The following is a 288358-nucleotide window of genomic DNA, read 5'->3' as shown; positions in this document are numbered from 1 at the left end:
TTGGCTGGTTATGCTTTCTCGCGAGTCTCTTATTAAATTAACTTGCCTTTTGATAAAAAGAGCAGAGGCTTTATCCGTTATATCAGTTAATCCTAGTCCACCATATTTAGGATCTAAAGTGGCTACTTTAGCAGGTACTCTGAACACTTCACCTCTCCACAAAAATTTTGTGATTTTGGACATTATTCTCCTCGCTATCATTCTCGGTATTGGAAACAGCTGGGCAGTATAATAAGCCTTTTCAAGGATGCATGAGTTGATATACTGTGTCCTTTGAACTTGGTTCATATATCGAGTTAAATTCTCTACAATGGCTCCTTGCACTTTATCTGCTGCAACTTTCCAATTTAAAGCCGTCATTTTCATAGGGCATGCTGTCAGGGTGATCCCAAGTGTTTTATGTTGTCGGACTAATTTTGCCCACTCGACGTTGATATTATCAAAACCTCTGAGATTTAACATCTTACTTTTTTTTCCGTTTGCATTGGCTCCAGATGCTCTACAGTACGAATCAATCACTGTTGCTAGCGTGGTTACCTCGTCATTATTCCTTATAATGATCCCTATATCGTCAGCATAGGCTCTTATAACTGTTTTGTTTCCTGATAATGTTAAGCCTTTTAATGTAGCATGGACATGTCGGAGGAAAGGTTCCAGCGAAATTGCGAAGAGCGACATGGACAGAGGACTTCCTTGAGGAACACCTCGTTGTATTTGCATCGGCCTGGATTGTTGACAATTCACCGCTATTTTAGCATTTATTCCAGTTGCTATGTTCTTAATCAACTGTATAACCCTATCGTTGAAACCTATTTTCTTTAATGTCTGTAGAAAATATTCATGGTTTATTACATCGAACGCCTTATAAAAATCTAAAAACAATAAAGCACACTTCATGTTCGTTACAGAAGTTATTGCAATGATGTCCCTGAATTCCGCTAGATTTTGAAAAATGGTTCTACCTTGCGCACAGTTCTGGTGTTGACTAATAATTTTATCTGTAAGGCATGAAATTCTCTTGTTTATTATTCTAGCTATTAATTTATAATCAGAATTCAGCAGTGAAATTGGACGAAAATTATGTAAATCTTTGTTTCCATTATTTTTTGGCACCAGAACAATTTTACTCTCCTTAAACTCAGCCGGAATCATTTTACCCTGAATAACCTCATTTACAATGTCCCTGATTTTCGCACCTACTATTGGCCATTAACGGATGTAAAACTCTGCTGGCAGACCATCCGGTCCTGAGGATTTTTTTGGTGGCGAGGCGCACAGAGTCTCATACACGTCTTCTTCACTGACAACCTCGAGAAAATTTTCGTTGTCATCTTCTGTCAGCTGTGGGGCTAGGATGTCAAGGAATTCTTTCAAGGAAGTATCACTACTTTGATGTACAGAATATAGCTCGCAATAATAGCGATAAATCTCGTCCATGATATCCTGCTGGGTTCTGAGAATCGTGCCGTGTTTTGTTCGAATTTCTTCAATAAAAGTCCTTCTCCCGTTTTTCGTATGCTTCACTAAATGATATAGGGAAGTAGTTTCATCTGCTGACACCGAATTTGCCTTCGATTTTATTTTCAACCCTTCCATTTGACTTCTCTTGATATTAAGTAACTTGGCTTTGACTTTTTTTATGTCTGCTATCCGAAGTGAGGAACCTGCTGAGACTTGATCATATAGATCTCTCAAAACGGAATAGTAATACTCTATAGTGCATTTCATTTCCCTTGCGCTCTGGGCACTGTATTGAATAAGATCTTTCCTCAACTTTGGCTTTGCCATTTTAACCCACCAGTCAATAGCAGTGGCATATCTACTACGGGCTCGCAGGCATATTGCCCATGTTTCTTTAATCAGATCTTCTAAATCATGATTAACTAACAAGGAAGTGTTCAAATTCCACTGATTCTTGAATCGGCGAACCGGCTGTCTTGTTAGATTTATGCAAGCTAAGACACTTGAATGGTCTGAAAAGTACGTAGGAATGGTTTCTACTTTTGTCACGGAAGTTAAAAGATTTTTAGAAATATATAGTCTATCAATCCTGCTACGTGATGTTGCCGTGACATAAGTGAACTCAACAGTGGAGGGGTATTTGATTTCCCATATATCTTTTAATTCTAAACCAGTAACTAATTGTTTTAGTTCACTTGAGAAATTAAATTTAGGTAACTGATCTTTTCGATTTAAAACACAATTAAAATCACCTCCAAGTAATAACTGTCTTGGTGATTTCCTTAACAAGTATATCAAGTCATCTTTGAAGAAACGTGCCCTGTCAGCTCGATGAGAACTTCCTGAAGGGGCGTACAAGTTGATGATAGTCACACCATAGATATTTAGTCCAATTCCCCTTCCGGATTCCAGTCGTTCCACCTCGCTTACTGTAATCCCTTCCCTTACAAAATAGCTGTTCCAACACTTGTTTCGGGAGACACATTTATGTAACTGACAAAAACCGGGAATTACCAAATCCGAAATTATAACTTCTTGTAACAGGGCAATATCAGTCGCGGATTCGTACAAAAATTCCTTAAGGGCCGATAATATCAAACCGGTCGTGATTTTATTTATGTTTATAGTGGTGACAGAATAAGATTGCGTCATTGTGATGTCACTATGTAGTTGTTTTGTTGAACTAATTTAGTTTACTGTGGTTCAGGGTTCAGTTAAGCTGTAACAGTTTTCTCGGAAGGCTGAACATGGAATAACACTTCAATCAGTTTATTAGTTACTGCCCCGTTTTTTTCTACTTCTGATGTTTTCTCTTGTACCGCAAGCAGACTGATTTCCTGGTAAACTTTCTGATTTTTCCTCCAGTGATTCGTGTACGACCGTTTCGGACTGAACATTCTTTGGGCTTGGGTCGCCCCTACTGGATTTTTCCTTCCCTTGGTTACGAGCTACATTCTCATTTGGTTGCGTCGGTATTTTATTTCGCGGCTTATCTGGAGCAGCAGCAGACGCTTTATCAATTTCGGTTGCCGGCGCCTGCCCTGAGGTGTTGACCGTGATTTCAGGTTGGCCACCACTTCCTCGTTCATTATTAATTTCACTCACTTTCTGATCGAGGGAAACAAATGGAGACTGCAGTTTTGCATCCTCTCCCTGAATTTGTTTATTAACAGATAGATTCAGATCTTTGCAATCGGCTACTGCACCTGTTGTTTCTTGCAAATTAATGCTGCTTACACCCCTTTCATTTTCTGGTACCGTATGTGTATTATCTTTCTGTTCATTAGTTTCCATTCGCATTTTGCCTTCAGGTTCCTCTGCCTTCTCATCGCACTGTTTTTGCTTGCGAAGTGAGGGAGTGGGACAAGACAGCTCGTCCTCTGAACAACTATCAGTTATCTCCAGAGGTCGTTTTTTCGGTTGCATTTCAGTTTCACGAGTAGTGGCAACGGGGTTTCCTTTTGTTGTTAACGGGGGAAATTGACTGTTATCGTGAAGGGAGACATCAGCTTGTCCCGCTGCGTTAACATCCTCAACCAGTTGTTCCGAGCTATTCTTTGGTAACAGATCATTTAAGGTAAGCTTCCGACGCTGTATCAAATTACTTTTAAGCACAACAGCTCGCCGCGGACATTCCTGTCTGAAGTGGCCGGTTTCGTTACATATATGACATGTAGCTTCCTGACCTGTATAAACAATTTGTGCCTTATACCCACAAACAGTTATGTGAGACGGAATATTCGTCTTAACGTCCATCTCTACACAGCGGACCCCGTTAAAACACTGCAGTTTAAAGCGAGGCGACCATCTTTCATTTGCAATTGATTTAACGTCTCCGTAGTTTAAAAGAGCTTCCTTAATCTTATCATTTTCAATTTCAATGGGGAGATTCAAGACACGAACGGTTTTGTAATGAATGTCCGCTCTATAGATGGAAACCTTACTTTTATAACCATTTCTATGCACAAAATCTACTTCATAGCCCCACTTTCGTAACACTTTATCAACAGTCGAAGCACTGAGTAACTTGACAAAAACACAGTATTTTTCCTGAGCCAGTTGCCAGGTATGAACGGTTTCAGAATTTAGACCAATTACCTGTGTAATCCAGTCATCTATTTCCAGGGATGTCGGCTGAACAGGACGGGATTCTTTGTCAAAAGCAAATACCAGAGTATTCTTCCTGAGGTTTGTAGCCATGGTTAATCCAGCGAAGCAATTTCGGTTAAACAACCGAAATTCCAAGTAGCAGCAGCAAGACCAGAAAGAGCGATCAGATCACAAGGAACAGGAACGAACACGGAGATTAACGGACGGACGCCACTCGGCGAAGCACAAGTACAGCGATGTAAACAAGGAAGTGCTGCAGCGCAACAGTTAACAGCGGCCACTCGCGAGCGCGGCTGAAACGGAACAACCACGGGACCACGGCGCTCCTGAGTCCGCCATATCCTTGATGTGGCCTATCTTGCACATGGACTACTCAGTTTGTAAATTTTGCTTATTTTTTTCATAGTTCCACACAACTTCTTCCAGTTTTCTCGATTGATCTGTGTTCAGTTTTTCAAGGCCTATCCACTGTGCCAGCTTATAACTAAATCTGAGGGGGGTGCGATGGGAAGGTTCCCTTGTTAGCAGTTGAGTGCCAGACTACCAATCCATAGATCCGCCGTTAGTCCCAAGATACTTTTCTGATTATTATGTTTCCTTTCACTTCTAGCAATGATTTGAGTGTGCAATAACTGGCTGGGTAAATCAGTTGGAAGACCGGTGGAAGGTAGGGGCATAAAAACTACCCAAGAGGATACGCCTAATAACGCATTTTGGTTTCCAAACCACGCATCTGATTGATCTCAGATTTACCTTAAGCTTGAAATTTGTTGGAAAATATCCGATCACCTACAGGGGAAACATTCAATGAGGACTCTGAATCTGTGTTTGGGAGTGGCAGCTCACTCTGTCTTTGTTCGGTGGTGGGATACCAACCCGACCATACATTAGCCAGAAGGTCGCAGCATGTGTCCCCAATTGAGAGCGTCTGGAGCATTATGGGCAGGGCCCTCCAACCAGTTCGGGATTTAGGCTATCTAAAGCGCCAATTGGACAGAATTCGGCACGATATACTTCTGGAGCACATACAACAACTTTGTCAATCAATTCCAAGTCGAATGAATGCGTTGATGAGGGCCAGAGGTGTAAACAACGCGTTATAGACTTTCTCATTTTGCGAAGCTCTTTCTCTTGAATAAATCACTCAATTTTTCTGAAATTGTGAACATATGTTTATCTGTACTTGTACATCACATCTACAGATTTCTGTCCCATTCACCACACATGATGCATCGTACTATATATATATACGCTACTGGCCATTAAAATTGCTACACCACGAAGATGGCGTGCTACAGACGCGAAATTTAACCGACAGGAAGAAGATGCTGTCACATGCAAATGATTAGCATTTCAGATAATTCACACAAGTTTGGCGCCGGTCGCAACACCTACAACCGATTTCTCATACACACACCGCAGTGACCGGCGTTGCCTGGTGAAATGTTGTTGTGATGCCTCGTGTAAAGAGGACAAATGCATACCATCACGTTTCCGACTTTGATAAAGGTCGGATTGTAGCCTATCGCGAGTGCGGTTTATCGTATCGCGACATTGCTGCTCGTGTTGGTCGAGATCCTATGCCTGTTAGCAGAATATGGAATCGGTGGGTTCAGGAAGGTAACACGGAACGCCGTGCTGGATCCCAACGGCCTCGTATCACTAGCAATCGAGATGACAGCATGGCTGTAAGAGATCGTGCAGCCACGTCTCGATCCCTGAGTCAACAGATGGGGACGTTCGCAAGACAACAACCATCTGCACGAACAGTTCGACGACGTTTGCAGCAGCATGGACTATCAGCTCGGAGACCTTGGCTGCGGTTACCCTTGGCGTTGCATCACAGACAGGAGCGCCTGCGATGGTGTACTCAACGACGAACCTGGGTGCACGAATGGCGAAACGTCATTTTTTCGGACGAACCCAGGTTCTGTTTACAGCATCATGATGGTCGCATCCGTGTTTGGCGACATCGCCGTGAACGCACATTGGAAGCGTGTATTCATAATCGCCATACTGGCGTATCACCCGGCGTTATGGTATGGGGTCCCATTGGTTACACGTCTCGGTCACCTCTTGTTCGCATTGACGGTATTTTGAACGGTGGACATTACATTTCAGATGTGTTACGACCCGTGGCTCTACCCTTCATTCTATCCCGGCGAAACCCTACATTTCAGCAGGATAATGCAAGACCGCATGTTGCAGGTCCTGTACGGGCCTTTCTGGATACAGAAAAAGTTCGACTGCTGCCCTGGCCAGCACATTCTCCAGATCTCTCATCAATTGAAAACGTATGGTCAATGGTGACGGAGCAACTGGTTCGTCATATTACGCCAGTCGCTACTGTTGATGAACTGTGGTATCGTGTTGAAGCTGGATGGGCAGCTGTACCTGTACACGCCATCCAAGCTCTTTTTGACTCAATGCCCAGGCTGTTATTACGGCCAGAGGTAGTTGTTCTGGGTACTGATTTCTCAGGATCCATGCACCCAAATTGCGTGAAAATGCAATCACATGTCAGTTCTAGTGTAATATATCTGTCCAATGAATACCAGTTTATCATCTGCATTTCTTCTTGGATTAGCAATTTTAATGGCCAGTAGTGTGCTGATAGCGTTCTACAAGTCACGAGTTATTCCTTCCATTGATTTGATGAGATTTTAGACAACCTCCCACAGTGATAATCGACGCTCCCTGTCCGTCAGTACATGAGGTCTTTCTGGACTCGGTTTAGTTGCGGCTGTTCCTTCGCGTTTCAAATTCACTGTCACATCATCAACAGTCGATGTGGACGGCTTTAGAATGGCTGAAATGTCACTGGTGCATTTGTTTCTCAGGTGACATCCAATGGTTAGTGCACGTTCGAAGTAACTGAGCTCCCCTGACCGAGGTTTTCCGTTATTACTACTAAGCTTCTGACAATATGCCCCGCCTCGTTTACAGCGGTGGGTCCGCTCTCGTGACAGCTAGTTCAAGTGTGTTCAAATGTGTGTGAAATCTTATGGGACCTAACTGCTAATGTCATCAGTCCCTAAGCGTACACACTACTTAACCTAAGACACACACCCACGCCCGAGGGAGGACTCGAACCTCCGCCGGTACCAGCCGCACAGTCCATGACTGCAGCGCCTAAGACCGCTCGGCTAATCCCGCGCGGCTGACAGCTAGTGGTCGGTCCACTATTACTTAGGGGTGTTTCGACACATGTCATCAGATAGTGTATGTGTTCGGAACGTAAGAGGTATCTAATCTCTCTCTAATGATATCGACTTCCCGATTGCCTTCCGAGCAGGTAGAGTCACAGCTGGTACTCCGCGGAAACACCGCCGTTCGTTCTGCGGCACCCGAAACACATTAGTGACTGCGTCACAGAATGTCGCTTGCGGAGACGAACATCCGGGCGACGGCTGGCGCCCTTTACGGTGCCATATCCATCCTCTGCGGGGCCCTCTTTTTACACGATAATGGCCCTTATCTGCGGGCGGCGTGCTGACCGTCCACTGACTGCCAGACACCGGACTGCGACGGCCCCCCGCGGCCCACACCCCCGTCGCGTGATCTGCAGCCGCCTTTTTATCGCCCGCTATCCGCCCTCCGTTTACTGCCGACATAATGCGCAGTCGCGCGGCCATCAGTTAATTAAGAGAGAGTCTCTCTCCAGCGACGCTGCCTGGATCCAGTGGTCCACCACACACTTATTCCGTCGGCGCTGCCGCTGCAGTTAATCGCCGACAGCGGACGAGCTCGGAACGGGCAGAAGCTGCGGCGCCGTTAGCGCGAAACGAAAGCCGATATTAACGAAAACGGGCGAAGCCTGCGCGGGGAGGGGGCGGCCAAGCTGCGCCGGGGGCGGTTTCTCTTTTGCAACATCGTCAGGAATGTGTACTGGCTGCCGCGCAGGCTATTGCACTAAATCTCCCGGCTATTATAAGCCATTGAGGGCGCACTAAGTAGGCCCGCTTATGAGTGCGGCGATATCTGCGCAGCTTAGCACTCCCCCCGTTCCTCCACCCCTACACTCCCTCCCTCCGCCAGTCTGCGGGGGCGTTAATATCGCCATCAGTGGCCTCCTCCGGCGTCGCCCCATACAGCGCTTATCTTCATAACCGTTTTATTAGCAGCGTCGTAGCTGCAACCCCCGCAGTCCTGGGCGTCGGCCTCTTTAAAGGCTTATATTTCCACGCACAGATTTTCGGCAGTATAAGCTGAGCCACCACCCCCGCTGCTGCTGCTGCTGGAGGAACGGCCAAAATAAGGATAAATTCGGCTCGGTAACGACGCGATTTAATTTTCCTCCGACGACCCGATAATTGCCTCATCTCGTGGCGCTGCGGCAGATTCGCGTGGCTGTGCGGGAGGGGCAGGCATAGCGAGAGTGAAGTGAGAACTGATGGGCGAGAATAAGCCCGCAGGGAAGGAGAACACTTCTTCGGCAAGCTTCTTTTTTTAAGACGACGGATACCTAGCGGTCATTGTTGGCGCGAGGGAAAATGAGATTTAAAAAAAGAAGATGGTAAGACAGGGAGGGTGGAAAGAGAATGAGTAATAATAATAATGAGAAAAGAAGAAGATAAAAGTAGTGGCGCCGCTCTCCGCCCTACCGAACCTATGCAAACCTCCGCCCACGAGAGCCATTTAAGAGTAATAAAGGAAAAGACGAATTGTTGGAAGGTATCCATTAAAAGTGCTATATCGCCCATTTTTATGGCGCCGTTTCTTTCATCTCTTCAAGATAATTCCGGGAAGGACGCAGCCGAGAAATGGCGGAGATGAGGGCGGCCAAAGGAAGAGGTGAGGTAGGTTGGGTGTGGCGGGAAGGGGGTTGAGGGAAGTGCTTGGGGAAGTTGTGAGGGGTAAGGCAGCGAAAAGCGTCGGGGTGAGACAGAAGGAGGGAGTGGGAGGGGCCAAAAAAAAAAAAAGTAAAGATAGTGTGTAAGAAGGCAGAAAGGAGGCAGATAAGACGTAATTTCCTGGAGCTTGTGAATTCTTTCGCAATTAGAAAAGATAGGTGCTAATAAATGCGAGGGCGTCGCTGCAGGCACGGGGCTAACTGCTTAATTGTTACAGCCCCTCCGGGGCCTCAGAAGCAATTAAAAACCTGGCTGCCGCGCTCTTTCAAGCAGGCATTAGCCTACGCCTCGTTAGGACCTCGCCGTCTTCCCGTCTGTACGCTCAGTAGGGGCGGCGCTAAAACGTAATGCTACTGCCCGCTTCTAAAAGGAGTAAATGCCTCTACCTCGCTCCTTTCCTCTCTCTCATCGCGCCGAAATTAATAAAATTGTCTGATTAGGAGAAGCCTGGTTTATTCGCACAGGTCAAAGACACAGAACTCGGGAGGACGGCATTTTTCCCCATCCAGGAGATAAAAACTCAATCCCACAATACAAGGTGTTTTTTTTGTTTTGTTTACAACGTGCTCCATTACAAAATTTGTAATGCTACACGTATTATTGTATCTGCGTGTATGGAGTTTTGCGTAATTTTTCTGTTTTATGATGATGATGAGAGAAGCAGTGGCTGAAACCAAGCGTCTGCACTCAGTGTACTGTTCGCGAATAGCACTAAGGGGTGTAATATTATTGGGATTTCCGTAGTATGAAAGCTGTGAGTACCCTTGGAAAGGCATTCACCTATCTGTATATTAAATGATCAACTTATGAAATGAGACCTATTCTTTCAAAGACATTTGTTTTATATAATTTACGTAACTGTAAAGATGCGCATCTAGCGCGGACGCTAATACATCGATTGCGCAGTCAAAGAAATATTTTAACAGAAGCTGAACTGACGTTTCGCTTCGACCTAAAAAAAAGATGACAGTAAAAAACTTTTGTAGATCTTCAGATTTTATCGTACTTCTGCTTGTTATGTGAAAGCGTAAAGAAGGTCGTTTTTAAGCCATAAAAGTGAGCGGTTTTGCCAGCCTGCAGACAACATTATTAATTAATAAAAGTTGAGTAATTTATGTTCGATACTGTAAACCGGTGAGTTATTGTTATGAAGGTGTTGAACGGTGCAAGAATTGTCTTTAAGGAAGGAGAAAAGTAATGACTAATTTGTGACAAAAACGTGAACCAAGAAGCTAGTAGAGGACAGGCTGAAATCTGATCGCACCATACAGTTAGAAAAGTACTTATGTAAGTTATACTGTTTATAAATAAGCCCTAATTGCTTGTGAGAATTGCTTGAATATATTTAGTGTTTACCAGATTTCTTATTCTATTCTTTTCCTTTATATTTTTTTTACCTCCATGTCATATTATTTTTGTAAATATCAAATAGCCTTTACTACAGCAGAGAATACTGCGGCATCCTGGTCGTAGACAGAAGGCCGCTCCTTGTCTTCTATACAAATCATAGCTGTCTCATTTATTAATGATTTCATTTGCAAATGCAATTTTTTATCGGTCATTGTTAAAGCTCCCTTAGGTGATTATACATTTCATACTGATTACGTAAAGAAATCCGGGTTGTTCTTTTCCAAATAATAGAAGTCTTTGCGTAATCAAAAACTAGTTTCCTTCTGACAACGATCAGGAGCCGGCCAGAAGACGGACGTCTTCGACCGCTTTCGTGTTTCCTGTGGCAAATCCGTGCCAAACTGGGAACACGACATTCTAGTATGGTACACGGATTAAAATTGAAAAAAAATTGAAATATATTTAACTTATTTTCTTCTTGGGCCACTGAACTGAACTTTCCCATCCGACAGAGGGATCGCCATCAACAGCGTCACACGCTCTCACTTCATGAAACGCTGTGGAAAAGGTTTGATATCTAAACACGGACATTGGCGTAAGGTCTGGTGACCAGGAATCTTACACCACCGGCTCCCCTTCCTTGCAGGCCAAATGCTGGCAGTAAAAATTTTCCTCCACACCAATAGGAACCGCTGTGTCATCTCCCTCAATGAAAGACTTCGCACTCTTTCTGAGGTACCTAATACTTCTCGCACGCTTTCCGAAGACGAAGCAGGACACATACGGTAGATACGTATTAACACCAGCTAACATAATTATGCCCGAAGCACGTTAATGCGTCAGTACCGCATTTTAGACGCAATAATTGAACTAACCTTCTTAGTACGTCAACGAGTTACTCAGATATTTTTTTTCAAACTCAAACTATCCTGTAATCAGCCACTTTCTGGTTTATACCCGTCTTTATAGTGCATGACAAATCCATGCCACATAACGGATAAGAAATTCTAATCAGCATCCGGCTGCAAGTTTGACAGTGAAACAGTTTGATGAATATCAGGCAACAGAAAGAACGCAAAAAATTAATTACTGTGTACGAAAATTAGCATGTTGTTGTTGTTGTGGTCTTCAGTCCTTACACTGGTTTGATGCAGCTCTCCATGCTACTCTATCCTGTGCAAGCTTCTTCATCTCCCAGTACCTACTGCAACCTACAACCTTCTGAATCTGCTTAGTATGTTCATCTCTTGGTCTCCCTCTACGATTTTTACCCTCCACGCTGCCCTCCAATGCTAAATTTGTGATCCCTTGATGCCTCAAAACATGTCCTACCAACCGATCCCTTCTTCTAGTGAAGTTGTGCCACAAACTTCTCTTCTCCCCAGTCCTATTCAATATCTCCTCATTAGTTACGTGATCTACCCACCTTATCTTCAGCATTCTTCTGTAGCACCACATTTCGAAAGCTTCTATTCTCTTCTTGTCCAAACTGGTTATCGTCCATGTTTCACTTCCATACATGGCTACACTCCATACAAATACTTCCAGAATCGACTTCCTGACACTTAAATCTATATTCGATGTTAACAAATTTCTCTTCTTCAGAAACGATTTCCTTGCCATTGCCAGTCTACATTTTATATCCTCTCTACTTCGACCATCATCAGTTATTTTACTGTCTAAATAGCAAAACTCCTTTACTACTTTAAGTGTCTCATTTCCTAATCTAATCTCCTCAGCATCACCCGATTTAATTTGACTACATTCCATTATCCTCGTTTTGCTTTTGTTGATGTTCATCTTATATCCTCCTTTCAAGACACTGTCCATTCCGTTCAACTGCTCTTCCAAGTCCTTTGCTGTCTCTGACAGAATTACAATGTCATCGGCGAACCTCAAAGTTTTTACTTCTTCTCCATGAATTTTGATACCTACTCCGAATTTTTCTTTTGTTTCCTTTACTGCTTGCTCAATATACAGATTGAATAACATCGGGGAGAGGTTACAACACTGTCTCACTCCTTTCCCAACCACTGCTTCCCTTTCATGCCCCTCGACTCTTATAACTGCCATCTGGTTTCTGTACAAATTGTAAATAGCCTTTCGCTCCCTGTATTTTACCCCTGCCACCTTCAGAATTTGAAAGAGAGTATTCCAGTTGACGTTGTCAAAAGCTTTCTCTAAGTCTACAAATGCTAGAAACGTAGGTGTGCCTTTTCTTAATCTTTCTTCTAAGATAAGTCGTAAGGTTAGTATTGCCTCACGTGTTCCAACATTTCTACGGAATGGAAACTGATTAGCATAGTTGAAACAGTCTTAACAAACTTAAACTACAGCCAGTTTTGTATCGAGCCATTCGTAAAAGGTAACGAAAATGATAACAAACAATAATGGCTCCACAAAATCATCTTTTTTTGTGAGGAACCATGCCGTGGAATACAACTTCCAACGTATAGTCTACTATCTAATCAGACAGAACAAAGGTTGATTTCAGGAGCCCTAATAACACTGCCCTAGTTCAGTTTGCTTGCTCAGTCTTAACAAGCTTCAACAGAAATCGTTCTTCGATTTCGCGAGGATGTTGTAAATTACTATTCTCACGTGCATTCGCAAAGATGACAACATTTGATTATAACAGCATTTGTGCAGGGTGATTCGAAAAGAAAGAACAGATTTTAGTTGTTTATAACAGACAAATTACAAAAGATAGAAATAGATCGCGCATGTCACTGGAAGGTTCAAAGTTTCATATTCGCTCAGACACTATACTCCACACTCAAGATGAGGATCATGCGTTGCCCGAGAACATCGAAGCAGTAGCCCATGTAATTCCACACATAAATCTACCCTATTTAGTGAATCGACAGCTTCAAATAGTCAGTTTCTCATCTCCTGAAGAGTAGCTGCCGTAGCTGGGGCAGAAGAGTCCGTCTATTATGAACACCACAGAAAAAATATCGACAAGTGTGAGGCCAGGTGACCTGGGAGACGAAGAACATTGAATAAGATCTTGTTGTCCACCTCTTCAAATCCAACGTCGTGGAAAGGTGTTGTTAAGATAACGACAAACTTCAAGGTGACGGTGACGCGGGACGCTGTCATGCATAAAAATGAAATTATTGGAATATTCATGAAGTTGAGGAAACAATCAATTTTGCATTATGTCCAGATGTGGCTTTCCTGTCACAGTTTTGTCCGCAAAAAAAGAAAAATCCATAACTTTTTGAAAAGAAACGGCACAAAACACATTCAATTTCGGTGAGTCTTTCACGTTCAGCGACGACGACGCGAGGATTTTGTGACTACCAAATTCTTACATTATGGCAGTTTACTTTACCCGCTAGATGGAACGTCAATTCTTCCTCAAAAATGAACCGTTCGGGAAAAAGAGTTCTCTGCCACAGCCTGTAGAATTCAAACGTAAATTTCTTACCTTCTGTTACGGTCGCCAGGATGCAATTCTGCACTATCTGCAACTTGTAAAGCTTCGTACGCAGGCCCCGTTTGAGAATACGCCACACCGTTGTTTGAGGAAGTTTAAGACCCTGTCCCACCAGTCTAATGGACTTGTAATGGACTTCGGATACGTTCGATATTTCATCTGACGTTCGTGGCCGACCAGTGTTTACCCCTTTACATCTGCAACCAACTTCCAAGAATTTCTTACGCCAGTCGTAAATCTGCTTGTTCATAGGCGCCTTAGCCGCGCGGGATTAGCCGAGCGGTCTTAGGCGCTGAAGTCATGGACTGTGCGGCTGGTCCCGGCGGAGGTTCGAGTCCTCCCTCGGGCATGGGTGTGTGTGTCTGTCCTTATGATAATTTAGGTTAGCTAGTGTGTAAGCTTAGGGACTGATGACCTTAGCAGTTAAGTTCCATAAGATTTCACACACATTTGAACATTTTGAACAGGCGCCTTCTTCGTCAATCGACGCATAAATCCACGTTGCACTTGAATAATGGATTGACTTCACGCAAATTCCAAAACTCGAAATGTGTGATGTAGTCGCCATGTTGCTACAAACAAACGGCAGTGCAGCTACACCAAAACTTTGAACCTTCCTCTATCCAATGACATATGCAATGCCTTTTTTTTTTTTTTTTTTTTTGTAGTTTGACTGTAATAAACAACTGAAATCTGTTCGTTTTTTTAATGAGCATGTCCTAAGTACGCTGATTCGTACTGCAACAATTGACTAGTCATACATGAACGTGAAGTGGGTTCTGCATTCTAATAATGACTGAGAGCGGAAGTGGATACTATTTACCTGTATTGGTTCTGCGGCATTTGATACATACAAAAATAACCGAGGAAACCATAAAGGCCGGCCGCTGTGCCCGAGCGGTTCTAGGCGCTTCAATCTGGAACCGCGTGACCGCTACGATCGCAGGTTCGAATCCAGCCTCGGGCATGGATGTGTGTGATGTCCTTAGGTTAGTTAGGTTTAAGTAGTTCCAAGTTCTAGGAAACTGATGACCTTAGATTTTAAGTCCCATAGTGCTCAGAGCCATTTGAACCACTTGAAACCATAAAGCATAAAACACGTTTCTGAGAGAAGTGTCAATATTCAGGTTGTATTCAAGGCGTAACTTTTAGAGTCTGGCCAAACTTTCAGGAAACATGTTGCATAGGTAGAGGAAAAAATATGTTATATGACCTACGTCCGGAAACGTTTTATTATCGTGTTAGAGCTCATTTTATGCAATTCTTCAACACATTAATCATGTGAAACGCCCAGGAAAGAACGTATCAGCACGTCATGGAACATTTTCCTAAATGAAATGTTGATAGTTGAATGAAACATTCGATGAAGTATGCCCGTACAGGAGAATGAGCTGCTGATATTGCCTGCACACGCCGTACATGGTACGGGAAAAACAGATTCTTTACATCTATATCTACGTACATAGTCCCCAATCCACCGTACGGTGCGTGGCGGAGGGAACCTTGTACCACTACTGGTCGTTTCTTTTCTTGTTCCACTCGCAAACAGAGCGAGGAAAAAGCGACTGTCTATATGGCTCCCTAATTTCTCGTAAATTATCGTCGTGATCCTTACGTGAAATGTATGTTGGCGGTAGTAGAAGCGTTCTGCAGTCACCTTCAAATAATGGTTCTCTAAATTTTTTCAGTGGTGTTCCTAGAGTTCCCAAAGCATCTCCGTAACATTCGCGTGTTGTTCGAATCTACCGGTAACAAATCTAGCAGCCTTTGAGTTGCTGCTATGTTTTCTTTCATTCCGACTTGGCACGGATCCCAAACACTCTAGCAGTGCTCAAGAATACGTCGGACTAGTGTCCTGTATGCCGTGTCCTTTACAGATGAACCACACATTCCTAGAATTCTTCCAATAAAACGAACTCTACCACTCGTCTTCCCTGCTACAACCCTTACATGCTTCTTCCATTTCATATCTCTTTGCAACATTACACCTAGATATTTAACTGAGATGACTGCGCCAAGCAGGGCGCTTCTAATGCTCTATCTGAACATTACGGATTTGTTTTTCCTACTCATCCGCGTTAACTTAATTTTTTCTACATTCAGAGTTAGCTGCCATTCATCACGCGAACTAGAAATTCTGTGTAAGCCGTCTTGTATCCTCCTAAAGTCACTCAACCTCGATGCATTACCGTACGCGCTGCATAATCAGCAATCAACTGCAGATTGCTTCCCACCCTGTCTGCCAGATCATTTATGCATACAGAGAATAATAGAGTCCCGTCACGTTTTCTTAGCGCACTCTTTATTATACCCTTGTCTCTGAGAACACTCGTCATCGAGGACAAAATACTGGGTTCTATAAGTTTAGCCGTCTTCGAGCCACTCATGTCTCTGGAAACCTACTTCATATTCTCGTACGTATGTTAATATCGCAGCACGCTCCAGATAGTAAAGTGCCCAAGATCTTGTAATAAATGTCTTATACGCTGACAGTGGGGTTGTTGTCGACTGAACCAAGGAGTTCCATCTTCTCGACCTCCCCGAGCCGCGGGTAGCAGTCTTAAACGTCCCATCTTCCCTAAGATGACGATCAATTGCTCCAAACGTCTTCCTGTCGGGGCATTGTCGTTTTGGAAATCTCTGCAGATAAACACGATGAGCGCTACGGCCATTACCGTACACTCCGTACACGAAATGAGATCTGTCAAGTACACTTTCTAGTACACTTCCATTGCACTATGCCGGAAACCAAGGCCTTGACGAACACTAGACACTTGTTGCTACTTTCTTGATGCTGGCAGAGTAATGAAGTTAACTGCATGTCAACACAAGCAACGGAGTGAGTCGCATGTCAACTTTACCTTCGTTCAATTCGAACAACACTGGCGGTGAAACTAATAGTTATATCTAATTCTACATTCTATCCAAACGTAACCAAGAGAGTGTTTTGAACATTTCATGTAAGAAAACGTTTCATACAATGCTGGTACGTTCTGTTTCTGTGTGTTTCCCATGATTAGTGTGGTTATGAAGGGAAGTAGAAAATGAACTCTGATATCATAAGAAAGGCCTTCCGGTCTCATGTCCATATATCATAATTCTTTCTTCTATGTGTGAGGAATGTCTCCTGGAAGTTTGGTCATACCGTTTGGCTGGACCCCTTATGACAGGCGCGGGTTCAAAGGAATGGGGATCTTAACCCGTGTCCCCCAATAAAAAATATTATATTAGTAACGCATATTATTTTTTTAATACCGAACTCGAATTCTTTACAGACGAATGGAAAAACTGGTAGAAGCCGACCTCGGGGAAGATAAGTTTGGATTCCGTAGAATTGTTGGAACACATGAGGCAATACTGACCCTATGACATCTTAGAAAATAGATTGAGGAAAGGCAAACCTACGTGTCTAGCATTTGTAGACTTAGAGAAACCTTTTGGCAATGTTCACTGGAATACTCTCTTTCAAATTCTAAAGGTGGCAGGGGTAAAATACAGGGAGCGAAAGGCTATTTACAATTTGCACGGAAACCAGATGGCAGTTATAAGAGTCGAGGGGCATGAAAGGGAAGCAGTGGTTGGGAAAGGAGTGAGACAGTGTTGTAGCCTCTCCCCGATGTTATTCAACCTGTATATTGAGCAAACAGTAAAGGAAACAAAATAAAAATTCGGAGTAGGAATTAAAATCCATGGAGAAGAAGCAAAAACTTTTAGGTTCGCCGATGACATAGTAATTCTGTCAGGGACAGCAAAGGACCTGGAAGAGCAGCTGAACGGAATGGACAGTGTCTTGAAAGGACGATATAATATGCACATCAAAAAAAGCAAAACGAGGATAATGGAATGTAGTCGAATTAAATCGGGTGATGCTGAGGGAATTAGATTAGGAAATGAGATGCTTAAAGTAGTAAATGAGTTTTGCTATTTGGGGAGCAAAATTACTGATGATTGTCGAATTAGAGATGATATAAGATGTAGACTGGCAATGGCAAGGAAAGCGTTTCTGAAGAAGAGAAATTTGTTAACATCTAGTATACATTTAAGTGTCAGGAAGTCGTTTCTGAAAGTATTTGTATGGAATGTAGCCATGAACGGAAGTGAAACGTGGACGATAAATAGTTTAGACAAGAAGAGAATGCAAGCTTTCGAAATGTGGTGTTACAGAAGAATGCTGAAGATTAGATGGGTAGATCACATAACTAATGAGGAGGTATTAAATAGAATTGGGGAGAAGAGGAGCTTATGGCACTACTTGACAACAGGAGGGGATCGGTTGGTAGGACATGTTTTGAGGCATCAAGGGATCACAAATTTAGCATTGAAGGGTAGCGTGGAGGGTAAAAATTGTAGAGGGAGACCAAGAGATGAATATACTAAACAGATTCAGAAGGATGTAGGTTGCAGTAGGTACTGGGAGATGAAGAAGCTTGCACAGGATAGAGTAGCATGGAGAGCTGCATCAAACCAGTCTCCGAACTGAAGACCACAACAACAACATGAATTTCCAAATTTCACGTATAAGTTGTCTGGATTGGTCTGACCAGGAACAACGATTCAACACTGTTCATGAGCCTACAGATTGACGCGGTAAACTACAGAAAGAGGAGTATGGTAAGATAGGTAAAGACACTTCGCCAACAAAAAAGTATAACAGAAAGACTGACGTTCCATACGTAAGCAGAAGCAACTGAATCAAACAGCGATGTCCTCATTTACCGGGTCGCAAAGACGTAATCGCAATATCTGTGTTCATACTCGTAGTGCCTCATGAAATACTGATAATGATGAGTGTACACCTCAATTTCATAACGTGGAAATTATGACTTTGTTAGAGATGCGAGAGTCTGTTATTATTAAATTTCTTAAATTAGCTGTATGATATGAGGGCTTCTCAAATTTTCGCAGGTATGCGTTCAAATATCAAGTTTTCCCGTATTGCGATTACTTGGACGTTATGCTAAAGCTGTGTACCAGATACTGAAGTAACCGAAATACTACTATCATCTTAAAACTTTGATGAAGTCTTCTCGGATTATCAGCTGAGTCGTAGCGTCGTGTTATCGCAAAGTTTTCACGAGTTTCCACCAGTCGTCTTCAAACCCGGTCTGAAGATGACGCGCAGGAAACTGTTTGAAACGTTGCGATAACACACCACGATTCGGTTGATAACCCGAGAAGATTTCATCAACGAAATTCGCCGAGAATGTCCGCATTCGCTTTGTTAATACAGTTTATATATTTTATCGTATTTAAACAATTTATTGTTATATAAGACACTTTATACGTTTTATTATTGTTATTGTTAAAATGTTAGGCCTCTTTGGTACATTGAAAGTGGGGCAACGTTAAGTAAATTGCCTCCCTCCCTCCCGCTCTTCGAGAGCTGAACACAGAGTCGGGGCCTCATATGTTAAGTTCACTTTCTTTGTTTTTCTCTCTGTCACATCAGTGCTGTATAAAATTGTAGTCTTGGCATTATGTTCACTTTCTGCTGTGCCTGTTGAAATACTTACACTAACTACAGCTTTGCTCACAGATGAACATGAGAATATTATTTGTGTAAAGAAGCTGTAATTTATGTGCACGTAATTTCTTCACTCACTGGATTAGCGGACATGGCAACAAACACAAGATTTTATATCGGACTGGTGTGGCACACATCGACGAGCACCAAATGATCGTAGCATATCAACGGCAAAAGTAGACATGACGTTATCGTTCTATTTGATACATTTAGTACTATTTTTTGTAGTTTGTTTGTGCTCATTTTCCGAATGCTCATGTTTTGTAGATTATGTTCTTTATTTTTGCTCTTCAGTATTACGTTTACAAACAAAATAGGACTGTAATTTGTGTTACGTCTACAGGCTGTTGAACGTACGACGCCAGTTCTGTGTTGCACGGAAAGCAATGACCCCAAAGGCAGGTTGAGATCACCACTTAAGGCTACGGCTCCTTGCTGCGACAGTGTGGCCTAGGTCGTACAAGTATTAATTGAAAATTAAACTAGGCGAGTTTGGGGCGGCTACGGATAGAAGTCGGAGAAAATCGTTGCGCCTGTTTGGACTTGAAACTGCCGTGTCAGTAGCCTCCGCTGTCAGAGCTGTGTTGAATTTCAGACAGTTGTTTGTTGTGCTCTTCAATCCGAAGACTAATTTCATGTAGCTATCCACGCTTGTTTGTCCTGTACAAACTTCGTCGCTGCCTGTCTATTGCAACGAAATCCACTCGAACCTGTTTGCTCTAGTCAAGGCTTGGTTTCCCTCTGCAATTTTTACCCCTCACACGTCCCACAAATCCCAAATTGACTGCTACTTACTGCCTGAGGATGTGTATTATCAACCGAAACGGTCTTTTACTCAACTTAACGACAAATTTACTTTCTCCTCAATTCGATTCTCTATCTCCTCATTAATTATCCAATCTACTCATCTAATCTTCAGCAGTCTCCTGCAACAGACATATTTGTTAAGCTTATACTCTTTTCTTATCTGAAGTGCTTATCGTTTACATTTCACTTACGGACAAGGCAATTGTAGAGACAAATATATTCATAAAACACTGCCTAACATTTATATTTTCGATATTCTTCTCATCTTTTTGGACCACAGTCACGTAATAATGGTTGAATGATATTTCCACCATTTGACTGTACAAAATTCTTTATTTCATGTTACTATCTTGATTTCGGCCTCAAGCCGTTGTCAGGTATAGCAATGACAGAAAGGTTTTTGAACAAATGCATAGAAAGTAGGAAGAATCAAAATTTAACATCGGTTGAAATTCCAGTGTCAGATTAAAAATTATCGACATAGTACTCTTCATATGTGGGTATAATTAGACTTTATTAAATGAAGTCATGATAAAAATCTATTCAGCTAGGTGTCTCAGCATGTACATAAGTACAAAATTACTAAAATGTATAGCAGGCAGATAGAAAACATGTTTTCAAACAACAGAACGAGTGAGCCACAGAATGAGCATTAATATAGTCGTTACATGTGATGTGAACATGGTCTGAAAATATGGTCTTAAAATATAACTTTCATAGAGTATTTTCAGACCATGTTCACAGCACACGTAACGTCTGTATTAATGCTCAATTTGCGCCTCAATTTTCTGTGACTCGAAAATTGCTTCCTACCTGTGTGCCATACATTTTTGTGATTTTGTACTCACTGGGACTCCCAGCTGAATAGATCTTGATGATGACTTCCATTAATAGACTCTTATTGTGCCCAACATACAAGCAGTACTATTTCGATAATTTCTAATGTGACACTGGAGTGGCATAACGCTGTTAAATTTTGGTCCTTCTCGATTTCTATGCTTTTGTACAAAAAGTTTTTTTTATGTTTCACTGTTGTACTTGATAATGGCTGAATGCTGAAATCATGAGAGTAACATAAAATAAAGAAGTTTGTTCAGCCAAATGACGGAAATAACATGCAACCATTTAAATTTTTATTTGGTGTTAAGAAATTACACGTTTCCAGAAATGCTTCATTTGACTAAATCACATTGTCTTAGTTTCACTTTTATTCATGTTCGTCTTGTAACTTCTGATCACGACAGTGTCCTCATCATCTGTGCATAGCTATCGCAACCTACATCCAGTCCAGCCTGCTTACTATCGTCAAGCTTTTGTCTCCCTCCACCCATTACCACACTGAGCAATGTAACTTGAGCTCCAACCCCATCCGCTACAGTAATCTACAAATCGTCGATAGCCTTGTAGGCGGTCATAGGAGAAAGTCTTCTGTATATCTTATACAGGGGCATCTTCTGTGTGAGTGGTCCAGTGGTCCAGCGGCTGCAGGGAGACTGACGCCTTCTAACCAAATTCATTACTTATAAGGGCAAAAATGTAGCTTCCCTAGGCCCTTGGTATACTGTAACCATGGCATGGCATGGACAGTTCACAAAAGTACCTGTTTTGGAAATGCTTCCACCCTTGGCCGTTTCGATAGTTCACACTATCATCTTCAAGAGACGAAATGCTTATTTACATGGCTGCAGCTGATGGGTATAAGCCCATACTAATAAACCATTCATGTCAACAAAAAAAAAAAAACACAATAACCACCAAGAACCAGGAAAACACAGTAACAACGTGCATCCCTTCTTCGGTAACATCTCCCAAAAAGCTGCTAATATCTTCAAGCGACACTAAGTAAGAATTGCATTTCAAACAAACAATAAAATTTGCTGAGGGCTTCCTCTTAAACCAAAAAGGTGTCAAGATATATTTTTCATCCTCTGGCATATATAAAAATCATATATGGTAGTAAATGCCAAGCTCAGCACATACGTCAGACAGACCGTAACTTCCACACCAGATTGAAAGAACACATCAACGCCTTCCGATACTACAAGAACTAGAAACCTATATACACAGAAGGAAACGGGGGAACGTCTACTCAACAACAATAGTGAAAAGGGCTTAGCCAACTTTTTCAAAAGCATTGACAAATTATTTAAAGCAATCTCATAATTTACAGTGTCAATGCACATTACGTAATGTAACCACTCCCATTAATCCCTCAATAAGTTCAGCCTAAAATACACAGGCATGATATGTTTTAATCTTCTTATATGTAAGAAATTAATGTAATAACTGAAGTGTGCACAAATCTATATTCATGCGCAACTCATTCACATTTTTTTTAAAGCAAAAGAAAAATATAATAATGTACATAACCCATTTGATCGTTATTTTTGTATCTCATGCTGCAGCCCGTTCATAAAAAGTTATGTATATACTGTATAACTACCTAATATAATAACTGAGTTGTGCACATGTCAATATTCTGATGCTGCCCACTGATATCCTTTAAAAATGGAAAAACAAATGTGCGTAGAAACTATTCAATCTTGTATCTCTGTATCCAATACAAACAAACATATGATGTGCAACATCTCTGAAGTGAAAGTGTAAACTTAATGTTCAGTGGAGAGATTATCATACTCTACTGTGCCTGTAAGTACAATTCACTGTCAGAAATTTATGTTTTTTAACTACTAAAGTGCCTTTTCTAAATATAGTTTTTATCATTAGCAAAGGACGGCAAATAACCTACACTGTCCTTAGTCTGCTACTGTGAAAAGACGTGTGTACTCTTGATCAACACCAGCCATGTAAATAACAAATTGTCAACCTGAAGAAACGCGTTGTCGTAAAAGAACAAGTGACTGTCACGGAAAATTTTTTATTTGTATTTATCAACAGTCGCAGCCCTCATAGTGCCACCCCTTTCGGACGAAATATTGATTTGTAGGCAAAGTGAGGCAATGACATGGGTTAGGAATAATGAAACAACGAAGGTGAAACTTATGAAAATGATCGCTTGTATTGACTTTATCAAAGAATACAGGAGATATGGTATTATCCCAAAATACAGCGGAGAGAAAATCCCAAGGAATTCGCGATCTAATAACGTAGTTGGAAAGAAGGTCGAGAAAAGTGGCTAGATACCGAAATTAGAGTACTCCTTGGAAAGAAAGACTTGCTAAAGCGATAAATATACAATAGTAATCTAGTACTGGCGAATAAAATGCCAATATACACTTCAAAATACGTGTGGCACAAAATCAATGACAATGTCAATAAAGAGTACATCATTATCATAAACAGGCACAAAAGAAAGCTATCGAAACTCAAAAAAGTGCAGCTGATATAAATAATACCTCGGGGAACCAACATAAATTCTACAGGAAAGTTAGAAACATCACCGAAATCCAATCCAGTGATGAAGAATTTGACCTACTAAATAGAGGTCTAAAGTAAGACATAGAGCAACCAATAAATATTATAAATATAGTAGCTGCTAAGAATGCAGTGGATACTGCTGTGTTAGATAAACACTTAGAAACACCACCACCATTAACTAAAATGAAGCACTCCACAAATTAAATACTAAACTGAAAGACAACAAAGCAACTGTCACAAAGGCAGACAAAGAAAACTCACCAATTATGTTATATGAAAATGAATAAATCCAGAAAACTTTGAAGTCCTTTGCAGAAAATAATATCATACAGCTAGACAAAGATTCTACCACCAAATTCCAAACTGAGCTTAAAGTCTTCCTCAAAAATACTAACTTCCTGCTTACTGAAAGGGAAAAGCATCAACGTATATGCATTAATCCAAGAGCACTATGCCTAAAGTGTCAATTAAAAGCTCACAAAAATGATGGGTCTATAAGACTGATCTCATACTCACAAATTACATTAGGTACAAAATTCTACAGAAGCTCAACAAGATCCTACTGGACAGCCTTGGGACAAAAATTAACTATTCAATAAAAAAATAACCTCTCATTTGTCAGTAACCTGAAACATAATCAGTATTAATAAATGCCAAATGATTTCTCTAGATGTGACAAATCTGTATGCTAACATGCCCACTGGCGATACTTTAGCTATTGCCAAACGAAATCACAGAATTCATTGCCGAGCGAGATGGCGCAGTGGTTAGTTCACTGGACTCGCATTCGGGAGGGCTACGGTTGAATCCCGCGTCCAGCATCCTCATTTAGGTTTTCCGTGATTTCACTAAATCGCTCCAGACAAATTCCGGTTCAAAATGGTTCAAATGGCTCTGAGCACTATGGGACTTAACATCTATGGTCATCAGTCCCCTAGAACTTAGAACTACCTAAACCTAACTAACCTAAGGACATCACACAACACCCAGCCATCACGAGGCAGAGAAAATCCCTGACCCCGCCGGGAATCGAACCCGGGAACCCGGGCATGGGAAGCGAGAACGCTACCGCACGACCACGAGATGCGGGCGCAAATTCCGGGATGGTTCCTTTAAAAGGGCACAGCCGACTTCCTCCGATGAGGTCGATGACCTCGCTGTCTGGTCTCCAAATCAACCCCAACCCAACAGAATTCATTAACCGTATGGACCTGGTATTGAAATATAATTACTTCTCTTTCAATGAAAAAGCTACAAACGAACAAATGTGCTATCTATGGCTGCTAGGACTACAGCCGAAATACACTGTCGACAAAGACATCGTCGGTACCGCCATTTTAGTTAAATTATCCCATTCTGTTATTAAAAAGAAATCTGACATACATGTAGATCAGCGGGTTACCGAAAAATTGTGAGAAACAATGTTAGTCACGTAGCGCAGACAGTGAAAGGACTGGATACACAGCAGCATGATAAGCACTGTGCTTTGTAAATTGAAATAGTATTACTTTCGAATGAAGTTCCGAAAAAAGTGTATTACGTTTGTGTGCGCATTTCAACGACAAATGAGAATGCAGATGAGAACAGATACCTCGAAACTAAATATGATAAGCTACCAATATCCATTAATGTACAGAGTGTCCTATATATCACGATAACGGAGAAAAAATTAAGAACTGAATAAAGAATAACCACTGATGATGGCACAAAGGTTGTCAAATATGTTTTGGTTTATATAAAAACAGTTGTTTGCCTAACAGTATTTCAACTCTAGTAATTTCATATGCAAACACGGCTGCTACAACAGCTTCAAAAACAAATGAAGAAAAATCCCACATAGTTGGCCGCCCGCGGTGACCGAGCGGTTCTAGGCGATTCAGTCTGGAACCGCGCGACTGTTACGGTCGCAGGTTCGAATCCTGCCTCGGGCATGGATGTGTGTGTTGTCCTTAGGTTAGTTAGGGTTAAGTTGTTCTAAGTTCTAGAGCACTGATCACCTCAGATGTGAAGCCCCATAGTGGTCAGAGCCATTTTTGAACCACATGGTTTACATCATGTTCAATATATCACATGTATTACAATATGTCACGTGTCTTACATTTATTTAGAAATCTATAGCTTAGAATTAATACAACATTAATAGTAGAAACAGTAACGGCAAAAGCCGAAAAAATACACCATTTATATTCGATCATGAAAAAGTGGAGCAACAAGGCGAATAACTGGCAAGTAGATTTAAATGGAAAGCAATGGCAGCAACGTACGTGAGAGAAGGACTGGGACAAGGAAAGAAAAAGGTACTCGACAGAGTATGGGAGAAACTGGTGAAGCTAACTGAGAAACGAGAAGAGAAAGAAGAAGGGTAACTAGAAGACAATGAGAGCATTTACTGCAGCGTGGGAAAAAGTGTCACAGAAATGATACAGGATTTGGGCTGGACATCATTAAAAGAAAAGCGTTTTTCGTTGCGACGGAATCTTCTCACGAAATTCCAATCACCAACTTTCTCCTCTGAATCGGAAAATATTTTGGTGACACCGACCTACATAGGGAAAAACGATCACCACGATAAAATAAGGGAAATCAGAGCTCGTACTGAAAGATATAGGTGTTCATTCTTTCCGCGCGCTGTACGAGATTGGAATAATACAGAATTGTGAAGGTGGTTCGATGAACACTCCGCCAGGCACTTAAATGTGATTTGCAGAGTATCCATGTAGATGTAGATATTTCATGGAAAGATATTGGTCATAAATGTTAATATTTTAGAGGAAAGTTATGATGTTGACAAAAAGAACTGCTTCAGCTTGTACTCAAATCTAAGACAGGTCATTGAACATTCAGGTGTCGTATTCCATAGATAGACGGCAGCAACAGACGGATGTTCGATTTGTTTTACCCAACAGTTATAAACAGAGTGAAATTTCAAGTTTATGGGAATCCCTCGTGTTTTAAATTACGCGCACACTCTACACGACGTATTCAGTATGTTCAGACGTTAAAATTATGCTTGGCTGAATCAACACGGTCTGATTGGAAACGAACCTCAAGCCTTTCCCAGCTCGAAAACGACTTTCATTGAGGAGGCTGCGTGTAGCCAGCCACATTGTTCCTCCATCCTGTCCACAAGAACCGTCTGTGCTGCTGGCCACAACTTGCTTCCCAGCCCCACTACCTTTCTGCTCCTCTCTCCGCTCCCCTCCTAATGTTTTCATGCAACAGAAGACCACTGGGGACAGCGGACTGATTAGGTGGAAGAACGGACGATGTGGTGCTCGTGACCGGTGTTTTCATGTGCCGTACAGCCGAAAAAAGTCTCGACTTCAAAGAAGACAGCAAGATCGGGTTTGCTGTAATTGCCGAAGAAACAGAGCGCTCCGCTATGAATGTATGTATTTGCTCCGACGACTAAGACAGCGTATTGCTCGAACTGAAGCGCAGAAAAATTGTGATCGCCGTAAGAAATGGCAATGATGGAAATGCCTCTGTGCGCTGAACATACAGTACTGGCTCAATTTAAGTGAATCGGAAAAGAACCACAAAAATTGTGACTCATATCATTGCATTATTAATGGACGTGTTGGACTCTGGGAAAGTACATTTCTAGCCATTAGACCATATGTTTCTTTGCTTCGTGCAATAGGAAGGGAGGTACCACTTAGGATGAAATTAAAATTTAACGACCAATATTTTGATTACAAAAGAAGAGAACTAACTTTTGTACCAGAGCAATGATACTGGTCATTTCTTTACAATAATACTTACCAGCTGAGCAAGTTTTTCACTTTGCCTCCATTTGTGTGTTTTGCTATACTCAGAACGATTATTTCATTCCCAATGTATTGAACGCCGATCCGTTATACACTCCTGGAAATGGAAAAAAGAACACATTGACACCAGTGTGTCAGACCCACCATACTTGCTCCGGACACTGCGAGAGGGCTGTACAAGCAATGATCACACGCACGGCACAGCGGACACACCAGGAACCGCGGTGTTGGCCGTCGAATGGCGCTAGCTGCGCAGCATTTGTGCACCGCCGCCGTCAGTGTCAGCCAGTTTGCCGTGGCATACGGAGCTCCATCGCAGTCTTTAACACCGGTAGCACACCGCGACAGCGTGGACGTGAACCGTATGTGCAGTTGACGTACTTTGAGCGAGGGCGTTGTTGTTGTTGTTGTTGTTTTTGGGGAAGGAGACCAGACAGCGAGGTCATCGGTCTCATCGGATTAGGGAAGGACGGGGAAGGAAGTCGGCCGTGCCCTTTGAAAGGAACCATCCCGGCATTTGCCTGGAGCGATTTAGGGAAATCACGGAAAACCTAAAGCAGGATGGCCGGACGCGGGATTGAACCGTCGTCCTCCCGAATGCGAGTCCAGTGAGCGAGGGCGTATAGTGGGCATGCGGGAGGCCGGGTGGACGTACCGCCGAATTGCTCAACACGTGGGGCGTGAGGTCTCCACAGTACATCGATGTTGTCGCCAGTGGTCGGCGGAAGGTGCACGTGCCCGTCGACCTGGGACCGGACCGCAGCGACGCACGGATGCACGCCAGGACCGTAGGACCCTACGCAGTGCCGTAGGGGACCGCACCGCCACTTCCCAGCAAATTAGGGACACTGTTGCTCCTGGGGTATCGGCGAGGACCATTCGCAACCGTCTCCATGAAGCTGGGCTACGGTCCCGCACACCGTTAGGCCGTCTTCCGCTCACGCCCCAACATCGTGCAGCCCGCCTCCAGTGGTGTCGCGACAGGCGTGAATGGAGGGACGAATGGAGACGTGTCGTCTTCAGCGATGAGAGTCGCTTCTGCCTTGGTGCCAATGATGGTCGTATGCGTGTTTGGCGCCGTGCAGGTGAGCGCCACAATCAGGACTGCATACGACCGAGGCACACAGGGCCAACACCCGGCATCATGGTGTGGGGAGCGATCTCCTACACTGGCCGTACACCACTGGTGATCGTCGAGGGGACACTGAATAGTGCACGGTACATCCAAACCGTCATCGAACCCATCGTTCTACCATTCCTAGACCGGCAAGGGAACTTGCTGTTCCAACAGGACAATGCACGTCCGCATGTATCCCGTGCCACCCAACGTGCTCTAGAAGGTGTAAGTCAACTACCCTGGCCAGCAAGATCTCCGGATCTGTCCCCCATTGAGCATGTTTGGGACTGGATGAAGCGTCGTCTCACGCGGTCTGCACGTCCAGCACGAACGCTGGTCCAACTGAGGCGCCAGGTGGAAATGGCATGGCAAGCCGTTCCACAGGACTACATCCAGCATCTCTACGATCGTCTCCATGGGAGAATAGCAGCCTGCATTGCTGCGAAAGGTGGATATATACTTTACTAGTGCCGACATTGTGCGTGCTCTGTTGCCTGTGTCTATGTGCCTGTGGTTCTGTCAGTGTGATCATGTGATGTATCTGACCCCAGGAATGTGTCAATAAAGTTTCCCCTTCCTGGGACAATGAATTCACAGTGTTCTTATTTCAATTTCCAGGAGTGTAGAATTTATTGTCCGGCCAGGACTCAGAACAAGTTGTATCTCGATTAACGGTGTTATCAGCTAAGCCATCCGAGCAGGCATGAATACGCAAGAATCATACAGATTTGGAATCCTAATATGACTGCCACCAATGTTGCTACCATACAATCATTTAAAACGAAAATACACTGCCAGCTGAAGCGAGACATAACTTGTATCAACCTGCCCATGTGCAAAAAGCAACAAGAAATTGCGTGCTGACTCCATAAGTTGCTTTGTAATACACTGTTTTATTAAGCGACCGATATCCGCCAGATATTTTTCCATTGTCACTGCTTCGGAGTGAAGACAGTTTCACCCAGTTCAGCTATTATAATTTCATACTTACTTTGCTTCACGCTATTATGGCACTACTTACTCTTCATTTTCTGCAAACATTTCTGTCTTCTGTTATGAGATCTGTAATTTCGACATTTTAATCTTTGGTGCATGTGTTTCATCTTCAAGTGTTTCTTCCTGGATAAATGGCATTGATTTGATTTTATCTGATTCAAGCGTGGAGATAAAAATAACAGTGATCCTAGCTCGTATTGTCCACGTCGAAACAGGTTTTGTTGTGCTGTTTCACTCCCTGTGATTCCAGCAAAGCCAACCAGTACTGTTAAAGAATACCTAGAGGCCCTTTAATAGCTTTTTATTACACCCAATTTTCTTAGGAGTTGATGACCCAAAACTCTCTTTTCTGATCTCCAATGCTTCGAATTGGGAGATTAGGTGCTACACGGTTTTATTACCCTCATCGCACAGCTTACACATAGGGGCTTCTATCTCTATATCCACCGTATGCAAGTGTGTCTTAAACTTCCCATGACCTGTAATTAGTTATACCAAGAGTTTAGTCTGTCTCTTGTTCAAGTCCAGGATTACAGAGCTTGTCTTAAAACATGGCTTTGACGTCACTAGCTTCCCATGGTTTTGTTTTGGGTCGTAGTCCAATATTTTACATACTGCCTTCTGATCCAGTTCGTAGTTTTTAATTTAACCATCGCCATAGTGATGCTTAGTACATGTGAAAGGGTACAGTACCGCCCGACATTGAAAATAGGTACAAAATTCTTCGTTATTCTTGTCAGTACAACATATTTTTTCTAATGATAACTCAATTTCAATTAATACAGCGAAGCCGGATACCAGTGTGGGAAAGAATGACAATTTATTTATTTAATTGATCACATGTGCACTCCCACAAAATAAATCCTTACATCCAGTTTGGTGAGATCTGTGATATGAATGAATGTATGGTCGTCTGCTAACCGCAGATAGTGAATGTGAATATATTGTAAGTAGGCTGTTTATGTTTTCTTTATGTAAGTAGGCTGTTTAGGTTCTTATGTAAGTAGGCTGTTTAGGTTCTTATATTGGTAACGCCGCCGCCACGTAGCACTCTCTGTATGAAAATGAAATCACTGGCTGTGCTGTGTGCAGTCTGTGGCTAGTTTGCATTGTTGTCTGCCATTGTAGTGTGAGGCAGCTGGCTGTGAACAGCACGTAGCGTTGCGCAGTTGGAGGTGAGCCGCCAGCAGTGGTGGATGTGGGGAGAGAGATGGCGGAGATTTGTAATTTGTCATGAACTGCTATATTTATATATGATGATATCAAGGTAAATACATTGTTTGTTCTCTACTAATATCTTTCATTTGCTAACTATCCCTATCAGTAGTTAGTGCCTTCCATAGTTTGAATCTTTTATTTAGCTGGCAGTAGTGGCGCTCGCTTGAGCAGCGAAGATTTTTGTGAGGTAAGTGATTTGTGAAAGGTATAGTTTAATGTTAGTCAGGGCCATTCTTTTGTAGGGATTTTTGAAAGTCAGATTGCGTTGCGCTAACAAAATATTGTGTGTCAGGTTAAGCACAGTCATGTATAAATTTTTCTAAGGGGAAGTTTCAATATGACCATCTTTGAGACGGTACTTGGGTCACCTTTGGTGGGACCAAAGAGATGAAATTTACCTGAGCTTTGTGCGCCTGAAATGTGGCTGACCAATACGGTAGCAAGGTGCTCCCCCACCTCGGTGGACGTGCGAGATGACCGGAAGAACGGCCATGTTTCAGCACTCTGCCGCTGGATCTAATGTTGGTAAGACCTGTCTTTGGTGTGCTCCGTAAAGACAAAAGAGTGGAGACATGGTATGCATGTGAAATACTTAAGTGTAGTTTAGAATAATAATTTCTCTATTTCAGGAACTTTTGTGGGGAGAATTAAATGTCAGGCAGGTAATATTAAGGGGATCGTAGTAATCTGCGGAAGCGACCAACGGTCACAATGAAACCACGTGTAGCAATAAGTTGAAATACTTCCGAGTGCTTAAGTTAAGCTGAATTACTAGCGTGTGTACTATAAGTTGAAATATTTAAGAAATGGCGTGTGCAGGACTTGAAATTAGAGACGAGTACTTCCACGTGGTGAGTACTGTGTAAGTCTCAATCTGTGTATGAGACAAAGGATAAAGAGAAGTACTCGTCCATGGTATCAGTTGAGGACTCGCGTGTGTGATGAATATGTTCTTAATATTACTTTGCGTGTTAAGTTTCCGTATGACGCTTGATTCAAACTACGAGGGCAGTTCAATAAGTAACGCAATACATTTTTTTTCTCGGCCAATTTTGGTTGAAAAAACCGGGAATTTCTTGTGGAATATTTTCAAACATTCCCGCTTCGTCTCGTATAGTTTCATTGACTTCCGACAGGTGGCAGCGCTGTACGGAGCTGTTAAAATGGCGTCTGTAACGGATGTGCGTTGCAAACAATGGGCAGTGATCGAGTTTCTTTTGGCGGAAAACCAGGGCATCTCAGATATTCATAGGCGCTTGCAGAATGTCTACGGTGATCTGGCAGTGGACAAAAGCACGGTGAGTCGTTGGGCAAAGCGTGTGTCATCATCGCCGCAAGGTCAAGCAAGACTGTCTGATCTCCCGCGTGCGGGCCGGCCGTGCACAGCTGTGACTCCTGCAAAGGCGGAGCGTGCGAACACACTCGTTCGAGATGACCGACGGATCACCATCAAACAACTCAGTGCTCAACTTGACATCTCTGTTGGTAGTGCTGTCACAATTGTTCACCAGTTGGGATATTCAAAGGTTTGTTCTCGCTGGGTCCCTCGTTGTCTAACCGAACATCATAAAGAGCAAAGGAGAACCATCTGTGCGGAATTGCTTGCTCGTCATGTGGCTGAGGGTGACAATTTCTTGTCAAAGATTGTTACAGGCGATGAAACATGGGTTCATCACTTCGAACCTGAAACAAAACGGCAATCAATGGAGTGGCGCCACACCCACTCCCCTACCAAGAAAAAGTTTAAAGCCATACCCTCAGCCGGTAAAGTCATGGTTACAGTCTTCTGGGACGCTGAGGGGGTTATTCTGTTCGATGTCCTTCCCCATGGTCAAACGATCAACTCTGAAGTGTATTGTGCTACTCTTCAGAAATTGAAGAAACGACTTCAGCGTGTTCGTAGGCACAAAAATCTGAACGAACTTCTCCTTCTTCATGACAACACAAGACCTCACACAAGTCTTCGCACCCGAGAGGAGCTCACAAAACTTCAGTGGACTGTTCTTCCTCATGCACCCTACAGCCCCGATCTTGCACCGTCGGATTTGCGTATGTTTGGCCCAATGAAGGACGCAATCCGTGGGAGGCACTACGCGGATGATGAAGAAGTTATTGATGCAGTACGACGTTGGCTCCGACATCGACCAGTGGAATGGTACCGTGCAGGCATACAGGCCCTCATTTCAAGGTGGTGTAAGGCCGTAGCATTGAATGGAGATTACGTTGAAAAATAGTGTTGTGTAGCTAAAAGATTGGGGAATAACCTGGTGTATTTCAATGCTGAATAAAACAACCCCTGTTTCAGAAAAAAATGTGTTGCATTACTTATTGAACTGCCCTTGTGTAATACTCTGAGAGAGAAGCAAGGTAAGTCAGGCGTCTATCCAGCAACACCACTTGGCTTGCATTGCTTAGGAAGACGTGTATATATCCTCCAGAGTTCGTAGTAGGAAAGATAAGTTACGAAATGGGGCAGTGTCGTGTGAAACTGGGATGAATTTTAATTGAAATGGGAAAGCTGAAAGTGATGTGATTATAACGTTGTGACGATTCCTTGTGTTGTATTCCATATTGCAGTGTGGTGTATGTCATGTAATTTAAGTATGTGTGGTTTGCATGGGAGAGTAGCAAGGTAGTTTCAGAGGTAGTGGGGTATGCATGTTCCTTTTGTACCGCTCGGTCAGGAGGAAAGTTTCGTGATGATGGTTGTGAGAGTCGAAGTGTGAGATATAGCAAAAGATCCACCATCCTATCCAGAAAGTGCACTGTAGCATTAAATAATTACGAGACCATAAGATAGAGAATCACCAAAGTAAAGCCATGCCCACTGGGCGGAATTTCTCATGTGTTATTGTTGTAGGTTATAGAATTTGTGTGTTTAGGTTATAGAATTTATCGGAATAAATAAGATAGTGAAAAGAAAAAGATTGGTGGCCTTTTCCTTCGAATTTTATGTTGTCATAATATCGAGAATTTATGATGTGTGCGCCATTCATATTCAGTGCGATGGCCACATGTTGATAAAAGCCGTTAAATAAGAAAGAAAATGTGGTATTGCCAGTGCGTAGTGAACAGTCAGTGTCGTGTAAATTACTAATAGTCAGACGTGCGTTTCCGTTGCGTAATATTGAAACAGGAGAATAACTTGTAACTTAATTGTGAGTACTAGAGTTCATGTTACTCGATAAATAAGAATGAGCCCACTCGCTTGGCAGACCACTCATCTTGCAGGCCAGACTGCTTGATGCCACAGTATGAGCAAGGCATGTGGGTGCCTCTCACATGTTCTGATCCAATAAACGGAGCCGTCCAACCTTTCTTGGTCAGCCTTTCAGCTTGCTCATTGAAAATGACTGCTGAGTGAGCAGGGGCAAACTGTAGGTATTACCGGTTTGTTTCCCCTTGTATCAGAAGAGCTTTGTGGCATTCTGCAACGATTTTTGATCTCGTTCCAAGAGCTGATAGAGACCGCGGAGCTGCTTCTCTGTATGAATGTATGTAGATCCTACGATCTTCCTAGCGCCTACGTAAGTTCTCCTTCGTGCACACTCTGATAGCGGTTATACTGCCTGGAACAGCGGGGCCACCTTCCCCAGAGAGGCAGCACTCTCTAGTCTTTTCTGTATCCCATACCACTCGATCCCACCGCGAGCGGTCAGTAAACCAGACTATGTGTCCCGCACGATGCTGTGGTTCGTTCACCCACTTCTCTCTACTTCCAATCGCTCCACTGAAACTTTTACTGAAGCAAGAGGAAGTTACACACCGAGGCGACAGTAATCATGAGATAGCGATATGTACATATACAGACGACGATACTATGGCTAAAGCAAGGTATAAAAGGGCAAAACACTGATGGAGCTGTCATTTGTACTCAGCTGATTCATGTGAAAAGATTTCGGGTATGATTATGGTCGCACGACGTGAATTAACAGACTTGAAACGCGGAATGGTAGATGGAGCTAGACACTTGGGACATTCAGTTTCCGAAATCGTTAGGGAATTCAATATTCTGAGATCCAAAGTGTCAAGTGTGTGGCGAGAATACCGAATTTCAGGCACTATCTCTCACCACAGACAACGCAGTCGCCGACTGTCTTCATTTGACGACCGAGAGCAGCGGCGTTTGCGTGGAGTTGTCATTGCTATCAGACAAACAACATTGCCTGAATTAACCGCAGAAATGAATGTGGAACTTATGACGAACGTATCTGTTCGGACAGCGTGGCGGAATGTGGCGTTAATGGGCTATGGCAGTAGACCACAGAAGCGAGTACCTTTGCTAAACAGAAAACATAGTTTTTAGCGTCTTTCCTGAGCTCGTGGCCATATCAGCTGGACTCTATACGAATGGAAAACCGCGGCCTAGTCAGATGAGTCCCTTTTATTCTTAATTCTTCTCTTCCTAGGGTTCGTCTTCGGTATGTTTTACCTTAATCTGAGGCTATTTTGGGTACTAGTAGTAATTGGTAAGATTGACCTGGCTGCGCCGTGTAGTCGGATTGTAGGGCTGCCACTTTGCGGCCTTCCAACCTGCCTTATTTTCTTATAATGGTTTAGGCTCATCGGGAAGCTGACTCCCCTACGCCTGAGAGTCTTCCCTACCCTTCACTTGCAACTGGACATGACAGGACAAGGAGTAGGGGAAAGACAGGCTTAGGATAGAAGAAACAGACCAATAGGTCGTTGTGGAACACGCTTAGTCTGCCTCCTCTCCCTCGGTCTGTACGGCTTGGGTGACTATTCTGGAAGCTACGTTACCGCTGGTATAGCCCTCCGGACCCAGAGCACGCAAACTTTCTCCCCCTATGGACAGCGCTACGTTAGGGCGGAGTCCCCTGAGGAGGTTACTACTTTCACTAGTAAGTACACGATGAAAAGCAATAAATTCTTGGCGAATTGTTAACTGCTGGCTGAGAATTCCCACGGAAGTTCAGTCGCCTAAATCGAAAGATTTCTTTATGCACAGCCATCACCAACTGTTCATTTGCGAAGCAGTTATGTTACATCCTTAATGCAACTGTTTGCAGTGAACATGTCTACACACTCTCTGTCATAGTACGTATTTAATTAAAACTTTATGGACTACCCAGTTCAGCAAAAAAAATGTGTGTGAAATCTTATGGGACTTAACTGATAAATTCATCAGACCCTAAGCATACTCACTACTTAACCTAAATTATCCTAAGGACAAACACACACACCCATGTCCGAGGGAGGACTCGAACCTCCGTTGGGACCAGCCGCACAGCCCATGATTGCAACGCCTTAGACCGCTCGATCCAGTTCAGCATCTCTGATCATTATAATTAATAATCAATACAACCAACAATTTGTAGTTCGAGATCCAAAGGTATGGAGATTTGAATGTAATTATACGGCCAGAATTCAAGAAAACTTAGCTAAACAGAAGTGTAATATTGTTTTGATCGATTACGTTATTAATTAATAATTGATATAATTTCCATATCAATTTTCTATGTGTCATAGTTTTCGTTATTCATTAGCAGTGAAAGTATTTTTGGATTATCCTAATTTTGATTTAATTCCTCTCACTTTATGATTAATTTTCGCCAAGATGTCTGTGACAGTCAGGTAGTTTCCTCCACATGAAGGAAGACGCCATGAGTGTAGAGATAACTCTATTGGAAGATAGTCTGCCATTAGGATCAGCCAGATAATGGCAATGTTACAGATTTGCTGAGTTCCTTCACCGCGAAGGTGACCTAGATTTTTGTCGCAAAGTGAATCCTCAGTAAAGTACCTAAGGCGTTTGCCACAAGGTCCATTGTGGTGGATACTGACGACACAACGCTCACGTTACACGTTGACTGTTTCAGGATATTAACGAAAGTAAAGTTGAGGGACGCTGATGGGTCCTGTTCAAAGGCTACGCCCTAGCGATAAAATAAGACAGTATTGTGCTTGGCACTATTTTCTATTGTTGTTGTTGTGGTCTTCAGTCCTGAGACTGGTTTGATGCAGCCCTCCATCCTAGCCTATCCTGTGCAAACTTCTTCATCTCACAGTACCTACTGCAACCTACATCTTTCTGAATCTGCTTAGTGTATTCATCTCTTGGTCTCCCTCTACGATTTTTACCCTCCACGCTGCTTCCAATACTAAATTTGTGATTCCTTGATGCCTCAGAAACATGTCCTACCAACCGATCCCTACTTCTAGTCAAGTTGTGCCACAAACTCCTCTTCTCCCGAATCCTATTCAGTACCTCATCATTAGTTACGTGATCTACCCATCTAATCTTCAGCATTCTTCTGTAGCACCACATTTCGAAAGCTTCTATTCTCTTGTTGTCCAAACTATTTATCGTCCATGTTTCACTTCCATACATGGCTACACTCCATACATATACTTTCAGAAACGACTTCCTGACACTTAAATCTATTACTACACTAAATTAACGTCTCTAAAAGAAAACTACGTTGCTTGTACTTTACACATCTCTTCGGTTATCATCGACTGGATGTTCCTAGCAGTAAGTTCCAGGAAAGGTATCGTTGCTCTCCTGGAGTCCGCGTTCACAGTCATCTCAGTAAAAATTTAAAATTCCAAAGGAAGAATTATTGTCGGATTCGAGCCTTAAACTGATTTCAGACTAGTTTGAAATGTCCAAAAATATTGCCGAACCTAACGAATAACAAGATCTATTTTCCGCCACTCGTGTCCCGAACACACATACAATTCTGAAGCGAATTTTATCCCTTCTTAAAGGAATTCCGTCCATAAAGTTACACAGAAATCTTCCCTTATTGTATTTCATGTGCCACAGCGACTTATTTACTTTTATTTATCTATTGCTATAAATGATTTTCACATGTTACCTAGGCTGTAGGATAGGTCATACTTTTACGGATACCATGTTACAGAGCACATAATTGGTTTTACAATCATGTCAAAAAGCTGTTGTCTTGATGGCAGCTTTTTATGAAATCGGCCGTAGCCTGGTTGATAAAAGAGGGAGGGGAGGAGTAACACCTCTTTAAAAGAAATTTGGTGCAGCTGGCTCAGGTTGATAGCATTTCATAAGGCCTCCTTGCCAGGGTTACAATGGTCGGTGGGGCGAAGTGGGTCCAAGAACAGTATTAGCAACCTCTCTGTATGGGTGATGAACGGAGAAGCTGCTGCCTTGCAGTAAGACGTTGGCTCGCCAAAGGCGAGGGAAGAAAGCCTCGAATACAAATTATCCGGTCCTTCACGTAGGGATTGTGCAGTTGGGTTCGTAGTGCACTCGTGTAAAAAAAGTCTCATTAGTCATCAGCCTCAAAGATAACAGCTGTACAAATTTACTGCGTACAGCTTCAGCAATGACAAGGCGAACGGCTTGGGAAAGCGGATATGCTTAATATTGCAACGTGCAGTGTCAGAGCTCTTAGAACAAGAGCAAACTAAAAGAACAGGATTAATATTTCTGTACCTACAGAAACAAAGAAGAAAGTGAGAAGAATTACATACTCGCAGGAATATACAGGATGTTTATAACTAAACTTTCGCCACTTGAGCTAGTGTAGATGGAAAATAATTTATTGTATTGGTACCTAACTTCATAGGAAGCCTGACTGTGCGCTGTAGAATTTGCGTTGTTAGTAGTATTAGTATCATGACTTGCCGGTAAGCGCCGGTAGTGGTACAGCGATGTAGGGATGAAACTGAAGCATCGGTATACAGTACAGCTGCTAACAGTCAACATGGGTGTAGACAAGGTGAGCAGGGCTTTACTCGCAAAGCTGTTTTATGAAAACAACAGCAACATTGCTGCTGCTCTTTTCGAACATCGACGCATTAAAGGAATATGGAGACGTCTTCTTTCCGGAGCGAGGCTGAAGAACATGATTCGACAGTGTAACGTATAGCAGCATGCACCAGAGGCTAAAGCTTACAGCTACTAAGAATGAATTTAATAAAAAGGAGTTTGTTTGGGTCCTGTTCACTACTAAATAACTTGTGAGAAGGGATTTCATAAATTAAGTCTATTTAAAAACTTCATAATCATTATGAACAAGTATTAATAATGACAATGACAATGACATATGTGTCAATAATGGCTGAGTACCAAATTAAAAAATTATTTCAGTTTCGAAGATACATTAACATTTAATAATCACAGCATATTTATACATTAGATGTGGAGAAAAATTATTGTCATTTGAAGGATAAGGAGGCTTCTTTACTTGACAGGGATTATTGCAAACTCTGACTAACAATCACGAGCCTAAGCCTGCAATTGCGCTTTACGCTATGCATGCGAATTTTACCTTGAATTCTATTTTCAGGTCGTAGTTAAGCCATATAAATCTCTCTTGGCCATATAAATGAAATCAGGCCTTGAGTGCGGTAAGTCTGCCATCACCGACGTGAGGGCAGCGTGACACGTCTTCTGTCTCCGAGCTCACAACCAACGCTACTGAAATTTTACTCTCGCAGACAGGCCTCGTCTCACAACAATGTTTAGAATCGCGCTCCCGTGTTTCGCCCTCGGATTATTACTATCGATATCTGAATGCTTATTTATTTCCAATCTTACACAATGCAAATAACAGCCTTAAGTTAGCGGCATTGTTTCCGATACTCATTGTAATATTCAGTCAATGTATTGGAGAGTTCTGACGCTCCTTACAACACGATTCGACACTTTGAATTAACCAGACGTTTGAAAATTATTCTTGAGGAGACGGACTGCTACTTACGCCACAAATTGTTGAAGAAGCTTCTGGTGCCGTGGCTGAGAATGCTGGTCGTAGTGTGCGTTCTTCAAGCTGTGCACGAGCTGTATCACGACAGCTGAACGCTCCGTGGTCCACCGTTTGAAAAGTGCTGCGAACAATTTTGAAAACCATCTCCACTGCGGTTACAGGCTACGTGCATGCAGATGGCCGTCATATTGACCTAGAACGCAAACAGAGCACGCAATTAAAAAAATGTTACCCTCTTGAGTGGGAATTAAAATGTGTTTCTTTCAATTGTTTAATTGTTATTTCTCTGCCGCACGTCCTTACAAATGTTCCCACAAAATTTCATTGCCCTACCTGTTTTTCGTGGGGGCCCTCTTTCGTATCGACAGCTTTGTTACAGCCACCCTGCACATTGTTATAAGGCGATGTTGAAGAACAGATTCGAGCACAGACGGGCGTGGGCATCACAATAGATTCAAAATGGACGGGCGTGGGCATCACAATAGATTCAAAATGGAAGGAAAGAATTACATCCTACACCTTTCACAATCGGAAATTAATGTCTGTAACGTTCAAAATAGACCGAGGGCACCTGACTATGATTGCAATTTATTGTCCTTAAGAAGGACGGGTACAGGACTCAGTACATCGTTAGGAAAAGCGCTGTCTTGTATATGGCGGAATAAATAAAACTGACATAATTTATATACGTGCAGATTGAAACGCCAGAGAGGATAACAGCCCTATTAAATACTTGGTAGCATGCTTATGAAAACGCCAATGGCAATAAGATAAGAAATTTTTGCACTTGCAATAACCTCAGTATAGCTAACATGTTTTTCTGAAAGAAAGATATTCACCAACAAACATAGGCTAACAGAGAAACTTTTCCATTTATAGATCATTATGTAGCGAATAAGAAGTCTGCTTCTTTAGTGCAAGATATTCAAATTTTCTGAGGATGTGATATTTGTAGTGATAATTTTTTCGTTATGGCCAAAACAGCAGTACCAACTAGTTGGAATAGACTCAAGGACTCATCGTCTACACGAAAAGGAAAATCAAACAAATCTAACGGAAGTTTGCTAAAAGCAGCTTCAGCTTCAGATCTCTACCAAACAGAGATTGAATTACTATTTAATAAACACCATTACACAAAACGATATGAATTCAGAATAGAAAAACATCAAATACCATATAAATAAAACAACAAGTGAAACCATAGGACAGCAATCTGAACGAGAAAGGGAAACAGAGTTTAAAATTTCGAGTGAAGAAATTGAAGAAATAATTAAAGAAAAACAAACAGCATACGTTTTTTGTAGTCTTCCGATGAACAAACAGGAAAATTACAGACTGATGAGAAATAAAGCAGAATCACAAGTACGAAATACTCATCGAGATAGTTGGAATACACCTGCAACAGAGACAAAGCATGATGTACAGGGTAGATAAGACTTCACTTTATAAATATTATATCATGTAAATAAATCTGAGAAAGCACAAGTAAACGTAATACGTCATCAGAATATTACAAGAATCTGTGGTATAACCCAAAGGCAAGTAGTCATTATCAAAATTTTATTTTTTTTATTTTTAACATCTATTTTTTTAACATGGATTATTTTAACATGGACTTAATTACCTAACAAGAAATGGAAGAGGTAATTAAAAGCAAAAATGCAAGGGATGCTCAGGGCTTGACAGGGTTAGTAAGAAGATACTAAGACATGGTGGATATTCCTTAAGTTGGGCCGGCCGAAGTGGCCGTGCGGTTAAAGGCGCTGCAGTCTGGAACCGCAAGACCGCTACGGTCGCAGGTTCGAATCCTGCCTCGGGCATGGATGTTTGTGATGTCCTTAGGTTAGTTAGGTTTAACTAGTTCTAAGTTCTAGGGGACTAATGACCTCAGACGTTGAGTCCCATAGTGCTCAGAGCCATTCCTTAAGTAGAGAATTGTAAGTCTGATAGATACCTGCTGGCTGAACACCAAAAATCAAGAACTTTGGCTTACAGCAAAAGTTTTGTCACTCTTTAAAAAGAGGATCGCAGGAAAACTTCTTGATATGGATATATCAATATGTTAATCAATGCCTACAAAATATGTTCAAATGTATTGAATAACAGGTTAAAGATTATTACAGAAATGCTACTTCTAGAAGAACAAAGTAGCTTCATAAGAAGATGGTCATGTGGCAACAACATACGGTTCAAATGGTTCAAATGGTTCTGAGCACTATGGGACTTAACATCTGTGGTCATTAGTACCCTAGAACTACTTAAACCTAACTAACCTAAGGACATCACACACATCCGTGCCCGAGGCAGGATTCGAACCTGCGTCCGTAGCAGTCGCGCGGTTCCGGACTGTGCGCCTAGAACCGCTAGACCACCGCGGCCGGCGGCAACAACATATCTACTGTGCGATAAATAATACATAAGAGAAGAGAATTTCATTTTTCGAGTACCTGGCTTTCATAAAGCATTTGACAGGATGATCGGACAGCGCCTGTGGGAAAATATGGCAAAACATGGATATCAAAATCAGTTATTAAACTGCATCAAAAACCTGCATAATCGAACATATATTACACTTGACACCTCGAGTCACACAGCAGAAAAGGTTTAAATAATCTGAGAGGTGAGATAGGAGTGTACTTTATAGCACACTATATTTAAGATTTAAATAGACTATTGCATCCTAAAATGGAAAGAAATAACGACAGAAGGGATCCATTAAATAGTAATAAACATATGAACATATTATTATATGTTAACTACACTGTATTAATGACGAGTTCTGAAGTCAAACTACAAAACTCAATCCATCTCCTAAACCTAATCTGAAAAGCCCATAATTTTAAGACAAAAGTAAATAAAACTTAGACAATACATGTGAAATACATCTTACGAAACAAAATTGTAGATGAACACCGGATTGGGGGAACTACCTTTGCACTTCGATTGCCTAAGGAGCTATATCACTTTTAAAGAAGATAAGGACTTAGATATTAAACCAAAGAACTATAAAAGCATGAGTGGCGCTATAAGCAGAACAGTAAAAAATAAGCCTACGTGAAGAGACACAAAGACGAAAATCTATAAAGTGATGGCTGCACCTGTTCCACCATATGGCAGTGAACCCTTTGCAATGAAGAAGGGATGATTCCAGCCACGATCAAGAGGCAGAAATTAAATTTTTAAGACCTGTCAAAGGTTGCAATATGCTGGATATGACTCCTAATCAAAACAGGACTGAATATTTCAGTATCATATCATAAAATAGAACAACATAAAGAAAACTGGAAGGAACGAGCGAGAACGAATGGAAGAAACAGGGATCCCAAAGATGGTCTTATAGACTGAAGCGCCAAAGAAACCGGTAGAGGCATGCGTATTCAAATACAGAGACATGTAAACAGGCAGAATACGGCGCGACGGTCAGCAACTCCTATAAAAGACAACAAGTGTCTGGCACAGATGTTAGATCGGTTACTGCTGCTACAATAGCAGGTTATCAAGATTTAAGTGAGTCTGAACGTGGTGTTATAGTCGGCGCACGAGCGATGGGACACAGCGGCTCCGAGGTAACAATGAAGTGGGGATTTTTCTGTACGCCCACTTCACGAGGGTACCGTGAATATCAGGAATGCGGTAAAATATCAAATCTCCGACATCGCTACGACTGGAAAAGATCCTGCAAGAAAGAGACCAACGAGACAGAAGTTCAACCCCTCCGCAAAATGGTGCAGATCTCAATGCTGGGCCATCAGCAAGTGTCAGCGTGCGAACCATTCAAGGAAACATCATCGATATATGCTTTCGGAGCCGAAGCCCCACTCGTGTACCCTTGCTAAATACACGACACAAAGCTTTACACCTCACCTCGGCCCGTCCACACCAACATTGGATTGTTGATGACTGGAAACATGTTGCCTGGTCGGATGAGTCTCGTTTCAAATTGTATACAGCGGATGGACGCGTACGGGTGTGGAGACAGTCTCATGAATCCGTGGACACTGCATGTCAGCAGGGGACTGTCCAAGCTGGTGGAGGCTCTGTAATGTTGTGGGGCGTGTGCAGGTGGTGTGATATGGAACTCCTGATATGTCTAGATACGATTCTGAGAGGTGAGACGTACGTAAGCATCCTGTCTCATCACCTGCATCCATTCACGTCCGTTGTGCATTCCTACGGACTTGCGCAATTCCAGCAGGACAATGCGACACCTCATAGGTCGAGAATTGCGACAGAGTGACTACAGGAACACTCTTCTGAGTTTAAACCCTTCCGATGATCACCAAACTCCCCAAACGTGAACGTCATTGAGCATATCTGGGATGGCTTGCAACATGGTGTTCAGAAGAGATCTCCACCCCTTCGTACTCTTACTGATTTATGGACAGTCCTATAGGGTTTAGTGTGTCAGTTCTCTCCAGCACTACTTCATAGTCGAGTCCATGCCACAACGTGTTGTGGCACTTCTGCGTTCTCGCGGGGTCCCTACACGGTATTAGGCACGTGTACCAGTTTCTTTGGCTCCTCAGAGTAATTCAAAGATAAAGGAAAGAGGATCATAGAACTGAGGTGATATCAGGTCGATACGGCTAATCTGTGAAAGACAGTAGAAGAAGAAGAAGAAGAAAAACCATTTTTGTGTTTTTATAGCTGCAGTCATAGACCACAAGTGTTTATCATTCAGGTTATTAACTTGATTCAGCGATGACCTTCAAATATGAGTTGACGGAGTATAGTCATGCCCGAAAATGGTCATCGTCAAATGAAGTTCGTAATCTGACTAAGCAACACTTGTCGTCCTGCCTGGAATTGTAAAAAAAAAAAATATTTTCTGTGTCGCTGGAAAATTATACTGTGACTATGCCGCAACTCATGAAGAAGTATTTCATGCAAATGCTTCAATTTACACTAAATGAGGAATGGGAAGGGCGATAAATTGGCAGTGTTCATTGATTATAAGAAGAGGCAATAAAGAGGACATCAAAGGTAGACGTTACAGAGCGTCATCTCAGCAACGCAATCCAAGCCCAGAGAGAAGCTGCACAGCACGTGTTGCCGATGGACTATAATACATTATTCTATTGCCTCCCGTTTTTCAGGTAAAGAGTCTTCGAAATACTGGACTTCGGGCAGCGTAACTGAAGCCTACTTCTGTGTCAGTACACATATTAAGTGTTCTTTAGGTCCACAACAGCTGGGTATGATCTAATCCTAATTTATTACTCTAGTGTACACTTTTTACACGTTCTTTGCGAGTGCAGTACCCGGATACGAGCTCCGTTTCTAATTTTATTTTACACCGAAGAGCCAAAGAAATTGCTACGCGTGCCAAGTGTCGTGTAGGGTCCACGTGAGCACCCAGAAGTGCTGCAGCAAGACGTGGCATGGACTCGACTAATGTCTGAAGTAGTGCACCAGCGAATTGACAGTATTGGAACAAGGGTGATTTTGAGACAAAGTACCGTTATCCAAGATGGCGGCGATGACGTCATCCAAGATGGCGGCGGCGACGTCATCCAATATGGCGTATTTTGGCGGGAAGTTTGAATTTTAGCTGGAAAGTGGCATGCCCTCCCTCCCCCCCCCCCCCCCCCCCCCAGAAAAATGGTGCGAAGTTCAAATTCCAACATGATAATGCGTCACACCTAGGGAAATGGCAGGAAAAATGGACTTGTCTTTATTATTTAACCAGTTTCAAGCATGTGTGTTCGCCAAGAGCTCCAGAGTACAACTGGCTTAATTCATATCGGTGCCACCAGAGGGTGCTCTCCTGACGTCAAGTGATAACGGAAGTACCATCATTCAAGATGGCTGCACCCAATGTATCCACCACGTGGGCTAGGTCTAGTTCCTATCGGCGCCACTAGAGGACGCTACCGCGACGGCGGTTGATGACACAAGATCGTCCGCGCTCTCTCGCGCCACACCTCCGTCCCGCAGGCGTCCTACCGCTTACGTCAAACACCCTCGGCCACCACCTCCAAACACACGCCGTACATAGTCTTCTGTAAATATGCTAACTAAACTAACACCCACATCGCGCATGTAACCGATCAATTACCTAAGTACTTAATTCCATTTCAGTTTTAATCATATTCAATAAGTCAATTTACAATTTCAATATTGAATGATCAAATGAAAAGTTCCACATTTTCTCACCATCAGCACGGCGTTCATTCACGACCTGGCATCCCCACCCCTAGAATGCTGCACTCCTATTGGCTACTGCATTAGTCACGTGATTCGGCTTCATATAGGTAAGAAGACGGGTTCACTATACTTTCAACTACCTAGTTTCAACTACTTTCATCGTCCAGACCGCCACCTCTTCTTAGGAACCGCCGCAGAGTTTGAATTCTGGCAGTAAAGAACGGTCACTTGCGCTTTCGCTACCAACCTAAGAAAATTGTTGCAAACGAAGCTCACCACCACTAACCTAAGCCTCCAGGGCGCAACCTCTTCCTAGGGGTTGCTGGTAAAAGGACTCAGCCCGCACTACGCTGATGGAGAGACGAAGGAATGTACTTTATTTATTTTGGAGCAATTTATTTATGGATGAAGTTTATGTATCACAGAACACACGCTCTGACATCCCACAGCAAACAGACCTGCAAACTACTCCTACATGAGTCATGTATAAGGCTCTACACACACGCTTGCTAATTGTAGACCGTCAAAAATAACTCACTGCACAGCCTACAGACATGCGAGCCGTCGTAAATAACGCAATACATTTGCGTCCAGATAGCCAAACAACTCCTAAATTGTCAAAATAATAATCCATCTAAAATGCTTGCTAATCGTCAACTGTCTAAATCATACACCAGTCTTTATTTGAACAATTAGCACCACCACCAAGAGTATTCGCCACTGAGTCCATAACCCAACTGACTTAGTTCATATCGATGCCACTAGAGGACGCTGTAGTGACGTCAGGTGATGACGCAAGTACTGTAATCTAAGATGGCGGCGCCTAGTGAATTCAGCACGAGCTCCAGACCACAACTGACTTAGTGCATTTTGTCGTCACCAGAGGACGCCACCGTGACACCAGCTGATGACTCAAGTACAGTTATCCATGATGGCGACAAACCGCATGTTCTTCACGAGGTCTAATACGCAGTACCACCAGGAGAGGACGCTGTCGTTCGTTTCCTGACGTAAACCAAGATGGTTAGGGAAAATGGTGGCAAGACAACTTAGCCTGCTCTGGGCTCCTGGGGAGAGTAAGGATTGACTGCACTCTATTTATTTTGAAACAACTTATTTAACGATAGATTATCTATCACAATGATACAAAAGATCCACCCTGATGTGCCTGGGGCCATGTTGCACAGCCCACAGACACGCAACCAACTTGTAATTTCAGTGCACAATGATTCTTCACACTGATGTGTAGACAAGTACTCGTAAACTGTCCAAATAGCGCATAGCACGGCCTACAGAGCCGCTCACGAAATAATGCAATCAACGAGCGCGAACACAGTCCACCGCCCCCTGTCCAGTAGAGCACACAGGAGGTAGTATTAAGTGACACATCAGTCAGATGTCAAACCATGCACAGACCCTTGCTCGGCCTCCGCAAGCATGAGGTGGTGGCATCCCCAATCATACATAACACCTGAGAAATTCCTATCTGCTAGACACCGATGATGACACAATCACACGTACGGTCGACGCGGCCATCAGCTGTCAAAGCACTCACAGACCTCCATTTAGTGCCACGCGCCACAATCCCTGCGAAGCGAAGCAGCTGTAGCTCAGATCCCGCGCGCTCCGACACAGTCCCCGGCGACGTCGAACACCGGTGAAATTTGCATGCCTCTATACAGTCACGGTTATACTGTCACAGCATTCCAAAGCGCGTTCACACCAGTCTCATATTTGAGGCATCTCCAGACACCACTTGTCTTTACCATTGAAGGCAGAATAGCATACAGTGTCTCGACACAAGTGTTCAACTGCACGTACCCGCCCCAGCATGACTGACACATCGCTATCTAAAACATTCTCTATGTTATTCTTACGTCACATGGCTTTGTGAAAAAAAGTATCAGCCATGTCCAGATCTCCGTAATTTTATAGTGCCCCAAAAATACACTCCTGGAAATGGAAAAAAGAACACATTGACACCGGTGTGTCAGACCCACCATACTTGCTCCGGACACTGCGAGAGGGTTGTACAAGCAATGATCACACGCACGGCACAGCGGACACACCAGGAACCGCGGTGTTGGCCGTCGAATGGCGCTAGCTGCGCAGCATTTGTGCACCGCCGCCGTCAGTGTCAGCCAGTTTGCCGTGGCATACGGAGCTCCATCGCAGTCTTTAACACTGGTAGCATGCCGCGACAGCGTGGACGTGAACCGTATGTGCAGTTGACGAACTTTGAGCGAGGGCGTATAGTGGGCATGCGGGAGGCCGGGTGGACGTACCGCCGAATTGCTCAACACGTGGGGCGTGAGGTCTCCACAGTACATCGATGTTGTCGCCAGTGGTCGGCGGAAGGTGCACGTGCCCGTCGACCTGGGACCGGACCGCAGCGACGCACGGATGCACGCCAAGACCGTAGGATCCTATGCAGTGCCGTAGGGGACCGCACCGCCACTTCCCAGCAAATTAGGGACACTGTTGCTCCTGGGGTATCGGCGAGGACCATTCGCAACCGTCTCCATGAAGCTGGGCTACAGTCCCGCACACCGTTAGGCCGTCTTCCGCTCACGCCCCAACATCGTGCAGCCCGCCTCCAGTGGTATCGCGACAGGCGTGAATGGAGGGACGAATGGAGATGTGTCGTCTTCAGCGATCAGAGTCGCTTCTGCCTTGGTGTCAATGATGGTCGTATGCGTGTTTGGCGCCGTGCAGGTGAGCGCCACAATCAGGACTGCATACGACCGAGGCACACAGGGCCAACACCCGGCATCATGGTGTGGGGAGCGATCTCCTACACTGGCCGTACACCACTGGTGATCGTCGAGGGGACACTGAATAGTGCACGGTACATCCAAACCGTCATCGAACCCATCGTTCTACCATTCCTAGACCGGCAAGGGAACTTGCTGTTCCAACAGGACAATGCACGTCCGCATGTATCCCGTGCCACCCAACGTGCTCTAGAAGGTGTAAGTCAACTACCCTGGCCAGCAAGATCTCCGGATCTGTCCCCCATTGAGCATGTTTAGGACTGGATGAAGCGTCGTCTCACGCGGTCTGCACGTCCAGCACGAACGCTGGTCCAACTGAGGCGCCAGGTGGAAATGGCATGGCAAGCCGTTCCACAGGACTACATCCAGCATCTCTACGATCGTCTCCATGGGAGAATAGCAGCCTGCATTGCTGCGAAAGGTGGATATACACTGTACTAGTGCCGACATTATGCATGCTCTGTTGCCTGTGTCTATGTGCCTGTGGTTCTGTCAGTGTGATCATGTGATGTATCTGACCCCAGGAATGTGTCAATAAAGTTTCCCCTTCGTGGGACAATGAATTCACGGTGTTCTTATTTCAATTTCCAGGAGTGTAGTTAACGCCCTCTTTCTTGTTGTCTCAGCTTGTATGCGCCAAAATTCTCACCCTAACAGAACCTGTTTACCAGAATATCGCAGTACCCAGTCTTGCTCCTGGACATAACGTGATAGCCTTCCTGCTCTCAACATACGCAAATGTTCTCACCAGTACTATATCCCACCACAAGCAATCGAGCATTCCCACTGGCTTTTATTGAATTTACCAGTCGAATTACTAACGCCGTTGGTATCGAATCACCATCCACCTTTTCTTTCTGGGGCTTTCTGTCGTTCCTTTACAAAAATTGCTAAATCGCACCAACAGTTCCCTCAATCTATACACCCCTAATCTGTTCTTTCTTTCTACAGACGCTGCACTCAGTCGTAATAAACTATTTTACACTGATCACCATTTTGCACTGACAACTAAACATCGCATTGCTGTCTATAGGTCATCAAATACCTACGATACTCGCAATAATATTGGAGCGTCAAACCGATCTTCAACCAGAGACTACATTACTGAGTACCGCCTCGATCTAGTAAACATGCAATTCATATCCCCCACCATACCAAATCATCCCCTGTACATCAGCGAACCGAAGTCATTCTGTCAGAACTGATTTGCCACGACAGGCTCGTTCCCACCCGGCACAAACGCGTTACTGTTTCCGCTTTCTTGATCGCATTTCTACAGACATCTCCAGACTCGTCGATTACAAGAACACCCGTATTTTCCCCATAATATTATACAATTTTCGCCGTACTTCTCGATATCAACAACACAGCACTAGCCTCCCTATCGCTAACACAACATAATGCACAAGATGTAGACTGTAAATTATTTCTCCACAAACACCAAACTTTAGCGAGGTGCAGCGTGCTGTAAACCACTGACTAACTAGAAACAAGTAGAGTAAACTGATATGTGCACTCTATAATGCCGAAGTCAGTGATCTAACATATTCCAGACGATCAATATTCTTTACAAACCAACTAGGGTCTTTTCCATGTCTAGAGAACAGGCAAACGTCTGTCCAACACACCACAATCCATCTTCCCTCAACTAAATAAACGCACCAAATGTGCAGAAGCGGTCGACCGAACAATTTGCAAGGGAGGGAATAACGCTCCATCGCAAACGCACCATCGCTATTCTTGACATGGGGGGGGGGGGGGGGGGGGGTGCCTCATTGTCCTGCCGGAATTGCCCAAGTCCGTCGGAATGCACAATGGACATGCATGGATGCAGCTGATCAGACACGATGCTTACGTATGTCTCAGAGTCGCATCTAGACGAATCAGGGGTCTCATATCACTCCAACTGCACACGCTTCACACTATTACAGAGCCTCCACCAGCTTGAAGAGTCCCCTGCTGACATACAGGGTCCATGGATTCATGAGGTCTCCATACCCGTACACGTCCATCTGCTCGATACAATTTGAATCTAGACTCGACCGACCAGGCAACATGTTTCTAGTCAACAGTCGAATTCTTACGTACGCGTCACTTGTGAGAGTCGTATCTAGACATATCAGGGGTCCCATATTACGTCAACTGAATACGCCCCACAACGTTACAAAGCCTCTACCAGACTCAACAGTCCCCTGCTGGCATGCAGGGTCCGTGGATTCATCCGCTCGATACAATCTGAAACGAGACTCGTCCCACCAGGTAACATTTCCAGTCATCAGCAATCCAATGTCGGTGTTGACAGGCCCAGGCAAGGTGTAAAGCTTTGTGTCATGCAGTCATCAAGGATACACAAGCGGGCCTTTGGCTCCGAAAGCCCATATCGATGATGTTTCCTTCAATGGTTAGCGTGCTGATACTAGAACGCCCTGCACTGAAATCTGCAGCAATTTGCGGTTGGTTTACACTTCTGTCACGTTGACCAATTATCTTCAGTCGTCGTTGGTCCCGTTCTTGCAGGAGCTTTTTCCGGTCGCAGCGATGTGGGAGATATGATGTTTTATCGGATTCCTGATATTCACGGCACATTCGTGAAATGATCGTACAGGAAAATTCCCACTTCATCGCTACCTCGGAGATGCTGTGATCCATCGCTCGTGTGCCGACTATAACACCATGTTCGAACTGACTTAAATTTTGACGATCTGCCGTTGTAGCAGCACTAACCGATCCAACAATTGCGCCAAACACTTGTTGTCTTGTATAGGCGTTGCCGACCGTAGCACCATATTCTGTTTACATATATCGGTATTTGAATATGCATGCCTATACCAGTTTCTTTGGCGCTTCAGTGCACTCCAAAAGGAGTTTTTTCCGTGTCTATGGATTCGTGATTCATTTACCCTGGTTTTATGTTTAGTCTATGTGTATGCTCAAATCCTGACAGCATTTGCTGTTCGTATGAACGTGTTGTCACTTTAGCTATTTGTTGGTAACTGGCGCTAAAAATTTCTCCTTTTTGTCTTCTGTGTCAACAGTAGTCTCACTAGATTACTTTGGATTTTCTGAGTGTTGTCCTGTCGGTTTGTACAATTGTCTATGCCTGTATTCTTTGTATAGTGTTCTAGATGTATAGTCTGCGATAGTATCTACCGTCTCGTAGTGACCGTCCGATGACTTTGCAGTCAGTCGCAGTGAGAATGGAAAAATGCACGTTCTTGAGACCGCTACCCTCCGCATGTACATTCTGTTGTATCGTAGCTTATAGATACTTCCGGAGCCGGCGCCTAAAAAGATTCTCGTAGGCGTCGCGAAAGGCGCTGAAAATCGCCACCAATATAGAGCCTCCAGGCCGCCTACGAATGGTGGCCACCAGGCCGGCGGTACAAGCGGCGGGCAGACGGGCATTAGTCTTCCAGTACAAGATCACTTTCGTGCGCTAGCTGGTGCCGAACTTTACATCGAGTTGTTGACAGTTAGCTCTACCGGCAAACATTCTGCGTACGAGTACATAGATGCAAGCCCGTGTCGGGCCTCTGCTTATAGGTAGCAGCGTATGGCACGAGTTGTCAGCAGTGTAGCAAATCTTTCGGACAATTTCACTACAATACATTTACTTAAAAAAATGGTTCAAATGGCTCTGAGCACTATGGGACTTAAAATCTGAGGTCATCAGTCCCCTAGACTTAGAACTCCTTCAACCTAACTAACCTAAGAACACCACACACATCCATGCCCGAGGCAGGATTCGAACCTGCGACCGTAGCAGTCGCGCGGTTTCGGACTGAAGCGCCTAGAACCGCTCGGCCACCGAAGCCGGCAACGTTTACTTAAGGTGCACCTGTGTTAACTAATCTTTTGCTTGCCTGTCCAGATTCCTACTGCGACAAATACTTTTCGACACCTTCCACATGTTTATAATTAGCAACGACGACATAACGTTTTGTTATTCGGAACAGAGCGGCTGCCGACTTGCATCAGGCTTCTAATAGTGTTTAACGCATTGTAGATTACGGTACTACTCCTCGCCTCATCATCTCTTCCGCTAAAAAACGAAACTCAATGAAGATGACGGCTTGGTGTGTTGTCTCAGATGCACCTCATTCGAGCCTACTTGCAGGAATGAATGAAGCAGTCACTTTCAACACTGATTAATCGAGGCTAATCTTAGGGATTTAGGTAAACAGGAGAGGCAGCACCACAATCATAACAATGTGAACAGTCCAGATTCAACTCATTTACTATATGTTCTGCATTGAAGATGTACAAAGAAACAAAATGGTTCAAATGGCTGTAAGCACTATGGGACTTGACATCTGAGGTCATCAGTCCCCTAAACTTGGAACTACTTAAACCTAACTAACCTAAGGACATCACACACATCCTTGCCCGAGGCAGCATTCGAGCCTGCGACCGTAGCAGCAGCGCGATTCCGGACTAAAGGGCCTAGAACCGCTCGGCCGCAGAGGCCGACACAAAGAAACAAATAACAAATATTAAGCATCGAAATCGTGAAGAAAGAGGAGGTCCAAATTACAGCAGCACGTTTCTTTAGAGGTTGTTTCAGTATTTGCGAAAGCGTCACGGAGCACCTCAGCCAACTCCGGTGGCAGACGTTGCAAGAGAGGCGTTCTGCATCCCGTTATGGTCTACTGTTGAAGTTCCGAGAGTGTACAAACCTAAGAAGAGTGTACCACTATCATGCTTCCTAACACGTATACCTGGTGAAAAGGCCATGTAAGATAAAATTCGAAATTCTAAAAATAGGTTAGGTTAGTGTTTAACGTCCCGTCGACAACGAGGTCATTAGAGACGGAGCGCAAGTTCGGGTTAGGGAAGGATTGGGAAGGAAATCGGCCGTGCCCTTTCAAAGGAACCATCCCGGCATTTGCCTGAAACGATTTAGGGAAATTACGGAAAACCTAAATCAGGATGGCTGGAGACGGGATTGAACCGTCGTCCTCCCGAATGCGAGTCCAGTGTGCTACCACTGCGCCACCTCGCTCGGTCTCTAAAAATAGGAAACAGTCTTTGTTTCAAGTGTTTTATTAATAAAGATGAGCTTCGTGCGGTTAGTGCCTCTTCAGATTATCTGTAATTAGTAAAAACATTTTTGTTACATAACAGTGTGCCCGCCCGGTTAGCTGTGCGATCTAACGCACGGCTTTCCGGGCAGGAAGGAGCGCCTGGTCCCCGGCACGAATCCGCCCGGCGGATTTGTGTCGAGGTCCGGTGAGCCGGCCAGTCTGTAGATGGTTTTTAGGCGGTTTTCCATCTGCCTCGGCAAATGCGAGCTGGTTCCCCTTATTCCACCTCAGCTACACAATGTCGGCGATTACTGCGCAAACACCGTTTCCACGTACGCGTACACCACCATTACTCTATCACGCATACATAGGGGTTACACTCACTCGTCTGGTGTGCGACGTTCCCTGGGCTTGGGGGGGGGGGGGGTCCACCGGGGGCCGAACCGCACAATAACCCTGGGTTCGGTGTGGGGCGGCGGAGGGGTGAAGTAGACTGCGGTAGTCGTCGTGGGGTTGCGGACCACTGCGGCTGCGGCGTGGACGGAGCCTCTCCGTCGTTTCTAGGTCCCCAGTTAACATAACATAACATACATAAGTGTTATTTGCGAACCTATCTAGTACCGATCAGTAGGATAGCTAAGTTAAAGACAAGAAGTAAATGATTCATTGGCCTGAACAGTGGAGATCGCGTTAGTCATATGATGGCGTCAAATCGAAAACATAAGAATGCCTGAAAACATAAGACTACCTGAAAACTTAAGAACGCCTGAAATGGCAAACGAAAACCTTTAAGTTAAAGGCGAGAGCAGTATTTGTTTAGCACTGTGATACTCGACTATGATTGCTAACCTATCGTCGCAGTGCTTATTGCCATAGTTTGGTGAATTTCTTTCTTTGTTTCTAATCCGGCACTTACGCGGATTTAATTTCTTATTAATGTCATAATCTCAGGTTTTCACTTGCCATTTCAGAGTTTCCTATATCCATATTTAACGATTGCGGTTTTCGCTTTAACGCCAGCATATCATCGGCTTTTGAATGTGACTAACGCGGTCCCCGCAGTTCAACGCAACTGAATCACTAACTTTTTACCTTCAGCTTAGCCATCCCATTGATCAGTGGGAAATAGGTTCGCGAATAAAACTGTTACGTCACAAGAATGATGTTATTAACTACACATAAGCTGAAAAAGGGCTAACCGCGCGAAAAGCGTCATTATTAATGAAACTCTTGCAACAGACTGTTCTCTATTTTTGGGAACACTGAATCCGGCTAAAACGGGTGCAGTAATGTTACAAATTAGAGAGATTCGGACCCAAACCGAGCCTTTCCAATAATCGCTCTCGCGGCAAACCATAAGCGACTGGAACAAAGGCTTGCACAGTACAGATGGGATGTTGATGTACTTGTGTTCGGTACAAGTTCATGTGTTATTAAGCCTACATTAACATAGAAGCTATAATCAACGAAGCCCCTAGAAAGTTGGACGAGCGAGGGAGAGAAATGCTAACCACGAGGAATAACAGTGAAGCACTGTGGCGCGTTACCTAGCCTGTAGACCTTAGCAACTCGCCGCACTATGTCGACGCGACGCCGGCTGGTAGCTGTCTACGACGTCCTCTGTGACGGACACACGGACCACGTGTTGCCTGCTCCAGGACACCCGCAAAAGTAATGCTGAGTGACCCTCCTGTGTCCTATTTAAAATCTTGGCACCAGCAAGAAAACAGCAGACTGTCACGGTAGGCACTAATATCTATTGCTACTGTAAACAACGGTTTCTGCAAAAAGCTATGTCTCTCTAACCAGCGAGTTCTGAGCTAACTCTCCCATCCTGTCAGATTGCCATTATGTGGCTCGTCCAGCATCTACATCTACATCTACATGGATACTCTGCAAATCACATTCAAGTGCCTGGCAGAAGGTTCATCGAACCACCTTCACAATTCTCTATTATTCCAATCTCGTATAGTGCGCGGAAAGAACGAACACTTGTATCTTTCCGTACGAGCTCTGATTTCTCTTATTTTATCGTGGTGATCGTTTCTCCCTGTGTAGGTCGGTGTCAGTTGTATTGTATTTTATTTTACTGCATCCGGTTCCCGCTCCAGCTACTGCCGGGTCTGGGTGCTGACGAGTCCTCTCCATTTGGCTCAGTCCTCCCACCACTTTTCATCCTCCATTTGCTGCCAGGTCACACCTCTCCTTTCCGCAGACATTCTCACTCCCGTTTCCACCGTGTTCTTGGGCGCCCTCTAGGTCTTTTTCCATCCATATTTAGTTCTTCCATAATTTTGTGAAGTCTCTGCCCGCGCATCCTCTTAACATGCCCGTTCCATCTTAATCTCTCTTTTTTTTATTTCTTCTCTCGTGATAATTAATTGAAACCCTAAACTGCCGACAGGTATTGTATATATACCTCGATGGGGACAGCTGAAAACGTGTGCCCCGACCGGGACTCGAACCCGGGATCTCCTGCTTACATGGCAGACGCTCTATCCATCTGAACCACCGAGAACACAGATGAATAACGCGACTGCAGGGACTTATCCCTTGCACGAATTCCCGTGAGACGCACATTCCCAGCTGTCCATAATCTACATACGTAATGTACCTAACAGATATTTGCCCATCCACTCATTACTCGCGCACACTAAGGTGACGATTCCCGTAAGAATTCGGGCAACCTTTGCGCATTTGCACAGACGAAGGTCAATGGATGGGTAGCCTTTAACTACATATATGAAGATAGTAACTGTTCTCGAAAGAGCAGATAGCATTGATGACCGTGCTTTACTTTCTTGTTTAAGGTCCTTTCTAATATCTACATTCCTTACTCTGTCCATTCTTGTTTTTCCCTTAACTGCTTTGAATAATTTCATTTCCCCTGCTTGCAGTCTGCTCCAGCCCTTTCTGTTATTGTCCATCTGTCTCCTCCACAGATGACAATAGGGAAGTAATAACTCTTATACAGAAGGAGTTTTGCTTTTTCTGGAACTTGCTTATTCCAAATCAGATGTTTGATTGTTTGGTGTAAACTGTCTCCCTTCTGTAACCTTCTATTCATTTCGTTGGTTATTCTTCCGTCACTAGATGTTTCACTCCCTAAATAAGTGAAACTGTCTATCACTGTGAGGGGTTCTCCATTCAAAGTAATATTTCCGTTGATCCCTTTGTCTCTTCCAGATACCATTACTTCACTCTTATCTTTACTTATTTTCAATCCATACCATTTCATTATTTCCTTCCACGCATCACGTTGTAACTGTACATCTATCTCTTTACGCTCCGTATTTCCATATCATCTACAAAAATCATCTTTCTGTCTTTTTCTCTTACTAGATCTTTAACTGCCCTACTCATTCCCTCCATCAGAACATTAAAAAGTGCAAGAGATAGAATACTTCTTTGTTTAAGTCCTTGTCTTATTCCGAAGTATTCAGAGTCCTAAACGCCACGTGTTACCTCCCAGGAATCCAGGAATGTATCCCTGCGCTCCTGGCGTCCTTCGCCATACCAAGGAGCTTCTGTATCTCCTACCGCCATTTTCGTGATAAGCAAGAAAGGACGACGCATTGCGACGGTGTAATCCGACTGGGACGGAAACTGATAGAGCTGATGATTTATTCAAGACAAGGGCATCAAGACGGACCAAGTCAAAAAATGGTTCAAATGGCTCTGAGCACTATGGGACTTAACATCTGTGGTCATCAGTCCCCTAGAACTTAGAACTACTTAAACCTAACTAACCTAAGGACATCATACACACCCATGCCCGAGGCAGGATTCGAACCTGCGACCGTAGCAGTCGCGCGGTTCCGGACTGCGCGCCTAGAACCGCTAGACCACCGCGGCCGGCGGACCAAGTCAATTACGCATCGGTCGACCTCCGACCTTATGCAGGCAGTAATTCGGCCTGGCATTAATTGATACAGTTGTTGGATGATCTCCTGAGGGGCATCGTGCCAAATTCTGTCCGATTGGCGAGTAAGATAGACAAAATCCCGAGCTGGTTGGAGGGCCCCGACCATGGCGCTCCAACGTTCTCATTTGAGGAGAGATCCGGCGAACTTGCTGGCCAAGCAAATGACGAGCAGTAGAAACTCTCACGGTGTGCGAATGAGCGCTATCTTGCTGAAATGGCTTTCCATGCAGGGCAACAAAACGGGACGTAGAATATCGTAACAGTACCGCTGTGCTGTAAGGGTACCGTGGATGACAGCCAAAGGGATTCTGGTATAAAATGATTTGGCCGTCCAGACCATGACACCTGGCTGTCGTGCGTATAGCTGGCGACAGTCAGGTTGGTACCCGACTGCTGTTCAGTGTGTCTTCAGACAAATCTTCGCTGTTCCTCGGGGCTCATTTCGAAACGGAACTTACTTCTGAAGACAGTTCTACTCCAGACAATCAGATTCCGTGAGAACGTTTGGCGGGGCCCTCCAGCCAGCTTGGAATTTTGACAATATAACTCGCCAGCCTACAGAACAGCAAATAAATTTTTTAACAAACGTAAAACGACACTCTCAGGCACAATAGAAAATAAAGAGGGGAAAATGCTGTTTGGTGAAGACATGGTGAAGAGATGGAAAGAATACATAGAGGAGTTGTATGCCGGAACACCTCTTTCGGAGGAAGTAATAGGAAGAGAAGAGCAAGTAGACGAAGATGACAAGGGAGATGACATTCTACAAGAAGAATTTGACAGAGCTCTAAAAGAACTACGGGACAACAAAGCAACGGGTATTGATGACATCCCTGCAGAACTAATAAAGAATGCTGGTGACAGCATGAAAATGATGCTGCTTAAACTTATTAGGTCCATCTATAACGCAGGAGAGATATCGACAGACTTCCAGAAATGTATCATTGTTCCTATACCAAAGAAGGCAGCAGCTACAAAATGCGAACAGTACCGAACTCTAAGCCTAATATCACATGCATCAAAAATTTTCATAAAAATAGTTCTGGAGAAGGTGGAAGAAATGCTGAGTGAAGATCAGTTTCGTTTCAGAAGGGGATTGGGAACAAGAGAGGCGATTCTGGCACTGAGACTCGTTATCGAAAAGCAATTACAGAAAAATAAACCAAAGTAAATTCCTCTATCACTTCCAGCTCCTCCCTTCCAACTCTCACTCTCAGAGGTTCATATTCTGCTCCTGTACTGCATACCATCACTTTAGTATTTTTCTTGTTTATTCTCATTCCATACTATATTGCCTTTGTAGACATGAAAAAGGCATTTGATAACGTTATCTGGCAAGAGATGTTCAGAGTGCTGAGGAAAAGTGGAATAAAGTACAAAGACATCCGTGTGATACTCAGTTTCTATAAGAATGAGGTGGCAGTGATTATGATCTGTCACGATGAACAAGACGCAAATATTAGAAAAGGGGTAAGGCAAGGATGTGCTCCCTCTCCTCTTATACTCAATGCTTACATCCAGTGTGGTGTCACCGCCAGACACCACACTTGCTAGGTGGTAGCCTTTAAATCGGCCGCGGTCCGCTAGTATACGTCGGACCCGCGTGTCGCCACTGTCAGTGATTGCAGACCGAGCGCCGCCACACGGCAGGTCTAGAGAGACTTCCTAGCACTCGCCCCAGTTGTACAGCCGACTTAGCCAGAGATGGATCACTGACAACTACGCTGTCATTTGCCGAGACGATAGTTAGCATAGCCTTCAGCTACGTCATTTGCTACGACCTAGCAAGGCGCCATAGCATTTGATATTGACATTATAACATGTACCGTCAAGAGCGATGTACACCAATTGTGGATTAAAGTTAAGTATTGTATCAACTACGTACTTTATTTGCTACTATTAATTCCCTTAACTGTTCCAGACCTCGCGCCAGTCAGCGTGTAATTAAACGCGTGCATTTCGGCCTCCTCTAGCAACACAGTGTTGGCTCTTCTGCCAACACTTCATCCAGGAAGCTATAGACCAAGTTCGAGAAATTACTGAAGTGGGGATCAAAATTAATGGGCAGAGGATAGACATGCTACGTTATGCAGATGATATTGCTATAGTCACTGACACAAAATAAGGTCTAGAGGAAGTCCTCAGACCAGTGGAAAAAATTCTATGCAATCAGTATGGAATGAGAATAAACAAGAAAAAGACTAAAGTGATGGTATGCAGTACAGGAGCAGAATGTGAACCTCTGAGAATGAGAATTGGAAGAGAGAAGCTGGAAGTGATAGAGGAATTTACTTATCTGGGAAGCAAAATCACAAGAGATGGTAAAGCCGGAAAGAAATTGCGACCAGAATACAAAAGGTCAAAATTGCTTTAATCAGAGAAAGAATTTACTCACCAGCAACAACATCAGTCTCAAAATAAGGAAACGTTTGGAGTGTGGCCCTACATGGATGTGAAACTTGGACAATTGGAATAGAAGAGAGAAGACGGCTAGAGGCCCTGGAGATGTGATGATATAGAAGGATGATTAAGATCAGCTGGAGAGACAAAGTAACAAATGAAGAGGTGCTTAGAAAGGTACAGGAAACCAGATCTCTGTGGAGGCACATCGAAACAAGAAGAGACAAACTTGTAGGGCACATCCTACGATACAACAACATCATTGGAACAATAGCAGAAATAGCTATTGAGGGAAGGAATCGGCGGGGGCGACCAAGGATATCATACATGCAACAGATCATGAATGACGTTGGATGTAACACATGCGTGGAAATGAAGAGGAAGGCAGACAGAAGAGAGAAATGGCGCTCTGCTGCTAACCAACCTCAGGGTTGAACACTAAAAGAAGAGAACTGGCCAGCTGGACAGAACTTGGCGCTACATCGCTTAGAAGGGCATCCAAGAGCTCTATCAATCATTTTCAGTCCAAATGACTACTTGCATGAGGGCCCGAGGTGGGCCAACACATTACTGATGTGCTCAGTTTGTGCAGCTATTCTTCTTGATTAAATTATCCATTTTTTTCTGAAATTGTAACCAATCATTAAGCATTTCCATCTCTCGTTTCGGCGACAGACAGAAAATCGGGGGGCATGGTTTAATTTATTTAAATGTACAGCTTACTTCCCCACTAAAATAAATGTTATGTCAGGAGATATGGTGGATAAGGACCGTGGCTGGTTAAACGACTACTTATATCGAAACCAGCTACAGGAATATAACAGATTCCCCCCTCCCCCTTCCCCCAAAATACCTCTGCCGCCGAGGTCGAGGAGTGCTCTTCCCTGCTCCTTAATTGGGCGAACTAATTTTAATTTGGGTGGCGAATTTGAAATGAAGCGGGCTCCCAGAAAGTAGCCCTCTATCTCGAATTTCGTATAAGATCCTTTTCTCCCCTTAGTTTCTGGCGATTTCCTTTCGGGTTTTCTCTCGTCTCGGCAAAAGGAAGTATTCCGCGGTGTTAGGTTACGGCGGTGGTTTAACGAGCGCGGTCGTAATGTAATTAACAGGCGATGCGGTCATACGCGCCGAGGGGTGACCAGTGGGCAGCGGCCGCGTATGCACAGTGCGATTGTTGCGTGCGATATGAGCCGCGCTGCCACAATGCGGCGCGCTCTCGCTGATTTATTGTGATACGTTTTCTGGCCTAATCAGCGTGCTTCTCCCTCGTGAATAATTCATACTGGAGACGCGCTCCCGTGAGGAGTGGGCGGCAGCGGGCTTAACTGCCGGGCATGCCCGCGGCCCGGATAGCATCGGCCGGCGGACTAATTAGGCCAGCCCGGGGCAGGCCGCAGCAGCGGCGGGACAAGCTAACTACATACGGCGTGTGTGCCCGCGTGTCCCGCCGCTGTAGGAATCCGTGTGCGTGCCGCGATTGGGAACGGGCAACCCGGGGTTGGCCGCGGCGGCGAGGTCCGGGCGAGTTAGCGTGTGGCGAGCAGGTAAGTGCGGGCGGTAACGTATGACGAAATAAATACGCCCGTGGTCGACATCTGGTGCAGTGCTTTCCAAGCAGCGCGTGGGTGGGACTGCTTTCCATTGACAGGCACGTGGGAACACAGCCACTCTTTGTATCTTGACGCCGGCTCTGTGGCCGTGCGGTTCTAGGCGCTTCAGTCTGGAACCGCGTGACCGCTACGGTCGCAGGTTCGAATCCTGCCTCGGGCATGGATGTGTGTGATGTCCTTAGGTTAGTTAGGTTTAAGTAGTTCTAAGTTCTAGGGGACTGATGACCACAGATGTTAAGTCCCATAGTGCTCAGAGCCATTTGAACCTTTTTTTTTTTTTTTTTTTTATCATGACATTTTGAGCACATATGCCCCCCGGCGACCTGGATTATTCAAAATCCAGTCATGGACTGTGTGGCTGGTCCCGGCGGAGGTTCGAGTCCTCCCTCGGACAAGAGTTTGTGTGTTTGTGCTAAGGATAATTTAGGTTAAGTAGTGTGGAAGCTTAGGGAATGATGACCTTAGCAGTTAAGTCCCATAAGATTTCACACACATTTGAACATTTTTTTTCTTTCGGAACCCAGGAATCCACAGGAAAGTAAATGACAGAATTTGAAACGAGTGATGTGTTGCAGCAGTCATGGCACTGGATTCGAATTAGGGTGGGGCGTGGTTCAAACACCCGTTCAGCCATCCACACTTATTGAAACGTACCCTTAGAAAAATTTATGGATTACTGTGCTGATAAACCTGTTACGTTATTTGATTTTCAAACAGCTGAGCAAAACTGAACGTACTCAGACATTTCTCTCTTTACTTATTCTGATCGTCACTAAACTGACACACAATATTTCTAGCGCAACGCAATCTAACTTTCAATAATCCCTACAAAAGAATGGCCCTGACAAACAATAACCTATACCTGTCATGATTCACTTACCTCACAAAAATCTTCGTTACTCGAACTACTGCAATACAACGAGCGCCAATACTGCCAGCTAAATAAAAGATTCTAACTGCTGAAGGCACTAACTACTGATAGGCATAGTTAGCAAATGAAAGATTTTGATAGAGAACAAACAATGTGTTTACCTTAATAATGTTCAAAATTCATCATATACTCTTTCTGATGGACACACGTTCAGATCGTCCGCTCTCAAAACTCTGCCATCTCACTCCCCACATCCACCACTGCTGGCGGCTCACCTCCAACTGCGCAACGCTATGCGCTGTTCACATCCAACTGCCCAACACTACAATAGAGAATTGTCAACCAGCCACAGACTGCACACAGCACAGTCAGTGATTTTCATACAGAGCGTTCCGTGGCGTTACCATCATAAAAACCTAAACAGCCTACTTACATAATAAGGAACCCTTGTGTGCGACGTCGCAAGTTCAGTCTTTCTTAAGACTCACTTGTAATCGGTGTGTTAACAACTATGACAGGAAAAATATTAACTGCTAATGTCTCACCACGTGCATCAGGAGGGCAACCGAAAATGAGTGTCTAGGAGGTGCAGAGTTCAACCTTTTATGCGATGTGTGTATTGCATTTCACAAAATGAACACCGTCGACGTACAAGAAATGTCCAAAGGAAACCATTAACTTGTACAACGAACACCGACTGAAAACTGTCACGCCACAATAATCACAAAGCTTCGCACCCTCAAGTTCGAAGCCGAACTTCTTGGGAGCTACATACCGTGCAGAATGTGAAGCTAGGCATTCACTGTTAAGGAATGCACATAGAATTATATTGTGGGGTGATGACAACTGATGGAATGTGATGGCATGCAACTAAATGCGAAACAGTCTGTCATGGATCTTATCATGAAGGTGTCTATCCTTAAAGGCATAGAAAATATGTTTTATAGGTCAGGAAGAAACAATCATCCAGAGAATGAATTTGTCCAGTGGTTCCACGCCGTATGAACAGGAAGGTCACACACTTTTCAGCAGTGATAGTTTGCTCTAAAGGAGTATGATTTTGATGCGCAGACACGGAATCAAGCAAGCTATTTTGAACAGCTATTGGCTAAAAACATTCATACCATAGTTGCAGTTCTCTTATGCCCATTTCCCATAATGCCCTTGGCCGGCCGGGATCGCCGAGCGGTTCTAAGCGCTTCAGTCTAGAACCGCGCGACCGCTACGGTCGCAGGTTCGAATCCGGCCTCGAGCAATGATGTGTGTGATGTCCTTAGGTTAGTTAGGTTTTACTAGTTCTAAGTTCTAGGGGACTGATGACTTAGATGTTAAGTCCCATAGTGCTCAGAGTCATTTGAACCATTGTAATCGCTGAAAAGTGGTCGGTGCATTCTTCAACCCGAACGGCATACCTATATACTGATAGTATTGCCCTTGCAAGATCACGCACACGAGAAAAAATCATAGGGAGGCCACCATCTGCAGCTTCTCGCAATAAAATATACTCGTATAACTTTCCAGCCAATTTACATCCAGGTAAACAAACGGTATGATTGTATACGAATGCGTTAAGCAATAGCTTGTCAGTTGATCTTCATACAACTGTTGTGTTATATCTAATTTCTATTGTTCCTTTTCAAATTCCGTTTGGTCGGACCTGAAAACAAATTCCTTACTGATTTGTGATGTGGCTATGACTTCGCACCTTTCAAGCACTCATCTACATACTATGCCGTGATTTAAAGCCGGAATTAGGTATTATTTCACAGGTTGTACATAGTACGTATGCGTATTTAAAGAAGACTGACCGGCCTGTGTGGCCGAGCGGTTCTAGGCTCTTCAGTCCGGAACCGCGCTGCTGCTGCGGTTGCAGGTTCGAATCCTGCCTCTGGCATGGATGTGTGTGATGTCCTTAGCTTAGTTAGGTTTAAGGTGTTCTAAGTCTCGGGGACTGATGACATCAGATGTTAAGTCCCATAGTGCTTAGAGCCATTTGAACCATTTTGAAATATGACTAGCATTGTCACGTTCACCTTGTAAACTAGTAGAGGTTGAAACGCCAGTGGAAATGAAACAGCAGGCGTAACTCAAGCCCTGGGGGGAAAATCCTGCACAGGTGTGTTGGTCCTGGTTGACACAGGAAGTAGCCAAGACGGACGGTTGGGGCACCTGAGCGATGAAGCACAATACAGCGGCCTTGTAGCTGGGAGTTTGCGCTTCTCGTCCGTAGAACACAGTGAGGAGAAGACAGTATTCGATCACACTAGTCAGAGGACTGTCTTCTGCCGTCCTAGTGTCTGAATGAGTTTTTTTTATATACATATTTTGTGCCTGGAGTTCTTCAGTCGTCGCAGACGTGTACGAGAACCATCACTCCGACGCACCGGACGGAAGACATGCGGTGATATTGCTAATTGCTTCGGCTTGTTAGGGCTATAAAGCTGAACAGCTGTGATCACGTAAATTAAATTTCCACTGAGGTTGCACACCACTGTAGACCATCTTTGGAAGTAGTGTCTTCTAGTGTTTGGTATGTAGGTGATGTCAGTCATCTGGCGTTATTTATATTAGATCGCGTAGCCACAAAAAGGGGAAGATTTGGGCAACTGTTCAATCATGTTAGTTAGGAAATCCATTTGTATCTCTTCATTGGAAATTGATATATAAACATTTGTAATAGATAAAGGAGTTTTAACCCACAATAAATGTATAAGCATAAATAGCATTTATCATTTGTAGTTACTAGTTCCCGATATTATTCATTTATGTTGATGTTGTGATTTATATGTCAAAGAGCAAGAAGGAGGAGATAACATCACCACTAAGAGATCCTAAGATCTGCTTCAGGGGATAGTCAGACAAGGCCAAATCTTCATTTCCGCGTTCAGTATTTTCCGTTGAACATATTCATTTTACACCCACCTGGAGTAGCATCTTGGAAATGGGATAAGTTTTCTTATCTCATCTACAAATCTTCTGGTCGATTCTACAGTTTAATTTGCACCGTCAAGTTGACGCTTTGTTTGAAACTTCCTTTCTTAAGTCTTCGTATTCTGTAGCACTGTTTGCTCTTATGCAACCAGCCATTGCTTCCATTGAAATCAGGATAATCTTTGTTGCTTGCAATCTGGTGTGCATAATGTAGTAGGCTACTATCGAGCATAACATGTAAATTGTATTGAGCATTTTTGAAACTTGCAAACACCAGTTTCTGTAACACTCGACTTTCCCACTTCACTGATGCAAGTTGCAACCCCGTGCCACTAGAGGCTCCGAACTGTAGTGTGTAACATGGAGGTGCGTAATGTAACTATTTCGGTGCGTGAGAAACAGCGCGCTGATCGAGTTTCAAATGTGAAGAGCTCGTCCACTCATGGGGCACCCTTTTCTTCAGCATGACAACGCCGGACCACACACGACCACAGCTGTAACAGTCCGACTCTTTGGTCTCACTGTCATCTATCATCCTCCAAGGTATACCATCTGGGCCCCAACCGATTTCCATCTGTTTTCAAAACTTACAGAACACCCTCGAGGAATTCACTTTGAGATGATGAAACGATGCAAGCAGAGGTGAGACTGTGGTTCTGTCAACAAAGTCAAAAATTCTACAGTGTTTGAGATGATGAAACGATGCAAGCAGAGGTGAGACTCTGGTTCTGTCAACAAAGTCAAAAATTCTACAGTGTTTGAGATGATGAAACGATGCAAGCAGAGGTGAGACTCTGGTTCTGTCAACAAAGTCAAAAATTCTACAGTGTTTGAGATGATGAAACGATGCAAGCAGAGGTGAGACTGTGGTTCTGTCAACAAAGTCAAAAATTCTACAGTGTTTGAGATGATGAAACGATGCAAGCAGAGGTGAGACTCTGGTTCTGTCAACAAAGTCAAAAATTCTACAGTGTTTGAGATGATGAAACGATGCAAGCAGAGGTGAGACTCTGGTTCTGTCAACAAAGTCAAAAATTCTACAGTGTTTGAGATGATGAAACGATGCAAGCAGAGGTGAGACTCTGGTTCTGTCAACAAAGTCAAAAATTCTACAGTGTTTGAGATGATGAAACGATGCAAGCAGAGGTGAGACTGTGGTTCTGTCAACAAAGTCAAAAATTCTACAGTGTTTGAGATGATGAAACGATGCAAGCAGAGGTGAGACTCTGGTTCTGTCAACAAAGTCAAAAATTCTACAGTGTTTGAGATGATGAAACGATGCAAGCAGAGGTGAGACTCTGGTTCTGTCAACAAAGTCAAAAATTCTACAGTGTTTGAGATGATGAAACGATGCAAGCAGAGGTGAGACTCTGGTTCTGTCAACAAAGTCAAAAATTCTACAGTGTTTGAGATGATGAAACGATGCAAGCAGAGGTGAGACTGTGGTTCTGTCAACAAAGTCAAAAATTCTACAGTGACGGTATCAACGGATTGGTCTCTCGCTGGGAGAAATATGTTAGTTCCTAGTGTCACTGTATTGAGACATAAATGTGTAGACATGAAGAATAAATATCTAGAGTGCTAATCAAGTTTGTTTTATTTAAAGAGCTTTAAGAGTTTTCACTCAAAAAATTCTGAAGCATTACTTCCCAGCACACCGTCATCGACAGACTGGTTCACAAGGAAGGTTTGAGTATGTAATTTATTACCGCAACGCCGGACATATTGTCCAGCTGTAGGTTAAGTACGAGAGGCGTTTGGAAAGTACGTGCAAAGTCCGAGAGATGGCACCACCGGCGAGTATCGAGACCATGTTTAGTTAGTAGCATCTTTGGAAAGAACGGACACCAAGTTTCAGCCATACTGGTCTATTTCTTTGCGTTTGGCATTCTTGTGAATCAAGGAAGTCGAGTGATTGTCAAAAAATGGACGGAAAAGAATTTCGTGTGGTCATTAAACATTGCTTTATGAAAGGCAAGACACTTCAGGGCACTAAATAGAAACTTGATGAACATTATGGTGGCTCTGCACCTTCGATTATAATACACTCCTGGAAATGGAAAACAGAACACATTGACACCGGTGTGTCAGACCCACCATACTTGCTCCGGACACTGCGAGAGGGCTGTACAAGCAATGATCACACGCACGGCACAGCGGACACACCAGGAACCGCTGTGTTGGCCGTCGAATGGCGCTAGCTGCGCAGCATTTGTGCACCGCCGCCGTCAGTGTCAGCCAGTTTGCCGTGGCATACGGAGCTCCATCGCAGTCTTTAACACTGGTAGCATGCCGCGACAGCGTGGACGTGAACCGTATGTGCAGTTGACGGACTTTGAGCGAGGGCGTATAGTGGGCATGCGGGAGGCCGGGTGGACGTACCGCCGAATTGCTCAACACGTGGGGCGTGAGGTCTCCACAGTACATCGATGTTGTCGCCAGTGGTCGGCGGAAGGTGCTCGTGCCCGTCGACCTGGGACCGGACCGCAGCGACGCACGGATGCACGCCAAGACCGTAGGATCCTACGCAGTGCCGTAGGGGTCTGCACCGCCACTTCCCAGCAAATTAGGGACACTGATGCTCCTGGGTTATCGGCGAGGACCATTCGCAACCGTCTCCATGAAGCTGGGCTACGGTCCCGCACACCGTTAGGCCGTCTTCCGCTCACGCCCCAACTTCGTGCAGCCCGCCTCCAGTGGTGTCGCGACAGGCGTGAATGGAGGGACGAATGGAGACGTGTCGTCTTCAGCGATGAGAGTCGCTTCTGCCTTGGTGCCAATGATGGTCGTATGCGTGTTTGGCGCCGTGCAGGTGAGCGTCACAATCAGGATTGCATACGACCGAGGCACACAGGGCAAACATCCGGCAGCATGGTGTGGGGAGCGATCTCCTACACTGGCCGTACACCACTGGTGATCGTCGAGGGGACACTGAATAGTGCACGGTACATCCAAACCGTCATCGAACCCATCGTTCTACCATTCCTAGACCGGCAAGGGAACTTGCTGTTCCAACAGGACAATGCACGTCCGCATGTATCCCGTGCCACCCAACGTGCTCTAGAAGGTGTAAGTCAATCACCCTGGCCAGCAAGATCTCCGGATCTGTCCCCCATTGAGCATGTTTGGGACTGGATGAAGCGTCGTCTCACGCGGTCTGCACGTCCAGCACGAACGCTGGTCCAACTGAGGCGCCAGGTGGAAATGGCATGGCAAGCCGTTCCACAGGACTACATCCAGCATCTCTACGATCGTCTCCATGGGAGAATAGCAGCCTGCATTGCTGGGAAAGGTGGATATACACTGTACTAGTGCCGACATTGTGCATGCTCTGTTGCCTGTGTCTATGTACCTGTGGTTCTGTCAGTGTGATCATGTGATGTATCTGACCCCAGGAATGTGTCAATAAAGTTTCCCCTTCCTGGGACAATGAATTCACGGTGTTCTTATTTCAATTTCCAGGAGTGTAGTTTATAAGTGGTTTCAAAATTTTCGGAATCGCCATATGGGCACAAGTGATGTCGAACGTTCTGGACGCCCTGTGGAGGTTACGACTCCAGAAATCATTGATAAAATCCATGATATGATGATGGACGACAGAAGAGTTAAGGTGAGTGAGGTTGATAGTGCTGTGGGCATCTCGAATGAACGGGTACATAATATTTTGCATAAACATTTGGGCATGATAAAGCTATCCGCAAGATGGGTTCCGCGATTGCTCACGGTTGACCAAAAATGGAATCGTGAGAAGTGTTGCAAGGATGGTTTGCAGCTGTTCAGGAAGAATCCGCAGGACTTTAAGTGTGGTTTCGTGACTGGATGAAACATGGATACATTACTGTACTCCTGAGACCAAAGAACAGTGTAAACAATGGGCAACCAAGGGAGAATCTGCGCCAAAAAAGGCAAAGACCATTCCTTCGGCCAGAAAGGTTATGGAGACTGTCTTTTGGGATTCACAAGGGATAACCCTCATCGACTATCTGGAAAAGGGTAAAATTATTACAGGTGCATATTATTCATCGTTATTGGACCGTTTGAAAACCGAGCTGCAAGAAAAACTCCGGTGATTGGACCGAAAAAATGTCATTTTCCATTACGACAATGCACCAGCACACACCGCAACAGTTGTGGTCACAAAATTAATGGAAATAGGATTCCAGCTCGTTTCACATCCCTCCCCCCCCCCCTATTCTCCAGACTTAGCTCCCTCAGACTACTATTTGTCCTCCAATTAGAAGAAACGGCTGGCGGGACAAAGATTTTACTCATACGATGAGGTGATTGCAGTAACTAATAGCTATTTTGCAGACTTCGACAATTCCTATTATTCGAGAGGGATCAACAAATTAGAACAGCGTTGGACGAAGTGTATAAGTCTAAAGCGAGACTATGTCGAAAAATTAAAAAAGATTTACCCCAAACACGTAAGTAGTTTTTATTTTTGCACGTACTTTTCAAACACCCCTCGTATTGCTATGCAACAGTAAAGTAGGATTCATTTATAACACTACATGAAAAGCAACGCTATTTAATGGCATTGCATGATCAAGTGAAAGGACTGAGGTACTAGTACTTGCGAAAAAGGAGGAATAGAAAGTAAGGGTTTAACGTCTAGTGGAAAAACTGTAATTAGATGTGAAACACGAGCACAACTGGTCTCCGGGAGCGGGGTGTGAAAGAGGAGGGGGGGGGGGGGAGGGAGGTAAAAGGGGAAGTCGGCTACCCTATTTTCAAATAAGTATCCTGGCGTTCAGATGGTGTGATGTACGAAAAATCTAACAGCTTTTCCCCGTTGGTAACACTGGTTCCTGCCCGATCACCGAAGTTAATCAACGTTCGGCTGAGCTAGTATTTGGATGGGTGACCATAAAGGGAAAACCGGGTGCCGTTGGCTGATGGACACTCTTGTCGCCAAAGTGGCGTCCAGTTGAAACACTCACCAGGATGGTGTTCCATACGGCATATTTCTTATTATTATTGTTATCATGTACGAAAACCACAGCAGAATGGTGGAATCAAAATACGCTACGTACTGTTTCCAAAGGGACCGCCGCGTTAGCTGAGCAGTCATCGTAGATGGCTGCCATGTGGAGGAAACGGTTTAGATATCCGATATTCCCAAGGACTTTACCTCGGTGAGACGACTGGTATAGGTTGTGCCCAGCCTTGTGATGACAGTTGAGGAGCCACTTGACCGAACAGTAGCTGCTCCACGTTCTGGAAAGTTTGCAAAAGGGCCAGGAGAGATATGCTGACCATATGTCCCTTCATACCGCGTCCACATGACCCCTTGAGGCAGAGGATGACATGGTGGCCGGTAGACATCCTCTGGACTTCGCGGATTGCACGAGGAGCTCGTTTGTTTCCACGATCACACCATTACTGGCAGTCATCGCAATCTATTCGCCGTCCAAACAGACGGCACTAGCGCTCAAGCAGCCGTCACGCGAAATACGAATCGTGGGGCAGTGTGGGTAAGGGAAGACTGATGTTAGGTGTATTCTGTATGTGGTGCGTTTTAGTCGCTGTACTTTCTTAGTTAAAAAGTGTGATGGCACCCTTCCTCGAGCTGGAGCGCACATTTCACCCACAGAATTGCTTCCTTCGTCCTTTGCAAGGATGAAGTCTTGCTGTGGATAATACAGAGGGATCAGTGCAATGTAGACACGCTTTAACAGTTAATATCTTTGGAACAAAATGACACGTCGATGCAGTTTTGCGTCGTAGCGTAGTCTATTGTTTTCTCAGCAACACAAGGCCTTTTGAGGGGGTACTGGAAGTACGAAAACGTGATGAAGGTACAACGCAATGGCGTAATGAGTACGCAACTCAGCCACCAAAACGTGGAATAATTTATCCTATTCGACATGAAGCCAACGATACTGTTCAGGATGTACTTAAGGAAAGTTCTGGCCGACCATAAACATCAACAACCAGCTTTCAGCGCTGCTATGCTGAAACATTTCACTAGATCAGCACAAAAATCTGTGTAGCATGGTGCACGTAAAAGCGGGGTAAGCCGATCAACCGTACGACGAATTCTGAAAGCTGAAAAGTGGGAAGTGTACGTTCCAAGATCGCTGCACGCCATGAACGAGGACGACCCGATCGAAGGATGGAGTACTGGGAGTGGTTTGAAGGCATGCATCGGCAGGATGAACGGTCTGCAGTGATGGTTATCTAGTGTGAATGAGGCGCAATTCAAACTGAACGTTACTGTAAAATGTCACAACTGTGTGTAACGGGATCCTAAAAATCCTCACGTTCATGTAGATAAACATGTTAATCTATCGGGTGTTAATGTGTGGTGTGGCTTGTCATTGCGCGGTTACTTTGGCCCATTCATCTTTGAAGGTACCATAACTAGTGATTTGTATCTTCACATGCTGCAAACCACAATTGTACAGGCCAGTGGAGAGGTTTTTGGAAATGGAAGATTTTACCTACAACAAGATGGCGTTCCGCTTCGGTACCACAGAGATGTCAGAACCTACTTGGATGAAAGTCTACTTGGACGATGGATAGGTAGAAGAGGAGCTGCTGAGTACTCACCACGGTCTCCAGGTTTACACCTCCTGACTACAACGTATAGGGGACCTTGAAAAATGAAATTTATTGACAGAAGACAGCTACACTGAACAAGCTACGAGAAACCATCGTGGCGTTCTGTGCGGCTGCCACACTGGCAACACTGACAGTCGTAGTTCGGTCAACAGTTCAGCGTCATGGACGTTGTTTGGCTGCTAATAGGAGTCACTTTGAACACATGAAATTATCTTCACACAGTACAAACATTGTACCGGTATGTCATTTTGTTCCATTAATATTGACTATCAAAGAGTGTCTGCATTTTTCTAGATACTTCTGTGTTATGAACCTGGCGTGAAGAGCCATAAGGCCAACGAGGTCCATGTCGAGGAGTCTGTTGTCCGCATATTACCATTCAGAGAGAGTCAGTGACGGTAAATATTACTGTTTTGAATCACCATGTTGGATAAAAGAATTAAATAAATGAACTTTACTTACTCTGCAGGCTCATGTAAAAGTCATTGTTGGAAGCATCCAGTGGCAGTGATTTTCTATTTGGAAAGGCAGCTCTTACTCTTAATTTATTTATCCTCACTATGGGTTCACTATAAGTTTAAGAGATGTGTCTTTAATTGTGTTACAGGATGGATCTGTTGGAAATGTGCTGACACGCCGGCCGAAGTGGCCGCGCGGTTCTGGCGCTGCAGTCTGGAACGGCGAGACCGCTACGGTCGCCGGTTCGAATCCTGCCTCGGGCATGGATGTGTGTGATGTCCTTAGGTTAGTTAGGTTTAACTAGCTGTAAGTTCTAGGGGACTAATGACCTCAGCAGTTGAGTCCCATAGTGCTCAGACCCATTTGAACCATTTTTTTTTTTAATGTGCTGACAATAAACAAGTGTAGGACAAGATGAAGGCCTCTATCATGTGAAGCTCGGACCCCGCTCTTATCGCTGAATTTTGCCACTTCCCAAGAACTACTACTGTTTACCGGTGGCGCATCAATGATGCTAGTGACGAAATGTCTTAAAGATTTAAGATCTTTCCCTCAAAGACAGACCACAGTCAGAGACAACAGTATGTTTGATTGGGGTGAGAAAGCCCAAGGCTGTCCGTACAGTGTTCCAGGAGAGCCCCAGTCCTAGAAATGTTAAATTTTACTTGTATGTTGTAAACAATCCTCATCATGGTTCAAATGGCTCTAATCACTATGGGACTTCACATCTATCAGTCCCCTAGTCTTAGAACTACTTAAACCTAACTAACCTAAGGACATCACACACATCTATGCCCGAGGCGGTATTCGAACCTGCGACCGTAGCAGCCGTGTGGTTCCGGACTGAAGCGCCTAGAACCGCTCGGCCACAGAGCCGAGCAATCTTCGTCATCTCTAGCAGCTTTCTTACGTGTAAGTGGGGACGTCTCCACTTTCTCGTGACTGCGTACATGTAGATTTTGAGATGGCATTCCAGTTTTCTTCAGTGTAGGCTTCTCGGTCTCTGCAAAACAAATCCAAATCAGAGAGATACTTGGGAAACATAACCTACTAGTGGCACACCAAATGCGACCAAACAATGCTATTTTCACGCATAGGTAGGTAATCTCTTTCTTGAAATGTTCACTGCACACATATTAAGTCAATGTCTTTCTTGTTATTATGGCCACACCCCATTTCTTTCAGGGCCAAAGGGCCTGAATCGACTGATCATTATACTCCAGACACTGACCAACACAACAGTTACGTTTCTCGTGTTTGGGCTTCTGCCTCACACAACAGTCATGATCTATTCCTGTCTTCACTAATTTAACGAAGTTCCGACGCGTTTGGAACGCTTTGCTTCACGAGTCAGTAACTGCAAACACCACGCGAGATGTCAGTGCCCCGGAGTTTATAGTTCCCGAAGTGGGCGCTGGAGCGCTAGCAGCGCCATTTGAAACGCGGATAGCCCCTACCTACATCAGTATCCCTCAAGCCACCGTAAGTCGTGAATGGTACACAGTAAAAACAACTGCTAGTAAGGCACATTGTGGATTCAAATCGCGCTTATTTCACGTCCATGATAGTTTTGCATATGTAGCAGTTGGTACCTCGTTAAGATTTTCAGTTCCGAGCAATGGCATGAGTGTCTATTCACACTTGTTTAAGTAACAGCGAAGGTCATGATTCCAGACAAAGCAAGCTGAGAAAGTTAAATACAAAAATAAGCCTATGTTGTAGCAACTGCTCCAACTTGCACGACAGCACTTGGGGGTATGTGCTTCAAATCCTGAAGAGGAAAATACTGTATCCAAAACTCAGAAATAGGTTTCGAGTTACCTCACGTTAACTGTTTTAAAATGTTACGAATATTCTTAACTCCTTTGTTGAATTTCATCTTTAGTATCATGTTTCTGCGTATGTGATCCTGTCGTCACCTTGGTTATAAAGTCAACGTTTCGGCCACAGTTACAAGTTGTATCTATATCTGTATACCACAGGCGACCTTACTCTGTGTGGCGGAAGGTACTTTTAATCATTAACTGATCCCCCCTTCCCTGTTCCATTCTCGATTGACACGTGACGACAATGATTGTCGTTAAACCCCATACGAGCTGTAATTTCTCCGATTTTCTCGATGTGGTCGTTTAGCGAGAACGAGACGCATGTGGCAGGAAAGAGAATTTATCCCATTAATAATAATTAGTTCTAGACTATTATTAAAGACTGGAGCTGCACCATTTCACTTCTGATTCCCAGTTTTCTCGAAACGTACGCTCTCGGATTTTCAACAGTAAACATCTCTGTGGTTCAGAATATCTCTCTTGTAGCGTCTGCCATCGGAGTTAGTTCAACAGGTCCGTTAGACTCTTGAGTCAACTAAACGATCCCGTGACAAAACGTGCCACTCTTCGTCGGATCTACTCTTATTTGTTCTATTAAATGGACCTGGTATGTATCCCAGACTGCTGAGCAATACTCAAGAATCGGCCGAACAAGCTTTTCGTAATTCATTTACTACGTAGATGAATTACATTTTCTTAAAATTCTTCCAATCAATCTCAGACTGACATCTGGTTTTCCTACAGTTTGTTTCATGTGCTCATCCCACTTTAGGTCACTTCGGATGATTACTCGTAGGTGCTTCACGGCAGTCACTGTTTCGATTGATTTGCTGCCACCAGAGTGATCGAACAGCAGTGGCTGCCTTTGCGCATTTATGTGCAATACATTACACTTATTTACGAGCAGAATCAATTGCCAATCTCGGCAGGGTTTGTGTGTGTGTGTGTGCGTGTGTGTGTGTGTGTGTGTGTGTGTGCCACGAGTCGTCAGGGACACTTTCTCTGGTGTTTCAGCAGATGCTTGCAATTCCGTTTTTGTACTGCATGGATGGCATCTATCCATACAAGTACTACATATCAAATGTTTCATACCATGCCCAATGTCTACGGATGATTTTGGTTTTGTTACCAAAAAAATTGGTTTTCAAAGCGGAATTTTCTGTGCCCAGTCGATAGAGCGGTCCCAGATTAGTCAAGTGCGATATTCGTTTCATCGATATGTATTTACACGGGCAGTAAATCAGGATCAGTAACCAGTACTGTCACTGTTTTTCAGTCCCACCTAATACATCTCGATAGACCGAATGTCACTCTAGAGTAACCTGAGACCGCTCTATCGAATTGGCACTTAAAATACCGCTTCTAAAATTGTTTTCTTACTAACGTGAACAAACTGACGCGTTGTGTTGCCAACAGGCACCGCGTGACACGCGATTAAAAGTATTTGTTTGGGCTAACTCCATCTGTACATTGGAAAAAGCACTCTTCAAAGTTTGGAAGAACAGAAAGGCAAAAACACGCTCTCCTGTTTACATGGAAGCAGTACAATATTTTCTTCAGTTTAATCAAATGCGAAATTAGTGAAAACCAGTCTAGATCGCTATGATTATTTCATTTAAAATGACAGATTTCGGCCTAGTCTTAGAGCATCTTCACAAGAGTACCGTCACCTAAAATTAATGACGTCCAGAACTTTCAGTAGACCTGTTCAGTAGTTTCAGCGACTGAGGTCTATTGACTGTTCTGGACATCGTCAACTTCAGGCGATGGCACTATTCTGAAGATGGCCAAGACGAGGCCCAAACCGGTCATTTTAAATAAAATAACCTTAGCGATCTAGAATGTTTCTCAGTTATTTTATGTAGCTTACAAGATAGCTGTTCTCCGAAAAAGTTACCAAAAATTTTTAATTAAATGCGCTTTTTCGGCCAGTACTTCCACCAAGTAAATACACTGCTTGAAAGAAAAACAGAAAGCGCCCAAAAGACACGATCGGATGTCAGTTTAACTTCTAACACATTCACATCATCGACGGATATGTAAATGATCGGAGTTGGAATTCTCTGTGACTGGTAGAGCTGCCACCAGAATGCATTAATGTTGTTCCTGTTTAGTATTGTTACCACGCCTGGTAGGGCGCATAAGGGGTCAGAACTCGATCAGATGGTGAGTGATAACTGTGATTCGCATGGGGATGCTTCATTTTCATCTGTGACAGCGTTATCAGCACCTGACAAAGTCTGACTGGGGCCTCATTATGGGTATCCATTTGGATGGCTGGTCGAATCGAGCTATACCAAGGTTTGTCAGCCATTCGGATGTGACAGTGGTGCAGTGTTGGACTGCTTGGCAATGTGAGGACAGGGATGCTTGCGTCTACGTAGTGTTGACGTACTCCCGTGGCCAGAAAGATACTCAAACAGTCCCCAATAGAAAATGGGTGAGACCGGCTCGGAAGTTAACTCCCCATCCCAGTGCCAATACTCAGGATATTATAGACCGGTGACAAGAGTTGCAGGGCAGCTTACCTCAGCAGTGGATACAACGGTTGTATGAGATGCTTCCTAGCCGAATCAGCGTATGTATCCAAGTCATAGGGGTTGTCAAGTTCTTTGTAAATCTGACTCATTTTATAGTTACTGCGGTGACGTCACGACCCCTTCTGGTTGTTTTTCGTCTTCTTTTATGAGGCCGTGTCTCTCCTAAGAGACGTCATGCACATATTTGTAAATTCGTTTTTGCATTGTGTAGCTGGAGTCAGCCCAAACAATTACTTTTCGATAATCTTTCATGCGACGCCAAGTGTCAATAAAAAGCGCCGGTTTGCTCCTCACTAAGAACAAAATTATTTTTAAATCAGAATTTTACGGGTGCAGTTGATAGAGCGCTTCGAAATCGGTCTAGTCTGGCATACCTTTAATCGATATGTATTAACACGAGAAATGAAACGCGAAGAATAAATAGCAATCCAGCAGTGACTCTGTAGCGCTGTCGCATGGCGGTAGCAGTGAGCGCGGGCCAGGGCGATGCTGAAATGCTTCTGACGACACATAAAGGAGACACCCCTTTTCTTCTTACCCAGGGCGGTATAAAATCGACGTCCCGCGCTTTTGCCCGCCATATTGAATCGCGAACTGTGACGCCAGCTGGCAGCTACCGCTGGTAAGCTACAACAGTGTCGCTCAGTGTTTCTGTTGAGGCGACCATGTGAGTTCGTATTACATCATTGTGTGGACTTTTTGGCCTGCCAAGCGTTCAGTTTTTAAGCAACTTTTCCTTTGAATTTTTTGGAATAATGTCTTCAAATACGTCATTTTGTGTAGTTGCTGAATGTAGCAATAGCGGGCGTAGGACTGAAGACGCAATTTATAATCGTTTTGGAAAAAATGTTGAACTACAGCATAAGTGGCTTGCTCGTTGTAAACTAGAGGATAACATTAACGTGAAAAAAGCAAGAATTTGTTCTGAACATTTTTGTAAAACTGATTACAAACGTGACTTGTAGAATAAATTGGTAAGTCTACCCACACGGATATTGCTGCACGATAATGCTGTTCCGTCTCAAAAAATGTCAAACTGGCACGGAAATGAATTTGAAATTGCAGGTCCTAGCACCTCAAATTCTACCGATAGCGTTGTAACAGAGAGAGAGAGAACGGCGTCGTGACAGAAAAAAAAAAAAAAACCTTTCTCAACGTTGAAAACTGTCTCCGAAGAAAAGTAAGCTGGACACAAATCTAACAATACAGACCTTTCTACTGATCCGATAATTTCACTTAAAGACCAGGAAATTCAAGAACTAGAGAAAGAATTGCTTAGTTTGAGGATTAAAAATGCTCTACTGGAACAAAAATAAAGTCTATTTAAAAGTTAAAAAGCAGGCTGCATCTATAAAACGCAGTGTGTGTTACACTTCTTACTTTAAGAGCTTTGTCGCCCAAAGAATATACGTACCCGAGGAGGAAGGACTATCCTTTTCCCTGTAGGTCAACACTCCAGAAATGGCAAAACAGTTGAAGTGCCAACCAGATATTTTTGAAACCAGTTTTCGAGGTAATTAGAGCTAGGATAGAAATGTTCACGTTATTAGAGGCAATTGCTGTCCTAAGATTTGGCGAAATGAACACTGACTGTCGCGTCACTTACAATTAACCCGACGATGTGGTACTCGGACCATACCTGTCCAAGTCTCATGGTTCGCAGTTTGTTTTCAAAAGTGGAAGCAGCCGGTGTAATATGACTTCGCTGTTGCAATGTCAAGTGATTTCTTGCAGAATATCATAAAATAAGTTGAAAGAGCAGGAATTAATATCGTAGCTGTCACGTGTGACATGGCAGCAAAAAATCTGAAAGTGTGGAAGCAACTTGACTTGTCTACATCCGACACTTTTTTTCGAAGCCTGATGATCATAGCAATCTGCTTTTTGTTTTGTTCCACATTTTCTGAAATTATTAAAAAATTTCTATGTGCTTAACTCGAGAGATCCTCAAGATCGCGAAGCTCCACTTAGAAATTGTTGCGGGTTTAATGTCGGAAGTCAGGAAAACTCTCTAAAAAGACTTCTCGAAATTCATTCTAATATGCGAATAGGGATTCATTATATCAACAAAATCCTTTTTTGGACTCTATAATGATGTGAGAAATTCCAGAGCAACTTACATATTGACAGCGAGACTGATTCAAGATCGTCTGCGAATTTCTGTTCTAGAACTCGAGGTCTTGGTGTATTTTATAACCATTCTACACCTTTAGAGATGAAAAACAGAAATCTTTTATTAATACTGACCGGAAGCGCAAGTGAAATACCATTGTCTCTTGATTCTTCGACAACAGAGGATACAAATGACAATTCTGCTAGTTTTGCGAGGTGCTATATCATCATTTCTGCTGATATTTAACGCATTTCTTTCGGGAACTTCGTACATAACATTAACACTAAGTGTTGTGAACCCTTTCAGCGCAAAACTTCAAGTTAAATGGGAAGAGAGGAGTCGTGAAAAAGTTTATTTTGTAACTTCTCGTACCGTACAAGCGGAGACTGCTGCCGTCTGGCTGCCGGGTGACGTAACAAGCTGCTGACCAATGAGAGTGCGCTAACCCGATCTGGCATACCTTTCTTACTCTATGTTCCTTGCTCTATTCTCTGTCACATCTTCACCTGGGCGCTCCTCAAATTTTCCTTAAGATCTATCAGTTTTGTTGGCTTTGTCAGGATGACGTAATTATTGATACAGTAAAAAATCAGCCTGATAAGGACCACTTGGAGCGATGGTCGAAAGATGGTTTCATGAACGACATAACCACGTGGTCACGTATCCGGACGCGTTCTAGTGCAAATGAGAACGGTTGCGGAAGCCTATACTCGCACACGATTTCTTGGTTACTCTCGACTCTACCAATACATTTCATTCACTCAGGTGCATGTACGCCGCGTGCAGCGTCCTGTATGTTGTGTGTTATGTTTCTGAGAGAGAGCGAGAGAGAGGGGGAGAGGGAGAGAGGTAGAGAGAGAAACAGACGCACAAATGAGGGAACGAAGAGATAGAGAGAGGAAGAAATAGCTCTGTCTGCTGTTTAATTATTGGACGCGTAAGGGGTTGGCTGCTTATACCAAACGACCAATACTTTAACAATGGCCAGCCGGTTTTCGCGCCGCCCATACATTAAACATGTGAGTATCATTACCGAGCGGAACACGAAATGCAAAAAAGACGGAGAGAGGGAGAGAGAGAGAGAGAGAGAGAGAGAGAGAGAGAGAGAGAGAGAGAGAGAGAGAGAGAGGTATTGAGGCATAGAGCAAAACGAAGAATCGCATATGCAAGATGGCTGCCGCCGATAGAACACGTGTTCCCCGCGAGTATCAGAGCGCCCTGTCTCCTTCGCTCCGCTAGTTGCTGTCTCACTCGGCAGAGGGCAGCGCAGTCGCGCCGCGCGCGCTCGCGGATTAAGACATCTCAATACTTCTCCCTCGCTGTCGAGCGTTATGGACGGCCGGCGACTCCATAAATATATATTAGGGCTCGTTGCACGATACGGTGTGGCACGGCCGGCCCTTTGTTTTCATTATTCATAGCCGGCGCGGCCGCGTGCGCGATATATTCGCGCCGGCAGACACTAGCGCTGCCGCGGCTACGACTGTCGCAGTGCCCGTTTTATAACGCGCCTCTGCGGATATATTTATTCGCGATCCCTCGACTTTTACTTTTCTGCAGCAGCGGAGAGTTTCTTCGCTTTCCTCTGCGTTGTGCTCCTCGGGCAGCTTTCCTTTTCTCGTTTACTTATTCCCTCACGACCAGCGTGTCCGCAGTCGGCATAACGCCCCTCTCCACCCTTAGCTGTCCACTTTATTATAAGCTTTATGACAGGAGGTCACTTGTGCCGTGGTGGAACACCAAGATCTTTCTCGCTCGATGTTGCCTCAGGAATTTACGAAAGGAAAATAACAACAGCAGCGCCTTATGAGTTACAGTCAGTGGTCTGTGCGGATAAGGTAAGTGTTGTTCACATTCGCCAAGTCCCTTGTCCTCAACTCTTTTATTCGCGTCTGCCTCCGTGGATGTTAAAACTCAGTAAATTGCTTTAATCCATTCTGTACGTCAGAGCTCTGAAGGCAGGGATGGGCTTGGACTGAATTTCTGACTGCTGAAGTGTGACACCGCAGTTCATGTTCCATCGACTAACAACATAAATGTTGATCAGACCACATTTTAATACGATAGTAAGAACGTAAACTCTGTCCACAGACCCTCGCCGGTTACGGCAAGAAAGGATGAATGAATCGATTGTTGGTGTTAATAACGATCATCCTCCTTTACCTCCTCTGCATTACTGCAGATGACGTGTCACTGAGCACATTTGTTCTGTGCATGCAGTACACATGAGGCGCCTAGTTGTTTCCACTGCACTGTGTGGAATACGAAAGTTCTGTTATAGTTCTAACCTGCTGTCTTCAACTCGATGTCCCCAGCGCAGAAAACAGCACACAGGTCGTAGGTTCTGTTGTATCTTGAGGCTGAAACTGACTTTTAGCGAGGTTCTGTTCTGAAATAATGTATCACTTCTTTGGGATGCCACTCGCGTATTTTAATATAGCCACACGAGAAGACTACATGATCTTAATACAACACCTTATGATACAGCAAAATGATCAAACACAATGTTTACGAAAATGTATCTTTAAACTGTTTGTGGCACGTGTCTGTGCCTCACGACTACCGGAGTGAATCTTTTAATACTGAATACTGGCAAACACATCCTGCCACAGACAACATGACTGTACATCTGGACTGCCTAATCCAGAGTGACGAACAGCAACTTAAATAAAAATTGGGAACACATCCTACGACAGACAACATGTCTGTTCCTCTCGACTGCCTAATCCAGAGAGACGAAGAGCCCGAAACACTTCGCACCATACCAGTAAAGGCGTGACCCGAACGCTTCCTTAAGTGCTTCGTCTGCAGTTCCGTGAATCTTTTGTTTTTGATTTAAATTGTTTTTAATAATTATAAAATGACTGATTGACAGTCAGCTGTTGGGAGATATTTATATTAAGAAGCGAAGTCATTCCATTGAGTAGTTTAACCAAAAATAATAACTATACTCTAACGGTTTGGCGCCCTTGCTCCGAACACAGCAGCCAATCACAGAGCAGTAGCGTTATACAGCCGGTCTTTCACACTGGAATGGTACCGAATCCAACATCTGTCACAGTGTAAGTAGGCTGTTTAGGTTTTTTTATTGGTAACGCCACCTCTGTATGAAAATCACTGGCTGTGCTGTGTGCAGTCTGTGGCTGGTTTGCATTGTTGTCTGCCATTGTAGTGTTGGGCAGATGGATGTTAGCAGCGCGTAGCGTTGCGCAGTTCGAGGTGAGCCGCCAGCAGTGGTGGATGTGGGGAGAGAAATGGCGGAATTTTGAAATTTGTAAGACTGGATGTCATGAACTGCTATATATATTATGACTTTTGATGACTATTAAGGTAAATACATTGTTTGTTCTCTATTAAAATCTTTCATTGGCTAACTATGCCTATCAAATACTAACAAAGAGATAGAGAGGCTGGCCAGTACTTACCTCAGCTCAGTACAGCCGATAGATACACATAAAACACAACTGAAAATTTGCATTCCTAGCTTTCGGAACTTTGTTCCTTCATCAGGGAGGAGACAGGGGAAAAAAGGGAAGAAGGGAAAGTGGATTCAGTTACTCACAACCCAGGTTATGAAGCAACAGGGAAAGGTAAACAGGGAGGGTAGCAAGGATGGAGGCATGGTTTTCCCCTCTCTCCTCCCTGATGAAGGAACAAAGTTCCGAAAGCTAGGAATGTAAATTTTCAGTTCTGTTTTATGTGTATCTAGCGGCTGTACTGAGCTGAGGTAAGTACTGGCCAGCCCCTCTATCTCTTTGTTAGTATTTGTTTCACATCTTATATGAGATTTTCCATTAATCATTTAACTATGCCTATCAGTAGTTAGTGCCTTCCGTAGTTTGAATCTTTTATTTAGCTGGCAGTAGTGGCGCTCGCTGTATTGCAGTAGTTTGAGTAACCAAGATTTTTGTGAGGTAAATGATTCGTGAAACGTATAGGTTAATGTTAGTCAGGGCCATTCTTTTGTAGGGATTTTTGAAAGTCAGATTGCGTTGCGTCAAAAAACATTGTGTGTCAGTAATTTTTCTCAGGGGGCGTTACATATGTCGACCCGTAGCCGAGGATACCTCACTGGAATCTTCTGATTTTTTCTTGTAGTTTGTGTAATTAGTGTAGCTTTTGTTTATTGCTAGCGCGTAATTGTAGAGAGAATTTCCTTTGTAGTTGTAGTTTTTCATTTTTGTACAGTAAAACAGTTGTGGCATGCATGTAGATTTGCACCAAGTATTTCGCAGCTGCGCTTGCAATTAACGAGATATCATTTTCAATGCTATGTTAATGTGTTTTCTTATTTTTCTCTTCAAATTGCGCTTTTCTGTGTCGTCGTGTGAAATATTGTGACAATAATGCCGTGTGAAAAACGTAATACTAGGCTCCAAAGTAAACTGAGAAATGACAGTGAAGACGAAAGCAGTGTGTTAGCGCCACCGTGTAATGAATTAACTAATGTTCAAAGCAGTAATTTGCTAATTGTGCATAGGGAAATGGAGCGGGCGGCAAACAATGGTGTAGACAGTGAAACAATTAGTGAACAGGGAAGCATTATCGATCGATCGGTCGGCAACAGCCCGCCTCAGGAATCGGGAATGACAGGACACAATTTTGCAAATACTGCAGATTCAGATTTTGGGTCCTCACCATTTTCTCAAATAAGTCAAGACACATTTTCTGCTTGTCAAAATGCGAATGTTGCCGGTGCAACTTCACTGCCGAAAAGCACTGAGGAACATGTTGCAGACACCAGTGCATTGTTATTACAGTTAACAAAAGGTAGACACAATGGAACAAAATCTTCAAAAGTTAGACACAACGCTTGAACAAAATCAGAAACAAATGGGACAAAATCTTCAAAAGTTAGACACAATGGAACAAAATCTTTAAAAGTTAGACACAATGGAACAAAATCTTCAAAAGTTAGACACCACACTTGAACAAACACGTGAAGATTTAACTACTGAGTTACATAAAATCGAATCGAAATGTCAAAAAGTCTGTAATGACGTAAAAACACAAATTTGTGAGCATTTCCAACCTATTTTTTCGCGTCATGAAAATGCATTACAGAATCACGAAGCAGCCATAAAAGAACTGCAAACTATTGTTCATGAAAATCACGACACCTTGCGCTCTAAAATTGACTCAGTTGCATCTACCGATCCGGTTACGGAACTTGCAAAAACTCAGGAAAACTTAAAGGACACAGTAGATACGATTTCAACACAAATGGACACTCTGAAACTTGGTTCAGAAAAACACACAGAGGAAATAATTTCACTATCAGATAAAGTAGCTGAACATTCAGATCAGTTCACTAACTTATCTACAAAAGTAGATGATGATCTGAATGACACAAGACCTGTAGCCTTCACGGACACTGAAGAGTAAGAACAAATTAGAAAATTCAAACAAAATCAAAATCAAATCAATACACAGTACAAAAAAGAAATCCGGGAAGTACAAGATCAGTTGGCACAAGTAATACAAGAATTACATATTTCAGAGGACACTCGCGCTCCAGTATGGGAAGAGGGACATAGAAATACGGAACAGCCACTAAATAATAACTCAGGGCACTTCGGAAATTATGAAAGAAATTCGCAAGGTGCACCGAATTTTGAGATGGAGCCGCCGAAACGACATAAGAATGACCGACATGCGACTGGCCGACGTGATGATTTTGAATGTAAGCTGTTCATTACTACACGTAAATTCAAAACATTTAAGAATTCTGGCAACGACATTCATCCGTGAGCGTGGCTCCATCAGTTCTCTCATTGTTCCCCCCCCCCCCTCCAACTGGTCATTAGAGCACAGATTAGAATTTATGTGTGGCTATTTAGAGAATGAACCAGCTGTAAGAATGCGATCAGTCATTCACGATTGCCACAGTGAAGGAGAATTTTATCATGCCTTCCTCTCAGCATATTGGTCTCAAGCTACACAAGACCGAGTAAAACATAGCATCATAATGATGAAACATTTCGAACAATCTTAATTTTCCAGTCTTGTAAAATATTTTGAAGACGTGTTGCACAAGAATCAGTACCTGTCAAACCCCACAGCCCCTCAGAACTCATCCGCATTTGCTTAATCAAATTACCTGAACATTTACGACATATTATTTTGGCAGGACGTTGCAAAGACGACATTGAAGCTTTTCAAGGACTCTTACAAGAATTAGAAATTGACACTGACAATCGCGGAACGCGAAAACAGGAACACAACAATTACAGGTCACATCCGTCGCAATTCTGCGATGAAAGAAATAATAACTGGACACGACAAGGCTATTCTTACAACGTAAATCGTGACCAAAACAGACACCACCCGTATGACAACCATTGGCAGAGTAGTAATAATTACAGGGAAAGATCACCTCTCCGCAGTAATGACTATCACAGAGACAATCAGAAAAACAGACAATATGGGAACCAAAATAATTATTATCAAGGGAGACAGAATAACTTTAGATACAATGGTCCAGCGCGCAGTTACGATTCAGGGAGAAATTCTCCACCACGTGACCGACAAGAAAGAAACTATGGAATCTACCGACATGACGACAGACGATATGATCGTAACGACAGACCTGAATTGCATCAGAACTGGCGGGATTCAAACAGAGCAGGGCCCTCTCGACAAGGTGAATTTGTAGAAGTTAGGTCTCCTAATCCCAATAACGACGTGCGCCAACAAAGAGACAGACAATGACTCGCACCGCAGGCAGCCACGTGCGCCGGCTGGCTCAGCAAAAAATAACATAGACGCTAACCTTGAGAAAAATTGTAGCATTCTTTACCGACATATACGACATGATAATTAATTTGAAGTTGGAACTCTGCGCACTAGGAAGAGTAAAGGATATCACCACATTTCACATGTAAAACCGTTTATTGAAAGATAATCTGTTTTTTAAATTAGTTTTTGCCATAAAACTTTTCACTTCACGCTACTAGTACAATTTGTCACACTGAGAAACTGTTAACATGCAACAATGTTTTGAAGCTAACTATCCAATCTAGAACCTGTTGAACATATTTAGAGAGTAATTACCACTGCATTGTGATAGTGAACAGAGGACACAGTGTTACTGTGTGTGTACATTCTTGCTTGTTAGTTGCACGATTACGTAATGACTATAAGGCTTACATACTTAGAACATATACTGCTAATGAGATTTAAATGCAACATTTTGGTTTACTTGAAAAGAAATTCTTTATTTGAAGTACTTTCTGTGAGATTAAAGATGACTTAGTATTTGGTTTCTTTGACAGCTACACGATTATATCACGACGCTACTAATGTGTGACACAATTTACATTGTTGCTTTTATGCTGTATCTGTTTTATATCTGCACAGTTTTTCTGAATTCTTCTGGAAAGGAAAACATGTTTTAGTAGTAATTTTTGTGGTATAGCTACAATGAGACAGCCTTTTTTGTAGCACAACAATGCATTTCAGTATAGTACTTTCTTGATCACGGTAAGGTACGTAATAACTACGATATCTATACGCAAAGCATTTCACTTTCGTTTATGATGAGGTAAGTACATTGATTTCAGCAAACTTTGCTTACAGAGGACGATAACTATGACACTTCCACAGAGATTATCTTACAACAAGACGCACAGCTTAGCGCTACAGTACACATGTTTGAGTGATTAATTTTGTACTTAAAACATTTAATTTTTAAAGATATTTGAAGTACAATGATACAAAGTTTTTCCGTGATACATTTCATTCCATTGCTGTAATCCGTAACACCTGAGGGTATAATTACATTAATCCTCAGGGGGGTACACGCTTACTTTGTGTACCATGTGTGTGGCAAGCACAAGGAGCCCAAGCTAATATGGTATTTGCTTATACAACTTTACACATCGGTACCATATTTCTCCAACACAGATTTACACAGCTATCTGATTATTTGACAGAGAAACAAAAATTTTTTGATGTCAGTGACACATGTTTACGCAATTACACAGTTGGATAATTTCACACTTACGAAATTGTATTTTGTCTGTACTTCGTGAACTATTCATATTTTTTCGGAACCATTGCGATACTATGAGAGCTTTGAATGATGTATTTAGTATGGGATCATGATTTTTAAAGTACGTTTCAGGTAGATGACACTTTTGACATGAGCAGAGAATTTTTTTTTAGGTTTTGAAATTATTGCAGAAAGCTACGACGTTTTTGAGATTTGACCGAGGTGTTATGATGTTATTCTTATGATGACGATGTGTATTATGCTGCTGAGGTATGTTTATGATCAATAAGCTGATGCTATATGAGGAATTTGATTATGCTACATATTTGTTATGATGAAATATTGAAGAAGTGTCGACGAATATGTATATGTGTGATAAAGTAAGGAATAATGAGTAGTGGTTAGGGACTCTGGTTTGTGAAAAAGGTTGGTGGAAACCAAGAATCGTACTTTAAGAGTTAGGAAATGTGTGTAAATGCATGAATGTATCACAATGCAGGCGAAAATTTTTTCACACTGTTATATTCATAGGATTTTGTTTCTACACATTTGCAATGCAAATTCTCGACCTGTGAAATTTTTATATGAGACTGTCACTGTAGTGCCAACTGGTGTCGTAAATATTTCAGAAAGAAAGTTAAGTGACCACCTTCACGTAATGAGTCGTGGGCACCCAGCTGCGTGACTGTCGCCTGGAAAAGAGCCTTTATTGTGTGCCTTTCAGAGGCACAGGTGGAGAAAAAAAAGAGGGGTCATTATCCTCGCTATTGACATTCCTTTGTAGAAAGCATCGCAAATACGACACGCTCAAACTTGAAAACATATGATAACACTGTGGAGCTCTTAATTTATGATATTTACTGAAATGCCTAATGAAATGACGAGAAATATTTTTATGTCTATACTCCTGATTATGACTACTGTCTTTCTAGTTGAGAGATTTTTTTTACTATCTTATGAAATGCCATATGGCTAATGAATGATGTTTCATGCCTTCCTTGGTACATATTTGCTCATTTTGTTTAATATCTAGTTTCTAGCTGCACTGCAGGATTGGTTAAAATAAAATTTTATAGATGTACTAATATAGATATTTTTTGTCTACAGATCCAGTAAATAATAGTTTTGTGATACTTCCAAAAAAAAATGAGGGAGCACAAAAAGACATTTCCCTTCACAGGAACTGCATACATAATTTTCTTTTCAAGTATTTGGTAATTTATTTCATAGAATAAGTTTTTGTGGTGCACCAATTTAATGACATAGATATTAAGATGTGAATAGACATTTCCCTTAGCTGCATTGTTGTCTTTAGTGTACTATTTTTTCTGCTTGAGCTTTGTGATGTTTAGGTATAAGTTATTGCATTTGCTGCTGCTGTGTACCAGGCATAGTGCTACTGAATTTCACTTTGTATTACTCTGTTAAGCCAGTTTTACTACTGATTTATTTTTCTTGTAGCTGCATATTGGCTCATATTAGTTGTAATGTTGCATTTGCTTGGTAGTTTAGATTTACTGTAGCTTGCTTTGGCAGTTTGCATTTTTTTTATTGCTGTTTGTATTAATGGTTTTGTGCTGCTGCATTGCCTCGTCCTTTAGTTCAGCATCTGAGCTCAGTAGATTTAAGTTAGCTTAAGAGGGGGTAGACTATATAAGAGAATAAGTTGCGATGCATTGGAAGAAATGCATTGAGAAGCTATACGAAAAAAGTACAGAAAGCAGGTATAGATAGGACTTTTTGGAAATAATGAAGAATGAAGGGAGATCTCTGAGAAGTAAAGAAAGTTTTGTTTGCAAAATACTGCAGTAAAACAAACCCTGTCCTTTCCAACACTATGTGTTTGTGTACCCTTGGGTATTTGTGTTATTCTTGTCTTTATGTGTTTAGTTAATAAGATTTATGTTGTAGAATTTTTCTAGTACTAAGCTAGATTCACTATGATGAGGAATACTGTTACCCTCAAATATAATTTGCATTTATAATATGTTATTTTCTTTGTTAAGATGTTTAGACATTATTAATTCTGTTCTGTTTCTGTGCTCAAGTGTGAAATTAATGTTTCGAAAACTATTCTCATTATTTGTGTTATTCTTGTCTTTATGTGTTTAGTTAATAAGATTTATGTTGTAGAATTTTTCTAGTACTAAGCTAGATTCACTATGATGAGGAATACTGTTACCCTCAAATATAATTTGCATTTATAATATGTTATTTTCTTTGTTAAGATGTTTAGACATTATTAATTCTGTTCTGTTTCTGTGCTCAAGTGTGAAATTAATGTTTCGAAAACTATTCTCATTATTTTATATATTTACTTAAGTCATAATTCCTGTAACACTGTTTATTTCTATTGTTCTGTAAAGCCTGTATTACTACAAATGTTATCTGTATTATTGTGTTTTTAATGATCTATTTTGTACCTTTGTTATTGTACTCTTATGTTATAAAATTGTAATTACACCAGTTCATCAAATTAAGTAACTTGTAAGTTACATTTCACTGCACATGTTTCTGTTGGTCATAGTATATGGACAATATGTGAGAAGTAGGGACTGATAGTGTTTGCACGTGTGTTAATAATTCAGCAAGGGACTGGTTAACAGCATTGCTGGTTCTAAGGACATCTCAAAAAAAATTTTTTGTGAGTGCACAACTGGTGGTTTATGGACTTGCTATATTATCCGCAAGACTCTTCGATGGTGATTGTGCACCTGCACAGTCGCAACAGATGGTTGCTGGCCGTCTCTACAAGGACTACAGTGGGTCTACACCTTTGATGACTCACCAACACCATTATTCCTACAAGGACTGCAGTGGGTCTGCACCTCTGGTGGCCCACCGATACCGTAATCTCTAACAAGGCTACAGTGGTCTGCTCTGTGATGACCTACCTACAAATATTCTTCAAAACTTCGACTGACTCTGCTGTGGGTTTGCTCTGTTGTGGCGCATTACCTGTCCGCATGTCGAGAGTCAGCACTGTCTTTCCATTGGAAGGATACCGCTACTTCTTCAAGACTGCATGGAAATCCACTACTTCCATGTGCATTTTCTTTTACTGCTGAGACTTTGAGAAAAACACTGCTATTTTACTGTGATGAACGATCAGGATTGTCTTTATGGACTTTGACCAACATTGTATCAATAAGTGTGTGCATTTGAATTCTTTGTTATTGTAATTATGAAAATTTTTTTCAAATCTGTATTGGCCACTGCCCAAAACAATTTGTAAAATTTTTTGTGGGGAGCATGGGGGCTATGTAAGTAGGCTGTTTAGGTTTTTTTATTGGTAATGCCACCTCTGTATGAAAATCACTGGCTGTGCTGTGTGCAGTCTGTGGCTGGTTTGCATTGTTGTCTGCCATTGTAGTGTTGGGCAAATGGATGTTAGCAGCGCGTAGCGTTGCGCAGTTCGAGGTGAGCCGCCAGCAGTGGTGGATGTGGGGAGAGAAATGGCGGAATTTTGAAATTTGTAAGACTGGATGTCATGAACTGCTATATATATTATGACTTTTGATGACTATTAAGGTAAATACATTGTTTGTTCTCTATTAAAATCTTTCATTTGCTAACTATGCCTATCAGTAGTTAGTGCCTTCCGTAGTTTTAATCTTTTATTTAGCTGGCAGTAGTGGCGCTCGCTGTATTGCAGTAGTTTGAGTAACCAAGATTTTTGTGAGGTAAATGATTTGTGAAACGTATAGGTTAATGTTAGTCAGGGCCATTCTTTTGTAGGGATTTTTGAAAGTCAGATTGCGTTGCGCCAAAAAATATTGAGTGTCAGTTTAAGCACAGTCATGTATAATTTTTCTGAGGGGACGTTACAACAGGTACCTCACACCACATTTCGTCATCTATATGCTTCTTGCACCTCCACTGCTCTGGGAACAGTTTCTTGGAGCCTAATATGATGGCTGACTAAGCCAGAAACATTACTCGGTCCATGGGTACAGACCGACCGCAGTGTCATTCTCTGCCAATGGCGTCAATGGATGTGGTATGCACGGGTGTGAGGTCAGCATATCGCTCTCTTGCCGTTGACATTTTTCGTGACCTGGAGCCACTACTCGGTCACGTAGCTCCTCAATTCTGACCATTCAGTTATGGAAGCCGACATTTAACCCAATGTAACCTGTAAAATTCTTCAGACGTTCTTATAAATGAAAGTTTTTTGTCTCAATTGCTGAAAGAGATTTTTTGAATTTTTGCTATGAAATGAAGTCGCACAAGCTCTTATGAGTATTCGTCGAACTTTCTTAAATATTTTGTGTGTGTGGTATCTGCTCTTTCGGACAAAGAACAGACACCGTTTTGATCCTGCAGCCACGGTGAACCAAGATATAATGGGGATTACAGACATTACCTGCCAGCAGGCATTGGTTTATATCAACGGGGCACGTCGAAAATGAGTGTCGAACAGGAATTCGAATCCGGGTCTCCTGTGCTCTAGGCAGACGCGCTGACCACTTTGCCATCTGGACGCAGTGGTCCCTACAATTACAGGTACAAGTCTGAAAGGGCAGATACCACATACCAGTGGCGGCTGCTGTGTAGGAGGACAAGAGCACGTGAACCTCCTAACTTCTGACACCTTGCAGATTTATTGGTTAATTTTCTTTGAGTGCTGTTAAATGTAATGTAGATGCGATAATCTGAAATACACGGCACTAAATCTAGCGCGCTGTGCTACATATTGCTTCTCTAGACTCGCTTAAACTTGGCATCACGGTCGCGAGCATACCTTCACTTGTACAAGTTTTAAGGAGCTTCTGCGGATGCACAACTGGTGTGACGTAATTGCCTTACGGGCCAAATACATACGGATTTGATAACGATGTGCACGGCTCACGGCGTGCACTGCTAGCACCTTCGACCATAGATACTAGTAGACTGGCCTTGCTGTGCAGAAGCTATAGGGCTGGTGTGGCTCCAACATAAACCACGTGACTGTTGTCAAAAAGTTGCGGGATTTCAAATCAGCGGTCTGCCATCCTGTGTTTGTATCGTATTGTACCCACATTTCACAATTGACTGCCAAACGCTTCCAACAAAAATTACTTTTTTATTTGCGAAAAATTATGTCAGAACTACATTTGACCTGGATTTGTTCACAGTACCATTTATAAAATCTAACAAATTCATCGAACGCCCCTCTGTGGGCAGCGGGACGAAATTACTGTAAACTATCAATTAAAGTAAAATGTCGTTAAAAACGGAAGGGGCTGCGCACTAAGTTCCGAAATCCGATCTTCACCGAGGATGTAGAGCATATATTATTACCACCACCTTTCAAATCGCGCAATGATCACCATTCAAAAATAAGGGAAGTTAGAGCTCGTACTGAGACGTTCAGACAGTCGTTTTTCCCTCGCGCGATCCGCGAGTGGAACGGAGGGGGGAAATATGACTTTGGCGCGAATTGTGCCCTCCGCCACACACAGCTTGGTGGCTAGCGGAGTATATATGTAGATGTAGATGTACTCTACAAGGTGTTAGGAGTGTAGGTGTAGACGCCTTAACTTGTGACTGAAGACAGTGCACTGAACAACGTTACACCACTATTTACTTAATTTTCAGAGTAATAATTACAGCTATTAGAAATAGTTTGCTTTTAAGTTGGTTAGTACTTCCAAATGCCAACGGCCCTACTGCAGCGGCAACGTTGGTTCCCGTCAGATCACCGAACTGCTGCCGGACGTGGCTAGCACTTCGGTAGGTGTTTGTCCAGGTACGCCGAGCGCTGTTGGCAAGTGGGATGTACTGCGCATCCAGTGACGCCTATCGGCTGAGGACGACACGGCGGCGGTCGGTACCGTTGGGCCTTCCGAGGCCGCTTAGGACGGAGTTTAATTTAGTAAGTACCTCAAAGTACATGTAGCAAGAGCAACCTATTAATGTTTATTTTCCCCTGAGTAGTAGATCAGGTGGTGAAGTGTGGACATCTACGCAGAAAGGTTTGTGTATACTGCCACGCGTAGTCCACTTACTGGAGCAGTTACGACGGTGCAGAAAACATCAGGTAGTATATTATGAGATGTGTTCGGAGAAAGACTGTTAGACACAGAGGAAAAACAATTAACACACTGAAGTGGGTATATAATTATCAGATAATTATCAGAATATGTGCACGTATACCCATGATCTCCTTTATACTACTACTAATGCTACTGCTGCTGCTTCTGTTATTAATAATAATAATAATAATACACTCATGCTCATAAATTAAGGATAATTGCAGAATGTTGTGCCACACAACGTGGCACTACACAAAACTGGCTCTAATATCATAGGCACATGTGGAACACACGACACATATCCGTAAGTCCACGGTACCGGTGATAAGTTGAAGAAACCGTCCCGAAACACATGTGCTACAAAACGCCACTGTTCCCTGCGCATGTACCCCGACATCAATATGGGATATGATCACCATGCACGCGTACACAGGCCGCACAACAGGCTGGCATACTCTGGATCAGGTGGTCGAGCAGCTGCTGGGGTATAGCCTCCCATTCTTGCACCAGTGCCTGTCGGAGCTCCTGAAGTGTCGTAGGGGTTTGAAGACGTGCAGGGATTAGTCGACCGAAAGCATCACAGACGTGCTCGGTGGGGTTTAGGTCTGGAGAACAGGCAGGCCACTCCATTCGCCTGATATCTTCTGTTTCAAGGTACTCCTCCACGATGGCAGCTCGGTGGGGCCGTGCGTTATCATCCATCAGGAGGAAGGTGGGACCCACTGCACCCCTGGAAAGGCAGACATACTGGTGCAAAATGACGACCCGATACACCTGACCTGTTGCAGTTCCTCTGTCAAAGTTATGCGGGGTTGTACGTGCCCCAATCATAATCCCACCCCACACCATCAAACCACGACCTCCATACAGGTCTCTTTCAAGGACATTAAGGGGTTGGTATGTGGTTCCTGGTCCACGCCAGATGAAAACCCGGCGAAAATCACTCTTCAGACTATACCTGGACTCGTCCGTGAACATAACCTGGGACCACTGTTCCAATGACCATGTACTGTGTTCTTGACACCAGGCTTTACGTGCTCTCCTGTGACCAGCAGTCAGTGGAATGCACCTTGCAGGTCTCCGGGCGAATAAACCGTCTCTGTTCAGTCGTCTGTAGTCTGTGTGTCTGGAGACAACTGTTCCATTGGCTGCGGTAAGGTCGCGAGCAAGGCTACCTGCAGTATTCCGCGCCCGTCTGCGGGCACTGATGGTGAGATATCGGTCTTCTAGTGGTGTTGTACACTGTGGACGTCCCGTACTGTAGCGCCTGGACACGTTTCCTGTCTACTGGAATCGTTGCCATAATCTTGAGATCACACTTTGTGGCACACGGAGGTCCCGTGCTACGACCTGCTGTGTTTGACCAGCCTCCATCAATACGTGTTCTTTGAGCCACTTTCAACTCACAGTTACCATTGGCACGTCTGAAAACGTCTGCACACTTACTCGCTGCACCCTACTCTGACATGCACCAACACACCTCTGCGTATGTGGACTGCTGCCAGCGCCACCGTGCTACGACCGCAGGTCAGATGCACCGCATGGTCATAGCCCGAGGTGATTTAAACCCGCAAACCACCCACCAGAGCGTTGTTTACCCATGTATCAGCATCATCCTTAATTTATGAGCATGAGTATAATAACAGTTATAGGAGCGCATAAAAATGTTTTTCCAGTTAAAAAAAAAAGTGATATTTTCTGTTACAGCGATTTCTGAGAGAGAGAAATTTAGGAAGATTATACCAGCTTGAGAAATAGACAAATTATGAATGGAAAGAATTGTATTTAGCTGTACCGAGGTAAGGTGTGCATACAGGAAAGAGGTAGATATTATTGTTCTTTTAATAGATATGTCAATAATTCTCTTTTGAAGGCGGAGATGTTATTTGTTCTCATATATTCGGCACGATATTAAATTGTATTAACATACTAAACCTCTTAATGTAAGTAGCGTTGCAATGTGTGCTTGTAAATAACAGATATGTTGATTCATTGATTTTATATCGTGTATTGCTGATCTCATATGTGAAACACAAGATGGAGTCAGAACGTGTGTGAAGGTTCCAAATGATAGAGTGTCCCATAAAATGCATCATATCATTTCGTCGGAGCTTTCGGTAATTTCCCAAGGGACATATGTAAACGTAATCGAAAGACGAATGACTCAGGCAAAAGATAGCTGCTTGTACGACGGAAATAGGGTGTAGGTGTGATAATGGGGAAAAGCAGGAAGAAGAAGGGCTTGTCAACGTCTTTAGCCCTTGCGGATGCTAACAACTCATCCAACACCTTCAGGACACAGTGAATTCCAGCCGACATGATGTCTCTCCGTCCCGAATGGTTAGTGACAACAACTTAAAGCAACAATAATTATTGTTATCGATAGTACGCGATCAAAGCCAAAGAAATAGTAATACTGACAACATAGTTTAACTTCTAACCACAAATTACTGCGGATATTCACGGATTTACCTGAGGATACCCGCATCAGTGCGGCCCGTTGCAGGGAAGTCAGTATTACTGCGAATATCCGCAGCCGCGCAGACCTCTGGTTATCTCTTGTGCAAATACTACATAATTAATAAGGTACATTTCAAAATTATTTTTAGGCATAACTTAAAACTGTAGGCTGCTCCGGCAGTCGAAGTAGAAACAGTCCACCACCAACTGTCCCATCTGAAACTGCTGTTAGAGTCGGCTTGAATATTTTATTTACCACTACTTGTTCCCACACTCTCCAGAGTCCAACAGAACAGGACAGATGGCTACTTCAAGCTTAAGTATCTGGGTTCGAGTCCAGTTTCGCAATGCAGTTTTATTTTTTCACAAACTTACTTATGTTGTTGTTGTGGTCTTCAGTTGCAAGGCTATATTCAACATAGACTCTGCTGAAGGATTAGAAAGTTGCCATCTGAGTAACATTCCTTATCCCACATCCAATATCACAACACTCCCATCTGCGTTTGAATCCGTTTGGCATAAGTTAATAATAATTTAATGGTTTATGTTTCACTTTGTCCTTTTTTTTAAGAGGGTAATAAGGGACACATCCTACGCTGGCTTCCCTATTCTGTCGAGTAAGTTATAGAAAGGAGCAAAGAAAAGCAAGTAATTTAAACTGAACTACTCTAACTTGAAATTATAAAGAAACAGGACGTGTTTTCCTGGAATGCTCGATTCTATACATAAGACTTTTGTTCATGAACGTAGAAGTAAGAGTAAGCCAAAAATAGATGCTGAGTTCCTATCATATGTAACACAATAAACTGGTACCCAAGGTCGCGGGAATTCTTTTTATTCCATGATTACCGGTTTCGGCGAAACTAAAGCCGCCATCATCGGATCTTAGGACACATACAGGTTACAACATCAAGGCAGGCAATGGTGATATTAATAGTTGCCTATAACACGCAGGCCTTACAAAATTGTCATACGTAGCTTGCGCTTGTGTGTGGTGAAGACACTTAAAATTTATAATGTCATCTCTCTTGGACACCTATGTGCTACGTATGACAATTTTGTAAGGCCTGCGTTTTATAGGCAACTATTAATATCACCATTGCCTGCCTTGATGTTGTAACCTGCATGTGTCCTAAGATCCGATGATGGCGGCTTTAGTTTCGCCGAAACCGGCAATCATGGAATAAAAAGAATTCCTGCGATCTTGTCTACCAGTTTATTGTGTTACAACCATCTAGGTCGCTCCCACATGAGCACAATGTGCTCGATACACCTATCATATGTGTTGAACGCAAGAATTAAAGTAACCGAAGGCGGTCACTATACGGTCTCAAGTAAATGCCTCCGATAAATGCTTTCCCCTGGGGACGCTATCCACACAGCGTCGTGGTAACTACATCCCATTTCATACTCCATAGACGACCTTGCACGGTGTGCAACAACCGGTATTTCTGATACGACTGCCACCTTGCCACTTTTCCTGCACCACTCGTGAAATTTGAATGGGAAGAATAACTGTGGGTCATCCTCGGTACGATCCGGGTCTACATCCGTGCCATGGTGCACATTTCAAGCAGCCGTTCGCCCGTGTGACGGACACGGCCATCCACCTGGTGTAACAAGAAACGCGACTCACCTGACCACGTCAGACGTTTCCATAGATCCGACATCTAGTCTCGATGATCACGTGACAACTACAAGCGTACCGACTATGTTGTCGGGTCAAGAGGGGAATACGTAGGGATCGTCTGAATGGTGTGAACCAGAATATTTGTGGACGCAGCAGCACTGAACCACAACGTCAGATCTGCCATGAGGCGTTGCTGTTGGCTCTTTCCATAGATGTTCATGACTGTAGCACCCTAAAAGCCAACCGGCTCTATCGTTTCCGAGATGCTAGTTGCCAGCCGCTGAACCCTAACAATCTGGTCTTTATCAACGCCGCTTATGTCATCGAATTTCCCAATTCACTGTCCGCACCGCCGCTGCATGAATTTACCAATTCGTCTCGGCTCCAGTTATAATTCCTTTCCGCATCACGCGCCCGCAACACTAAAAGTCTCACTGGGCACTGGTCATAATGTTTTCGCTCGTCAGTGTACACAGGGGTTGAGCCGATCTGGTACCTCGTGTTGACACTCACCTTCCGGAATGCGGGCAGGAGCGTCGGCCTCGGATCGAATCAGCCTGAGTGAGTAACGACGAAGGAAAGAGTGCCGGCCATTCTGGATGTGGTTTATAGGCGGTTTCTCACATCTGACTAAGTGAATACCGGGCTTATACCCACTTCCCACCTCAATTACACGATTCGTGAAGATTAAGAGAAGTTCGCACGCTTTCCTGTGAATGGAAACACACGCAGACAGTTGGGGTGCAAAGGTGTGAGACAGGACGGGCATCCGGCCAACCTCTAACATTAACATTGCCAAATATGATAACTACCATGCCGACCCCATTTAGATAAGGTATACAGACAAAAGAAAATAATAGGGAGAAGAAGAAAGTGCATTCACGTTCAGAAAAAAAGAACACCTTGAACGACTAGAGAAAAGACGTTCATGTTCACAGGAGATTACATTAGTATGTTCTGCAGAAATGATTAGCATTTCAGTCACCTCGGTGCAGCATGTGTGCTGTAGCCTAGAAGGTGCAGGACCCACCATGGGGCCTGATAACTTGTCCCATGCGTGATGACATCGACGCGCATAAGGCGCGAATGTTGTCCTGTCGTATAGCCATCCGTGCTGCATTCACCTGGTTCCAAAGTTCATCAAAGAGGTTGGCATTAGGTAACAGCGCTCCAGCCATCGTTTCACCATATCCATTTTCGAACTGCGACAAGTTTGGCGAGCCAGGCATTTATTCGTGCACCAACATGTGGTCGTGCATTGTCTTGCTGAAAAATGGTGTCTGGGGTGGTATGCAGAGAGGGTATGGCCACGGTCCGCAGGATTTCATACACGTAGACCATAATGACCACAGTGTCCTCGACACGAACCAACTATGATTTTTGGTTGTACCCAGTAGCACCCCACACTATAAGGCTTTGAGTTGGCGCTGCACGTCTTGTGTGAATGCAGTCACTGTGATGCCGTTCCCCCTGTCTGTGGGAACCAAAATGCGGCAGTTGCTTTCAAACAGACAAAACCTGGATTCGTCTGAAAACACTATCTCATGCCATTCCTGCCCCCAATGATGTTGTTCCATACACTATTGCCGCCTAACATGCTTCTGCACATTCCTCGAAGGCAGGAGGAGAAGTGGACCACACGCACGTAACTCATGTCGCAATAAACGGTGGTGGACTGACACCCCTGATAGTGTACGATGTGTCACACTGTTCCAACGTTGCGTCAGAGCCGAGGAGGACGCAGATCTGTCTGCAGTGCCATTCGGATGAGGTGTCCATCTTCTCAGGGAGAGGTCTCGGTGGTGCGACCTGACCCATCACGTCGCGTTCTACGGCCTTCCGTGAACCATTCTGCACACACCGTTGCACTGCCGACACACTTCGACCCACACAAGCAGTAATTTCCCAGATGGATGCATCACATTCTCTCACGCCAATAATGCACCCTCTTTCAAACTCACTCATTTGACGGTAGTATTCGCGCATACATCTGCGAGGCATCCTGCATGTCTAGCCAAGTCACAAGCATCCTGCAGGTCTGCTCAAGTCACGATGATCCATTACCTTCGTTTTTCAGTGACAACGAGAGCCGCATACATATTTTACGATAAGAAAAAAAAAGTGTGTGAAATCTTATGGGACTTAACTGCTAAGGTCATCAGTCCCTAAGCTTACACGCTACTTAACTTAAATTATCCTAAGGACAAACACATACACCCATGTCCGAGGGAGGACTCGAACCTCCGTCAGGACCAACCGCCGCGATATCGACATTGTTCAAATGCTAATCGTATCTGCAGAACATACTAACGTACATATCCACTGAATACAAACGTCCTATCTCTAGTCTTTTATGGTGTTCTGTTTTTTTTTTCTAAACATCAGTGTGTACACAGAGACTGGACAAAAATATGGATACACAGTGAGGAATTCAGAAAAGAAAAATTCAAATAAATGCAGATACTAGCAAAACCGCCGGCCGCGGTGGTATCGCGGTTGTAGGCGCTCAGTCCGGAGCTGCGCGACTGCTACGGTCGCAGGTTCGAATCCTGCCTCGGGCATGGATGTGTGTGATGTCCTTAGGTTAGTTAGGTTTAAGTAGTTCTAAGTTCTAGGGGACTGATGACCACTGATGTTAAGTCCCATAGTCCTCAGAGCCATTTGAACCATTTGAACTAGCAAAACCAGCAGGTTGCGCTGTGGTATTGAATGGCACCTGTTCAACGTCTTCAATACGTTGCAAGTGTCTGTCGTGGTCGGAACAATGGACGAATGGAGGGTCCTTCCGCATCCAAGGCAGCCGAAATGTTTGTTGTTTCAGCAAAAAATAAAAAAGGTTCAAATGGCTCTGAGCACTATGGGACTTAACTTCTGAGGTCATCAGTCTCCTAGAAATTAGAACTACTTAAACCTAACTAACCTAAGGACATCACACACATCCATGCCCGCGGCAGATTCGAACCTGCGACCGTAGCGGTCGCGCGGTTCCAGACTGTAGCGCCTAGAACCGCTCGGCCACCCCGGCCGGCTGTTTTTTCAGCAGGCACCATGTTGAAGATGTTGAAGATTTATACCGTGTACAGGGAAGGCGGAAGACTTTCTTAAAAAAAAAAAAATGGTTCAAATGGCTCTGAGCACTATGGGACTTAACATCTGTGATCATCAGTCCCGTAGAACTTAGAACTAATTAAACCTAACTAACCTAAGGACATCACACACATCCATGCCCGAGGCAGGATTCGAACCTGCGACCGTAGCAGTCGCGCGGCGGAAGAATTTCTTCCTCGAAGTCACAACCTGGACGAAAGTGTATGTTGAGCGGTCGTGACAGATAGTCACTTAAGAGAATTATGACGAAAAATAAAAGGGTGACAGATGCAAAAGTAAGTGCCGAAATGAATGTCGCGCTCCCGAACTCTGTCAACACTAAAATATCACTACGGGAGCTCCATAAGCTGGAAAATGCAGGGTGAGCTGGAATTCTAAAACCACTCATCAGTGACGCAAATTCCCGTAACAGGAAAATGTGCTGCAGTAAACATAAAAACTGTACTATGGAGCAATGGAAGAAAGGCATTACGTCAAATAGTCCTGCTACACTGTTTCAACCGTCTGGCGGAGTTTACGTCCGAAACGTGAAAATATGGTGGGGATTCGGTGATTGTTTGGGCAGCCATGTAATGGTGTTCCGTGAGCCCCACGGGTACTCTGCGTGGCAGCATTGCTGTCAAGGATAATGTGGCCAATTTGGCTTATAAGTTCGATCCCATGGTACAATGTTTGTTCCCCAATGGCGATGCTGCGTTCCTAGACGATAGCGGCACTGTTCCCACACTTCGCGCAGTCCAGGATTGGTTTTGTGTGCGCGAGGATGAATTATCGCATCTCGCCTGGGCACCTCAGTCAATATTACCTATCCAGCTTCATCATAGTTACCTGAAATAATCATTATTGCGCAGGAAGAATAGTACAAAATCCGGCTTGCCGGAGTGGCCGAGCGGTTCTAGGCGCTACAGTCTGGAACCGCGCGACCGCTACGGTCTCAGGTTCGAATCCTGCCTCGGGCATGGATGTGTGTGATGTCCTTAGGTTAGTTAGGTTTAAGTAGTTCTAAGTTCTAGGGGACTGATGACCTCAGAAGTTAAGTCCCATAGTGCTCAGAGCCATTTGAACCAGTACAAAAACCCTTCCGAGAATCAATTCCGAGACAACTGGAAGCTGTTTCAATGCTAACTGTTACCCTACACTGCGTTAGGCATGATAATGTGTAGTGTTTTCCGTGTTTCCGTATTTCTGTTCATCTCCTGTATACGCTGTAGTATCGAATAAATCAAAAGTAGTAATATTAGACGACATTACTTGTTTACAGTGACCGATAGACCATGTTTTTGCGTTTCTGTGTCTAAAATAACAGGGAACTTGGCAACAGCAATTGTAGCATTAACTTTTTTTTACTGTTCCTATCGTCATTCTTTCGTTAATATGGTGTTCGTTAGATGTAGGCCTATGTTAGACCTGGCACACATTTTCGTGGTTGTAGTCTTCTTAATTCTGTCACTGAATTTAAAAGACAACGTATTCCTACGAATTCTGGATGCTCTCACGATCCTCCATACAATACCTCCAGACAGTACAGTTGATTTGCGACTAAAGTCACGGGTGCGCCAACGAAGAGGACACTGACTCACACTACTGCCAGAGATGATACAGTACAACTGAACAGCAAATTACAATGTCACTGTCTTGTGCAGCTGTAGGAGCGAACCACAATTACGAGAGCAGCAGGGTCATCAGTAAAGAGCGGTCCAAAGGGAACAAACCAGTACTCTTTTGTGTGTGAAATTGTAATAGCGCGAAAAGCAGAAGGACAGGGGAGTGAGTGACTCGGAGCAGCGCCCTTTGTAAAAAATTGAGTAATTGCCTAATAGAATCCCGTATGCGATACTGAACTGTGAATATTCCACAGAACCGAAAGTAGTATCGGGTGTGCCCCTAAGAAGTTCATACAACGAGTAAGGCACTCATTTCCACACAGATTACAAAAACTGGGTACACTCACGTTCAGAAAAAATAAAAACAGAACAGTCCATTAAATTTCGGGCATGCAGCCAGGCAAATAATATTTCCTCCACTGATATTTCGGCCGCGCTTCGTCCTGTCATCCTGAGAGTGAGCCAGAAGATACGCGGACGAAGTGTCAGTGGAGGAAATTTTATTTGCGCGGCTGCATGCCTGAAATTTAATGGACTATTCATTACCCGGCGAGAAGTTGAAAATGCACAACAAAAACAGAACACCTTGAACGACTAGGGATAGGACGTTCAAATGTACAGGACATGCATATTAGTATGTTCTGCAGAAATGATTAGCATTTCAGTCACCTCGGTTCAGCATGTGTCCTGTTGCCTAGTAGGTACAGGGTCCGCCATGGGACCTGATAACTTGTTCCATGCGTTATGGCACTGATGCGTGTCAGGCGCGACTGGAGCCCTGTGGTATAGCCATTCTCGCTGCATTCACATCGCTCCAAAGTTCATCTTTGGTAGTTGACATTGGGTCACATTGCTGCACCTGTCGTTTCAACATATCCGACACATTTTCTATTGGCGACAAGTCTGCTGATTTGGTGGGCCAGGGCAAAAGGCTGACATCCTGTGACACTAAGAAGGCACGTGTACATGCAGCAACAGGTGGTCGTGCATTCTCTTGCTAAAAAATGGATTCTGGGATGTTGTACAGAAAGGATACTGCTATGGGATGTCATTGACGTAGGTCACAATGGTCACAGTGCCCTCGACACCCACCATCTGTAATTTGTGGTTGAAACCAATAGCGCCCCACAACATAAGGTCTTGAGTTGGCGCTGCATCTCTTGTGTGAATGCAATCACTGTGATGCCGCTCCCCCTGTCTGTGGCGGACCAAAATGTGCTCATCACTTTCGACACTTTCGAACAAACAGAATCAGGATTACTTCGAAATCACTATTTGAAGCCAAGCCTGTCCCCAATGAAGTCACTCAGTACACCATTGGCCTCAAGCATGTTTCTGTACATTCGCCAAAGGAAGGCGGAGAGGTGGACGACGCGCACGTAACCCATACCGTAATAAACGGCGACGGACTGTCAGCCCTGACAGTGTACGATGTGTTACACAGTTCCACTGCTGAGCCAGAGCCGAAGAGGACGCTGATCTCCCCTACAATGCCATTCTGATGAGGTGCCGATCTTCTCAGGGGATGGTCTGGGTAGTGTGACCTGACCAGTCTCGTTGTATTATACGGCCTGCCGTGGACCAATCTGCACACACTCGTTGCAGTGCCGAAACAGTTCATCCCACACGAGCAACAATTCCCCTGATGGATACATCACATTCTCTCATGTATGTAATGCGCCCTCTTTCAAAATGCTGATTCTACGGTACGATTCGCTCCTACACCTGCGAGGCATCCTGCGTGTCTGCTCAGGTCACACTGATCCATTACCTTTGGTTTATAGCTATAACGAGACCTACAGGCACATTTTGCCGGTAGGTGGTGTTGCGCCGCGATATCGATGTTGATCTTGAACCTGCGGACCGACGTGTTTCAGATGCTCATCATTTCTGGAGAACATACAAATGTACACGTCCTGTGAATATGAACGTCCTGTCTCTAGTCGTTCAAGGTGTCCTCTTTTTTCTAAACATGAGTGTATGTTACACACCTGCTCCTAAGTCACTGGACCGATTTTAATGAAAGTCGGCACAGATATCATTTAGCGACTGGAAGGAATTACTGTGAGCGTAAGAACTACCCACCTATCAAAGGGTTGGACTGGAAAAGCAATGTAGCCATGGACGCTAGAATACCAATACTTTACTTGTCCAGTATTTCGCAATGACAGTACTTAGAGACGTGCAAATACCTTTACTGGTAATTTCAAACCTTTACGAACCTTTTCGTCGTTGATGACCCCACAAAATTAAGAAACGAAAGAAGTTCGTCTCTGACTACGTTCTCGCTGTTCGTGCAGTAAAATGTGGCACATTAAGCATGACGTTTTAATTTTTTACTTGTTTACTACTAACTCTATTCACAAACAATATGCAACTGGATGTACCTACAAATTCAGATCACTATACAGCGTAGAGTTTTCTTGTTTGGGAAAGCAAATAAAAGTGTCATTAATGAATATCTTCATAGTCAGCTCCAAGCATTCACCGCCGGACACAAAGATATTGAGCATCCTTGGTCGGAATTTAAAGGTATTGTCCACCATGTGCTAGAGAAGTATGTGCCTAGCAAAAGTATAGGGGAGGGAAAGGATCCACCTTGATACAACGCACATGTTAGGAGGTTCCTGAGAAAGCAGAGAATTTTGCACAGTCGTTTTAAACGTAGTCACTGCCCCGCTGACAAACAGAAATTATGCGAAATGATAGCAGCTGTCAGAAGGACAATGAGAGATTCTTTTAACGAATTTGAAAGCAATATTTTATCTGCAGATTCTAAAAATAACACCATTAAATTCTGGTCGTACGTAAAATCTATGAACACTACAAATACACTCCTGGAAATTGAAATAAGAACACCGTGAATTCATTGTCCCAGGAAGGGGAAACTTTATTGACACATTCCTGGGGTCAGATACATCACATGATCACACTGACAGAACCACAGGCACATAGACACAGGCAACAGAGCATGCACAATGTCGGACCTAGTACAGTGTATATCCACCTTTCGCAGCAATGCAGACTCCTATTCTCCCATGGAGACGATCGTAGAGATGCTGGATGTAGTCCTGTGGAACGGCTTGCCATGCCATTTCCACCTGGCGCCTCAGTTGGACCAGCGTTCGTGCTGGACGTGCAGACCGCGTGAGACGACGCTTCATCCAGTCCCAAACATGCTCAATGGGGGACCGATCCGGAGATCTTGCTGGCCAGGGTAGTTGCCTTACACCTTCTAGAGCACGTTGGGTGGCACGGGATACATGCGGACGTGCATTGTCCTGTTGGAACAGCAAGTTCCCTTGCCGGTCTAGGAATGGTAGAACGATGGGTTCGATGACGGTTTGAATGTACCGTGCACTATTCAGTGTCCCCTCGACGATCACCAGTGGTGTACGACCAGTGTAGGAGATCGCTCCCCACACCATGATGCCGGGTGTTGGCCCTGTGTGCCTCGGTCGTATGCAGTCCTGATTGTGGCGCTCACCTGCACGGCGCCAAACACGCATACGACCATCATTGGCACCAAGGCAGAAGCGACTCTCATCGCTGACGACGACAAGTCTCCATTCGTCCCTCCATTCACGCCTGCCGCGACACCACTGGAGGCGGGCTGCACGATGTTGGGGCGTGAGCGGAAGACGGCCTAACGGTGTGCGGGACCGTAGCCCAGCTTCTTGGAGACGGTTGCGAATGGTCCTCGGCGATACCCCAGGAGCAAGTGTCCATAATTTGCTGGGAAGTGGCGGTGCGGTCCCCTACGGCACTGCGTAGGATCCTACGGTCTTGGCGTGCATCCGTGCGTCGCTGTGGTCCGGTCCCAGGTCGACGAGCACGTGCACCTTCCGCCGACCACTGGCGACAACATCGATGTACTGTGGAGACCTCACGCCCCACGTGTTGAGCAATTCGGCGGTACGTCCACCCGGCCTCCCGCATGCCCACTATACGCCCTCGCTCAAAGTCCGTCAACTGCACATACGGTTCACGTCCACGCTGTCGCGGCATGCTACCAGTGTTAAAGACTGCGATGGAGCGCCGTATGCCACGGCAAACTGGCTGACACTGACGGCGGCGGTACACAAATGCTGCGCAGCTAGCGCCATTCGACAGCCAACACCGCGGTTCCTGGTGTGTCCGCTGTGCCGTGCGTGTGATCATTGCTTGTACAGCCCTCTCGCAGTGTCCGGAGCAAGTATGGTGGGTCTGACACACCGGTGTCAATGTGTTCTTTTTTCCATTTCCAGGAGTGTAATTCAATACCTGCTCTTGCTGACAGTACGGGTAACGTAACTGATGATGATAAACAGAAGGCCGAAATCCTAAACCCAGCTTTCAAAAACTCGTTTACGGTAGAGGACTGCAGCTCCATTCCCCCTTTCAGCTATCGAACAAGCGAAAGGATGTCTGGCATAGTGCTCAGTGTAACTGGGATTGTAAAACAGTTAAGATCCTTAAACGCTAGGAAGACATCAGGCCCGTACGGTATCCCCGTAAGATTTTATGTTGACTATGCTACAAACATAGCACCATTCTTATCCATCATCTATCAGAGACCATTGGAACAGCGGAAAGTTCCACGGCAATGGAAGAAGGCCCAAGTTATACCAGTCTATACAAAGGGTAGAAAAACGGATGCACATAATTACCGGCCAATTTCACTGACATCGATTTGTTGTAGAATCATGGAACATATTCTGTGTTCAGACATAATGACCTTTCTAGATTCTGAGAAGCTCATCTGCAGAAACCAGAACGGTTTTAGGGAACAGCGGTCATGTGAGACACAACTGGCCCTCTTTGTGCATGATATACAACAGGCTCTAGATACCGGCTCCCAGGTTGATGCCATATTTCTCGACTTTCGAAAGACGTTCGACTCAGTTCCGCACTGTCGCTTGCTACAAAAAGTGCGCGCTTACGGTCTACCCGATGACATATGCAGTTGGACAGAAAGTTTTCTAACAGACAGGGAGCAGTATGTTGTCCTGAACGGGGTGACTTCAACATAAACAGGAGTAACTTCAGGTGTGCCCCAGGGCAGCGTAATAGGTCCTCTGCTTTTTACGATTTACATAAACGATCTGGTTGATGATATTGACAGCGGCCTGAGACTGTTTGCCGATGATGCTGTAGCCTACAGGAAAGTAGTATCACACGAAAGTTGTGAACAAATCAGTGAGGATTTGCAGAGAATGAACGCGTGGTGTAATGACTGGCAGTTACCTCTCAATATTAGTAAGTGTAACCTATTGCGTATAACAAGGCGAAAATCCCCATTAATGTAGAAGTACAAAATAAATGCCCAGTCTTTGGAAGCGGTAGCGTCCGTCAAGTATCTGGGTGTGACTATTCGAAATGATCTCAAATGGAATGATCAGATTACACAAGTAACGGGTTAGGCGAACTCTAGATTGCGGTTTATTGCTAGAATCCTGAATCGATGCAGTCCTTCAACAAAGGAAATAGCTTACACTACGTTAGTTCGTCCAGTCTTGGAGCATTGTTCGTCAGTATGGGACCCTTACCAGTTGGGTCTGATTCAAGAGATTGAGAAGGTCCAAAGAAGAGTGGCAAAATTCGTGACTGGTACATTTAGCCATCGCCAGAGCGTTACAAATCTCACAGAAAGTTTGAAGTGGGACACACTTGCAGATAGACGGCGCGCTAAACAGAAGGGGCTGCTCACTAAATTCCGAAATTCGATCTTCATCGAGGATGTAGAGCATATACCATTACCGCCAACTTTCAAATCGCGTAATGATCACCATTCAAAAATAAGGGAAATAAGAGCTCGTACTGAGGCGTTCACGAGCGGTTCTAGGCGCTACAGTCTGGAACCGCGCGACCGCTACGGTCGCAGGTTCGAATCCTGCCTCAGGCACGGATGTGTGTGATCTCCTTAGGTTAGTTAGGTTTAAGTAGTTCTAATTTCTAGGAGACTGATGACCCAGAAGTTAAGTCCCATAGTGCTCAGAGCCATTTGAATCATTTTTGAGGCGTTCAGACAGTCGGTTTTTCCTCGCGCGATCCGCGAGTGGAAGAGAGGGTGGGGTGGGGGGGGGGGGGGGTTGACTTTGGCGCGAATTGTGCCCTCCACCACACACCGCTTGGTGGCTAGCGGAGTATATATGAAGTTGTAGATAGGCGAAAATGAAACTGCACAGCGAAGTGTGCTAGACGTGCAGGTGAAATATGTGTACAAATATGCGTGAAATATGTTAAATACTTGTGAAGTATATCTGACTTGCGCGTCTACAACGAAACCCACGGGCAAGAATGTCGTTGTAAATCCCTGGAATGACTTCAGTCAAATTTGGTACACATATTAGTTACAGTCAGGAAAGAAATCCTGCATGGGTAAAAACCACCAACCTCCTATCGAGATTTGTACACATACATGGGAGAAAAAGGATGAGGAGAGAGACAGCGAGGGGGAAGGAGGACATAGAAAGAGTTAGGAGAGAGGAGGAGATGGACTAGCAGAAGACTGGAATAAACACGATAGGCTGCTACCCCTGGTGTGTGCTCTTGAACAGTGGCCCACAAGGAGAGTGTCGTGTCGTTGGGTACTCGGTTACATTGTAGATGTGATTCACCTTCATGCTGAGCTAACAGATGAAGGGTTCTTTGCTTTGCTGTTTACTGTTACCCAAATGCCGGATTCGCTGCCAGCCCTAATTGTGTTTGGCTGAACTAAGTTTCAGTTGTTGATAATTTAAATGACTTAGATCCTGAGGGTGTGTTCTTATATTACTCTTAAGTTGCCTTTAAATGTAAAATCTTCTTATAACTAATTGGTCGGTTTGGTGTTTGATTTTACTTGACCTATCTGTCTTGTCTACTTTCCAGCACAGTGTAGGCCTTTACCCTTCATTGCTTAATTGGTCTGTTTCATGCTGCATTTTGTGGATTGGATGAATTAATATCAGCTTTATGGTCTTTAGGGTCAGTTTTCATTTGTATTTTATTTGTGAATGGTATCCTGAACTAGCGCTCAGCCGCCTATTTCGTTATCGTTCTTCCAGCTTGTATACTTAACTGTATATAGATTTGTTGCTAACGTTGTCTTCTTCTGTTCTTGCAAAGTTACATTTATTTTAATGACCAGGAATTTTCAGAGTTGGCATTTCATGTTGGATTTGAGCACAAGGAACATTTTCTTCTGTCTTTTATAATGCTCATGCACTCTAATTTGCTAGATTTCTTTGTTAATGAATCTGTTTTTAAAATTGATAAATGCGTTCGCTCCAACAAGCCTCAGGCACCTGACACTCCCAATGTTTCGTGCAACACAATGTAAAGAAAATTATTGTCTTCGGAAGAGCGTACGGAACTGCAGAAGGATTTGGAGAAAGTTTCCACTCAGTATGTCAAATCAAAAACTTCTTCAACCGTCTGTATTTCGTATTTTATTTTATTTTTACGTCCAGTTTTGGCATTTCACTATGCCATCTACAGGTACTCTTGTAGAGACAACACTAACAACAGTCTACTCTAGATAACAAAAGGGACAATGTAGAATTTAAGAAGTCAGTTATATACGTTGGTATTACGTACTAGTATGAAAACAAAAATCAAACTGTACAGGAAATGACAACAAAGATAAATTAACGAATAAAACAAGAGAACAGTTGCACACTGTATGAATATAAAATAAGGAACAAAACATATATGTCATAGATTAGTAAAGTGAAACTTCTAATCGGAGGTCAAAATTACATGTTATATGTAGATAAGAACGGCGTCACATATCGACAAACTACCTGTAGGTAATGTGAATATCATTGACCATGAATCAAACAACACAGTCAACTTTGGTAACATAAACAACCAATGAGACAGTAACTGAAACTCTGTCTTCCAATAATAGTACATCAGGGCGTGGCACATGAAATGAATCCGTTTAGTACACATACATCAAAAAAAGTTTTGCATCACATCGATTAAGAGAGTTCCGGAACCGGTACGGAAAACTGGAATAGATTTCAACTTAAAAAACATTTCCGCCCCTTTTTATTGCTCATGAAAACCACACATTGCACGTTGTACCACCATACAGCGAGACCTTCAGAGGGGTGGCCCAGATTGCTGTACACACTGGTACCTCTAATATTCAGTAGCACGTCCTCTTGCATTGATGCATGCCTGTATTCGTCGTGACATACTATCCACAAGTTCATCAAGGCACTGTTGGTCCAGATTGTCCCACTCCTCAACGGCGATTCGGCGTAGATCCATCAGAGTGGTTAGTGGGTCACGTCGTCCATAAACAGCCCTATTCAATCTATCCTTGGCATGTGCGATAGGGTTCATGTTTGGAGAACACGCTGGCCACTCTAGTCGAGCGATGTCGGTATCCTGAAGGAAGTCATTCACAAGATGTCCACGATGGGGGCGCGAATGGTCGTCCATGCAGACGAATGCCTCGCCAATATACTGCCGATGTGGTTGCACTGTCGGTCGAAGGATGGCATTCACGTATCGTACAGCCGTTACGGCGCCTTCCAAGACCACCAGCGGCGTACGTCGGCCCCACATAACGCAGCAGGGAACCTCCACCTTGCTGCACTCGTTGAACAGCGTGTCTAAGGCGTTCAGCCTGACCGTGTTGCCTCCAAACACGTCTCCGACGATTTTCTGGTTGAAGGCATATGCGACACTCATCGGTGAAGAGAACATGATGCCAATTCTCAGCGGTCTATTCGGCATGTTGTTCTGCCCATCTGTACCGCGCTGCATGGTGTCATGGTTGCAGAGATGGACCTCGCCATGGACGTCGGGAGTGAAGTTGCGCATCATGCAACCTATTGCGAACAGTTTGAGTCGTAACACGATGTCCTGTGGCTGCACGAAAAGCATTATTCAACACGGTGTTGTTGTTGTCAGGGCTCCTCCGAGTCATAATCCGTAGGTAGCGGTGATCCACTGCAGTAGTAGCCCTTGGGCGGCCTGAGCGAGGTATGTCATCAACAGTTCCTGTCTCTTGTATCTCCTCCATATCCGAACAACGTCGCTTTGGTTCACTCCGAGACGCCTTGACACTTCCCTTGTTGAGAACCCTTCCTGGTACAAAGTAACAATGCGGACGTGATCGGACCGTCTAGGCATAGTTGATCTACAGACAAGACAAGCAGTGTACGTCCTTTCTGGTGGAATGACTTGAACTGATCGGCTGTCGGACCCCCTCCGTCTAGTAGGCGCTGCTCATGCATGATTGTTTACAGCTCTGAACTGTCAAAGGCACCGTGTCTGTGATTCAATATCCGCAGTCAACGTCAGTCTTCAGGAGTTCTGGGGACCGGGGTGATGCAAAACTTTTTTTGATGTGTGTATAATTGCGCTCCGCCATAAATCCGACGCCTTACAGCAGCCAACTGGGAGATTGAGACCAAACATCGCAAATAACACCCAGATCAGAGCGTTAAATAAAGAAACAAATTCAATAGTTTTATACGAGTGCCTAGAGACAGAAATGGGATCAATAACCAGAAGTCTGATATGGAACAGGAAGTGAACTTCGAACAAACAACCAGAAAATTAGCGAACTAAACGGGAAATGACAGTTACAGCTATGGTTACTGCCAATGCTCAACTCACTCGTATCCCACAAACCAAATCGGAAGCTCACCAGACATGTCCGTACAATAAGGCAGATAGGGCAGCGTCAAGCCGACACACAACTTCAACACAGCGGTGATCCGCAGCCGCCTCGAGGTGTGGTCGGTCGCTGAAGTACACAACACGCTCCTTCCCTTGGTACACGCCGCACACGTCCAAAGGTTTGCAGCCCGCCACAACCGAGGTAATAACAATTCGCAATCCAAGAACCCGCCTGCGTGTGTCTTCTCGCCTCGCCTCTAGTTCCCAACTCGGCCATCTCTCCGTGGGCGAACTGTTTCGCCTTTCCGGTGTCACTGTCACTGCCCTCGCACCACCGATCTCCGCGCGAACCAACCCCCCCCCCCCCTCCCTCCACCCCCCGCCCTACGGCAAAGGGAAAAGATGTTCTCTTAGAGACGGTGGCGCCCTCTATCGATCGCGCAACAGTTCACATTGAATTGGACTTTACAGGCATTGTCAAATATGGACATTGCAATTATGTATTTCAGCCGGCCGCGGTGGCCGAGCGGTTCGAGGCGCTTCAGTCCGGAACCGTGCGACTGCTACGGTCGCAGTTTCAAATCCTGCCTCGGGCATGGATGTGTGTGACGTCCTTACGTTAGTTAGGTTAAAGTAGTTCTAAGTCGTAGGGGACTGATGACCTAAGATGTCGAGTCCCATAGTACTAGAGCCAATGTATTTCATGCAAAAGCCAAGGCAGAAAACTAAATAAGTGTCAGCCCTGTCCAGACAACGTGTAATTTCGATAATTGTGCGAGCGCTATGGGTAGCAGACACTTTGAAATATGGAAGTTTGCGTCTGTCTCTGAAGCATGTTCGGATAGTCGAAACTGTTCTGGTGACTGCTGGCGCAAAGCGGGAAATCCGGTTTTGAGTCCCAGTCCGGCACGAATTTTCATTTGTTTCCAGTAAATTATATAGCTGTGGTGGTACCGTTTTGCAGTTTGCGAATGAAGTTCATCATGAGCTAGAGAAACCACTAACAGGAATGTTCACAGTAACTCAGTGAGCTATATAATTTAAATATGGGAAGATGAAAGAAATGGTGCCTCTGGAATGTCACAGACTGATTCATATACACTTTGGACCCAGTTCAAGCGAATCTCCGTGAGTTGTGTGACAGCGAGCGATCATGGATCACAGTAATGACCTAACACTTCCTCTGTCTCATGGAGTTCGTGGCCTAAAACATTGCTGCCGTTATCTGGGCGCATGCAGACGCTATTTCCTCCTTGCTACATGCAGCTAATTCAGTGGCTCGTGTGAGTAAGTTATGGACTCAGGAATTAGATTCTGGCAAACGAGAACGCCATATAAATGTGTATGCGAGGGCTATTCCCAAAGTAAGGTCCGTTGGATTTCGAAACGGAAACCACAGTGAAAATTTGATGAAGCTTTGCACAGATGTGTTGGCCAGTGTCTCTAGTATGCCCGTAGGTCGCGTCATGTCGCTCTCCACAGTTCTGAGTACACAGTGAGCACGTAAGGATGCTTAGAACAGTAGTGTCTCCCGCCAAGTACGAGGGCCTGGTGTGAGATTTCGCCTGATGTCATGCGGCCCACATAACACAACTGTCATATGTTTTCTTCTGCATGACAATTCTCAGCCGGACTCTGAAGGGGCAGTGAGGATGCTCCTGCAGCGTTTTCGATTGGAAGTGTTTTGCTACTCTCGATAGAGCCCGTAATTGAATCTCCCTGAGTTTCATCTCTGCTCACATGAATCGCTGGCTATGAAGACAACGTTTTGACCCAGACAACGAGTTATAGATCAGCTTAGAGAATTGGCAGAAAGCACAGGCGGCTGCCATCTATGATGAAGGTATTGGAAAGCTGGTACAACGCTAAGGCAAATGTGTAAGTACGAGCGGCGACTATGTAGAGAAGTAGCTGGAAGGTGCACCTAACTGTTGCCAGTAAAACATTTTTTATTTTCACAGTGGTTCCCATTTTGCGACCGATCGGACCTTACTTGCCAGCTATTCAAATGGGTGGAGTCAGATTCGTCATATTTCAATTAGATTTCGTGCAAGCAGTATCTATCATACCACTACCATGAGAAGTAGGAGGCAGGTATAAACCATCTCACAATTCTTCGTACTAACACGTCACGCGACTGCACGTGCGATGTGGGTGCGATTCGTCGTGTACTCATAGTTGTGAGAGATTTGGCGTCGCCAGCTTTCATCTTTCGTATCCAGTGGCCTAGAGGCGAAGACCTGGGGCTATTTCCGCACTGACTGACAACGGTGGTTGCCTCGCAATAGCAACGTAATTGCAGTGTTCAGAGGAAGAGGTCAGACAAGCAAAATGCACTGTGTTGTCAAATGCATAACAGTCAAGCACTCACAGAAAGAATTCGTGCGTTCAGCATGGAACTGGAAAAGAATAAGTCACAAAGCGGCGATAAACATTGAAAGTAATGATTTGAATCAAAGTCTGGAGATGGAGTAAGCAATAGGCTGACATGGCTCCAGAAACCAAATTCAATGTCTCACCTCTGTTGCTTCATTGTCTCTGACTCCCTCTATGTCCTCTTGCCCTCCAGACTGTTCTTCTGCCTAAATTTCTCCTGGTTCTTCGCGCAGCTCACTGACCGCACGAATTTTCCGTCATATCGGCGTTGTCATTGGCTGGCCAAATTTGCAATTGCACTCAATGACTTGCCACCCTTCGTTGACCACGCCTCATAAAGCAGGGTGGTAAATTCCGATCCTGTGTTCTCTAGTGTCCTATGTTGTGGCAGCTCACTGTACTGGCCACAGTTTCTCTTGTACATAGTTCAGATCTATGGATGCACTGCTGAGTTCTCATGAAAGTAGCCATGCAACAACAGTCTCGTCTGTTTGAAGCAGTCATCCCAGCATGAGGTTTGGGCACTTTTGTGCCTGCACTTCCCGAGGCTACTGCCCACGGTTCCAATGTCTCTCTCTGTTCTCAGCTCTCGGTGGTGCCCGAAGGCGGAATATTACGATATGATACTACCTTAGGTAAGTGTTCTGCACATTGTCCCTCATTAATCCGTATTTCCATTTTGAAATGTCGACTCACCAAAAAAGGTTTACGTATGCTGTCAAGTACTACTCCCTGCAGTAAGAAGGGTGCTTTTTAACCTTATGGACCAGGTACAACGGTTATCAAAGGGCTTTAAGTGATGTCCGAAACCACGTGTTTTACATTCCTAACTTCACCTAGGAAATCACTCCTGAGAGCCTTCGAAAGAGAACTCCCAAGAGCTGTTTTCAGTGGCGTCAGTGTCATGTATTATGCCATGAACTCTACGGCTGAGGATGTAGTAGTGACCGCCTTAAGTCCTCACAATCGGTCCACAGAGGCTGAAGGTCATTTAGCCATGTAATTTACTAGGGGAAAGGGGGAAAAGGGAATAGCATGTTTTGTGCAAGAAGGTTTTGCCTTTTCGCACTTTCCACAAACTTCCATGTACCTTCCTCCCTGCTACTCCATATTATTAAAGTACAGTTCTTTAACTTTTCCAGTGCACCTCCATGGGCCGAAGTATGTGTAGCTCAGTAGGTGTGCCATATCAGATTATCGACCAGCTCCTCTGACACACATACCACCCATGATGATCCGTTTTGATTTCCACAGTGGAATAACGCATTGTTCGCAGCAGATAAAACTGCCTCAATGATGGGGAACCCTTATTTCTTATCTTTTCTTTCACCTCATCTAACGCTGGATTTTTTCTTGTTCTTTTCCTGTAGTTTTCAGGGTGTCACCGATGAAACTCTCAAATGGCCTCCTCCAATAACGGGATCTCAGATCAGTTCCCGTTTATTTCCTCCTATCTGCCCTGAATTAACCCAACTGGCAGGCGTGATAGTGTATCACCAACAACGTTCCTCACCAGGAGTGTGCTTAATTTAAAATGCAAATTTTTGTAGGTGATTGCCCAGCGCGATAACCTTCCATGCGTGAGTTTTTGTGACATCAGAAATTCCGGGGTCTTATGAGCTATGTATTCAATGATGGTTCTTTCATACAAATAGTACCAAAATTTTTGGAATTTACAGACAATTGCTGAGAGCTCCAGTTCCATACAATAATATTTACGTTCACTGTTGTTTAGCACATCACTGCTAAATTCGACTGATCTGTGCTCCTTTCACACATTCACATCCACCACCTAGAACACCTCCATATTAGTTCTAGTTCTGCTGCAATCTGAAGCAGAACAAAATGGATGGTTCAACTCGGTGTGGGTCAGAATAGGTGCATTTTCTAAAGCTTCCTTCAGCTCAAAGTACTCTCTATTTCGGCCCTCATCCCAGATCCAGGGTGCGTTTTTCCCTACGAGGGCACAAGTCTGGGTTACACCAAGATCCCATTCCCCAGAAATCTCTGATAGAGATTTATTAGCCCAAGGGAGAGCTCAGCTGCATCTTGATTGTTGGGAGCGGGAATTCCCACATTGCATATAATTTTTCGTCTTCAGGATCGATTCTGTCTCGAGAAATTACGTGTCCCAGGCGCACGTAACTCGACTTATCCTAATTCTAGCCAAATGAAGTGCCTGCAGAAACTTTCGCACATAATCAGTGTGGTCGTCCCAGGTCTCTGCGGCAAACATCATCTCATGTATATATTCGGTGTGACTCTTTCAGTTTCGTCCTTGAGTCCCATGTTCAGGAACCTTACGAACATGCAGGAATGTTCAAATGTGTGTGAATTCCTAAGCGACCAAACTGGTTAGGTCATCGGTTTCTAGACTTACCAATCCTCGCTGAGGTCATCGGTTTCTAGACTTACCACTCCTCGCTGAGAACATGCAGGAAGATGTTGAGTAACCACAAGGTAGATTATTAAATTGGTAACATCCAACACAGCATAAAAAACGCCGCGTGCTGTCGAAAACTGTATCTAGCTCGATCTGCCAAACTTTTCCCATGAAACAACCCCAGAGAAGACACTTTTCCCATGTAATTTTGTGTATCAAATTTCTAAAGTCTGCGGACTCATTTGTTAGGAATCCAGCACCAGTCTGTCTGTATCGTTCTCCTTCGGTACTCTGACCACGGACCTGTTATAGCAACTGCTTGCCCTTTCAGTACTCGCCTGTTCCAACATCTCTTTAATTTATTGCTCCATCTACTGACACGTCCTGCCAGATTAATACCGTGTGCCGGACCGAGACTCGAACTCGGGACCTTTGCCTTTCGCGGGCAAGTGCTCTACCAACTGAGCTACCCAAGCACGACTCACACCCCGTCCTCACAGCTTTACTTCTTCCTTTACCTCGTCTCCTACCTTCCAAACTTCACAGAAGTTCTCCTGCGAAACTTGCAGGACTAGCACAACTGGAAGAAAGGATATTGCGGAGACATGGCTTAGCCACAGCGTGGGGGATGTTTCCAGAATGAAATTTTCACTCTGCAGCGGAGTGTGCGCTGATTTTGAAACTTCCTGGCAGATTAAAACCGTGTGCTGCACCGAGACTCGAACTCGGGACCTTTGCCTTTCGCGGGAAAGTGCTCTACCAACTGAGCTACCCAAGCACGAGTCACGAGCCGTCCTCACAATTTTACTTCTGCCAGTACCTCGTCTCCTACCTTCCGAACTTCACCGAAGTTCTCCTGCGAAATTGCGAGGACGGGTCGTGAGTCGTGCATGGGTAGCTCAGTTAGTAGAGCACTTGCCCGCGAAAGGCAAAGGTCCCGAGTTCGATTCTCGGTCCCGCACACAGTTTTAATCTGCCAAGAAGTTTCTAAATCAGCGCACACTCCGCTGCAGAGTGAAAATTTCATTCTGGCTCCATGTACTATTTATAGATCAGTGGGATACTGTATAGTCTAGTAAAAACCTTATATCTAAAATTCTTAAATGTACCACTCTTAAGACTAGAATGAATGTTGTTGTGTCGCCCATTGTGGGAGTTAGCACCGACACAAACAAGGAAGCAGAGAAGCTGGATGGCCGATTAATCCAAAGTGATTTGTAAAAAACTTGAAGATTAACGTATCACATTATTTCTAAAAAGGAAATAAATATTACTTAACTTGAGGTGCTGGTTGTGCGTCCTACAAGAAATTGCTGTGCGCTATCACTACTCGCAGAACGCAGGCTAAGTAACTTCGTCCTACCACTTAGTACTGATGCTCTCTAAGTCTGTGACCGAACTGGGCGACCACCGATGGGCTGACAGGGGGCGCTGACCTCTGTCTTCGTGGAGGTGTGACGCTGCCCACTATTTCCATTGGCCCACGGGTCAGCGCCTTCTGGATGCCGTTTCGCGGCGTTGTGCTGGTCGGTGTGTAGTTCGGTTTAGGACTGCACAAATGTCACACCCCGACACATGAAAGAAAATCTCACAAGCTTCTTCACCTCAACAGTCTAGCCCTTTATTACTCCCCTCAGCTGTGTTCTTTACCGTGGTAAAGTCACATAATTTTTTACCTCCTCACAAGCTAAAAACGTGGTTTCAGAAATCCCATTAATAAGACTACCCGTATCCAGCATAACGAGAAGTTCTCTATTGCCAGTTTTAATAGCACATCTCTGCCAAAAGCCGTCTGTGATTTTGTAATAATTTTATCATATTCATGGTGTGAAATTGGCCCCCATCTGTCATCGTTTTCTGCATATTCTCTAGTCACACTCGTTGACTACGATCTGGAGCCGGATTGCGCATTTCGACTATTTTCACTATTCCATTTTCCCACGCCCTTGGCTGATCTTGCATACCATTTCGCAGACGATATCTCTCATCATAATGTCTGGGCTTCGGATTTCGTCAATATGCCCTATGATTTTGCGCCCAGCTGCCGTTGCTACTTTTCTCTACATTATCATTTGTGTGCCAAACTCGTTCTCCGATCTTCCTGCGTGTACTCATCGAGATCTGTTTGAAATAACTTAAATGGTTCTGATCACTCTTTTTTAGCACAGAGAGAGATTTTTTATCTTCTTCTGGCACTGAATGTATGAACATCTGAATCGGTTCACCGCTGTTATATGGGCGGTCAAGATGCTGATTCTGTTCTAGGATCTCGTCAAAATACGCCGAATAGACATAAAAGTCTTTTGCTGCCAGTGGCGGAACTTCTGTGATGCTTAAACGCATCCTATTTTATGTAACTAAATCCAGATTGCTGCTATACTAGTTTAATGATGTGTTCATTGTGATGGATCCATTTCGACTAGAATGCCATCTTCAGACCATCTGCGGAAGTTACATATGAATTTTTATTTTATTATAATTTTGGTTTAACAGCGCAATTCGGAGAATGGTCAGGAAGCAAAGACAGTTGCACTCGCGGTACAAGAAAGATCGGGAGAACGAGGACAGGCAAAAGTTAGTAGAGATTCGTGCTGCTGTAAAAAGAGCGATGCGCGAAGCATACAACCAATACCACCGTCATACCTTAGCAAAAGATCTTGCTGAAAACCCAAGGAAATGCTGGTCTTACGTAAAATCGGTAAGCGGGTCGAAGGCTTCCATCCAGTCACTCACTGATCAGTCTGGCCTGGCAACCGAAGACAGCAAAACGAAAGCTCAAATTTTAAATTTAGCATTTGAGAACTCTTTCACGCGGGAGGATTGTACAAACATAACGCCGTTTGAGTCTCGTACAGATTCCCGTATGGAGGACATGGTGATAGACATCCCTGGGGTTGTGAAGCAGCTGAATGGGTTGAAATAAATAAATCGCCAGGTCCTGATGGGATTCCAATTCGGTTTTACAGAGAGTACCCTACTGCATTGGCTCCTTACTTAGCTTGCATTTATCGCGAATCTCTTGCCCAACGTAAAGCGACTGGAAAAAAGCGCAGGTGACACCTGTATATAAGAAGGGTAGAAGGAGGTATCCTCAAAATTACAGACCAATATCCTTAACATCGGCTTTTTGCAGGATTCTCGAACATATTCTCAGTTTGAATATAATGAATTTCCTTGAGACAGAGAAGTTGCTGTCCATGCATCAGCACGGCTTTAGAAAGCATCGCTCCTGCGAAACGTAATTTGCCCGTTTTTCACACTATATCTTGTGAACCACGGATGAAGGGTATCAGACGGATGCCATATTCCTTGACTTCCGGAAAGCGTTTGACTCGGTGTCCCACTGCAGACTCCTAACTAAGGTACCAGCATATGGGATTGGTTCCCAAATATGTGAGTGGCTCGAAGACTTCTTAAAGTAATAGAACCCAGTACGTTGTCCTCCATGGTGAGTGTTCATCGGAGGTGGGGGTATCATCTGGAGTGCCCCAGGGAAGTGTGGCAGGTCCGCTGATGTTTTCTATCTACATAAATGATCTTTTGCATAGGGTGGATAGCAATGTGAGGCTGTTTGCTGATGATGCTGTGGTGTACGGGAAGGTGTCGTCGTTGAGTGACTGTAGGAGGATATAAGATGACTTGGACAGGATTTGTGATTGGTCTAAAGAATGGCAGCTAACTCTAAATACAGATAAATGTAAATTAATGGAGATGAATAGGAAAAAGAATCCTGTAATGTTTGAGTACTCCATTTGTAGTGTAGCGCTTGACACAGTGACGTCGATTAAATATTTGGGCGTAACATTTCAGAGCGATATGAAGTGGGACAAGCATGTAATGGCAGTTGTGGGGCAGGCGGATAGTCGTCTTCGGTTCATTGGTAGAATTTTGGGAAGATGTGGTTCATCTTTAAAGGAGACCGCTTATAAAACACTAATACGACCTATTCTTGAGTACTGCTCGAGCGTTTGGGATCCCTATCAGGTCGGATTGAGGGAGGACATAGAAGCAATTCAGAGGTGGGCTGCTAGATTTGTTACTGGTAGATTTGATCATCACGCGAGTGTTACGGAAATGCTTCAGGAACTCGGGTGGGAGTCTCTGGAGGAAAGGAGGCGTTCTTTTCGTGAATCGCTACTGAGGAAATTTAGAGAACAAGCATTTGAGGCTGACTGCAGTACAATTTTACTGGCGTCAACTTATATTTCGCGCAAAGACCACAAAGATAAGATAAGAGAGATTAGGGCTCGTACAGATGCATATAGGCAGTCATTTTTCCCTCGTTCTGTTTGGAAGTGGAACCGGGAGAGAAGAACCTAGTTGTGGTACGAGGTACCCTCCGCCACGCACCGTATGGTGGATTGCAGAGTATGAATGTAGATGTAGATATTGTTGGTTATACCAATTTAGTACTTACGTCCGCATACCATCGGTGGTCACTGTCACTCTGTATCGTATCACAACGTGGTGTAAATTTAGGACTCATGCTATAAGCTGTTTCGTGGTTTGCTCGTGTCTTTAATGGTCTCTTATTATAATTTTTATAACTTGATGTTTTATCGTCAGATCTGACAGATCATTCATGGCTGTTGACCAAAAATGCTAAATGATAACAGTTGCTATGGTGCGTCGCTGTTATCGCTTTGGGCTTTATGTATGATCTTTGTATTCGATGTACATGTGGATAGTTGTCTGTGCCAATCCGTTATCTTTTCTACACTTGTACAGTGTTTTGTGACTGGTAAAACTCTTTCGATAACATCCCCACTCATGCACTAATGAACTCCAACTTCCTTCTAATTTGCCAAGAGTTCAGTAGATTGTACTTAAACTGCCCAATCCACTTTTTAGCAAGCTGTATACATGTGGTATAAGTAAGGAATTTTCTGAGCGAGAAGAATTGCTTGTCATAAAACACCTGCCCGTTGACGGGCACAGACGCCCATAGTCGCCGTGGCCCTGTCACCTGTTGTTCAAAGCATGCCATTAGTCTCCAAACTCTCACAAATATGGCCCTCGTTATCGATTCTCAGTTTACTTTTTGCTAGTTGTGTAACCGGTGTCACGCGTCCCGTTTGCTCAGTCTCTCTCCTCAACTTCTCTAGACCTTATCATAGCGAAGTAAGCTCGTTTCTGAGGTCTCAGATACAGTTGACTCATCCAGAATTTATATCCTTTGTGATATTGAGATATTAGGGTTGGGTTGGGTTGTTTTGACAGCGAAGTCATCGGTCTCATCGGACTAGGAAAGGAAGGGGAAGGAAGTCGGCCGTGCCCTTTCAAAGGAACCATCCCGGCATTTGCCTGGAGCGCTTTAAGGAAATCACGGAAAACCTAAGTCAGGATGGCCAGACGCGGGATTGAACCGTCGTCCTCCCAAATGCGAGTCCAATGTGATTTATTACGTTCCTCTATAGTCTGCATTCGTTGAGAAACTGAGGCATTTGTTTCCTCTACTTTCATCACTTTCGACGCTGCCTGAGCCAGCCTGAACATGCTGCTTTATACTGCTTTTGTTTTTGAATCTCATCCGACTTTTCGCCAGCTGATTTCAAATGGCGATGGCCTTTCTCTGTAACTCTGCGAACTCTGTCCTAAGTTGCTTTCTGTGCTCCTGTATTCCTTTTCAGTTTGCTTCAGGCTTCCTACCTCCTTCCAGCATTAGTTTATATCAGTTTCTGCTTTCCTGTTTCTCTCTTGCGCTGCTTTGCTTTCTGCTTCAGCCCTCCCTAGCATTGGTTCAATCCAGAATGGAACGTCTCCCGTGATTCCGAAATTGGAACTGGTCCACACCAAGATCGACCCCATTTCGCAAGCCACTCCAGTTTGACTCCTGTTTGGTTGTCATTGTTGTTTCTTGGGTTTAAGCAACGCAGTTGTTACCGGCGTCTCCACGAGCCCCCTCCCCCCCAGAAATTCCCAACACGATTTCCTTCGGTTCCATTGAATCCTCCTGGGTAAATCTTCCTTGCTCCTCCAAATCGCGCTCGATTAGACCTATCTATGTTCTTAAAAAATGAAATAAAAAGATCTCTCTCACAGTAAATTATCGCTGTCTGAAATCTGACATAAATAAATGACAATAGGCACAAAAAGAACCTCACACTTCGAAGCAAAATTTTCACACCAATACAAATTTACGAAAATTAAAGTCCCCAAAACACAGTCACAATTACTAAGAACCAAATTAAAAACAGCACACACTTAGTACGCGCCGCACTGATACGTGCTACAGCTGCAGTATAATGCGCAAATAAATACAAACTAGGACCAAAGAAGGTGGCTACAACTTTTCACACCCCACAACGTGTCTCACTATGCCGTCCTAAATGCAAGATATAACGACACAACCAGAAATAAGGTCCTGGATGCAAGTCGACGTGAAAGTTGTTTATTGCAAGATCACAGACCGTAATATCATGAAATAACAAAAATCGAGTTATAGGTTAGGGGACATAAAAATACTCTCTCTGGTCAATAAACAAATATACAATCACATATTATGAGTGAATGCAATGCTCGACGTTGAGTTTGACCACCGTCACAGGGAGAATAGCTTAGAAATACAACAGGCTGTATTTTCCCATCTGTGGGCCGCCTAACGAGTGATAAATTGTAGATCAATAAGTGATCTTGAAATCTAAGATAAATCTGAGAGTAACTTTTGATTCATCTGAATGGCTGACATAATTCACATAAAATTAACAGAGAACAAAGTTCTTTAAAAACTTAAACTATATTACGAAATATAAGTAACACTGAGGAGAGATTCCAAATTATGTGGAAGACTGGATGAAGAAAACACAACAAGATGTCCCCATCTGGACAAATTGCAAATCAAAGTTAACAAGGCAAAAGGAGGCAACACATTTCAAGAAATTAAGCAATACAATTTGCTTAGCAAAGTGATTAGCAAGATGTTCAGAATATGGATCGCGGGCCCACAGCAGTGACACATTTCTCCAAAATTAGGTAGCTGACACTAATCAGCACCAGAAAGCAGCTGGGGGACGAATCGCCTAGAATCTTAGTTAAAACCCCTTAGTTTCTAACTCTTCTTTGAAACTATCTGCTGGGAGGAGAACTTGAATAACAAACATGGGAAAACTGTTCAACTCCTCGGACATGCTCACCGTTTCTAACAAGATTCACTGTCCGCTTTCTGCCGACAAACAAGAACTTGAGAGACACCACAAGGAACACACCTCCCTTACCCCCCCCCCCCCCCCCCCTCATGAAAATTAAAAAAAATATATGCAACGCTTTCCATCAAGGCACATGTGTCCAGTACTTACAATAAAATAGCCCCAAAATAGTGGGAGAAAAGCAAACAATATCCCATTGTAATATGTGACAGTCATGCAACAAATGGTTAAGAGAAATTGTGCCAGTTATTAGTGCAGTTTTGTAGTGCAGATAATTTAAGCTATCACAATTTTTAACTACAGTGAGGCACTTGTAGGCACTAGTGTATTAGAGTTGTACAATTTATTTTAATATTGTTGTGTTGAGTTAAATTTTAATCTCTCCTTGTTGCTGCCGTTCAGTGATTTGGTGTTGTTATTTATTGTGCCCAATAGAGGGTAGTTTGAACTAGAGTATTCTACTGCTGATATTCAACCTCTTGTTAACTAATAGTTTAGTATCAGAGTGTTGCTTTTTGCCTGGGTATATTTTAGGTTTTGGTATTCTGAGCTAAGCCTGGTTGTTGTGTTTTTGCTTGTTGTCCTTTTACTGTTGTGTTATTAATTTTGGTAGAATAGTTCTTGCCTTCTATATTGTAAAGTTGGTGAAATTCAGGTGCTGATTATTTTATTGCACGTTATATTGTGTAAGATACTTAATTTTGCATTTTCGTGTTGAGTGTTGGGTATCATACTTGTGTCATCTTATGTATGTGCTTCAAGTTGTTAAAGTTACTGAATAAATATATTTAAATACTGTTAAGGACTTACACCCAAACACCCCCAGGTACTTTCCACACCCACCGTTTCCTGCTCCATAAATACTATAAAAAGTAAAATTTATGTTCTCTGTCCTGCCATCTGGTGAATGATATGAAGGGAGAAACACTTTAGCCAAACATCCTTACGTACTAGTTCATTCTTGTTATAATATCCACGTAAAATATGTATGCTATAAGGGAAGTAGAAATAAAAATAGTAACTGAAATAATTTATCTAATTCCTTTTTAAGAGAAGACTGTTTAATTCACTCACCAGTTTTCATTTGAGGATACTGAGCATCCTTGCTATAACTTCGTAATTACTACATAGGATGATTGCATTCATAGCTACACACTTTGAATATTTTCAGTGTGTAATTCCAGGAAGTTTCGTATGCAGTTATTTATTTATCACATGGACGACATCACAAAAACGGGAAATGTTAATTAAGAGTACAACCTTACATGGATGTACAGAATTAAAACAGAAGAGTAAAAAAAAAATTAACTTAGCTCACAACTGATAATAGTAACGAAAATATTAAGTAATTCACGAATTTACATCTTACTTTGTTAATGAAATCTTTGGCAACTGATGTCACCACTAACCATATGCTCCATATGCCCTCCGGTTGCTGTGTTGTGTAATGACACAGGTCATCAGTCTTTCAGCACCACAGTTACACTGTGCGGAGGAGATTATATTACACTTCTGTGGCACTTTACCTCAGGTCCCATGGTTGGTATGGATCCAGTTAATTCAAAGCCGACTATGCACAACTATGCTGTTTGGGTTCATTTCTGGTTCCACTCATTCACTTGGCTGGAATCAGCGGTTGGCAGATTATCAGTTGTCATTGCAGGCGATATTTTAGGACACAACCTATTACTCCATATTTTTTTATATCCATATGTATTGGTAACTAGCCCTTTCCCTGCAGCTTCACCTGCATATGCATCTGAGCCCTCTATTGAATATATTTTCTCCTCCCCCTTTTTGTGAATGCCTTTTGCTCTCTCTAGTTGTCCACCTCATCCTCCAACCTTTCCAATTTCCTCTCTCCATTCTCTATGTCTCTTCATCTCCTTCCCCCCTCTCTTTGTCTATTTCCTCCATTCATTCTTTCTTACAATATGTCCCTCACCCTCCCTCTAACCATATCCCCCTTCCTCTGACTATACCCCCTCCCTCTGTATCTTTCCATCTCTGCCTCCTCCTCTTCCATCTCCACCTGCCCACCACCACTCTACACCTTTCAATTGTCTCATGCATCTCAACTCCTCCCCTCTCACTGTCCAATACTCATCCCCCTTACCCTGTACATCCCCTCCCCCATCCATCTCAACCCGTCCCCAGCCATACTTATGATCACAGGTAGCCCTTGCAATACAGTTCAACAAAGTATATCAACACTACTTCAACACAACACAATTGTCGTGCAGGGCAGCCAACATGTTGAGGTGCAGAAAACTGTTTCTTGCCCCTGACAGATAGACTGCCCTGTAAACCAGGTAAATTTGTCAGACAGGGCAGCACGTATGCCAGGGGCTGTAAGAAACACAATTTGCCTGTCTCTCCACTCCTACTGGAGTTAGGAAGTTATAAACTCCACAGTGCAGATACTCATGAAGCTTGCTGTTTTTGTACCACATAGGGTTGAAATCGATCCAGCAGTTTGGGAGCAGATTCTAGACACTATTTTTGTCACATTTTCAATATAAAGTTATGTGCTGTGTTTGGAGACTAGGTATTAAGCGATGCAATGCAAGGTGACTTGAATTAACGACACCAAATTTTGTCCAATTGGAGGCCTAGATAGGTCAATATGTGCTAATTTTAACTGATGGTTTTGCTTTTATTTTGAAATACTTGGTTCATGATGAACATTTATGGTTTCTGTGTCTTCTGCAGGCAGATGTAATAGATAATGTTCAAGTTACACTGAAAATATTTATTTCAATTTCTGTGGATTTTATTACACATTTTCTTAGGTGGCCAATCGATAGCAACCTTCCCTACATCTGTGTGTACCAACTCTTTCACCATTCTCAATGTAAATCTGCACATGAAAAACTACGTTGGATAAATTGCAAACATCAATTCGTAAGTCTGGGTTCGGTGGTCCGCTGATTGATGGATGAAAGACCTCATTTCTTCTAAAGACGTTCCCACTGTAATTCCTTTCCGAAGGTCGCGGCTTCTATCGTAGCTATTTCCAAAAGCTGAAAGTGAGCGTGGTCTTTGGTATAGCTACCATTATTACCACAATCACTTGTCTTTAATTCAAGAAATGCAGCTACCATTTTACTTATTCGTCCAGTTATGTAAAACAAGGAAAAACTTAAATTTGTCGATATGACAAACTCAATACCGCGTGAGAACTAGTAAAATTCCATAAGATAATGTCACGATCGCGAAGCCCAGTCACAATATCGAACACAGCAACTATTATACCTAATATCACGGTCTTTTCTGGAGAAACATGTAAGGTTTCATCAGAAACTGCCCAATGCTTTTTAAAAACTTATTTTTCTATTAACTAAACTATAACTTAATCGTATCATAACGAATTACATGTTGATATCGTCTGCCACTATCTAGACTGCTTAACGACCACACCTAGCATATTTTCTCACTTGCCTTCGGAGGGTGTATTTTCGTCAGAGGTCGGCCAACTCCGCCGACATTCGACATGTTAATTTGACTCATTTGTTCATAATCCGAAATTCTTTTAATAACTTATATTGCAAATATAAAACGTCGACGTGATTAGATGGGGGGATGTTTTGGGGAAGGCGACCAGACAGCGAGGTCATCGGTCTCATCGGATTAGGGAGGGATGGGGAAGGAAGTCGGCCGTGCCCTTTTCAAAGGAACCATCCCGGCATTTGCCTGGAGAGATTTCGGGAAATCACGGAAAACCTAAATCAGGATGGCCGGACGCGGGATTGAACCGTCGTCCTCCCGAATGCGAGTCCAGTGTCTAACCGACGTGATTAGAGATACCAGTATGGTCAGCTTGGTCCATTGCTAAGTGGTTTATTATTATCACTTGAAGTTATACAAAAGGCCACCAATTTTGTACGGGATTTTCTACGATCTGTAGCAGCTCAGGGACTAAGTCACCTACCGACTGAAGCTCTTCCACACTCCACGTCCAAGATGTCTTGACAAATTATTACCCGCAGTGCGGCAAAACTGCCACAAGGCGAAGGCAAATCAAGCAAATTCTTTTGGATATTAACGAGTCGGAAAAGTAGCACTGCGGAGCTACGGTCGTAAAACAACACAGCCAGTCAGTAACAGCGCGCGGATGTGTGTTGCTCCAGCTAACACATGTTATGCTTTTTGGCTCATCGGTCTTCTGACTAGCGTGATGCGGCCCGCCACTAATTCCTCTCCTACACCAACCTCTTCATCTCAGAGCAGCACTTCTACTCTACGTCCTCAATTATTTGTTGCATATATTCCAATCTCTGCCTTCCTCTGCAGTTTTCATTCTCTGCAGCTCCCTCTAGTATCATGGAAGTTATTCCCTGATGACTTAACAAATGCCCTATCATTATATCTCTTCTATGAACCAGTATTTTACATACGATCTTTCCTTCGCCAATTCTGCGATGAACCCTGTTGTGACTTGGCAAGACAGCCAAGCCACTATGAGATAGCCGAAAGGCACGCGTTTAAGCTCACGCAGGCTGGCGTGAGGTCTGGAACAGTTAAAGGAATAGAGACTAGCAAAAAAGGTACGTAGCTTCTGGAATACTTAACTTTAATCCATAATTGGTGAACGTCGGTCTGACGGTACATGCATCACAAGATAAATAGCAATTGATAATGGCGCCTTGCTAGGTCGTAGCAAATGACGTAGCTGAAGGCTATGCTAACTGTCGTCTCGGCAAATGAGAGCGTAATTTGTCAGTGAACCATCGCTAGCAAAGTCGGCTGTACAACTGGGGCGAGTGCTAGGAAGTCTCTCTAGACCTGCCGTGTGGCGGCGCTCCGTCTGCATTCACTGACAGTGGCGACACGCGGGTCCGACGTATACTACCGGACCGCGGCCGATTTAAAGGCTACCACCTAGCAAGTGTGGTGTCTGGCGGTGACACCACAAACCCCCTCATTCCTTATCTCTTCAGTCCACTTCATTTTCAACATTCTTTTGTAGCACCACTTCTCAAACGCTTCGATTCTTTTCTTGTTCCGGTTTTCACACAGTCCATAATTCACTGTCATACAGCGCTCTGCTCCAAACATTCTTTGCTAGAAATTTCTTCCTCATATTAAACCACTAGACTTGTCTTGGCCAGGAATGCCCGGTTTCCCTATACTAGTCTGCTTCTTATGTCCTTCTTGCCCCGTTCGTCGCAGTTTATATTGCTTGCAAGGTAGCAGAATTCCTTAACTTCGTCTACTTCGTCATCACCAGTTATGACGTTAAGCTTCTCACTAATCTCATTTCTGGTGCTTCTCTTTACTTTCGTCTTTCTTCGGTTTACTGTCAATCCATATTTTGTACTCATTGGATTGTTAATTCCATTTAACACGTCTTCTAATTCTATTTCACCTTCGTTGAAGATAGCAATGCCAAGAGCCAACTATTTCACTGATATCCTTTTATCTTGAATTTTAATCCTATTGTTGAGCCTGTAAGAGGTCCGAGCAGATGTAATTTCGATGTATTGCTCATGCGCTGCCTGCGATATGCAAGGTATAAGTGAATCGCTGACCAGAGAGCAGTGTTGGCTGCAGTACGAACTGTGTAGCAGTATCAGTAAGTTGTTGCTAGCGAGCAGTCGCCTGTCTGCGCTTGTCAGTCGTGTCTGGTGTGTCATGTTGGCTGGGCAGGTCGCGGTGCAGCGATGCCAGAGCCTGAGTATTATTGTATAAGGTAAAAAGCAGCCTCGCGCATATCTAGTAATGTTATCTGAACTCCCATGCAAATGTTTTAAAAATGTCCTAATAATAATCTTTGTCATATAAAGTCATTTTTTTACAAGCATTCATTTCAACTTAAAGAATTTACTAATTTCTCCAATCCATGATCATTCCGATTGTTGCAAAAGAAAAATTAGTTGCTTCCTTTCATAAATGACAAATCTATCGGCCAGCATTGCACAGAGCTGTGCCGGAAAAATTTATTGTAAGAGCAGATATTTCGCGACTTTATTGAGGTAAGACTTTTTGCTTTTTTATTCAGAATGATCTTACAGGGCCATGATGCAGCACTGCTGTCGTCCAAAATTTACCAGGTTACTGAATTTATTTTTTATTACGAGGTTTAGGATTTTTTCTGTTTCGAGCTTACATTGAATGAGAAAAGAACTTTGTGGGTACATTAAATGGGAAACAAATTTTGTGTGGAGGTTAAATGTGAATGAATTTCTGTAGGGAGGTTATAAATAGGAACCAATTTTGTTCTGAGGTTACACAAAAATTAGAATCATATTCATACTATTATTTTTTTTTTAATTTTTGTGGGGAGGTTACAAGCCTTCATACTATTTCCGTCATTGCTTCTTCCATGTATAGATTGAACAGTATTGGCGAAAGACAGCATTCCTGTGTGACACCCTTTTTAACTTGAGCACTTTATTCTTGCTCTTCTAATCTTATTGTATTCTATTGGTTCCTGTACGTATCGTATATTATCAATCGTTCCCTACAGCTTACTCCTAGTTTTCTCAGAGTTTCTATTATCTTGCTCCATACTACATTGTCGATTGCTTTTCCCAGGTCGACAAATGTTATGATATTGCAATGATTTTTCGTCAGTCTTGCTTCCATTAACAAGAACAAAGTCACAATTCCTCTCTGATACCTCTACTATCCCTAAGCCAAATTAGTCTCCTTACTACAGGTCTTCAATCTTCTTTTCCGTTTTTGTCAGCAATTTGGGCATGAGCTGTTAAGCTGATACCGCGATAGTTCTCGCACTATCTGCTACTGCTTCGTGTGGATGCTATTTTTCCTAATGTCTGATGATATGTCGCCTGTTCATAGATTCTGCACACCAACTTTGTCGTTTGGTTTCCACTCCCTCCCCACCTTCCCCAATGATTTTCGAAATTTCGGTGGAAGGTTATCTACCCCTCCTGCCTTATTTGATCTCGTGTCTTCCATAGTTCTTTTAAATTATGACTTTAATATTGGGCTCTTGGCTCTATCATATCAATTTAAATTTCTTCTTCTGTCACATCACTACAAAATTCCTCCTTCTCAAAAACGCTTTCACTGTACTACTTCCAGCTATCCGCTCTCTCCTTTGCATTTAACTGTAGGATTCCAGTTGTAGTCTTAATGTTGCCAGTCCTGCCTTTCGTTTCAGCGAAGGTTGTTTTGACTTTTCTGTATGCTGAATCAGTTTTTCAGACGATCATTTCTCTTTCGATTTCTTCACGTTTTTCCTACAACCATTTCGCCTTGGCTTCTCTGCAGTTCCTACTCGTTTTATTTCTAAGTGATTTATGTTGCAGTTGAGCTAGTTGATGACCGATTGTCAAAGATCTCTGACGGCTATAGTCCGATTCACGAACGGTGGCCGTTCTCGCATGTCGAGACACAGACAAGAAATGAATTGTTGACGACGATTCCAAGCGACCGTTGCGGTATGCGCAAGCGCATGCTTTTCGCTTGAAGAAAGCGTATATCCTGCAAATTATGTATCTCCCTTACTTACGCGGAATGTATCATTTATCACCACCATCCGCTACGGCATTCAGAGCAGAGCGCTCACAGCACTACGCAACGCTCATTGGCTGTCGGAGAATGCGTGACGTAGGTGCACAGAACAGGCCTAAACACGACCACCATCGTTCGTGACTCCAACTACAGGAGACGACAGAGTCGGGGCTCTGCGGAAATAAAGGAGCACGCATAGTGTCTGCACCGCCGACTCTGTTGAGATGTCTACTTCTCCGCAACTGAACTGCCTAATGGCGTGTTCCTTATTGCAATATCCTCATATTTAGTTAACTTCCAACACATCTCACCATTCCTCAGTACTTCAGTATCCCACTTCATTCCACATTGGTTCTTCCTGACAACTCTCCTAAACTTCTATTTGTGATCAAAGTCTATATCTAGTCATGGGTATGCCTTACAATCCAGTATCTGATTTCGGAATCTCTGTCTGACCATGATGTTATCCAGCTGGAATTTTCCAATGTCTGGACCATTTCCAAGTATATCTCCTTCCCTTGTGATTCTTGAACAGAATATTCGCTATTATTAGCTGAAATTTATTGCAGAACTCAATTAGTTTTTCTGCTCTGTCATTCCTGCTATCAAGCCCATATTCTTCCCTTACTCTATATTCCACTCTTTCCACTACTATCACATTCCAATCCCCATTCCTCATGAATATTACATTGCCATCTCCATTTAAATTCTGAAATACGCGGTCAATAACCTCACATACTTCGTCTCTTCATCTTCTGCTTGTGACCATGAACTGGTTAGCAGGGGGTACTTAGCATGCTATTAAATGTTCATGTTTCATCTCATTCCTTTGCATATGGAGTGCGGAAAGAATGACTACTTAAATCTCTCAGCGTGCTGGAATTAGTCTGTACATACCCCAGTATTCCAGCACACAAGAGAATAACATAAACACTTTGCGTAAAATGGACTGGCTAAGGCTAATTAACACAAGCAATCAGTCACTGCTGCCTACTGTAATCAAGCCAGCCAGTCATTACTTCCATAATTCTGAACTGTTGTCGTTGGTCTTGGTTTGGTGTCAAATCTGATGAGAAAAAGCCTATCACTGAACTGTTCGTAGTATCTTACTCTCTGCCTTACCTTTTCATTCGTAACGAACCCTACTGCCACTAAATCATTTTTTTATTTATCCTATACTCTTCTGATCACTTCTTAACTTCTTCCCGTTTCACATCACTGACCCTCACTACGTATAGACTGAGCCTTTACCTTGCTCTTTTCCGATTTTTCAACTTTTCTACTAAGTTAGAACTTCTGAACTTCATACTCTGACTCGTAGGAAGTTGGTCTGAGTCGTAGGAAGTTGGTCTTTGATTGTTTATTCCATTTTTTTCTCATGATCATCCATCCTTGGCAGTTCCCTTCGGAATGGAGGACTAATCAGAAATCTTTTGTCAATGGAGAGATCGTCATGACACTTTTTCAGTTACAGGCCATATGTCTTGTGGATACTCATCATGTGTCTTTCATGTAGTTTTTTCATGCTGTTGACCATTGCTGATTCCTCCACCTTTTAGAGGCAGTTTCCCATCGCACGGGCAGTAGAGTGCGCTGAACCTCTGTTCGCTCCTCCACCCTCTTTCACAAGCCGCTGGCAGAAGGAAGGTGATTTCTTATACCAGAAGCTTTCGGCCGCCATTACTGACGATTTTTATTCGAAATTTAAGCAGTAACTACTTTGGCACCCGATATCCAGGATAGTTTGATTATTAATCAGAAACTCTACCCCCACGACCATAGGTTCAATCTAGTTACTGACTGAACTGGATGAGAATAATTATTTAAGCTGAATAGTCAAAGCAAAGTAAATTTTAAATTCCAATATATGTCAAGCGTTGCCAAACGTTATTTCTTTGTGGAGTTTGGTAGGTAAAGCTGGGCAGTTAAGTAGACTACTCTTAGAAGCTATAACTCCAATAATTTGTTCTGCACTGCAGAAACGGCACCATTCTGCGTGTGGTACTATAAGGACTAATACTGCTAAAAACAAAAGGTATATGTTTCAGGTTTTACCAGTGCTCTGAGAGAACGAAAGAACTTTTATACTAACAAGTAGATCAGTAAATGAGAGCTAAGTACTGATGAAAAATGAAATACCATTTTTACCGTAAATGCTCGTAATTTCAGTCGCCAACAGCGCTACGAAGTTGACATCTTTGAAGAAACGACTGGCTCGTCCGCTCAAAAGTTCCTGGCGTGCGCCGGACGGCTATCGCGTCTTTAAAAACTCCCGCGATCAGTTCTTCACTGACGTCCACTCCAATCTAGCTTTAGCTGACTGGCTGCTTTCCTGCAGCTGTTTCTCCACAACTACAAGTTTTCGCTTAGTGCTTATCTGGTAGCCTCCATTCGATTCAACATCCGCTACTCTGATCTCGCTTTGTTGTTTACGAGTGTTTCTGCTGCCCATTTTGCGTTGTGATCATACCAGAACGTCGTAAGCGCTGTACTCTTCCATCACAGGTGCTGACGCTTAGTTAAAATTTATCAAAGAATCCTTCTCATAATACAAATGACCATGTTTGCCGGCGCGACTACACCTCACACGAAAATGTCTTCGTAAATAATTTTATATCTTCTTCTGTCGTAAATATATTCCACTTTCTGTTAAATATTTAGTACATTGTCCTCGTCGTGTAAGAACAGCCGTTCGCTGCGCTAAAAGAATGACACATCGACTCGAGAAAATAAGGTCGGTCACAGACATGGTTTAACATTTCCGCTGCGCGACGTTAACGTATCTCACTTTCCATTACTTTCTCCTTAAATTTCAGTCAATAACTGATTATTACTCTTCAAAATTTCTGAGTTCAAGAACCTCTTTAGCCTAAAACGATGATTGGAAAGACCACAGATTTTAATGCAAGGTGAAAGTTCGTGTGAAGATACCGTTTACCTGAATGACCACCATGATCAAATTTGAAGTCAAGCAGTCCAAACAAACCATTTCTCTCACTGTACAGAGTTCGTCAGGTTGCAGAAAGTTAATATTTTGAGCGGTGTAACGCGTCCGAAAATGTGATTCAGCCACTTCTCACCACCCGGAAACCCTTTTGCTATATGTTCCGTCGTGCATTAATTTATGAAATTATTTGTCCGTCAATAACTTCAGAATGGTTTCAGTAGTCACCACCAGATTGCAGTAGAAGATCTATCCTTCCAATATAGTATTAACTTGATGCTTTTAAAGGCTATCTTGAAACAAGTCTAACTTCAGTGAACTTCATTATGGTTCAGCGATACAATTGCTATGCTAATCAGTAGTCGTAGTTGACACTTATGTACTTAACATTCAGTTTCGTTTTACGAGCGTTGACAACGTACAGTGCCCATACAAGCTCACCTGATACACTATGGTACATGCATTTCAAAGAATAGCTTCTAACAAAGCGCAGAAATAACGCTGACAATGGTGCCCCGATGTTCGCGGTGCTGTCGCGGATCGCCGAAGCTCTCGTGATACTGACCCGCACCACCGATTTGCTGCGTCAGTGGAACGCCGATGAATCGTCAGGATCTCCTCCGTGCAACATGAAGCAAACAGAAAACGCCAACATTTCGGTACAAATATCACAGAAGTATTGATAAATCTACGTGTATCAAGTGTGTACTACCATAGCTAACCTGGTGTCGTCTTATCCTCGACGGCGTGCGTTCAGCGAGGACATGGGTATGATCAGTTGTGCTCCAGGTAAGTCTGACAGGACAGTTCTTGTTCTCTGTATACATAAATGATCTGATTGACAGGGTGAACAGTCATCTGCAACTGTTTGCTGACGACACTATAGCAAACAGGGAATTTTCGCCGTTGAGTGTGCGTAGGAGGATAAAGGATGACTTGTAAAGCATTTCACTTTGCTTTATTGAATGACAGCTTGCTACAGAGATACAGAAATGTAATCTAAGGTAGATGAAAAGGGAAAACAATCCTATAATGTTCAAATACATCATTAGTGGTATGCTTCTTGACCCAATCACATCTCAAAGAGAGATGAAACAAAAGGAGCACATAAGGAAGGTAGTAAGGAAGGCGAAGTGTCGACCTCAGTTTACTGAGATAGTCTTAGCAAAGTGTAGCTCACCTATAGAGGGGAGTGCGTACAGAACACTTGTTCGGCCCGTTCTTGAGTACTGCTCGACTGTTTGGGATTCCCACAAGGTCGGATTAAAGGAAGACATCGAAGCATTTCGGAGGCGCGCTGTTAGATTTGTTACCGTTAGGTTCAGTCAGCACCTGAGAGTTACGGCGATGCTTAGTGAACTCATATGAAAATCCTGGTGGGAAGACGACGTTCTTTTAGCGAAACATTAGTGAGCAAATCTATGAGCAGACATTTGAGGCTGACTGCAGAACGATTCCATCGCCGCCAACGTACATCTCTCCTACGGAATTCGAAGAGAAGATAATAGATATCTGGGCTCGAATGGTGGCATATAGTCGTTTTCCCTCGCTCCATTTGCGAATAGAATAGGAAAGGAAATGACTACTAGTGGTATATGGTATCCTCCGCCATACACCATATGGTGGCTTGTGTAGTATGCATGTACATGCAGATTCTTTGGTGACGTCGGTCCTACAATGGTGTATCCTTTCGATAGCGATAGGGATGGGTGTTGGAAGAGTAATTACTCGATCCCATTTGTAAAAGCACCATCTAAGTTGAGTTGCGTTAGACTGCTGTGACCGATCAGAAAGGTGCGAATTTCCACGGGGTTCTTAGAGGGCGTTCTTGAAGTCGACAGGACGTTGAGTACTCCATCTGTCGGTAGTCTCAGGGGAACGAGGGGAGTTTCCCCAAATCCGAGGATGACTGGTACTCTGGAATGCTTCCACTGAAGATCTACAAGGTATTCCAAGTGTTTCTCGTTTCTCTGGTCGGTAGTGTCTCATATTTAGTCGCGAGGCTGTCAGCTGTATGGGTGGCTGCCCTACGTTTTGTGCACCTTTGATTTTTGTCTCAGTTGGTGTTTTATAAAGCCAGGAACCAAGATCGGCACGACATATGTAAAAGAGGCCACAGTTATTGTTGCCCCAAAAATTTGTGAGACTTATCTTTGAAAATAGGCTTCGTACCCGAGCGGAACCAATTAATATTATTCGATGATATTCAATTCCATTGCTTGGTAGGATGACGAGTGGCAAATTTAAATTGGGGACGGTTACTGGAAACGCGACTGTCGACACCTGAAGTAGATTAGTCTTGATTGTTGTATTAAGGTTTGTACAAAAGTGGTGGGGGAACATAGCATTTTTGTTTGTGTTTTTGTTTTGTCTTTTCTATGTCGATTTGTGTGGAGTTCACATTTTTTGAATGACGCTCGTTCATATGGAAGATGTATAGGAAAGAATTATTTTATCCTAATAAAGACAAGTTAAACTGAATTCTGAGTTTGGAGTCTAATTCTACAGTGCAAAGGATTGAATCCCTAAAGATACGCAAGTCGCGTAAATAATAAAGAGCTACATTGATGCAGAGAAGTTAAAAGTCAGTCTTGCAGAGATAAATCAGTTATTCCGGGTCACAGAAGTAGACTCAAGGAATCAATGTCATGTTAGATTTTATTAAGATTCAAAAATCAGTAATTAGAAAAAAAGGATTTAATTACACTTCATTAAAGAAAAGGCAAGCGTGTGTTAACTTCTTTATTCACTAAACGGTTATCAGAGAGAAATACAAAAGAAACAGGGACAAAATGAAATAACGTTTACAGATCGTAAGAGAATTAATAGTATCGTAGAGATAGCTTTCGCTGTATTACTGGTTAATAAGAAACGGTTTATTAAATTTAACTGAACAGGAGTGTAGGAAATTGAGATTCACCGTAAGTAAATGAAATTTTGATAACGGTAAATATTTATTATTCGCTTTTAGGTGTTTCTGTTTTATGGTAGTGACTGAAAGATATTCGCGTAGTAAACTATACCGATCATCAGCCTGAACAACGTAAATAACTAGCGATAGCTATAGTTATTTCGTGTTATGAATTTGTTTTATGTCAGTAAGTGATCTAAATGATTGAAGTACTTACTAATAACGCCATAATCGGCGCAAGTTATGAATTACAACGTACGAAGTTTTACTGAGAATTGTTGAACTGTTGTTACCAGTAACAACTCACGTTACGGCTCATTGAACGAGCTTGTTTAGGTTTCAGATAACGTGCAGTGTGCACAAGATTTAATTAAATCCTAATTACTATAGCGTTAAGTACCGATACTAAGGTGTGTTGATCCTTCCCCGCCTCAACACATTGCAATAATGTTGACGAGTGTAGTATTGACAGAGTATGTACAATGTAGTAGGGGCATGTAACTTTTGTACTTCTGTTTTATTCGTGTGCGTACTTCGTGCGCAGTTCCGGTTATACTCACTCAGTTACATCTTGTCTAAAATTTCACGATTTGTATTAGTACTGGGGACGAGGTGTGTGTAGTTTCGAAGGTAAGGCTAGTGTCAGTACATGAATTAGAATCATATATCGACACGCCACTCTCCATAGATCAAAGTGGCATAGCGTAGTACATCTTCTAACCAACGGGTGACCATCGCTGGCACCGGACCTTCATCCTACCCTTCAACGAGCTCTCGCGACACTACTGAAGTTTCAAATGCCGGTGGTTGGGGCCAGTGGAATGCACGCTACAGGGCGTCTAACTCGAATCTGTCCTTGGAGTAAACAATTCGTAACAGTTGTGTCACTGTGGTGCCAACTGCTGGCCAAATTGCAGATGCAGTACGATGCGCCAGAGCCATTTGCCGAACACAACGGCCTTTTCCATCGGTAGTGCCAGGCGGCCGTCTGAAGCCCGGTCTTCTTGCGACCGTATTTCCTCGCCACCACCGCTGCTAGCAATCATGTACAGTGCCTACAATTCTATGAAGTCTTCCTGCAATACTGCAGAAGGGACATCCTGCTTTTCGTATTCTTGTTACCGACGCCATTCAAATTCAGTGAGATGTTTGAATTATCTCTCGTACTATATTGCCTGTCGGTAAGAGCCGGCCGGAGTGGCCGAACGGTTCTAGGCGCTACAGTCTGGAACCGCGTAACCACTAAGGTCGCAGGTTCGAATCCTGCCTCGGGCATGGATGTGTGTGATGTCCTTAGGTTAGTTACGTTTAAGTAGTTCTAAGTTCTAGGGCACTGATGACCTCAGAAGTTAAGTCCGATAGTGCTCAGAGCCATTTGAACCATTTTTGTCGTTATGAATACTACACTTAATTTGTAAGCTAGTCTATAACGCTCCACAGAATCTCCAGGTGTGTCAGCACAACCTATAAACAAAGACTAATTTATGGTCGGAAGGACTCCGCAATGTGCAATGCGGGCCCAAATAGTGAAGCCGGATAGTTCTCGTAGCAGAGGTGTGAAATAACGTCAACAGTGCAGCAGCCGCGATGGATTAGCCGAGCGGTCTGAGGCGCTGCTGTCCTGGGCTGTGCGGCTGGTCCCAGCGGAAGTTCGAGTAATCCCTCGGGCATGGGTGTGTGTGTTTGTCCTTAAGATAATTTAGGTTAATTAGTATGTAAGCTTAGAGACTGATGACCTTAGCAGTTAAGTCCCATAAGCTTTCACACACATTTTGAACAGTGCTGCAGGCTCGTCCGCAACATCCAAATCCTTACAGAATCCGTACCATCTGAAAATTGAGTTCGTAATTAATAATATGAGTACATGATGTAATTGAATTGGAGTCTTACCAACGGTCCCGTAATGACGACATTGAATTTTATTGCTTTTTATCTTCATAATGCAACATGGAGCACATTCCACACATTTACAAAGCGGTTCAACTTTCAAAGAGTAATTCAGGTGCACAGAGCATCCATTATATTTGCGATAGGTATACAATTGTTGGTCGACTGCTGTCGGCCAAGAAACCGCAATTAACGAACTATCAAACACACGCTGAGTGGTCATTTTTGACTAGAAAAGGCTATACTGTACGTTGATAACGGCGTCTTTGTCGCCTTAAAGCCAGTCTTAACTAACACCAACCCACCACGACCAGTCTCAAAGGTAACTAACGCTCAAGACCGTCACAGCGTGTATTTAAAGCAAACTTTATTTGCATCATCATAGCGTCGCTACTGCTGCCACTCTTATGCGATTGGTGCGAAATTTGAATAGACGTCGTCTTTCTGATGTAGAAACACATCTACCAGGTTTCGTTTATGGTTCAAATGGCTCTGAGCACTGTGGGACTATACTGCTGAGGTCATCAGTGCCTTAGAACTTAGAACTACTTAAACCTAACTAACCTAAGGACATCACACACAACCGTGCCCTAGGCAGGATTCGAACCTGCGACCGTAGCGGTCGCGCGGTTTCAGACTTTAGCGCCTAGAACCGCAGGGCCACTCCGGCCGGCGTTTCGTTTATGTCGCACAATTTCTTCGTGCTGCGATTTTGTTCCATCAGTGTATAACAAAACTTCGAGAACGGATCTAAAAACATGAAATCAGGGAATCGCTCTTGGAATTTGGTTCAGGGTACCCAGCGGAACCTTGTCGCGGAGTGTTATCTACACTTCACATTTACAATACAGGCTCTTTGATTTCAGCGGAGGCGCGTGTAATATTGCGGCTCCAGCTTTGCTATCGCAATAAACGCGTTGGATGTCGTGACGCTGAGGTGAGTTATTCAAAGCTAGTGGTTATTATTCGACGCCTGTTTCATGTTGGATCAGGCAACCACTATTTTTATGGAGGACGTGCGGGTAGAAAAATGGACTTTCCGAGGTTTATTACTCCTGAGAATATGTCGCATTGCTTCTGTGTAAGCCTGAGTGTTTGTTTCTTGTATGTCTTTCAGATGTTCTCATCCAGAGATTTTCTATTTACTGATACTTACGACGCTGCGACGAAGTCCAGACATCGTACTTTGGAAGTTATCTAAATGCAATCGGACTTTTGCTGGGCAGTGATAAGGTGTAATTTTTTAACATCTCGCAGCTAAAACGAGGCCGCTGGCTCTTAACAAAACGCTAATTCACAAACATAGCGAGGCAGAAACTCAGGCCACCATTTAAAAATTCCTTCTCTGGTAGTGGTGTAATTACTTCACGTTGTGGGATCGCGTGTATCGGATTGATTTGGGACCCCTGGGCGGCGACTTGCCGCTATGAAGAAGAGAAGTGGACTGTCACATTGAAAATTAAAAGTCGTCACTTAGAGCCCTCGGTCGTTGACTAGGTGTGTGTGGCGGTGGCGGTGCAGAGGTTGAGAGACTGCACGTGCATTCAGCCGGCGTGGTCTTATGATTTAAATTTACCACGGCTTCGGGTCCACCAAAACGCTGGGTTCGGTGTGGGGCGGCGGTGGGGTGAGTGGACTTCTGTAGCCAGTTGTGGCGTTGTGAGCCACTGAGGGCTACGGCGGGACCGAAGCCTCACCGTCGTTTCTAGGTCCCCGGTTCAATGCATACATACATGCATGTGTTAAATATGTTTTATCAACATAAGAAGAAAAATTGTAATTCTTACTTTATGAATAACTCCCCTACCGCCTAACCCTTCCTCTCATCTGCGGTGGCGGTGCAGAGGTTGAGAGACTGCACGTGCATTCAGCCGGCGTGGTCTTATGATTTAAATTTACCACGGCTTCGGGTCCACCAAAACGCTGGGTTCGGTGTGGGGCGGCGGTGGGGTGAGTGGACTTCTGTAGCCAGTTGTGGCGTTGTGAGCCACTGAGGGCTACGGCGGGACCGAAGCCTCACCGTCGTTTCTAGGTCCCCGGTTCAATGCATACATACATGCATGTGTTAAATATGTTTTATCAACATAAGAAGAAAAATTGTAATTCTTACTTTATGAATAACTCCCCTACCGCCTAACCCTTCCTCTCATCCCACCACACTCAAAGGTGGGCAGGGGAGCAGTGTGAAATCACACTTTGGGAACCTCTAGTTCGAATTTAGACTAAGCTACCACTCACAACTTACATTCTGAACCAAGAACATGCTTCAATTGGTACAGAAAATAAATACATTGAAAGTTTATTTCAGTATTTACCCTAATGATGTTTGAATCATTGTGCAAAGAGTATAGTATAACACGTTTCCATTTTACCATTTTATTAAAAATTCTCCTTTCTTACATAGATGGAGCAGAGTGATAATGACTGCTTTTCTGCACTGTAGTAGCTCTTTTTAAAATTATCTTAATGATTTTTACACGATCAATTTCTTTAGTAATGCAATCTATAAATTTGCCGCTGGTGCCTGGTTCCAGAACTTTACAGCTTAGTTTTCACTATACAGCTGAAAAAAAAGTGGGCCACACATTTTGTGAGCTGTCGCTTTAGAACGAAACATAGTTGTCTTTGTCCCCCACCCCTAGTCAGCGAAAAGGTGAGAACTGACACCTGCTTAACGCGTGACCGAACATTTGTAATAGACCTATTTCTGAAGATTGTGCCTGTTTACTAATTAATCTAATATGATAATGTAGTGGCTTCTCTGTCACAACGCACTTAGTGGTTTTAGCTAGCCCACGACTCATGTGATCGAACTTGCTACAGGATAAAATATTTCGTGGTTTATGAAGTTCATGGTGTTGTGCTAGGTGAGTAACCAATTTCGAAACCAAACGCTGGAATCTTGCGTGCCTCGGTGAACTTTACTACCATTGCCGTTCGTGATCTCAACTTTTCGGAGCTGCAGTGTGGATTACGAGGTGAAACTGGAATGAAGAAGTGATGAAACACTGCTTACTCCTAAGGACCGATTGTTCCAGCTGTTGGTCGAAAAGTTTGAAATAAATTTAACCTGAGGTCTCTGCTGTCGCATATCCGAGCAATTTTAAAATTTCATATCAGGAAGAGATTAAAACGATATTTTTGCGACACTTACGATGCAGATCAAAGAAAAATACAACATGATTAAATAACAACAGCCTAGTTAAAGTAGCTGTCCACCGGAATGTCCACAAACAAGCAGAATCGTGCCACTGTTAGTATTGCAAGCGTTTATTGATCTAGGTTGAATCAATTCCTCCAAGTTTACCGTCCTATTGCTTCATTAGTGAGATCTAGAATGAGCATCGTTTATTACGAGGTCTGTTGAAAAAGCAAGGGGAATTTTGTAATTATGTATATTTGTCCGAGCTGCGCGATTGTTTGTTATTGTTTTGGTACACATATCTGAAAAAGTATTTGGAGAGCTTTAGCCTTATAGCATTTTTAACCTATCGTCAGCTGTCAAAAACATAACATGTGTCTTGTAACTCTTTTTCTTCTTCTTTCAAAAGACTAAGCCTTGTCTCTGCAGCAACAATCTGCTCTCTTCAGCAGTCTTCTCACGTTCTTTAAAAATAGAATGTTCTCGGTCGTCCCCTCCTCTTCTTCCCTACGATCTCGCCTTCGTAAACATCTACCAGAAGAATATCATTTCTGATTCAGTGTCTAGCGAGTTTTGCTTTTATTGGCCTATAATTTTGAGTGGTTCCTTCTTCTGTCCCATTTCCTGTAGCACCAGCTCATTCGTCTTTCTGCAAATCTAGCTGTTTCTTGTGATTCTCTCCCAGAACGACATTTCTCCAGCTTCAAGACGAGCTTTTCTTGCTTTGCTAACGTCCGAGTTTCATGTCCATACGTTAGGACACCCCAACGAAGGTCTTTACAAGTCTTTTGTTAGTGTGTAAGCTGATGTGCTTGTTCAGTAGAAGCTTCTAATTTTGGTCAGTATTTGTCTTCTCTGATTTTCTTGAGGCATTTATAGCTTTCCTGCAGAATGCTAAAGGGATAATTGAATTCGGTTACTTCCTCGAGCTGCTCACTGATTATTTTTACTTCTGTATTACCTCCACCATCTATCTTGTGTATCGCTATGAGTTTTGTCTTCCTGGTATTTATTTTTATAAGGGACAGTTAAATAAAAACGAGACAGATAGAAAAAATTGAGACAACTTGTTGTGGATTGGCAAGAGAGCCTACCCACTATGAGAGGAAGCCGAAAGGCACGCGTATTAGCTCACGCAGGCTGGCGTGAGGTCTGGAACAGGACAGGGAAGTTAGACTTTAGCAAAAAAGGACGTAGCTGTTGGAATACTTAACTTTAATCCGTAAATGGTGAACATCGCTCTTGACGGTACATGTTTTACAGCATCAATAGTAACTGGTAATGGCGCCTTGGTAGGTCGTAGCAAATGACGTAGCTGAAGGCTATGCTAACTATCGTCTCGGCAAATGAGAGCGTAATTTGTCAGTGATCCATCGCTAGCAAAGTCGGCTGTACAACTGGGGCGAGTGCTAGGAAGTCTCTCTAGACCTGCCGTGTGGAGGCGCTCGGTCTGCAATCACTGATAGTGGCGACACGCGGGTCCGACGTATACTAACGGACCGCGGCCGATTTAAAGGCTACCACCTAGCAAGTGTGGTGTCTGGCGGAGACACCACACCACTGTTTATTATTTCAAAAGTAGTCGCCATAACTGTTAATACGTTTCTCCCACTCCGAGACAAGGAGGTCAGCGCCTTCATGGAAAAATATTTGCGGTTGCCTCCAGAACCATGGTTGTGTTCAGGCGTTCACCTCTTCGTCCGAAGCTAATCGACGGCCACGAATATCTGTCTTCAGCGCTCCGAAGAAATGGAAATCGTATGAGGAGAGAGAAGGGATGTATGGGGGACGTGCACCGTAGTCGAAACAACCTCGCCACAATGTGGGCCCGCCTCGGTAGGATCACGATACCACAGGCAACTGCAAACGTTATCCCATGAAAGCATTGACCATCTTGTCTCACAGTGGGATGAATTTATTAAAGTTGTGGCAATTACTTTTGAAGTAACAAAAAATTTGCTTACTTTCTCCAATCTGTCTCGTCGGCATTTGCCTGCAGGTTTTGTTATTTCTTAATTTAATTCGTTAAGAAGTTTATTTAGTTCTTTCTCTGAGTCTGTCACTGTCGCAGTGTCATCGGCAAATGTGGTGCTGTGAATATGAATACCATTAATTTTGATTGCAGTTGTCTTTTCTTTCACTGTTGTTATTGCCTCCTCGATGAACATATTACATACGGAAGGTAATAGAGGACACATCTGCCTCACTCCTCTTCCGTTTTTGTGTCTTTCTTGCCACTATTAATACCCAGATAAGTGCCTTGACTTCCAGTGAAATCATGCTTTACACGTTGCTTTAAACAATAACTTACAGTCAACCACATCGAAAGCTTTTTCTAGCACAGTCAGTAAATGCTGCATATGTTTTTCTGTTTACTGCCAATCTTCTTTCCAAAATTTGACGTAGGGACAATAATGCTTCTCTCGTTTCTTTCCCTGTTCCGAAGCCAAACTGATTGTTGACTAAGTTTAAATTTATCCTCTCTTTGACTACTCATAATAATGTATTTGATGCACGTGACAGAAGGGCTTGCTGTTCTATAGTTTCTATAGTCCTTCGCATTTCCCATCTTGCGTAATGCAATAATTCTACTTTTACTGAAGCCAGGTGGTCTGATACCCTCTTGAAAACATTTAGATATCACAGCAGGTAATTTACTTTTGTAGGAGCTCTGCAGGGATGTCATCTGTATCAGTCGTTTTATTTGATTTTAACCTATTTTTAACGTGTCTTCTTTTATTGTTGATAGTCTCAGTTAGGTTCTCATCTTGAGTATGCTCGTCTAAACTTCCAATTACAGCACCAATGTGTTGGTTTTTTGGTATTATCAGCGGTTATTTATTTTTTGTCAAAATGAATTAGACGGTTTGGATGTATTATATTTCACCATTAAGAGTGGAATATAGTGCAGCAAAGCCGTAGAAGTTAGACTTTAGCAAAATTGTTTTTCCTGAGGCTGCTATGAGTAAAACAAGGGTTGACGAGTGATATAAACGTTTCGAAGGAGATAGTGACACGTTCAACATGACTAGCGTCATGAAAGCCCAATACATCAACAGATTACAACTTTGAATAAGTGAAAAATTACTGTGAACGATCAGCGAATAAAAATCAGAGAAGTAGCTGAAGAGTTTGATACATCTATTGGTTCATACAATGAAATGTTTTCGGATGTTTTACGTACGACAGGTGAGGACGTCGGAACTAAGGCTCTGTCCTCTCACTGGTAAAATCTGAAATGCCAACACCGAAAAGAGCTCGACAGTTGCACTGAAATGTGAAGGTTAAGCAACTGTGTTCTTCGATTTTAACGTTGTTTGTCACACTCAGTGAATAGTAGTACTTACAAATTCAACATAGTTGGCACGAAGCAATCCGGAAAAAAGGGCCCGTATCTGTAGCGAAACAATTATGGCCTTTGCATCGCAGTGACGGACCTGCTCACACTTTGTTACTTCTTCACGAATCTTTGGGCAAAACCAATACTGTAACGACGTCCCAGCCTCCATATCCATCAATCTAGCTCCTTTGACTTTTTTCTGTGCCCAAAAATAAAGAAAACTTTTACAGGTCTTATTTGGACAACGGACAACCATAGCTCAGATCAATAACGCATCTCTGAAAGAAGTGAACGCTATCCGAAAGACCGAGTTCCAGTCGTGTTCTGGTGATTGTATGAGGCGTTAATGTATGTGTATCTTTAGGGGAGGAGGGGCAAAGGTGCGCAAGGGACAAAGATCCGAATCTAGTGTTTTTTCACTTCTGAGTGTAATGTGGCAGCCTTGCACCTTGAATTGAAAGCTGTGATAGTGGATGAGCCAGGTGTGTTGCGAGTGTGATTTGCACTTTTTAAGGTTTCGGCACATGTGGTGAGTTAGTTATTTTGAAATTTTCCATTTAAGTATTCACCATATAACTGATAGCTAACTCACTGGTATACCAAAATCCCTAAGAATTACCAATACCTCGTATGTAAGTACATAACTTAACTCATGTTTTAAGCTTAGTTGATACCCGAAGTTCAGAAACCAGCGCCAGGGGGCAAAGATCCTACGGTATAGCTGGGGCACATGTCCTGAAGCGTATCTTTGCCGCAAAATGTTTGTCTTTTCTTTACTCGGTTTTAGTACTGAACGCGCAGGTTTAGTTTACATATGTAATTCACATTAATTTATAGTTCACTAGTTCACTATTTCACTAGTTCAACATCATGTTAGCCCTACAGAAACTACGACAGGAAAATGCCTTCCACGTCGTTGTCTTCTGTTAGACGCTAAGAAGCTAATAGAAAGTGGATCTTCCATTAGAAACCGAGCTAAAAGGCTTGGATGTATTGAACCCACATTTCGTAAAAGACTTAAAGCAAGCTATGGAGTAGCGTCATTGGGACGGGGGTGGGGAGGGGGGAGGGAAGAGGGGGTTTCAAGTAGAGTGTTTTCTGAGGCATAGGAAACTGAATAGGCGAAGCACTGCATCAGTCTGGATTCTATGATGTTCTATAGCCTTTCGTTTAAACAGTTCCGACTTTTAGCAAATCTGCTTGGCCACAGTAATAGCGTAAGCTTCTCTTTAATAAAGAGCCGAAAGTGGTAGGGGAAGAGTGGTCTCGTTCGTTCATCGCTCACCATAATTTAAGTTCGAGGCAACAGGGAAAAATCAGTATCGCGAGGATAATGGGGTGCAGTAAATCACAAATGGAACTTCTTTTTTTTTTTTAACTTGGAAACTTTGCAATCCAAATATAGTTTTCCGCCCCATCGAGTCTATAATGGAGACGAAACGAGAATACAGATTGTACCGGGAAAATTGTGGCAAGAATGGGCCGAAAATGTGTTAACTAAAGCAGTTGCGGCCGGCAGAGGTGAAACCGTTTCTGTGGCTTGCTGCATCAACGTACAACAGGAAATTTCCTACCGCCAATGGATGCGTTCAAAAGAAAAATGATGAACCCCCGCTAATCAGAGGGGCCTTTCCAGGTTCATTAACGCAGGTATCAGAAACGGGGGTACATGACAATGGCCGTTTTCATTGAGTGGCCCCAGCATTTACAGAAATACGTGAATGCTACCTCAGAAAATCCAGCGCTGCTAGCTCAGGGTCGGGCAAAGATCCTTTTTCTTCATTTTTAACATTTTGTTAAATATAACTTTAATACCTCAATCTGGAACATTTTTTATGGTGTAAAGCATGATCCTAGGTGTATTGTATTCATTTTTTTCATTGTCATTTAACTAGTAAATCAGAAGGAAAAAATACAGAAGCGTTACGTGAGCACCTTGGCTCCGTTATGTTAATGGGGAATGTTGTTATGAGCATAACATTGATGTAGGCGTTTAAATAAATTATTTCTAAAAAATAAAAATTCCCAAAAGTTTTTGATCGAACACTGCCAGATCAGCAGTAATTTAGCAGAGGATATATACTGAACCAAAACTAAGTTCAATAATCGCTAGGTATTAGTTCGTGGTATCATCCACAATTGGTGTAGGGAATATATGTGGCCGACTCTTTTTTCAGTAGCTTACGGAGCGTGGATGTAAAAACACAGGAGAAAAAGAGCATGAATCATATGTATTTTATAGCTTTTTCACCGTATAGAAATAAAAATCTCAGTGCACATGTTAACTGTCGAGGGTCTCGTTTCATGTAATTTATTTGATTACCTGTCGCTGAGAAGACGTGCATATCCTCAGGTATATTCTGTTGGAAAACTAGGGCAAGGAGAAAAGTCTTTACTCTCTCTCCCCAACTAAGTGACAAGGAGCAAGTACCGGTCGTTTCATAACGTTATAACGGCCCTTCCACAGCGCGGCTGTTGATTGAGTTCAGACACTCCTGGGAGCATTTGTTTTCCACTGAATACGAGGGCACGCTGAAAAGTTACGCCGCTGAGTTTTTTATGTGAAACTTCTTAAAGCTTTTTAAATAAAACAAACGTTACTAAAATTCTTTGTCTTTATCCTTCATGTCTGCACATTTATTGCATAGCCACCCTAGCGACCAGTTTGTTGATAACTTCATTGTAGAAATGTTTGACTTTGTTGACGGAGCCACAGCCACATTTCTGCTTGCACCACTTCATCACCATCAACGTGAAGTCCTCGAAGGTGTTTCTGTGAGTTTTGGAAACAGTTGAGAATCGGATGGGGCCAAGTCAGGGATATTTGGACGATGATCGATGACAGTGAACCCGCGGTACTGGATTATTGCAGATGTCGCAGCACTCGTGTGTGGCCTGGTGGTGACAAACTAAAGGAGAGGGTGCTCCAAGTGTGGAGGAACTCCCCGAATTTGAAATTCGATTATAGCAAGCTGTTTCTCGGGCAACGATGTAGTTACGTTACACACCCCCATGTTAAGCGCTTCATTTCGGAGCCCTCCAGCGGATGGGTGAAAATATGTAGACATGAAGAATGAAGAGGTGGAATCTTAATAACGTTCGTTTTATTTACAAAGTTTTAAGAGTTTTCACATACAAATTTCGGATGCTCTAGTTTTCAGCACGCTGTGGTACCAATAAAACTAAAGGAAGAAAAGCACATCAACAAAATCTGCGTTAATCGCCCCACGCTGCAATTCACACCTAGGCTGCAAACTGGTTCTTGTTCAGCGAGGCAGTTGGGGAATTCCTCCGCGAATGACCATGTACCTCAGCGCAAGCGCTACTCGCTCTTCAGCTTATCGACAGACCAGACAGATATTCAGTGCCCTCGTGGCAACAAGTTTGAAGTTTAATTCACAGCTCGGCAATTCGCAAAGGCAACGAATATCTGATTGTTCGTGTCTGATAGAAACTAGTCACATGAATCAAATAACCAGCAACCTATGTTGGTTTCACTTACATTATATACAATGGTTGCTGCGTGGCCTACAGGAGATGCCTGCTTTTGCTAAAAAAATTTCTTTTATAGCCATCTTAAAAGCGGACGCTGCCTCGTGAGGTTGCGAAGAGTTTGCCGCGTGGAGAACCCCACGAGTGGCGTTCCACAGGCATTCGACGGAGTGGCCTGACGTTCAGTCGCTTACTCAACGACGCTCTGCGCTTCACCCACGCACCCTCCCCTACACGGCGCGACATTGACAGTCCACCCCCACCACCGTCGGCGCGCCACGTGACGCGCCGGCGCCTATTGGCCGAGCGCGCGCTGCGTGGTGGGGCGCTAGTGGGCGTCTCCTCGCGCCGCGCTGCCCGGCACGGGGCGTGGTGGGGGAAGCCCGCTGGAGTGGTGGGGGGCAACAGTCGCGCAGGCCGCGTGCCCCCCTGCGGTAGGCGGGGCGCCGCACGGCGCTGACGGCGGCCCGGCTGTGTGTGAGATGCGATCTGGCCGGCGCGCGAGCAGCAGCAGCCGTCGCCAGTAGTGCTCCAGAGGCGGACGGCTCCGCGCCACACACAGCACAGTAGGGGCGAGCACGGCGGAGCAGCGACCGGCGGCCGACTTGCTTTTGTTTCCGCCGTCCGGTGACGTCGCGGCCAGGCGCGCGCGTTTTGTTCGCTTCCTTTTTGTGCGGCGCTCCCTCTCCGTCGCTCCTGCCTCTCTGTCTCCCTCGGCTGGCGCGTCTCTCCCGTCCTCTCACAATAAGACGTTACTCCCCCACTCTGCCAGCTGCATCTCGACTCCTTCGCTGTTTTGGCCCGGATCGGTCCCCCTTTTTCCCCCTCCCTCTCAACCCCGCACTCGCTGCCACGGTTCTTAATTAATTTGTGGGCGGTCTGGGGCCAGGCGGAACAAATTGTCCGAGAGTGTAACTCGTGACGTGTCAATAACTGATACGGGCGTCATTTCGAAGCCCTCTACTGTCCGGAGGAGTTAGTCCGCTGTGGACATTTCTGCGTCTCGCCTGCAGCCTGTACGTTATGTAAAGAAGACGCGAGCGGGAGAACGCGAGAATGCCCGGACAGAAGAATGGTGGCCAGCAGACTGTGAGCCGCCACACGCCTCAATGAGCGCCGCGACGAGCGTTCGCTCCGGGGGTTCCCCAGTCGGAGTGCCGGTGACGGCGGCGGCGCCTTCCGGCGATGTCGCGACTTCGACGCCGTCGCTGTTGCACAACCACCACCACCACCATCACCACAGCAACAAACATAAAATCTCCTTCAGCGTCGACTCGCTGCTGTCGCGTAGTCCGCCGCCACCGCCGCCCCCTCAGCAGCAGCAGCTGGCGGTGACGACGCAGCCGTCGACACCACCCGCGCAGCCCGATGACTACGACCGCGACGAAGACGCCGTGCCGCACGGCTACGCGCACGACGACGTCGAGATAGAAGACGACGACGATGACGACGTGGATGTGGAGGAGGACGGCGCAGACGTGGACGCGGAGGCGGAGGCTGCGGCGTCGCCCGCGGCCGGCCCCGCGACGCCCCCGACGCCGCCCCCGGCGCCGCCGCTGGTGCCGCGGCCGCTGCACCCCCCGCAGCAGGCGCCGCCGCCCCCGCCGGGACTCGAATCGCTGCCCTGGGGGCTGCCGCCGCTCGCCTGGCTGCCCGCCTACCGCGCCGCACACACTAGTGAGTACTCTCCTCATTAAAAAAAAAAATGCATGAAAAACAGTGTTTTTCTTTCTTGTGTCGTTCATCTCCATGGATACAACCTGAGGCGTGTTCAGTTATAATTCATTAATCTACAGGGTGTTCCAAAATTATCTTTACAACTTTGATCACATACACTATGGAAATGGGAACAGGTAGAGAGGTGCGGTTTGCAGCATAATGTTCACAAACACCTAAAGTTTTAGTAGCCGTTTAACAGAGTTCAGCGTGAGCGCCATCTATAGGACATAGCGTATTCCAATTCCATTTATAGCCCAGCGTGTCCTCATTAACGTGGGCAGCTGCCGCTCTTACGTACTCTCGCAATTCTTGCGGGTCTCGCACGTGATCTGATAGACAGCATTGTTCACAAAACCTCAAACAAAACTTTGTACTGGTTCCTCTGGAAATGAGTGTCAGATTTGGTCCCTATCAACCAAGCCAAACACTGTGCCATCTGCCGGGTGGTGACCATTTTTGTCAATAACTAAAAAAAAAAAAAAAAAAAAAGAAAAAACTTCAAGTGTCTGTCTGTGTGTGTGTGTGTGTGTGAGCATTATTTCACAAACCGCACTCTTTCGTCTACCCCCATTTCCGAAATATTCGTGATCAAAGTCGTAAAGATAATTCTGGAATACACTGTACTGTTAGTTTTCGTTGGCTGGCATTAACTTCCGTTTGGTGTATGTCCGGCCTTCATATTCCGTTCACACAAGAACTACTAGGCTTTAATTTGTGCTTACCGTATCTACTACTAATTTTCGATGTGGTTACGCTTTGCTTCACTTAATATACTTCAGTCTTGCGCTTCAGATGAGCTGCTACAAGCATATTTCAAGATGAAATTGCTTGATTTGGCAATTGATCGTATGAATTAAACGCCATCAAAAAATGGAGAGGCGAAGACAATATAAACCTGTATCTCCGCTCACACATGTGTCTCATGTCGCGAAGCGGGTAACGTCTCAAAATATCTTTCCTTATGTCATTGACCAACACGTGCTTCGACACTTACGATTCAACATACGTGGGTCTCTTTTTTATTTCTGATGCTGTATTAATCTGGAGGATGAGCCGCCCGCAGTTCACAGCTGTTATGCATTTTGTGGCTTGACAGCATGTCACATTTTTTGCCTATTCTGTATCGCTGGTGTGTTTTGCGATCCGTAAAAGAAAAATGCTAATTCTCAAACATGGAAATGTGGATACAGGAGCTTCCGACTTCTGAAATGTAGTTGGCGGAAAGCTCTTTTGCTTTTGAAGAAACTCTGTCTTTGCAAAACATAATAGTTTTCTTTTTCATTGTGTTTACTGATACAGGCTATGTTTCGACTCCTGTGTGGGTCTAGGTTTTATTTCTAAAGCTGCTTTATTATTAAGTTTGGGTTCCGCCAGGTTGCCTGCTATTGTGCATCATTATCAACTGACAGCATATCAGGCTTCTTCTCGTATCCGTGGGATAATTTATACACACTCATTTTAAATACCCGAATTTAAATAGCGAACACGGACAGGTGTTTCTAATCTCAGAAGATCGGTTGCCAGAGAGCGCCGTTACCGCCGTAGTCCAGACGGTTACGTTTCATTATAATTACAACGTGCTAGAGTACAGATAAGTTACGCATTAGGCCTAACTGAACCATCAGCACGCCATTCAAATGTTTTAATATTTGTACTAATATTTTATCTCACGTGTTATGAACTCCAGACAAGACGTAAGATTCAGTCCGAAGTCTCGAAAATTGCTACTTTTTTATTAATCAGTACTGACATGTATGTATCACGTAATACACACCGCGGTTAAAACAAATGATTTCCGTATCAGTTAACAATAACGACATAATGTGAGCTGACAAGTGGTAGCCAGTGTTAATAGTACTTGGCCAATTTTCAGGCAAAGAGTATGAACAGAATAAATTAAGTCTCCCTTTATGTTCATGTTTTATTTGTTGCATAGGAGCTGAACTGTCCTTCGTCGGTAAAACATCTTCGTGGTAACTGCAGAATCATGACTTCGAATCTCACTGTCGGGCATAGTACTGGTGAAAAATTTAACATGCAGCTTTTTCATTTATGCTGTATCGTTATCATCTTCTGACGACGGACAAAACTTACAGAATGCATAAGTGAACGCAAATATGTTGGCTTGCTCCAAGAAAATGTTATATCAGTACCTAGGAACAAGAAATAAAATACTTCCCGCATAACAGAAATAAGAGATACTAACAGGACAGTGTGTATAATGACATCCGTTTCAATGATGGCGTTGAAAACAACTGCTGCTGACACATGCGTTGTAAGTGCTGAAGAACACGTGGTCTGTACGAACTTATATTTCAAACTTACACAGCGCTAAACAGACACGAGATGAGTACGAATTTTGTAAACAACTATTTATTCAGCGTTTCGAAATTTTAAGTCGCTTCTCGTTTGAGAATAGCGAAACATAGGATGTTTCAAGAGTGTATGGACGTAGATTAAAAGCGATGGTACTGTGGACTGTTCAGAAGGAGAGACACTACCTTGTCACATGCAGTGGGATTAACTGTCCGTGAGATACAAATATTTGATATTTACAGCTTTTGCGACGTTTCTCGGTTGAGTGTTTACACTAAACTATTGTTTGTGAGGTTTACTGTTGTTTGTGGCGTTGGTTAAAGATCGAAGTCGACTGTAATTTAATTCAAACACGAATGAAACTTGATTTCAAGTTTTTACTTTATTTTATTTATCTTTTTAAATTCATGTGTGCAGACTAAATACGAAATTAAGAAACTATCTTCGAATAACAACACAGCATGAACACACAAATTGCAAAATACACCGAGGCTGGCGGCGGCATTTTTTACACAAACGGCACTGTTAATGTAGTAGCACCTGCATCGTACCTACCGCTGTCGGTTTCGAGCATCTTTGGCCCAAAAATCATAATGAATAGAGCATGAGTTTCAATATGGATCTTTATTATCTCTTCTTACTGTTGTACAGGTCCCACTGAAACACAATGTTTATTTATTGTTCATTGTTTCGCCAATCTTCTGTGAAGCAGTATAATGTCAATAAAGTCGTCACGTTATGTGTCTTGTTTGTTTTACTTGTCGGAGTTGGATTACCTGTGATCGTTAAGATAACAGCATGCCCTGATGAATCAGATTTCGAATTCCACTGTGACCGTATGTGTCAATCTGTATACCTTTCACCCGTTTGATATGTTATAGCATCTGGCACGTGCATGAGCGTGACTAGAAGACTTTAGTGGCCGGGAGGTATGACAGTTATCTAAAACAAATAAATCCATATTACTGCGAGCTACAAGGGACTGAGTGAATTATCTTCTCTTACTCGCTCTTAAATATATCTGTCTCATTTCTAACTAAAATACTTCCCGCAAACGACATTAGGTTATGGTAGATATTGCGAGTTATTTGTCATTGATGCTGTATGTCTTTGTTTGCAGTTATGCCTTTCATATAAATTCAACAGGACTGAATAAAAGAAAATTAAACTTTCCAACACACTACTTGAACAGAGACTGCAGATGTCTATCCACGCTCTGTTGCCATTTCAAACAATTGCTGCTGCTGGAGTATGCCGTATAAATTACACAAAGGCCGTGCATGTCGTCTGTATGCTTTGTTTTATGTGCTTTCAAAATACACAGCCCTAGGTAGTCACAGCATAGGCTTATAATTTGAAGTACCGAGCCTGGTGGCGCGGTGGTAGGTCACTGGATTCGTATTCGAGAGGACAGCGCTTCACATCCCTGTCCAGCCATCCTAATTTAGAATTTCTGTTGTTTCCACAAACTGCTTAAGGCAAATGCTAGGATGTTTCCTTTGACAAGATTACCTTTTCCATGCTTCCCCAATCTGTTACTACGTCTGTAATGACCTCGTCGCCGGGGACGTTAATCCCAATATTTTATCACTTCTTTTCTGCAATAATAAGCGGTTCGTACATATATTTTATTTTTCAAATAATAACTTCCATAAACAGATTCAAAGAATTATAGTGCAAAAGTCATAGTTTTTTTAATTTTTTAGTTATATTGCAGGAATATACCAAAGGAAGAATAACTCTTCTGCTTTTATTATACTCACAGCGTCCTAAAACACATCCTGAGAATTCAAAATGAAAACAAGAAGAATTCTACACACACGATTGCACTCTATCCACTCATCGTGCTCTACAGAAACGCAGCTATGTTTTAAGAAATAATGTGCAAATGTGACAACTTCAGGTTTGTCTCTTTCTTCTGTTTAAATGCGTCCCTTTTTATTTTAAATTTACTCTCTTCCAAACAAACATTACAAATGGTTTCACTGCGCTCAACTTAATTTCTGTAATATCCCACAACGGTTACAAATGAGTTTACTTAATCCCAGCTACAACATGGTACACAATGTTTACATTATCACTCACTTTTTATCACTCACGGGGGGCCATGACACACTATCCGAACTTCCACTCTTTGACAGAACCAAATGTTATCCTCGGACAAAAACATCCCAGTTGAAGACGAGAAGCGATATTGCGAAACTCATTTTCAGATATTAAATTAAATTTAGAGCTTCCGTTTATTGGATCCTGTGATTATTCTGTGTGAAACGACTTTTATAATGAAGGTTTTCCATTACGCAAAAAATGTTGATCACATTCAGTAATTTTCGAAGCGAACGCTTACATTTGTTATACCAGTGCCGCCATAATCAATGCTCGTTCACAACGCTAATTTGTCAGTAACAGATTAATGAGCAGTTTCTAAAACGTATTTCTTATATCAACCATCGCATTTCGGTTATGCTTAAGCGAAGTCAATCAGACGGTTAGCGAATCGCCCAAAAACAAAATCACAGTTGAAATAAATTACTTAGGCGTGTGTTAATGTATCCTGAAATGTAGGTAGCACTTAACCGCGCGCACTAAAATTCGCAGAGTACCTTACAGTTCCTGAGCATGACACACACAAACCAAAGAAAACTTATTTGCTTGTGAAAACTTCTATGAATTACTTGAACATCTTCATGACAATGAATGCCACCTGTTTATTCGTTACCTAGTAAAACACCAATGGTGGCGTAGAGACTCTTGGATGTGTAATCATACTTCAAATATTTTGAAATTCGAAACTAGTAATTTATTTAGTTCGTCACTCGTAAGTACACAAGGAAAAAATTACCTACAGTAAATTATTTTTCCACTTATTTTCAATATCCTTCTACCCTTTTTTGTGCGAAGCACATCAATAATGAATTGATATCATTAGGAATAATTTTGGCTTTATAAGTAAACGGAGTTGCACGTGACAGAAGTTATAATTTCATCTGGTATTTCACAGCTCCTGAGTATACTTTCATCGCTTTTACACACTCGGACATAAATAAACCACAAAAACTGCAACGCAGTCTAAACTCAATAGACCTCCTTGTTTATCTGTCACTCCATACACGATCGATCAATATGTCATAGATACGGCAGTTTTGGAACAGTGTTTTAACAGCAAACTATTTTCGAAAGTATTATGTAAAGAGTGAAGTACGAAGATCAGATTTTAATTTTAATGCAGTGATTAAGATTTGCTCCATGTCATTCCACGTTGCTGAGACACCAACAGTGGGCTGTAAAAGTGCAGCAAATTTAAGTGTAATTCCAGATTTTGAAACTCACCCGTATTGTCCACGAATTATAACTGGTACAAAAATTGAACTTGGTGGATTACCTTCTGTCTTTGGAGGAAACACTTTCATTGTCAGCTAAAGGTGAAATGTAGAGTTCTGCAAGAAATTTACTTCGGTTTCAGAAAGAGTATACCGCCGACAGCCGATGCCCGCGGCACGCTTGAAATTCAAACGCGTATCACAGAGTTCCGGAAAAACTCTCAGCTTCGTCAGTATGGTGAAGTGTTAAATACACCGCGTAGCAAAAGCAGTTGTTTTCAGTCCCATGCTCAAATACACTCATATCTGCTCAGCTTCACCAAACATTTTAATAAAAGCGGTTGAGGCGATCTCACATGTCTCAATATTGAAATGAATATCCAGTTGCATTCATGTCTGTTCAAACTCCGAGCCATGTTAGAACACATTGCAAATATCAAAAGACTCGAGAAATTCAGTAATTTTTTTTATGGAAACGTTAGTATTGTGTGCATTTACCGACACAATCAAACTTTTCTTGTGTTTTCTAATATTCGTCAAAGCCTAATAGAAACAAAAATTTATTTATAAAATTTTTCAACAAGTTGACAGAATGTCTTTAGATATTGGTGAAATCTATATTTATTCAGGAATGCAAAATTCACACAATCGCATTGACGTCTCATGCAATTAATCACAACGTCATATTTATTAACGACTAGGCAGAAATCGATTTTGTATTGTGTAAAAGCTCGCTGCAGCTGTCTCTAGTAATTTATTTTCCGTTATGACGAACAGTTTTGCAAAAAATGCTTATTAGCAACTACCGGACCATTACTATCCCTTACAAAGCACAACAAATGCACATAAGTTAAAAAAATTGCTGGTGTTCACTAAAATACGTACAATAAACGTTCCTTTGCAAAGACAGTTTGTGGAGGTTATTGGCTTCAGTGTTGTTCATAATATCAAAAGCGATTTCTAATAAGAGGCACTTTAAATAATTTTGTCTTTTACATTAGTAAATTAACAAAACATTGAATTATACTTGATCGTCGTGCTTCTCCGTGGGAAAGGAAAGGAAGATTACTCGGAGTTTAATCTTTGACCTTCATAACGTAGTGTATGTTCAAAGTCTGAAATTGAAGTATAACTAGTACGAGTCCTTTTTGCATGTATTTTTAAACTGTAGTGCATACTTATTTGCCACAAGTCAAACGAATTACTTAGCACCGTCTCATTCGTCCCATACAGCTGACGTTGTTGTAGCAAAATCGTGACAGACCAAAGACTTTGAAGATGAGCGTGGTGCGGTTGTCACTGCTTAGTTTATAGTTTATAGCATTCGTACACGAAATAAATCATAATCATGAGTTCCTACTGATGATTTTGTTCATTTCAACACTTAGAAGAACGATGTTGTCGCAACATATTACACTGGAATAGGGTCACAGGCGTTTGTCACCGTATGACATTTTTGGATGAACTCCAAAGACACGAACGCGTATCAAACAGATTGCGACGAGGCAGAATTTATGTGAGTCTTCCATGATACTCAGACGAGTTATTTTCTTCTTTGAATGGTTAGTGCTTCCTTGTTGTTTTATGTATTTAATCTTTACATGGAAATTACAAGCATTTATAAAAATAGTTTGCACAGATTTTTCTAGTAATATTTTAAATTTTAAATTAAACTGACGTGTTTGGGATCTGCTAATGTTAAGTATCGTCTGACGATGGAATATATTCTCCGAAATGCGTGATCTCAACAACAATTTGAAGAACACCAACCGTTTTGGCGCCTTCTAAAAGTAACTGTGACTAAAAAAAATAAATAAATAAAAACTAGTGGTACGACGCGGATATGCTATGTCTGCCACATAGTGCTTTGCAAGAAATTAGGAACAAAACATTTTAATGCCTAGAAAAAAAGTGGAGTCTCGAGAAATCCAGTATTTACTTTCCACAACTTTCCTGCGTGTGGGCTTTAATCGTTGCACACTTATCTTAGCTGCGGGTCAGGTTGACTTGGCTCTGAGCACTATGGGACTTAACTTCTGAGGTCATCAGTCCCCTAGAACTTAGAACTACTTAAACCTAACTAACCTAAGGACATCTCACACACCCATGCCGGAGGCAGGATTCGAACCTACGACCGTAGCGGATGCGCGGCTCCAGACTGCAGCGACTAGAACCGCTCGCCCACTGCGGCCGGCTCAGGTTGACTTGGTCGCATAAATTTTCCGTCTGTACTGATGAACAGTTCTCTCTAACCATCACGGTTACCCGTTTAACCAATCGCTTAGCTGGTCTGAAGGTTGTCAGTTTCGCTCTTCATCATTGACAAAACTGACCGAACACATTTGATGCAGAGTGCCAAATATGTAGTAGCATATGAAACACAACTAATTATGTTGATCTTTAGAAACTCCTGCTATCGTTCGCATACAAACCGTAATTTAACGCAAATGGCGTCTACTCCTAGCAAAGAAGATGCGATACCCACCCCACTGACAGTCTGAAGGATAAATTGTGCAACAGTCTACGAATGCTTGTTTGTGACTTGGTAGTGTACGGGAAAGTGTCGTAATAAATGACTGTGGGGGGATACATGATTACTGGCGTAGTATCTCTATTTGGTGTGATGAACGGCAATTTGTTCTAAAAGAGAAGAAATGTAAGTTACTGTATATGAGTAGGAAAATCAATCCTGTAATGTTCGAATATAGAATTACAGGTGTGCTACTCGACACAGCCAAGTTGATTAAATATCTAGGTGTACTGTTTCAAACGACATGAGATTGAAACAGAACGTAAGGTCGGTTTTGGGAAAAGCGAATTTGATGGGAGAATTCTAGGAAAGTGTACCTCATCCGTAAAGGAGACTGCGTGCTTGTACAACCCATTCTTGAGCACTGATCGAGTGTTTGGGATCACCAAATGGGATTAAAGGAAGACATCGCAGTACTTAACAAACGAGATGCTAGGTTTGATACAAGTAGGTTCGATCAACACGCGAATATTACGGAGATACTTCGGGAACTCAAATGGGAATCTCTGGAGGGAAGAAATTCTTTTTAAGAAACGCTGTTGAGAAACTTAAGATAACAGGCTTTCGCGACAGGGTACAGAACGGTCCTACAGCCATTAACATACATTGGACAAAAATAGGGAAATGCCGCGAAAAAGGCTTGTTTAAACGTAAATGCAGGTGCTAGCCACTCCTGTAGGTTTCGCATTTGTATTTGACTACTATCGGAACCGGTGCAATATCCTCAATACGTTGCAAATGTCAGTCGTGGTGGGATCCGTGTTCTGTATAGTTCCGAGTGAATTATGTTGGAGCCACAAGAATTCGGACGTGTGCAAATTGTTGGTGCTCGCATGGTGTGTGCTTTCGTTACCAAGGGAGATGAAGTGTTGCGTGTTTCAAAAGGCACCGCATCGAATATTGCGACAAGGGAAAGCGGAACAGCCTCCTCCTCTAAGTCACAACGCGGACGAAAATGTGTCTGCGAACGTCACAGGCGGTCATCGGATTGCGACGAAAACAAAGAGGACGATAGCTGCAAAAGTCACTGCAGAACCTGAAACGCCACATTCGCGAACTCTGTCAGCACCAAAACAACACAAAGGGAGTTCTCTAAGAAGGAAATTACAAAGAAAGCTGGTTTTCCAAAATCACTCATCAGTGATGCAAATGGTTCAAATGGCTCCGAGCACTACGGGACTTAACTTCTGAGGTCATCAGTCCCCTAGAACTTAGAACTACTTATACCTAACTAACCTAAGGACATCACACACATCCATGCCCGAGGCAGAATTCGAACCTGCGACCGTAGCGGTCGCGCGGTTCCGGACTGTAGCGCCTAGAACCGCTCGGCCACAACGGCCGGCTAGTGATGCCAATGCCCATAACACAGAAGTGTGGTGTCGAAGCTATGGACGCTGGATTATGTAGGAATGGAAGAATGTCACCTGAGTCTTGTTTTCACAGTGTGTCCAAGTTGTGGCCGAGTTTACGTCCCAAGAGTGAAACATGGCAGGGGTCCGGCTATAGTTTTAGCAGCCATTTCGTGGTATTCAACGGGCTACTCTTCAAGACAGCCTCACTGCCAAGGATTATGTGATCATCTGTCTGATTAGATCCATCTTATAGTACAAAGTTTCTTACTCAATGGTGACCCTGTGTTCAATGACGGAAGGGCCCCCTATTCATGCAACTCTCGTCTTCCAGGACTGCTTTTGTGAGCACAAGGATGAATTGTGGCATGTCCCTTGCCATCGCAGCCACCAGATCTCAAAATTATCTAGCGTTTGTGGTCTACTTTGGAGAGGAGAGTACGTGATCAGTATCCAGCCCTATCACCGTTAGCTGAATTTGCCACTATTTTGCAGGAAGTATGGTATAAGATTCCCTCGGAAACCATACAGGAGGTGTAAATGCAAGCAGAATGGAAACTGTTTTGAATGCCACTGTGCATGGTAATGTGTTATGCAGCTCATCTATAAAGGAGACCGTGTACAGAACACGTATGCCATCCACTCTAGAGTTTTGCTCGTGTGTTTGCTATCCTCTCCCCATCGGGTTGAAGGAAGTCATCACAGCATTTCTGAGGCACAGTGCAAGTTGGTTAGGTTGGATGAACACGCGAGTATTAACGAAGGTGCTCAGGTAAATGAAATGCGAAATCCTGGAAGAAAGAAATTCTTTTCGAGAAACATTTGAGCTACTTAAGAGAATAGGTTTTTGTGACAGACTGCGGAACGATCCTACTGCCGCCTACATTAGACAAGATACGAGAAACTAGCGCTCAAATAGACAGTCGTTCTCCCATCGTCCCACTTGTGAGCGGAACAGCAAAAGGAATGACTAGCAGTGTGGCAGGGAGCTCTGTGCCATGCACCGTGTGGAGACCTGCGGAGTGTGTATCCAGTTACAGAATGAAAGGGTCTTACATTGCGGATGAGTTACCGTGTAACTACTCGATTACAAACAGAATTTCCAGATAGCGTCCGTAAACCTGACGTTATAGGAACCGAGTGCCGCCTTTACCACAAACCGAACTGCGAGCACAGTACCCTTATGACGTAATGACTTTGGCCCGCTGCGTTGACAGCTTGCTTCATCCTGCCAGATTGATGGGCGTTCTGCGAGTGGCTAGAAGCATCCGCGGTGCTGCCTGCATCTAGGGTCTATTCCTGCCTTAAAGCGCGCCCCAAGAAGAACAGGAAGCGGCGAACGAGACGCGGCTTATAAATCTCCGGTAAGACCGCTCGTTGAGCACGGCGCGCGTGTTTGAGGTGTCCGTGGCACAAGGGCCGGCGCAGGAAGCGCTAAACGTTCAAACGCCGGCCGGCCCTCTTCGTTTTTGTCCCTCAGACCTTCGTGGGGCGCCGCGCTCGTATTACTCCGTTTTCTTGAGAGGGCTCAACCGTGTGGAGACGGCGGACTTCGAGTCCGCTGGTTGCTAACGTTACAGGAATTATACTTGGCTCCATCTTACTCATCCATCTTACAAACGCACCTGTATGCTGCTATACCTGTAAGTTGGTCAGTGACACGGTGCATATACGAGATTACTGAAATCGTACTAGGGATGGAAAAAACCTGATCGGTAAAAACCGACACCGGTATTTTAGTTCTGAATAACCGGTATTTTGCGGTATTTATTTGGTCCTCGTCATAACAGATGTTTTACTTTTTTTTTACTAACAACTGGGTCAAAACCAAAATATCAATTAGCCACAGCAGCAATGGTAAAATTTTTGGTTTTTAAATGAACCTTTTTTTTAAGAAAAACGAGTAATTTTTATTTCTAGCCCGCGGTTCTAGGCGCTTCAGTCCGGAACCGCGCTGCTGCTGCGGTCGCAGGTTCGAATCCTGCCTCGGGCACGGATGTGTGTGATGTCCTTAGGTTAGTTTAAGTAGTTCTAAGTCTAGGGAACTGATGACGTCCCATAGTGCTTAGAGCCATTTGAACAATTTTTCTGTTTCTAAAATTCCAATGTTTTGAAATATTGTGTTACTGTAGAAAAGGGAAAAAGCGATCCGCCGTATTTTAATAACAATGTCGACAGAAACGAGCAACAAACGTGTGGCGTAAGAATTGAAAAGCAATTGCTGAGACAATAATGTACTTGCAACCACGTGGCGTGGCCTGTTCCATGGTACACGCATACATGCAGTGTGCGGGACTTGTCCTATTTGGTTTATATCGTAGTTTCTCGCTGTTGTTGGACATCAGTTGTATTACAGAATGGCACCATCCCTAGTCTGGAAGCATTTTACAAAGTCCACTATCAATGAAGAATAATGCTCTATTTGATTTGAAACATTAAGAACGGGAAGACACACAACAAATTTGCGACGTCATATAAGCAGAAAACTTAAAACTTTAAAATTCATTCATAGTTTACATTGAAAATAGAATGTAGCTGATGTGTGTGTCTACATTATACACTTTTATCTGCTTGTAGCCCTTCGAAAATTGCAAATGAACACGAAAAATAGAGTTCTATAATCTGTTTTCGCCCTTTAGCACTCACTGACTATTCGTAACACCCGAATAGCGGTATGCTACTGGATTACGAGATGACTTTTGAGCAGAGTTTCAGCAAACTAGTATCACAAAATTGTTAAGGCTTTCGTGGCTACTTGTTGACAAACTGCATATTGGCGTCTGTCTCGGGTTCATCGGCCGACGTTCATCTAATGATTTTACTAGTGCTGGTGAAACGTCAGTAAAGTCATTAGCTGAAAGTTGGCCGAAGAACCCGAGACAGAAGCCAATAGGCAGTTTGTCAAACTAGTAACAGTAGGGAACAGCGGTGATTTTCGGTAGTATTAAAACACTTATCACTTTTCTAGAAAAGCAGCCAACAGTGGGTGGGCTAAGTTTTCTTTTACTCGACTAGTTAATTTAATATTATGATTCTATGTGTCCTGAAATTGAGGAGGTCAAGATACTTCAATCTTTGCTCGATTTCTACTTTTATTACAAGATATAATAGGAATTAATCACAGAAAATGGGTTTTCAGAAACCCGTTACTTTGAGTCGTTTTGACAGTCAAAGTTAATCTGACGTTCAAAAAGACCGATATAACAGAAAACCTATTGTTTCAGCGGTAACAGCCATCCCAAAGGCGCAAGCAGGAGTGCCATGGGGCAACTTCCTCCCCCACCCCCATCCCCTTTCCCCTCTCCACCGAAAAGTGTTCTTTTTCTCGCGTCATTCCTCGCACCACTGACATACGTGTCAACCCAGTGATATTTGGAGACATTCTGAACGTGTAATGTAGCCTATATTGATTAGTAGGAGGGACAGTTGAGAGAACCTCTTGCACCCATAACTCTAAACGACACAGAAATAACCTTTTCTCCTTCCGCAAAGAATCTGGGGATAATTCTAGACAGCCACTTAGACTGGAATGAACACAAAGTGGCAGTTTGTAATAAGGCATCAGCGTCACTTCATTCACTACAGAAATATAAAAATGTATTTCCTTTGGAGCTTAAAAAAAGCTCGTTGAGTCGCTAACACTTGATTATGTTCAAATGTTTGTGATTTCCTAAGGGACCAAACAGTTGAAGTCATCAGTCCCTTACTACTTAGACTACTTACACTAACTCAAACTAACTTAATGCTAACAGCAGCACACACTGGCCCGAGGAAGAACTCGAACCTCCGGCGGGAGGGGCCGCGCAATCCGTGACATGGCGCCTCAAACCCCACGGCTCCTCCGCGCGGCACTTGATTATGGTGATACTGTTCCGCAAGCACGTTTGTATGGGAGCTCACGCCAGCTGGAACTGAAGATGAATGCTTGTATACGTTACATTTGTGACGTACGCTATTGCGACCATATCACTCCTAGATGTTCACAGTTAGGCCCTACTATGGTTTCGTGCCCATAAGCAGAAAGACTATCATGTTCTATGTTTGTTGCAGCATCTTCTCAATCATTGCACTCCCTCTTATCTATCTTCAACTTACGCCACTGGCTGAACAATACAGGAGAAACTCCCGTTCGCAAGAGGTGGTTAAAACCCCTTTCTGCACTATTGCATTTAAGTATAAGATGAGTTTTGTTATTTGGGCAGCAAAATAACTGATAATGACTGAAGTAGACAGGATATAAAGTGTAGACGGGCAATAGCAAGAAAAGCGAACCTGAAAAAAAATTCGTTATCATCGAATACAACTTTAAGTGATAAGGAGTCTTTTCTGAAAGTATTTTTACGGAGTGTTGCCATACATGGAAGAGAATCTGGATGAGAAACTGTTTGGACAAGAAGACAACAGAAGCTTCCGAAATGCGATGCTACAGAAGAATGATGAAGATTAGGTGGGTAGATCACGTAACTAACGAAGAGGTGCTGAATAGAAATGGGGAGAAAAGAAACTTGCTGCACAAACTGGCTAGAAGAAGGAATCAGTTGATAGGACACATTCTGAGACTTGTAGGGGTCACCAATTTAGTATTGGACGGAAGTGTGGGGGTTAAAAATAGTAGATGGAGACCAAGAGATGAGAACAGTAAACAGATTCAGAGGGATGTAAGTCGCAGTAGTTATTCGGAGATGAAGCGGTTTTAGGCAGGATAGAGTAGCATGGAGGGCTGCAACAAGCCAGTCTTGTCTGAAGACCACAACAACACACCATTATGTAACACTGGCATGTTCTCCAAATCATTTTCTGTGTCAGGAACCCGATTTGGAACAATGTTCCTCAAATTGTCAGAGAAATTAAATTCCTTTCAAACTTAAAAAGACAGCTAATTGTTCACCTTCTAAGACAACAGGCATCTCTGCCATATACTAAACTGCAGCTCACTCTCGTCAATCCATCCCTCCGTCAAAACTTTTCTCTCCCACTTGTCGGTAGGGTATTCCGTTCTACTCTTTCCTAACAGCCACTGCCCCTGTCATTCCAATCATCTCCTCATTTCTTATCCCTTCTCCTTCTGATAACACTAAACGTTGCTCCAAATGTGCCAAACTAATTTATATAATTCTTAATGCCCCTTACTATTACTATTATTTTCGTTATTACTGTGAATTTATGGTAATATCTTTGGTATGTGATGATCTTGGTCAGATGTAACAGAGGGCTAAGAGCCAACAAATAATTAAATGAAATAACGTTTTTGATTTACTTTTACGATACTGACACCTCTTCGGGAATGACATTGAGGGGTTGTAATGAATTACTAAACGATAGTTACTGTACATATTTTATTACTGAATGAATGCATTTATTTTTACGGTGCTACTAAAAGCTAAATAAATCCATTAAGCTGTTCCGCCTCTTAGCACACCATCTGGCGAGAACTGCAGAGAGCGCCTAGGTCTACCAGTCCCTACAGCGAAGAGATGGGCGGTCTGCTATCTAACTGCGACACCGCTATTTACAATGTCAGTATCGCAACTTTCTACTTTTCTAATTGAAAGCCAAACTACAAAACTACACTTCTAGTCTGCGCTGTTTATACCTAAAGCTTATATTAACCTTCTTCTTTTGACTTCACTTTTCGACACGCGGGCATGCCCACCTCACCTTCATACGCCTGCGCGCACCTGCTAGCGGCCTCACCGTAGTACCCAAAGGCATTTGTCATCACAGGAAAACTGTTTTAAAAAGTTTCATGGTAGGCGGGCTATCTGAAATTATGCGTCATTCCGTGGACGTTTCCGACCGCCGTGTTAGTACTTTCAATTCTACGAGTTTACGATTGTACTTTATGAAGTTCTGATGCACTTGCAGAACTGAAAGATTTACCACCCTGTTGATGATCTGACATGGAAACCAGCCATGGAAGAAAGACGTGTCTGTATTTTCATGCAATTGTATATCATGAAATCTTATAAAATCGTTTGACAAAACTATTCCGCCGTTCAGTGCTATTATTCATGCAATTGACAATGCCAGATGGCCCCAGGTTCGAGGAGCTTCCAGTAGCGTTGTATCTTCAACCGGCGTTTTTTTTTCTCATGTTACTAATTGTGAGTTGGCTTTCACCTCCTGCAACTCAAATATTTCGAAATGTTTTGACCAGAATGAGGATTGTAATCTCAGGTCGGTTTTGGGAGCGGCGCAACAGAGGATGTGGTTTGACTGAATTATTTAAAAAATATGTATTCTACCATTGCGATTTGGTAATCGCTCTACGCTGTATGATTGATCTGAAAAACACAGATTTCTTATCTGAGTCACTGCAGGGTCCGCGACCACAATACGAAAAACTGAACATTACAAATTAGTAACGAAAACACGTTAGTAACGGACCGGTGCTACATCGAAGTGTTGTACCTTTCCTGCTAGAAATCCTGAAAGATAGAACTTAAAGTACAATAAATATTCAAATAAACATGTGATCTGGTGGATTAATAAGAAAGCAACACATAAATAACTCGTAATAAACTCGTATATTATGAAGTCATGTACAGTTACAGCCGACGATGCTTACACTGAGATAGCTGAAAGCAGAAAGACAAATACGTACAGCCAGGCTTTTAATAGATGCTCTCTAAAAGGTTGCACCTTCTTTTATTACTCACGCATTTACCTACGAAATCGTTGACATTTGTATCGATACAAGTATTGATACATACACACACACGGAAAATAAATTTTTTAGAAAGGTGTACTAGATAGTTAATGTCAAAAATTTCTAGAAATATGAATATAGAGATTACTCGCACGTTCTTGTAAGTTACTACACCAGCAGCAAAATAATAAGTAGCATACTAATCTCATACAAACTATTTCCTCCCAAATCGGTATATTGTAGCTAGCAGCTACATATTATAAAGTGGAAGCACTTATATGTTCAGTCATTAAACAACCAAGTCCTTGACTAATTTTGAGTGCTAGTTTGTAATAAATTGTGCTGCTTTTTCTTCACCTCTCCCCCTTCCACAAAATCAATGCGAGTTGCCGCCTCCCAGTTCAAACTCTGGCTGCGTGGATGATTGCAGGACTAACCTGGTATTCTGAGCTCCGCTGAAGCCGACCAGTTCTTTACAGCAAAATACATTTTAATTCGGCTGGTTTTTTTTTTTTTTTTGTGGCCTGATAAAAGTTTGTAAAACCATTGCACAGTAAGGAGTGAGGAGGCGTAGCTGTTCACACACTTGACTTGACTTTTGGGTGTGCAGATTTCACATCACCATCTGACGATCTTCGCTTAGCTCTCCCTCAGTTGTTCTAAGTCACTACAAGAAAGTGCCTGGATGTTTCCCAAAAAAAAATGTCCAGCTTCGTTCAGGTCCAGTTAAGCAAGTATTCAATCTTTAACGGGCTGGATGTGGCGGGATGTTCTGTAATACTTTCCCTGCCTTACTGTATGAGAATGTAACACCTGCTGTTTTATATTTGGTAAGTGGCAGTTTGTTTTTGAAAAAATACCAGGGCTGCTCGGAAAGTAACGTCCGATGGATCGCGAAATGGAAACGACAGTGAAAATTCGATAACCTTTGCAGAGGTTTGCTGGGCAGTGTCTCTAGTACGGATGCCGATCGCGCCCTTTCCACATAAAATGAGCATGTAAAGATGTCTAGAACAATAGCGTCTCTCTCCAAGTATCGTTGCCCGCTGCGAGGATTCCGCCTGATCTCACGCAACCCCACATAACGTACCTGTCTACATCTACATCTACATCTACATTGATACTCCGCAAGCCACCCAACGGTGTGTGGCGGAGGGCACTTTACGTGCCACTGTCATTACCTCCCTTTCCTTCTTCGTGACAATTGTTCAAATGGCTCTGAGCACTATGGGACTTGACATCTATGGTCACCAGTCCCCTAGAACTTAGAACTACTTAAACCTAACTAACCTAAGGACATCACACAACACCCAGTCATCAAGAGGCAGAGAAAATCCCTGGCCCCGCCGGGAATCGAACCCGGGAACCCGGGCGCGGGAAGCGAGAACGCTACCGCACGACCACGAGCTGCGGACTCCTCGTGACAATTCTCAACCGCAAAATGCAAGGACGATGAGAACGCCCGTGCAGCGTTTTCAATGGGAAGTGTTTGATAAGCCACAAACAAATGGTTCAAATGGCTCTGAGCTCTATGGGACTTAACATCTGAGGTCATCAGTCCCCTAGAACTTAGAACTACTTAAACCTAACGGACCTAAGGACATCACAAACATCCATGCCCGAGGCAGGATTCGAATCTGCGACCGTAGCGGTCGCGCGGCTCCAGACTGAAGCGCCTAGAACCGCTCGGCCACAACAGCCTGATAAGCCACCATACAGCCCGGACTTGGCTCACACTGAAGTTCATTTCTGCTCACATGAACTGCTGGCTATGCAGACAACAGTTTGGCACAACGGACTGCAGACAAGCGTAGAGAAGTGGCGGATAGCACAGGCGGCAGCCTACTAAGACGATTGTATTGCAACTTGGTACAACGCTGCGACAAATGTCTAAGTCGGAGCTGCGACTGTGTGCAGATGTAGCTGGCAGGTGTAGCAAATTGTTGCAAATAAAACATTTTCGATTTTCACCTGTTTCCTTTTCGCGACCGATCGGACCTTATTTCGCGAATAGCCCTCGCACTATTATCCTAAAACAGCATACACAATAATATAGTAATGGTAGTTTTACTGGTTATTAATACTGGCCCTACTTTTGAGAACATGGCACGCCATTAAACAGGACTGACGCTAATGTTTCTACAGACATTCAGGTGATACAACCATCGTCTGTTCGCACCACACCGTGATGGGTTGGTGCGATTTTAATGTCAAGGTTGTTTTTATTTTTACTGTTTGTTTCCATACGTGGCATAACCAACAAAGGTAGGTTATTTGGTGCCACAAATCTCTACCATCCGCATATTATTTGCTTATATTCTAATCTGCGGAGAAAACAGGCCAGATTTTCCTTACCCAAAAAATCGGTAATTTGCACACTACGAACATCCACAGCAGAGGTAAACGCACATTATATTTTCCGTTTTGTTTGCGTATCACATTCGGAAACAGATTGCTTAGTAAAACGATATGGGTGATACGGAGGAGAGAAAATGTTTTATAATTGCCCTAGCTATAAATCGTATTTCGGACCCGCTGTTCTCTTCTCCAATTCGTGTATTGCATGATTTTTCGGAGTTCGTCATAAAGGGAAACTACATTTGTTAATGACGTGCCTTCTGATGAGACGATTATGTAGGACTACAGTAAAGGAGGTTTGATGCAACAGTATAACGAAACTGCAACCCACTAAATCGAGATATAACGTTTTTATTTCTGTACAGAAGTTAGTCTACTTGAGAGAGACCTAGAGACGGTAAGGTGCCCTTCCATTATGACTGGTTCCCATATGAGTTTCTTGACTTTCTTAAGCGCTCTCATTTTAGTCATACCTAATGCGGATGGAAAAGTACTTCATTTCATGCATATATAACACATGGTCCCTAGAAAACATATGTTGCATCGCAAGCAGTATTGCTACTACGTTTTTGCAGGTAGTGAACTGGTGGAAGAACTTTTAATGTGAGTGAATTCCTCAGGGACCAAACTGCTTCGGTCATCAGTCCCTAGACTACTTAAACTAACTTATGCTAAGAACAACACACACACCCAGGACTCGAACCTCCGGCGGGAGGGGCAGCGCAGTCCGTGACATGCGCCTCAAACCGCGCAGCCATTCAGCTCGGCTGAAAGAAATTTGGTCACCGACAATCTGTCTACCGGACTATTACGCAGGAAAATAGCCATCCGCCTGTATCAGTACACCGACATTCATGCAACAAGTTCGAAATGTTCATTAAACTCGGTACACCATTTCGCAGCTAATGACGGAACACTTAAAGAAATAATTGTCGGGGTATCAGTGTCGTTGACGCATGTAAATGAAGAGAGTTCCATTTTAATAAATAAAAATAGAGCACATCAGGATGGGAAAAGCGCATAAACTCCTCAGATGTCACTGACATTTTCATAATTGTCATAAATTCAGCAGTGAGATATCTTGCTGTTAAAAATTTGAGAAATGTAGGCCACGCGTAGAGTTTTCCTTTCTGGTATTTTATATGCTGATTTGTGGATGTACAAGGTCGATAAATAAATGTTGTGTTCATTATGGAACGAGTAGTATTACTTTCATGATTGCTATTTCTGTATATAAGATTGTTAATCGACCATGCTAACTAAATATCTTAAGAAGCATTCCGGAATAAGTAGGCTGTTTCATTATTCACACAGTTTTGGACTAAGACAAAGTTATATAATTGTACATAACTAAATATAATCTATCAAAGAGATAAAATAAATTTTTTGTCACAACACTTTCACGGCGCGGTAAGAAAGAAAAACTTAATAAAAGGTTGGAACTGAATATTTGCAACCGATGTGCTGTAGATATTTAGTATCATGTTTCATATTTTCTTTGCTGCTTACGGTAATGTAACAGCTTCAGTATCCATCTTCCGTATAAACTCTTTGTACGACATTTCAAGTGGTCATGCGACCTCAGACCTGTTCTTAGACGGCCGCTGTGGCCGAGCGGCTCTAGACGCTTCAGTCCGGAACCATTCTGCTGCTATGGTTGCAGGTCCGAATTCTGCCTGGGCATGGATGTGTGTGATGTCCTTAGGTTAGTTAGGTTTAAGTAGTTCTAAGTCTAGGGCACTGATGACCTCAGATGTTAAGTCCCATAGTGCTTAGAGCCATTTGAACCATTTGAACTTATTCTTACGCCATTCTTACGAGGTACTTCCCGGACCCAGAAGGCTACTACAGAGTTTAATATTACATAGGTGGTTATCAAATTTATTTCGCACGGACAACGAACTACAGACCAGCGTAGAGAATTGGCGGAAAGCACAGGTTGCAGTCTGAATGTCTATAGCGACATCAGCGCCAGTCCTGTTGCTTTCAGTCACAGACGTAGCCAGTCATATATTTATCACGTTCTTCGATCTCGATAGTCATTTATATCCTTGGAAGTTCCAGTTTTACACACATGAAAAATTAAGTTTTGAGATAATATTGGGCGACGTACCACTATCTGATACTAAAATGTAGACTTTCACGGCCGGAAATATCATGTCCATTATAATTATCCGGGCGACACAGAATTCATCAACCGATCACGGCATAACAGCCCGGATAATTATAATGGACATGGTACCACTATCTGATACTCACCATTATTCTGTACAGCAATTTTGGTGCTTCCATCACAAGCAATGTCTGAATGTCTGAGTAGCTAGTGTCTTTATATTTCCCCTTCATAAAGGAAAAGTGAATATAGTTTAAATGGTTTCGATCAGTTCTTGGCGCTCTTGGAGATAATCAGTGCAGCAGACCGCGTAGGTGACAGACATGAATAATATTGATTTTGGACCGTAAGTTTTTTTTTACTGTTGCACTCACCCACTGATCTATAATACCAATTCACGATATGGACAGTTATGCACTTCAGCTAGAAATAGTATTCTCATATAAATTTCCTACCTCACTCTGGTTCAAATGGTTCAAATGGCTCTGAGCACTATGCGACTCAACTTCTGAGGTCATCAGTCGCCTAGAACTTAGAACTAATTAAACCTAACTAACCTAAGGACATCACCCACACCCCTGCCCGTGGCAGTATTCGAACCTGCGACCGTAGCGGTCGCTCGGTTCCAGACTGCAGCGCCTAGAGCCGCACGGCCACTCCGGCTGGCCTACCTCACTCTGATCTGGGAACAATTTTTCCCAGTCATCTTTAGTTGATGTTAAAAATTCAACGGAGAATCGTAATGTCGCTACTACATGACAGTGACATATATGCAGTTAACAGCGCGCACCTTATGCGTCAGTTGTAGTACGTTACTAAGTTTTTCACAAGCTGTACCTCATGGCAATGATGATGATCCTATTTAGTGCCAGAAAGAAATTTTTGGACCAGTTCTGATTTAAATCCAACTGTACAATCTGTAATGCCTTGATTCTTACATTCTCAATAATTTAATGACAATATTACGGATTTGTTTGTACAGCATTGTTACAACATAAACATGGCAATGACACATGGCCATCGAAGGCGTCAGGTTTTCTTATTTATTATGTTACAAAAATATGGTGCTCTGCAAGATGTTCATATATGAAACATTCATGAACTAAACAGTTGTAATTGTTGTAGGATCACAGCCTCCTAGAATTTTTTTAAATTACTTTATATTCGCCATCGACTGTACTATTTATTTATAATATCCACTTCCACTACTCCAGTTTCCACCTTAGGCTATTTTCAAGTGGCTGTAAGTGCTGAAAACATAGCGCGGGTCAATAGAAGCAGTTATAAGGATAGGAGCATCTATGGGTCGTGCGAGCCTTTGTTACGTAGACTATCGGTGTGTAATACGTGGGATAAAAATACATGAAACTAGATTCGTGGTTACCGTATAACTCGGTAACGAACACCGTGAAACTTCTTTATTTAAGTGAGTGTGTCTGTAATTAAATTGCAGAATGACTGAGACGATGAAACATCTACGTTATTTGATTCTGAAACAGCTGAGTAAAACTGAACGCACTGAGCCTACTTTCTGTTTGCTTTCTCTTATCATGTCAAACTGACCCACAATACACTAGCCCAACGCAATCTGACTGCTCAAAAGAAGGATAACCTGACTTCAAATAATTAATTCAAAAGAATGGCCCTGACTAAAAAGAAATCCTAACAATAACCTATACATTTCATTAAGCACTAACCTCACAAAAATCTTCATTACGCGAACTACTGCAATACAGCGAGCGTCAATAAAGCCAGGTAAATAAAAGATTCTAACTACTAAAGCCACTAACTGCTAGTAAGCATGTGGTTAGCAAAGGAAAGATTTTGTTGCAAACCAAATAATGTATTTTTTTTTACCTTAATACTGTGACATCCAGTCCAAACACGAATATAAATCGTCACTGACATTTAGTACAAAGATATATAATCATGAATAATGTTCAGTCTCCAAGTCGAACATGTACAGGTCGTTAGCCTACGCTAACACTTCAGACCTCTGCCCACCATCAATGCTAACTTCTCACATCTAAAATCCATCACTGGTGGCTGTTCACCTCCAACTGCTCAACAGTACTTCCGTCACTGTTGACGACTATCTTCCAACTGCCCCAACACTACTGGCGATTAACTTCCAACAACGAGTCCGACCAGCCACAGAGTCTCTTACAAAGAAAGTGCAGTCAGAGATCGAATGCAAAGCGCTACACAGCGCTGCCAACACAGAAGCAGCCCACTTACAGCCGTAGTAATTTCGTTGGAGTTTGCTACGGCGTTATACAGAGTAGCAATGAAACAACGGTAAAGTAATGGTGTTATTGTTGCAGTTTTGAACTGAGTCATACAAGAAACAATTATTCAAAAGAATTTAACTGTTAAGTCTTTTTGATGTCAATACATTCTATCAGTGACATAATGAATGATGAGGATCAAACACAAAACGGGGAGATGTCGGCGGTGTGGGTGAGTGCGCGAAGTGTAAGTCTGCGCTCCTGTTACACTAGTTGTGCGGATATACAACTCTTTTTTTTATTTGATCGGCTATAAATTCAAAAGTATTTAGATCGCTTCGCTGTAGCCCCATCGTTAACGGGCCATCAACCATGGCGAAACGACTCCTTAGCTAATCCTACGCTGTGCCTGGGTACACAGCAACTTGTTACGACCCCCTTGTGGACACTCGTGCGATGAGGGGCACACATGCTCTGGATCCCCCTGCGACACGCATGGACCACGCCTAACGCCGCGCGGCCTCTTCTGTAAACAAGGAGCTTCCCCGCCCTTCACCTCCCCACCGCCGCTCCGCCCCCGACCACTGCCAAACAGGAGCGGCCGCCACCGCCGCCGCCGCCACAGACTGCAGCCGCGAAACATTGGCGTCGCCGGGTGTCGAAGCCAAATACGGGCACGGCGCGCCGAGTTCATTCGACTACACCATACGAGGGATAGTCATAACGTTCCAGTCATCATCTCGAAAAATCAATGTGCAAGCGTGAACTTGGTGAAGCTGTCCACACCGGGCGCGCCTTGCTTGTGTCTAGGTGCGTCGCGACTGGCCAAGCGACTCACCGCGCTTAACAAACGCCTGTGGACTTTGACAGCGGCTGCACTGAGTCCTGGGTGTTCAAGATAGTTGCAAGGCGCGTCACTAGACGAACGGTCGTATTGGTCCTTGCTGACCTCCCGTCTAGGGGCTTCGAAGATTATACTATTTGATAGGCGCTGCTGACTACGTCATTTGATTTATTTCCATTTGTAATGGTATCTGAATTACGTAACCATTACGGCACCTCACCTCAATCTCTCGATACCAGCAACATTCTACTGTGTTTCTGTAAAATAGTTAACATATTTCTGTGACAACATTCGGATTTGATTTCATTAATGTAAAGGTAGTTCGATACATCGATATGTATATATTGCATGGATATTATTCTTATGTGTAATCTTTCTTTTGTCACTATGATCTTTGACGTACTTGTAACTCTGATTCTTGGGCGCGTAAGCGGTTATTAGAGAGTCAAGCTTTGGTCGTCATGTTAAAAAGACGCAAATTGTAGTCACTTTATGAAATGTGAACTTTAACAATGAGGAAGATATTTTCAAGTATGTTTTATATTGTGAAGTGATGTTTTGGAACGAGTTACGTGATATTGCAACAAAAGTAATAAAAAAGAAGTGTAACTTAAATTTGGAGTGCTGATTACTTTTTTACATCGCCATTGTGCTAACTTGCAAAAGTTTAATCTTCAAGAATGGTTTACGAAACACATCTGTAAAACTTTTGAATATCGCAGAATAACACCTAGGCCTCTTTGCATCCGAGCTTGGAATCAGCACTACCTAGATTTTCGACGATTGAGCCATGAGTTCACAACGAGACCAGCGTGGGAAACACGAAAAATGGCTCTGGCTCTGAGTACTATGGGACTCAACTGCTGAGGTCATTAGTCCCCTAGAACTTAGAACTAGTTAAACCTAACTAACCTAAGGACATCACAAACATCCATGCCCGAGGCAGGATTCGAGCCTGCGACCGTAGCGGTCTTGCGGTTCCAGACTGCAGCGCCTTTAACCGCACGGCCACTTCGACCGGCGAAACACGAAAAGATGAGTGCCTAGTTTATCCATTATTTCAAGAAATGACTTTATTAACTGTGCTCTTATGACACTTGCCACATAATATAACTTTGTTGTTGCCCGAAAATGCAATATTTAGCAGCGTGAGCAACACTACAATCATAATTAATTTTTGAACTTTGTTGTGGTAGGATTGTTAGACATTCTACCGTTGATGACGAAGCAAAAATATCGGCAGTTTTCAAAAGTGAAATGACATCTTAAACCGATCCAAGTTTTGCAAAAATTAAATTCTGGATTTTACTTTATAGTGTAAGTTTTGCAAAGTGGAATTTCAGCCATATATGCGAACAAACGCTGAATGAACAGAAGATTATTATTTTAGCTCCTATCCATGTCCTGTCCTAGTATTTTAATTTTCTTTTCGGTCAAGATCGAACAGCTACATGCCTTTGCTCGTAGACATTTTTCTTTTCCTCTGTGGCTCAGATGTGTTAACTGTTTGAGGAACATCTGGCAATTGCTGTGACTGAACGTCTTGAAACAGAGTAGCACTTCCATCTGTTGTTGACAGGCTTTCGCTTCCTAAAATACAAGAATTTCTCTGTTCGGGGTACATTGGAGTATTTTTTTTTAAATTGTAACTATTTACAGAAAGTACGAAGAGCTTGTGGCAATGTCGTCAACTCCGTTTCCGCTTCGTGGAGATATACCCACAAGGGAGACTTCTCACCGCACGCCCCTCAGATTTAGTGATGAGATGGCCCAGTGAGCAGCCCACCAAAAAATGTACACACAGATGCGTGAAAACAGGAAGAAGATGTGCTGAACTGTGAAAAAAGAAGGAAAATCGAAACAGTGAAAAATCTAATAGCAACCATGTGGTATTTATGCGGTCACGGTGTTAGACTGCAAAGGGGGACAATGGTGTTCAAATATCCCTCGTGCCATGGGCTCTGAAACGCATCCCTTACGAGCTATGAGCAATTCTTTATCTTCGATACTGTGAAAGAACTTCTACTGTAAGCTCTTTGCTTTCCATATTATGGGAAGTGGTAGTATGGACCGAAACAAGAAGAAAAGTCTAGTGAACATGTGGTATAAAATGCATGCCCTAAAAGCTATGAGCACTTGTCCATCTTCACTAGTTTCAAACACAACTCTTCTAATGAACAAGTGCTCATAACTTTTAGGGTATGCGTTTTGGACCATATGTTCACTGGACATTTTTTTTCTTGTTTTGGTCCATACTACCATTTTCCAAAACATGGAAAGCAAAGAGCTTGCAGTAGAAGAGATTTGCTTCTCAGTATCGAAGATAAAGAATTGCTCATAGCTCTCATGGCAAACGTTTTAGACCCATGTTTGCTTGAATTTTTTGTTTCGAATGATCATTCCTGTCGTACCCTTGAATATTGACCATCACTTCACAGAAAATTGTTAACTGTCCGTCCGGTCATTCACGTGTTTGTTCGCAGTATTCAAATTTGTGTCTGTGTCGTGTTTTAACGCCCGTTTACAACAGCGAGTTTTAAGGAATGGACCTCCAGACGTACCTCCTATTTGTTCTACACAAATACCACACGTTATGACTCTTGCGTTCCATATTGAAAGCGTTCACTCTTGAGTTCCTTTACTGTAAAGAAGTTCACAAGTTTGTATTTCTGTGAGAGGTCTATGCGACATATCACATTCACTTACGAAGATAATATGTTGTTACCACATGACTCATATTCTATAACCAGTGTATACTATGACGAATGCCAAGACTACAGAGAGAGAACAGAGACGTCAGTGACCGGACGCAAAATTCATAAATTTGTGTGAAAAATGGGGCATGAACGAGATTTGAATACGAATCTCCCGCTTTGCAGTCCAACACCGTGAGAACACAACCACGACACCGTGGTTCTCGCAGTTCACTCGATGTTGCAGATCTTGAGCTGGGATCTTTCACTGTTTCGGTTTTGCTTCTTTTTTTCACAATTCAGTTCACGTTTTTTTCTGTTTTTCTGCTTGATCTGTGTTCAGTCTTCGACGAGCTATTCACTGGGCCATCTTACCACTAAATCTGAGGAAGCTGAGATGGTGAGTTTACTTTGTCAGTAGGCATGTAGGCATACTAGCTCTGTAATTAGTATTTGGTATCTGTAGTTTTTCTGTGTTTGTCGAATTCGTAAATAACCTAAAAATGTGTCTTGAAATTCTTGAAATCGTTTGTACAACATATTGATTTCATCACGCTCGCTTTCCTCGCAATTAATACTATGCACCAAGTATGACGGTAGTTTCTGCAACAGCTCATATTTGAGAGAAATATTTTCTGCCAGAAGCTTGTTCTCAGCAGTGGGAGAGACACATCAACAGTGAAAGCGAGCAACACACCTATGGAGACTGGCATCTATGCTTCAGTGTGGCCACAAAGTATCCAGGCTTTAGGTGCCAGACGAATGGCGAGGTAACTAGGTGCCAAGCGAGGAGCGTCCGGCGTGGCGGTAGCTTCAGTCTTTTTATATATAATCACCTTTCAGAACGACACGCTTTTTCCGACGACTAATGACTTCGCAGAGAACTTGGTGCAGGAACACATTTTGGCTGTTCATGAAACGCCCCACCTCGAGAATCACCGCGTCTTCAAACGGATATGCCTGCACGCGTGACGTGCTCCTTCAGTAGGGATTACACTCTCAGTGACGTATCAACTTTACAGATACCTCTCATTCTGAACAAAACTGAAAGCAGTCACACCCACAGTGATAAATTATAAAATCTACTACTTACCCCGTTGTATGTTGACTTCTTTGTCTTCTTCAGGTAATGGTTGTTGGAATAAGGCTTTGTCAGTTCCAAGAAGCTACTTGCAAAGTAGGTCCCATAATTTTTTGTCTTCTGTAATTTCCACTATGAAGAAGCAAACTTTCACAATGAAAAACCAACTTGCACAGAAATGTGATACATGAATATAGACTACACATACTTGTCCCTCTTTTACAACAGTCCAAACGTGTCTGTCTATTAGGCCTAAACCCGACTACAGCTAACACAGTGACACAATATCTCTTCTCGTCATAGAAGAACGGAAGTACTACAGTTTATAGCGGAAAGTATTTACATAGCTGACGGCAAAAGTATTTAAATTTACTTCACGCAGGTTTTTGCATAAATATCACAAAATTTTGTGAGAACATTATTTTAAACTACTCTGCGACGTTACCATATTTTTTATTTTCGTTAATTAACTACATAATCTTTCAGTTCCGATCAAAAGAAAACAATAGTTCACAAAGAATATTGCTTAAATAGAAATCGATTTACACAAAGAATAGTCTATTTTTTTATGAATGAAGTGATCAATGCCAACTGGTTTCGTAGATTTTTTAATGTTCTATAAACTTGATTACATCACACACAAAACTGTTTCTTCATTCGATGAAACAGGTTTTAATCGTTGGGAACTACGCCCAGAGAATAGGCGTGGAGAGAGGGGGTGGGTGGGGGGGGGGGGGGGACGAAACAAAATTTGATAGCCCGTAGCAGAAGTATGTGCGATTGCGTCCTGTACAATATGCACCGGGGCCTTGTCGAAGGGCAGAAACACCGCCTGGGACAGCTTCCCATCATCATTCGTCTCGTCAGCTTCCCGCAACCTCATCAGGGTTGTCAGTGGTATGCTCCTGTTACTGTTTGCCGTTATCAGAGTAGTCTGTTAGCAACGCATACCCCCCCCCCCCCCCCCCTCCCCCAAAAAGAAAAGGCACTCTGCATGCTTGGGTTGTCGACTTTTTCGGCAACGGCGATTCAGTGGCACCTCCCTCCCCTCCCCCCCCCCCCCCCCCCGAAAAAAAAGGACACTGTGCATGCTTGGGTTGTCGACTTTTTTGGCGATGGCGATTCAGTGTGTTTCCACTGAATACTTTATTCTGTTCTCTCGGGATCACAGTGGTATACCGATACATCCAGAAATCATCCATGGTGATCAGGCGGCTGAAGAACTTATGTGGATTAGCCTGACATCCACAACATTTCCGCAGCTGATTTGATCCGGGGCAGTTTCTGGATGGTTGTGAGCAGTCGTGCAACACAGCAGGAGTAGAACTTCGTCACATTCAAAATGTTGTGCAAGATGTTGAAAACTGATCTATTATTGATTTTCGTTTTTTTTTTCACTATCGCTTCGCTTGTGATAATCCGGTCTTAGAGCACCAGAACTTCCAGTTTTCTTGCGATTCCTGTTTCTTCACAGAGAGATGGTCTGCCATATCGTTTTCGTCATTCAGACCTGTTTTGACAACACTGGAAGCGTCCGTCTCATATGACGATGCACTGTTTTCGTACGCTTACACCAAATCAACCCGGGTTGATGCAACGTTGTTTCTCTTGAAATACAGAAAACGAATTACCGTACGACAGCCCACTCTATCAGTAGGCTGTATCATATTGTCTCGGCTCCCCCAACGGCGTGCTACGGTACAGTGGCGTGCGGATTCGAAAGCGTACCAAGACTTCAGACATGTATCCGCAAACATATAAGAAATGAATTACGTAACTTCATGTCATCGTAGGATCCAAATCATCACTGTTGGAGTTAACTCCTTGAGAAAAAAATTCGGCCCGCTAGTCACGGTAAGCAACTTCGTCCTGTGGATTAGTTTTAATCAGTTTCAGGAATTAGGGCAGTTAAAAACTTGCAACTCTAGAACTGTCCGTTTCACATGGTTGGGCTCACGTACAAAACACCTGTAGCACACCCTGTTAGTTTACTATCGATTCTTTTTTATTTTTTCATTCCACAAAAACATTGTAGTAGTGTCCTATATTTAGGTAATGTGGCATTACATTTAGTGAACATTACTCAGAGACCTGGACTGTAACACGAACAGTAATAATATAGTGAAAACAAAATTCTTGAGTAGCATATGAGACCCCTGGTGAACTTGAACGTCACTAGAGTCGAGACAAATCTGCACCTTAAAAGACTCTGAAGCTCAATACCAGACCTTAATAACGAAGAACTGTGTGCACCTGAAAAGTCTATGAAGCTCAATATCAGACCTTAAGAATGAAGAACTATGAAGAACTAATCGTGAAAATGACTCGAGGCGATACGTGTCGACCTTATGGGATACATTCCGAAACCAGCTATCACATAAAATCATGGTGCCCAACGTAGAGGAAGAGTGGCCATATGAACTGATGCAATATATGTGTTCATAGCTTTACTAGCGCATAAGCAGATCCCTTAAAGTACTAGACCTCTGTACTGCGTTACTTATTGACTATAAACGGGTACTGTATGTTGTGATGAGTTGTAACGTATGAACACACAGCTACAGTAGCACCGGCATAGTTGATCGTCAAGCCGAAAGGTGGCCATGCGTAGTAAACGACGTTGTTCCTGCATCATGCGAATGCTAGAAAATAAAACACCTCAAACTAAACTTAAGCGCAGCGAACAAAGACGCCATTCGTTTGCGACAGGGGAACACTGAGATCATATCCGTCACAATCCTACGGTGCTGCGAGAGTGTAGGAAAGAAAATACCATAAAATACGGTAGAATATCTGAATCGCATTAAAATCCTGCAAGTAACATATACTGACACCCAAAACAAAACAGTCATAGCGCTTAAAATAATAATGACAATAACAACATTACTTCAAAGATATTAACTGTACATGACAGCCGGCAGCGGTGGTCTAGCGGTTCTAGGCGCTCAGTCTGGAACCGCGCGACTGCTACGGTCGCAGGTTCGAATCCTGCCTCGGGCATGGATGTGTGTGATGTCCTTAGGTTAGTTAGGTTTAAGTAGTTCTAACTTCTAGGGGACTGATGACCACAGATGTTAAGTCCCATAGTGCTCAGAGCCATTTTTTTGTACATGACAAATGGCAATCAAGGTTGACTGAATCAGGTAAGACTTCTGACTATTGACGTAGAAATGAACGTATCCTAAAATCCATTCATTTTAGTAACAGGCACAGTTAAATGGGTCTCAAACACTCTTGCTGTGGAAGTAAAATTTTTCCAAGAGACACTAGCTTCAGTTCTTTCATAAGCAGGTTAAAAATATAAATTTCAGAAAACTTGTCCTTATAAGAGCGATACCTGGAATTCTCGTCATGTAACAGCTGTTCCTTTCAATATGTGCTTGACGACAACAACATTTCTCAGGGAGTCTATGTTTATTAAACAGAGGCCCCCGTGATGTCCACTAAGTGTCGCCACAAATGGTCCAAGTGACAAGCTGTTGAACTAAAAATATTCTTTGCGCCTAGACTGAATTGTACAAAAATACTAATCCATGTCATCCGAGACTAAAATTACGTAAAGTATACCACCTTAAGTGTCTCCCGGGTACGTGTGCTGTCAGTGGGAAATTATTCTGATAGAATAAAAGTAGCTAAGTTTAACTTCTATGCGAAGTCATGAACATGTATCTCCTTAAGCGGTTTCCCTCTGTACTGAATCCAAGAAGTCGGCTTTTTGTCTTCCATTTCACTTATCACGCCACTATTGTACACGAACAGAATGTCACTCAAACAAAATTATATTTGAGGATGTGAATATACTCCGTTTTATTCCAAGTGAGAGACGGTCTACTAAGTATGAATGTGTAACTAGTTTATTCCAATACAGAATCCGGTTTATCACTCTGTTTCTTTATTCAAAACTTCAAATTTGCCTTGTGCGTAGGTCACAAGTAAAATGTAATCGGAAAAGTATCAAAAGCTATGTCTTTTTTTACGTTTATCCTATTTGCAGACAATCCCTTATCAGACTAATACTGTGTGTATATATCAGTTTTGTAATCTATTGCAAGAGACGTTGTGGCGTTGAAATGTTAATTATGGAGAAAGCATATTATCTTGCTCCCCTTATGCCTATAAAAAGGACGTGCACTATGTTATGATTCACGCGTTTTATTTTTAATCTTATTATGTTGCAATTCGTTTCGAAAACCTCGGCTCACAGTACTCCCCTCTTAACAATATTTCTCTAGCACCCGCATTTGGAAATGCAACTGGACACTGTTTCTGTAGATTTAATGGTGGTACATGAAATGAGTAAGTTTTCAGATGCGTTTGTTGTATGCTGTTATTCACTACAGTGGGCTCCTTCGAGTCTTACTGATAAAATAAACCAGTGTCCTACGCTTCCCGTAAGGGTCAGGCTTTTTCATTTGTTGCCACTTCGGAGATTGATGTGTCAGTTTCGTTGCTCGTATTCAAGCAGATTTTCATTTGGCCTCACCAGTCTTAATGAGCCCCGTTCCAGACCTCACAACCCGGTACAATCTAAGGTGGTCACCGTGGTATCTAGTGAAAAAATTCCATAACGATTATGAAATAAGATTTACCTGGACTTGAAGTCACAGAATGTGCTTGACGAAAATAGTGATAAAGAGGACCGTGAAATGTTGAAATAGGTCATAATTGCGTGTTTGGTATATTTAGTATCGTTCGTTATTGGTCCGAATTCCACCGAAGATATAACAGTCGGTCACTTTTGTAGCCGCCATCAAAATTTAGCATTTGAGGCGCTGAGAATCGTAAGGACCTAAGGCATACTGTCATCAATTTTGAGACTTAAGTATATATACATGCTCCTGACATCTTTTGACCTTACGATAAACCAGATTTATTTATATCTGCAGGCCCACACAGCATGTATGAACATCTATGCCAAGCTATGTCAAGTGCTTCTCGGATATTCACTTCCACACAGGCACAAAGCAAAAAGGATAATTTTGTTGCCCTGCACTACTCAGTTGTTACGTAGGGTTAGAAACGTAATTTAGTGCCCACATAATGGACACGGTAGTAGCATTCCTAATCGGAGGCGTATCCGCATTTTTACCTGGACTTGAAGTCACAGAATGTGCTTGACGAAAATAGTGATAAAGAGGACCGTGAAATGTTGAAATAGGTCATAATTGCGTGTTTGGTATATTTAGTATCTGTTTCTTATGTTCTGACTATAGTTTACCATTATTTGCAAAGTTTCTTAACTCGAAAGACACTACTACCACGAGCCCATACAGGAAATTTTGTAAATTAAAGTTAATAATAAATGTGGTGCCAAATTGTAATTAATATTTCATAACATCAAGTGGGTATATTATTTTTTGTAGAAAATATACGTCGCTGAGACTTGGTTAATAAACAAGTCAGTCCTGTGAGATTGATGATTTCTTAACAAAATTTTTTCAAACATGTTTTTCTCAAAACTTTGTATCTGTGCTTTGGTTCTTTATGATTCTCTATGTTTCATTTTTTTGTGAGGATAAAATGGATGGCGTATAATAAATCTAGAGAACTCTTTTCAGCGATCATTTTGTCATCTCTGCAGTGACGATACCCGTGTTTACAGTGCATTTGAGGTCGAGTTAATAGCCTCGTTTTCCTGCGTAGATGTGCTTCTTCAGTCGGATTATTAATCACGTACCCTGCTTCGCACGACTCAGCGAGTTACTTCGGCCGAAACATATAAATAGCTATAAGGGGCAGTGTATAAATCCCAACTGCGCAGTCTGTGGATTCAAAATGTGCAGGTAACTACGTCAGTTAGGGCTACATAAGCCACTGTCCGCACAGGATGATTAATCACATTTTGTCTTTACTGTTCTTGATAGTACGACAGAGGTAAATCAAGAGTGTTTTGAAATCATAGCCCAATAAGAACGATTTTCTTTTTCTTTCAGTAGCTTACTGGTTCCAAAATTCGCCATTTAACACAACCCATATACGTTGTTAACTATTTTTTACTTGAAACTTCCTGGCAGATTAAAACTGTGTGCCCGACCGAGACTCGAACTCGGGACCTTTGCCTTTCGCGGGCAAGTGCTCTACCAACTGAGCTACCGAAGCACAACTCACGCCCGGTACTCACAGCTTTACTTCTGCCAGTATCTCGTCTCCTACCTTCCAAACTTTACAGAAGCTCTCCTGCGAAACTTGCAGAACTAGCACTCCTGAAAGAAAGGATATAGCGGAGACATGGCTTAGCCATAGCCTGGGGGATGTTTCCAGAATGAGATTTTCACTCTGCAGCGGAGTGTGCGCTGATATGAAACTTCCGAGTTCGAGTCTCGGTCGGGCACACAGTTTTAATCTGCCAGGAAGTTTCATATCAGCGCACACTCCGCTGCAGAGTGAAAATCTCATTCTATTTTTTACTTGTTTAAAAATCTCGCACTTCCATGATCTACTAACTGCTCTCTGTTTAGAACTGTGATTGTTAAGTTTATTGATAGGTTTTAAATACGGAAATGAAGTTCGGATATTAAAAAAAAAAAAGCCGTTAAGAACAATGACCAGACCCATGAATCGAATCAGTAATGAGGTCTGACTGCGAAGTGTTTATATAGAAAACTACCTAAATATTGAATACTTTTTGCGCAACGATGTGCAGTGGGCATAGCAAACTAAATTTAAGTAAACGTGGGCAGTCGCACCAAATGTCTCACCAAACATAATGATGTGCAAAGCAACGTAGCTTATATACCCATGCCACGTAGTGGGTATGCCGACCCAGTCTGTTATAACAACTCACAGATTCGTGGCATCAAATAAGCACAGTTTCTATCGAATAAACACTGCGTCTTTGAATGCTGTGTCAAATCTAATGTGTATTTTTTCTGCTGAAAACGATGCAAATAACACGCGAAATATAATATTTTTACTGATTACTGCTCTTGTTATTATTAACTGCAGTAACAAAACCTTAAAGATTCTACCAGTTGTCGAAGGCGAATAGGACGTTCCACAACAAGTTATCATATTCCAACTGCTGACTTAAGCCGGAGAAAAAAATCAGTGTCGGAAGGATAATGGCGTTCAATAAAGCACAAATGGAACATTTTTAAAAACTTGGAGACTCTGGAATCTAAATGTAACTTTACGTCCCATCGAGTCTATAATGAAGACGAAACGAGAATACAGACTGTACAGGGAAAATTGCCGAAAAGTGTCGCAAGAAAAGGCCGAAGATGTATAAGTAAAGTAGTGGCGGCTGGTAGAGGTGCAACAGTTTCTGTGGCTTGCTGAATGAGGGCCACAGGATATTACCTATCACTGATATAAATCTTCAAAAAAAAGGGGGGAAAAAGGAACGCAGCGCTAATCAATGGTGCCTCTCCAGGTTCAGTAACGCAAGTGTCAGAGAAGGGGTACATGACAAAAGGCCGTTTTTATTGGATGAGTCCTGCATTTCCAGAAATATGTGAACGCTAGCTGAGACAATCCAGCGTTACTAGTTCAGCCGAATCACGGTATATATTTATCAGTGGAGGAGTCCGCAGCTCGTGATCTTGCGGTAGCGTTCTCGCTTCCCGCGCACGGGGTCCCGGGTTCGATTCCCCGCGGGGTCAGGGATTTTCTCTGCCTCAAGATGACAGGGTGTTGTGTGTTCATCATCATCATTTCACCATCATTGACTCGCAAGTCGCCGAAGTGGCGTAAACTAAAGAGGACTTGCAATACGGAGGCCGAACTTCCCCTCATGGGGCCTCCCGGCCAACAATGCCATACGATCATTTCATTTCATTTCAGTGGAGGAGGTAACTTTCTCTAAAGAAAATAGCATTCACTTACTCAGTTTGACTCCACACAGAAGCAAAAAGGCCCAACCGCTGGACTGCCGTTTCTCCAAGCCTTTGAAGATAGTATATGACGAATTATGCGATCAATGGTCAGTGAACCACGATGCTGGTGGTATAACAACATATGAAGTGGCAAGTCTTCATCCTCAGGCCTTTTCAAGAGTAGCAACGGTGAAAAGAACCGCTAGTGTAGTGGAATTGTTCCAGTAAAGAAGTTCGTTTCCACATAAGATGTTCTATCATAGCAGGTAACTAAGCAGCCACAAGCTGATAATCAATAAAATGAAGCAGCTACTCTATCAGTACCGATACCATCTGTTTCTGTTACGAACAGCCGAGTATAATCCGAATCCATGTCATCTGACACCAAAACGTTCCGACTAGCAGCTGAATCCAGCGGTTTACTTCTGGCATCAACAGCCTAGTAGCAGCTGAATCTGTACCATTTATTTTTACTTACGGGATGAACAACCGAGTACTACGTGGCCCATTTCCTCGACTTCTGATATCAGCAACAACCGACAGATCAAAGAACAAACACAGTGTTAATACAGAAATACCTACTCATTCTACAGAGGAAATTAGCATTCCATATGGAGCCATGAGAGATGCTACGTCTTGTAAACTTCCTGCTATACGAACATTCATCTGCTGATTTGCGTCTTCTACCGATGTGTACAGTGCCGCCAAAGTGGCGGAACAACACACCAAATTTAAATTTGTTAGTAGAGCAACAGTCCCTCACGGATGATAGACTGAAGAAGAACGCTGTGAACAGAACCCTGTTCAAAACTAGCAGTAAGAGAAAAAAAAAAATGGAGAAACATTACACCCATATGACGTGTAATTTGTAGAATCTCGTTTATTATATCTGTGACACTTTGGCCTACTTCACTTGATTATTTTATCCATCCCTTGATTACATTTTAAATATTACATGTTATCCATGGGTTTGTGCTAGGTTTTGACATTTAGACTAATTTTCCTCGTCCGCCTTCACTACCTTAGCTATCAAAGCTGCATCGTGCGATTCTTGTTATTACTACTGCTGGTACGGCTTGATGAGTATTTAGTGTGTCGGTGAACTTTTTTTAGCACAAAAAGCCACGGCTCACCTTGTCACACAACGATAAACGTGTAGAAGAACATTGGAATGCCTTTATTGCACTCTCAGTAAAATTTATATTTGGTAAATAGCACCCAGATTGTTACTAGAACCACAGACGCGAATATAAAACTGTGCAAAACTGGCTGAGGTTTGTTCAATATGTGTACTATTGCAAGGTTGTTTATATTAACGATGCTTCAAAGGCCCTTGTCCGAAATAAGTCAAGAAACAATGACTGTTCTCGTTGCATCCACTGTTAGGTTATTTTTATTCACAAGACCAGTTTCATTTTTAAATATATCATCTCATTAGTTCATTCATTATTTAGTCGCATAGCCGAAATTTACTTTTCGCTAACAGTGGCTGCGGAACGATCATTACTAGTCTTCATTATGTGTAGTATTGTTTTTAATTTGCTATAATTCTGATATTCTGTAATTTTTTTTATTCTCTAACGTTATTTTTTTGTAATAGAATGTCCCAATTGTTACTACACAAATCTCGAATGCCCCCTGGTTTACCGAGCGAGGTGGCGCAGTGATTAGCACACTGGACACGCATTCGGGAGGACGACGGTTCAAACCCACCTCCGACCATCCTAATTTAGTTTTTCCGTGATTTTCCTAAATCGCTTCAGGCAAATTCCGGGATGGTTCCGTTGAATGGGCACGGCCGATTTCCTTCCCTAATAGGATGAGGCCGATGACTTCGCTGTTTGGTCCCCTCCCCCAAATCAACCAACTAGCCAACCTTCTGGTTACTTTATACACTTGTTGTGTTATTCCGTCCGAAGACTCTAGATGCAGCACTCCACGCTAATCCATCTTGTACAAGCCTCTTCTTCTCTGCACATCTACCGCAACCTATACCCATTTGAACCCGCTTACTGCAGCCAAACCATAACGCCATGCCAGAATGAGATTTTCACTCTGCAGCGGAGTGTGCGCTGATATGAAACTTCCTGGCAGATTAAAACTGTGTGCCCGACCGAGACTCGAACTCGGGACCTTTGCCTTTCGCGGGCAAGTGCTCTACCAACTGAGCTACCGAAGCACGACTCACGCCCGGTTCTCACAGCTTTACTTCTGCCAGTATCTCGTCTCCTACCTTCCAAACTTTACAGAAGCTCTCCTGCGAACCTTGCAGAACTAGCACTCCTGAAAGAAAGGATATTGCGGAGACATGGCTTAGCCACAGCTTGGGGGATGTTTCCAGAATGAGATTTTCACTCTGCAGCGGAGTGTGCGCTGATATGAAACTTCCTGGCAGATTAAAACTGTGTGCCCGACCGAGACTCGAACTCGGGACCTTTGCCTATCGCGGGCAAGTGCTCTACCAACTTGCCCGCGAAAGGCAAAGGTCCCGAGTTCGAGTCTCGGTCGGGCACACAGTTTTAATCTACCAGGAAGTTTCATAACGCCGTGGTTTCCCTCTATAATATTTAACCCCATTTCCCCCCGCCCCTCCCCTCCCCCCAGCACACGCACACACACACACATACACACGCGCGCGCACACACATACACACACACACACACACACACACACACACACACACACACACACTTCTTTCCATTACCACACTTCTTTCCCTTGATACCTCAGGAATCAGTATCATCAGCCCAATTCCTCCTTTTAGTCAAGTTTTCAAGTTGTGTCCCATAAGTAATACACTCAACCCATTCACTACCAATTATTGTTCACATTTAAATACATTAACATATGTTTATTTTAATTAATATCGTAATCAGAAGTAGCAATATGAAAAAATATTACCCGCCGTTCCTTTTTCCAAAGTGAAGAGAGTTGGGACATATGGAGAAAAACTGCAAGACATACAGAAAACAGTCTCACATCAGTAGATAGTGTCTGCAGTTCACATTATAGGTGCTCAGTACAGGTATCCCTTGCGATGTGGCAAATTTAGAGTCGTAGATTTGTGAAACAACAGTCTACTGCCGTAGACTACCATAAGTAAGAATAGACTACCGTAGTTTTCTCAGTAGCTTTGGACAGTGGATGTCATGCCCTCGTTACCTGTGTGTTGGGTGTGTCGCAAATTTATCAGGCATTACCTAGTAACGATCGCTTTATTTACGCGTTCGATCAGTGTCTTACTAAATTCCTCTAAAAACCGGGAGTGGTGAACTGTCTATATACTGAGTGAGGATATATAAAGGGCGGGGTAACGTACGGAACATTTTTGTTGTGCATAGTTATCCTCCTATCTGTTATTTACAAATAAACAGTATTTATAGCAAAACCGAAACTGTCAATATGTAACTCAGATTTATTAGAAAAGTTGTTAATTTGTAACTTGAAACAGAGGCATGTATAGTAAAAATTAACAAAGCAAAACATATTTATTCAACAAAGAGGTAAAATAAAAAAAACTCATAAGACAAATGTATCAAATGGTTCTGAGCACTATGGGACTCAACTGCTGAGGTCATCAGTTCCCTAGAACTTAGAACTACTTAAACCTAACTAATCTAAGGACATCACACACATCCATGCCCGAGACAGGATTCGAACCTGCGACCGTAGCGGTCGCGCGGTTCCAGACTGTAGCGCCTAGATCCGCTCGCCCACTCCGGCCGGCAAAAATGTATCAAACACCGCTTCAATATTTTGTGGATCGTATATAAAACAGGCTTCTGTTACTCATAAAAAACTTTCGCGTCTATCAATAATAACAGGAAGCTCTTACCTTTGACCATGATTAAGACCGTTTTATTGAGTACAAAAGTAAATGTCTTGGCTACATAGAAGCGTAGAAGTTAGGCGATCAGCTAATTTTTGTTACTTATAAAATTCAATTTATATTTTGTAAGGATAAAAATACACAATGGACTGACATTGAATGATGTAGGGTTCTAATTCTGTACAAAACAAACACAGAAACGAAAAGAAGTTGTCGGCTGCCACATTCTCTTACACATTAATTCATGTTTCTTCCCTGCAAATTCTACCAATGCTATCGGTAATCCTACCATTTACTATGACATTTGTGTAGTGTAACAAAACTACGAATTGTAGTTTCGGTAGAGCACATTCAGTAGGTTCGTTTAATTCACTGACACGAAATATCCGGGAAGGCGAGACAGCAGCCCGCATTACAGATCTGGTCATTGGGTTGCCTATCAGCAGGCGCGTACTAATTCGATGCCAAAACTTGAAAACAACACAACTTACATGTGAAAACTGCAACTACAAGAATTTTCTTAACCCTTAGCACGCTTTCCTTTACCAGTGGGACATTGACACGTAGCAATAACACGCTGCAAACTTTCACTGTCACTCTGATGACATATTGCGAGACACATACCTACCAATGGTAGTGAAAGAGTTAAACAATATAATTTTAGAACTTTGCGGTTTCTGTGTTTTTGTGCGCAGGAAGCGAGAATGAGTGACCCGTTAAGAAGGAGTAGGGCGCCAAATATTAGGGGGACCGGAATGTACTGTCGTCTCTGCGCATGTCGATATTTGTTTATAGTTGCCAGCTCATTATATACTTCAAAGCCGTATCAAAGATATTTTAAGGTTAAAATTACTTGTTAATCGTATGATTTTAATTTTTTTTTTTTTTTTTTTTTTTTTTTTTTTTTTTTTTTTTTTTTTTTTTTTTTTTTACTTTGGCATTTATGGTCAAATGGCCATTCAGATAAGAGGTACGTATCTGGCAATGTACAGTTTTGAGTTCCACAAGGGTAGTGCCGGCCGTTGTACCGAGCAGTTCTAGGAGATTCATTCCGGAACCACGCTGCTGCTACAGTTCGAATATTGCCTCAGGCATGGATGTGTGTGATGTCCTTAGGTTAGTTAGGTTTAAGTAGTTCTAACTCTAGGGGACTGATGACCTCAGATGTTAAGTCGCAAAGTGTTTAGAGGCATTTGAACCATTTGAACAAGAGTTGTAACGCAGCAATTGCCACCAAAAACGTTTGCGTTACTTATACAAGTTCATTAGTCGTTCGTAAATGCCAAAGATGATTTTCTAACTTCAGATCCGACAATTTTGGTCTATCCGACTCGTATCAATAAGGAAGACCAACAACTCATGACAGTGACATACTAAGAGCGGAAGTGGAAGCAAATCGTCTCAAATAATCGAGGAGCTGTCGAACACTCTTAAGCGCCCTTGGTCGACCGTCCAAAAACATTTGCCGCAGATTGGTAAAGTAACAAAAACAGGTGTACCGACCCCGCAACTTACTGCTTCAGCGGCAGGAAACAGAAGTGTTTTTTGATCGCTCGGTCACTAGAGTTTAACAGTGGGTCCTTTATGATTATACAAAACGCAGAAGGCAGTGGCTCTCTGCGAATGAATCACCACGAAGTAACAGCTAAGCCAAGTTTACACCCCAAAAAGGCGCTATCGTGAGTTTGGTGGAGTATAAGCCGAGTCGTTCATTTCGAATAGAACCTTGACAAGCAGCGAATGCACAGCTTTACTGTGAACAACTGGATCGAGTAAATCAATCTTTAACTGAAAAGTGCCAACGATCGTCAACAGAAAAGGCGTTGTTCTGCAAAAGTTAGTGAAATGGGGGTGTCATTCCGATCGCTACAACATTTTCTAAGTGGCGAACGATTGGGAACTTCGGGTAAAGTCGAGAATGCCATTTCCAGAATTTTGCTTATAAAACAATTGATCTCTATCGTTCTGGCATTGGAGACTTGTACACTAGCTGACAAAAAGTTGTGGATATGAGGACGATTACAGTATTTATTAGAACTAAAAAGTTGTTAAAAATTTGTCTGTTTGAATTTAATGTAAGGAAACGATATTACTTTCTCGTCCTGCTAATACGAGTACATTTCTCGCCCATAGTCCCAAAATACATACTGAAAGCGCAATCTGACGATCCCGTCCCGGAACACGTTATCCAGTGCTGCAGCGCGTCTCATCGCCCACGTCACTGTGACATTCATTACTAGCGATGGTACTCCCACGGAGCGAAGCATTCGCTGTGCCTTGTGGTGGGACAGTTACTCGGAGCGGCAGCTGGCGCCGGTTACAGGCAATTAGGGCCCACAAGCAGTGGCGGAGGGCCACACTTCTTTCCTCGTCCTCATTAGTCGAGTCGGAAAATTTTCTGGCCGAAAAGAAAAAAATACAAGGGAAGAACAAATGCTAGAGCACGGGAGAGGGAGGGCGGAAGCTGCCGGATACCGGACATACTTGTTTGTTTTTACGCGTCCGCTTCGCAGCATCTGGCTCGTCCAATCAGAACGGCGCTGAGCGAAGCGAGTGGCGACCGCTGAGCTGATAACATCATCCCAGAGAGCTCCGAGGCGAGTTGGGAGAACACGTCCAAGAGCCAGCCAGCGCTCTGCCAACAAGTAGGCGCCACGGGGTGGCTCGTGTGAAGACGACGCTGCCCAACCACCGGAACAGAAAGAATGAACGGATCTAACGACACGCCTCTGCTAGTCCATCAAACGAGCTTAGGCCCTGGAAGACAGGCACGCTGATAAGGTGGACCTAACATCTCCTTCTTCTTCTTCTTCTTTTTCTTTTTCTTCTTCTTCTTTAGTGTACAGATATCGACTTAACATCCACATCTACTTCTACATTTATACTCGGCAAGCCACCCAACGATATGTGGCGGAGGGCACTTTACGTGCCACTGTCATTACCTCCCTTTCCTGTTCCACTCGCGTATGGTTCGCGGGAAGAACGACTGCCGGAAAGCCTCCGTGCGCGCTCGTATCTCTCTAATTTTACATTCGTGATCTCCTCGGGAAGTATAAGTAGGGGGAAGCAATATATTCGATACCTCATCCAGAAACGCACTCTCTCGAAACCTGGACAACAAGCTACACCGCGATGCAGAGCGCCTCTCTTGAAGAGTCTGCCGCTTGAATTTGCTAAACATCTCCGTAACGCTATCACGCTTACCAAATAACCCTGTGACGAAACGCGCCGCTCTTATTTGGATCTTCTCTACCCCTCTGTCAACCCGACCTGGTACGGATCCCACACTGATGAGCAATACTCAAGTATAGGCCGCACGAGCGTTTTGTAAGCCACCTCCTTTGTTGATGGACTACATTTTCTAAGGACTCTCCCAATGAATCTCAACCTGGCACCCGCCTTACCAACAATTAATTTTATATGATCATTCCACTCAAATCGTTCCGTACGTATACTCCCAGATATTTTACAGAAGTAACTGCTACCAGTGTTTGTTCCGCTATCATATAATCATACAATAAAGGATCCTTCTTTCTATGTATTCACAGTACATTACATTTGTCTATGTTAAGGGTCAGTTGTCATTCCCTGCACCAAGTGCCTATGCGCTGCAGATCTTCCTGCATTTCGCTGCAATTTTCTGATGCTGCAACTTCTCTATATACTACAGTTTCCTCTGTCCTGTGCTTCTACCTTAACCTGTTGGTATCTTCGTTCTTTTTTAGGGTGCCTTAGCAGGTAAAAACGGAACCGCTAAAGGGTCACTCTGTTGTCTGTCTGCTTGTCTATATGACTGTTAAGAACACATTTGCTCATGAATGGGTAGACTTTTCAAGTCGAAATTTATTTCACACACTAAGGTCTACGATACCTTGACCGAGTAAAAAATGGAAGCTTTCAAGTCAGGGCGATCATAAAATACGCCCATTTACGTCACTTATTTTGATACTCTAAAAATCACTCTTCAATACCTATAGGTACTTCCCGTTCATCTAGAATCACTAAATTTGGAAAGAAGCAAGGTTTCGTAGCATAAATAAAGGAAAAAATCCGAAATTTCTCAATTTGTAATTATATCACACGAAAAATATTTCATTTGTCATTTGTTACCCAGCTTCAGAATTAATCTTGCCAGTATCAGTGTCCGTAACAGGCAAAAATCGACGAGATTTTCAATTCCCGAAATGGATGAACTGTCTGTGTTCTGGAAGGACGCAAACCAGAGAAGGCAGTGCGGCGACGTCAGCCAATAGCCTGCTGACCAGAACGTCACCACTATAGGAGCGACATCTGCAAGAAGTGAATATAAGAACCACTCCTGCCAGCCTCGGCCTGACGTTAGTGGACAGTATTCGCAGAGTATTAGCAGAGAGTCCTACGATATCAGTTATTAGTGGTCCATATCCATTGCTTGTTTGGACATTGTCTGCAGCGAAGAAAATTACTTGTTTGCATGTCGCCCATCGCTTTCGACACTCCTGTAACTCACAAAGTTAAGTACTGTCAATCTGCGTTATTGAAATAAAACTACTAGTGTCATTTGCTTGAATTGTTGTATAGCATTCCGAGAACGCAGCATCCCTTAGGCACCCTATCGCGACGACTGCACAGAACCCCACAGTCTGTACACATAATTATGTTTGTATGGAACCCTCCGAGCGCGATTCCTAATCGCACCTTTTCAGTTTTTTATAAATGTCATCCAGCATTCCAAGTATTCTCCCTCTCTTCCCTGCAATATTTCCCTAGCGACCAATTTCTTAGCAGTACGTGTTCCAGCCCAGAGGTGTCCTTCATTCAGCCATTTACAGTAGTTGTCTTTCTTCTCCAGTTCTCAGTACTATTTTCTGATTCGTCATTCTGCAAGTGAATTTCACTTAATGAAATATTCTTAACTACTTACTTCTTTCTTTCTGCAACATGACGTAGAGAAACCTCCAAACAAGGGCTTATTGCCCTTAAACACATCAGTTAATTAAGCATTGCCTAATTTTTTTCTTGTACGTTTGCCCTTTAACTTACAAAAAACAATTGATGTGAATGTTCCCTCATATTTTACTGTCCGCAGCTAAAAAGAAGGAGCACGAAAAAATGTGGCAGCCAATAGTGTGTTGAGTGTGACGTCGTCTATGGCAGAATAGCACGACCTGCCGCAGAAACATTGTTATTAATATAGCTGTATCAGCACTGTGCGATACGTCGTCAGCGGAGTAGTAGTTGTAGTGGTAGTTTTATTCATCTGTAGATCACTTTTGGAAAGGTATTGCACACAACTTGGAATTACAACTTAATAACAAAATAACATAATTCATATGGACGGGCATTTACATACTTAAAGGTCTAGATGGCACAAGGATGGAACAACTAGCCGGGCATGGCCTTAAAGTAGGATCCATGGTGGCACTTGCCTGAAGTATATTACGGAAACCATGGAAAATGTGGATCATATAGGTAGAGGCACGATGAAGATTGGAGCCTCCGACCACTCGAATGCAAGACCACTCTTCTCGAAAACAATGATACCTCGTTCAGTTTATACCTTGTGCTCAATACTGATTGCAGACACACACTCCATCAGCTGATATCAAGATCATAGCGGCCATGTTCGCTTATTAATTTTTGCATCGATACTTCCCAGTTGCAGTATGAAAAATTGAGTTAACACCTCTCTATAGTGAGTGAGATATGGAGCCCAGTAAGAGGATAAGTTGCTAGTAGGAGGGTCGTTCAATACGTAACAAGACACATTTTTTTTTTCTGAAACCAGTTTAATTTTTTTCAGGATTCCAGAATACCGTATTATTTCCCATTCCCGTGGCTACAAAATCCTATTTTCTTAACAGAATCTCCGATCAATGCGAGCCGCTACTCCCGCATGGTACCACTGTACTGGTCGACGTCGAAGCCAACGTTTTGTTGCATCAGTAACCCTCCATCGTAGTGCTTCCCGAGTATTTTGATTGTGATCCGTCGATCACTTCGGACGAGAGTGTCCGCACGTTCCAACATTTCAGGAGTCACAGCTGTGTGTGGACGGCCGACACGCGAGAATCGAACAGGTTTGTGTAAACTATTTGCGATGATGACAGATGTCCATCGACTTATCGAGCTTTTGTTTACTGCCATGTCTCAAAATGGCTCTGAGCACTATGGGACTTAACTTCTGAGGTCATCAGTCCCCTAGAACTTAGACCTACTTAAACCTAACTAACCTAAGGACATCACACATATCCATGCCCGAGGCAGGATTCGAACCTGCGACCGTAGCGGTAGCGCAGTTCCAGACTGTAGCGCCTAGAACAGCTCGGCCACTCCGGCCGGCCTGCTAGGTTTCCGTAGACATTCTGCAAGTGCCTATGAGTATGTGCAATGTTCTGGCTTTCCACCAAAAGAAACCCAATGACTCTCTCTTACTGGAACGCACCTCCGTCACAGACGCCATTTTCAACGCAGTTTGTAGTGCCGCCATTCGTCGGAACTTCATGAAACTATAACGACTGACGCGGAAATATTCACGCTTTTTTTCAGCCTAAACTGACAGAAACAAAAATTTGTCGGATTACTTAATGAACGCCCCTTGTATTATACATCGCACAGCTTTTGGACCGAAGTTTTCCAGAAAGATAAAATAAAAGAAAACAAGGAAGAGAAAAAACATAATTTGAAAGTTGTGTGAATGGGTAAATATTTGATATCATTATTATTATTTATAAGTGTCATAGTTTTTACCATACTGAAACTCTGTGTCGTATAAGTAATGCCACGATAATAACGCTCAAATTCTTCATTTTTGTGGCCATGATATTGGTAACTGCTAGACAAGAAATTCTAGTACTGTGCGTACAACAGTTGATAAGTGGTTGTTTTGGTCACAACATACATTTCATTGTATTCAACTGAAACTATGATTCTTTTGGGAAATGGAGGGAGAGGGGTGAATCATAACTGTCCCTTCAACTCCATCATAACCAGTTTACCTCCTCGTGCAACAAGTGGCTCTTCTAGATAAACTTTTTCAAGACTCAAGCGATAGGACGGACTGTCCGTAGCTTCCGACACTTTGACTTCTAAAATTACTGAATAGGGCGTTTATACATTCAAGAACAATTAACTTCGGACTAACGGATAAATTAACGTGTAAACACTACGAAATAACCAAAAAGAAAACGCCAACCGTAGGCTAAAACTACTAAAAGTACCAAGCGATGGAACATGGGGATTGCATCTCTCCAAGATACTTCACGCTCTCAAATCCTTAATCTTATGCCAATGTTACGTAGAATCTGGCCCCTCTCGAACACCATGCATTCCGCCTCACCTTCCAATATCCGACTACCGCCTCACTTGTGACAAACCTTTGTGTAAGACGGTAGACGCATGTGTTGAATGGTGACTAAAAGTAATGAGTGGTATCGACAGGTAACGTGAAATTGATTACATATTTTTTTAGATTTCCAGAATGCGTTTGACATTGTCCCTAGCAAGTGACATCTTTGTGTGCCCATGAAGTGTCGTCTCAGATGTGTGATTGGATTCTTGATTTCGGCACTTCACATTCACGTTGTGGTATGATGCTAGATGTGACAAAGAGGAGTTTTCATTTTGAGGACGAGGGCGTATTCTGACGTTATGAGGCCGTGATACTGAAGTTGTTGGTACATTAGATGACCTAACTAACTCACTAGTAAATAAACGCAAGTCAGAGGTAATTTTTTAATCATCTTAAGTTCTGACCTCCTGGTGACGTTCTGCCCTCCGTAATGACTGATACCTTCTGCATATTAATATTGTTCTTTTTCTTTTATTGTATGTTTAGTTAAACAATAGATGCTGACAAGATTGAAGAGAGTGCAAGAGTTAGAATGTAATATTGCATTTCGTTTGACTGCTTGCCCCCACTATCTGTAAAATACCACAAAACAAAGACAAATATCGACGGTACCCTCTGTGTTTGTTGTTTGGCAGAAAAACTAGTTCCATCCACTCACTCTACCCTCTGTGGACAACGCTAATGTCCATGCCCTCAATCTTGCATTCATTACAGCTCGGCTTACTTTTTACGGCAGCGATGGTTGTATGTTAACAGTGATAAGAAAGCAGTCTAGATAGGTTTACTATGAAGAGTTAGCCGATATGCACTTCGTGTATGGGTTGACTGCACGCAATGGAAGACCGGGACAATGTCGGCAGACACGTCACAGTACTCGAGTGTTCAAGTTTATCGCTGGTGCGTCGCAGTACACTCTGCCGCTATGGTGGTGCCGACATGTTGAACAATAACTGTAACAGAGCAATTCTACATTTGTTAGCACTTGTACTGTACACCGACAGAACAGTCTGTGATAAGTGTTCCTGTTTCACCTGAAGCGTGTTGCATTACTACATGTTTTGTGTTGTACATTTTCGTGATTGCATATTGTGCGCTTGGTGTTCTGGGCGTCTTTTCGCATACTACTTCTGTTCTACCGGTCCTGGAGACTTTCGTAGTATTTGTCAGCTATTGTTTTACCTTTCGCGAGACAATCAGTAATAAAAATTCCCTTTTGCAACCCCTCTGAGAAGTAGAGGTAGATTTCACTTTGACGGAGCTGGGCAACCAGCTTCCGTACGGGTACCAACTGCCTTGATTCTTTAGTTATTTCTGGTGTGAAGCGGTGGGACAGCTTATTATCCACAGTAAGAAATCGTCCATAATATCATTCGATTCCCTTCATAAAACTGTCAGAAAATTTTTGAGAAATTCGTATTCGCTTTTGCTTCCATTTATATCTACATCTACATGATTACTGTGCATTTCACAATTAAGTGCCTGGCAGATGATTCCTCGAACCTCCCTTAAGCTACTTCTCTACCGTTCCACTCCCGAACAGCGCGAGGGAAGAACAACACTTAAGTCTTTCCGTGTGAACTCTTTCTCTTATTTTATTATGATGATCATTTCTTTCTATGTAGCTGCGCGTGAACAAAATATTTTCACACTCTGAGGGGAAGTCGATGATTGAAATTTCATGAGAAGAACCTGCCGCAGCGAAAAACGCTGCCACCCCAATTCGTATATCATCTCCGTGACACGCTCATCCCTATTTCGCGATAATACGAAACGATCTGCTCTTCTAAGAACCTTTTCGATGTTCTCCGTCAATCCTTTCTGATGCGAAAACCACGCTGCATAGCAATACTCCAAAAGAGGGTGGACAAGCGTAGTGTAAGCAGTCTGTTTAGTAGACGTGTTATATTTTCTGAGTGCTCTGCAAATAAATCGCAGTCTTGGTTTGTTTTCCCGCAACATTATCTGTCTGATCGTTCCAATTTAATTTATTCGTAATTGTAATCCCTAAGTATTTAGTTGAGTTTACAGTCTTTAGATTTGTGTGATTTATCGTGTAACTGAAATTTAACAGATTGTTTCTAGTGCTCATGTAGATGACTTCACACTTTCCATGAAGGATAGTCACGAAAACATGTAAACAAGAAAAATGATGTTTACACTGTTTGTGGCAGAGTACTGACAATCGTCGCGTTATAATACAGTAGCAATATCGAGGTTTTAAACTATGGCATTCGGTCCCAGAAATACGTGTTGGATAAGCAACATGTAAGATCTCATGAGATTACGACTCTACTGTACGGGTTAGTATTAGGAGGGCGAAGAAGTCAAAAGTCTAGATCTTCTTATTTCGTGTACCATTCCTATACGAATGACAATGATAACAGACTTCAGCAATGTTTATTGTTTCATGGAAAACGTCAACAAACAACGAAACAGATAAGCGTAACTAATATGTGATTTCTAAAAGGTGTATTGTCTGTTGACCTGCAGGTGACTTCGTTCATTCGCCTGAGAAAACGCTGAACGGTTAGCGTAACTTCGTCTTGTATTGTAAATTCTACAGGAATATAACAATATTTTATTGAAGTCTGTACTTCACCTTGTACGAGAGTATATATAAGTTCGTATCTCAATAGAATTGCGCATTTTGTGATTGAATAGGCAAGAAAAGTTATTTATAATTACTGATATCTGTGAAAGTTGTTTGCCTTATAGTTAAAGGGAGCAGCGCTCCTACTCGTAAATTTCATGGACTTGGGGTCTAAAAACGGTTTATAGCTTCAGCCATTGGATCTACTGATAACTGGGTGGTTACAATTACGATACCCCAGTTTCTGTTACGGTAAAAGATATAACCCGACAAGAATATGGATTTGTGTGTTGGGACGCACGTAATCGCTATAACAGCCATTGACGAGACAATGTTTCCTTTCATTTCTGTTACAAGCGATAGAACTAGATGAACAATTGTAACAAAGCTATCTTTCCAAGTAGTGATTGTCACCCTAATAGACAATACGATATTGGCTTCATTTCCTTAAACTAGGAATGGAACTATGCTGTTGCCCAATAACATGTAGGAATCACCATCCTAACAGATTCTACGTCTGCCAAATGTAAAAGAACGCAAAAAACCCAAGAATGATGAAGTTTTACACCAGGTCGAAAGTAAGCACGAAGTTCAGTGCGATATGCCTTTAATAGTTGCCACAACCCGAAGACTGGAAAGTTGCACTAGTCACGACGTTTCCCTAGAAAGGAAACATGACTAATCCGCTGAATTACAGAGCCATATCACGAATGTCGATTTGCCGTAGATTTATGGAACACATACTGTGCTCGGACACTATGAATTACCCCGACGAAAATGATTTATTGACAAATAGCCAACATGAATTCAGAGAATATCGTTCTAGGGAACACACCTAGCTCTTTTTTCTTACGAAGTAATGAGTACTATAGGCAGGGGACGCTAAATTGATTCCATATGTTTAGGTTTCTAGAAAGTTAAGACACCGTTCCTCACAGGGATTTCTAATCAAACTGCGTGCCAGCTTTGTCACTGATTTCCTGTCAGAAAGATAGCTGTTGGTAATGACTGACGGAAAGTCATCGAGTAAAACAGAAGTAACATCGGTGATTCCCCAAGGGAGTGTTACAGACCCTCTGCTCTTCCTGATCTACATAAGCGATTTAGGAGACGATCTGAGCAGGCCTCTTAGAATGTTTGCAGATGACGCTATCTTTTAACATCTTGTAACGTCATCAGATGATCAAGACCAACTGCAAATTCATTGAGACAAGATACCTGTATGGTGCAAAAAGTGGCAATTGCATCTAAATAATAGAAAGTGTAAATCATCAACGTAAGTACTAAAAGGAACCCGCTAAATGTCGGTCACCTAAATTTGAAGGCTGTAAAGTGAACTAAATACTTGGGGATTACAATTACGAATAAATTATATGGAAAGCAAACCAAAGACAACGATTTATTGCAGAATACTTAGAAAATGCAATAGGTCTACTACAGAGATTGCTTACACTACGCTTGTCCGCCCTCTCTTGAAGTATTTCTGTTTGTTGTGGAATCCGTATAAAACAGGATTTGCGGGGACAGCGAAAAAGTTGAAACAAGGACAGCTTGTTTTTTATTATGGCGAAATAAGGAAGAGTGTGCCACGGATATGATACACGAATTGAGATTGCAGTTCTAAAAACAAAGTTGTTTCTCGCTGCAGCAGGACCTTCTCATGAGAACTTTGTCCTCAGAGTGTGAAAATATTTTGTTGGCACCCACCTACGTAGGGGAAAATGATCATCATAATAAAGTAAGAGAAATCAGAGCTCAAGCGGAAATATTTAAGTGTTTGTTTTTCTGGCTCGCTGTTCGAGAGTATAACGGTGGAGAAGTAACTGGAGGGAGGTTCGATGAACCCTCAGCCAGGCACTTAACAGCGAATTATAGAGTAATCGTGTATCTGTAAATGTAGATGCGTAATGGAAGACTTTCTCCTTCAGACGCAGCTGCCGCCTTCCTTGAAGACTCTGTGATTGACTCTTAATGCAACGCTTCCCTTGTCAGAGGTTACGAAATAGGGTACGAGGAACAATCTTCACAATGTGATGGCGTGTCAACACTCAACAGTCTGACAATGAAGAAAATATGAACTTTGAATACATATCTACATCTGTTCGTACAACAGTCATAGCACTGGGTATGTATGTAATGCGCGCGTGCTAATGAAGTCCAGTGAATTTGCTTACTCTTCTTTACGTAGTTGTAGTTTTATCTACCGCCTCGTGCCAGACATTGTCATGCTATGAAGTTTCGAAGTATCTTATTGACGGGCAACAGACATGCCTCCAGCTTTTCATCAGAGAGCAACAGGCGCGCCTGTGCCGCGCACAACTTTTTTCGAGGCAGTTTCTTTGCAAGTTCTCAGGCGCCTTTGGTCGCTGTAAAGTAGCATTCCTGAGCGTCCAGTCAATTACTACGTCGTTCATGTCTGAGTGCATGTTAACCGAGACCAGCTGCACCGAGCTGTTTGGAATTCAGGCGGAGGCCCGCTTTCAATTGGCGACTGGGAAAGGCTGCGAATGTGAAAATCAGGCGGCCGTGCTGTCTGGCCGTGTAGCTCTGTCCGCTGTCGCTGCACGGTACTCGATGATCTCTGACGAGCTTCACTTGGGTACTACGTGATGTGTGTGATACTGATGGACGTGTAGCGTAGCGAAAAAGAGAACTGCTGTGAAACCAAGATGCGGTCGATGACTGCTCTGATGATGGACGTCTGTCCAAAACTGTAGCACGTCGGGAGGACCACGTGTCAGTACTGTGTACCTCACTAATAACGGTACACTATTGTTACCAGTCAATGCGATACACCTAGTCTGAAAAGAACTTACTTGTGCTAGAACCCACGTGAACCACCTCCTCATTCTCCGGAATGATACAGCGCTCGAAGACAATAGTGAGTTGGTATGCAATCAGCACAATGATCTTCCTCTTTACGAAACGGGAGCCATCATTTTCCTTTCACATATCTTCGCCTTTGCGAGATTAAGTAGACCCTGTTATGGTAATTCAAACAAAAGAAAATCCATTTCCATCTCCCTAGTATATGTTTTGCTTCCTGTTGATAACCATTCTGCGCTTTGACGTTTGAATTCTACTCCTCTGACGAAGTGCCTTCTGCAGCTCGTCATAACTGCTGCCTAATAAAGCTATATAATCTGCAAAACGGATCACTCGACGCTTTTCGTATGAGCACGTCTGTTCCAGTATAACATAAGAAGTATTTTGTTAACTAGACGATCACGTTGAACTGTATTCCTGCCTTCCCATAAGTCAAGAAAATGGAATCAATCTGAGCTGCACCATCAGGAACTTTATGAATCTCGAGAAATGAACACGACAGATGTTCGGCGGTAACATGGATTCTTTCAAAAGAGATGTTCTTTTTATTGCTGTCGTTGTTCTTGCTGCACTCTCTGCATAAATGCCGCAACCTGCTTCAATTTTAACCTTCTGTATGTATTCAAGGCCCGGTGTCCATCTGTTTTAGGCTACGTTCTTCCCAAATTATTTCCTGATGTTTCAGTACGTGTGCAATCAACGGAAACCAACCCTTTCTCTATCCAGTTTGCGTCATGTGTTATTTTGTCTCCAATTCCATGATACGGCTCCAGAACACTGGTTATACGCGCTTCTAATACCAGTAGAATCCTGGTAGACACAAACTCTTTTCACTACATCAACACCCCCAGCCGCAACCGAGGTTGTTAATGCCAGCCTGCGCAATCGCGCTAGACTCGAAGGTAAGCTGGTTCGAGTCCTCGTGTTGGATGGAATTTTCGCTGCAAATATTTGACCAGCAAGGAGGGGTAGCGTAAAATTCCCGACACCAGCCTTTGGATCAGTGACCTGTGTTAAAATACAAATCTCACCACAGAATCTCATGAGGTGATGATGATGTTTGGTTTGTGGAGCGCTCAACTGCGTGGTTATCAGCGCCCGTACAAATTCCCAACCTTTGCTCAGTCCAGTCTCGCCACTTTCAAGAATGATGATGAAATGATGAGGACAACACAAACAGCCAGTCATCTAGAGGCAGTCATGAAGTGAGGGAATATGGATACTGTGGTGTCACCGCCAGACACCACACTTGCTAGGTGGTAGCCTTTAAATCGACCACGGTCCGTTAGTATACGTCGGACCCGCGTGTCGCCACTATCAGTGATTGAAGACCGAGCGCCGTCACACGGCAGGTCTAGTCTAGAGAGACTCTCTAGCACTCGCCCCAGTTGTACAGTCAACTTTGCTAGCCATGGTTCACTGCCTACATACGCTCTCATTTGCAGAAACGACAATTTAGCATAGCCTTCAGCTACGTCATTTGCTACGACCTAGCAAGGCGCCGTATTCAGTAATTAGAATGAATTCTGAACAGACAATATTGTGAATCATGTACCGTCAAGAGCGACGTTCATCATTAATGGATTAAAGTTAAGTATGAAACTAATTACGTCCGCTTTCTGAATTTTAATTCCTTGTCATGTTCCAGACCTCACGTCAGTATAGTTCTTCCCTCCTCACGCCACCCTGCGTGAGCTAAAACGCGTGCATTTCGGCCTCCACTAGTAACACGGTGTTGGCTCTTCTGCCAACACAACAGATACTACAGATGGTGATCAGTTGGTCGGGTGTGGAAGTTTTCGCAGGTTCGAATCCTTCCTCGGGCATGGATGTGTGTGATGTCCTCAGGTTAGTTAGGTTTAAGTAGTTCTAAGTTCTAGGGGACTGATGACCACAGATGTTAAGTCCCATAGTGCTCAGAACCATTTGAACCATTTTGTGGAAGTTTTAAGCTCTGCGGTCCCTCGGTCTGTTCGAGAAGCCATGAGCCTGAGCCGGCACTGAGTTTCAGCCTCTCCCCATCACACAACACAAACAAACATAACACTGTACTCACCTACATTATGCGAACCCACACACGACAGAGCACATATCTACAAGGAAAGGGACAAACAGTGCGTGGAAGGAGAATACCCTTTACCACTCTTCCGTGGGGTATCCCAGCCAACAACACATGCGACATTTACAGTTTTTTTCCACTGTAATGGCCTCTGGCGGCTATAGTTCTTTCCTATTCACAGTGCCACCTGCTCCTAGACGCTTTAATTTTATTACCATATTTCATTACGAAATCTTGTGGTATTGCTGACAGCCCATGACAAATGTTAGAAACCGAAGCGGGTAAGCTACGGACTCAGCAGACCAACTAAGTCGGAAAGGCGACGCAACACTGGAGAGGGCAGTACACTAGCTAAAGGAGGGATGGGATGTGTGTTTGGTAGGGTTCAAATGGCTCTGAGCACTATGGGACTTAACTTCTGTGGTCATCAGTCCCATAGAACTTAGGACTACTTAAACCTAACTAACCTAAGAACATCACACACATCCATGCCCGAGGCGGGATTCGAACCTGCAACCGTAGCAGTCGCGCGGTTCCGGACTGAGCGCCTTAACCGCGAGACCACCGCGGCCGGCGTGTTTGGTAGGGGGGCGGGGGTTGTGGGGGAAGGGGTAAGGGACAGAAGTAGCACCCGGCCGCACGCTCGTTACGGAGTCTTCTGGCCTGCCACGTACAGCTAATTAGCCAGAGCGCCATGGCCGCCGGAAGCAAAAACCGCGAACGAGCCGCCTTTGCTCTCAATATTCCGCACGCTGCCCACGGCCGCGGCGCCGCTGTTTACATTCCGCACAGTAGCCGCCGCTGCCTGCCCTTCAGGTCCGCTCTCGGCTCAGCTGCCGTTCCTACTTCAGCCGCGACACGGCTGCATCGCCACCACAGAGCGAGCTGGCATGCACCCGAGGAGAGCTGGCTTCTGCGTCTGCAGGTACACCATCCAGAATCGAGTGTAAGTTTCTGCGAATTTGAGGCCGACGTGCGGCCTGCGCTGTACGTCGAGAAAGCCTCCCATACAGTATACATATCCGGTATAACCTCAGTGTTAATGTCCTGAAAATGTTCCGCTTTTTATACAAAATTTCCACCGGTGGAAGAAGAGTAATGTGATTTAACTTTTATTTATGACATGTTCGGAAGAAGGAAAGACTTTCGTAGCTCATCGATGCATATAGAGGGCCTTAAACGACCTTTTAACCATGGATCATTAAAGGATTAGAAATGTAACATTGTTACAAAACCCTCGTTAATTCTACCGCCCCATGTTTTATTCAAAGGAAGTCATAAGTTATAGTTTATGCACCAGTCAGTAAGATCTCCAATGATACGTCGCAACCAAAATAAGTACAAAATGTGCTGTTTTACATGCTATTTTTGTACTGACAGTATCAGATTGGCGGGAACTGCGAACTAGTACCAACTGCAATCATGAATTTCACGAAGGCTTAGGAAAAATGACATTCATTACTCCTCATTAAGGTTGTCTTTAGCACAAAAATAGGTACACAAAGCTGTGACAAAAATTTTTGATCACATCTGTATAACTTTTTCCTTTTTGTAATAAAGAATACTATAAAAATTTAAAAACTTAGAAACGTTCAGAATGCAACTGTATGTACAAATTAATTTGCGATGTGTATTTAAAATGACTCGTTCCACATCATTACGATTCATTCTGCGAAATGGTCCGTGGAACGTGTAACTAACTAACTTACTAGTAAACTAGGGTTAGCTAATATACTGGTGTGCAAAATTAAAGCAAGAAACCGATATTTCACAAGGTTGCGTTTATTTTGGCACAAGACAGTATACACAGGTGGAAACAACGTAACGAATACAGAACGTAAACAGATGCAACATGCATAATGGTAGACAAAAATGTTCTTTGTTTTTTCCAAGTTAACGGATTTGCACACACATTCTGACAACTGGTTAATGTGCTCAGTATGGGGTATGACCACCCCTGGCAGTAATACAGGCAGGACAACGACGGGGAATGCTGTGAATCATGTCATCAGTCTCATATTGAGACAATAACGCCCGTTCCTCCTGCAGAGCTGCTCGCAAGTCTTGGAGAATGGTCGATGGAAGTTGAGGTGACGCAACACGTCTCCCCATGCATTCCAGACATGCTCTATGGGATTCATATCGGGAGAGCGAGCAGGCCACACCGTGAGTGGAATAAGTTCCATTTCCAAGAAAACATCAACCACCCGTGCTACATGAGGTCGAGAATTGTCGTCCATCAGTATGACGTCTGGCCCACAGCACCTCGCAAGAACCGCACGTGAGGTCCCAAAATGTCATCATGATATCTGGCAGCAGTTAAACCTTGCCGATTCACCCGTCCAATTTCGCGAATAGATGTTTACGTGTTCAACGTAATCCCTGCCCACACGATTAGGGATCATCCTCGATATTAGTCTCTTTCCCCAGTGGTTGGGTCCCGATATCGAGTGCCACATTCCCTCCAGATGCGAATACGTCGAGAATCACTCTCCAGACCAAATCGTAAATCATCTGTGGAAAGAACATTGGCACACTGTTCTACCGTCCAGGTGGCATGCTGACGACACCACTCTAGACGTTCCCTTCTGAGCAGACGCGTCAGAGGTATACATGCAGCAAGTCTCCGACAATAAAGGATACGCTGCCGAAGCCTTCTCTACACCGCTTGACTCGATACAGTACGTCTATTGGATACTGCTGGGTCAGATGTCAGTTACCGTGCATTACTAAGGCCGTACCGTTGTGCCCATACAGGCAAATGAAGGTGCTCTGTCTCTGATGTCAAAAATCGTTAGCCCTACCTTGGTACTCGGCATACACTTTCGGTCACTATAAACTGTCGCCACATCCGAGAAACAACAGAACGCTTCACATTAAGCCATCGGGCGACATCAGTTTGCGACCGTCCTGCTTCCATTCTTCCCATGGCCCTCCACCGCAGAAGGTCTAGAAGGCGTCTTTTCTGTGCCATACCGCACCGTCTGTGACTGTGTACGCAGGAATTGTGGATGAGGAACTACCCTGCTATCACTACTCCGTTTATAGATGCCTTGACGTCATCGTTGGCGTTGTTGCCCGTTGACCGGAATGCCACCTTCTGTGCAGAACACGATCCTAGGGACATCTGTTGACGGTGTGTATGATTGTGTCGTGAATTGTACACAGGACGCTGAAATAGCGGTTAGTTGCTTTAATTTTGGACACCAGTGTACAGGAGTACGCCAATCTGCATCTACATCTACATCTACATACGTACTCCGCAAGCCACATTTCTGTGCGTATCGGAGGGTACTCTGTACTACAACTAGTCGTTTCCTTGCCTGTTCCTCTCGCAGATAGAGCAAGGGAAAAATGACTGTCTGTATGCCTTCGCATGAGCCCTAATTTCTCGTATCTTACTTTCGTGGTCCCTAAGCAAAATGTACAATATGTTGGCGGCAGAAGGGCCGTTGTGCAGTCAGCTTCAGATGCCAGTTCTCTAAACTGCCTCAGTAGTGTTCTGCGAAATGAATGTCTCCTCCTCACTTGAGCTCCCAAAGCATATCAGTAACACTTGAATGCTGTTCGAACCTACAGATAGCAAAGCTACCAGCCTTCCTCTGAACTGCTTCGATGTCATCTTTGCGGATCCCAAACACTCGAGTAGTACTCAAGAATAGGTCGCACTAGCGCCCTATATGCACTCTCCTTCACAGGTGAACTACACTTTCCTAAAAGTCTCCCAATAAACCGAAGTCGGCCATTCGTCCTCCCTACCACAATCCTGACATGCTCGATCCATTTCATATCTCTCCGCAACGTTACGCCCAGATATTTAAACGACGTGACTGTGTCAGGCAGGACACTGCTAATGCTGTACCCGAACATTAATGGTTTGTTTCTCCTACTCATCCGCATTAGCTTACATTTTTCTGCATTAAGAGCCTGTTAACACAACATGAAAGTATACTACATCGTCTCTCACAGAGAGACCGCATGCACTGCGGATGTAGAATCCACGGTGTACAGCCTAGTAGCCACTTGTAAGAAGGTACTGTCAACAAATCCAGGATCGGCAGGTGCCTCGAAGTTCTCAAGAGATCGGACCTCCCTTAACCTGCTGCAATGTGCATGTATAGAAACAAACATATCATCTACCAATGGCACAGCTTGTCTAAAGAACGAAGCCGCTGCAGCCAGAACGTATTCAGTTAACTCAGCGTGCGTCAACTATGACTTTAGGGAAAGTGTTTGTGAGGACTTAGGATCTGAGAATGGAACCATGATAAATTGTAATTAGCTTCAGTTCGAAAAATAATTGAAGATAATTCGATATCACTTTTGATTATCATTCATGAAGTTAACTCGAAATTTTATGTAGTGAAATTAGATGTGTCCTCATGGGACGACGTGGAACACAAAAGACCAAATCATCAAAAATAGAACAAAAGTAACTCCATACAATCTCTCATCCCCACAATAATATTAAATAACTGGGACAGTAACAGAACCCATGACCTCAATTCACAAATGAGTTAATGACAGAGCGATACTGATCCTTGAACACAGAGCAAAGCCTTTCGCTCGTAACAGAGCTAACCGTGCTCATTAACAAAGCACGTCTATAAAGGTGAACCACCATGCAAATGAAATAATTCGCCGAAGAGCGCTAGGAACCAACGCTGTGACTACAAATTCCCGTATGATGCAGCGTAGAAATGGTCCTCGAAGTAAAATCATGAGACAAACTCGTCGAATATATATATATATATATATATATATATATATATATATATATATATATATATATATATATATATATATATATACACGCTATGCAGGCAAAGATGGTGACTTCACTAGCAAACGAAAACAATTGTTAGCGAATCTTTGCACATCGTTAGGGGATGTCAAATTGATTCTCTATTTTTAGATTTCCAGAAGGTACAAAAAAAGGTACAAAAAAAAGGTACAAAAAAGTGAAAATAGAAGGAAACAAAACCAAACATTCAACACAAACCAAAAGAGATTTTACCAAACAATAGATAACACACACATTAAAATAGACAATCCACCAAACATAACAGACATGGAACACTTCTGGAGCAACATATGGTCAAACCCAGTACAACATAACAGGCATGCACGGTGGATACAAGCAGAAACAGACTCATACAAGATGATACCACATATGCCTGAAGTGATAATTTTGCAACATGAAGTCACCCGAGCAATTAATTCTATGCACAATTGGAAAGCCCCTGGAAATGATAAAATAGCAAATTTCTGGCTAAAGAAGTTCACCTCAACACATTCACATCTAACTAAATTATTTAACAGTTACATTGCAGACCCATACACATTCCCTGATACACTTACACATGGAATAACTTATCTGAAACCTAAAGATCAAGCAGACACAGCAAACCCAGCTAAATATCGCCCCATAACATGCCTACCAACAATCTACAAAATATTAATTTCAGTCATTACACAGAAATTAATGACACATACAACACAGAACAAAATTATAAATGAAGAACAAAAAGGCTGCTGCAAAGGAGCACGAGGATGTAAAGAGCAACTGATAATAGATGCGGAGGTGACATATCAAGCTAAAACTAAACAAAGGTCGCTACACTACGCATACATTGATTACCAAAAAGCTTTTGATAGTGTACCCCACTCATGGTTACTACAGATATTGGAAATATACAAAGTAGATCCTAAATTGATACAGTTCCTAAACATAGTAATGAAAAACTGGAAAACCACACTTAATATCCAAACAAATTCAGATAATATCACATCACAGCCAATACAGATTAAGTGTGGAATATACCAAGGAGACTCATTAAGTCCTTTCTGGTTCTGTCTTGGTCTGAACCCACTATCCAACATGCTAAAGAATACAAATTATGGATATAATATTACTGGAACATACCCACACAAAATCACACATTTGCTATACATGGATGATCTAAAACTACTGGCAGCAACCAATCAACAACTCTACCAATTACTAAATATAACAGAAGTATTCAGCAATGATATAAATATGGCTTTTGGAACAGACAAATGTAAGAAAAATAGCATAGTCAAGGGAAAACACACTAAACAAGAAGATTACACATTGAATAACCACAGTGACTCCATAGAAGCGATGGAAAAAACAGATGCCTATAAATATCTAGGATACAGACAAAAAATAGGAATAGATAATACAAATATTAAAGAAGAACTAAAAGAAAAATATAGACAAAGACTAACAAAAATACTGAAAACAGAATTGACAGCAAGAAACAAGACAAAAGCTATAAATACTTATGCTATACCAATATTGACCTATTCATTTGGAGTAGTGAAATGGAGTAACACAGACCTAGAAGCACTCAATACACTTACACGCTCACAATGCCACAAATATAGAATACATCACATACATTCAGCAATAGAAAGATTCACATTAAGCAGAAAGGAAGGAGGAAGGGGATTCATCGACATAAAAAACCTACATTATGGACAGGTAGACAGTTTAAGAAAATTATTTCTAGAACGAGCAGAAACTAGCAAAATACACAAAGCAATCACTCATATAAATACATCGGCTACACCACTGCAATTTCATAACCACTTCTACAACCCTTTAGATCACATAACATCAACAGATACGAAGAAAGTAAATTGGAAAAAGAAAACACTACCTGGCAAGCACCCTTATCATCTAACACAGCCACACATCGATCAAGACGCATCCAACACATGGCTAAGAAAAGGCAATATATACAGTGAGACGGAAGGATTCATGATTGCAATACAGGATCAAACAATAAACACCAGATATTATAGCAAGCATATTATTAAAGATCCCAATACCACAACAGATAAATGCAGACTTTGCAAACAACAAATAGAAACAGTAGATCACATGACAAGTGTATGTACAATACTAGCAAATACAGAATACCCCAGAAGACATGACAATGTAGCAAAAATAATACATCAACAACTTGCCATAAAACATAAACTAATAAAACAACACGTTCCCACATACAAGTATGCACCACAAAATGTACTGGAGAATGATGAATACAAATTATACTGGAACAGAACCATTATAACAGATAAAACAACACCACATAACAAACCTGACATATACTCACCAATAAAAAGAAGAAATTAACACAACTAATCGAAATATCCATACCCAATACAACAAATATACAGAAGAAAACAGGAGAAAAAATTGAAAAATACATCCAACTGGCTGAGGAAGTAAAGGACATGTGGCATCAGGATAAAGTTGACGTTATACCGATTATACTATCAACTACAGGAGTCATACCACACAATATCCACCAGTACATCAATGCAATACAGCTACATCCAAACGTATATATACAACTACAGAAATCAGTAATTATTGATACGTGTTCAATAACCCGAAAGTTCCTAAATACAATGTAACATATACCATACAGTTAAAAGGAAGTCACGCTTGATGAAGGTCCGCGTCAGTTTCCATTTTTAACCAGACCTAAGGTCTGAGAAAAATAGAAACAATAATAATAATAACCTAGGTAGATAATTTAAGAAACATTTTTATAGAACGAGCAGAAACTAGCAAAATACTCAAAGCAATCACTCATATGAATACATCGGCTACACCACTGCAATTTCATAACCACTTCTACAACCCTTTAGATCACATAACATCAACAGATACAAAGAAAGTAAATTGGAAAAAGAAAACACTACATGGCAAGCACCTGTATCATCTAACACAGCCACACATCGATCAAGACGCATCCAACACATGGCTAAGAAAATGTGACGGAAGGATTCATGATTGCAATACAGGGTCAAACAGTAAACACCAGATATTACAGCAAGCATATTATTAAAGATCCCAATACCACAACAGATAAATGCAGACTTTGCAAACAACAACAAATAGAAACAGTAGATCACATCACAAGCGGATGTACAATACTAGCAAATACAGAATACCCCAGAAGACACGACAATGTAGCAAAAATAATACATCAACAACTTGCCATACAACATAAACTAATAAAACAACATGTTCCCACATACAAGTATGCACCACAAAATGTACTGGAGAACGATGAATACAAATTATACTGGAACAGAGCCATTATAACAGATAAAACAACACCACATAACAAACCTGACGTCATACTCACAAATAAAAAGAAGAAATTAACACAACTAATCGAAATATCCATACCCAACGTAACAAATATACAGAAGAAAACAGAAGAAAAAATTGAAAAATACATCCGGCTGAGGAAGTCAAGGACATGTGGCATCAGGATAAAGCTGACATTGCACCAATTATACTGTCAACTACAGGAGTCATACCACACAATATCCACCAGTACATCAACGCAATACAACTACATCCAAACTTACATACACAACTACAGAAATCTGTAATTATTGATACATGTTCAATTACCCGAAAGTTCCTAAATGCAATGTAACATATACCGTACAGTTAAAAGGAAGTAACGCTTGATCAAGGTCCGCGTCACTTTCCATTTTTGACCAGACATAACGTCTGAGAAAAGAAAGAATAATAATAATAATGACAATAATTGGCCACTAGATGTCACGGGAGGCCGACTCGTCAGGCAGTTTTATGTGGCCAGTAGAGAAGAAGTAACAGCAGAATGGGTCCGTCGGAAGAGCTCAGTGACTTCGAACGTGGAGTAATTGCTGCATGTCAGCTGAACAACACATCCATCAAGTACATTTCAACCCGTCTGAAGTTTCCCAAGTCGACTATTGGTGATGCGAATGTGAAGTAGAAACACAAAATAAAAATCACAGCTGGACATTGCATGACTAGAAACTGCTGACTTGGAGAGAATGGAGTGAAAAATCACGCTACACCCTGTGCCAATTCGATGGAAGGATTTGGGTTTGGTGCATGCATGGAGAACGTAACATGCAATCAGAGACAATCGCTTAAAAAAAAGCTAAATGCGGGAGCACATGAACCAGTTTTACAATACTGAGTACTGCATACAGTAAAGGACACTGATTTTTCAGGAAATCAGCATCTGTGAGGCAATGGTTTTGGCCAGTAAAACATTCCTGAAATGGACTGGCCTGCCCAGCGTCCCGACGTGCGCCCAGTGGAACACTTTTGCGATGAGTCAGAAAGTCGACCTCGGTCCAGACTGCACTGTCCAATATCATTACCTTCTTTGGTTGCTACTCTTAAGCCAGAATGGGCTGCCAGTCCTCACATACATTCAGACACCTCACTGAAAACGTTCCACGCAGAGCTGAAGCAGTCACAAAGGCAAAGGGTGGACACACCTCATATTAATGTCCTCTAGTAGGTGCCCGGGTACGTTCGATTAGATGTGTATCTACATCGATGTTTACAGCTACAATCTTAAAATCACTGTGAAGTGCTTGACAGAGGGTAGTGGGCATCGTAGCACTTAATAATTCTTCTTCCCGTTACTTTCGAGTCTGGAGCGAGGGAAGAATGATTGCTTAAATGTCTCCGAGCGTAGCATAATTATTCTAACTTCATCTTGTAGGTCCCTTCGGGAGTGGTACGTAGTTAGCTCTAGCCTGATCTTAGATTACCCACATAAAACTCGTCCTTGAAACTTTGTAAGTAGGCTTGACATCTACCTGGAACCTTTCTGACTGTTTTATTTTTCTATTCCGTTTCTGTCACAATTGTGTTCAAAAATTTTAATTTCTGATGACTAGTTTCTAAATGTTGTTGTTGTTGTCGTCGAGGGCTTAAGTCCGAAGACTGATGCATCTCTCCATGCAGTGGTGACTGGTTTCTGACTGTGGTTGTTGTTGTAGGCTTCAGTCCGAAGACTGGTTTGATGCCGCTCTCCATGCTACTCTATCCCGTGTAAGCCTATTCATCTCCGAATAACTACTGCAACCTACATCCTTTTGAATCTGCTTGCTCTATTCATCTCTTGGTCTCTTCATGTCTAAGAATGTGTCCGACAGCCGATCCCGTCTTCTTTTCAGTTTCGGCCACAGCTTTCTTTTCTCCCCAGTTCTATTCAGTACGTCCTCATTAGCTACGCGATCCACCCACCCAACCTTCAGCATTATTCTGTAACAGCACATTTCAAAAGCTTCTGTTATCTTCTTGTCAAAGCTCCTTATAGCCCATTTTCACTTATACACACGGCTACACTCCACACAAATACTTTCAGAAATGACTTCCTAACATTTAAATCTATATTCGATGTTGAAAAATGGTTCAAATGGCTCTGAGCACTATGGGACTCAACTGCTGAGGTCATTAGTCCCCTAGAACTTAGAACTAGTTAAACCTAACTAACCTAAGGACATCACACACATCCATGCCCGAGGCAGGATTCGAACCTGCGACCGTAGCGGTCTTGCGGTTCCAGACTGCAGCGCCTTTAACCGCACGGCCACTTCGGCCGGCATTCGATGTTGACAGATTTCTTTTCTTCAGAAACGCTTTTCTTGCCATTCCTACATTTTATATCCACTCTACTTTCGCAATCAGTTATTTGGATGCCCAAATAACAAAACTCATCTACAATTTTAATTGTCTCGTTTTCTCATGTAATTCCCTCAGCATCACCTGATTTAATTCGACTACATTCCATTATCCTTGTTTTACTTTACGTTGAGGTTCATCTTGTATCTTCCTTTCACGGTATTGTCCATTCCGTTCAACTGCAACTGCAATTCCAAGTCCTTGTTTTGTTCCTGACAGAATTACGTCGTTGTAAAACTTACAAGTTTTTATTTCCTGTCCCTGAACTTTAATTCATACACCCAAGCTTTCTTTGGTTTCCTCCACTGATTTCTCAATGTACAGATTGAGTAACATGGTACAGGCTACAACCTCGTCTCACTCTCGTTTCCCTTTCACGTCCCTCGACTCTTGTATCTGCCGTTTTGCTTCTGTACAACTTCTGAATAGCGTTTTGCCTCCTGTATTTTCTACTACATTTTCCATTCTCAAACGCCTTCGATGTAGATGTTAGCGTTAATTTCCGATTTGCACCAGTGTACACATTTAAACAATCGTAACTGGTATGTTTGTGTATGTACAGTACAGTAATGCTTATTCAGGATCCAACAACTTCACGAAGACAAGTAGTGTAAGCTCCCTCCAAAAGCATGTGACAGTTTAATTTTTCAGATCTCTACGGTGCTCTCCACACTAACAGTTCGTGCTACTCTTCGTTGTACACATTCTGTTTCCCCTCACTGACCAACTGGCGCCGAGGTGTCGCTATATTTAGTCAGGATTAAACTATAACCCTGAAAATGGCTACACAGCCAAACTGTGCAGTAGTGAAAAATGCAAAGGGATATTTTAATCCAAGTAACAACAGCTAGTCGTCATTCATAAAATGTGTTTTCGCTATGGACCCCGTTGATTTAACTTCCTCTTAATAATTCGCGTCCATGAAGTGCAATCATAAATGTTTAATCGAACCTCAATTAGCACGTACGTGTGGCCGAAACGTTCATTTTCGGCAGCAAGTGTCTAGAACTGTTGAAGTTCTATCGTCAGCTGCAGGTGCCGAAGAAACATAACTAGTGGTGCGACGTAGCTATTAGTACTGCCTCTCTAGGTACGCGCAGCGCTTTGCATCCTGCTGCGCGTTCCGCAGCTCCATGAAGCCGTAAATTCCACACTTTTTCCTCGCATTCCCGCTCCAGTCACGCTCTTTCCCCAAGACCAGCGAATGTCTTAGTTTCGCGTCCTGACACATCGCATCGTGTCGCTGATCTCGTTTCCAGGTATTTTATCCCCGCCCGTTCGTCAGATATGGCAGTCCCATTTGTTCAGGAACGCAGCACCCGTCGCAGATAGAGAGCAACAACTATTTTCCGCCGGAATATACGAGTAAACTAGTAGTGTAATGTCTAATTATCTACGTAGCCTTATAGGCTAATTATAAGTGGTATTTCTAGAGCCAATACGTCCAGCGCTGTTTACTTTCTAGTTGTTAATGAGCTGCACCGTTTATCGGCCGTTAGAATAACACTGCTGGCACATAGATCTACTACTTTAATGCCAAACGTCACTGACATTACTGTTAGTATTACTTCTTAGCTGTGTAAACATTCACAACTAACGCCGGTATCAAGATGCTCTCTTCGCAATCCTCATGATTGCCTGCTTAATAGGTAGTCGAGAGGTCAATATAAATGCTAAATTATTCATTGATGTTGTTCATGCGTGCTGCTCGGTGGTCGAGTCGGTACTAGAATACATATCCAGAGGTCCTGACTCCAGTCCTCAGTTGGTCTTAAGATTTTCTCTGTTTATCGCTTCTTTCCCCACTGAATGTTTCATTAATTTTTTTATGGACTTAGCCAGCCTCCAATACATTGTACCCTACAATTGAAGAGTGTAACCCAAAACCATTTTTATATAAATTAGTCTTTGCATTATAATCCCTCAGTGTAGCTTTGTCAGTGCACGCAGGATATGGCTTTGTGCCATAGTGGTTAGTTTAGTTCATACAGTCATCACAAGATGGAAGCTTTGCTACGATGCACACATGTTTACCCACAAGTTTGCTAAGTACCAATAGCTCATTTGAATAAAAACGGGATGACGACGTTCCTTTTTGCTTATGTTGTGTCACTTGGAGTCTTTGCCGTGCGATATAGACTTTGAGAAGAAGATGGGGCTGTGCAAGGCGTTTGTACCTGAAGATGCACGTGATGCTGTAAGACACGCTACATATGTTAACAAATTTGAAGTCGTTGAGGGCCGGCCAGTGTGGCCGTGCGGTTCTAGGCGCTACAGTCTGGAACCGAGCGGCCGCTACGGTCGCAGGTTCGAATCCTGTCTCGGGCGTGGATATGTGTGATGTCCTTAGGTTAGTTAGGTTTAATTAGTTCTAAGTTCTAGGCGACTGATGACCTCAGAAGTTAAGTCGCATAGTCCTCAGAGCCATTTGAACCATTTGAACCAAGTCGTTAACTGGAAAAAAAATTTCATCAATTTTCAGTCCGCTGCTACAAATTTTAACAAATTTGAAGTCGTTGAGTTACCTGGAAAAATATTTTATCGATTTTCAGTCCGCTGTCGATTCCTGGATAACAACAAAAAAGCTGCAGATCTCAAAGGTAACTGTGGTACGCTTCTCAGTGAGGAATCCCGGAGCCAAACATGCGAAACATGGCCACAGTGACTTTGAAAAATGTTAATGTTCTAAAAAATGGAGTGGTGGTTTCTGACATGAGAAATGTGATATTGAGCGGGATGATAGCGCAAACAGCATTTACCAAAAAAGAAAGAAGACTTTTTGTCAATGATACCATATGTGCATGAAAAATACAGAACATATTATGAGAACTTGTACTAAAGTGCAATGATTTGTACTTTGAGTTTCTTTCAAATAGTGTACTGATCCCAAGAATGAAAATACCTTTGACACTCAGGTGCTTTTTGAATAAAAGGGCATAGACACTTGGCTACGTTTAGTATTTCTGATTTGAACAATTCACACTACTTATATGATGCGCAGTGTCATTAATTAAATATGACAATCTACCTGCATAGTATAACAATCTATCTACATTTCATATTAAAATTTAAAATGAGAACAGCTGTGATACGTCTTTTTTTTAATATAACTCCTAAACAACTTTTGGTTACGCTTTCAATTTATAGTGAGCAGTATGACACACATACGCGCTCACACACACACACACACACACACACACATACACACACACACACACAGAGAGAGAGAGAGAGAGAGAGAGAGAGAGAGAGAGAGAGTGAGAGAGAGTGGCACACACGTTCATTCACGGTCCAATCATATGATCGATGTCTTAGCTGAAGCTATAGGTATTTTATGTCAGATTGTAATTTATTCCACCGCTAAAAACTTGGAAATATGTTTAAACATGGACATATTATTTCTTGCTAGAAGCTCCATTCTGTAGTCTGGTTTTTGTCCACGAAGCACTAAACTAGATGCCGCACGGTTCCGCAGTGGGCAGCCGAAAATGATGAGATTGGTTTCCTCCTCCGCGCCACATTAACGCAGAGATGTGTCAGTTCGCTTCAGATGATCGCAGAACAGTCTGAACCGTTCTTGATTAAGGCGGAGACGAAATACGGTGACAAGGAAGTTTCTACAAAAATGGTTCAAATGGCTCTGAGCACTATGGGACTTAACTTCTGAGGTCATCAGTCCCCTAGAACTTAGAACTAATTGCACCGAACTCACCTAAGGACATCACACACATCCACACCCGAGGCAGGATTCGAACCTGCGACCGTAGCGGTCGCGCGGTTCCAGACTGTAGCGCCTAGAACCGCTCGGCCACTCCGGCCGGCACGTTTCTACAGTACATCCCAAAGGAACATTACGGTATATTAGCTTACTTCCTCTTAATAGTTCTCATCCAAGAAATTCTGCACTATTTGCTTAATGATTTTTGTATGTTAAAAATATTAAGTTTTACCGTCTTTCGGTGCGCACATTAAACTGTAGGTCATTTAATAGCTGGCTGAGTAAGTCAGATCAAAATTTGAAGGAAAGCAGTGGTATGTCAAGTGCATTAGGACCGTGACTAATAAAATGCCGTTGGTTGTCAGATCAACCTTCGGATAGATAACAGCTATATCGTGTTTTTAACTCCTTTGCTCTTGCTAGTTAAAAATAAAGAATCTCCCGAGAAACGAAAGCAGAACGTCCTCACCACACGAATTGCCAACACACTCCGTATACCTGTAAGAATTAGGCTTTAGATTCCTAATACATAACCTCTGGGTCATCCGAATACATTCGTCGCTTCCCACCTTACGGTCTACAGTGAGATGTACGCTTTTGTTTTCATATATCTCTCTCGGCGCGTCATGAACAACGAACTTCACATCTCTTAAAACAAAATCAGTTTTTGCAATCGTAATTAAGACATGCCAATTGAAGACAGTGAGATGAATCAGCTGGTATAGTACAAATTCTGGGATGGTCTGCTCTGTATCTGCAGAATGGTTAGTGTATGTTAAAAATGCTAAGTTACACCATCTATCGGAGTCCACATTAAACTGTATCTTCATCTATAACATTTTGTTTACTATTAATTGTCAGGTACTTCTGCAGGCTCAACTTATTACCGAGGAAACTTCACTGCACTGTCAGCGAGATAGAAATGCATATCTTTGTGATACTAAAGGGAATTTAAAGGCAGGAACGTGCGGGAAGGTTGTTAATATTAAATAGGAAATTCTTACATGTCAGCGTAGAGAAGTAAAGAAAGATTGTATCAATCTATCTTTTCAATGATGGCAACTAATATCTGCAGTTATGGCTTTGTTCTCATAGTGTGTGTGTGTGTGTGTGTGTGTGTGTGTGTGTGTGTGTGTGTGTGTGTGTGTAGCCTTTCTTTACCTGTATTCTTTCTTTGATGAATAGTCTTGTACCCTTTGTTTCCAAGCTGTAATCCATTCTTAATTTTTTACGACAAAAGCTTGTATTAAAACCTTCAGAGTCATAGCACTCATTTTCGTTCACCTCAGATAGGATGGCATGAAAAAGCGGCCCTTAAAAATCGACTTTCATTACTAGATCGAGCTACAAAAGTTAAACTACTGTTAACATTCTTATCAATATGATATACTATTTACCATGTATGACGAATTGAAATAGATTAGGAACATGAAGACGAATGGAAGGAAACGGAGAATGATGAAGACAACAGCTCTACACAAGCTTTGACCCGAGCAGTACCAATAGCATCTCCTCCATAGCCGACCCATGCTAAAATAATCGCATGCACATTAATACTAACAGGGTCTTTCCTAACAGTCGTCACGTTCGCTTTGATGTTTCGGTAGATTTTCGTAAAATCATTTTTGCATTGTATAGATGTATCGGCCCGAAGAAACTGGCTCAGTGTCGACTTAAAAAGTCGACTTGTTTCTTGTTATAAACAAAATGTGTAATTATTTGTGCACAATCAAAACAGCGGGCCCCAATCAGTCTAGCACTCAGTTTCATGAAATGAAACAACAGAGTCAGCAAAACATGACAAATAATCAATATTCTAGCAGCGAAAAGTACCAGGCCGATTTACGTAAACATGCTGAAAATTATGTTGTACCTGAATGGATTAGTGCTGTGTCTATGTCGCATACTCTCGATCAGTCTATAATACAGCGGATAACATCAAAAGACACAGTTAATTAACTGTGACCATGCTGACTAGGTTTCGAAAACGTGACTGTTTGGAATAATTATTTGTGTTCATTTGCTTCCAGTCACATTTATTTATGTTTATTTCAACTCATTGAAGCGCGTTTCGAGTTTGTTTTATCCATCAGCAGGCGTTTATGCATACACGTGTTACTTAAAGATAAACAATCATAGTCTAAATTAACGTAGGAGTGTTCTGCAGCTGGAGTCGCTACTGGAATATTTGAGCGAAGGGTGCGGGCAGTGGGTGACTGAAAGCTGAAGTCCAATCCTGTCTTTCACTGGTGTAGAGCTGTGCCCCGTTATGGTGATTAATACCACAGCTTGTGCTGGATGCAAAATTCATGTGAACTAGCAGTGTGTATTAATCACGTGTGCTCCAACTCCATACTACCTATCCCAGAAAGCTTACAGAATGATTTTCAACAATGAAACCCTGAGAACGAGTGAGTCTAAGTGGTGAAAGATATTTTAGAAGTTCGGCCTACCCCCTCTCACGTGAAACACATGACTGGCTTATAGGCAACACGCATTACATACAAACGCAGCAGGCGCTTACGCCGTGCAGCCTCTCAGGTCCATAACCCATAATAAAAGAAGCGTAGCGTGGCCCGGAGGCATCAGCGAACACTTTATCTCTAGTAAAAGTCGTTCCCCATGACGTGGTCTATCATCTGTAGACGTTTCTCACAAAGATTTTGAAACACCCTTTATAAAACACTCGGGTATCTAATACTTCCCCTCTATCCCATTCGTCGACAGTTAGAAATACAGTCTACTTTTTGCACAAGATTTACACTGAAGAGGCAGAGTAACTGGTAAATCTGCCTAACGTCGAGTGGGATCCCCGCGAGCACGCAGACATGCCGCAACACGACGTGGCATGGACTAGACCGATCTCTGAAGTAGTGCTAGAGGGAATCGATACCATAAATCCCGGAGGGCTGTCCATAGGTCCGTAAGAGTACGAGGGGGTGGAGATCGCTTTTAAACAGCTCGCTGCAAGGCATACCAGATATCCTCTATAATGTTGATGTCTGGAAGTTTTGTGGCCAGCGGAAGTGTTTCAACTCAGAAGAGTCCGCAGCTCGTGGACGTGCGGTAGCGTTCTCGCTTCCCACGCCCGGGTTCTCGGGTTCGATTCCCGGCGGGGTCAGGGATTTTCTCTGCCTCGTGATGACTGGGTGTTGTGTGATGTCCTTAGTTAGGTTTAAGTAGTTCTAAGTTCTAGGGGACTGATAACCATAGATCTTAAGTCCCTTAGTGCTCAGAGCCATTTGAACCATTTTTTTTTCTTTTTTAAACTCAGAAGAGTGTTCCTGGAGCCACTCTGTAGCAATTGTGGACGTGTGGGGTGACGTATTGTCCTGATGGAAATGCCCAAGTCCGTCAGAATTCACAATGGACATGAATGGATGTAGGTGATCAGACAGGATGCTTATGTACGCGTCACCAGTCAGAGTTGTATCTAGGCGTATATCAGGGGTCCCATATCACTCCAACTCCACACGCACCACACCATTACAGAGTCTCCGCCACCTTGAACAATCCCCTGCTGACATGCAGGGTCTATGGATTCATGAGATTGTTGCCATTCCCGTACGCGTCCATCCGCTCTATACAATTTGAAACGAGACTCGTCCGACCAGGCAACGTGTTTCCAGTCATCAAGCCGGCCGAAGTGGCCGTGCGGTTAAAGGCGCTGCAGTCTGGAACCGCAAGACCGCTACGGTCGCAGGTTCGAATCCTGCCTCGGGCATGGATGTTTGTGATGTCCTTAGGTTAGTTAGGTTTAACTAGTTCTAAGTTCTAGGGGACTAATGACCTCAGCAGTTGAGTCCCATAGTGCTCAGAGCCATTTGAACCATTTGAACCAGTCATCAACAGTCCAATGTCGGTGGTGACGGGCCCAGGCGAGGCGTAAAGCTTTTTGTCGTGCAGTCATGTCACGAGTGGGCCTTCGCCCCCGAAAGCCTATATCGACGATTTTTCGTTGAATGCTTCGCACGCTGACACTTGTTGATGGCCCGCGGAAGGGTTGCACATCTGTCACATTGAACGATTCTCTACTGTCGTTGATGGTTCCGTTTTTGCAGGATCTTTTTCCGGCCGCAGTGACTTCGGAGATTTTATGTTTTACAGGATTCCTAATATTCACGGTACACTCGTGAAATGTTCATACGGGAAAATCCCCACGTTGTTGCTGCCTCGGACATGCTGTGTCTTATCGCTCGTGCGCCGACTATAACACCACGTTAAAACTCACTTATATCTAGATAGCCTCCCATTGTAGCAGCAGAACCGACCTAACAATTGTGCCACACACTTCTTGTCTTATGCAAACGTTACCGAGCGCAGCGCTGTATTGTGCCTGTTTACATATTTCTGTATTTGAATACGCATGCCTATTTTAGTTACCTTGGGGCTACAGTGTACGTAGCCTATTACCAAAGGGATTAATAGAGAGTGGCTATGTGGATCTTTCAAGTTAGTGATCCTTCCTATGATGATGTTGTTGTTGTTGTGGTCTTCAGTCCTGAGACTGGTTTGATGCAGCTCTCCATTCTACTCTATCCTGTGCAAGCTTCATCATCTCCCAGTAACTACTGCAACCTACATCCTTCTGAATCTGCTTAGTGTATTCATCTCTCGGTCTCCCTCTACGATTTTTACCCTCCACGCTGCCCTCCAATACTAAATTAGTGATCCCTTGATGCCTCAGAACTTGTCCTACCAGCCGGTCCCTTCTTCTTTTCAAGTTGTGCCACAAACTCCTCTTCTCCACAATTGTATTCAATACCTCCTCATTAGTAATATGATCTACCCATCTAATCTTCAGCATTCTTCTGTAGCACCACATTTCAAAAGCTTCTGTTCTCTTCTTGTCCAAACGGTTTATCGTCCATGTTTCACTTCCATACATGGCTACACTCCATACAAATACTTTCAGAAATGACTTCCTGACACTTAAAACTATGCTCGATGTTAACAAATTTCTCTTCTTCAGAAACGCTTTCCTTGCCATTGCCAGTCTACATTTTATATCCTCTCTACTTCGACCATCATCAGTTATTTTGCTCCCCAAATAGCAAAACTCCTTTACTACTTTAAGTGTCTCATTTTCTAATTTAATTTCCTCAGCATAACCCGACTTAATTCGACTACATTCCATTATCCTCGTTTTGCTTTTGTTGATGTTCATCTTATATCCTCCTTGCAAGACACTAATCATTCCGTTCAACTGCTCTTCCAAGTCCTTTGCTGTCTCTGACTAAATTAGAATGTCATCGGTGGACCTCAAGGTTTTTATTTCTTCTCCGTGGATTTTAATACCTACTCCGAATTTTTCTTTTGTTTCCTTCACTACTTGCTCAATATACAGATTGAATAACATCGGAGAGAGGCTACAACCCTGTGTCACTCCCTTCCCAACCACTGCTTCCCTTTCGTGTCCCGCGACTCTTATAACTGCCATCTGGTTTCTGCAAAAATTGTAAATAGCCTTTCGCTCCCTGTATTTTACCCCTGCCACCTTCCTGTATCGATCGAATAACATAAGAGATGGGCTTATGGCACTGTCTCAGTCCGGTATCTATGAGTTCTCCTCTTACCTATTCGTCGACAGTTACAAATGGAGTCTGGTTTCTGTACAAGATTTAGTAGTTTGCTGTACTTCATCCCTGATACTTCAAAATTCCAGTGGGTGTGTTTCCAGTCATCTAGAGACGTTTAGAACGTCCTATGCAAAATTTCGCATGCTTGAGAGTAGCCGAAACCTCAACGGTGGTCACCAAGCGCGACGGGTGTCCCGTTGCCGTCGGAGCCGGCAGAGGCTGGCCAGATGCGGGCCCAGTCGCCAAACCCGCCGCCGGGCCGGACTTCCAGTTTTCGCCGGCGGCCACCTCAAGGGGGCCACGGGCTGCCGCGCCGGTGCCGGGCTCAGCCAATTACGCGGCGGGTGGACAGGTTCCAGCGCACCCCACCCCATCCTCGCTCACCCCTCCCCACCCTTCCCCCGCCCCTGACAAGCCTCGCGGCGTCTTATTGCGGCGGCTAATTCAATATATCATGGCCGAGGCGCACAAGCGGGCGAGGCTCCCACTTGTCGCTGTAATTTGACATGATTCGCGGCGACCAATTTAGCCTTTGTGTCAGATAAATAGACCCGGGCGAGCAGCGCTCTGCGTTCCGAGGCGTCCGTTCCCGGGAAAGCCAGCTGCCGCCTCCACCCAACACAGCTGGGGAGGCCACGGGATAACGAGAATCCAGAGCGGACACCTCAGTACGGAGTCTTTCAGTTACCCTTTCGAGGTACGAATCCGACCTTCTTTCGGCTGAAGTCAACATCAATGAGGATAATTTTAGGCACACCCATGATGGTTTTAGAACTGTTTGAATGGCAGTACAGAGGACATTTCCATAGTCGGAAAAACACACATAGACACAGAAAATGGTTCAAATGGCTCTGAGCACCATGGGACTTAACATCTGAGGACATCAGTCTGGATAGCAATGTGCAGTTGTTTGCTGATGATGCTGTGGTGTACGAGAAGGTGTCGTCGCTGAGTGACTGTAGGCGGATACAAGATGACTTGAACAGGATTTGTGATAAGTGTAAAGAATGGCAGCTAACTCTAAATATAGATAAATGTAAATTAATGCAGATGAATGGGAAAAAGAATCCTGTAATGTTTGAATACTCCATTAGTAGTGTAGCGCTTGACACAGTCACGTCGATGAAATATTTGGGCGTAACATTGCACAGCGATATGAAGTGGGACAAGCATGTAATGGCAGTTGTGGGGAAGCCAGATGGTCGTCTTCGGTTCATTGGCAGAATTTTGGGAAGATGTGGTTCATCTGTAAAGGAGACCGATTGTAAAACACTAATACGACCTATTCTTGACTCGAGCGTTTGGAATCCCTATCAGGTCGGATTGAGGGAGGACATAGAAGCAATTCAGAGGCGGGCTGCTAGATTTGTTGCTGATACGTTTGATCATCACGCGAGTGTTACGAAAATGCTTCAGGAACTCGGGTGGGAGTCTCTAGAAGAAAGTAGGCGTTCTTTTCGTGAATCGCTACTGAGGAAATTTAGAGAACCTGCATTTGAGGCTGACTGCCGTACAATTTTACTGCCGCCAACTTACATTTCGCGGAAAGACCACAAAGATAAAAGAGATTAGGGCTCGTACAGAAGCATATAGGCAGTCATTTTTCCCTCGTTCTGTTTGGGAGTGGAACAGGGAGAGAAGATGCTAGTTGTGGTACGAGGTACCCTCCGCCACGCACCGTAAGGTGGATTGCGGAGTATGTATGTAGATGTAGATCAGTCTGAAGCGCCTAGAACCGCTCGGCCACACTGGCCGGCCACAGACACAGAAGCAACGTCACCAGGAAAAGGGCAATGTTGGATATTTACAACATAGTAGCAAGTGACTTTACAATCTGTTGCCCATTAAAGTTGCAGCACCATGAAGGCGGCGTCCAACAAACGCCAAACTGATACACACAGAGGTGAAAAAGTCAGGAGATGCTCCTAACATCGAGTCGGGTCACCTTTTTTCCGGTGTAGGAGTATTGCAACAACTCGACGTGGCAATGACTCAACAAGTCGTTGGAAGTTGCAACACTCCGGTTTAATCTACTTTACTTCTCCCGCTCGATCGGGATCTGATAGCAGCCCAAATAGATAATAATTAATGTGACCGTGTACCTAATGGGGCTGGCAATCGGATTGGACTGCTACGGAGTTGTTACATTCCATTTTGTCCTTCTCAAATGCTGTAATAATGATATGTCTGGTGCCAAGAAGAACAACAACACAGCTTCATTAATCAACGACCTATATTCATCACAAAAACACAAAGTAAAGAGACAGCCACTGCCTTCGTCGTACAGAATTAATAACGGCTAATCTCAGCACAGGCCCTTTAGTTATTCATTATCGTCACACGTAGTTTCAATCACTGTATCCCACACTGCAATCCAACACTGCAATCCAAATAATGCCGGCGCGGTAGACGCGAAAATACTAATATCGGCACTGAAATATCACTGAACCACACTAGTAATTGTACTTGTTCACTTTCCCGTATATTTCTAACACAAAAGGGGTTAAACCGCGGCGATGGCAACCCCCTTTGTCGGTACGGCCGTGCATTACGGCCACCGGCCACCCCACGGCCCGGCCCGCAGCCTGGGTCCCACTCTACTATCTCAATACTCGCTCTCGCTCTCGCCACCCGACGCACACTATCGATTGTTTGTCCTGTCGACCTGTGCTGTCGCAAAACTTATAGTAAGGGCCTACGGACCCCTTACAAAGTCCGCTGGCAGAAATATTGAGTCATGCTGCCTCTATTGTAATGTTGATGCATTAATTTGTCCTGAAAGTGGTGCTGATATTCAAGACAATAAAAGCGGGTTAAAAGCCGTGAACTGTCTGGGGAAGTTAACCTTGTATTACTGAGCAACTGTTTCACCAGGTATCCAGTCTAGCTTACCAAATTCCCAACCAGACTAACATTAATTATAATCTTTCAGTAGTCATCTTACGATAACCGGTGATATATATATATGAAAAGACCATTTAAATAAAAAGAAATAAATCAGTTTATATTTGGACATTTATTTTAACATTGATCATTGTTCTGTTAAAATTTCAGCATATTAAACTTGATTCATAACTAAACTGGTGCCTTATTTAGGATTGTGAAAATGTGAGTTTGTAATCTTACGGAACACATCAAATATGGAGCCAAGATTGGGAGACAGCATACAACACTGCATTCATAAAATAACACACAAAGAACGTTGAAACATATGCAAGAGGAAATTAACCACAACCAACCGATTCAATTTTCATCCAAAGAAGTTACGTTGGTAGCGCAATCCTGTCCGTCATGGAATTACCACACACTGGTATACTAAATTCATACTAACTCTCTGTGAAATCTTCCCGAAAAGAGTAGCTGAGAGCTACTTTGATGGTTACACTACATGCTTCACGTGGTCAACTTGGTTTACACAAAGAGTGCAACTCCACAATAATTTTTATAATTAAAATAAATTACATCGAAACACAAATTACAAAAGAAAAACCTCGAACTGGGTACTATCGTCTTACTACTAACCTGATGGGTCAAACAATTGTATAAGCACGTGGTACTGGTCTCACAAAGTACACCCAACGTGGGTTGAACATAAAGAAAAGTTGCTATATTGAAAAATATTGTGAAGACGAGACTTTATAATCTCACGCACATTCGCATTTAAGATTGATGATCTTAGTTAGAGTTACGGATCATCCACACGTGGTTCCACTTTACTCACAAAGTAGTGACAAAGCAACTACTGGAAGATATTCTGAACTTCACACTCGAATTACACTGCGTTGCAATTTAAGATAACATTAGATATTTTGGATCTAAACCTGAACTAAAGGTGATTAAATTTTCAGTTAGGCTGAAGTTAAGAAATCCATTGCCCTTCGGACTTAGCAGAGACGCGCTTAGCCGGAGTCTTACCACTTCAGACGCTCGCCGCGGACAGACTGACCTGGGATCCTACCGAGCGTGCTTAACAGATACAAACGGAAGTGACCAGAGAGGCAGCTTCCCATATCAACATGACAAGGGACGGACAGGACCATACTAAGAATAGAAACCTCTCTGCTTTTAGAAAGCGTAGCTACCTGTTCCGACGTTGGTCCTACTGTTCTCTAGCAGACAGGCTTGTCTGCTACCATCAAGCATGCAACTATAAACACATTTGCTCATTCATCCTTTCACACAGAAGGGAAGGGGGATGACAGTATCTTATTATATACAGTATATAAAAGAAAGCGGATGTAGGTTCCGTTATGAGACTGTGTGACATGAATTACATATAAACTGTGTTTTAAAGTGTAGTAGTGTGACAGATCGTATTTGTTTATGTGTAAAAGTAACACGTTCTACTGATCAGTCTCCTCCCAGATAGTCAGAAACACCACAGTAAATTTAGAAGAGGAATTTATGCCGAAAATGACAACAGATTTAAGAAATTAACATGAAAGGAATCCAACAGAGACCTTTGACTACAATAAATGCAAAAGCGTTGCCGGTGCTGGATTTTGTGCACCAACTGTCATCTCGTTTATATCACATAAATGTTCGATGGGCTTCATGTCGAGCGATCTCGGTAGCCAAATCATTAGCTCGAATTGTCCAGAGTGTTCTTCAGTCTAATCGCGAAAAACTGTGGCTGGGTGACATGGCGCATTTTCATCCACCAAAAAGGAAGTCAATGAATAGCTGCAAGTGGTCTCCAAGTAGCCGAACATAAGCATTTGAGCTCAATGATCGGTTCGGTTGCACTAGAGGCACCAGTCCATTCCGTAAAAACAAAGCCCACATCATTATAGAGCCACCTCCATCGTACACAGTGACTTGTTGACAACTTCGGCCCAGGGCTTCGTGGGGTCTGCGCCATCTTTCAATCCTAACATCAGCTCTTACCAACTGAGATCGGGACTCATCTGACCCGGCCACGGTTTTCCAGTTGCATAGGGTCCACCCGAAATGGTCACGAGACCAGGAAAGGAGCTGCAGCCGATGTTACGATGTTAGCAAAGGTTCAAGTGGTTCAAATGGCTCTGAGCACTATGGGACTTAACATCTGAGGTCATCAGTCCCTTAGAACTACTTAAACCTAACTAAACTAAGGACATCAGACACATCCATGCCCGAGGCAGTATTCGAACCTGCGACCGTAGCGGTTGCGCGGTTCAAGACTGAAGCGCCTAGAAATTGCTCGGCCATGTTAGCAAAGGCACTCGCGTCAGCGGTCTGCTGCCATAGCCCATGAACGCCAGATTTCACCACACTGTGCTCACGGATACGTTCGTCGTACGTCTCGCATTGATTTCTGTGGTTATTGCGCACAGTGTTGCTTGTCTGTCAGCACTGACAACTCTATGCAAACGCCACTCGTCTCGCTCGTTAAGTGAAGGCCGTCAGCCACTGCGTTGTCCGTGGTGAGAGGTAATGCCTGAAATCTGGTATTCTCGGCACACTCTTCGTTCTGTGGATCTCGAAATATGGAATTCCCTAACGATTTCCGAAATGGAATGTCCCATGCATCTAGCTCCAACTCCCATTCCTCGTGCAAAGTCCGTTAATTCCCGTCGGAGCCCATAATCACGTCGGAAACCTGAGTACAAGTGTCAGCTCCGCCAACGCACTGCCCTTTTATACCTTGAGTATATGATGCTACCGCCTTCTGTACATGTACATATCGCTATCCCGTGACTTGTCGCCTCATTGTAGTTGGATCTACAAATGGTTACCATTTCAGCACAGCCGCGCAGAACGGGTTGGAGGAGATGTCGTGATACTCCCTTATCCAGTGTTGATACTGGGAGCATTCCTGTCGCCGTACTTCTCTGCTGCTACGTCGAAAAGCAACAGTTATAATTCCCGTGATAACTGTTCGTGGTGTAACATACGTCATCACACTGTCGGTGTGGATAATTCCCTTGCTGCAGACGAGTCAGTTTCGTGATTGAAAGTGGGTGAGATGGCTGTTCTATCCCGCACCGCCGAGCAAAAAATACTTTTGTACTTTCGGGCGCTAGACGCGTGGAGTCGTCGTTGGGATTCTGCATAGTATAATGTACGGCTCTCCTGAGCTCACAGATTCTATATTCGCATGAGAGTAGTGCGATCCTGACAACAACGAGCATAAATATCGCGGAACAATAAACTAGAATGTCGATAGGCGGAGCAATAAACCACTATTTCGATAGGCGGAACAGCAAATCACAATTTCGATAGCCCACCACACTGCCGCTTTCGAATTCGTTCTTGTAGAAGTTTCTCCGTCCAAGAGTCAAAACACGATTTCCCTCAAACAAACAACTTTCACATGTGCTTTATGAATAATGAATCGTTTGCTCAGTCTTTCCTTATACATAGAACGTAGATGGTGTTATTTCTATTGGTGCAGTTGTGTTGAAATGCTAATCATATGTACATACAAGGCGGTTGTATCTTTCACGTCACTTCGACGTTTATTTCATGCCATCTGTCTGGTGTACCATCTCATCTTCCATATTTCATAAGATGTTTACCAACGAGGAACGATTATCCGAAAAAAAAAAAATCCAGTTCTATGTAGCTAAGGTTGGAACAAAATTCAGCGTGGAGCAAAATTAAGCTACCACGCATATAATGTAGAAACTTTTAAAACTGTGATGCTTTACTCCGTGATTTATTAGTCAGAATTGGAGTTCATCATGTTACACAAATACCTAGGATTAAATTGATGCCGGCCGTTGTGGCCGAGTGGTTCTAGGCGCTTCAGTCTGGAACCGCGCGACCGCTACGGTCGCAGGTTCGAATCCTGCCTCGGGCATGGATTTGTGTGATGTCCTTAGGTTAGTTAGGTTTAAGTAGTTCTAAATTCTAGGGGACTGATAACCTCAGATGTTAAGTCCCACAGTGCTCAGAGCCATTTGAACCATTTTTTCTAAATGCCGCTCTCATCGAGACATTAATAAAATTAGAGCAATAACAGTACGCATAAAGATTTGTAAGGAAATACGTTGACGAGACTGTCTTGCTCACAGCCCATTCCAACCATCTCTTCATCTCCAACATCCAAATTTCAACTCCTCCTGCAATTAGTGGTTCCACTTCACCAACTCTGCAAAAGCTCAGGCCATAACCGTAGTAAAAAACACCCGAGCCTTCCGATCCCTGCACCTATGCTTCACAGTCCACTGCCACCCAGTCACACTCACTAAAACACTGAAATACTTTAGACTAATACCCGATCCGAAACTAACCTGGGATCTACAACAACTGACAATAGAAAACAAAGCCTATAATAGACTAAACCTGTTACAACTACCAAGAGGTCGAACATACGAACTAAATGCCCCTACCCTTCTTCATACTTAAAAGACCCTCATGAGCCGTGTAAATGGCTCTGAGCACTATGGGACTTAACTTCTGAGGACATCAGTTCCCTAGAACTTAGAACTACTTAAACCTAACTAACCTAAAGACATCAACGCATCCATGCCCGAGGCAGGATTTGAACCTGCGACCGTAGCGGTCGCGCGGCTCCAGACTGTGGCGCCTAGAACTGTTCGGCCACTCCGGCCGGCTGAGCCGTGTATATCTGTGCCAATGCTGCACAGACATCCAACCCTCCTAACTTTTACCATTCTCACCAATAAGTACGGCGCCATTCATTGCACCACGTCTTCTGCATCAGTCTGTCTTTCCTTTAGTAGTTAATCAAATGTGCACATCCAGTTCTACACTTAGTAAACATATACCTCTTGTCGATCTCAGGTCTATACTTCGTAAACTTATACCTCACGTGGATGTCTCGTAAAACTGAGTCCCAACACTTCTTCCTTGAGAACTGGGGAACCTGACCTACAACCTAGCCTCTATTAACGTCCCACCTCCATTCCAACACCACGCCTTCTATACCCTTCCCAGAAAAATGTCAATCGCCTTCTACGCCCAGACCGCCAGACAATGAACTCATCCCAGAAATTTACCCCTCCTTCCAGCTGTAACCTATCCTTCTCATTCCAAACCTAACGGAGGATACAGCAGATCCATTCCTTGTCATAATCGCATCTCACTCCTATCTTGACATCTGTATTCCAACTATCAGTTCCTTCTCACAAAGACACCCTCCTTTTTTTCAATACAACATTTTCCCCAATACCGTCCATACCCGAACCAAATGGTTCAAATGGCTCTGAGCACTACGGGACTTAACATCTGAGGTCATCAGTCCCCTAGAACTTAGAACTACTTAAACCTAACTAACCTACAGACATCACACACATCCATGCCCGAGGCAGGATTCGAACCTGCGAACGTACCGGTCGCGCGGTTCCAGACTGAAGCGCCTAGAACCGCTCGGCTACTTCGGCCGGCCACCCGAATCCCAAGCTGCAGTTATCAGGAGTCCACAATACATCATGTAGCTTATGATTTAGATCATACATCACATCATCGTCATCTTTCCATAAACGTCATGATCTACAGGTTGTTTTAACCTAACCTAACCTAACCTTTTGAGTCAAACTGAAGCAGGTGATTTAAAATGGAATGATCATATAAAGTTGATCGTCGGTAAAGCAGATGCCAGACCGAGATTCATTGGAAGATTCCTAAGGAAATGCAATCCGAAAACAAAGGAAGTAGATTACAGTACGCTTGTTCGCCCACTGCTTGAATACTGCTCAGCAATGTGGGATCCATACCAGATAGGGTTGATCGAAGAGATAGAGAAGATCCAACGGAGAGCAGCGCGCTTCGTTGCAGGATCATTTAGTAATCGCGAAAGCGTTACGGAGATGATAGATAAACTCCAGTGGAAGACTCTGCAGGAGAGACGCTCAGTAGCTCGGTACGGGCTTTTGTTGAATTTTCGAGAACATACCTTCACCGAGGAGTCAAGCAGTATATTGCTCCCTCCTACGTATATCTCGCGAAGAGACCATGAGGATAAAATCAGAGAGATTAGAGCCCACACAGATTCATACTGACAATCCTTCTTTCCACGAACAATACGAGACCGGAATAGAAGGGAGAACCGATAGAGGTACTCATTGTACCCTCCGCCACACACCGTCAGGTGGCTTGCGGAGTATGGATGTAGATGTAGATGTAGATGTAGGTGGTAGTGGGTCCACAGTCGATTGCACTGAGATAGGGAACCATTGGTCGGAAATTCGTATTTCTTTTGTTACGGACATACACAGCGTACGCAAGAAAATTGCTCACACTGAGTGTTCAAAGCAACGACCGCTAATCTCAATGTATGTATTCCTACTGCGCATACAGTTCTACCGCACTGTCGCAAGGGTCCCGGGTGTCTGTTGCACACTGGAACAGGCTGTGGGTAATGAAAGCACCTGAACAACACGTACTCTCATAGTTGTATTGGAAGGGGAAGTCCTGTTGCATTTGCCCAGTGCTATCGACAGATCTCACACCTCTGGACTCTTTCCCCTGGGGTTACTTCTAGACGTTAGTGTAAGGAACTCCGTTACAAACGGATGAAGATCTGCTTGCTAGTGTCCATAATGCCTGCCTCCTGGTACAAGACGCACCAGGGATCTTTCTAGAGAGTGTGACAGAACTTCATTCGTTGTTGCTATGCATGTATTGGACTGGTGGTCGTTACTTTGAACAGTTACTATGAGCTGCGTTGTCGTTACGCAATGTACACGGTGTATGTCCATAACACAATAAACATACATTTCCGACCACTAGTGTTATGTCTCAATATAATCGGTTGTGGACCTCTTATCACATGTTTCACTTTGACCCCAAAGTTCTGAGACACCCTGTGGGCTATATTTTAACGCCAATAATCGCTTTATTTTGTTCCGAACTATTTTATAAAAATTAATGGCTGAATATGGATGTCAGAGCTCCACCCTTATTCCTTGGGGGCGTGGGCTTGGAGTGGGGAGAGGGGCACGTAAGTAACTTGTAAATAAGAAAATAAACTCATGAATGAACATGTTCTCGCGTCTCACCCGTGAAAGATGGCGCCGAATTTTAACTTCCATCTAGATTCCTGGCGCCGGCCGGACTGGCCGAGCGGTTCTAGGCCCTACAGTCTGGAGCCACGCGACCGCTACGGCCGCAGGTTCGAATCCTGCCTCGGGCATGGATGTGTGTGATTTCCTTAGGTTAGTTAGGTTTAAGTAGTTTCAAGTTCTAGGGGACTGAAGACCTCAGAAGTTAAGTCCCATAGTGCTCAGAGCCATTTGAACCATTTTTTACATTCCTGTCGTAGTGGTGGGGCAGCCACGGGGTCTGTGTGGTTTCCACGAGCGCTTCGGATCCATTATGTAGTTAGACATGTGGCGGAAACCATCCTGACGTGTGGAAGCGGAATTGAGATATCCCCCGCGCGGCCCCAGCGCATTGGGTGATCGCCGGAGTGCCGACACACTGTCTGACTAAACGCATTCGCTGCAAGTGGTCACACCCACCCAATTTGGCGCGCCTTCCACTTTCACGAGGGGCGCAAGAAATTTTCGCGAGGAAAGGAGTTACGACCTTATTCACCGTCTCCTTATTTGCGGCTACACGGCGACGTGACCTTCCCGAGCGGGAGGCGTACCGTTGCTGTTTGCATTCTGAATGAGAGTTTTTCGCTCCGCGGAGACGTAATCAGCAGTGCTCACGCGACGGTCGGGCTGCCGAAAGAACGGCGGAATGTCGGGCGTTCCCTGGCGCGGTCTCCGGCCGCAGGCTGCCTCATTACCGCCACACTAGGCACACCCTTGTGACAGACGGGCCGCGTCCGCTTGAAAACGCGCTGTCTGTACTCACTTCACAAGTTTTTGTCTACGAAAAAAATACTGTCATACTGCAATCGGTATGCAAGCGTGACAGGTAGGAAAACCAACAGCACAGAAGAACGGGCCTGCAGTGTTGCTGACGTCCCATTTCCGCACTTCTCGCTGCGATGATGAAGTACAAAGGAGGGTGGTATGGAACTGAGAGCTATAGGCCGCAAAGCACCTCACATGATCGTGTGCTTATCGTGTTTTAGCGTTACAAACAACTCTCGATAAATAATAGGTTCACTGCAGGAGTATGATAACTTCATTGATGAATTTAAAAAAGTCTGTGTCGCCTGGCCACCAAGAGCTGTTGCAGGACGATTGATTCACGGATCCAGTTACATGCCTGCTTGCGTGTATAGTTATTTTACGACTATGACGAGTGGGGTCTGAAGATGGCATCAATGTAATGCCGAAACTAGTAGCCATAGAAGTTCATAAAATAAAATAAATTTTTACAATACATATGGCTGTTGGTAAATTATTGCATCAAGAAGCTTATGAATGACGCTGCATTATGTTCAGCGAGGAAGCGCGGTTTTTACATTACCTCAAACAACTTTCGTATGGTGGTGACGAGGGGAGAGATCCCATTAGTATGTTCTTTGTTCGTAAACTTACTGCACGAGTGAATGTGATCATGCTAAATGGTTATCTACAAAGTGAATTGCGAACAGAAACTGGGAGAAGTTAGTCAATATGGAATTCTGCAGTTTACTGTAAGTTTCATGTGCCACAAAATTTTCTGGGTCGCCATCCAATTTAATTACAATTGGGAAAATTTAATAGAAGAACAGAATTTATCACTGAATTGGTAAGCGTAGCTAACGTGTTAATATTAATAAAAAGATCCAAGAGAATATATGGAAAGAGCGTGTGCGAACATTTTAAGCACATACGTTACATCAAATAATTCAGAGCGAGGAGGAGATAAGTCTCAACAAAGAGAATAGGATAATCAGACAAATGTCTACAAATATAAGGCATGCCTTTTACGGTTCGGAAACGCCAGGTGAGATGTATTAAAAATAATCTTAAAAAAGGGGAGGGGCTGGTCTAAGAAACAGTCGTCGTAGTTTAGCATAGTATATTAAAATAAAACATCATATTCCTGAAGACTGGCAGTGTGCCCTGATACACCCACTACACAAAAAGGGGGATAAGATGAATGTTAATAATTATAGAGGGATCTCGCTACTACCAGTAGGATACAAAATTTTGTCAAGGAAATTACTTCAAATCGTGGAGCCAGTTCTGGATAAAAAAAATAGGTGAATATCAAGCAGGTTTTAGACAAGGTAGATCCTGTGTTGAACAAATATTTAACCTGAAAACACTAATTCGTTACAGAATCTCAAGAGGCCAGAGATTTGCAATAGTATTTGTAGATTTCAAAAAAGCATACGACTCGGTAGATAGAGAAACATTACTGAAAGTATTGGAAGAATTTGGGGTCGATACGAAAACAATTCAAATTATCAAACAGACGCTAACAAACAGTAAGGCCAAAGTTAAATTTATGGGTGAAATTTCAAGGAAGTTCGAAATTAAAACAGGTGTTAGACAAGGTGATGGTTTATCCCCAATCCTCTTCAACTGCGTACTGGAAAAGATATTGAGAATATGGAAAGAAGAACTCAAAGGCACCAAGAATGACATCAGAATTGGAACAAAAAAAGAAAAAATAGAAGTGGACTGTTTAGCTTTTGCAGACGATCTGGCAATAATCACAGAAAACGAAGAAATAGCTCAGAACTACCTGGAGAAACTACAAGAAGTTTCGGCCAGAGCTGGACTGCAGATTTCATTTGAAAAAACCGTGTATATGTCTAATCATAGAAATAACAAGAAAAATCTTATTACTAAATACGGCAATATTAAGAGAGTAGAAAAATTTAAGTATTTAGGTGAAATAATTCAAGTGAATGGTTTAGACAAGAGTGCAAACCAGGCGAGAGCAAGGAAAATGGAATTTGCTTTTCAAAAAACCAAAGACATATATAACAAAAAAAACATTTCGATTCAAGCTAAATTAAGACATTATAAAACTGTCATTAGACCAGAATGCCTGTATGCATCGGAGTGCCTAACTCTTAACAAAAAGGGGGAAATAGAAAACATGGAAAAGAAAGAAAGGAAAATTTTGAGAAAAATATTAGGACCGAGAGAGATTGGAGAAGAGTACAAGCTAAAGAGTAATAAGGAAATATACAAAACTATTGAGAAAGTGAGTGAGGCAATGCGTAAACGCAGACTAAAGTTTTATGGTCACCTGTCGAGGATGGATGGAAACAGACTAACAAGAAAAGTGTTTGAACATAGTAACAGGAACGAAAAAACCAACAATAAATGGATACAGATGGTGAAAAAGGATTTGGCCTATTTTAATGTCACCCGTGAGTCAATCAGGGACAGGGAAAAGTTTAGACAAATAGTGAACGAAATTAAGTGTTTTCCAGAAGAAACGAAACTAAAGAATAATAACAGGAAATGGTCGGAAGAGCGGAGGAGGAACCACTCGAAAATGATGAGGAAATATTGGGAAGAGAGAAAAAAAGATCAAAAAGCCGGGCAAGTGAATTGTTGAACGTGGTCCAAAGATGGCCGAAATCGAAAGAAGAAGAAGAAAACATCATATTAAGAAATCACCAAGTAATTCCGAACAATAATCTGTCGTTGCCTGTTATTTAAAAATAAACTCACTTATATTATTGTGATATTGAGTGCTGAGGTACACAGCGTGATAAATGAAATCTTAGGCGCACTTGGGAAAAGTTCACAGAAACATGTGCGATTCAAACACACAGGAATAGAGGTAAAAAGAATTTTGCCCATCAAAGTAAGTCAAAGACTCAGAGGTTCATCCCTGTCTCTATGATATAATTATTTTGAATACGACTTCTGTGGAACATTTTCCGACAAAAAAAAAATTATCTGCATCGCCATGCGCATGAAACTAAGGTACGCTGGCTTTAAATACCCGCAGATGCCGTGAATATTCATGAACAAAGCAAAATTACTATGACTTGTGGAAACTTCAGGAAAACAAATAGAAACCGCATAGAGACAAATAGTAGCGAAATGTCACGGAGAACTAAGAATAAAATTTATTCCAGGTGGTATTTTATTGTATTGTATTGTATGTTAACCGGGGACCTAGAAACGACGGAGAGGCTCCGTCCCCGCCGCAGCCGCAGTGGTCTACAACCCCACGACGACTACCGCAGTCCACTTCACCCCTCCGCCGCCACACACCGAACCCAGGGTTATTGTGCGGTTCGGCCCCTGGTGGACCCCCCACGGAACGTGTCACACCAGACGAGTGTAACCCCCATGTTTGCATGGTAGAGTAATGGTGGTGTACGCGTACGTGGAGAACTTGTTTGCGCAGCAATCGCCGATATAGTGTAACTGAGGCGGAATAAGGGGAACCAGCCCGCATTCGCCGAGGCAGATGGAAAACCGCCTAAAAACCATCCACAGACTGGTCGGTTAACCGGACCTCAACACAAATCCGCCGGGCGGATTCGTGCTGGGGACCAGGCGCTCCTTCCCGCCCGGAAAGCCGTGCGTTAGACCGCACGGCCAACCGGGCGGGCTATTCAAGGCGGTACTGAAGTTACACACGGTGAAATTACCACCACGAGATATGAACAAAACTACACAATCCTAAAATTGAAGAGAAACGAAAAGGAGAAGAAATAAAACATATACAGACGAGAAAAGCTCACACATACACTCCAATTAACAGAAATGTTAGACAATTGATTTTTAAATCTGTGCTGGATTGACGAACTTCGAACACCACGTGTTCTGGTTACACAAATCAAGGACCGGAAAAACTTACTAAGTACAGAAAATATACAAGTGATCATACTCTGAAAAATATAAGAATTCGACTGCAGAACTTGAAAATGTACTAGGAAATCAAACGTGTATATCAGAATAGCAACCACCGTCACATATTAGCACATTCACCAGAACCAAATCGTTCTTAAGAGTATCGTCATCAAAGTCCAGTCCCGACAGACGAGAGCACGCTCTCCCTGCAACGAGCTTTTCCCAGGTAGCCACCAACTTAACTACAGTCGAATAACTACCGATATTGCTACCACATAAAGGCAAATTCAACACATACACTCACTCACTAATTCATACAGAGCACAAAGAGAGAAAGGAAATTTGGAAGCACAAACTATAGGTAATATACACATGGTTAAGTGCTTTTTGGGAAAACTGATACTTTAATGTAATTCAGTTCCACTGTGTAGAGACACACACGAAGTGCAGAACGAAGATGCAAATGACTGAGTGTGACAATATGAAACGCATGTTAAAATAATATGATTAGAATCTAACACAGCCGTTACAATGTTTAGGCAAATGATGTACACAATACAGCACATTTTGGCAAAATACAGTGTATCGACCAAGTTGATTAATCATCGAAGAGCGATTTCAACGTCTGAATATATTACTAGCAGTTCCGTAATTGACTAATTGACGGAATCATTAAATGATTCATTGAGGATCGAATAAGGTCATTAGATTGGAACACTGTTGACGCATTTTCGTTGCGTTCCATATTTCCATACTTTCCATATTCTTCCAGTGTTACACAAACAAGTTCGAAATTTTTACTATTCATGTAGCCTTACTTTCATTTTGGGCTTAAAAACGTACGATTTGTCCCTATACGGCTTCATCTTCGCTGAAGCTTATTGAACATGAATGTTGCGAACTGGAGCACAATTTTTTGAACAGTATACATGCGTTCGCACCGTGTCATCGTTGAATGAAGCCGTTGTTCTTTTAAAAAAGAAAACTTAGCCAGCCAACTAATTTTATACACTCCTGGAAATGGAAAAAAGAACACATTGACACCGGTGTGTCAGACCCACCATACTTGCTCCGGACACTGCGAGAGGGCTGTACAAGCAATGATCACACGCACGGCACAGCGGACACACCAGGAACCGCGGTGTTGGCCGTCGAATGGCGCTAGCTGCGCAGCATTTGTGCACCGCCGCCGTCAGTGTCAGCCAGTTTGCCGTGGCATACGGAGCTCCATCGCAGTCTTTAACACTGGTAGCACGCCGCGACAGCGTGGACGTGAACCGTATGTGCAGTTGACGGACTTTGAGCGAGGGCGTATAGTGGGCATGCGGGAGGCCGGGGGGACGTACCGCCGAATTGCTCAACACGTGGGGCGTGAGGTCTCCACAGTACATCGATGTTGTCGCCAGTGGTCGGCGGAAGGTGCACGTGCCCGTCGACCTGGGACCGGACCGCAGCGACGCACGGATGCACGCCAAGACCGTAGGATCCTACGCAGTGCCGTAGGGGACCGCACCGCCACTTCCCAGCAAATTAGGGACACTGTTGCTCCTGGGGTATCGGCGAGGACCATTCGCAACCGTCTCCATGAAGCTGGGCTACGGTCCCGCACACCGTTAGGCCGTCTTCCGCTCTCGCCCCAACATCGTGCAGCCCGCCTCCAGTGGTGTCGCGACAGGCGTGAATGGAGGGACGAATGGAGACGTGTCGTCTTCAGCGATGAGAGTCGCTTCTGCCTTGGTGCCAATGATGGTCGTATGCGTGTTTGGCGCCGTGCAGGTGAGCGCCACAATCAGGACTGCATACGACCGAGGCACACAGGGCCAACACCCGGCATCATGGTGTGGGGAGCGATCTCCTACACTGGCCGTACACCACTGGTGATCGTCGAGGGGACACTGAATAGTGCACGGTACATCCAAACCGTCATCGAACCCATCGTTCTACCAATCCTAGACCGGCAAGGGAACTTGCTGTTCCAACAGAACAATGCACGTCCGCATGTATCCCGTGCCACCCAACGTGCTCTAGAAGGTGTAAGTCAACTACCCTGGCCAGCAAGATCTCCGGATCTGTCCCCCATTGAGCATGTTTGGGACTGGATGAAGCGTCGTCTCACGCGGTCTGCACGTCCAGCACGAACGCTGGTCCAACTGAGGCGCCAGGTGGAAATGGCATGGCAAGCCGTTCCACAGGACTACATCCAGCATCTCTACGATCGTCTCCATGGGAGAATAGCAGCCTGCATTGCTGCGAAAGGTGGATATACACTGTACTAGTGCCGACATTGCGCATGCTCTGTTGCCTGTGTCTATGTGCCTGTGGTTCTGTCAGTGTGATCATGTGATGTATCTGACCCCAGGAATGTGTCAATAAAGTTTCCCCTTCCTGGGACAATGAATTCACGGTGTTCTTATTTCAATTTCCAGGAGTGTATCAGAATAGATCTGCCGTGACCTTCTTAATGTTGCTGCAGTTATAGGATACAGAAAACGCATTCCTGAAGAATGTAGTATTGTAATACTATTATTATCGAAGTGATTCCAACATTCGCGTAAACGAATTGACGATCGGGTGACGGTAGTTTTTAGTGCGTATCGTTGAAAAAAAAAAGTACCTCTGATGACACAGTATTTAAACTAGACTGGCTGTGTTGTAAATGTATAAGTAGGCTGTTTAGGTTTATTATGCTGGTAACGCCACGTAGCGCTCTGTATGAAAATCATTGACTGTGCTGTGTGCAGTCTGTGACTGGTTGGCATTGTTGGAATATTTGCTATTGTAGTGTTGGACAGCTGGATACGAACAGCGCGTAGCGTTGCGCAGTTGGAGGTGAGCCGCCAGCAGTGGTGTGGGGAGTGAGATGGCAGAATTTTGAGAGCGGACAATCTGGACGTGTGTCCATCAGAAAGAGTAAATTTGTAATACTGGATATCATGAACTGACATATATATGATGACTTTTGAACATTATTAAGGTAAATACATTGTTTGTTCTCTATCAAAATCTTTCATTTGCTAACTATGCCTATCAGTAGCTAGTACCTTCAGTAGTTAGAATCTTTTACCCAGCTGGCAGTAATGGCGCTCACTGTATTGCAGTAGTTTGAGTAACGAAGATTTTTGTGAGGTAAGTGATTCATGAAAGGTATAGGTTATTGTTAGTCAGGACCATTCTTTTGTAGGGATTATTGAAAGTCAGATTGCGTTGCGCTAAAAAAGTACAGAGTGTCAGTTTAGTGATGATCGGAATAAGTAAAGAGAGTAATGCCTGAGTACGTTCGCTTTTGCTCAGCTGTTTGAAAAACAAATAACGTAGAGGTTTATCAGCACGTTAATTCATTAATTTTTCTAAGGGGACGTTTCAAATGAAGATTTTATGCGTAAATAAGAAAACAGAATAGAGCTTCCATATTGAAGAGAGACGAGATACTGCCATATGTAAAATTGTGAGGATGGGTTGTGAATCGTGTTTGGTTAGCACAGTTGGTAGAGCACATGCCCGGGAAAAGCAAAGGTCCCGCGTTCGACTCTCGGTCCGGCACACGGTTTTAATCTGCCAGGAAGTTTCAGAACAGAGCTTATGGTAACAGCTGTTTACTTTTCAGAGACATTCTAGATGAAATAACAACAAAGAGCTTTAACTCTCGCAATGTAGAGCGTGGTGGTGGAGGGGGGGGGGGAGGGGGAGGGTACTATGTGCCCGACATTTGTAATTATTTCTATCTTATCAGCTACTTCATATTTTAAGATTATGGAAAACAAACTTATTACTTGTAATTATTTGTTCTACCTGATTCCATAATTGTTTTAAATTTTTCGGTTTAACTTAATTTAAAAACCGGCCGGTGTGGCCGAGCGGTTCCAGGCGCTTCAGTCTGGAACCGCGCGACCGCTACGGTCGCAGGTTCGAATCCTGCCTCGGGCTTGGATGTGTGTGATGTCCTTAGGTTAGTTAGGTTGAAGTAGTTCTAAGTTCTAGGGGACTGATGACCTCAGATGTTAAGTCCCATAGTGCTCAGAGCCATTTGAACCATTAACTCAAAAATTTAAGTCTCAAATGGTTCAAATGGCTCTAAGCACGATGGGACTTAACATCTGAGGTCATCAGTCCCCTAGACTTAGAACTACGTAACCCTAACTAACCTAAGGACATCACACACATCCATGCCCGAGGCAGGATACGAACCTGCAACCGTAGCAGCAGCGCGGTTCCGGACTGGAGCGCCTAGAACAGCTCGACCACAGCAGTCGGCTATTTAAGTCTCAGTAGCACATACGACCTTCTCCAATGAACATCATATTCAATATTTTCAAGCTCAAGATCTTACTTTCACATCAGTATCTCTTTAAAAAGTGTATTGCGTGTAAAATTCAACAACAATTAACAAAATTTACATTTTTAATTTTTTTGGGGTTGGGAATAAAGTACATACCCTTGGTAGTACACGTTACTGAAAATGTATTGATGGTGCTGAAAGTGTGCTAAAAGATATTTTCATCTTCTGAATCCTTGTAACACATCAGTATCAATTTAAAAAGTATGTTCTTAATATAAGTCAGCTACCGTTAACGAATTTAGTTTAATTTGCATTTTTTAGGGCGGGCATGAAGTACACGTCCTCTTGGTAATGCGCATTATGAAAGGGTTAAAGGACTTGTTCCAGTTAAGAGCGCAAAGGTAAACTAGGAACACAGTTTCATACCCTTGTCTGGTTCAACTGAAATAAAGTCGCTTTTGAAGTTTGTTTATAAGGTATCAGCTTCCAAGTTACGGTGCCAGTGGTCGAGACAAAGTAATGCGCTGCTTCCTACTGGAGCTGCTTCCATTCCTTCAGACAGCCTCCATGTTGCGGTTTTGTACTGACTGCTTTTTCCTCGCAGATCACCCTTCTGCAGAGACGCGCTCTAAAAAGCGCCGGAGTTAACTGTCGCAGCGAGCACCGCCTGCCGCGTGTCCTTTCTTTTTTATCCCCGCCAGCGAGGTGATTTCCCCGCCGCGGCGCGGTGATTCCCCCGACTGAGGGTAAATTACGGCGGCCATTAATCGGCAGCAGTCGCGTCACGTCGCGCCGCGGATCTGCAGACATGTATCGCCGATTAGGCGAATGCCGCCGCGGGCGCCCGCCACACTCCCTCCGCCGTTCTGGCTCATCTCCGACATGGCGGCGAACCAAATCGGGAAAAGGGGGATATTATTAAAAATCCGTCGCGTCGAGACGCGACACCATCTTTGGTCGGAGTTGGCTGCGACATGCGGCGCTCCGAAGCTTATTCGGATCAGTAGCGACTGCGGAGAAGATCCTCGTTTCGCAGGAACTTTATGTGTACTGGCATGCGGGCTGCGCAGCCACAGAACGGCAAGAGTGGCGAGTCTTTGTAGTACACGAGGTGGCAGTAACGTCGTCGACAGCTGCCGTACTGTTCCAGAAAACCCACCTGCCTCGAGACACATATAGCTACTTTCCGACTGTACAATGTGTATAGAAAATATAGGGTGCACAAAAACGGCTTGATAATGGCACAACGGGGTCGGGGACGGCGAATCGAAAAAAGATTTCCAGATAACGTCTATAAAACAATGATCAATCTGAGACGACCGCGCTAAAATGTATCCATTTAAACTAACTTACTCCATCTAATAATCGTTATGTCAAAGAGTGCAATTACTAATTAAATTAGATGCAGATAATGGTTTCCACCGAATAGTCAAAGCCGAGCAAACCTTAAATTCCTATATAAGAAAAAAAATGTTCAAATGTGTGTGAAATCTTATGGGACTTAATTGCTAAGGTCATCAGTCCCTAAGCTTACACACTACTTAACCTAAATTATCCTAAGGACAAACACACACACCTATGCCCGAGGGAGGACTCGAACCTCCTATACAAGATATAGGCTGCTGGGTCTACTGGGGTGCTTTGGTTTTAGTGTTGTTGTTGTGGTCTTCAGTCCAAGGACTGGTTTGATGCAGCTCTCCATGCTACTCCATCCTGGGCAAGCTTCTTCATCTCCTAGTACCTACGGCAACCTACATACTTCTGAATCCGTTTAGTGTATTCATCTCTTGGTCTCCCTCTACGATTTTTACCCTCCACGCTGCCGTCCAATGCTAAATTGGTGATCCCTTGATGCCTCAGAATATGCCCTAGCAACCGATCCCTTCTTCTAGTCAAATTGTGCCACAAATTTCTCTTTTCTCCAATTTTATTCAATACCTCCTCAGTACTTATGTGATCTACCCATCTAATCTTCAGCATTCTTTTGTAGTACCACATTCCGGAAGCTTCTATTCTCTTCTTGTCTAAACTATTTATCGTCCACGTTTCACTTCCACATATATCTACACTCTATACACGTACTTTCAGAAACGACTTCCTGACACTTAAATCTATACCCCATGTTAACAAATTTCTCTTCTTCAGAAATGCTGTCCTTGCCATTGCCAGTTTACATTTTATATCCTCTCTACTTCGACCACCATCAGTTATTTTGCTCCCCAAATAGCAAAACTCATTTACTACTGTAAGCGTCTCATTTCCTAATCTAATTCCCGCAGCATCACCCGATTTAATTCGACTACATTCCATTATCATCGTTTTGCTTTTGTTGATGTTCATCTTATATCCTCCTTTCAAGACACTGTCCATTCCGTTCAGCTGCCCTTCCAGGTCCTTTACTGTCTCTGACAGAATTACAATGTCATCGGCGAACCTCAAAGTTTTTATTTCTTCTTCATGGATTTTAATTCGTAGGGTAGGCAGGGGTTAAAGATGCACACGGGACAAAGATCTGAATACAATGTTTTTCCTTCTTGAAAGTGTAGGGTGGCAGCCCTGTCTCTTCGGTTGAGAGCTTTTATGCTGGAAGTGTCAGGTGTGTTGTGGTTTCTGCTTTGATGCTTTCAAGATAAAAAGTGAGTTACTTTTTGGGAACTTTCTATCTAAGTATTATCATCTAATTGATGACTGTTTATCCGCTATAACAATATCCCAAAGTATCACCAATACTTTTATTTTCACAAGTCCGGCTTGATCACATAGATTTCTTTACACTTTATGACCGGTTTCGGCTTATCGCCATCTTCAGATCGTTAAAATATTCTGTTATAAACCACCGTCAAGTAAACTTGACGATGATTTATATCAGAATATTTTAACGATATGAAGATAGCGATAAGCCGAAACCGGTCATAAAGTGTAAAGAAATCTATGTGATCAAGCCGGACTTGTGAAAATAAAAGTGCTACAAATAAAATGATCGCGGACTCATATACATACTTCATGTCTTCAATTAATGTTGCCAATACCTCGTATTTAAGTACATAACTCACGCTTTAAGTTTCGTTGTTAGTTTAATAAGTTGCCATCTATGGTAACTTATACCAGAAGTCAGAAATCGGAGCTACGGGAGAAGATCCTGCGAAATAATTGGGGCAAATGTCCGCATGCATACATTTGCCCTAAAACGTTTACCTTTTCTTTTTGGGTCCGATGACGTTCGCTGTTTGGTCTCCTCCTCCAAATCAACCCAAATCAGCCCACAACTTTTCTTTTTTCGGTTTTAATACTAAACGAGCAGGTTTATTTAACGGAGACCTATTTAATAGACCTTAATTTGTAGTTAAATATTTCGCATCAACTGATTTAGTATTTAATAAGGCTAGTTCTACTTCATGTTACATAAGCTACCAGAGAAATATGTCCTCCACGCCATTCTTCTAAAATGATAGAGACTTAGAAGCTAGTAGAAAATGGATCTTTCGTTAGAAATGCAGTGAAAAGGCTTGGATGTAACGAATCCACAGTACGTAAAAGAGTTGAAGTAGGCTATGGAGTGACATCATTGGGGAGTTTCAACAGAGTGTTCTCTGAGACAGATAAAACAGAATTTGCTAAGCACTGTATGAGTCTGGATTCTATGTTCTGTGGTCTTACATTTAAACACTTTCGACTTTTAGCATTCTCTGTTTCACAGAGGAAGACTGCACTGTAGTTCATTCTCTAAGATGTCGCACAGATGACAAAATGGTAGATATCGAAATAGGCGGCAGAGGGATAGAAAAACAATTAAAATCGCTCAAAAGAGGAAAGGCCGCTGGGCCTGATGGGATACCAGTTCGATTTTACACAGAGTACGCGAAGGAAATTGCCCCCCTTCTTGCAGTGGTGTACCTTAGGTCTCTAGAAGAGCGTAGCGTTCCAAAGGATTGGAAAAGGGCACAGGTCATCCCCGTTTTCAAGAAGAGACGTCGAACAGATGTGCAGAACTATAGACCTATATCTCTAACGTCGATCAGTTGTAGAATTTTGGAACACGTATTACGTTCGAGTATAATAACTTTTCTGGAAACTAGAAATCTACTCTGCTGGAATCAGCATGGTTTCGAAATAGACGATCGTGTGAAACCCAGCTCGCGCTAGTCGTCCACGAGACTCAGAGGGCCATAGACACGGGTTTCCAGGTAGATGCCGTGTTTCTTGACTTCCGCAAAGGCGTTCGATACAGTTGCCCACAGTCGTTTAATGAACAAAGTAAGAGCATATGGACTATCAGACCAATTGTGTGATTGGATTGAAGAGTTCCTAGATAACAGAACGCAGCATGTCATTCTCAATGGAGAGAAGTCTTCCGAAGTAAGAGTGATATCAGGTGTACCGCAAAGGAGTGTCGTAGGACCGTTGTTATTCACAATATACATAAATGACCTTGTGGATGACATCGGAAGTTCACTGAGGCTTTTTGCGGATGATGCTGTGGTAGATCGAGAGGTTGTAACAATGTAAAATTGTACTGAAATGCAGGAGGATCTGCAGCGAATTGACGCATGGTACTGGGAATGGCAACTGAATCCCAATGTAGACAAGTGTAATGTGCTGCGAATACATAGAAAGAAAGATCCCATATCATTTAGCTACAATATAGCAGGTGAGCAACTGGAAGCAGTTAATTCCATGAATTATCTGGGAGTACGCATTAGGAGTGATTTAAAATGGAATGATAATATAAAGTTGATCGTCGGTAAAGCAGATGCCAGACTGAGATTCATTGGATGAATCCTAAAAAAATGCAATCCGAAAACAAAGGAAGTGGGTTACAGTACGCTTGTTCGCCCACTGCTTGAATACTGCTCAGTAGTGTGGGATCCGTACCATATAGGGTTGACAGAAGAGATAGAGAACATCCAACGGAGAGCAGCGCGCTTCGTTACAGGATCATATAGTAATCGCGAAAGCGTTACGGAGATGATAGATAAACTCCAGTGGAAGACTCTGCAGGAGAGACACTCAGTAGCTCGGTACGGGCTTTTGTTGAAGTTTCGAGAACATACCTTCACCGAGGAGTCAAGCAGTATATTGCTCCCTCCTACGTATACCTCGCGAAGAGACCATGAGGATAAAATCAGAGAGATTAGAGCCCACACAGAGGCATACCGACAATCCTTCTTTCCCCGAACAATGTGGAATAGAAGGGAGAACCGATAGAGGTACTCAAGGTACCCTCCGCCACACACCGTCAGGTGGCTTGCGGAGTATGGATGTAGATGTAGATGTAGATACCAGTTTGCTGAAAGTAATGGCGTAACCACTCGTTTAATGAAGAAACCCTAGTGGCAGGGGAAGACTGGGTTCACTCATTCACCGCTCGTCAAAATTTATGTTTGAGGTAACAGGAGGGAAACACTATCGAGAGGATAGTGGCCATCAATAAAGCACAAATGGAACTTTTTTTCAGCAACTTGGAAACGTTGCAGTCTAAATATAATTCTGCGCCCCATCGAGGTTACAATGACGACGAAACTGAAATATTGACTCTACCGGGAAATTTGCAGACAAGTGTAGCAAGAAAAGGCTAAATAATAATAATGATACAATTTGTTTCCTTCCATTGAAATGTGTTGTATTTAAGTTAGAGATATGTTAGTGTCATGTTTTGATGTTTGATACGATCACGATAATGGAGACAGTGATGACGATGATTGTGATGATGGTGATGATTTTGACATAGTAAAAAGAATTATACAACTTAATAACGGCAGTACCTTCGAATATTGTAATTCTCCTTTAGTCTGTTAAAAATATAATAATTTCTTTTTGCTCCATAACAGCAGGATGTTTACCCCAGACCTGGGGCAAAAAAATAAAAAAAAAAGGTTCAAATGGCTCTAAGCACTATTGGACTTAATATCTGAGGTCGTCAGTCCCGTGGACTTATAACTACTTAAACCTAACTAACCTGAGAACATCACACGCATCCATGCCCGAGGCAGGATTCGAACCTGCGACTGCAGCACTACAGCGGTTCCGGACTGAAGCGCCTAGAATCGCTCAGCCACAGCGGCTGGCCCTGGGGCAAAGATCCACATTTTTTCATTTGTAACATTTTGTTAAATATAACTTTAATATACCGTACAAGCAATCTTGAAATCGCGGTATTGTGTGAAGAATGATACTAGGTGCATTTTGTACAATTTTCTTTGCCAGGTAAGGAGAAAAGCGGTAGAAAACAATAGAAAAGTGTGAAGTGCGCACCTTTGCTCCTACCTATCCCTATTGATGGCTAAGATGAATATGGACTCAGAAACGTGTGCCTGCAGAAAGGGGATGATCTACTGTTCGCGTGCTAGTATCGTGAGCAGGTATTGAAAGTGACTGAAGAATGCTGAAACCGCGAGTAGGCGACAAGAAGTTGTACGTCCATACCTCATCACAGAATATAGGGCTCGGAGGCTTGTCCACTCTCTGAAGCAGGATAGGCGGTGATCGGTGGTGGATCTGATGGCAGAGTACAGGCTGGCGCAGGCCTAAGTGTTTTGGAGCACACTGTCCAAAGGACGATGTTGAACATGGTGTTCCACAGCACAGGACCCCCCCCCCACGTGTTCTCAGGTCGACCAAACAGCATCGTCAGTTATGATTGCAGTGGGCACGGGATCATGGAGATTGGACCGCGGATCAGTTAAATCGTGCCGCCTGGTCGGACGAATCCTGTTTATTGTTAAACCAGGTCGATGGCCATGTCCAGATAAGCCTGCTCGAAACATGCAACGTGTCGCGGACGCTGGCCAGTGGCAGCAGTATTATGCTATGGAAGACATTCACCTGAGCTTCCACGGGACCTACGGTAGTATTGGAAGGCAGAATCATGCTGCAATGGTTTGAAGTGTGTGATAGTGAACTCACGTCGATTCCTTGGCCGTCAAATTCGGCTTAACTAAATCCGATGCAACCCAACTGGGACACTAACAGGCGGCCACAAACTAACCGCCTGTAAATTATGAGAATATGACCAGTGCGTAGGCATCTGGTGTCACAAACCTCTGGAAACCTGTTAAGTAGTTGTCGAATCCAAGGCACGCAGAATCACTACTAAACTGCGTTCCAGAAGTGGACCAACACGCCTTTAGGTTGGTGGTCATAATGTTTTGGATCATCATTGAATATTTAGTATATTTCTGCGTAGAAGCAGAAGAAAAAAGATACATTTACGAAAGTACTATCATAATGAAAAGTGTGCAAGAGGGATAATACATTCCATTATATTTCTCCACTAAAGCAGAACATTTCGCTACGAAGCAGTAGCGGACAAAGTGAAATAATTAACTTATTTTGCTGTCCAACGATAGGGCACACTGCGGTACAAACGAGGCCCTTACGAGTTCCCGCCGTTGCCGGCAGTTACGCTGTGCACCAGTGGGCATCGCCGCTCCGCGCCACAGATTATTTACGTCATAATCAGCAGCAGTTGGCCGCCTCTGCTACTGGCAGCGGTATTCTTTACGAGCCAGCCGGCAGCCACAGGCGAGTAATGATACGAGCTGCAGGTAGCACCGCGATTTATGTACCCGGCGCGGGCTCGCCAACAGATTGCTTCCTTCCCCCTCCCAGCTACTCCACCACCCCCCTTCCCCCACTCCAATCAACCACTACAGCTCCCACCGTAATGACCACTCACAGCTGCGTGGGCACTGACCGCCGCTTCTGCAACCACTAGGATGGTAAGCTCTAAAATGCGCGACCAGTCTTTGTACAAGAAAAACAATGAAACTGTTTCAGCTTAACTAAAATGAAATAGCAGTCGGTCGATATTACACGGTCACATCAGTAAAAGCTTTTCGTTTCAACCTTCTTCTTTCGTCCATCCTGGTTTTTTTTTTTTTTTTTTTTTTTAGATATCATATATTTCTCATTCATTCTCCTCATTTTCTCAACATCTTCATCTTTCGTCCTGTATTTTCGCACTTTTTATTCATGACTCTCTTCATTTGTTTCTTATTTGCTTCCTTTTTAATAGAGATCATCATCTTTTATCCTCTTGTGTCGTCCCTTTCTCTTCATTAATATGTAATATATTTCATTATCTTTCGTCTTTTGCTTCATAATTGGCATTTCTCTCTCAGTTACTCTTTTTCCTTATCCAATTTTTCTGTCTACACTTAACTGATACTCTGTTCTTCCTGATCATTTCTCAGCATAATTATCATCGAATTTTCACACCTCATCTTCTACTTGTTCCTCCTCCTTCTCTTCCTCCTCGCCATAACGTGACCATTTTCTCGTGATTCACTCGAAACAAATGATGTTTCCTCAGTCATGTGCTAACTCACAGCTAGTACATGTACGCAAGCTACTCATCTTTGCCCGCATCTCGTGGTCGTGCGGTAGCGTTCTCGCTTCCCACGCCCGGGTTCCCGGGTTCGATTCCCGGCGGGGTCAGGGATTTTCTCTGCCTCGTGATGGCTGGGTGTTGTGTGTTGTCCTTCGGTTAGTTAGGTTTAAGTAGTTCTAAGTTCTAGGGGACTGATGACCATAGATGTTAAGTCCCATAGTGCTCAGAGCCGTTTTTTTTACTCATCTTTCTTCATGTGTTATTTCCTTAGGCTGCCGGCCGGTGTGGTCGAGCGGTTCTAGGCGCTTCAGTCCGAAACCGCGCGACCGCTACGATCGCAGGTTCGAATCCTGCTTCGGGCATGGATGTGTGTGATGTCCTGAGGTTAGTTTAAGTAGTTCTAAGTTCAAGGAGACTGATGACCTCAGATGGTAAGTCCCATAGTGCTCAGAGCCATTTGAACCATTTTCCTTAGCTGTCTCAGTATTGACACCTGCAGTCGAACTGGAGGCTGTCCATTTCGGAAATCGTTAGGGAATTCAACATTCCGAGATCCACAGTGGCAAAGAATGTGTCGAGAATACTAAATTTTAGGCATTACCTCTCACCACCAACAACGCAATGGCCGACGGCAATCTACTTAACGACCGAGAGCAGCGGCGTTTGCGTAGAATTTTCAGTGCTAACAGACAAGCAACACTACGAGAAATAACAGTAAAAATCAATGTGGACGAACGACGAACGTATCCGTTACGACAGCGCGGAGAAACTTGGCTGTTAATGGGCTATGGCAGCAGACGACCAAAGCGAGTGTCTTTGCTAACAGCACGCCATCAACTTCAGTGCCTCTGCTGGACTCGTGATCAATCTGTTAGACCCTATCCGACTGCAAAGTCGTGGCCCGATCATATGAATCTCGATTTCAGTTGGTAAGAGCTGATGGTAGGACTCGAGTGTGGTGCAGACCCCGCGGTGCCATGAACCCAAGTTGTAAACGAGACAGTGTGCTGTGGCTCCATAATGGTCTGGGCTGTGTTTACATGGAATGGACTGTGCGCTCTGATCCAACTGAACCGATCACTGCATTGAAATATTCATGTTCGGCTACTTGGAGACAACTTGCAGCCTTTTATGGACTTCATGTTCCAAAACAAGGATGGAATTTTTATGGATGACAGTAAACTATGTCACCATGCCACAATTGTTCGCGATTGGTTTGAGGAATATTTTGGGAATTCCAGTGAATGATATGTCCACCCATCGAACATTTATGGGACATAATCGAGAGGTCATTTCGTGCACAAAATCGTCCACCGGCAACATTTTGGCAATTATGAACGGCTATTAGAGGGAGCATGGCTCAATATTCTTGCAGTGGACTTTCAGTGACTTGTTGAGTCCATGCCGTGTCGAGTTGCTGCACTGCGCCCACAAAAGGAGGTTCAAAAATGGTTCAAATGGCACTGAGCACTATGGTACTTAACATCTGAGGTCATCAGTCCCCTAGAAAGTAGAACCACTTAAACCTTACTAACCTAAGGACATCACATACATCCATGCCCGAGGCAGGATTCGAACCTGCGACCGTAGCGGTCGCGTGGTTCCAGACTGAAGCGCCTAGAAACGCTCGGTCACAACGGCCGGCACAAAAGAAGGTCTGACACGATATTAGGAGGTATCCCATGACTTTTGTCACCACGGTGTATGTGGCGCACAGAAACGATTGAATCATTGCGCCACAGTGTTCCACATTTCAAGTTTGTCTAACTGATTTTTAAATGGTGGAAGTACATTAAACAAACGATAGTCCATTCCGTAGTGTAATTCAAGTGCGTAACAGACATATAAAGCAGATTTTTCCCAACGGGTGTCATCCATCTATCAGCGACGCTCTTCGTTTCAGCGGCATAGTTCTGCTTTTAGAACGATCCCATTCCTCTTCTTCAGTGTAGGACTCTGTATTTCCGAATGTTACAGAAAAGCTTAACTTGGGGTTCGAAACCCGTTTTCACTTGTCATGCCTAATGGAAATGGAAATGAAGTCCCATGCTTCTTGTCAGAGCGTAGGGGAACGATGCGGGAGACCCGCACCGCAGTACTAGGAAAGGTCATAATGGAGGTGGTTTGCCGTTGCCTTCCTTCGACCGTAAAGGGGATGAATGATGATAATTAAGACGACACAGCAACACGCAATCATCTCGGAGGAGGTGAAAATCCGTGACCACCTTGGGAATCGAACCCGGGATCCCGTGCTCGGGAAGCAAGAATGCAACCGCGAGACCACGAGTGGCGGACTTCATGCTTTAGAAGCATAAAATATTGCTACAACAAAGAAATTACGTTAAGTAACGTAATCGTATCCACAGATCTTGGAGGACCCGTAGGCATCGACCGACCGTCGTGTCATCCTTTGGACGTGTGCTCAGGGGCGTTGTCAATTATCGTGAGTTGGAATCGCTATTTTCAGTCAGGCAGCTCCTCGATTGGCCTCATAAGGCTCAGAGCATTCCTTTCCGGTCTTCCCATCACGGAAAAATCCTCGACAGCACCGGGAATCGAACCAAGTTCCTCCACCTGGCAGCCAGACGAATCACGTTAGGTATCAGAAAATAATTAAGTATTCCCAGTTGGGGAAGGTGAAGTCTAATAAGAATCGTACAGTAAAGATATATGGAGTGGAACCACAGCAGATGCCGAGCTGACGTAAAATATCATTTCCTAAACGACGTAAAGAAACCAGTAAAACGGTCACATTCCTGATCTTGATGTAAGATTTTTCTGATGTGTAAGCTGATCTAGTATAAAGTAAAACAAAACACACACACACAAAAAGTCCGGAAAACTCCAATCACCTATAAAATTACTGGAGTGGGGAACTTCGAGGTGATTTATACCGAAGACTCACATTACAACGTTGCTGCGTTTTTGTAAACTGGCTTCATTACTCAGTCTGATAATTAGATTCCTTTAACCGACTTCTCTAACAACCGGAGACAGTATTTACTGCACTGCCACTCTGTGTCGAGGGCTGACGGGATGAAGTGGCGGGACGACATGTATAATGACAAACAGCTTCCAGGGAATCTCGTTCAACCGCATAAGAACCGCATATACGCCGTCGATACTAAGCGTTTAATAGGCCGAGTTTTTTTCCCTCTTCCTCTGATTTGCGGAAACACGGAGAAGACTGGTTTTCCAGGTGCTGCCGTCCGTCTGCGTGCCCAATGAAAGATTGAACAATATTTTATAATGCGTGATTGGCTCCTGTTACGTCAAGTACTGCTATAGAAGTCTGTCTGAAATTAAGTGACGGCTGTGCGCAAGTTGCGAGACGTATCGCTGTCAGAGTTCACGGCCGCTGCAGGAAGCTGTAAGTAAGCTTAACTAAAAACAGAATCGTACTTCAGTATTTAAAGATACTGAAAACGGAAGTTCATAAACAAAATACGTAAGCCTACGTACAGTTCAAGGGATAGCAGGCTGGTCTGCAACAATCAGCATCCTTACGAACAATTTGTCGTTTAAGAAGCAGACAAGGAAAAATAGTGGCACTGTTGTAACGACCTGTCTAGGGGGTGGGGAGATGGTCGGATGAAAGCTGATTTTACAGTTTTACAGACGACTTGGAAAGGCCAGGAAAAAGACTGCTGTTATATGTATCCACGTGCTTTCTCTTCGCTAGCAATACACGGGCTTATTCCAGTGGAGATCTTGAAACTGAGACGAGAAAAAAAAAATGAAATGATCGTATGGCATTGTTGGTCGGGAGGCCCAATCCGGGGAAGTTCGGTCGTCAGGTGCAAGTCTTATTGTAGGTGACGCCACATTGGGCGACTTGCACTTCGGTGAAGAGGAGATGATGAGGACAACACAACACCCAGTCCACGGGCGGAGAAAATTCGCCAACCCGGCCGGGAATCGAACCCATACCCGCTGCATGGTAGGCAAGCACGTTACCACGCAGCTAAGCAGACGGACTGATAGCAGAAATTGGCACTGGTGAATTATTCAGTTCTGCGGAAATATTCACTACAGTCTTAAATCATTAGACGGCCTATACATTCAGATTTACAGCGATACCAAGTGAACAATTCGGAACGTAATCTACACTGGAAAATGCAATAAAAGGAGTACTATGAATTATACGAATTATTCTCCACCAGGATACAGTGGCTCACGGCTTATGTATATGTAGGAAGGGTCCGGCGTATAGTAATTCAGAAAAACCGTTAAAACTAAATTTTACTTTAATTCGCAGCTATGAAATAATCGGTTTAGTTAGTTGGCAATCTTCAGCCCTAGACTGAGGGGGAGTAGCGTCTTTGAAAGGCGTCTAGACCGATCGCCTATTCAAGTGGTCGGCAAACACATTAGTTAACAGAGCCACATATCAGCAGTACACCTACTGAAATTTCTTTTGTGAGCCTGTACACGTAGGTATACAGTTATTAATTTTGTAAGGGCACTCCTAAGCTGTCCTTTGCTAAAAGTCCTCAGTCTGCTTGAGATATGTTCACTGAGATCGACCATTTCCTACCCTCCCACCCACAAACGTCATGCATACTTGTTTAGTCTATCTCCTTTCGTCCATCCTTTCTATATGCCCAAATCATCTCATCCTTAATACTCAACACTAAATCTTCTTTCACTCCACAACGCTAAAATTAACTTACGAAACTACACTTAAAGTTTAAGCCTTAGAACTATATGTACTCTGAATAAAGCGTGACGTCATTACTCAGTTAAGATATTGTTTGCTGATAAAATTAAATTGTAAGGTGGCCAAAAATTAAATCATGACAATTGCTGCCAACACTAATGTGAAAAATGGCCATTTGCCTTGAGAAGTTTGCGTAAGTCGAGTATATATATATATTGTTGTTTTAATTGTAGGTACGATTTCGAGTTCCCATTAATGAGATTGCTTCTCAGTTGACTGTTGATAAGGTTCATGCTTGAAAATGATTGTGTGCATGAATGTGTAGATCTAAATAAGGGAAGAACATCAAACGCAAGTTTTTTCAGCTGATTATTTGAATCAGGAATGCTATCCCATGTGTTAAAAACCAACATACACTCCCTCTCCGGTTCTTTCAAAGCAGTCAACATACGCTGTGGAGGTTTCTCCAGTATATCTACATCAGTACGAAGGTGTTCAGATTTAAAGAGCCACAATTATTTGTTCTTTAAACTCAGCAACTACATTTCAGCGTTTTCAATTTCAGTATTAAAGGGAGAAAAATTTAATTCTATTGCAGTAGAATTAAGACGTTTATTTTTAACAAAGGCTAATTCGCTTTGCTGCTTCTGATTCCAGGAACCTGTTGAGAAACGCTTTCCTCAAACTTAAAAGTGTCGAATCGAAGGAGTAAACCGCGGGCACAGAACTATTTTCTCGGGCATGTTTCAACAGGCTTGGAAAGTGAATCAAAGTTTAGGTTTGCAACCCTTGAGTAAAGAGCTGTGTTTTCTTTCCCCTGAAGCTTATGACGACGCTGATTTGGATGAGACGTAACATCTACAATTTTTGGAGGCACTGATCATTCGTTAGTTCTGAATAGTGACACGCATCTCAAGGCGAAACCTTCAGTTTCCGTTAATAAGGGAGCGAAGCGTTTCAAAACGTTTCCCCTGATGACCAGTGTATATTGTTATGCAGTAGAATATTTGTTTACTCACTGCCTATTACAACGAAATTTTTTTTAAGGAGACGATGATTGAGAGATGTAGCGCCATATTCGTGCGCCCGTACGTGGTATTATGTGGAAGAGCCACACTCAAATGGACAAAGAGACTCATGTGGCTCGCAAGCCGAAAAGTCTACGTATGTGTCGAATGCCACTGCATCGTTGCCAGTTAACTAAAAGAAAGCGTGGAAATGAAATGTGGGGTTCATGGAAGGGGCAGAGTACACTGTTGATAGTAGGAAAACCACCTACAGGTAACAGGTGTATTTCCTCTTTATTAAGACCAGACACGTTTCACATTATTTTTTTATTCTTGCACTGAAAACCACTACAAAATGCGTTAAAAAAGATCAGGGATCATCGTATCATCGATCACCGGATTATTAGACGTAGAGCGTAAGGTTGGATCTGGCAAGGACGGGTGGGAAACAGGCCGTGTCGTTTTCAAAGGAAAGGAATAATCCTAACGTTTCTATCAAGCGTGATAGGGAATTGCGGAAAACCTAAATCGTGAATTTATACCCGTCTCATCCGGAATCTGAGGCCAGTCTCTCAGCCGATGCTCCGCTTCGCTCTGTCAGACGACCGTGAAAGCACATTTCACTGTGCTGCACAGTAATGTTTATTCCTTTGCATTCATTAAAGGAGTTCAAATGGTTCAAATGGCTCTGAGCACTATGGGACTTAACTTCTGAGGTCATCAGTCCCCTAGAACTTAGAACTACTTAAACCTAACTAACCTAAGGACATCACACACATCCATGCCCGAGGCAGGATTCGAACCTGCGACCGTGGCGGTCGCGCGGTTCCAGTCTGTAGCGCCTAGGACCGCTCGGTCACCACGGCCGGCCATTAAAGGAGTGTATGAATAGAGATTACTTGTATATCTCCATATAAGGTATCATTTTTCTAAATATACATTAATTATACACACTCTCTGAGACAGTTTTATACAGGAAGAACGAAGGCGATTCTTTGATTTCTCCCTCATAACGGCTGCTCCCAGCGGAGGTTCGAGTCCTCCCTCGGGCATGGATGTGTGTGTTTGTCCTTAGGATAATTTAGGCTAAGTAGTGTGTAAGCTTAGGGACTGATGACCTTAGCAGTTAAGTCCCATAAGATTTTACACACATTTGAACATTTTTTTCCCTCATAACCGGTTCACTGCAGTTTGCTGAGTGAGATATTGGCCGTTGTGCTACAAATGTCAGCTAGTTGAGACTTTCAGCATTTCTGTTGTATTCTGCCACGAGACAAATCAACCTGTGGCCAAGCATAGCCTACTTCTTTATATTCGCTCGATTTCTCTTTTTAGTCCAGCTTGGACAGAGCTCACACACTTTAGCTATACTCTAATATTGGTGATTTAAGAGCTGTAGTTTACACGCAGATTTACCTTCGACCATAATTCATCATTCTTGTCTCGTAAAACATTCGTTTCACTTTTACGCTTGCATAGAACATTCTTGTACACAGTATACATTATAAAAATATTTTATCCACGCACTATTGGGATCTGAAACGTATCGGTAGTTTCAACACTTGCTTGCTCCTTTCTCATTTTGGCGGTGAGCAATGGCAAGGGGCTTTGAACTTTGGTGGTCTAGAGTTTCAATAACTCGTACCTAATATAGGGGCTAATATTATAAACTGGGTGTTGTGTGATGTCCTTAGGTTAGTTAGGTTTAAGTAGTTCTAAGTTCTAGGGGACTGATGACCATAGCTGTTAAGTCCCATAGTGCTCAGAGCCATTTGAACCAATATTATAAATTACTTCAACGTGGGTAATCCGTCGCCACATTAACACTGAAGAGGGAAGTGCGCCTCTCTAATAGTGTCGGTGTCTTGCGGATTCTTATCTTAGAATGTATAGGGAATTGACAAAATTGTTTACTGCCCTGTGTGAAGTTATGTTTCTTCTTTTTCTTCTTCTTCTTTTACGGCCTTATTTAACCACTTCAGTCACTCATTTTCTGGTCATCTTCTTCAGTAGGTCTCATTTCTGAACACTCCAGTATCTTTTTATTCCTTCCAATATTTCTGTCATTCTTCATCTGTCAATACCCCTTTTATTGTTAGTCGTTTGTCTGTTTTCGGTTTAAAAATTATTTTTATGTCTTTCAGTTGCTTTAAATTTTCTGTTTTGTTTTTTAAAAGCCCGGAGTTAATTTTAGCTCCTTCATATCGTCCATGATTTCCTTTATCCATCCTTCATGTTCCAAAGTTTCTCTATAATTTTTCTTAACAATCTGTTTCTGGTGACCGAATAATTAGATCCTTTTCTTCCGTATAGTATCTGTAATGGTCTCCAGTTCACTGTTCACCACTTCCTTTGGCACCGCCAAGGTCCATCATTTTGATATTTCTTATTTATGCATGTTCTACCTATTCTTCGCCATACTTTTAGGATTTCGTCGATTCCGTTTTTCTGCGTGACTTTCACTTCCATAAGTCATCTTTGGTTGAGCCACCTTCTTGTAATGTTTTATTAAGTTTTGATATGTAGACCATGTTAAGTTTTATCGTTTTGTTAGTTCCTACTTGCCACGCAGGTTTTTCGCCCAAGCTGTACGTTAAAATTTTTCCTAGTTATTTAAATTGTTTAACTATCTTTACTTTATTGTAATGTGGTTGATTACTTGTCGATCGGCTACCATTATTTCAGTCTTTTCGAATGATATCTGAACTTCTGTTTCTTGTGCTATATTTTGTAGGCGTGTTATTTGCTTTCTGGCTTCTTGAGTGTTATTGGCTAGTAATGGTAATTCATCCGCGAATCCCTAGTAATTTACGTTTATTTGGTCTTACTTGTTTCCAATTTTTATGTTTTTAGGATTTTTCTAGTACCATTCCCTGATCACGTACAATTGAAAATTAACGACGATAAACTGCGTCCTTTCATAACCCCATTTTGTTCGTAAATGGTTCAGATATTTCTCCACTGAACTTTAAGTTTGGTGTTTGATAAAGTTAAGTTTATCATTTTTATTAATCTGGGATGAGACCGAAATTCCTTGGTGTTTTCATAACTGTCGCTCTGTGAATATAATCATAATCTTTTTTTGAAATCTATAAAGATTATGACTTGTTGTTTTTGTCTTCTTTTGTAGTAATCCACTACCAATTTCAAAGTGGTTATCTGTCCTGAGCAGCTTCTCCAGGGTCTAAATCCTCCTTGTTACTCTTCCAGTTCCAGTTATTGATAGAATTCCTACAATACTGAACGACGCCATGCATATTAAATTGCGCTCCAGTGCAACACTGTTATTTGCCTTGCCTTAATAAAAGCGGCTAGTTAAACACATCATCCAGCATTCAAGACTCAAGGTTCTTTTTTATGTTTTCTTGAGTGTCTAAAATAAAAGTAATAGAAACAGAAACACGTACAACAATAATGGCAACTAGTTTACAACTTCTCATTCTTGGCAGGTACAGGTCGTGGCGCACGAATAACTGCTGCTTCCCGTTCGGCATGTGGGTACCATGCGGAAGCTCGAGGCCAGTCACCGTGCCCAGTGATGTTTCTGGAATCCCCTATTGTGACTAAGACTAGCATGGCATTCTCATCAGAAGAGTACCTCCTTTTACAACTAACTGCAAGTTACACAGCAATGAATTAACGGCAGCAAAATGCGTTTGCATACCGCCCTCCGTTCACGGAACTTGTATGTCAATAAAGGCTCTACCTCATATAAAGCATGTCTCACTGGAACGTTTACAAAATCAGGAGACGACTGTTGGAAAATGGGCGTAGCGACGTTGAGCAATTGGTCGCAGGAGGTTGTATCGTATACGAGAGGCAAAATGGATGCCCTGCGAGTGTGACCAGACATACATTCCCACGATTCTTTGAACGCGAGCATTGTGTCTCTGTGATAACAATGACAAAATGAAAGCTACCTGCCTCAAAAGGCATTTTACTGACAAAACGAAAGAGATGTAGCGAAACATGTTATTTTCACAGTATGATTTCCGATGTCACAGAAGACAAAATGTAGTAATCAAATTATAATTACATCTCACAAAGCTACGCGTGACTTCACCGTTGGATTACTTAGTCCTCTAATCTTAATTGTATTTGAGTATAAAGTTACCCTATTCATTGTTTACATCTTTCGTTTCCTGGCACTTCTGTCTCCAAGTACCTGATACATTTTCTATCGGCGATTCTCTTTCCACTGACAGTAGTAATCAAATGTTCTCCAACATACGAAAATTCCCAAACTAACAGACTGCTTACTTTATACATGTTAATATTTCTTCTCCCCATAATATGTTGTGGATGAGCACATGCAAAGAAGAGTACCTAATGTAGAACGTACTCGTTCTTCAGAAGAAATATTCTCACTGTATTTAAAGTACCACACTTGAAAACTTTTTTCCTGATGCAGTCGCATCAGTGTGTGGCTCAAAATGTCTCTGACCAATATGTTCATAATGCTAAAGATCATCATCTGTTGTTGTTGTGGTCTTCAGTCCTGAGACTGGTTTGATGCAGCTCTCCATGCTACTCTATCCTGTGCAAGCTTCTTCATCTCCCAGTACCTACTGCAACCTACATCCTTCTGAATCTGCTTAGTGTATTCATCTCTTGGTCTCCCTCTACGATTTTTACCCTCCATGCTGCCCTCCAATGCTAAATTTGTGATCCCTTGATGCCTCAAAACATGCCCTACCAACCGATCCCTTCTTCTAGTTAAGTTGTGCCACAAACTTCTCTTCTCCCCAATCCCCATCTGTTAGAAACGTGTTTTCGGCCTACAGCAACCGTGTGGCTACACAGTGTACCCCTCTTCAACGGAATCACAGTGGGAAGGCAAATGAAATTCGTAGTCCGGCTGTACGGTAGGCCAAGTCCGTGAGGGACTCCAATTGCAGTAGGAGTATTATGGATGATATTATTTGTAACACATTCTAAAACTGCCCATAGCACGCTCGCAGTAGCAAAAACTGTAAATGATTTCTTAGTACATTTTGCTCTGGTCAACAAAGTGTAACTGTAATGAGAATTTTATATCACTGAATTGCTTCCCTACACAAGAGAACGCAATTAAAACAGCGCTGATACATCACAATACAGCTTACTCACAATGCAAATCAGTCCAAGAACAAGCTGAAATAAAACTACTGACCCAGACATTGTCATCAGCCCAAGCAGTCCGCATTCGTCAACAGCCTCAGAATGACTTAACAAACGTTAACTAATTCGGCACTGATGTTGAATGTGGTGTTTTACGGACGGAGGACGAAAAACCTCCGTAAATGCCAAGCAGCAATGATAATAACACTAGAAATAATCTATCTTTTTATCTCGCTCCAGTCGATAACAATTAGCATTATTAAATTTATAATAATGATTAAATCTAGCTATCGACGTTATTAATATATGAAGGATTTAAAAATTTTGTGCGACTAGACGTCACATATCCTCCTTTTTCTAACATTCGCTGTGTGAAAACGAGGAACTTCATCAGTCTGTCGGCAGATGCCGTACTGTCGCTACTTACGCACGAGCAGCCACACTCCACGAGAACAAAGAAATCACTACGAGTCGTAGCCACAGATATGTCTCTTCCACCTCTTCCGACCGCGATGTAGCCTACTCGTCTAACAGAAAATTGTCTTTACCCCTTACTTGCATCAGGGTTTTTCTGTCGGTCGAGCGCAAAGCAATGTGGAGCCTATCGTGAAGTTCATTTGCATCATTTCAAAATATATATATATTGTCCTCGCTGGCTCAGATGGATAGAGCGTCTGCCATGTAAGCAGGAGATCCCGGGTTCGAGTCCCGGTCGGAGCAAACATTTTCATCTGTCCCCGTTGACGTATAAGCAGCTAAGGGTGTTCATTTCAATGTAATTTCAATTTAAAAACTGCCCGCGATGATATTATACCAAAGAACAGTACACAGCTACGCCTAGCTCCACACCGCCATTGCAATGCACATAAATATTAGGCATATCTGTCGAAACACTGCACGTTTACTATACCCGGTATACGAACAGCGTTTTGGGACGCAAACTGTAAAAGCTTTCTGAATTTGCATGTAGCTCTCGAAATGTAAAAGCAGTTTTGTACATGCACAGCCGTAAAAAAGTTAGTACACTTGAAAAGAGGACATTGCTTTTGATGCGATGATGACATATTTCACCTGGGGGACGGTAGATGCACTGCTAATCTGTGTCTGCACTTTAGTAGGAAAAGCTCACAGCCAGAAGGCTCAGTGTGGTGCAAACGTGTGAAGCAAGCAGGCAACCACGAAACGGAGACACACTCGTGTGCTTCCTACAACCAACTGGGAGAGTCCGAAACGGGTCAAATTGCGGCCTTCCGAGCGGCGGGATGGTCCTTTCGGAGAACTGCCACAGAAGTTGGACGTTCTGCTCCAGTTGTGCAACGATGCTGGTATCAGTGGTCACGTGAAGATTCCCACACCCGTTGTCCAGGTTCTGGAGGACCATAAAGCATAGACCCCGCCAGGATCAACGAACTTCGAGGGAAGCAGTGGCAGATCGGACGGCTACCGCTGCAACTCAGACCTGTCAATAAGAACTGTTAACGGACTGGTTATTAGCAGTAGGACTATGGGCACGACCAATTCCAGTCGGTCTTTCACTCATGCCACAGCACCGGCATGCACGGCTCGAGTCGTGACGTCAGTGGATCACCTACGAAATGGAATGGCGCGTCTTGGTCTTCAGCGATGAAAGCAGATTCTGCCTGCAGGCAAGTGATGGTCGTTTGCACGTGCGATGTAGAGCTGACTAGCGCTGTCTCTTAGCAGGCATTCGTTCAAGACACACCTGCCACACCCCAGACCTTATGGTCTCGGGTGCGATAAGCTATAACTCTCATTCACCTTTGGTGTTTCTGGAAGGGATCCCAATCAGCACTCATTACGTTGTTAGACCCGTTCTGCTGTCATTCTCGCAACAGGAAGGTGATGTGTTGTTCCAACAGGATAATGCTGCTCACACATTGCCTGTGAAATTCAACGTTCTCTGCAAGATGTGCAGCAACTTTCCCTGGCCAGCACGATCTCCGAACTTGTCTCCACTCGAACAAATATGGGATACGATGGGACGAGGAGTGATTTCTGCAGCTTTTCAACCAATAACACTTACGTGGACAGTTCGAGCAGGCGTAGCATAATGTATACCAGGATAGTATTCACCATCTCAAGGATGTCTAGCCTAGTGCCACCAAATAACACAGAGCTATTAAACTGCGAGGCTAAAGGCACTAGGTTCAAAAAATGGTTCAAATGGCTCTGAGCACTATGGGACTTAACATCTGTGGTCATCAGTCCCCTAGAACTTAGAACTACTTAAACCTAACTAACCTAAGGACATCACATACATCCATGCCCAAGGCAGGATTCGAGCCTGTGACCGTACCGGTCGCGCGGTTCCAGACTGTAGCGCATAGAACCGCTCGGCCACCCCGGCCGGCCACGTTGCTTTTGCTGTCACCGACGCCTGACTCCACTTTCCTCAATCGATTACTAATGTATTCAAAATTGAGGATTAATTTTGCCGAGTAATAGCTAGGATTTCTTACAGGCTCCGAATCCGTTTATAGGGTTCTCGTTCCCCTCAGAAGTAAGTTCGCTTACATATTACGCCGTTAACAGTTTCTATGATTATATTAAGCCAATTCCTAACGTAAAGGTAGCTTCTGTTAAGCATTTATATTTCCACGAGAGCATGCGCATGACTATCAGCTGTGCTCGGTACATAGCTGGACGCTGCGATTAGTTCCGGTGCAGTTCTCGCGGCCTACCGACCCGTCCGCGTAGTGGGGCCTGCTGTAGATTTATGACTGGGTACTACGATACTATAGTTTTATCCCTGACATCGCAAAACTTTGGCATGCAGTAGTTTTCTGTCAATACCTTCTGCAGAAGGCCAAATTATTTTGGCTGAAACCTATGTAGAGATTGATTTCTATTTACAACTGAGGCCGACGTGTTATATGTTAACACGAATTTCTGGAGGTGTTTTCACATTTTTGTGCAACCCCTGTGATTGCCAATGAGGTTGAGTCCTGTAGTGATTCACGACGTACTGTATTTAACTTTCCTGGTTCGGGCAAATACACTGGGGCACGCTTCCCAGACCACTGTAGAGATTATTGTACTCACTGAAATATAACGCGTCCGGCCATCCTGATTTAGGTTTTCCGTGATTTCCCTAAATCATTCCAGGCAAATGCCGGGATGGTTCCTCTGAAAGGGCACGGCCGACTTCCTTCCCTAATCCGATGAGACCGATGACCACGCTGTCTGGTCTCCTTCCCCAAACAACCAACCAACCAACTGAAATATAAATGGGAGTTCTTACAGTCAGACACATACATTTGATTTCCGGGCGGGTTGGAGATTTTCTCCGCTCTGGTTTCCTGACAAAAGAAACTCAATGACAACTGTCTACTTGCACGCACCTCCGTTACAGATGCTATTTTGAAGGCAATGTGTAGCACTGGTACCTTTCGGAACTACATGAAACTATAGGGACTGAAGCGAGAATGTTCCACATTGTTTCATCCGAAACTGGCCGAGGAAAAAAAGATGTCAGATTGCGTATTCAACGCCCCTCGTATGTGTGGTGTGCGTACTGTAAGACCTTCGGTACACACACCATCAGATTATTTGACTTGTTGCTCTAACGAAGTAGGCGAGTGTCAGAAATATGTCACGTGGTCTTATCGTGGCGTGTTTATCTTCTGCCGTTAGGTCAGACGATAGAAATGCTACTTGCACACTTAGATTAACAGATTGACGGTGACCAACTTTAAACAGAACTTGATTAATTTTCACACACATTTATTAAAATAACAAAAAGCATAGACATTACGTAACTTGATTCTGGATACTGTTTACAATTGACAATCTGAAGTTCCTTTGGTCTTGGTACGTTAATCTTATTCTCACATATCTCTGATACTTGATAAAGTGTCTATACATTTATCTTCATGGCTATGTACAGGTATATGGTAATCTTATTAGGTGCAGACTGAAACTTGACTATAGACTGGTACAGACTAATGTAGACTGGTACGGACTGGTGCAGACAAATGCAGTCTGGTACAAAATACCTCGCACGTTCAGGTATCACTGCGCGAGTGTGATCCGTGAGGAGAAAAGGTTCTACGTTAGCAGCAATCTCATTGGCTGCGTTACAAATTAATACGCGGATCGGCGGAAGCAGAATTTGGTCCGTCTCTAAGGCAGCGCCATCTCGTAGTGCGGAGACGGACGAGCGCTGCGCCTGCGCTGTTGTGCTTAGCGGGGCGCGCTCTAGTGGGAAAGTTGTGTACGCAGTGACTACGCGGAACTATGTACACAACAGTATGTATCTGCAAAAATACAAATAATAATTATGTAGTTTTATTATATCCCAAGTATCACCTGAGTAAGTTGTGCTCGGTTCTGGAATCGACTCTGCCAGTACCCGTTGTTCTTCTAGTGGGGCGCACAGTTGCAGACTGGCGCGGTTGGCAGCGACTGACCGCCGGCCCCCGCTGTGTTGCAGAGGTGCTGCTGGGGGGCGGCGAGGTGCCGCGGCTGCCGGGAGGCGGCGCGTTGGCGCACCACCACCCCCACCCGCCCCCGCCGCCCGTGCGTTGCACACTGCGGAAGCACAAGCCCAACCGCAAACCTCGCACGCCCTTCACGACGCAGCAGCTGCTGTCGCTGGAGAAGAAGTTCCGCGAGAAGCAGTACCTGTCCATCGCCGAGCGCGCAGAGTTCTCCTCCTCGCTGCACCTCACCGAGACGCAGGTGAGCGACGCAGATACAAAGGCAAGTCCACGGCACGTCTAAGTTAACCATTAATTACGATGGCTTATTAACAAGGACTGAGACTTTTTTTCAGCGATGTTTATTACGCCAGGTTACAATGAGATGACAGATGACATGGGATAGCGACACGCACACATACAGATGGAGGTAGTACAGCGTACACAAGGTATAAAAAGGCAGTGCGTTGACCGAGTTGTCATTTCTACACAGGTGATTCATGTGAAAAGGTCTCTGACTTTATTATGCCCCTTGCGACGGGAATTAACAAAATTTGAACGTGGTATATGTTGGGTTGGCACAAGAGCCAACACCGTGTTACTAGAGGAGGCCGAAGTGCACGCGTTTTAGCTCACGCAGGCTGGCGTGAGGAGGGAAGAACTATACTGACGTGAGGTCTGGAACATGAAAAGGAATTAGAGCGTCTGTAGTCAGTGAACCATCGCTAGCAAAGTCGGCTGTACAGCTGGGGCGCGTGCTAGGGAGTCTAGACTAGACCTGCCGTGTGGCGGCGCTCGGTCTGCAATCACTGACAATGGCGACACGCGGGTCCGACGTATACAAACGGACCGCAGCCGATTTAAAGGCTACCACCTAGCAAGTGCGGTGTCTGGCGGTGACACCACAGTATAGTTCTTGGAGCTAGACGCATACGACATTTCATTTCAGAAATTGTTAGAAATTCACTATTCTGAGAGCAACAGTGTCAAGAGTCTGACGAGCATACCGGGTTGCAGGCATTACCTCTCACCACGTACAAGTGGCTGACGGCCCTCACTTAACGACCGAGAGCAGCGGCGTTTGCGTATGAGTTGTCAGTGCTAACAGACAAGCAACACTGAGTGAAATAACTGCAGAAATCAATGTGGGACGTACGACGAACGAATCAGTTACGGCAGTGTGGCGAAATTTGGCTTTAATGGGCCATGGCAGCAGACGAGCGACGCTAGTGTCTTTGCTAACAGCGCATCGTCGCCAGCAGCACCTGTATGGGACTCGTGACCGTATTGATTGGACCCTAGCCGACTGTAAAACTGTGGACTGGTCATATGAGTCCCGATTTCAGTTGGTAACAGCTGATGGTAGGGTGCGATTGTGGCGCAGACCCCCACAATGCCATGGACCCAAGCTGTCAACAGGGCATTGTGCAAGCTGGTTGTAGCTACATAATGATGTGTGCAATGTTTACATGGAGTGATTGGATCATCTGGTTCAACTGACTCTATCGTTGAATGCAAATGGTTATGTTCGACTACTTGGAGACAAATTACAGTCATTCATGGACTTCATGTCTCCAAACAACGATGGAATTTTCGTGGATGACCATGTCACTAAGCCACAATTGTTCGTGATTGGTTTGAAGAACATTCTGGACAGTTCGAGCGAATGATTTGGCCACCCAGATCGCACGACAGGATACCATCGAACATTTATGGGACATAAGCGAGAAGTCAGGTCGTGCACAAAATCCTGACCGGCAACACCATGCAATTATGGACAGCAATAGAGACAACATGACTCAGTATTTCTGCAGTGGATTTTCAACGACTTGTTGAGTCCATGCAACGTCGAGGTGCTGCTCTGCGCCGGGCAAAAAGGAGGTCCGACACGATCTTACGACGTATCCCACGTTTTTTGTCATCTCACTGTAATGCTTAGGCTACACGATCTTTTTCTGAGTACTTCCCACCTACTTTAATGCACAGTGTTATAACATCTCCACCAGTTATCGAACACATGGTTCAGGCCATTCTTTGTCAGGTACTACAGAATCGCCCTACTTTTCTTGAACATTGTCAGAGATTTCACCGAGCGAGGTGGCCCAGTGGTTAACACACAGGACTCCCATTCGGGAGGACGACGGTTTCAACCCAACGTCCGGCCATCCAGATTTAGATATACCGTGATTTCTCTAAATCGCTTGAGGTAGTTGGCGGGATAGTTCCTCTAAAAGGGTACGTCCGATTTCCTTTCCCACCTTTCCCTAACCCGAGCTTGTGCTCCGTCTCTAATGACCTCGTTGTCGACGGGACGTTAAACACTAATCTCCTCCTCCTCAGAGTTCTGAAATCGAATACCGCGAACCTTTGCCTTTACTGATGAGAAGACTGGGGCTGTGAGGCGGATGTGGTACAGAGGTAATGTTAGACCGCGCACTGTCCGAGGAAGTTATTGTCGTTTCCTTGCCATGTGCTTCCTCAGTTCAGCCAAAACTGACGTGTAGTATCTTGCTATAATAGTGGTGTGAGTTGAAACTGCCAGCCGCAGTGGCTGAGCGGTTCTAGGAGCTTCAGTCTGGAACCACGCGACCACTACGGTCGCAGGTTCGAATTTTGCCTCGGGCATGGATGTGTGTGATGTCCTTAGATTAGTTAGGTTTAAGTAGTTCTAAGTTCTAGGGGACTGATGACCTCAGATGTTAAGTCCCATAGTGCTCAGAGCCATTTGAACCGCTTGAGTTGAAACTGTATGCTAGTAAATCATTCCATGATAGGCAAAAAATATGATCACGATCACTGTCTCTGCAGATGGAACAACTTTCGCTTTTTCTAATGATGGAGAACCTGGCGATTCTCACACTACACTGGCTTCATTCAGGATCATAATGTCTCTTTATTGCTGATAATAGATTCTAGGTACGCATCCCATCCGCACTATACTGGGGAATGTTGACTTCTGTGCTTCAGTAACTGTTCCAAATAGCTGCCGATGTTTTCTATGGCATCAAGATCGAATGCTTTACAATGCCATTCCAGTAGCGATAGGATATGCGAGTATTCGTCAAACCGAGAACACATGTGTACTGCCCTGTGAATATATCTGTTGTCGTCTCGGATAAGAGTAGAGTCCATTGTGAAGACGAAAAGGAAGGGCAATGCTTCAACACAGAGGATGTTGAAATAATCACCCTGGATCATTAATCAAATACAGTTGATGTTCCTGAGACATATTGAGTGTCACCTTTATCTACGGTAATGATGCAGGCTGAAGCAATCAATTAAAATTTGTAGAAGCACGAGGATTCGAACCCAGTCCTGCTGTTTGTTGGTCATAAACGCTAACCACTGTGCCGCACTGGCTGTGTGCCTACCACTGCTGCACAGATGATCCTAGTATATTTCCCTTCCCGATAAAAATTCCAATTCACGCCTCAGCCCGCTGATGTTCCCCTTCTAAATTCGGATCAGTACTGCAGAAGCTCTCCAATATTGGAATAGCACCTTAACAGTCGGCGAAGCGGGCATAATCCTGTCTGTACCTCAAGTGTAGCTATAGTTAATATATTACAAGCATGATTAACCACATTTCACCCATTGGGGAACAGTAATGGGCTGAGGCGTGAGTTGGAATTTGTATTGATGAGGGAGTCTTACAAGGGTAAGTATGGTAGCTGCAGCGCCAGTGCGGCGCAGCGGTTGGTGTATCTGCCCAGCAATTAGGAGACCTGTGTGCGAATTCTGGACCTGGTATAAATTTTAACTCATTGCTTCAGCCTGCATGAACTGCGCCACTGCCTTCAGTTCCCTTCGGAAATGTTCGCTCGAAAACTGGTGAGATGGACCTGCACTCGCGGACAGTAGCAATTCCTACAGGGTTTGAAAATGTTTCTTGTTATTGGCACAGTCGTCTCAGGGTCCTTTCGGTAAGGATCCTCTTACGATCACTGTTCTTACCCCTTGTTAGACGGCAGGGAGTAGAATATCATTCCTTGCAGACACGCTGGGCACAGATAAACTGAACAACTTTATTCACGGTGTGCTCATGAGCACATCCAAACACGAGAATTCCTTTCTGCCATTAGATCATGCCTCCACGTCGACAGGTCTTAATATACTAATTCCGTGCAAGTGTTAGGTAGTTAGTTAGTTACTTACATGTCCCATAGCTCATTTGAACTATTCTTTTATCGAAATGATGTGGAGCGAGTCAGTTTACAGGATATGTATGCACGGTTGGTGTTAACATTATCGAACACATTATTATTTTTAGTCCCATTCATGCAGCTACTCTTTTTTTATGTAAAACTTCGTCAATGGGGAATGATTTTAAATTAGATTTAAAACTTACTTCGCGACTTGTCAGACATTTTATGTTATTGGGCAAATAATCAAAAATTCTTGTTACTGCGTAGTGAACTCCTTTATGAGCGTCAGACCGCTTTAACAATGAGTAACAAAGGTCATTTTTCATTAGCATGTGTTGTGATGGCGCAGTACCTTAAAAGATACCTACATGATGTCCATGGATGAACACTGCATATCATTCTTACCGCTTGCTTTTGTGTAATCGATATTTTCTTTCTAAGTGATGAGTTACCGCAAAATTTATTGTGTAAGACATTACTGAGTGGAAATTTGTAAAATATATCAGGAGAATGATACTTTTCTTTCCAAGATTAGCAATGGAACAAACGTGCTTGAACATAACTCTTTGACAAGCTTATTAATATGCTTCTTCCAGGTCAAGTTTCGTGAATATGTACACCAAAACATTTGGATCACTCTGTCTTATTTACCCATGCTCATGTTCTGCTTCAGTTGTTGATATGACTCAAGTTGTTATACAGAAATGAATGTAATGTGTCTGCAAAAGGTACAAATTTTGGTAGTTGAATATTAAGTGGAAGGTCATTCACATATACAAGGAATAGGAATGAACCCAAGGTTGAACCCTGTGGGACTCCCTTTATGAGATTTCTTCTCCAATGACTAAAATTTTCTTTCTTTCGATCATTGTCTGAATTATTCAGCACAAGCTTTTGCATTCTGTTCATCAAGTGTGATTCAAAGCAGCCGTGCACAAAGCCACCAGTTCAATAAGACTTGAGTTTGTCTGAGAGAGTAGCATGATCCACACAATCAAACCCCTTGGAAGAAAATACCAACAGCCGATATGTTATTGTTTAACCCTTGTAGTATTTGAAGAGTGAATGTATAAATAGCACTCTCGGTTGAGAAACCCTTCTAGAATCCAAACTGTCATATGCTAAGTAAATTATTTCCATTTAAGCGTGCGACTGCTCCTGAGTACATTACTTTTACGAATATTTTCGAAAAAGATGTCAGGAACGAAACTGGACGATAATTTTCTTGCTACTTCAGTTAAACCCATATTTTCTGCTACGTTTAGCAAGTGATTCCTAAAAGTACTTGTAACTTATGAATTATAGGTTACAACATTGAAACTTAGTTCAATTGTTACGGGCTCTTGTACACTGACTGGCTGCCCTGTCTCCCGTTTCACGATCTCCCATATAGGTTTCATAAAATTAATCGCATTAATTATTTCTGTGCATACTTGTGGACACTTTAATGATTTTCCTGCAAGTACTACAGCACTTTTTGTAGTATGCAAGTAATGTCGGTTCTTCACTTACTCTAGGCTTTACATAAATTCCCCTCTTCCTCTAATATGAGATTTTAAATCCCTTAATTACCCACGGATTACTTTTCTTTAATGGACCCTCTGGATATTCTTTTAGGTAAGCGACATTAAAATATTGACACAAATTTTTGCTGCAGAAGACACTGAATTTAGCATTAGCACCTCTTTCTACATATACCTCAGCCCATACCACCCTTTCAAGCTTACTCATAAAACACTGTGTCCTTTTCTCATTAGCCCACTGACTTACTAATATTTCTCCCCATTTTCCATCAATATTTACATTTATCAAAATTAACATGTTTTACCTTACACACTTTTCGAAAATTTATATAATTTTTTTGATACAAATTCTTTATAAATCTATCTTACTGTTTACTGAAGTGATGAGGAGTCAAGTTAATACTGTTTTAGAAGTGGTCGTTGGTGTGGCTGAAACGTCCCCTTAGAAAAATTATGAATTACTGTGCTGATAAACCTCTTACGTTATTTGATTTTCAAACAGCTGAGCAGAACTGAACGTACTCAGACATTTCTAAAAATGGTTCAAATGTCTCTGAGCACTATGGGACTCAACTGCTGAGGTCATTAGTCCCCTAGAACTTAGAACTAGTTAAACCTAACCAACCTAAGGACATCACAAACATCCATGCCCGAGGCAGGATTCGAACCTGCGACCGTAGCGGTCTTGCGGTTCCAGACTGCAGCGCCTTTAACCGCACGGCCACTTCGGCCGGCTCAGACATTTCTCCCTTTACTTATGCTGATCAACGTTAAACTGACACACAACATTTTTAGCGCAATAATCTCTACAAAACAATGTCCCTGACTAACAATAACCTATACCTTTCATGAATCAATTAGCTGACAAAAATCTTCGTTACTCGAACTACTGCAATACAGCGAGCGTCAATACTGCCAGCTAAATAAAGGATTCTAACTACTGAAGGCACTAACTACTGATATGCATAGTTAGCAAATGAAAGATTTTGATAGAGATCAAAGAATGTATTTACCTTAATAATTTTCAAAAGTCATCATGATATCAAGTATTACAAATTTACTCTTTCTGATGGACACACGTCCAGATCGTCCGCTCTCAAAATTCTACCATCTCTCTCCCCACGTCCACCACTGCTGGCGGCTCACCTCGAACTGCGCAACACTGCGCGCTGTTCACATGCAACTGCCCAACACTACAATAGCAAATATTCCAACAACGCAAACCAGCCACAGGCTTCACACAGCACAGTCAGTGATTTTCATATAGAGCGCTACGTGGCGTTACCAACATAAAAACCTAAACAGCTTACTTGCGTGTTGTACTACTAGAGATTTCTCTTACTCACAATGTGTATCACTTTCCTTCTTCCTTGCTTTCCACACTACCCAGTTTTTGGAGGGCGTTTTCTTGATGGGAGTTGGGGTGTACCGTAACAATACGTGAAACCGTTTGCTTATGACTCGCAAAATATTCAAATGAGTCTAGTGTGTTATACACGACTAAACAGATCGGTTTCTCAGCTCCCCATTGGTATGTAACATGTCTGGCCATTTATTTACGGAGAAGAGGAACCACTAAGAACAAGCTACAGCTGCTCGGCCGCTCTCACAACCGCCTATGTAGTACAGGACTTGAAAACTAAGGCAAGTTGTGAGCAGGCTGTATAGGCCACTGGGTTGATAAAGCTCACTGTTTCGTATGACCCTGCTTCTGCGCTGTAAGGTGCCGTACTGTTTATGTCCGTTAATTGTGCATCATGATCAGTTTGGCACATAGACACCACTACACAACCATGACTTACTTTAGCGGTGGAGCAGCACATAGCCACTTGTTAACAGTTGTAAGGTATTTAAGGATGTCCAGAATCACAATGTTCTCTTTTAAAGGATTGCATAATTTTTCTAACGTGTTAGCAGCAGGGTACAGTAAATTGTGATCTGTTTTTGTAAAAAAAGGCCGTCGACTGTTGCTGATGGAAGCTGCGTGTTTGTCTGCCGGCAGGTGAAGATCTGGTTCCAGAACCGCAGGGCGAAGGCGAAGCGACTGCAGGAGGCGGAGATCGAGAAGCTGCGGCTGTCGGCGCGGCCGCTGCTTCCGCCGTCGTTCGCGCTCTTTGGCCCTCCGCCCCCGCACGCGCCACACGCCCCGTTCTTCGCTGCGGCCGCGATGGCGGCTGCGGCGGCGGCGGCCGGGGCCGGAGGCGGCGCCGGCGGGGGCGTCGCTGGGGGCGGCGCGATGCTGCGGCCGCCGCACGCGCCCGGGCTCGGGGGCGGCATCTTCGGGACGCAGCCGCACTGACACCTGGCGGACGACGCGGGCGGCGGCCCGTTCCTGGTCGACGACGACGACAGCATCGACGGCGAGACGGAGGAAGGCGGCGGCCGCAGCTGCGGCTCCCCGCCAGAGTGACTCGTCCCCAGCGCTGCGCTTCTCGAGACACCCACGCTCGAATTGCGGCTCCTGTGACGTCAGCAGACAGCACAACGAATCGACATGGCTGCAGCCCACCCGGACAGTGTAATATCAGTAGCAGACCAGTGCAGACGGGAGCTGTCCAGCTGTACATGTGTCTTACAAAGAAGTTACCGGAAACGCTGTGAAACTGCGAGGGATCTGTCTGGAATAACGAACCTTCAATGGTGCTCTTCGTAGATGCCAAAATCTGTAGAAGATCCGACTGCGATATTTATACGCTCTATCCCCCCTTCGCTATCCTGACCGACAGTTACGTCACAGATGCCAATAAATCTCCACAAAAACACTGCAACAAAATTTACGAGTGCTTAAGGAACTCTTAACTGGTTAACTAACGAGACTTCCCTCGACACGCAAAAAACGTTTAACTCTGACATCAGTGGACGTTCATGAAGGTTCCCGGAAACCAATGAGCAACGTAGGTTATTTAACCAGTTTTATCACTGTACTATTTTCGAGTCATCCTCCCTTTCCACGTACTGAACTGAAATTCGAAGAACGTGTGTTTCTTTGTTACATTCCAGGACGTTATTCCTCAACATATTTTGTCTGCAGTCCGCAGACGCCGTGATCTCAGAGTGCAACAAGCTCAGAACTGTTCCTTTACAGTACTTAGTTACGTGCGTGTGAAACACAGACCATCTGCTTGATGCAATTAGGCTGTTCTCAGGTGAAAGACGGTGACTCCAAATGCGACATCAAATCGGAGAACGAAGTGGTTACATAGACGTTACGAGACAGACTCTTAAAGGAGCAAAAATCGTAATTAGAACGAACATGAAATACCTGATTGCAAGGCTGTTGTTCTGTTAACACTATCCGCTGCCGAGTGAGATGGCGTCGAGACTGGACTGTGTTTTCTTATTTTAGCAAATGACCATTTGGAGAACCGAACTCAATGAACGGGCATTTGCGTGAAAGGTACGTTCTTGAAAAGGAGTGAAGCGTTGAAGTGAAGTTTAAAGTAAGCAGTATTTTCCTGAAGTTGTCAGTGCAACGTGAGTCTTTGTACCGAAAGAAAAATACATTCTTCGCCACAACAATAAAGAGTATCTGGTTTTGTTAACAAGACGTTTGTTGACCACGTGTGTAGTAATGGGAGCGCAGCAACTATATATGTCTTCGATTCACACTTAGTTGTGGAGCCACATTCTGTGATTACTTTCTCATAACGTAACGTGCCCAAGATGTAACATCATTACAATATCCATTGCTTCATCTACGATGCTTGTTGTTTCAGCAATGTTCATTAAAGCTACCATCGCTTGTGAGGGTGTACAAAAATAACAGTTGCGAAACAGTAGCACTTCTAAAATGAACACTAGTGCACTGCATGTACGAAATGCTTTGAGGTTTCAGGGACATTACGAATGCCTACTTCAATTGATAATATTCAAAATTTATCATCACGTTGTAGCTCAAAGAAATAGATTGTATTCCGTGATCTGTTCTATCCTCTCCCGACAGAGAGGAAATGATAAAAAAATCATGAAATTCTGTTTTAGTTGTAAGAGAAATTTTTTGTCGTAATACTGAGATGTTTAAAATTACTCTCATCTGAATCCTGCAGCCGATCATCCTTCACGGTTAAGTTCGTTCCTTGTAAGGTGCAATTTTCTCCAACAGTTCAAAAAGTATAAACAAAAGCTGATTTTTAAATAACGTCTTACACCTACGATAAAGAGCTGCAAAGTTTTTAATAAAAGCAATAAGACCTTGTCTTCTTGTTTCAGGGATTTTAAAATTTCCTAAACGGTGCTGTTTCACAATTACCAACGGAACATCTCTTGTCGATAATGAAGTAAACAAAGAATCCATGAACGCTCTGAAAGAAAAGAAAACATAAAATAGTATCCGTGCGTCGTCTCTTCTGTTATTTGCTCAAATCGTACCAAAAGGAACTGTGGTTAAAAGCGTGCCAGATCCGTTATTTTTCTTATTGGCTGTTCTCCTTTTTTCTGTCTTTCTCTTTTCCAACCTGTGAAGAATTTCAAGCCTTCATTTCTGTTTCTTAAGTACTGATGATAAGTGAGACGCAGTAAAAGAATCAAAAACGAATTCGAGTCAGGCATTCTCCGGTTACAAATGCTTTTTTTTCTTCGTATCAAAACGAGTATCTGTTTGATAGCCTTTTTAATTCAAATAAAACCTTATCCACTGAGATTGATATCTTCCAAGGTAAACTACGGTAAACACGTCTTTCGATGGCTGCGTGGCTCTAACAGAATTGCAAAATGCTATTGTGAAAACGTGTGATGTTATTTTAAACGTTTCGAAGAGTCAATTTCAACAACACGCTCGCGATACTTCGCAAGTTACATCTCGGTACACCAGCTTCCCATATAAAGGTTGTCTGAGCTCTACCTCTTCAATGGCTAGCAGTTATGACTAACAAGTAATGTTAAATAATACTTGTCAGCAGAACGCCCTTCGATGCGAAGTTCACATTTCCAATAAGCTGAATGTCAAATCAAACACCTTTCAGCCGTCTAATTTCCAAACTGTGATTTTATTGGGCTACCAATTTCGGAGATTAATTACGCCATCTTCAGGTCCTCTGACCGACGTGTGGGAAGTTTGAGCTGATCGGTTTTGAAAATCGGTGAAATGGGACGCATATGTCCCACGAACCTAACTAGATCCATTCGTACATGTGAACCTAGGATTTTCAAGTTAAAATCTTAATTTTAGGATAAATTTACCGAGGTAGCAATTAGGGACAAGAGTATTACACGTCAGTACGAAAACACATTTATTCTTCTGACAGTGAAAAACACGAAATATCGCACACCAATTCTCAACATAACGCCTGAAAATGGCTTTGACGTACCACACACACATTCTACGAAGCTTTTTGGGGAAATACACCCCATTATGTACAAAGTACGTACAAACTAGCAAAATTATTGAGGTGTGTGTAGTAAAGTTTCAAAACTAGTCTGTGTTATACAAGAAAACGCAATTAGTTACTTCAGGCGTTCTTGGAATGGAACACATGGTAATTCGAACTGATTTTCGTGAAACAAAGGCACTGTGGCACATACAAACACACTCCGCCTCATTTCATCGCTCACAGCCTTCTACATACCCACCCTATGATTCGCATTATTTTTCTTCAAGTTCCGAAAGCATCTCGCTACATGCTAGCAGCATACATACGTGAGACACGAACTTCCCAACGCTCAGAACTGAATGTTACTTTAGTGGGACAAACGTATCCCATCAACCACGAAAGGGCTAGATTTAAAAAATACAGATTACATTTTTTTTTCATATATACGTGTCTTATGCTTCACGGAAATTATCAGATAACAAGTACTTGTGTTTAAAAATCCATCACAGCCAGCAACCGGACCCAGAGGATTATACTACCGCATAGCCACGCAGTTCATCGAAATAATGAACTGGTTTTAGGGTATTACAGACGCCAGGGAAGCGTCAAAATCTATTTTCACGATAATTTTTGAGAGCTGCATCGAAATCCTCTGCGGGATTGATATTCGCATACCACAAATATTACAAAGAATACAAAAATCGGAATGCAGTGTTGTCTCCTGGTCAGTTTCTATCACATCTCTCTGCATTAGGGAAGACACTTCGTGTCCGTGAGTTTCCCAGATGACAGTGTGCAGTGAAATTATCTCTCTGCCACACTATTTCTTTTTAATTATTACTTGTTTTTTGGCTTGGGCAGCAAGTGGCTACAAAAGTGCCATTTTAACAGAATTGAAATTTCCACAGTCGAACAATAAAAAGTTTTCGATGTACTGATTATGTTCTTAATGTAAAATCTAAAGACTCAAAGACGTGCATGTTAATTGGAAAAGTGGCAATTCAACATTCGTGTAATTTTCAGAATAGAACAATGATAGAAGTGTGAAGTACAAAGATAGGTTAGTCATATAAATTTAAAAAAAAACCACAAAATCAGGACCCATGATTCTAGCATGTCGGTTCCAGGGGTGAATAACATCCACAGCAGCTTGTAACTGAGAGCTGGACAACGGTGTCGTTTAAAAAGATAAGTTCTTAAAGCAAAGTAAAAACACAAACACAGACATCCCAGTTTTCGAACCGGTCTGTTTCCCTGGGACAAGATCAGCACAACTTACAGGTCAAAGCTGGATGCTGGCGTCTTTTAAATAGATCGCGAGCAAGGGTGGGAGCAGCCCTCGCAAGCGACTTTGTACAAGACCGCCTGTGAGGCTGAGTGACGTACACGCCAGTATGACGTGGTTCAGATCCACCACAGCCATTGTGTCCTGACCACAGTGTCCAGGGTCGATGATTTTCAACCGGTATAGTTTGGCGGGGTAACACTCCTGTCCCAGCCTGAATGCGGATGAGAGAGGTCATATGACGTCTGCTAAACTTCACAGAGGTGAGCCATGGTCGAGAAGAGACGTTCGGTTGTATAGCCGCCAGGTGATCGCCCTTATAGAGATGGGATACATGTCATTCACAATTCAAGTCGTGATAAGCAGTTTTATGACCGTCGATTTGGAATCTGTAAAGGCGATTGGTGTTCGGCGGAACAGTCCCCAAAGCGAGGCGGTCAACAGTTTCATTACGGAGAATGCCTTGTCCTTTTATCCGAAGTAAGCTGACATCAATACCCAATGTCCGCGCGTCTGTTATGGCCTCTGAGATATGCAAGACATATCCGTCGGTTCTTCTACACTAATTGTGCTCATAGCACGCGCACCTGCGAGCAGCTTTCACATGCCCTTGCAAACTGGTACTAATCCCGTGCCAGTACGAAGCTGCCTTCTTCCTGCGCTGATGGCCATTTCGATCAGCGACTGATTAAGGACACGGGTCCTCTCGCCGTCACCATTATTTATTGCCGGTGTCAATTAAGAGCCAAGCGCGGCGGAGTTCCGAAGCTTCCCGGGAAACTCCGGCGTCGGCTTTTTAAAGCGCCGCTGTTTGATGCCCCGCCACCTGCGGAATCGTACAGCGCATTCCTGCCACTCGGGACGCACGGAGCCCGCTGATTGGTCGCAGCCACTGCTCCGCTGATTAGTTCGCTGAATTTCATTCAATTACGCGACGGCAATTGCGGACCATAATTAGTACAGTGCCGCACGCCCGACCGGAGCCCCGTTGCGATTCACAATGTTTTCATTCGCGACTGATCGTTTTAATTGCACTTGGTCCCATCGGCGAGCCAGTAAATTACGATGAATTCCACTGCAGCCCGATCACCGACAGAGAAAAACTGGCTGTGAGCGAAATGAGCAACAATTTCTAATTACGGGACAGAAACCGCAGTTATCATAGAAAGGCAGGACTCGGTTAAACACTGTCATCCGGTAGCGAAAAACCCCGTCTCTGTTTCAGCTTATTTACACAGAATGGAATGAGTTTTCCGGCGTGCTTCTCGTTATCAGCGTAGTATGATTACTAGAGTTACGCGAAACTAAATAAAAATTTCAATTACTGTTAGTTAACGTAGCTGTTATTAGAGTTCCAGCCCTGGTCGTTTGGTATCGTGGAGAGATACAAATCAGTATAGGCTGGCTGGCTTCTCTCTGGCCTGCATAATCATTTCCAACCAATACTTCAGTATTCTGCAGCTTTTTTTCAGTTATATGCTCCAGCCCTAGAGCAGAGAAGTGGATTCATTAACGATGTCATCTTATTACCAGTTCATCACCAGATGATCTGCTGAAAAAGAAAGAAAATGGGGGATAGTAAAATAACTGGAAACTAAATTACAAATCTAACTACCTTATATACGCAACTATGCGTATGCGTTACAAAATAATAGGAGGGATATTCAATAATTAAAGAGACAAACTGAAGCAGGAAAAAACTGATTTCTTTCTAAAAAAAAAAAAGGCATTTTTACTACTTCTCAACGTAATCCCCGCTAGTATTAATACAATGGTCCCAACGACTAACTAGTTTTTGTGTACCTGAGGCGAATAAGTCTTTGTCTTATTGTCTGAGACACTTTACCCTAAATTCCTTGACCACCTCGTTGTCGCTTAAATTCTTTCTAAGTAATGCCTCCTTGAATGGACCATACAATCCAAAATCCCAGAGAGCCGAATCTGAACGTTAGGGAGGATGAGCTGTTATCTCCAAACCCATCTTTCAGCGGTATCTTGCGTCAGCTGGACGTTGTGAGGGCAAGAATTGTCATGTAGCAGTATCATGGATTTTCTGAGATCTTTGACGTTTTTTCTTTCATTACTGGAGTTACTTTTTTCATCAGCGTGTCTGAGTAGTAGCCACTGTTTATTGTACGGTGATCTTCCAAATACTCGCAAACGATGACACCTTAGGCGATCCAAAAGAAGGTCAGCATGACTTTTCCGGCCGATGCTCGCGTTGTGAATTTCTCTCAGACTCATTCCATGTAGGCTTTCACGGCCGGCGTCTTTATCAGTAAACACTTCCGGGCTAAGTTGCCGTGGTCGATCTGTAGAACTTCTCCGTGACGTTTCGTTCTCAACTACGGAGAACATCTTCCGAGGTGAGTCGACGACTGGCTGCTAGGAGCTGGGGCCGCCGCTTATATAGAGATCGTAGGGGGCGCCACCACACGTTGCATCAATCACGTGACAATCGATTGCCTGCAATCGAGAGAACAGACGATAGCCAGAGATAGCTGCACATTGACGCCACGTGACGTGTGGTGGCGCCCCCTACGATCTCTATATAAGCGGCGGCCCCAGCTCCTAGCAGCCAGTCGTCGACTCACCTCAGAAATTTGTTCTCCGTAGTTGAGAACGAAACGTCAGGGAGAAGAAGTTCTACAGATCGACCACGCCAACTTAGCCCGGAAGTGTTTACTGATAAATTCTCTCAGACTGTTGAGTTGGTTTGCTTCCATTATGTCCTTTATCTTTTGGACTCTGAACGAAATGATGCATCCAAGTTCGATCAGACGTTAAAACTTTGTTTAGAAAATTACCACCTTCTCCTCCACAGCGGTCTTTCAACTCTGTACACACACTTATTTCCTTGTGTTGTTGCGTTAACTCTCCTGGGACCCACCTCACAATTGTTTTGCTGTGCTTGAGCTTGTTACTGATAACGCTGTGAACTGTGCCAGCACATACTGCAACTGTTTCTGCTATATATTCAACCATAACAAGTCGTCCGTCACGAATAATGTCTTCAGTGTCTTTCAGGAGAAGGGGTTGACACTTCAACCATTCGGTCAGGACGTTGCTAACCTCCCTGATGTTCGACCGTTTTTGAACTATTCCACCCATTTATAACAATTTCCGCAAATTCGCGCAAATTTCACTGGACTATAAAATAATTCGAGGAAAGATCTTAGCCAGTTTCAGAGAGCGAAAAACGGATCACTGAATGTTGTTCAGTTAATGTGGATACATAAGCGGGCACGCCACCGTTAAATGCGTTATTGAGATAATAAAAAAATTATCCGTCATCTGCTCTCAGCTTATCCCAGTGGTACCAACTTAAAGTCAGGAAAGTGCAAAGCTCCTCCTACAAATTGTTTCACTTCTACATCAATTTGTCTCTTTAATTGTTGAATGTCCGTCGTATGTCGACTAACAGCCACCAAGCCTATATAGTTGACGAGTCACTATATAACGTATTCGTTCCTATGGATGTGTGGAGAAAGTAGTTTAATTTGTAATTTACTTTCCAATTACATTACTAGCCGCCTTTTTCTTTCTTGTTATGTTCAAAATGGTTCAAATGGCTCTGAGCACTATAGGACGTAACATTTGAGGTCATCAGTCCCCTAGAACTCAGAACTACTTAAACCTAACTAACCTAAGGATATCGCACACATTCATGCCCGAGGCAGGATTAGAACCTGCGACCGTAGCGGTCGCACGGTTCCAGACTGAAGCGCCTAGAACAACCACTCGGCCACATCGGCCGGCTTCTTTTTAAGTAGATAGTCTGATGATGAAATGGTAAGACGAAATCGGTAACGACACCGTTTGTGTGAACTTACCTAGTCCACGTCAGAAGCGCTGTGTTTCTCTAATTGTTAATATCTCAACCTTTCATCAGTTCTGTATGATTCAGATCTCCAAGTGAAAAAGTACCACGACTGTTCTAAAGTGCAACCTTTAATGAATTGTAGCGCGATAGAGATAAATACAAACGCACAAGCAAGTTGGGTAAGGATCGCTAGTTCAGCTCTGTTTCGTTTCGAGAGACCTTCATCGGTGGCTTGCATATGTGATTGCTAACCATCAGTCAACAAACGGAAAAAAAACTTCTAACCTCTCTGATAGCCAGAAGATATCAACCGAGTGTTGCGTCATTCTCTGACTATAGAAACAATTGACCTCAGTGTGGCAAGGCATACCGTTGGCAGAATACTCTCTTGGCCGGTAACGCAAGTTTCTGAAATCTAGTCAACTATCCTCACGAGGAAGACTGTACAGTGTTTATACATGTTGTGCAGAAAAGTTTAGTTGCATCGTAAGGTTTCTTTCTAAGTCGAATGTTGGTCTTCTGTCAAATCAACATTCGAGACAATTTACATGACTGCATCCGTCTGGGACTCGAACCACGTTCTGTGTGTTATTTAGTTACAACTTAATTTTTCTGTTCTTCCCCTTCTTTCATTTCACGCAGGTAACGACCATCTTTAATCCACTAAGATAACCTTACACTTCCTCTAAAACCTCTTCACGTATTCACTTTTTTATTTGACCTCCTCTGCTGTCCACCTTCCTCCCTGTCTCTTTGGAACTGTATTGTCTTGAAAAAATTTCCACCTCTAATTTTTTTTTATATTTTGTTCTGCTTTCTGTTTTGTACTTATGCCAAGTCTTCATATGATTCCCTAAGCCAGTTGGACTTACCTTTTAAATTTCAAAATGCTGTAATATTTTTCTTGTTAGTCTACAAGGCTTCATTCTTTCGATGTGTCCATTTTCATAATTTCCTCTGTAATTTCTTTTAAACTATTTGTATATTCCCATTTCGTTTCTTAACGTAAATGTTTCTCCTGTTGTTCTATTACCTGATACCTGCCTCACAATCATTCTTTTCTTTTTCTGATTTCTTCATTTTCTTTAGTGATCGTCGGATTACTGTTTCTGACGCATATGTGCATCCTGGCCGAATTACGCAAATGCAATGATGGTTTTTTTGCGTTTCCAGACGAGTTTTTACCCCCCCCCCCTCTTCCCCCCCTCCCCCCCCCCCCCCCCCCCCCGCACCAACCCAATCTTAATCCCGAGTGGGTAGGAAATTTCACTCCTTTATTTTACTCTAGATTTTGTATTTGTTGTATTCCTTTTAATAGCTCCAGTGTTTTCTTATATATTACAGATTATTCCAAGTTATTGAGTAAAGTCAACCTATCTATACGTACACCACTATTCAATACGTACTTCAGTCTTTTCTTGAAATAACAGTTTCCGATTACTGAATTGTTTCGCACAGCTTGTACCTCTCCTAAATCTCGTCTGGTATTCTCCTAATTGTGCATCCAGTCTTTCTTCAATTTTCCTGTACAAAAAAAAAAAAAAAAAAAAAAAAAAAAAATGCTACAAGGAGTAAGCTTTTTTTGGGTAGTGAATAGTGTACCGTTGTTTCTCATTAATTTTCCGAGATTATTTTTCCATCAGTTTAACGAGTGCCAATTGTGTTTCCCTCCCACTGTATTTTAGAATTTCTGTTATTGTATTATCTTCTCATTGTGTTTCAAAACTCTGCATGGAATTCAGAATTGTCCCTTGTACTCCACATGTTTTCTCCCGCCATGATGAAACACCATTCTGTCACCGGTTTTCGAACTGTTTCCATCTGGGTTTATCACAAAGACATTGGAATTCGGTACTGATCTAGGTTACAGGAGCGACTCACGGCGAACATTATCGCAGGTGAAAGTGGTTCCGGAAAAATACGATGTTGTAAACAGGCCTAGACCAGATGATAATATGCATGGATTACATGTAATTATGATAAGTTGAGGATACTTTTTGAAGTTCCTATTGATCACTTCATTAATATTCAGTCTTCTTTAACATATTTTATTAACGTCCATTTTTATTGGTTCTTTTGTTAATTTTCAGCAGCTTCTACACGTCGTCGCTTCTGAAAGCTTTGAGAATTTATCGCTATTGTTATAACATGACATTCTATACATTTCTGATTTTCAATAACTGAAGGGAGCCATCACCTTTCGCTTCAGCTGTCTTGACTTTCGGTCCATTTTACTGCATAAACTGAATACTAATGGACTGTTACCACATGTTTCGCGTCACAAAAATTTTACCATAGCCTATTAACCAAGTGTCTCACTTCAGGGAGTGAAATTCTTAATAGCAGGAATGAATTGCCGGTAGACAAGGTCCGTAACACAATGGAACAAAATAAACACGATGTTTTACGGAAACCACCCGTGACAGAGTAGAGCCTTTGATCACCAGCTTCCATGTTTGTATTTTGGTTTAAATTCAAAACATTTCCAAACTGCCATTTCGTGGTACTCACGTATCTATGTGTTAGACATAAACTTTTAACGTCGTCACCAAGAAATTGTAGGCCGTGTCATGGCGATATCGGACTTGTAATTTAGAGCAGATACAACTGAAGGTAGTAATATACACCAGAACACGTGATGCAATTCTAATAAGGAACATACTTATTTAACTACGTTCATTTCGCGATATTTGTTCAACACAATATAAAATCTCAATTTTCAAGCCAGAGAAAAGATAGATGAAACACTTCTGCCCATCTTCAAAGAGACTTTTTATCACGTGTCTTTTTTATTCGCTATTTTTAATGATAATTTACAGAAGAAGGCCGTTACAACGCAATGAAAGAATCAGTCAGCACATTTTTCTCACCACATTCCACATCATTAAAAGTTTTCGCAGACCCCTCTTTGAACCCTTCGTTAAATGAATCTTCAGTTCGAGGTGCATTTCAAAGTTCCGACTGCTTATACCAAATTTGGTTTTAATTGTTGGCACGAACACGGCGGGCGAGACGGTTGTTATTTCGCAGCGTTGGCGGCCTGGGAACAAGATCCAGCGCCGGCGTCGCATTCAGCTGTCACCCGCTGCGCCTGCGCGCTGACAGGTAGCGCTGCGAGTGGCCGATACCAGAACTAGCCGACACGTACGGCCTGATAATCGCCGATTTATAGTGCAATTACTTATGCCAATACGTCGTCATTACATCTCTAACCTACCCATTGTCGGCTGCCAGATATATATCGCGGCACCAGTACGCTGTTCCTGCTGGAATCGTCTGCGAATGCAAAAGATCGCCTTTTTGCAGCAGACACGGCGGCCGAGAGCGCTCCTCATCTGTCTCCCTGCGGTTTCCCCAATTATAGTGCAATTTATTTATCTGTGACTGGGGCATCGCCGGGATTTAACGAGCAGTCTGCAACCTGGTGATCTCATAGTCTATCTAGAAACAACAGGTTACATACAGGACTATAAAAGACCCGCACTGAGTCTTTTGCTGTCTTTGATGATTGTGGTAATAGTTAAGGGAAATGCGCTGAGTTAAGCAGAGGAATGCAGTAAATCGGATACTTATCTCAGTTTACAAAAGGGCGAGACATTGATTAGAGTTTGAACATCACCTTTTGTGTACTGCTCATAATCGTTTAATATCTTTAATTACCAACTCTGTCGTTCATTGTCTTTGAAACGTTACGTTTAGATGTTCTGTTACGAAAATTATCTAGGATAAACTTTTCAGTCTCATTAGAAATATTTTAGATTTCAGCTTGCAACTTTGAATCGGCCCGTAATTTCGACGCTGTTTTCTAACCCTATCTGACCATGTTATTCCGTCTGCTTAATGTTGCATCGCTGTACTTCATTTCAGTACTAATGCAGCTGTGATACAAAGCGCTACGTATTAAAAATTACGAAGGACTTTAATTTTAAGTGCGTTAAGTTCTGCATTTGAAGTAAAAACGGTTGTTACAAGCCGTCTACAAGGTCATTTGTTCTCGGGAATATTTTCACATGTTTTTAGAATATTAGGGCGGGAAGTGAGGGGGGAGGAGGGTATCATTTAGACGTGTTATCTCTTTAATCAAAGTATTGACGGTTGTGCCAAATGAATGAAGCAGTTACATGTAACATAACATTTAGCTGTACTGATGATGTTACGTTACTCACAAAAAATGTTTGACATCATAATGGTAAAATATCTGTTTCATAATAAGCACGCATAAGCTACTAGACGTCACTGACACTGACATGAATTTAATTTTCATGAAATTATTCACCGTGTGCTATACTTACCTCTTACAGAGTACCCTGCATTGCTATGGGCCACGCAGCCTTTGAGTGAACGTACAAATTTTTCCACGAATATTTCATTCGAACACCATCTTCCATTCCAGGCTGTTTATCGGTTCGCGTTTTTCTGATACAATCTGTGTGTCTTCGGTTCCGGAAACTCTCACTAGTTTTCGAATATTTCCGCTGGATCTCTATCATACTTTTTAGCCAGTGCTTTATCAAAATCAGGGCAAATACGAAGTTGATACTCTTCTCTAACGGTCAGCACTTTTGTGAAACAATAACTTCAGCGAGCACCGGAACCTATGCAATTTTCCTGAAAACATAGTTGTTCTCTGAAGCAAAGAATAAACAGAAACTGCTGTCAACATATTTTTGAGGAGTACATGGATAAAAGTAAACGTCTAGATTTCTTACGCAGGAAGTTGCACGGAGCACGTAAGTAAATGCTCAGCATATTCTAGGTAATATGAAATTCTTAAGACCCACGGTCTAAATAAGTGAGAATTCTTGAAAAAATGTCGATAACTGGTCACAGATCTTTGACTTCACTAAATGTTTTGCCAAATCATTTTTCATACATACAGCGGGGCATTAAGGTTTTGAAAAGATGCATCTCTGATGTCGATAGTAGTCACAGCACCACACAAGTCGTATTGTCTTGCAGTAGCGTATTTATTAAACTGAACATGGTACCTCTCACAACTCCAAAGAGATGAACTTGAGTGAAATGGCAGAGTTAATAAACCTCTAGACACGTATTTAAATGAAAGGGGTTCAAATCCCCGTCCAGTCATTCTGTTGAGTTATCCTTGCTTTTTCTATTTCATTTCACGTGAATTACTGGATCGTTCCTATAAAATGGCTACTGCCGACGATAAACGCCCTGTCTCTATATTTTATTTTCTCTCTCTCTCTCTGTCCAATTCATGCCCGCTCTTGCTCTCTCTCCATTTTTTTCTATATGTCTGTCTCTCCTTTCTTCTGCATGTGAGTTAACTCGGCTTTAATGGTCGCTGACGGGACAACAATAGAGAGACACAACACTTCGACTTCCCCTTCTGTTCACATGATTTAATTCCCGACAGGAAACATTTGATAACGCTGATTTTTCTTATTCCACTGGTTTCCTTTTATGCTGTAATCACATTTTCTTGTCTTCCAAGTCTATAGTGGAGGGAAAATAGTTCAAGTTGAGGAGAGCTACACTCATTTTCTGGACAGATTTTCCCTGTCGTTCTGAAACAGCACTTTTCTCGGTTTATGTTAAGATGACGAATGAAAGATCGTTTAGATAAGCTTTTAGAAAGATATTACGAATAAAGGTAAAACAGAATCGGCGTAAATTTCGAACTGCGCGTTTCGAACGATCTGTTTTTAGTCGATTTGAAAAACTATCATTTCCAACTAAATAATGTTGGTACTTTGCTACAAATTGTAGAAATAAACGTTTTTTTCTGGATTTAACTGCCATAGAATAATTGAGTCCCAGCAGCTCCCTCAAAGCTTAACCAAAACAACTTCCTAATGTTGCAGATAAGAAACTCTCCGATTGCATTATATTGAGGTTTGTTTAAAGTTTGCTGCAATGATGATAGTTGCCAGCAAGAGAATGGTAATTTTAGAAGTGCTACTGTTTATGAAAAACACTGTGACCCACGGTTACTGAAATTAAGATGTGAAGAATCTTCTTACTTCCTGTTATGAGTTGAAGCTGTGCGATTTGCTATTTTGTGCCCATCCATTCCACGATTTACTGTGAGAGTAAATGCAACAACATAGTCGAACCATAGGTGCTGTATACTGCTCTATTAAGTATTAATATGTATATTTAAGTGTGTACTTGACTCATACAACGTGAGCAGAACATTCTGAAATTTATATTACTACTGAATGCTCAGAATAGCTTATCGAAATAATTTAAAAAATATTCATTGCACTAGTAATGTATTTATGTATACGTGAATTACTTCGACTCGTTTTTACTGTAAGTACTGCATGATACGATGTACAGAATATGATCTCACATTTTGTTCTATTAGAGTATTGTTTTCAATAAAGCGTTGTTTTCCATAAATTTCCATCCTTGTGCGCTTCTTTCCAGTCTCATATACTCTGTCACTAAGTTGCCTTTAGAAACTGTATTC

The 288358-nt window shown here is 43.2% G+C and overlaps 1 protein-coding gene across 1 annotated transcript; it reads left to right on the top strand.

Moving 5' to 3' along the window:
• Positions 1 to 149050: 149050 nt before the first annotated feature.
• On the top strand, positions 149051 to 273801 carry LOC126474725 (homeobox protein MSX-3-like). Its single transcript, XM_050102205.1, has 3 exons — positions 149051 to 149228; positions 265849 to 266096; positions 273505 to 273801. Exons 1-3 carry the CDS (start codon positions 149051 to 149053, stop codon positions 273799 to 273801), a joined length of 723 nt encoding a protein of 240 aa, XP_049958162.1.
• The last annotated feature ends 14557 nt before the right edge of the window (positions 273802 to 288358 follow it).

Source organism: Schistocerca serialis, chromosome 4 (genome assembly GCF_023864345.2).
Source record: "Schistocerca serialis cubense isolate TAMUIC-IGC-003099 chromosome 4, iqSchSeri2.2, whole genome shotgun sequence".
NCBI lineage: Eukaryota > Metazoa > Arthropoda > Insecta > Orthoptera > Acrididae > Schistocerca > Schistocerca serialis.
The sequence above is the reverse complement of the archived record's forward strand: the minus strand, read 5'-3'. Positions and strand labels throughout refer to the sequence as shown.

Excerpts from the sequence above, each read along its gene's own strand:
- LOC126474725 (XM_050102205.1), top strand. The coding sequence starts at position 149,051 with ATGAGCGCCGCGACGAGCGTTCGCTCCGGGGGTTCCCCAGTCGGAGTG. Across the intron at positions 149,229-265,848 it reads CGTCGACTCGCTGCTGTCGC|AGGTGCTGCTGGGGGGCGGC; the intron begins GTAGTCCGCCGC and ends GCTGTGTTGCAG. Across the intron at positions 266,097-273,504 it reads TGCACCTCACCGAGACGCAG|GTGAAGATCTGGTTCCAGAA; the intron begins GTGAGCGACGCA and ends GTCTGCCGGCAG.